The 288,358-nt window shown below is 43.0% G+C and overlaps 2 protein-coding genes across 3 annotated transcripts; both read left to right on the top strand.

Annotated features, from left to right (window-relative positions):
- The first annotated feature begins 94,232 nt into the window (after positions 1-94,232).
- On the top strand, positions 94,233-145,400 carry SEL1L (SEL1L adaptor subunit of ERAD E3 ubiquitin ligase). The gene is made up of 21 exons (XM_045822360.1): positions 94,233-94,423; positions 99,533-99,570; positions 100,352-100,580; positions 111,442-111,609; positions 112,896-113,001; positions 113,790-113,952; positions 116,567-116,620; positions 116,713-116,772; positions 118,620-118,701; positions 119,068-119,222; positions 121,501-121,557; positions 123,894-123,962; positions 127,944-128,021; positions 129,036-129,098; positions 130,347-130,434; positions 130,743-130,891; positions 131,871-132,036; positions 132,594-132,668; positions 133,427-133,599; positions 138,313-138,441; positions 140,948-145,400. The coding sequence occupies exons 1-21, from the start codon at positions 94,354-94,356 to the stop codon at positions 141,155-141,157; spliced, it is 2,382 nt and encodes a 793-aa protein (XP_045678316.1). The 5' UTR covers positions 94,233-94,353; the 3' UTR covers positions 141,158-145,400.
- Positions 145,401-163,771: 18,371 nt separating this feature from the next.
- On the top strand, positions 163,772-288,028 carry STON2 (stonin 2). 2 transcript variants are annotated; one of them, XM_045822124.1, is made up of 8 exons: positions 163,772-163,894; positions 193,087-193,367; positions 195,876-196,151; positions 209,191-209,388; positions 235,829-235,999; positions 271,315-273,153; positions 278,917-279,119; positions 281,218-288,028. In XM_045822124.1, exons 2-8 carry the CDS (start codon positions 193,280-193,282, stop codon positions 281,299-281,301), a joined length of 2,859 nt encoding a protein of 952 aa, XP_045678080.1. In that variant the 5' UTR covers positions 163,772-163,894; positions 193,087-193,279; the 3' UTR covers positions 281,302-288,028. The 2 variants fall into 2 exon arrangements, with proteins under 2 accessions (XP_045678080.1, XP_045678081.1); XM_045822125.1 differs by lacking the exon at positions 235,829-235,999.
- The last annotated feature ends 330 nt before the right edge of the window (positions 288,029-288,358 follow it).

Below are 288,358 nucleotides of genomic sequence, written 5' to 3'. Positions count from 1 at the left end.
GGGGAAGCTTGTACTACAAGGGGCCTGCCCTCCAGGAGATAAATCTGGGATTTTCTGGGGTCCCCCCTTGTAAGTTCTCTAATATGATTCATTCTTTCATTCAACAAATATACACTGAGAAACTAAAATGTGCCTGGCTCTGTCCTACATACATGGAATAAAGAAATAAATAAAACAAGGGGCCCCACCTCTAATGGAGGGATATCTAAGCTTAGGAAGTCAGATAAGGCTTCCCAGAGGAGGTGACACCAACCAGTGTCTTAAAGGTGAAGAAGAATTATCTAGGCCTAGAAAGTGCAGATGCAAGGCACTGAAGTAGAAAACAGTACCTGGCAATGTGAAGACACTGGCATTTGCTAGAGGACCCCAAGAGAGGGATTTCTTGCAGCTAGTTTCCAATAAATTTTGCTTCAAAAAAAGAGTAATAAAAGGCAAATCAATAACTAAGACTTGTACTTTTATGACCTTACACTGTAATTGCTTCACTAAGTCACCACTTAATCAACCTCATTTATACCTTAATGAACAACTAATTGTATCACTGATGGAACAGGGCCTATGCGTAGACCAGCTGGAGCCCCATTCCCCAAGCAAGCGTGATGATACTAAAAATTCAAAGTGGTCTACAAGTGTCCCAGGAAAAGCTAACCAGAAGGGGGAAGAGGAGACTACAGCACCTGAGACAGGCAAGGTGAGTTCCCCCCAGTTCAAAAATATTTTGCCATACATTTTACCAGTTAGAGATTCAACTGTGTCAACACACTTCTCTTTTGTGTTGTCCTTATTTCAATCAATGGAGGCATCATTCCCTAAGTCAACAAAACTTTAGAATCATCTTTAATTCCTGCCTCCTCCTTATTTGATTTATTCAGATGCCAAGGTTCAGATTATCATATAGGGTCTCCTGTGGAAAACAACAGAGACTGATTCTGGTGTATTGAAGCACCATCAATGTTTTTTTAAGAAGAAGGAGGAGGAGGAGAAGGAGAAGGAGAGGGGGGAGGAGGAGGAGGGGGAAGAGGAAGAAGAAGAAGAAGAAGAAGAAGAAGAAGAAGAAGAGGAGGAGGAGGAGGAAGAGTTTATTATAAAGACATCAGGTAGCTCACTTTAGCAGATGGTATAGATTGGCTGTTCTTTTCTCAATCTTTTTCTCCATTGTCCACTTCTGTAATAGGGGTTGGACATTTCAAATACTCACTAAATTACTATGAAGCTGGCTGACAATATCACTCAGCTCTGGCAAAAAAAAAAAAAGATGTAAGTCTAAGTCTGCTGGAGCTTCCAAGAGAGCTTTGGTTCCCCTGGTAAAGTGGAAAAATACAACTGGTGCTAACAGTCGCCCCTTCTTCCTGCCTTGAACAGGGCTACAGCCTAAGGTAAAAGCTAGGAGAGCCTTAATGCATCAACCCATTGAACAAATGTTAGTGGCTATTTAACTCCAGATTTCGTTTTATGGGGGTAAATTCTCCTGATGGCCTAAGCCACTACCAGCTGAGTTTTCTGTTGTTGCAGTTGAAAGAATGCCTGACACATGAGAAAGTTCAAGTCCAAGCAGCCAGCACCAGTGCCCAAAAGCAGGCCACAGAACTGGTCTGGTAAGGGCCATCTATCCACCTGATGCTGCTGCTCCTCATCCCGCTGCCTTTTCTGCACCAGATGAGCAATCTTACCGCAGCCACTCTCACCACAGCCGACACTGTCACTTCCGTGGCAGGCACACTATCTAAAACACCACATGCCATTTCTTGCTACTGAGACTCTGGATTCAAAGTACACAGTGGTTACAGCTAGTTTGTGTTACGTGGGTCTTCTTCGTGTCTTAGCTGCACGAGAAGCTAAAAAGGTGAATATCTGGCATTTCCCACCATTACGGATTTATAAGATGGGGAATTCTCCCATGTGTAGGGAAGGGGCTCATATGTTGAACCAAAAGCAACATGCATCTCACCTTGTCAACCCTGTGACCTCCCTAGATCGTATCTTGTCCACTACTATGGACCAAAAGTTTATATCCCCCAAAATGTATATGTTGAAATTCTAACCCCCATTGTGATGGTGGGGTCTTCTTACCCAGTGTGCATTTACATTTCATTTATGCCTCTTAATGATTACTGTGGGCTTTTAAAATTGGAAAACTCATTCCATTTTTTAATTTGGGAAAATTATCAACTAGAGGCTTTTCAAATTTGATTCTTGGCAGTTGAATTAAATTCTCACTTTCTGAAATTTCCATAATAAGTGTGGGGAAGCTTTGGGAGGTGATCAGGTCATGAGGGTGAAGCTCTCATGAATAGGACTAGTGGCCTTATAAAGGAGTAAGCTTTCTCACCACTTCTGCCAGAAGAGAGATAAGACATTTGTTTACAAACCAGGAAGCAGGCCATTGCCAGACATTGAACCTGCCAGCAGCTTGATTTAGACTTCTCCACCTCCAGATCTGTGAGAAAATAAATGTTTGTTGTTTAAACCACCATAAAGTCCATGGTATTTCTGTTATAGCAGGCTGAACAAACTAAGACATCCACTAATCTCCAGCCATTGTATATGAGGTCATTTTCATCACTTAAATAGAAATATTTCTGAAATCTTAAATCTGATACAGGCCCCTGCCCTGGCAACTCCCTCAGCACCTTACTTCAACTTCCTGATCTTGTCAGTGGAACTGGAAAATGAAGGACAAACTAAACATATTTTAAATTGACAGAATTGGGGGATAATTGGATGCGAGTCAGACAGGGAGATGATCGAGGATAATTCCCAAATTTCTGGCATGGACAATGGCAGACAAGATGTTGGTGTCACTCGCTGAGGGAATCAGGAGTGAGTAGAGGACTTCAAAAACAAAAATCCTCCTGTACTTTTTGGTGACATGCTGGGTTTCAGATGCCCGTGGGCTAGATGAAGTTATCGGGTAAAGATTTGGGTGTGGGCCTGAAACAGAGGAGGAAAGGTCGGGACTAGAAGACTGACATGTCAATCATCAACTCAGAGATGATCACTGAAGTCATAAAACTGCCTCATCCACCTGCGGTTCCTACCTCTATGAGCAGAAGGAGCCTGGCATCTTCCAATCATCCGAAGCCTCCTCTTCACTCACAATATATACCCAACCACCAAGAATCAGTAACTGAGAGCTACCTCTTTGAAACCCGCCCCCCTTTCATCTCCATCTCTGCTGCCTTCATTCAGTTCTTACCCTCTTTTACCCAGAATTAATCTCTGAATTAATGTTCAACCTGTCTACTTCCACATACACACACACACACACACACACACACACACACACAGAGCTACAGCAAGAGTGATATGTCTCAAACACAAATATGACTATGTTAATTCCCTGATTAAAAACCGTTAACATTTCCCCATTACCTGAAAGACAAGGTCCCATCCCCGTTTAAGACACAAAGTTCTCTCTTGGATCGGTTCCCTCTCTATGTTTCCAACCCCATTCCCCATTGCCTGGAGCTTCCAAAATGTGCTACCCTGATGCAGACACCGGCCTGCAGTGTCTGTATCCATTAGGGATGAAATGAGACATTCACACAGACTACCAAGTCCAGTGGAGGAAAAGGGACAGCATGGCTTTTCTCTCAAGGGAAGCAAAAACCTTGGCCCTTGCCGTGACCAGCCTTTATTGGGTTTCTCAGCACATTACATGATGGTCCTCATTTACTATGCACAGGTTCGCTTTAGGTGGTTACCTTTTACAGAAAACAAAGGAGCCAATGCTGCTAATCACGTCACAGAAGAGGGATATTTGCCAATAAAAAGCCAAAAGTGGTTGGACCAGTTACACTTATCCTTGGAAGGTTTAGCATGGATTTTAGGAAGTTACTTTGCAGTAAATGTCCTCAATTCAGGGTGAAGGAGTTTTTAGCAAAAAGCAAGACTCATAGCAGCCTAGGTACATTGCAGGCCTGATTCCCCATGGGAGAACCTATCCTGTGGGCGTGGGTCCTGTGCATCTCCAAGTGGGAGCTAGGCCCACGCCAAGCAGAATGGTCTCCTACACTAACCTTCATGGAGAATGTGCCTACTACTACCTTGATTCCATCTTACACACATTTTTCTTAATAAGAACAATGGATTTTAACTAATACACAATATATTATATAACAGAAAGTGAGAATCTCTTTGTCAACCTAGATTACGAAAGTGTTGAGCCCAATTTGCCAAGTTGTCATTTGCATTCGTATTAATAGAGCACTTAGGAAGGCAATTTATAAAAAGGTAGTGAGTTTCTTTTAAATGTGAAAATGTGCTCAGAATCATTTAGGAAAGAATTTCATAGTCCTAATAACAAGATCCTACAAGACACCCTCAGATTCCCGTTTCTCATCATTTCTGATGCTTAGCAATAAGCCCAGGGGTAACTGCTTCTTTTTGTTCCTCTTGGTACAACTCTTCCTCCACTCAGCAAGGGTTCTATACAGTTAGTTCATAAGTGCAGAGATCTAAAAAGAAACTTTCTCCAAAGATCGAATGCCAGCTTAAACTAACTCATCCTCTGAGAGACAATGAGAGGTGGAAAGCTAAGTGCTTGAACTGGAGGCTATGAGAAAAGAATGCAAAGGTTAAACCACTTGAATCAAAGACGTAGGTCTCCTATCAGCCCAGGAACTTTGTTTTGATGATGCTGCAGAGAAATACCAAGCCCAGAGTTATTTGGTCCACTATATTGAAACCTCTTGCTGTCCTGTAAAATAAAACCAATGCAAGAAATATTGATTGAATGTTGTGCTGTCGCTATGAAATGTGAGACTGTCACTGTGCTCAAAAATCTGAATAACATCATCATCATCATCATTATTATTATTATTAAATTGTTAACACATTTTAAGCATTTTCCATTGGACAAGTTAAAATATTTAATCCTCACAGCAATCCGGTAAGATAGATTTTATCACCACCCCCATTTACAGACAGGGAAACTGAGGCTAGGTTTAGTAACTTGACCAAAGTCATGAAAATGGTAAGTGGCAGCACTTAAGATCTCCTTCAAGAGATGAATCAGAAATTAGATTCTAAAGTTGTTTCAGATAACAACAAATTTGAATGAATAAGTGAAAATCCTAAAGTACAAAAATTGCTCTAGGAAGTGAGGGAAGGAAGAGACTCCTTCAGTCCAGGGTAATAAGGAGGCTATGACTTGACATCTTGTTTACTCCCTGTGAGCAGAGGACAGGCAACTTTTAGACCATTATACTTAAGATGGTACCACAATTCAACCCACCCCCGAGGTGGGGATTCTAAATGGAATTTTTCTTCCCCAGGCAATAAATAGAATATCTTCACACAGCACCAAGAGTGTGGCAGTGAGGGTCAGAAACTAGGATGCAAAATGGTTTTTAACTGTTGCAGTAAACGATGTCCAAGTTGAATTGGGAAATTTATTTATTTATTCACCAAATACATATCCACTTCCTATTACATACCAGAGTCTGTGCTAGGCACAGGAGATACACAGGGGGTAATACAGGTTACTTAAAAAAAGTTAAAGAACATATATTCAAATAATTTCCCTACGTGTGTGTGTGTATTCTTTTTATATTCACAGATAATTTTGAAATTTAACCAGATTGTCAACCCAAAGAGTTATACAAAGACAATAGGGAGAAGAGGTACCAAAGGACAAAATACCTGGCAGGCATCTTCTAAAGAAATCTCCAGATCCCTGAATCAGCAAGTTAAGAAATGTTACCAGAGGCAGAAAACCAGAGAATATTCCTCTTGCTAAGGCCGTGGACTGATTTCGTCTTAGATATAATACATCACATCGGTTGTCCCCACCATTAGTATTTTCCTCCTCAAAATTAGAAAACTCTCAGAACAAGGCAAATCAAGATCACTCCCTCTAGCTTGAGTAAGTTCTGGAAAGCTAAACTGTTCTTGGCACATCAGTAAAAGTGGTTGCTGCATGTATAATTAGCGTCTCTGAATTTGCCTGTCATAATTCCAAACCCTCCCCATCTTAAAAGATAAGATTTCTATGAATATGATATGGGGCTATCTTTTTATTATATTTCTAATTATGCACCTACCAAAGTTTAAGAAAAGTGCTTATTGTTCTTTAAAGTATTATACAGGTTTTCCATAATGAGGAAAGACTCAAGGCAAAAATTAGGGTGTATAATAAAACGATGCTTGGTGTTAAGAGCTATTATTTTTTTCTTAATTGTGGATTTGTTTTGTGTGTATACGTATAACTGATTTCCTTTGCATTTTTGTACTCTTCCTGTGTGAGGCATTTCCGGGAGATGGTGATTGAACAAGGTTAGAGGTCCTTGACTTCTTCAGCTGTGAAGTCTTTGCCAGAGCAGCTCTTGTGTGTGATTCTTAGTGTTGTTATTGCTTATTGTTTACATTTGCTTCCTTTGAAAAATGTCTCTCTTTCGCATCAGGGAAAGAGAAGGCCTTAGGACAGAAGCAAGGCTGAGTGCACCGACTTTATTTGCAAAATCAAGATGGACTGAAGCCAACTGAAACAGTGGTGTGTCACACAGAAACCAAGGTGGAACCCTAGTGGGGTATTTAACTCTAAAATGAAGATTTGGATCATTTTTTTAACACATGAATACTAGCAAGTTTAGCAGCCATAAGAAACCACCTAAACAGCATTCAATCCTGAGTAATTTCCTACCCACACACTCCCAAACATTCCCAAAGGGTGGGGCCCAGCTTCTGACCATGCCTGTGACTGCAAGCTTTTCCAAACAGTCACAAGCGCTGCTCTACCTGAGTCCACAGGATGACTTCACAAATGCCCACTTTGGAACTGTGATGCCTTTTACTGTGAGTGCTCCAGACAGGTGGGCGTCGAGTCAGCCCTCCACACATCGGGAACAAAGTGTCTAGGATGCATGGGAGACACGTGGGAGACGCATAAAATTATCCAATGAAGGGGTCAGCAAACCTTTTCTGTAAGGGGCCAGATAGGAAAGATTTCGGGCTGGCAGGCCATGTTGTCGGTTGCAGCTGCTCAACTATTCTGTGGGTCTGCATTGTAGCCCAAAAGCTACCATAAGCACATATGAACAAACGGCTGTAGTGAGATTTGGCCCATAAGACAAACGTTGCCTACCCCTCACCCATTAAATGAATAAATCATCAGAGAACACACTTTTCTATATAAAGGAATGTTCCAGATGAATGAAACTCTCGTCTTTATAAAGGTGTTGTTTTATTTTTGCTTTAAATAGTTTAAGATCTTTCCTAAAGTATACTTTTATATTGACGTACCTTTTTCAAAAGCATGTTCAAAACATACCTTTTTTCCTCCATGACTCGGGGTTTTACAATTCTTTTACAATGCTGCAGTTCACTAATGTTCTCTGAGAGTTCAGAGCTGCATTGGGCTACTTAATCCAACTCCAGAAATCCCCCAAATTGTTGTTTTATTCATGGCATCCAGTTGTGATTTTTCTGTCTCCTCCCTGTGTGGTGGACTCTGAGTGCTGTCTTTTCCATTCTGCCAGTGCGCCCTTTGGGGGGATTACACTGGCTTTTCACAACATAAGTCCAAGGAATATCCATGGTCCAACTCATGCCCAATGTTCTCCATTTCTTCTTTCCACAGTGCACTGGGACTCAACCTGCCCCTTTCTCCTTATCCTGCTTTACCAACTTTATCCATTTATGGTTCTTCCTGTCCCTTGATCTTGGAATTGGCTAAAGAATAGGACACAGCCTCCCAGCACCCCTCCTTCCCTCTTAGGATTTTCCAGGGATTCAGGCCCTTTAAGATTTTATTATAATTTAAAAGAGATACGGACAGTCAAAATAACAAATCTAACGATGTTACAAAGATTCACAAACACACAGAGGATTCTTATAATCATGATCCCTAACCCAGTATTTCTGATTCCCTTGCTGAAATGCTATCTGAAAGTCTCCAATGGACTCTTGGGTTCTGTTTTATTCTCAAAATTAGATATTACCAACTTTGATCACTTCTGCAATTCAAAGGTGAAGAGCATGTCAGACTCACCATCCAAGAAGGTACTTATTTCATGATTTCCAGCTTTACTTAGCCAGAATCTCAACACTTTTCATGGTGATGGTAGAGATGATCATGGTGGTGATTTTGATAGTGGTAGTAACTAATATTTATTAAACACTTACTCCTTTGTACCAGCCATCCCACCAAACAGTGTATATGCATGTATTCATTTGATGCTCACAATCCCATAAAATAGGTACTACACCAAAATTTCAACCTGAGTCCTCCATCAGTAAAATACAACTAATAATTTCTAATCTGTAGGACTATCATGAGAATTAAATGAATAATACAGGTAAAGTACTTTGGACAGTACCAGACAGATTATACATGCTTAAAAGATGGTAGCTCAGACAGTTTTGATGTTGAAAATGCTGAGCCACAGAGGCAATCTGGAAATACCTTGCATGAGGGTTAGCAGAGGGTCCAGGCTTCATAAATACTGGTTCCCCTTTCAGTCATGTTATATAGGAGCTAAAAATTTTATCAAAATCTGTGCAAGATAAGACATGATTCATTGTTCTGAAATAAATGTACATAATGGGTAATCAGAGTGGCGTTTCCAATTCTTTGGGAAATGCACAGTGAATAAGACAAATTGTTCCCATGGTAAGGCCATGTTCAAGAGCAAAGACAAAATGCTGGAGTTCACACCATATGTTCTGCCTTTTTAAGGCCATCTGACCCCGCTACGCACCAGCACCCTCCCTCCCATATCCTACGCCCATCCCTCAGGTAGACAAGCCTCCCTTCTGTCATTCTCCACCCTCCGTACGTGTGTTTGTCCTGCTGGAACTGACCTCATGTCCCTGGCCTGAGCTTCCTCCTCTCTGCTTCAACCTCATACTCAGTTTCTGACTCATAAATGTGGCAACTCTCTAGATTCATCTAACTTCTTTGGATGTCAGATGTCTCTTGAGTTCAACTGTTCATCATTTACTCATTGCACAAATATTTATGGAGAACCTCTATGAATCCCATGATGTTCTGAGCACAAGGATACAGGGAAAAACAAAATAGATAAGACCCTTAGGTATTTTCTCACCTGGTGCATAATGAACAAGTAAAAAAATTAAAACATAACATCAGGTGCCTTGTAACGTTGTCTCAGTTGAGAAACTCATTCCTGCCTCTCATCCTGCAGAACATATAACAACCAGACTCTCCCTTGAGCCCTAGGGTGCAGAGCCATATCAATGTCATGCTTGTCATTCACATCATTGACCACTTTTAAGATCCTTCCCCCAAAAGGTCAAAGTTCAAGTGTGTCAAAAGTTTATCTGTTAATGGAAAAAAATTAGAGGAAAGGGGTAAGCAATTTCATGTCCAAGGTCTCTTACCACTGTGACAATAGCTTCATTTTCCCTGAAGAGGAATTATCAGCAATTACAATAGTCCATTCAAGATTCCACAGATGGCTGCTAGTACCCTGAAATGATGTCCACTGAGATAGTTTATGTATGACATGGGATGATTTTTATTTTCGATCCTTTGTCATGCTTACAGGGAAGCACCTTGGATACAGGAAAGCTTGTTGTGAGAAATAAGAGGTCCACTACATGAAATCATGGCTCATGGGATCCCCTATTGCACACAGTCTGGTCAATGAGAGGGTTCCTTTACATGTTATGTCCACACCTTTTAAGCTTTTGTTATGTTTCTCTGTTGCTTCCACTGCCAAGATTCCACTGCACTCGTCAAGCCCAGACTGTCTGCTACTCTTCTGCAATCTGACTATTAACTAACTGGATGGGCCCTTCCCTGCTGGCTCCCTCCAGATAAAGGAGTGATCACTCCTTCCCAGACTAGCAGACATCAACTTACAGACCCAAACTCATTTGGCATGGCTCAGTTAGAGAACTACATGGACACCTGGCTTCTGCTCCCTCTCTAGTGGCATTCTGGGAGGATGGACAAACCATACCTGTGAGCAGCCAGGTATGAAATAGAGAGGAGATAGAGAGCTAGCCAGGAACATTGCATGAACCACAGAGGACCACACATATTCCTCCTGTCAGATTGAATGCAGTTGTTTCTGTAAAACAGAGAGTTTAGGATTGCTACCATAATTTTAAGCAACTGCAAGGTAGAATCAACCCACAAAGACTAGATCACAGAACTTGAACTTCATTCCTTGGCAGGCAACCAGCTCCCAAACCACAAATCTGAAGGTCAACCTCAACTCTTTTTTTCACCCTCATCCAAGTAGTGCCTAAATCCTCTTGACTCTCTTTCTCAATGTCTTCCATAGCTATCCCTTGTCCCCATCCCCACCTACAGTTTCTTACCTCAGGGCCATTTCACCTTTCACCTGGACCACTGTCACAATTTCCTGAGTGATCCTTTTACTACTAGGCTCATTCTCAGTCCCTGAGTCTCCAATATTTCCTCCACATTGCCACTAACCAACATTTCTGAAATGCAAAATTTGTTATATTATTGCTCCTCTTAAAGGAGTTTGGAGACTCTTCAATCCTTATAAAATAAAGACTAAATTTAATCTGCCTAACAAGCCTATGATCTCACCCCTGACCATTAATCTGACCTTCCCAGAAGACTATGTACATGAACCACTTGCAATTCTAAACACACTCTCATGTGTCTACTTCTCCAGCCTGAACTGGCCTTCCTCCCAAACCCATCTCTTATCTGCAGGGCAAATAACCTGTGCATCGCTTGCTACTGGACAATAATCTTTAGTGCAAGGGCACTGTGTACTGTTTCTCTCTACCAGAACTTTGACGTATAGTAACCACTGAGTAAGTAGTGTGTGTTGAAAGAGTTAATGGGTAAGTGAAAAGAAAGAATCAAATGTCTCACGACACTAGAGAGATGAGTTAGCTGAAATATCTTCCTTCTCATTACTGCTATCACATATTATTTAGACTTTTGTGACTGCAACTGAATCACAACCATGGCCACATGGCCTTGTCACCTGCGGGTCCACATCTGACATTGTTCTATCTTGAACACTGTGGCCAAAGAGACAGCTTTGACCATGACATTTTACTGTTCAAAAATATGTCTAAAGCTCCCCACTTTCAACTCCATGACCTGACATTCAACAGCCTTCATATTCTAGTTCCAACCCACCTGCTCAACCTCGGTACCCTCTCCTCTTCCGTAAGCCCTCCACAAAACAGCCCACCAAAGTCAATATCGTCTTCTAATCAATATATTTTAGTTATTTTGTGTATTTTACTATAAATTTCTTAACAATTAAACCTTGGCCATTTCCCTAAGTTTATCTCAAAAATCTTCTCTTTCTAAAACCTTTCATGATAACCCCTGTCAAAAAGGGTTTCCCACTTCTGAACTCCTATAGCATTTTTTCTATAACTTTTTCCTGATACATATCAACTTGTATCTTTATTTTAGTATTTATTAATATATAGCTCAAATACAATGTTGCAAAGTCCTTGAAATCCAGAAACTCAGCCTTATTTATCATATCCTCAACAGGAGAATTCAACACATTCCATGCACATGGTACACTACCAATAAAGACTTGCTTAATTAGTTATTTAATTAACCAGCCCACTAAAAACATGGGTCATACTGATAATATTTGTTATTCACAAATATCAGTGTATCAGTGTGTAAATTTCTTTCTCACCTTTTATCTTAGGTCCACTTCACTACAATGCTATGAGATAAAAAGCGATAACCAGCCCTGGCTGATACGGCTCATTGGATTGAATGCTGGTCTGTGAACCAAAAGGTCACTGGTTCAGCTCCCAATCAGGGCACCTGCCTGGGTTGTGGACCGGGTCCCCAGTTGGCCGGGTCCCCAATACATTGATTGATGTATCTCGCACATCGATGTTTCTCTCCCTCTTTTTCTTCCTCCCTTCCCCTCTCTCAAAAAATAAATAAAATTTTTTTTAAAAAAAGGAATAACCATAGTTCTAGTATAATCACTGAACTCTTCAGGGTTATTCAGTTAGTAAGTAGAAAACTGGAACCTAAGTCAAAATGCCCTAGCTTTACATTCCATGGCACTTTTCCACTACTGGTACCTTGTACAAAAATTTGTCCTTCCCATTGGTAAGCTCTCATTCATGTGGATCCAGTAGAAGCAGCATTCCCCAACCCCAACCTCCTCTCCTTCCTGCCAAACTTTCTCCAGGGTTTGGTGTACTTGGAAGCAGAAACCAATACCAGCCCCAGTGTTCCTGGCTTTCCCCGAGCATTCCGCCTGTGCTCACTGGCCTGTTGCTCTGGCTTGCACTCTACCTGGTATTTAAATCACCCCGTTAGAGGGACTGGTCAGCTAGAAAGAACAAGACTGCCTTCTACTACTGTGGGACCCCACTGGGAACCCCAGAGTTAGTATGAAGTTTATTGTAAGCTGAAGACATTTGAGATTCAATAGATGGAGGAGAAACACCTTCTCAGAGCTTCCCTATCTGACTAAAAACATGAGCTTTTGGGAATTGAGGCAGCCACACACTCTTTCTTGGGGGTGCGTGTCCTCCCAGGAAGAACACTGGGGAGTCAACCTATCACAAGTCCTGCTCTAGAGGAGCTCGGTAGCCTTGAGGATGCTGGAAAGATCTCTCACACCTGCATAAACAAATGTTATCACAAACTTCTTATCTCTTGTTTGGTCTCCTAGAAATCCATTTATCTTTTCTAAAGAAACCTTTGTTTTTCCCACAGAAACCTTTCCCAGGCTGTCCTTTTCCTCTACTAACCTAGGTACATAAACCTCCCACTCTAATCATTTAGAGAGCTAGCTACTTTTGTTAGCTCCCATATGTGCAGGAATAATTTTTTTTTCTCCTGTTAATCTGTATTTTGTCACTTTAGTTTTCAGGCCCCAATCCCTGAACCAAATAGGGTAGAGGAAAAGTTTCTCCTCTCCAACAATACCATAAGGGGATTCCAGTAGCCAAAAAGTAATTAGGCCCTGATGGGGTGACATTAATCCAAAACTGCCAGGACCATGAAGACAGAGGCCATGGGCAGACTGGAATTTAAGCTACATTCTTTACTTGGAAAAAAGCACAGAGTAGGAGTTAGGTTCATAGGTCTAGAATCAGACTTCTAGGTTTACATCTTGGCTAGCTGCATAATCCTGGACTGTTAACACAATTCTGTGTGCTTCAGTTTTGTCCTCTATAAAAGATGGATAATATTCTCTCCTTCGTAGGATAACTCTGAGCTTAAACAAGCTCATCAGTACAGGGTCCAGCACAGTACCTGGAATATATATATATATATATATGAAGAAGTTGTTTAGCTAAACTAATAGGATGTTGAGTGTCACTGTGTCACCAAAACTGCCAATAAGAACCCAAACTTTTGTGACATGCAGGTGGTCACCATGAAATAAACATGTCTTCTCCATCTCCTCCCAGACTCCCAAAGTCCTCCTGTCCCAGCAAAGTTAACCCCAGAAACAGAGAGAAGGAAGAGAGGCATCTTAGTAAAGGTCATTCACACCCACACTCATGTCCAAGTGCTGTGGTGAGAGAGTGGAGGACAGAAGAGCCTCAGACCCAGGGCAATGGGTCAAGCCTGTGCCAGGGTGGGGGGCAGGGTCAGCTGTTGGGGGATAAGATTTAAATCATATTAAAGACTCAAGTTTAAATTGACCATGACTTTTAATATCTAAGAATGGCCAAGAAATTACAGAATCTGTCATCCAGATTTGAGAAAGGGACTTTTGCCATAGCATAGTTGAAGGCTTATAGAAAACTAAAACTGTTTTGTGCTTAGGCGCAAATGGAGCAATTACAGAATCCACATTGTAACAAGGGAGTCTGGCCAGATTGATGGCAGATGGGGAGTGGGGGGCAGGTGGGGGGAAGGAAACCCCAATCCTATGGAAGAGGCTGCCCCCTACCCAGAGAAGGGAGGCTACAGATAAGAATGGAGGGGGGTCTCTGGGCATGGATTTGGATTTCAGTCTTTTGAGGAACTAGAGGTTTTCTGTGTTTTGCGTAAGAGAATGGCTTGGAATAGGGGAGCCCCCTCCTCTCCAAAATTGGCCACCCTGTTAATAAAAACCAGTTTTCTTCCCCACCAATCTCTTCTGGTTGTGTACGGCAGCAGTGGGCAGAATTCCATTGTGCCCTGTAACAGCACCAGCGTCTTAGAGATGCCAAATCTGCCCAAGCCCGTGAGACCAAGATAATGGAGCCTTTACCATATGTGTGCCTGTGTGTAGAGCTGTGTGTGTGGCAAATTAGGGAAGATCAAGGGCAGGAACTAGCCTGAGAAGTCCAAGGAAATTAGCAACAATAGTGTTTGGAGCCTCAGGGTTTTAATTAGCCAGCATGAATGAGTGACAAGACAGGTTGGCAAGTTTAAAGGCATAGTGTCAAGAAAGACACCGGGACCCACTTGGGGCTCTGCTGGGGTTATATGTAGACAGGAATAATGTGAAAAATATTATTGCTTCCCAGCAGCTTCTGACTTCTCTGGTCATCCCTGCTTTTCAAAAGCAAGATGCTGCATCACAGCTTTCTTCCTTCCCATGTCTTTTAAGGAGATGGGATGGGGAGGGGAAGTGGAATCCTTCATCTCTTTGCCCCATAGTGCAAGTCAAATTGGTAGTTATCAGAAGCCTCCGCCACCCCCAGGAGGATGAGGCTAGGCAGGACATTCCCGCCCTGCAATTTCCATTCTCTGCAAAGCCAACTCTGTAATTGCCTCTGATTGGTCCCATAGTGGTGAGGCTTTTAGAAAGGGCAGGAGTGTAAGGATTTTTTTTTCTTTACTTTAAACCTCCTTGAATGCTACTCTCACCCCCAAGGCAGCTCCTCTCCAGCAGATGGATCTGCAAAGTGTGATCTGCGTGAGTGTGTCTCCTGGGTGATTCTACATACTGGCCCTCACCCCCAGGCAACCTGAGCTGATGGCCAAAGGGTCTCTACCCTGCCCACAGCTGCAGTCTGAGTTGCTGCTGGGAAATCACACTTCCTTAAAGAGCCAGGCTCAAGGACAGGTAGGTCTTCACTCTCCTCATATCACTGATGTCTGTAAACCAGCCATCCTTGGGCCTCCCTTCAGGGGGGTGTGCAGCTGAACACGGACTGCCAGAGGCTGCCCTTGGAGAAAATGTCCCTGTGTTCGCAAGTGAGATTGAAAAAAATCTGGAGTTGCACCAAAAAGTCTGTAATGCCTTGCGATACGTTATAATGCAATTCAATGTGAATTCAGCTAAAGCAGTTATTTGGCACAGCCATGAAGGAATCAGACCCCAGGGTGGTCGGCTTGCCACCTCTCTCCCCAGAATACACTCCTTCAGGGAGGACTCAGCTTCTAAAATATCCTCTTAGCTCACTGCTGTTCTTCTCATCACCTCTTCAGTGCATGTATTTCAAAACCTTCTTTAGAACCTTCAATTAAAAATAATACTTGATGTAGAACACTTGTAAAATGCAAAAAAGTTTAAATAAGGCAAAAATACTAATAATCACCCCTCAAGAAGCCATGGAAACGGAGATTGACTCTTAACACTGTGTTGTGTCTGCTTCCAGATTTCTGTGTTACTTTAGTTAGAAAAAAATGTGGGCATGTCATCTGATAGAATTGAAATAGAATTTGGAAAATGGAGTCCACACTGCACAGACACAGAGTCAAGTCTGGAATTAGTTGCCTAACGTCACCGCTTTCTGTCTGTGTCTCAGCTGAAACAGGTGAGTAACAGCAGCTGTGGCAGAGAGTTCTCATGAAGAATGAGTGACCTAGTACAGATAAAGCTCTTATAACAAGACAAAAGTGCAGGAGGGACGAATACCTGTGAGTCGCTGCTGTTGTCGTCACTATCGTTATTGGTTATGATTTTCTTTTTCATACTATACACATCTTTTTTCTGTGCCTTGAAGGCAGTCTATAGTAATGAACACTGCTGCAGCATCCCTATCAATGCAACAATGTCAGAGCCATCTGGGTTGATGCTGGTCTCTTTCAGCAAATGCCCTGACCTTGCCAGCATCCTCCTGCGAGAGGTTGATGTGACAGGATGGCCGGGACCAGCTCAAATACCTGCAGGGGCAAGGGAAGGTTGTGGAGGTTTCAGCCAAGCCAGAATCACAGCTGTCCTCAATTACCACAAACAGATGTTGGCAGCTTGACTCATTAGAAATGCAATCCAATCACCTTGGCAGTCTAATCCTCTTACTGGAAACTCCAGAGACAGGGAGACTGTGCACTCCCAATTCCCATGGTCGGGTCGATGAAGGTTACCCTCCCTGTCCTGGAGGTTCTCCACAGGAGTTTACTCCCCAGCACGCAGTGACTAGAGACACTTTTGCTTGTCACAACTTGAAGGAAGAGGCTGCTACAGGCATGTAGTGGGTTGAGTCCAAGGGTGCTTCTAACACCTACAGTGCACAGGACAGTCCCCTCAAAACACAGATTCACCTTAGCCAAACGTCAATAGTTCCGAAGTTGAGAAACCCTTGATTACAGACCCCGAGGACGTCAGTTAAAGACCTTAAGTCAAAAGAGGGCAATGGCTGGTGTGAGGGTCTGTACCAGAGACCACAGAGGCCTTCAGAGAGCTTGTACTTATTATATAAGGTAACTAAATTTTCCATATCTGAGGTGTAATGAGAACCAACCATTTGCCGAGGGTTTCTATATCTCACCATGTATCTCTGAGGTCGGTACTATTAGACCCATTTTGCAGAGGAGGAAACCAAGGTTCAAGGAGCATAGGACAACTCCCTGTATGACCTTGCTGGTAAGGAGCAGAGAGAAACCTCAAATCCAGGTTTAAGTTATGAATTCTCTGCTCTATGACTAAACATGTCATCAAACATCTAGAAAATATATGGACCTCTGTTCCCTGGGAATTCAGAATGAAGAGTCAAGAGATATATGATTAACACCAATGGGACATATTTCCAATTCAACTTGTAAGCATGGACTCTGTAGTGCCCTTCCAACTGTATCAAAAAGCTGAGGAGACACAGGCAGGAGAGTGGAAAGAGAGGTGAAGTTGTTAAGAAGATATGCTTGGGCATGGGCACTGGAATGAGCTTGACAGGAGTTCGAATCCCAGCTCCACCACTTAGCTGTGTGAACCAGTCAAGTTACTAATTCCATCCTATCTAGGGTACCATCGATTTAAGACACACCACTGTCCCATGCAGCTGTCAAACAAACAACAGTGTTGATTTAACACAATGCAGAGGCCATGGCTTGTAAGATGCATCCTGATTTCAGAAATATTAAAGTATAAGAAAACGTGCATATTAGACTTGGGAAACAGATTGTGCTTAATCTCTCTGAGCCTCGGTTTTCTCAGCAGAGTAGGGATGATAACTCTCAAGCCATGGTGTTCCCACAAGTAAACCCACCCTAACATGCAGTACAGGGAGGGGAGTTCCTTCTTCTCCTGGCTTCTCCTTGCATCACCAGCTCTGTCTTTCCCTGCCAGGTACCTCACACACCCACGAAGGGCCACCATAGTCCAGACTGTCCGCATGTGCCTCCCCCTACAAACAGCTGTGCCTTTGGGTCGGCAGGCAGCCCCTTAGGAGGAAAGACCTGGAGAAGAGGCCCTCGCAGGCCCTGAAAGTAGGCTCAGTGAATACCTGAGCAAGGAATTCCAGGGCTCTAGTGGTCCTGGGGGAAGCAGACTCAGGATGAACAGGCACTCTAAACCCAATGACCCACCACTCCACGGGGAGGGATGCAGCCAAGAAAGAGCATGCATGACCTGGAGCCCCCTTGCCAGGTTCCAAGGGTGGGTGGGCTATGAGGATCACATATAATAATAGATGCAACACGCCTAGTTCTCCAACTGGTATCTAGCAGAGTCCATGGGTATAAGAGAAGCTACGTATTTCTTGGTATGTATGATGTGCAAGACAGTGATCATATACATTCCATTCATATAAGAAGGGGAATTGGAGATATAACTGACAAGTAAATTGTGATGAGATTTGGAGAGGTCCTAGATGCCAGGCCAAGAAGTCTTGTTCACAGGCGAGTCATTGCTGACCTATGAGCACAGGACTCACGTATGAAGAGTATTCCCACCAAAGACTGCAAGTGCCATAGAGGGTGGAGACTCACACTCAAGGGAGACATGACTGCAAAATGGGGTATTTGGTAAGGACCTGATCCATGATTCTGATGGTGGGACTGGAAAGCAAACAACGGCTGGGAGAGAGACTGTGGAGAATAAACAATTTGGGGGTATTGAAAAAGAACAAGGGAAATGGAAAAGTCAAGAACTACATTTTTCAGGGCACAGAATGGTACCACTGGCAGAAGTACGGAGGTTACATGGGACTCTTGGTCTCAAGGGAGGAGGTAAGTTCAATTAGCTTAACATGACGATTCCACTACGTAGGATTTCAGAGCATCTACTGTATACTCAGGCTTGTTTATGCTTCTCTGCCTCTGCCTCCAGCGTCTGTCAGAAACTGTCCCCATCAGCTCCCCTACGGAGTTCCAATAACCCACTAAGACCATTATTTTGGTCTCAGAATATCCAGCAAGACATTATTTTTCAGTCTGTCAATGGGTCCAGCTGTTACTATATTGCCACAAATACTACAATTTTGTTACAGTCCTAAAATTTAAACTGGGATTTAGGATCCATGCTAAACATACACACACTATTTGATTATCTCCACCCTGACCCTCTGCCCACACCTGGAAATTCTGCACAGTCCAACAGCTCCAGTGTCACAGAAAATAGACTCCTTCAAGTTCTCATTGTGACTCTGGAAAATAGTTAAAGTTAGTACAACAGTGCCATCTACTGAAGGAAAAGTAACTCAGAAGGGTTTGGATTCACCTTAAACTTCATATGCATGTATTTTACCCAAACAGATCCAGTGCAGAACAGGAATGGTATTAAATGAAGTTGCATTGGTCATCACCCCTCAAAAAAAAAAAAAACCCTCCATCTGATTGGAGATCATCAAATCCAAAGGGAATCTCAGTGTGGGCCACATAAATTGAATGAAAAAATTAGAAATCCATAGTGTCCCCAAGAGTCGAATGTTAAGTACTACAAATCTAACACTAATTTGTGGTAAGATCTGCAACAGATTCGCAGCTCCTGACGCTGACCTCAGCACCCCTCGGTGAGCCTCACACTCACCAGGTCCACACCCCAGCTCTGTGCTCAGTGCTCAGGTGACCTAGGGCAAGGAAAACCTTGCTGACCCTGTGCTTCTTCGTCTGCAAAATGGCAGTGATGATAGAATAATACCCATTCATGGGGAGTATCATGAGCCCTACATGAGGTAGCTTCAGAAACGTATAGAATCCAATGGTCTAGAAGAGTGGTCAGAGTTAGTTCTTTCTTCCAGTCTTCCCCTTCTTCTTTCTCTGCTCATTTACCAAATAAAAATGAGACACCAAAGCATGTGTTTCTTTAAAGAGCCAACATTGAAATGTACACTCAGTGAATACTGAGGCCCTACTATGCACCAAGCACCATTCTAGGTTCAGAGGACAGGCAAATCCTCCTTGGAGGAACTAGCCTACAATATGAGAGGACCTTAAAAAGAACATCGTACAGCATCGTGCCATGGTAAGAGAGTGCAGTCTGTTTTAGAAGTGGTGGGAAGGAAAGCCTCTCAGAATAGATGTTGATCGAGCTGACAAGGAAAGGAGGCGGAGACAAGCCAAAGCTGAAATGAAGGAGTGTTCTCTATGCCTTCCTGCAAGACAAAAGAGAGCAATCACCCCCAAAAGGAGAAGGCCAAGAGCATTGTCTAGAGGAAGGGAAGGTGTTTATCTCCCCAAGATATCGTGTCTACCCTTGATCGAGCCCTCCACACCATTTTGCCAAGCAATCTCTCCACCACCATCCCAGGGACTGCCATTCTGTCTCCGGATTGCGTCGGCGTTAACCACAGCGCCAGATGGAAGAAATGAAAATCAGGTTGCCCAACCCGCTTTCTTCCCCCCCCTCTCCCATTTTCCTCTGGGACCCTGAGGGCCCTCCTCAGATGGCTTAGTGTTTTATATGAAACAGCAACATTGTCAGTGTTCTGGCTGATCTGGTTTAGGGTTTATTGCCCATCAGAGAGGCCTGGTCTCCTCTGCACATGTCGCGGCCAAATCTCTGCTGCCTGCTGAGGTGACCTGGTTGCCAGAGGATCTAAGCTAGTGCCTCCCAGTGTCACACATCACGCTGCCAAGTTTTGTTAGATGTCTCTTCTTTTTAATGTAAAACCGCTGCAATCCCTCTCTTTGACTAGAAGATACAAAGTTAAACAGGTTTCTAAGAGCTTCTAAGTCCTCATTACCCTAATGAGAATTGGCAATTTCCGAATAGTGCATGCCATGTTTCTCAAAATTATTTGGCAGTGGTACCCTCTCTGCACAGTTTCTCTTGGAAGTACACTTTGCAAAAGGCTAGTTTCAGGTCTGTCCGTTGCCTACTCTGACTTCGGACTTCACCAGAACCTTGCAGTCCAGGAAGCTTTTCTTAGGCATTACAACTCCCTCCCACAGTCCCGCATCCGGTTGACCAATGCTCCCCATCTTCTCCTGCAACTCTGTGAATATTTATACCACAGCCTCTCTAACACTTTGGTGCCCATAACTGACTTGATGTTTGTCCCTTTTTACCTTATTGCAGGCCCCTCTAGATCAGGAAATGTGCTTTATGTGCAAGGTGTCAGGGAAGGTCAGGAAAATCCCTGGTGCCTGCTCAAGGTGTGGCCCATAGTGGGCGCGTCACACAGGCAGAAGAGAAGAAGGAAGAAGAGCGCAGGACTGACCCCCATAAGAAAGACCGTAGGTCCGATTCCACAATTAGACTTGTGATCAATCACAACCCCACCGAGCCTCATTTCTCCCTCAGCCACACAAGGCTAACTAAACACACGTGCCCCGACCTTCCTCCCGGGACCAATAGAGGGCGCTAATGAGATCATCCACGCAAACTCGACGTGTAACTGGAAAGTATTGGGCCGACCTAAGGTAGCATCATTATTAGCATAAGGCCAAACATCCGCTCCGTGTCTTCCCCACAGGGGCCGGGGCGCCATGCCCACAGAGAGATGGGCTAATCCACTCTGCCTATACTCGGAGCTAGGAAGAGCCCCCCAACAGCCAAAATAACATGTCCTTCTAAATGCTAATGCTTGGAACTTCTGTAACACAAGATAGGCATTCCATTCACTTTAAAGACAGGGTGGGCAAAATCAGGTTTACAGTTGTTCGTATGGAAAATAATATAATAATAAATAATAATACAGGAATAAACAGTTTTACAGTTACATGTGAAACAGCTTACTCTTATATTATTTATCAATTACTGTGTTATCTTCCATATGAACATTATTTTCCATAACATAAGAATAAGCTGTTTCACATATAACTGTAAAACTTATTCCTGTATTATTATTTATTAATTATTATATTATTTTCCATGTGAACAGATATGAACCCACTTTTGCCCCACCCTGTATAAGTTTAAATAATTAAAAAGTGCAAATTATTGGTACCAATTCCCTTTGTGGGAGAAATTTCAAAAGGGGAGAATCCTGACCTTGAAAATAAGATTAAAAGAATTATATGCCGCCCTGGCTGGCGTAGCTCAGTGGATTGAGCGCGGGCTGGGAACCAAAGTGTCCCAGGTTCGATTCCCAGCCAGGGTACATTTCTGGGTTGCAGGCCATAACCCCCAGCAACCTCACATTGATGTTTCTCTCTCTCTCTCTCTCTCTCTCTCTCTCTCTCTCTCTCTCTCCCCCCCCGTCCCTCCCTCCCTCTCTAAAAAAATAAATAAATAAAATCTTTAAAAAAAAAAAAAAAAGAATTATATGCCTAGTTTTTCAAAACAAAAACTAAGTTGGCAGCCACAAAGGAATATGCTACCTTCTCCAGAAACCTCTGTAGGGAAATACTCAGCTTAAACTAACTTCTACTGAACACTTACTGAATAGAAAATACATCCAACATTCCCAAACAGACTGCAAGTATAGTTGTTGCCACCCAGTAACTCCAGCTGTTGGGGAAATCCACACTATCAGATTTAAAAACCAGATCCCAACCTAAGCCTGAATTCCACTTGAAAAATTAAAATAAACTGAAAACAGGAAGAAGAGTGTATCCACTTCTAAAGCTGCTCTAGAATCAAGGCTGCGGCTTATTATCTGCTTATGGAAATGCAAGTCATTTCTGTAATTATTTTCATTGTTCATAAATTCTATCAAGTTTGGATGAGGCCATCAACAGGTTAATGTGAATTCAGATTTTGAAAGAGAACTAGACAGCTGTCACCATCGAAGTGCCCAGATTTCTTCCAATTACTGCCCCCAATTATTTTCCCACCTATTGCTGACGTGTTTAATCTCCTTCCCCTGGTCTAACAACAGCGCGCATAGAGGGAGAATGCTAGCTAATGCACTGCTCAGCAGAGAGTGTGGGCCCAATTTAAATAATTAGAGGCCTATTTCATTTCTTCTCTCCCTCTTGTAAGTGCACTTGAAAGGAACGAGTGGGCCCAACTTCAGGCCTTTAACTTGGCAGGAGATGACTTATTGACTTCCTTTAAGCCCCTCGCCTTACCAGCCCTTCTCTGTCTGTCTCCGAGGACACTGAGGATAATTTAAAGCTATTGGATGATAATCAATAAGCAAAGGTCTTCTCTGTTGCCTGGCTTAGAGGTCTTTGATCTAGTAAATCATCAATTACTGCCGCCTGTATTAGCCTTCCCGTTCACCGTGTGACCTAGGCTGGTCCTCTTATTCTTTAAGTGGATGAGGACAGGAGCAGCACAGCAGTTTTCTGCTGATGGAGTGAGTCTGCAGCCCACTCAGCCTTGGGGCCTGTCTCCAGTTTCTCTGCAAAGTGACTTCCCGCCTGCCCTGAAGTGGTTAGAAATCTCTCCATTTGGCAGAGGTCTGAGGCATAATTTTGTTGCTTGACTTAAGGGCATTCATACGTGTCCTCTCCACTGATTGCAGGTTTATGAGTGCCAGACTTTGTGAGGTTCTGGAGGCCTAACATGCTCATCACTGTCCCAGCATTGCTCCAAGTGCAATTCCAAGGCACCTGTTACTAAAGGAGATCCTCTGGTTAGAGGGCTTGTTGCATGCATTTGAGATGGGCCCTGCTAATCTTCACTGTGAACCCTAACTGCACTTGAACCAACACGGCAATGCTGATGAGCCCTAAAGACTGTGTTCCAGGAATCTGCATTTTTAACAAATTGTCTGGGTAATTCTTTTGCATATCAAAGCTTGACTACTTCTAGTGTAGGTGGTATAGCTATAAATAACAACTAACTTGTATTATTGAGTATGAGTGGAATGGAGGCTGATTTAAGCTAGTAGAAATTTGTTGCAGGAGAACAGGAGGGAACGAGAGGGGATCAGGTGTTCATTGGTATGTCCTTTACGAGGAGGTAATGGCTGGGAATGGGAGGGATGATGTCCTGACAGAAGGAACAGTATGGGCAAAGCTTCATGGAAATAAGAGTGCAGAGTTTATTTGGGAATTTGAAAATAATCCAATGAATTAGGGACCTGTGGTTCGCATTGGGGGGGGGGGGGGCGTGAAACTGGCAAAGAAGTAGGAGTTGATCACAAAAGTACTTGAATGCAGTTCGTTAGACAGTAAGGGCAGGGATCTGGTCCGATATTTAAGAATAAATTTAAATAATCAGAAATTACAGAAGAATGCAAAGAAAATGGAAGGGTGACCAAAATTTATCAACATTCAGCAAAGCTTTACTTGCTGCTTATTTCATATTCATTCAATCCTATATTTATTGAATGCCTACTATATACCTAATGCAAGAGTAGGTAGGGTAGAAATAATGTTAAACAATACAAACATCGTCTCCCTTTTATCGTAGGATTTACAGTTTAGCATTTACTCTGTGGCAGGACTGGACTGGCAGATAGGAAACCAAAAGGGCACCTCAAGGAATTTAAATTGTAAAAGAGAGATTAAGTCTAATGTGCATGCACACACATACGCATTTAAACTCATCAAAATAAGCCACGGGAAAGGTAGAAGTAAAATGTTATGTTAAAGGACTAAGTGTGAAGAAAGACTGCTTGAGAAAAGCCTGCCAGGGTATCCAACACACAGCCCAAGATGGCCATGAATACGGCCCAACACAAAATTGTACATTTACTTGAAAACTTTTTTTTTTGCTCATCCGTTTTTGTTAGTGTTTGTGTATTTAATGTGTGGCCCAGAGATGCCAAAAGGTTGGACAACCCTGCAAGCATAGACAAGATTATTGATCAAAGGAAGATGGAGAAATAGAGCTTTTTTATTCCAGAAGAAAGCCATTAAAGAAAATACAGGATGGAAACAATGAACAATGAGAGGGCCATTACAATGAAAATGATTTGCCATAATAGAGTCAGAACAATGTGCCAGACACTGCACTAGCCCTTTATACTTTCCTTATGCCTCATCCTCAGAGTGACCCCTCAAAGCAGGCACTCTCACCCCTGTTTTATATATAAGAAAATAATTCTTCTAGGGCTAAAAAACTTCCAAAGAGTGTTAAAGAGTCAAGACTCATTCATATACATTCATTCAACATATTCAACAAATGAATATTTATTGAGCAGCTATTTTGTGACAGGCAGATGTCTTAAACCAAAGTTCCTATAATTTTTCTCTATGACTCCCTAAAAAATTAATAAGATGAATAAAAGTTAAACTAATTAATAATAGCATGAACAAGAAGAAAATGAAGACTATGAAAGAAAGAATAATATTTATAGCATGCTTTGTGATTTTCAAAGCATTTTTATGTACATCAGGTCATTTGCTCTCCACCTTAAAAACAAGGAGAAAATGAGTAATGCCTCATTATTATGCCTGGTAAATATTGAATATTAAATATTTAATCTATATCATGAGTTCTTAAAGTCTCCAATTCTTAAGGATTTTTTCAAGATTTTTTAAAATTTAGTCAAAAACTAGTTTTGCTGTTTTTAAGGGGAAAGAATAAAAAACAAAATAGCCCATAATTTCACTGCCTGCATATTCCTTGTTAATATTTATTTCATTTTTATTTTTAAATAATTTTAGACAGAAAAATTAGCAAAAATAGTACAGCCTTCCTGTATTTCCTTCACTCAGCTTCCTAACTGATACAATGGTAGGAAAATTATCAAACAAGGAAATTATCATTGGTTCAATGCTAATAATTGAGTTATAGATCTTATTCAGATTTCACTAGTTTTTCTCCTAACCCCCTTTTCCTATTCCCACACCCCAAATTGCTTTTAGCTGTTGTGTCTCTTTAGCTTTCAATCAAAAACATTTCCATCAGTTTACCCTTGTCTCCCATGATGTTGACACTTTTGGTGAGTATTGGTTAGTTACTTGCTGGAGTATTCCTCAGCTTGGGTTTGTCTAGTATTCTCTCATTGTTAATTTGAGGTTATATATTTTAGGCATATTAAAAAATGCTACAAAAGTGATGCCTCATCCTTCTGAGGACATATCAGGAGAAACATAGTATGACCATATCTTAGAACTTGTAATGGTAACTTTGATCACTTGGTTACGGCATTATCTGTTGAGCTTGTCTACTGTACAGTTGCTATTCCTCCCTTTGTAACTGATAAATATATTGGGAGACGTATTTTGAGACTATGCTAATATACTGTATTTCCTGTATACTTCCTGTATTTCCTTCACTCAGCTTCCTAACTGATACAACGGTAGGAAAATTATCAAACAAGGAAATTATCATTGGTTCAATGCTAATAATTGAGTTATAGATCTTATTCAGATTTATTCTCAACCCCACCGAATTTAGCATCCATCCACAGGATGTTCCTGGCAACAATTATTCCTGTGCTGTTGCCTAGTGTGATTAAGTTTTTCTCACATTTCCTTTCTCTATATTAATTGGAATTCTTCTGTAAAGAAGAGATGTCTCTTTCCCATTTACTTATTTGATTATTTATATCAGGATGGATACCTACATTTCCTTCATTCTCTTGGTGGTAATTCAACATTATCACTACTTTTTGGTTGCTCACATTGTCCACGTTAGTCATTAAGAGTTCTATTAGGTTGGCTTCTGTTTCCTTTTGACATTGCTTCACCATTCAGACTTTTTTAGAACCTCTGCACTTTGTGATGCTATAAGCTGCTCCAGGGCATTTCTGTATTTCTTTGTCTGAGCCCTGGAATTATTCATTTCTCCTCCAAGGATATTTCTTTTCCTTGGATAAATCAAAAATGAGATTTTGAAACCAAGATCCAGTAGGCACTAAATGTGTTCATTTCTACTGAAGTGTCATTGTTCTTTGGACTTCTGAAGCTCAATTCTAAGCAGGGTGGGGGTCCCCCCATTCCACCAAGCAATGCTCAGGACACCAGCTAAATGTTCTACAATTCAATTCTACTCTGACACTATCTACCTGGAGATAAAGTCAGATCCCACAGGCTAAGGTCTCAGTCCCACAAGACTGACCCCTCACTTCAAATACCAGCTGCAAGCCCTGGTTGCCGCTGACCAGCCAGGTATCAATCAAAGTTTCCAACAACCACCTCCTCAGGTTCAATTAATTTTCTGGAGTGACTCAAAGAAACCAGAGAAACATTGTACTTACTAGCTTATGAATTTATTATGAAAGGCTATAATTCAAGAACAGCCCAATGGAAGAGATGCATAGGGCAAGTTATAGGAAAAGAGCACGGAGCTTCCATGACCTCTTCGAATGCACCGCTGCCCCCAAATCTCCCACCAAGCACCCTGAAGGACCCCCAGTAACCTCAATTTGGGCCTTTGGAAGACAGGGTCGACCCTCACTGTTTCCAAGAACTTTCTGAAGGTAACTATGGGTAAGTCATTTGTCCCACCTAACATAAACCTCTGTCTTCACATAGGCCAGAATGGTGAGAGAATTGTGTAGTGGACAATAGTGCAGTTCTGGAATTAAAAGAGCTGTGCACCCTTATATAAATTTCCTCCCATCTCTGAGATGCAGTTTCCTCATTTGTAAAGAGGGATAGACTATATGTATAATTTATATATGTATATATAATTTATATATAAATGTATATCATTTCTATTGTTGATATTAATTTCTAGGCCCAAGATGGAGCTGCTTATGCCAGAAATGCTACGTCAACAAACCAAAACTTAGATGATTTTCATGTCCCTGTAAGTGTTCCATTTGACCAGAAACTCGGCGTATCTGGTCAGTCAATCCCCAAACACCAGCCAACTCTGGGCCTTCTCACCCCAAACAAGGTTGACTCTGTGGCCCCAAGACAATCAGATAGTTTCTATTTTTCTCTTCCTCGGTTTTTAGTTTTTATCCTATAAAAGCTTCCCTACCTTCCTGCAGTTCTCCAAAAAAAAGACAGTCTTCTTCAAGAAGTGTTAAATAAAGTTTGCTTTTATAACCTAAATTGCCATCTTTAATCTTTTTAACACTACTACATAGTACCAATATTATTTATCCTTATTTTCAAATGAGGAGATGGCATTGTAAAATTGAATCAAATTATATGTGCCAACTCTTTGAAGTTTTCAGCATATAAAGCAATGAGAAAATGTCAGCTATGGTTAGTACTATTATCTTTTAATTGCTATTCAAACATACACAACAGTAGCAGTCATCATCTGAGTTGGCGAAGAGGCAGAAAACAGAACTAACATTTATTACACCTCTAATGCTAACAAAAACCCAGTAAGGTCTGTATTACTAAATTACTCTGTAAAACAAAGATAAGTAACCTTGGATAAGTAATCAAGGTTATGCAACTACTGAGTGACAAGATCCGGATCTTACCATTAAAAAGAAATACCGGAGAGTTAGCTCTTTTAGAGATAGGTACCCGAGATCCTGAAAAGTGTCCTGAATCATTGTCGAGTGGCCTCAGAGTAGAACACTATAATATGGCAAAATCAGTCCAGAGTGGAGGGCTCATACAGCAGGGCAAAGGATGCTTGGAACACGACCTGGTGCCTGGGTAGGAACGTTCATTGGTAGGGCCCTCTTAAGTAAGGTAATTCCATATTCTAGATTTTCCAGGTCAGGATTTATCCCAAATAATCTGTATCATTATCACCATATGCACTTTTGGGATAGGTTACCTTTTCCACAGGTCCAAGCTACTACCGAAGAATTCCTAGGAGTTTAGATCTGTCATCTCAAATTGCCAGCCTGTCTTTCAAGGCCTACAAACCCATGTGGTTTGGGAGACACTGCCACATGGAATGTGAATGCTTTATGTTGCTGCCTGCAAGCCCCCTAACCCCCTAGATGCCCCACTTATTTCTGTTACCAAAGACCAACCCTCTTCATCCATATAGCTTATGTGCCCAGTCCCTAATTGACAGTTTTTATTTTGATGAGGTCCCACACCATATTAATTCACTCAAAATATCTGGGGTGAGGCCAGGACAGAGATTTTTTTTAAAGGTTCCCCTCCTCCCCCAGTTTGTCTAATGCACTGTTGTTAAGTTCATTAATGAAACACTGGTCTAGGCCCTTCTCTCAATCCATCCATCAACCTCCTCTTTCTCTTGTGTTTCTTTATTCCTTTGTAGTGGGTGAATAATGTCCCCCCAAAATTCAAGTGCACCTGGAACCTCCAAATATAACTTTATTTGGAAATGGAGTCTTTGCAAATGGAATTAGTCAAGAATCTCAAGATGAAATCATCCTGGATTTAGGGTGGACTCTAAATCCAGTAACTGGTGTCCTTATAAGAAGAAAGAAGACACAGGGAAACACACTGGTAAGAAGGTGATGCAAAAAAATAAAATTAAGAAAATAAGTTAATATGATGATGGAGACAAAGACTGGAGTGATGCATCAACAAGTCAATGAACACCTGGATTTCTAGTAGCCATCACTAACTGGGAAGAGGCAAGGAAAGATTCTTCCCATGAGCCTCCAGAGGAAACTTGGACCTGTTGACTCCTTGATTTCAGACTTCTAGCTTCCGGAACTGTGAGAAAATCCATTTTTGTGTTTTCAGCCACCTGATTTGTGGTCATCTGTTGCGGCAGCCCAGGAAACCAATACACCCTCCCAATAAGTCACCTAATACGGGGTTCCCAGCCCTGAAGCCATGGACCAACACTGGTCGGTGGCCTGTTAGGAACCTGGACACAGAGCAGGAGGTGAGCGGTGGCCAGTGAGTGATCTTCCTCTGTATTTACAGCTGCTCCCCATCATTTGAATTATGTCTGAGCTCTGCCTCCTGTCAGATGAGTGGCTGCATTAGATTCTCATAGGAGCATGAACCATACTGTGAACTGCACATGTGAGAGATCTAGGCCGCACACTCCTTATGAGAATCTAACACCTGATGATCTGAGGTGGAGCTGAGATGGCGATGCTAGTGCTGGGGAGCATCTGCAGATACAGATTATCATTAGCTGAGAGGTCCCACAGCACAGAGACAATAAGTCAATTGTTTGTAGACTCTTTTTCAAAACCCTATCAGTAAGCGACAAGTGACAATTAGGCTGCATCTGGTGGCAGGCTTTAAGGCCATTCCTCCCACTCGAGCTCATGAAAATATCATCTTCCACGAAACCATTCCTGGTGCCAAAAAGGGTAGGGACCACTGACCTAATACCTTCCAATAATTGTTCAAATATCCTAAATATCCATAGATGTCCTTGTGCCTTCAGAAATAAACTGAAACTATCCTAACACTTATAGGCACCAAAAGGATTACAGAAAAAAATCAAGAACTTATAAGAGGCATAGTCAGAGAGACCTGAGAATCTAGGACCTTCCAGGGCCTATGGAACCAGTGAGCAGGAAGGAATCCAGACTTTCCTAATGCATTTTCTCATCACCTCATTTCTGCTCCATTAGTGGCAATGGAGGACATGACTTTTCTCTGTAGTGCCAAAGGCATTAAGAGAATGAACTCCTACTATTAAGTTATTAAAGTCTTATTGCCTTCTCTAATCATCTTCCCTCTTTCTCATGGTCTCTCTGCAGGTCCCATTTTTCATAGTTGTTCTGCTTTTCTTGCATTCCTGGTCCCTCATCTTTTCACCCAGACAGATGGAGAGGCAGCTCAACATCTGAGAAGCTAGTCTTACTCCACCCCCACCCCAGACAACAGCTGCTTCCACAAAACAGCCCTGTAAATGTCAGCATTGGATCCATATATCTTCAAGTGAACTTCCTCCCACACCAGAAGTCGTGGTTGAGTCACTGGCAGTGACTCAGGGGCTCAGGATACACTGGCCACCCCTGGCTTTTCTAACCCTCACTACTGCCTGAGCACCTTTGTGAAAGTCAAGGTATGACAAGTTGTTTAATGATAAACACCTCCCAGCCACGCCCACACAGGCCCCTCCTGCATTCATTCATGACTTGTGGAATCCTTCCCTCACTGTGGTTAAAAGACTCTGGATTTTCCCTCCTTCAAAACCCAATTACAGATTAGAAAACAATTTCTCAAATATGTTCTACTAATTAAAAGCTATAGAGAGAGAGGGTCACCAAGTGATAAATTTGTTGTTTTCTTTTAAAACTACAGTTATATGTTAATTTAGTTATCTTCTCTCTGAATACTCCACCAAAATATAATTCCTCCAGGAAGATAGTGATCTGAGCTAACCTAATATTGTTTGGAGTTGGGGTAGGGTCATCCCAAGAATTCCAGAATTGGGCTGTATTGTAAACGTCTCTTCTCCTTCTTAGTAGCATCAGTGAGGAGTGAAAAACAGAAATAAGAATGGGGAACCCAGGAAGGAAGAGTAATTCTAACATCTGCCATCTGTAGTCCTTCCTACTGATAATACTTCACAGAAACATTCTGACTAATGTCTCTACATGTGTGGTCTTCAAGCTTTTCTGCACATTCCAATCACTTTAGGAGCTTTTAAAACTTCTGATTCCCAATTCAACCACCAGAATACAATTTCTCAAATATGTTCTACTGGGAATGCCTGAGCATAGGAGCCAGGCTTCCATAGCTGTAAAAGATCTCCAGGCTATTTCAACATACAGCAACGTTTGAAATACGGAACAGCTACCAAAATGACCAAAGATTTAGATGCTACTATGGTCTCTAAGACTCTGCAAAATGGGAAAAGATTATCTCTTTCTCCCCATCAGAAATAGATTTTCAACGACAAGGGGCTTTGAGATTCTTAGAGAAAGACATTATGTAAATACAGGCTATTATTATTCCAAGTTGGCAGGTGTCTAGGACATATTTCATTCTCTTTAATCATCCAAATGAGGCCAAATGTCCCAGGGATGTGGAGTCAGCCCATCATTATGTCTAATGGGTACTGAGGATCCAAACACAGGTGTTGTGAGCAGCAGCAGAAGCAATCATTGGGTTCCTTTCTACCACCGGGACAACCTCCAGCTGCACACTTTATTGGAGACAACCCTCCTCCCACCCCCTACCGAGGTCTAGGATCTGCCGCTGTTCACTTCTGGCTCAGCAATGTGTACTGCAGAGCAAGTGGTCTTTTCTTCACTGACTGCTAGACACAAAGAGGAATAGACTTTGCCCTTTTCTCCGGGGCACATCTAGCTTCATCATGCAATATGAGAGTTTAATATTAATCCCTTCATCTGAGTCTAATTCGACATAAAACACACCCCAACTTAATGGTGAAGTCTAAAACTGCTGATACCCCACACAGTAACCTTCCAAATCTTATTTTTCCTTCAGCAGTAACTATAGCCATAAATGGTTGGAGGAGAGTGTAAATATTTAAGGGCCAAAATAAGTCTTTAAATGTTGAACAACCGGGTTATATGATGGGTAAACTGGAGACTGGTCCCGAGATGGCAGCTTGTCGAATAACGACAGAAACAGCAAAGCCTTGGCCATTTCTCTCCTATCGGTACAGCATTAGTGCATGTCAGCTTTGTAATAGCTTAACTGGCTAGAGCCAGCAGATGGTGTTTTTATGGCTCTATATAAACAGTATTAAGTCATTTTAACTCTTTCTCCATAACTCAGGTTTGCAGTCTAGGCTGCAGTTGTCCACCTTTCTCATCCTCTGAGATGCCTGTGAGGAAGAATACTAACAATTATTAAGGGCCCATTATGCACTGAACTCTTCTCATGGGGATTAATCCCAATTTACAGAGCACAGCTACTAAGAGAGTCAAGATTTGAACTGACTGTTGGATTTCACGGGCACAGCTCCTCCCACTACTGTCCAATCATTCTGAACCTGTTTTCACTGATTGGCGGCAGGGAAAACAGCTGAACGTGCTAAATAATCATCCTTGTAATCCATGACTAAGAGCATCTAAATTAGCATGGCTTGTTTCTATTTCAAAGTATTACTATGTGGGGTTTCTCACATGTTATTTGATATATTGATTATTCTCGCAGGAAGTATTGTCTTTTCAGATATGAAGTTTTATCACTTGCTTCTTCAACCCAATTAATTTTACCATGCATTGACTAAACTCTTATTTCAGTATTTCAGCATTTTAAAACATGGTGCTCAAAAAGTAAGATCATGACTCTCATTCAAAACCATATATGACAAAGATTTTACTAGACTCAATTAATGTGGAAATAAGTGAGAGATGCATTTAATAAGTGAATGTTAAGATTGCTAAATTAAATACAAACTTGACTAACATAGGACAACAATCCATAACCTCTTGGGATATGGCATCCAGTAGAGGGGTATTATTTGCATCTCCACTGGACAAAACATTGACAGGTTAATCTGTGCCCATACAGAGCTGTAAAATAGGCCAGTCAATAACAGAAAGTCAACTCTAGACCTAGGCTTAAGCATGTAGTGATATCTTTTGCTATTCTAAGTTTTGGGGTAACATTTCAGACACTACAGGAGAAGAGATGTGAATAAACAGTGACTAAGAAGATCTATCTAATCACTGTCTAGAAAGCCTACAGTAGTGCTTCAAGGTACAAAACTTGGATACACTCATAACCTGAAAAGTACCTAGAGCCACACCTTGTTTTATTGAAGCTTCATTTTATTGCACTTCACAGTTGCATTTTTTACCAATGGAAGGCAAGACCCTCCCCCAGCAAAAAGATTGCAACTTGCTTTAGTGCAATACTTGCTTTATTAGAGTGGTCTGGAACCAGAACCACAATATCTCCAAGGTATGCCTGTTTGAGTGATTGGGTGATAATGTAGTGTAAATTGTGCACAATTTGTGCTAAAATAAATCAAAGGGAGGGAAAACTTACTATAAGCTGAGTTAATTAAGGAAGGAAGGTATGTTGGAAAAGGATGGCATGACCTTGAGATGACCTTAATAGTAATTGTAGCGTGCGGTTTAATAAAGAAAAAAGAAGAGAGATCCAGGTCAGCATGAGAGTAAAGGTAGGCACAGAGATGGATCTGTTCAACATTGGTTCCCCACCTTGGCAGCACACTGCAATCTGGATGATTCTGCCAAGGTCACAGGCTAGGTGCCTGAGGTGGAAACAGGGCCTGGGGAGTTTTATATCACATTTGTACCTCCTAAACATGGGAACATGAGTTTAGTATTGAATATTGCACCTGCCAATTGAAGTTCTTTAGAATCAGAAAGGAGCTTATATTTGTCACCTTACACATGAATGCAACCTTCACGTAGCCTTTCCACCTCAGTATCCACCTGAACCTCTTGGTCATTGTCACAGGATGACATTCTTTAAATAGTCAGCACCTTCTTCATACAGTCTATCCCATACAGTCCTGCTGTATCAGGAGTTTCATAGACACAAAGATAGCCATGGTATGGAGTATTTAATGTGATAGATATTTCTTGTATCTCTGGATGCCTTGGCTACCTCTCCTGGGCTGTGGCTAACCCCAGCTGGCACCCTCAATAAAACAAAGTATTTCAGTGGCACAAGAAGAATCCCTATGAGTAGCTAAAAATTTGCACCTGTTTTCCCATACAACCAAAGTGTTCAGTAAGCCCCACATACAGAAATCCTTTAGCCTATTACAAAAACTCAGTCAACAGAATCTAATGGCAGCCTTTAGACAGAGCTCTGCACAACGCAGGAAACTGTATTCCCAACATGCGGAGATTTAGCTGATGTGAAACAGTGTTCAGGAACAAGGTGACAGATACTGGAAGACAGGTTTTTGACAAGAGACAAGGTCTGCATTCTATGGGAAGCAATGAGAGCTATTTAATTCTGATGTGACTAGAGCTACAGAATTTCCCTGTCCATTAGCAAACCATCTTTAACAGCAGCCTCACCAGAAATCACCTGCACTCCATGTCGGACACTCAGCAAGAGGTGTGGGTCTCAGTTTTGTGGGATCTTACCACCTTCGCCTCACTACACCAACCCCAATAGACATAAAAATCCATCAAGCAGAAAAACCTGGATCGTCAGGAGCAATTTCCAGGAATGCAAATTTAGGATCAAAAGAACTGAGTGGTGGAGAATGAAGACAGAATTAAGGCATTCCATTTTCAGGCTAAAGAAAGTACGCCGCATAGACAGAATGAACGGACACTGAAACCCCCAGCTGATGATCCAGCATTGCCATGTTCCCAGAAGAGAGGCATCCAAATATCTGGATGACTGACTGATGGGCCTGGATTTCATCCAAACATGTCACCTTGAAAGTCAGTTTTTCAAAGAAGGTGATGTTTCAGGAGCTCTTCGAATGCTGGAAAAAAGAAATAAATAAGACTAGCATCCATGAAGCAACCACGTAAAGCAGCATCCTCGGTTGTCCGCTGGGGAACACGTGGACCACAGGAATTTAGAGGAAGAGGGGGCAGGGAAGCACGCCAGGCTCAGGGATGAGAGGACGGTAGGAAGATTGCAAAATGGAGTCAGATTTTCAGATTAGTTGATGTTTACATCAGTGCACATGTTAAAGGCATCTTTGTCCGGTTCTGTTCCCTGCCCAAGGGCACCATCATTCTTACTGACCAAACGAAAACAGAAGGGCCAGAGGGGCATCTACATGTACCTTGCCCAACATGCAGTGTGCCCTGCCAGGTAGACATTCAGTAATAGCCAAGGGAGGAGTCGGGCAGGGTGGGGCAAGGATCATGGCGCAAGCGCAGACCTGGTCAACACTGCATTAACCCCCTGCTACCACCAGGACAGAAGTAAGCCAGTCACCTCACTGCCAGAGCAGACTCCATGCATATCCACAAAAAAACCTTATACATAATAGACTTTAAACATATGGGCTTCAATCCCAAGTAAGAAGAGCAGAGCAGAGAAGGGTGACTGACGCTTATGGACATTTTTGATTTTTCTGGCCATCCACATTCCAAGCCATTCCCCTCCTAGGATACTTGAAGAAAATATATACCAGGCCCCCATTGTATCATAGATACTACCCCCAACTGTGGAAGTTAAAGGAACCAGATCCTCCCTCCTTCCTGCCTCTACTGAGCTAATATGGACAAATGACTTAGTCTAGGCTGATTGGGTGCTGTGTCCCAAAATATAGACTCTTGAGTGGCATAAAGATGTCGAACAGTTGAAGTCCTTCTTTACAGCAAAAGTAGTGGCAAGATGCTGCCCAGACTGTTCTTCCTGCGGGACCAATACTTCAGTTCCTGCCCTTAGGAGCTCACTTGGATGTTCCCTGTTTTCCAAGCTCACTCCTTGAGTTTCCTCTTGCATCTGAGGGATGCTGATATCCTTCCAATAAATGTCATTGTTGCTTAAATTAGCCAGAGTTAGTTTCTGCTACTTTCAACTAAGAATCCTTAACACCATTACACATCCTGGAGTCGCCCGCACATACCCCTCCTGAACCTTGCCCAGCCTGTCAAGAACCATTCCAGAGAGCAGCTCTCCACTTACCCAGTGGAAACTACATCGTGCAAACAGCATGCTCCCTAACTTCTTCCTGCAATGTCTTGCACTCCAAGTCCTTTTCCCACGTCCTCAATGCCTAAGACATTTCTCTGAAACTCTACCAAGTATTCCAGCAATGTAGAATTCTTAGTGGAATGATCTAGATGCTCCAGAAGACACTCAAGAGTCTACAACTGGACAAAATGCAAACTTCCCAGTGCATTAAATTCAGTGCATTCTCGTCAGGTACCCAAAGCCATTTGATTTAGTTAGGTTTTCAGGGCATCTGGCACCTATTTGTCAGGTTTATGGTGTTGATGCATCTCTCTCTCACTGAGGTGTTCAGAGTCTTAATTAGTTAGTGAGCACAAAGTGCTTTGGCAGCATCAGATGCAAGCGCTAGAGAAATCCCTGGGGAATTTTTTCTTTTCTTTTTTTTTTGCTCAAAAGACACAGGAAAATTAGAAAGCTTTAACAACAGACTAAGGTTTGCAAGTAAACTTTTTGGTTTTACTTATGCACCTGTGTGTATGGTACAAAGGTTGAAAAATTTTTTTAATTTTTATTCTCCTCATTGTAAATAGGAGAGCCACATTGAAGCCCCCTGCAGGACAAATTAAGTTTAAGTTCTCCATGAAGGGTGTATGGGATGTAAACAATTAAATTATAATCCATGGACCTAGAATCTTTGGAGCAAAGGGGAAGCCTGCCCTAAATCATGTACTTAGTGACTGCTTCCATGAGGAATCTGGATTTAAATGTTACAAGAGTCAGAAAAGGAAACAGCCACTAAAATACACAGGTCCTGTGTAGAGGGACCCTTCCCTGAGATGGAGACATAATATCCATTCATTTTTTTAGGGTTTGGATTTTGATTAATTCTCGGGAAGCGAATCCTCTGCTTTGAGGCAGATAAATGCTGGTAAACAGCAGTATGCATGGATCAAGAGCCTTTTCACAGCCCTGGCTGGCGTAGCTCAGTGGATTGAGTGCGGGCTGGGAACCAAAGTGTCCCAGTTTCGATTCCCAGCCAGGGTACATGCCTGGGTTGCAGGCCATAACCCCCAGCAACCGCACATTGATGTTTCTCTCTCTCTCTCTCTCTCTCTCTCTCTCTCTCTCTCTCTCTCTGTCTCCCTCCCTTCCCTCTCTAAAAATAAATAAATAAAATCTTTAAAAAAAAAAAAAGAATACACATTCTTTAAAAAAAAAAAAAAGCCTTTTCACTGAGAACGAAAGGATGTGTGGATAGAGGCAGCCAGCACTCTCCACTGAGCCCAACTCCACAAGCAGGGACTCAGGCACAGCCCCAGAGAAGGGACAGATGCTGACCCCGGGGTTGTGTGCAAGTAGCAGACGGGTGTGTTCCATGGACAGGGGGCGAGACTAGGTCAGAGTGAAGAGAAACCCAGCACACCGGCAGCTCTGTCCCAGAGTCGGAACCGCTCTGTGCCATAGCCACCTTTCCAGGGGAGCATTTTAAAATGCAGAACTCACCCACCACCCAACTGTTCGCAATGCACCCTTTTCCCATTCCTTATCCTGTAGAAAAGATTGGCTTTAAAAGATAGAAACTTTGACTTCATATTTGAAGATTATTCCAAAGAACTCACCTAGAAAAAATGGAAAAATATATGTGCAATATATCTTTGGAAGTAAACATGTTAATTTCCTTTAAAAACTACCATGTATGTTCAGAAGCAAAACAAGTATTTATTTCTCGATATGTAATAAAGTGTCAGTTCAAACCAGTGAGGAAAACATAGAGCTGGGACAACTGACTGTTGGGAGGGGGCTAATAAAATGAATCTGGAATCCCAGAGGACTCTTTGTACCAAAACAAATTCCAAATGGATCAAGCATTTAAATGTAGTTAAATACATAAGATGTTAAATGTTTTTATGACAAAAATATCACAATCAAAGTCAACAGATAAGTGACAAACTTTGACAATCTTTTAACAAATGTGGCAAAGAGGTAATGTCCTAAATAAATTGAGATTTCTTACAACTCTGTAGAGAAGAGAAATGAGAGAGAGAATCCAACAGGAAAATCAGTAAAAGACCTAGACAAGCAGTTTACAGGAAATAAGGTAAAACAAATAAGATAGCTCCTAAAAGCAGGAAAGTGTGAAACTCACCCATAATTTAAAAAATACACATTTGTAAACAAATGTAAGTTTCTTTCCTCCATTATCCTGAGAAGGGTGAAAGCATTGGATAACCCTCAGTGCCACCAAGGACGTGAAAAAATGGGCATCCACAGACACAACTGGTGAGAGGGTGAACTCGTGAAACCTTTTAAGGGCAGCTGGCAATATCTAATAAATTTACACCTCTAGGAGCATATCCTACAGACAGACAAATATGAACATAAAGAGATGTTTGCCACAGCATTATTCATAACAATCACGATTTTGGTAACATCTTCTACACTCATCAGTAGGGAATTGGTTAAATAAATTATGGAAAAACTATACAAGAGGCTGCAGCCACTATGACAACTGGGGTATATCTATATGCACTAATACAGAAAGTTGTTCCAGACAGATACTTCACTCCAAAAAGGCTAGTTGCCTTTTGTATGTGGGCATAATATGATCTCATATGTGAAAATAAAAAAGTCCTTGAGATGCAAACACATTGGACAGTTCTGGAAAGAGACACAGGAAACTTCAAATAGTGACTTTTTTCTCTGCTCAATGGAAATTTCATATTTATTTTATCCTTCTGTACTCTTTTCATTCTTGCCATGAACTTGCTTTACATTCACAATGAATATCTGCTTTGCAAAAATAAAAATAGAGGCTCCTCTACCACTTAAAACTAAACCAAAAGTGTTACTTGACAAATACATAGTAAGGGTGATTAGTCACCAAACTCTGAAGATATGAAGATGTCTACAATGCAAGCCTTGCCCCTCCAGGTAGAGAGAGAGCCAGGCACCAAAAGAAGTAACTGCCCACCCAGAAGAGTGGGGTAGGAAAGGCCCAGTCCTTGGAGATGCCCAGTGCTTTCCCAAGCAGGACTCCAAAGAAGCCCGCGCTAGACTCACCTGCACAAACCACAGCCATTCTAGTGATCTCAGGCACCAGAATAAAAACCCCAGTAGGAGACAGGGGTGTCACAGCTCCCCTAGGAATTGGAACAGAGCCATCCTTTGAAACATTAACCTTTGGAACTCATCTCTCAGATGGCCTGTGTCAGGGGATCCAGCTTGCAAATACATGAGCCCACTCTCCACAGGAACTGCAGGTCTATTAAGCCTTACAGACAGAGCAATTATGAGGAAGAGGGAGAGAAAAGGCCTGAAACTTTCATGATGGGCAGGCGGGTCTCAGCTACAGTTGTGTAACAAGTATTATCCACAAAGCATCATCACCCCATTCTCCAACCCCTGCTTTAATGCTCACACCCCGCTTGTCCAAAAAGCTTGTTTGATGGCTCAGAGGTGGAGTGATTTCCCAGCTCCCCACACTCTGGATGGTGGGGTGCTAAAATCTGCATTATTCCCCCCACACAGCCCTGCTATCAGGAGGAAGGACCGAGGTCAAGGAGCAATCTAGCATCTAAAGACTAACTGGCCCTGCAGAGCCCTGGGCCCCGCGTGGTCCTTCTGCCCAGAGCCCCTGGCAAAGATCAGCAGACGTGACTAATGAGCTGGTGGAGTCTGATCCCACTGGAAAGATGGCCCTGTGCAGAGATCCAAAGCAAAAGATTTTGCAAATGGGGCACAAATTAAAGATGAGACGAGGAAAGTTCTGCCAGGTCGAGCAGGCGAGAATGTCAGCACCCCTCACCAGCGGCCCTAAGGGAGCAAGGCTTTCATGAACAACTTCGGACACTTTCCCTTCACACTACATATTATCTCAACAGGCCTCCTCCGGAGGGGGCCTCGGTACCTGAATAGCACAAAGCAGCCCCCCTATCTTCACGACCTCCACCCAGAGACCAACACGGAAACATGGTGAATGCCACAGATCAGGTAGGAAGGGAGACCAGCAGCATCCCCATCACCTTCCGCTGGCAGCAAGAGCCCCCTGGACTGGGCAGGGGAGAGGACTGGAAAGGGGGAGTGAGAGTCCTCGTCTTCTGTACCAACATGGCTAGACCTTAGAAAAATCACATTCTCTTTAGGACAGTCCCCTTATCTGGAAAATACTGCCTGCCTCACAGGCTAACAGTTGTATTGAGACAACATCAGTGAATGGACTTTGCAAATGGAATGTCACATGAGCATGAGCCCCTGGGTCCCGGGTAGCTCACTCATACCTCCCCTACCCCGGGAAAGAGGAGTGAACCTCCTGGGCTATCGTCACTTCAGAGTCCAGAAGGGGGAAAATCTGAGTTAGCGTGTGTTGTACTGCAGAATGTCTGCGCAATGGAGCTACTCAAATCTCACATATGATTTAAACTTGGGGAAGGCTCAGCAGATAATAAAAGGGCAAGGAGACTTATTTCACATTCACCCTCCAAAAGACATTAAATAAATTTCACAATCGTTAGGCTGGGATTTATACCGAGGATACCAAATAAAGGGGAAAGAGCAGTGTTGGTGCGGCAGGGGCTGTAACAGTGTGATGGTGAGGACCTCAGGAAGCCATTCTGTGGCTCGGCGCCTCAGTCTCTACTTGTAATAGTTCCTGCTTAGGCCACTGGAGACACTTAGAATGTGCCACGCACCTAGGAAGCACTGGGTGCCTGCCCCGTTGTCAGTGGCCCCATTTTGTGCTGGAGGAAATGAGGCAGAGATGATAACTTCCTTTTTCAGGCACAGAAAGTGCAGCAGTTTCTAGAGAAACGCTGATCCCCAGTCTGTGGCTCTCTCTCACATCATTCCCCTTACTTTATTTTCTACAACACAGGGACAAAATCTCCTTATTGGTCTCCCTACCTCCTTGTTCTGCTCCAACCCTTCATTACCGATTTTTTTTTGGTGTGTTTTTTGGGGGGGATGTGGGGTTTATTTGTTTGTTTTTAACATGTATCACTACTTCTCAAGAATCAGGTCAAACTTACATTTTCCAAAATGTACTTCACTTCTACTTGGAATTTATAAACTCAGTCTGGGACCATCCCTGAGGCCTCTTCTACTCTCAAGTCCCACCTACTCTCAGGCCTCTCCCACTCTTTGGCTCCTCCTACTTTCAGGCCCCACCCATTTGCAGGCCCCTTCTACTTGTGGGCCCCCACCCACTCATAGGCCCCTCCCACTATGAGGTCCTCCTACTTGTACAAGTAGCTACTTTTTTCTTTTACTGTTATGAACAAAAACAGCTACAAATTTTCCATAACATGTTGGAGAGTGAGCTGCAATATTTAATATAATTTTCTTCTAAGTTCAGAGATAATAGAAAAAATTAGACACAGGAAGTGACTTACATTGGGCTGTCTCCTCAGTTGGGCTGTCTCAAGGACTCCAAGCCTGGCCCATTGTCAGAAACCCTCCTCAGGTAGGCCATCTTCCCTCTAAAGTGTTCTCAGCACATCTAGGCTAGTTCATGACCAGGCCTGAAGACCAAATCCAGAAGGGCCCCAGTCTAAGTCCTACCATTTAAGTTTCTGCTGTTTCCCATGAGGAATGATGAGAGGAATATCGGACATGTTTACTCCCTCCAAAAGAAACCCATTGCAGTAGGATGGGACTTGGCCCCCACCTCTAAGTCTGAGTTCTATCAGAGATACAGTCCAGGGTGACCTCCCTGACCTCAGTCCTGCTCCTTTCTTACCAACTGCTTGCTCCTGTGCAAGGTGAAGATTAGTCTCGCTGTCCTTCCCACCCTCCTCCCAGCTTCACACCTCCACAAGAACAAGTAACACTCTTTAGCTAGAGACTGTTCTAAATTAACACAGAGAAAAGTATTTTTAAAAACAGACACGAGTCCTCAGAGATGTAAGGAGCCGACACCATAAACATTCACAGTCTAGTTCCTCAGAGTCACAGCTTCTCGAACACATTTTCTGAGTGTGATGTGCTTTGTGTTTGGCTAATAAAAGTGTATGTTTGGGTTCTTTCCAGAACAAAGAAAGAGGCTCCCTCAAAAGTATACTCCAGCCTTTATTTCATGCAAGAGAGAAAATTGTTTAAAGCTTTGAAATGCAAGGTTTATCGGCTTTTATTACCCCCTCTACGTTGTGAGAATCATGGGGCCAGGTTTTAGGCAAGTATCAGATTCACAAAACCTGGCACTTCTCATCCTGCTGGCCTTCTCTACTGAAGGCAAGCGCAGAGCTCAGGTGCAGGCAACTCAGACCTGCCATTGCTGCAACACAGTATCTGTGTTCCTCCCCCACACCTTAATCCACCTATCACTGCCTTTTCTTCCTGCAACCGATAACTGAGCTTTCTTGAATTTCACTATTAAGTGGAATCTAATGAACAAACCAACTAACAAGCAAAATACAGTCAGACTCAAAGATAAGAGCTCAGGCTGACAGCCGAAGGGACTTGGGGGATGGTGGGATTGGGCAAAAAAGAAAAAAGAAACTCATGGACGTGGACAACAGTGTGGTGATTGCAGGGGGAGGGGGTGGGTGGTGGTTGAAGAGAGTATAAGGGTGATCAATGGTAATGAAAAAAAATACAAGTTAAAAAAAGGAAAACTTTTATCTATCCTCTTCAGCTGGGACTTCCCATTTTACCCTACTTTGGAGCCCAAGAAGTATGTGATAAGACACCACCTTAGAAGTTTATGGACGTGGGGAAGGGCAGTCTCCCTGGCCTTGAAAGCAAAATGCCTTATAGAAATGTCCGCTCTTTCTCCAAAGCAAGTTCTTACTTTGACACAAATTATATAGGAGGAGGGGGAAAGCCCTGAAAAACAAATGAATAAGTTTTTAAAAAGCTTTCAGAATCAAATGTAAAATTCATTAAGAAAAGTAATGGAAATTTTATGGCTGGTGCACAGATAAATTCATTGCTGCCTCTTAATTCATCAAGCACACTTACAAGAGTGTATACCAAATTAATTGGAACTAACAGCCTCTTAGAAATATTAAACCAGCGGCAGACTCAGGGTAAACTAGTTGGAACAAAACAAAGAACCCCTCCTCCTTCTTCTCCCAGGCCCTGACTGAATTAAAGGCTATGCTTTCTCAACTCTGAAAATGTTGCACAAGGTTGTTCTTCCACGACAGCTAAGCCTATCCGCTGTTCAGGCCCAAGAAGGGTCAGAACTAGATACAAATGAGGTTTCTTTGGACATTAGGAATCCCAATTCTATGTCACCATAGCAGGTAAAGAGGCAACGTTTTCGTGAAAAGAAAGATGTTCTTACACTGATATTAAATATTGCCCTGATTTAGGGGCCTGGGTTAGGGGAAGGAGAGTTGGATTTGAATGATTCCCTTGTCATGACTCTCTGGGATAACTTGGAGAGAGTGCTCTCAATTTCTTCCTTCAAGTTCGTGCTTTAGTTCTTGGACACGGTTTCCAAAGAGGCTCTCCAGTAGGTCCAACAAGAGAAACAAAGAGACTCTGTAAGTCACTATAATTGTTTGTTTAAAACAGGACACAGAGGCCATGTCCCCCTGAAGACAAGCCAGCACTACCTACTTTAATATAAATTTCTTGTCAGACAGTTGTAAATATTATTTTATCAGTAAACACTAATTACTCATTGACAACTAAATAATTGCAATTTATTGAGGGCTTAGTTTATGCAAGGTTCTGTGCTAAGCACTATACAAGCATTATCTCATTTAACCATCATAACCAACTGATGAGATCATTACTATTCTTTTTTTAATTTTTTTTAATATTTTATTTATTTATTTTTAGAGAAGTGAAGGGAGGGAGAAAGAGAGAGAGAGAAACATCAATGTGTGGTTGCCTCTCACGTGGCCCCCACTAGGGACCTGGCCCACAACCCAGGCATGTGCCCTGACTGGGAATCGAACCTGCGATGCTTTGGTTCGCAGCCCACGCTCAATCCACTGAGCTACGCCAGCCAGGGCAGATCATTACTATTCTAATTCCCATTTTAAAAATGAGGAAACTGAAACCCATAGAAGTTAAATTACTTATCCAAGGTCAGGCAGCTAGCTTATCCATTCCAACCCAAAGTCAAGTTGCAAAAGCTCAACACTCAAGTAATGGCCTGATAGGTAAAAGTTGAAGGCAGAAAACTGCGGGGTTTGGTCCTTGGAGAGACCACGGAGAAGGTGGGTGAGGCAGCAGAGAAGCTTTATTTGCACAACCACATGTAGAAGCTGGGTTTGGTCAGAAAGTGTCAAGACTAACTTTGACCCTTCAGTTTGGAGTGCCAAATCTGAACACTGAGGCTTTCGGCCTTGAGCTGTAGCTGCCTTGAGACCCAGCACCGTGGAGAGGGGAAAAAACTTCCCCGTAGTTCTACAAAGCACACGTTTGAGGTTATACGTCTAAGATAAAAGGGAAACTAAACACTCCCTATTTATAGTTATCAGGAGTGCTGGGCAGCTACTGTGGGAGGGGTCAGTCTTCTTAGAAAAACAATACCTGAACTTGAATGCCTATTTCTTTTGTTCCCCTCCCACCACCCCCGAGGTAGGAACGTGTCAGACAACTTCCAGAAAACCTCTTTAGGGAGCAACAGCCTGGGTCAGTATTGCTGTCCATGGGCTCAGGCAGACTGTTAAAAGTCTGAGGAGCCTTTCCCAAACAAGGATACAAAGGAACAAATCCTGTATGAGGAGCTATTTGTACTTGTACAATGTCTTCAACTTACCAATACAATAAACATTTGCTGCTAACCTTTTATATGTCAGGCTCAAGGCAAGATCTGGAGATCTGAAGATGAATAATCATAAGTGGTTCCTGCCCACGGTATTAAACTAATACAGTGGTGATTTGAATAAGAAATTATAGCCCCAGCTGTTGTGCTTCAGTGGATTGAGTGTCAACCTATGAACCAAAGGGTCACCAGTTCAATTCCCAGTCAGGACATATGCCTGAGTTTCAGGCCAGGTCCCCAGTAGGGGGCACTCGAGAGGTCACCACACATTGATTTTTCTCTCCCTCTCATTCTCCTTCCCTTCCCCCTCTCTAAAAATAAATTAATTAATTAAAAAGAAAAAGAAATTATAGTCATTTTCAATAAGGGGCTCCAGGGCTGGAACACAAAGATGAATGCTTTGTCTCCACCTTTTCAAAGATATAACATATGTAATTATGTCTCTGGAGAATTTATAACTTTAAACTTGCAGCATTTTGTGTATTTCTTTTTCATTGTGTTTTCAGATGACTGGTTAATTAGCCACTTGTAGAAAGCAGGAAAAAAGCAAATGCATACTGAGTTTGTTTTAGTGGTAGTTTTGGCAGAGCCTATATATAAGACAGAATTTCTTTTTTCTGTAAGTATAAGAAAATCCAATTAATAGTGGCTAAAACATATAAGGTATTTGTCTCACGGAACAGGAAGTCTTAAAGTACTTCCAAAACTGGCAAAGAAGCTGATATCAGGTATCAAATCTTCTACCTTCTTCTCTACCATTCTCAGTAAGTTGGCCTTTATTCTCATGCAAATTGCCTCCTGGTTGCCAAATGGCTGCCACATTGCCAGCCATCAAGTTTGTACTCCAGAAAGGAGTAAGAAAGAAGGGGAAGAAGAGATATCAGCAGGTTTTGGCTTATATCTCATTGGCCAACATTATCATATAGCTACTGCTGAGAAGACTAGAAAAATCAGTGTTTGTTTTTTTTATTGTTGCTTTAACAGCCTCTTTAATAGAAACAGAAAAAAGAAAGAGGTTAGAAATGAAAGTTTTGTCAGCTAAGAGTACCTGTTACTCCTATCACCTATGGAGAGACATCTAGGCCATTAATTAGGTTCCGAGATATTATTTTTAAAAAGAAATGCCCCTGCCTTCCCATTGCCCCATGGAAACCCTGGTTATGGACCCCATAAGCAATGAGGATGGGGGGGCTGGAGGCCTTTTCCCATCAGTGTTCTCAAGAAGAATTTATCATGACAATCTTTGCCATAAACCAGAAGAAGGGAATCTGAAATCTAAAGGACAAAGAAAGTTCCTGAAAAGTCCAAACCGTATAAAGTGAGATCATTTCATGATGTTCACACAATAAGAAAGACAAATGGTTCACACAATAAGAAAGACAGATGCTAAGATATTTGGGAAGATTATGACCTAAGTGTTATTTTGAAGAAAGTCACAGATTTTGTTTCAAGCATTCCTGCATTCATCTGGAACTCTGTGGCCTGGTACAGTAGCCAGGAGCCTTCCCTCACTCGAGCTTCCTGGGGTCACCTCCCAAACAACGTCCCTGACCCTGAGTGCTGCACCCTCCTTCCGGGGACCCAAACCAAGAGAGCAACTCAAACATCTTTACATGTCTCCTTCATACGGCCCGCCAAGTGTCCTTTCACTTCAAAACTCCTGCTGAGTTTTTCTTCCTGGGCTCGAATAAAAGATGTCTTTAATTACTATTGTTCTATCTATGTCATCAACTCAATTCAGTTAGGATTCCATTGGCAATGGCTGTAAAAAAAAAAAGATTCTGCTCTAATTAAAAAGAAATAGCTAGTATTTAAAAGAATTTGCATATTTCTCTTTCCAAGTAATGTGCTTACATTTAAACTGTGCTTATGTAGTGTCGTCTTAATTACTGACTCAATGACAACCTTCATGTGGCCCTCTGAAACATTTTCTCCTACTTTGGGGCAGTTTCTTTTACCCAACAGAACTGAACTTCACGAGACCATTCATCACATTTCTCATCTGATCTGCAAACAAAAGGCACAATCAGCAGGGTGGCAGCGTTGGTGTGGCACAGCCACCATGGCCTGGGCTCAGTAAACAAGAATCAAACAGCAGGTACAGCCAGGGGCTGTGCTGGGTGCCCTGACCCGCATCCCAGCTCCCACTGTGCCTCAACTGCACAGTGCCGTTTCAAAAGGGGGTGGGGTGGCCTTAGAATCCGATAGATTCAGGTTGAACTCCTGCCTCCAGCACTTACTAGTGCGACCATCTCTCTGAGCCTCAGTTTCCCTACCCACAGTATGCGACTTTCACAGAGAGAGCCTGAGGGACCCTTGGCCCACATCTAAAAGTCTCACACTTAGACTGTTTACACTGTCTTCAAACAAAATCTGTGTGTGTACACACCCATAAATACATAATATATAACCATATATCAATATATAAAGGTTTTTTAAATGCCTACATTTTTGTAATACACTTTTCCAGCACTTCTTCAGTCTTTTGTGTACTAGCAGCCTTACATGTATCCTGCACCCCTCTTGACCCAGACCAAGGTGAGATAATAATTCCTGTCTGTCCAATAGTTTCTTTCACTGATTTATAAAGAGTATTAGAAAACATGAGACTTGTTCCAAATCACCCTTTCTTTCTTCTCTTTGTGTCTTCTCAGCAGGCTCTGCATATGACTTCCCTTGGGCCTTCCGTGAAGCCTTTCTGCAGCCCCCAGAGTCCCCAGGACTTCTCTATCTCCAGTCTGGCTCTCAAACTGAGCTTTCCTATAGCCAGTCACTCCAGGATCAAACACTTGGTGTGGCCTCAGCATGCTGTCCCTCGTGAGCTGTCCCCATGGAGGGCCCTGGCAGACTCTGCCCAAGTCCCGGGGCGCTCTCTCCTGTTGGCTAACGTATCCAGCAAAGTCACAGGCATACGGGACTCAGGTATTGATTGGTTCTCCCTTCTGATACCTAATACATTTCTTCTGGCCTGGAATCTTCTCGGGAAGCTGAGACTTTATTTGGTGTTTCGTTTAATTAGAAATAAGTATTGAGTGCCTACAAAGTACAGAGCACTTTGCTAGATTCTAAAATAAGGAAGAAAAGAGGTGAGCTACAAAGAAGTTTAAAACGTATACCCTTGCCCATCCAGGAAGGAATTTACAATCTAGTTGAATGTAGTGAAAGGAAACCTATTAGTGCTGTAGGTGGAAATTTGGCTCTTCCACGGTATCGTGAGGAAAGCGTTCCAAGGACGCATGCATGGGAGACTGTGGTGTGGCATGGTTTATTCATGTGCGAATTGGAGCTGCCCCTGGATTTCCAATGTTCCATCTCCCTCTGCCCCACCATAGAAAATCAAGGCCAGAAATAAGGGCAATGTCCAAAGATGCTGTGCCATATTAAAGCCCAGTCTGGTTCAGCATCCAGCTAGTTTAGTGAATGTTCCCAGCTGCAGTGCATTGCTAAGCTGCGGCATTCAAACTCCCTTCTGGAGCCTATATGTATGGAATCCTCACAGCCATCGGCTACAAGGCTGCTAAGGTCACATGGCTATGGAGCGAAGATGCTCAAATGCATGGGACCAGTGTGGGTTACCAGAGTGTGTGTGTGTGTGTGTGTGTGTGTGTGTGAGAGAGAGAGAGAGAGAGAGAGAGAGAGAGAGAGAGAGAGAGAGCGTGCTTAGTCCTTTTGGAAGCCCACACCATCGGCTGCTGGCCCTAGTAGCTGCTAGACCCACATGGTTTCATGTTCCCAGGCAAGAGAACACGCTGAACCAAATGAGGCAAGTACATTACCAGGTGGGGGTTGGGGTTCAGGGGAGAGAGAGAGAGAGAGAGAGTGCTTCTTTATTCCCCTGGGATTTTGTTAGTTTGAGCTTGGGATGGAGCAAGTGTTTTTTCAAAAGAACCAATTTCCCAAGTTCTCACAGGCTTTGGACGGGTTTACACCCGGTCATTAGACTGCCAGGCCTCTATGGTCCAGCACATCCCGCTCTACCCCCAACAGTCCATACTGGAGGGAAAGAGGGGAGAGTATTAATCCCCTCCATGGAGCACAAAGCTGTGGTCCCCTGGAGTGTGAAAAGCTGTATTTTCCTGGCTGAGCAAGCAGGCTCGTGCTCCCAGTTTTATTAAGTTCAATGTGTAGTTCCCTTTGCTTCCCTTTCCCATCAATAATTAGCTAAATACCGACTGTAACATTAGGTCCCAAATAAAAGTTAAATAAATAAAAGAGAGATATAGATAATGAAAAGCTTAAAAATTACTGTCGGGGTTCTAATGAGGCGTAAGATGCCATTATTAGAGACACCTAGGAATGCCCAAGTCCTGCCTTGGCCTGCCTCCCGTTCACACAAGGGACCATGACATATAGGAAGTGAAAGGCCGTGCTATTTTTAATTACCTGGAATTATGCTCTAAACTCCTGTGGAGGGCTGGCTGATAACCTGGTGGGTACATGTGTCCTACCTAAAGACTAAATGGGTCTTTGCCATCCTCCTAAACCCAAATCCAGATCTTGGAATTGCACCACCGTCTGCTGGAGGGATTGCACAGGCTAGGTGCATCCTGAGCACCCACCAGAGAGGGAGTAAAGCTGGCTGGACCTGTCGAGGGCCACCTGTTCGGGCACTGGTTAAGTTACTGCAGTCGCCGGAGGGGAGGTGGTTCCTATGTGTGAAACTTTTATACTCAGCTGCCCTGGCCACTCACTCAACATGGGCTGCATTGTGGGTGGAAAGTTCATCTCTTCCCTCTATGCTCATATGAAGCAATAACATCTCATTACTTGATAAGAAAACAGCAGACAGAAAATGCTATAAACCTCAAGGAAGAGTAAATTCACTTAGGGCCAGGATAATAAAACAAGTAACAGGATATAATTTGACAGAGGTGCTCTTGCCTTAAACACAGAAAAGTCCACTTGTGTCAGAGAAGGCCAGAGATACATTTGCACCCTCCATTCCTTCCCTGGGACCTTCTGGGTTTTCTTACAAGGGAGCTTGCTGCACATTACTTCTCCCCCCTTATAATCTCAGCAAATACCCGTTCCATGAACAGCCCGATTTTGCAGTTAGTTACCATCGAGCTCACAAGATGATCCCTCTTTAAAACATACGTATGAGAGGAAAGCTACTTTGTGGTTTAATGGTATTCTTTTCACACCTTCTTTCTCAGTATGTTCCGTAATTGAATTGTCTACAAACAAAACAAGGATTGCTGTTTCTAATAGCATGTGGCACTTCGTAGACACCTTTGAATGAAATGTAACAGAGCACTTTAAACAAATGTTCATTAACTTGCAATTCTATCGGAGAGCAAGACATTCCACGTTTCTCAAATGAAAGAGTTGGAACGATCTAAACATGTCTAAGTACCGAGTAACTCTTGTTCGCCAAGTGTTATGGAAAATGGCATCTGTTGACAAAAGTTAACTTTTAAAATGTTGTTCTCTCCTTTTATTTTACTTAATTAACCTATGTGTTAATACATAGAAAAAAGTTATAATTTACATTAGCTAGAGGAACTGATTTAAAAATTCTGGGACCCCAACGCCCTTCCATCTAGTCCCGCCCACTCTACTGTCTGCATGTCTCTCCTCTCCTCGGTCCAGATCCACAGCCCACCTGTCCCCTCCCTCAGCTCCGTCTCCATGGGCCTGGAAACGGTGACATATATAATCATTTCTCCAGAGCCACTCAGCTTGTTCTTGTGTACCTAAGTCACATCATCAAGCCTCTTCAGTCCTGAAAATTTGGCCAGCATGGAAAAACAAGTCCATACAATAAAAAAGATGAAAAATCATCTGCATTTAGTATATATTTGCCCTTCTCAATATTTTTACCATCTGTTTATATTATCCCAATTTCAAGAGAATTATAGTGTATAAGAAATGGGAAGGAGGGGCTTTGGCCACTGGACAACTCAGGTACTCAATAATAGATGAAATTAACTTTCAATTTCTCTGTCATTTGGAGACATACCCAAAGTAGATTTAGTATTCCATGTATTTTTTGAATATTCAAAAGGACCTTGCAGAGTTTTGGAATTTGAGTATCTAATACCTCACAGGTCCCCTAAGACTAATAGGAATAGTATGCTGATTCTTGCCAGGGATATGTTGAATAGGACTCAAGTCTAGAAAAACCAATTAAGGTAGCAATTGACAAGTGTGGGGACTAGGGACTTCCATAATGTTTGCTAGATTACAGGGGGCGGTGAGGTGGAGGACACAAAATGCTTACGGTGAATAATTGAGACCATCTATAGAGAGTAAATCCGCTAGATGACTACTCCAGTCACTAATTTGGTTGTTGCCAGGATACACCAAACAGATGGATAACATCCACAGCAGGCATGATGCTAGATACTAGGACTCAAAGACAAATGAGCTATATAGCAGCTGCTCTCCAGAAGGCCAGAATCTAATGGGGAGGAAGGGAGGAAATAAGGAAAGAAAGGAGGAAGGGAGGCAGAGAGAAAAATACAAGGAGAGCATAGGGGAGGTAGATTCATGCTGGGTGGTCGAGGAAAGAAGAGATGATGTTTAAATAGATTCTAGATAGATGTGTCAGCATTCACCCAAAAGACAAGTTGATAAAGACATTCCAGGCCATGGGAATACCTGGGCAAAATATTTGCATTGTCTGTTCCATATAATGGAGCTTGTGATCTGAATCAACTCACTGAGTAATAAGATAAAGGAAGGCCGCAGTATATAACATTCCTTAAAAACAGAACATACATTTTAGCAATCGCTTTTTAAAAATAATCTAGAACAGTGGTTCTAAACGTATGACCTGCAGACCAGCAGCATGAACATCCCTACCCACTGACTCAGAAACTCTGGGTCTGGGCCACAATATGTGTTTTAAGATGCTCTTCAGAAAATGTTCATGGTCAAGTGTGAGAACAGCTGCCCAAGAGCAAGAACTTCAAATCATTGTGCACCTCACCAGTGGAAATGACGAAAACTTCCTTAAACCTAATTCACATAAATGCACTGCATCACTAGTTCCTAAACTTCTGCCCATGTATAGCATCGGTCCATCCTGACAAAATTTTTCCCTGATTCCCAGAGAAATGAGATAAACGAAGCAACCAAGAGTTTCTCATGAAGCTAGTGATTCTATTAAATACATTTAAAAGCCTTTTTTGTGAGATTATATACTTCCTACCTTTTCACTGTTAAAGCTTCATTCTTTGCATCAAATAATGGCAAGAAAAGAACAGTGATTTTTTACAAGTAAACTTAATTAGCAAAATAGATAGTAGCCAATCTGTTTTTAATTGGTTCAAAACTCTAGACATTTATAAACCACTAAAATTGACAGGATACACATAGCTTTGCCAGAAAAACTAAAAACATTGAAAACCATGTGAATGTATTTTACTACCTGAGAGTCAATAATGTTTTACTAAGATTTTTATCTATATTCCAAAAATGTCCAAATTAAGTTGGAGATTCATAAAACCAAGTTTTAGTAGAACATAAATTTAATAAATGTCCACCATCTCCAGTGATTTTTATTCTAGAATTACCATTTTCTTTATGAACTGTCATTTGGAAGATTTTTTATTTGTGATAAAACTTTATATATGTACTACATATGAGTGTGCAAGTATATTTGTTTGGTAGCTTTTTAAGATCTCCAAGCACCTTGTTGGGAGAATAGCAAGGGTAAGTACAGCCAGTATCATAAATAAACTATTATTATTTATGATGTACATTCTTCATTTTCATGCACTAATGCATAATGTTATTTATTAGTTTAATCGCTGTTGTGAGAATTAGTAGTAGTAGTAGTATTTCATGACAAAACTGAAAATGGAAATTGAAAAACAGGAAAGAGAAAAATACGTTTTCTCTGGAGGACACGAAACAATTACTCTGCCCAATCTGTACATAGACAAACTACATTTATTTCTATTACAATACCTTATTCATCAATGTATTGAAATGCCTCCTACTCCAGCAGCCGTGAAAGCACAAGTGACCACTGGAACATAAACCTCATTTTTTCCCATCACCTCGCACGCACATCCTTCCCTTCATTTCTCATCTTACTATGACCACCCCAGTCCAGACTTCAACACCCCAAGCCTCAGACAACTGCAGTGCAGAACAGCCTACTTCTGCAGTTCCCTGGGTCCCAGGGGGCGGGGCTGGGGATTGAAAACCCTCTGCATCAACTCAGCTGTCGCCATCCCAACTCTCAGACTCCTCTGTCCTCCCAGTCCCAGTCTGGACCTGGTGAGGTATGCCTGCTGGGCTATGAATTCAACCTTCGCTGGAAATCCGCAACTCTTATAATTAAATACTGAGCGTGTTCTTCAGCTTTTTCTGCCCTCTGGCTGCAAGAGAAAAGAATATCTCCCAAGGAGGACCTCTAGCTTTCACTACTCAACGGCCTTAAATTGATCCTCCTCAGTCCTTCACGGTGCATTGACAGCCCCCAGCAAGGACTATGCAATTAGTCGTCCTTATAATTGCCAATCCTTCCCTGTGCCTGAGCTATTGAACCCACCAGTGTGTTCTCTCTCATTGGCATTTCATCCCAGCTCACCACTGATGAAAGTTCTAATGACTGCACCATTACTGCATGCCAAGGGCTAGCGTTACTCCACCTGCCACCAGCAATGGTGCTTTCATTGCAAGCAGCTTTCCTAGTGTCTGCTTCCAAGAACTGCTTCTGTCTCTGCTGGCTTGGTCAGGTTCCCAAGGAAACAGACACTGAGACAGTAGATTTCCATGCAGGAAGCATACTAGGGAGTACTCTCCCAAATCACACCCACGAGGAGCAGAGCTGGGCAGAGAGAGACGTTGAACGTTGAGCTGGGGCAGAAACCTCAGCCCATGCCACGGGAGCACTAAGCTGAGATGGCTCTTAAGCGTTGGCTCTCACTGGGGCAAGAGAATGAGGCCCACGTTCACGTACATGGGCGTAAATGATACGCCCACGTATCATTTGTATGCCCAGGAAGATACAAATGATAAAGATGGCCAGTGCACCCCAGCCTGGCATCCACTGACACCTCCAGTCTTGCCTGCCACTGTGCCTCTACGTAGACTTCTTCAGCCAACTGGTTTCCCAGATGTTCCCTAAATAATCCACACACCGTACTGCCTCTCAGAGCCTTGGCTCCAAGCTTGCTTCCCACCTGGGATGCCCTGCTCTTCCCACTGCTTCTCATTCAACCCAAGACCCATCTTTTCCAATGGGTCCAGCCCACACCACCCTCCTCCTGTGCCTCCAACCATGAAGGCCCTGTACTGATCAGGTGACACTGCAAATACCCCACATCCCCCAGTTCACTGTGTTCATGTGCATTTTTCCTGACTTCAACCAGTGGGCTCCAATGGGTGTTGGTCATTGGTTAAGTTGGAAATGAAGAGAGCACTTAGGAAGAGAGCATGCACCTTTCAGGGAACAGGTAGTCAGTGGTCATTCCAGAACAAGAGAAAGACATTTGCTCTGCTCATCCACCAGTAGCAATTACCCCCATTGGACTGTGCATCAATCTTTACACGTACGTCACCTGAATCAAGCCCAACAAAGAGAAGGAAACTGTAGGTGGAGACAGAAACTCAAAGATAATAAAACTAGAGCAAGACACTGCCAGTGGAGGAGCAGGATCTTGACCTTGGATAGGGAGTGAGCAGGCCTCTGAGCCTCAGTTTCTCTGTGTGTGTCAAACCTAGAACTTATTCATGTATTACTTTAATGCACATCTGGGCACCCACTACAGGCCTAACAACGGTCCCTTTCTTCAAGAGCAGGGGCTTGGGGCTAGGGGCAGAGGGCTACAGGGCGACTTTGTTTATGGAAACTTTAGCTCATCATACAAAAGCCAGAGATGGCCAAGGTAAGGGACAGGTAGAGTCTTGGGAAAACGGACCCGGATGTAAGCAAGGCTCCTACCCCAACTCCATACTTCCCTTCTTCCACTGCAACTTTCTGTCTCTAAGAGTCATTCATTACTAACACCTGGGGTCTGTAGCTACTAGTTAAACCCAATTCTCCCAAGTTCCCAGAAATGTTATCCTCCCTCTCAACAAATTTAAAAAGAAATTCAGGAAAAAATAGAAAAAAAAACAAAATAAAATTCAAGTCAGTGGGGGAGGAAAGGTAACTTGGAGAGCTGGTCTTTAAGTCTGTTCCTTTCAGGATTTTAGCGCCCAAGGCGAGAACCACTCTCCACTCCCAATTTTTAAGTATCCAGCTCCCTCCCAGGTGTCTGTCTTTGGGCTTTAAAATTGTGCCCCCGGAGTGAACTTCTCCAGGGCTGGGTAAATAAACACCCCTCTTCTATGAGATCATGTCTCCTTCTCATAAAGTGTTTTTGTTCTGTACTCCTGCAATTTCTGAATGTGTGCTTTCTCGATCTTGCAACTGGGAAGACCCCGGGGAAAGGAAGGGTGAGGAGGGAAGGCGGCAGGTGGGAGCTGAAGATAGAAATACGGCAAAACACAGATCGGTGGCAAAGCCCAGGCCTGTCAGAGAGTCTGCCAAGGGCTCATCTTGAAGGAAGCTCGAACTTCCAAGACACAGATTTTAATGCCCACATGAAGCGATCACGGTTGGCCAAATCTGCTGACTTCAGGTTGAAGACCTACGTCAGAGAAGGTGGACAGGGCAGTAACCGAACCCCTGGCTGCTCCTGAGCCTCTGCAGACCTCTTTATTCCCTGCACTGCTTCACTGGCGATTCTCTCACCCCCAGAGTCTTGAAATAAACCCACAGGTTAGACCTCAACAACTGTGTCCAGGACCCTCCTTGTTCCTGACAGCGCTGCCTCCATTCCCCCATTGCTGATTGGCACCCTCTTACCCTGGACCCCTCATTTCTGTGTCCAAGGGGACTCCCGGTGCCAGCTCTGGCTTTGTTCCCCAATGTAGTCTTCCCCAGGGCCCAGGAATGTGCACATTTAGGTCTCTCCCATGGACACATCCCGGAGAACAGTTATTGCCAGTGATGCCTCTGTGCCTGGACAACGTGCTGATCAGCAGAGGAGAGAAGATGGCAATGCTTCCCTACAGTAAGGAAGAGACCATTTCACCACAACGACACATGTGCTGCTAGAATTATAACATCCTTGCCATGCCAGGGGCTTCGCAGGGTCAGCTCTTTCCCCAGTCTGGTTTCTGAACTTCTGTACTTCTCTGTGGGAGGTCGCTCTGCACGGCATGGGCCCAGCTCCCACTGGGAGATGCATAGGACCCACGCCCACGGATAGGTTCTCCCATGAGGAATCACGCCTGCAATGTACCTAGGCTGCTATGAGTCTTGCTTTTTACTAAAACTCCCTCGTCCTGAATTGAAGACATTTACTGCAAAACAACTTCCTAAAAACCATGCTAAACCTTCCAAGGATCAGTGTAACTGGTCCAACTACTTTTGCCTTTTCATTTGCAAATATCCCTCTTGTGTGATGTGATTACCAGCATCCTCTCCTTTGTTTTCTGTATAAGGTAACCACCTAAAGCGAGCCTGTGCATAGTTAATGAGGATCTTCTTGTAATGTGCCCAGTGAGACAATAAAAGCTCATTGGAGTGAGGGCCAAGGGTTTTGCTCCCCTCGAGAGAAAAGCCATGCCGTCCCTTTTCTTCCACAGGACTCGGTAGTCCGTATGAATGTCTCATATTCATCCATAATGACGTTGACCCCGCATCACTTCTCTATAAACCATTCCTTCCATTCACACTCCCCAAAGTAGAGGTGCTCATTCTAAGTGAGGATGCTGAGTGCTTTTGTCAGAGCAGCATGACTGGCTACTCATGTGAGCCTAAGTGGGGTCCCAGGGTCTTCACCTCTAAAGTGAGGATGCTGGACCAGCTCACCTCTGTGGTCCCTCCAGCTGTCAGCACACACAAAAACATTTGAGCCTCACACCCCTGTTCTTCTCGTACAGCTTCAGGTCCATCAGCTAGAATACCCTACCCCTCCCTCTGAATAAAGTTGAACTCACCTGTAATTTTCCAGGTACCCCAGTGGACTCCTATGGGGACTGGTAACTGGTCAAGTTGGAAGTAAAGAGAGCACTTAGGAAGAGGGCATGAGCCTTTCAGGTAACAGCTACTCGGTGGTCATTTCAGAAAAAGAGAAAGACATTTGCCCTGCTTGTCGACCAATAGCAGTTACCTCCGTTGAACTGTGCATCACTCTTTCCACATACGTAACCTGAATCAAACCCAATGAAGAGAAGAAAACTGTACCGAAACTCAAAGATAATAAAACTAGAGTAGGACACTGCAGATGGAGGAATAGGAATTTGACCTTAAACTTCATGCTGTTTCAGCCTGCCATGCCTGCTTATGTGGAGCACCAGGGGAGGGGTTGAGCCAGCACGGTTAGGATATCATGAATGAGCAGCACCTTCTCAGCCACGCTAGATTTATGTTTCACCTATTGCTTGGGCATCATATCCTCTTCCTAGTCCTACAGCAAAACCTGCTCTTATTTTTGGTATAAAACTTTTGTTTCACTAGCTTTCATTGACATACTTTCCTTTGGGTCACGTGCTTAATAAGCAGAATAAAATTCCATTACAAGCTCAATGAAAAAATTAACACCTATAAGTGTTCCCAGACTTTACTAGGTGTTATGCTTCACGGGGAAAATTGAGTCATGGCATATTTAAGTAAATGCAATGATGAATAGGTCTGACTGTTCTCTTGAAATTTCTCTGATTCTCCCGGTGCCTCAAAAGAGACTCCCCGTACCCAAATGCTGTCACTATTCTCCTAGACCACCCAAGAGTGGCCATGTGCCATGCCAGCTTGTCACCCTGCGGCTTATTATGACAGATCCAACAACCTATGCTGGCCAGCCAGTTCTATCAACCTGTCCTTGAATTTCTTGGGCAGCCTGTAAATGAGGCCCGTGTGATCACCATTCAGTGGTTAGAAGCCAGATAGTATCAATTTATCATTTTTACTTTTCTCTCTACAAATGTTTTTTTTAATTTTTAAATAAAGTACAAAGAAATCTAATAGTCATCCAATTTCTATCTGCCCAAAATTAACCACTATCATATTCCATATTGATTTCCAGTCTTTTCTTTGGTTTTTAAATAACAAATCACTCATTTTTTACTTAAAAAATGGCATGTCTATTATAAAAATTTAAAGAATGTAGAGAATCACAAAGCCAAAGGAAAAAAATCAGAATCCCATAGCCATGAATAACTGTTCATATTAAGTAAAAAATGATCACACATCTTTCTATACACAAATATAGAAAGAAAAATAGCAAAGAAGTGAGGTAAAATGCACTTATTAAAATTCACTTAAAATTAAATAAAGTTAACTTACTCTTTTATATAAATTTTCTTTTTTAATTTTTTAAAATCATTTTATTGTTGTTCAAGTACAGTTGTCTGCATTTTCTGTTAAAATGTATTAATCTTAAATTTACTTTGATGTTTACAAAAGCAAAAGAAACTACAGTGAAATAGAAGGAACATTAAATAAATGCTTCCTCACTTTTTAAAAGTGTCTCTTGAGGTTAAGAAATTAGTATATTTAAAATATCAAAATAAAAAATATATAAAACAAGAAAACTGTACATGAACAATTATTAAAATAAAAAATATATAAAAAATAAAATATCAGAGGATTGCAGTCTTCTTTAAAACTACTTATTTCAGTGTGGACAGTTTCTCTTCATTCCCAACTATTTGTTATGAAAGATGAAAACTTTCATATTCTTACATTCCCTCCAGTCCACTCCCCCTTCTTTCTGATGCTTGTTAGTTATATTACTTACAACATTCACATTTGTGTTTTTTACCCATAATTCCCAGAGTTGTTTAAATTAATTCTACACATATATGAATTCAGCATTCACCACCAATGTTTACCAGGGCGTCTACATTCCTGTATTCTGTATTTTGATTCCCATATTAAAAGGCTGGATTTTACTTGCATGTATTATTTTTTCAAGATCTTAGGGTGCTGCATTCTTGAAATTCTTTAGTGTTTCAAAATTCCTTTATGCCTAAAGGTCATCTTAGACAAGTACAAGAGTTCAAGGTCAAATGTCTCCCCATCAGGGTTTAAGAGTGCTGGTTCCATTGTCTTCTGCCATTAAGTATTATTGTGGAGAAATCTGAGACCAGGCTGTGTTGTTCTGTCTTGTCTTTTCTCTTTGCAGAGGACTTGCTTTTTCTCTCTGGATTCCTGAAGAATTATTTCTTTATGATCAAAGTCCATCTTCTTAACTAAAATGTGTCTCCATGTTGAGATTCATGCTTCTAATTTCCCCGGAAGCCCTTTGGGTTTGCACATTCAGTTTTGTCTTTAACTCAGAGAGCAGTTTCTCCCTTATTTCCTTAAACACATCTTCCAACACCCAATATTTTTAGGTTAAGTTTTTTTGTTATATTTCACATCTACTAGGTTTAATTTAATTGCTTTAAGTTTTATCTTTTTAATTATACTTACTAAAATTGTCTCAAGCTTTTCTTCTATGTTAATAAGTGAAATTTCAGCAATGTTTAAAGTTTGTTCTTTGCTATTACTAATTATTAGTTCTATAGTGGCCATGTGTATTTCTTGAAGTCAACTCCATAGCCGGTCCATAGTCTTTGATTTTACTCTATTGTTTTATTATCTTCGGGTTCTTGATTTATTATTTTTGTTCCCTCATAAAGTCAAATGGTTTTATAACATAAAGCAATTACAAAGAATTTTCTTCTGTTCCTTCAGCTGTTCTCTTCCAAAAGGAACTTGGTGTAATACGCTTCTTGCTTGCTCACTTTAGTTTTTGGTCGGTTTTTTCTTTGCCTATAGTAGGTTTGCACAGCTGCCACGCTCTTTATATTTCGCTCATGCTCAATAGCCCTGAGTAGACTTCCTGTCTGGTCTGATATAGTGGACGGCTCCTTGGCTCTCTTCCCACTGTATCTGAGACCAGTTTAGTCTCCTGCCCAAGACACAGATGGGAGAACTCACCTGAGATGGTGGGCAGGGCAGATTTGTTTAGAAAACTCCATCCTGCTCTCTCTTCCATGATTTTGACATCTGGACGGTACACAGGGTCACCCTGCCTAACGAAGCTGGCAGTGGGTGTGTCTCAGGACCGTGGCTACCGGGCCCAGAGTTCAGCAGGTTTCTCCAGTCCCACGCCTACCCATGGGGCTGCCTCCACCAAAGTCTTTCATTCAGTGTCCATTCCCACTACTCCTCTCTCGGACGAAGAACAGTAGAAGGTGAGTTTGCTCAGTTTGTTTCTCTTCAAATTTGGGCCTACCAGTGAAAATTCTCAGAATTTTACTGCCTCACCAGTCTAGTTCTGGAGGGTGCAGGCAAGGATCGGATTCTACTCTGACCCAGTATCTTCTGAACTTTTCCACAGCAGCTAGTTTTTTAAGTGCATTGCACTATGTTTTCTTCCTTTCTTCCTTGGGTTACTGTTTATGATTTTTTTTTTTTGCTTTCATGATATTTTTTATTAGACCTTGGGAAAAGGATGCATTTTAAGTCTTCCATGTTAACCCGAAGTCCTCAGATTTTTCCAGATGAAGTCAAATTGTACAGTGCACTCCCACACGCCTGTGTGAGAAATTGCTGGCACACAAGCTGTACCTCCTTCCTTTCTGTCCCACTCAAGAATGCACAGAAGGAGGGAGAACAGTGAGAGCCACCCACTCATTCAGTAAATACTGGCTAAGCATCTACTCTGCAGTATGCACTGTGCTGGACATAAAATACAGTGATGAGGAGCACAGCGCACAGTCTGAGCCTCATGGAGCTTAGACAGTGGAGCAGACAGAAATTAATCAGGCGATCACACGAACAAAGTCAAACCAATTTCAGTTCTGTCAGATGAAAAGAATGATGTCGACAGATGGTGGTGATGGTAGCACAATGTGAAGGTACTTAACGCCACTGAAACATACACTTAAGGATGGTTAAGACGGCAAATTTTATGTTATTTTTAACATGAGAGGAAGTATTAGGAGACTAGGTCTGGAGAACCTTCCCTGAGGAAGGAGTGACTGAGCCGAAATCCCCGCGAACAACAGATGGAAGTTATCAGAGGAATAACCTTAGAACCACTCCAGTTTACAAAAGGGATGAATCATTCACAAGTGGCACTTTATTATTGGTATGGCAGAACAAGATATTCAAAACATTAACCAATGATTTTCCCTGTGTTTCCTCTCACCTGCCTCCCCTTCTCCCGGTGCCCGCCCTGGGCATCAGGGTTAACCTGGACTTACCGTGTAGGGAGAAGGCAGGCACAGAGAAGCACAGAGACACAGCAAGGAGAGAATCAGACAGTTTTCAGGACTCCATCTAGATGTGGGCTTGGTTTTTTATGTTAAGACTAAGCATTTAGCCCTGACAGGTGTGGCTCCGTTGTTTAGGCATCATTCCACAAAGCCAGAGGTCGCTGGTTTGATTCCCGGTCAGGGCACACACCCATGTTGCAGGGTTGGTCCCTGGTCAGGGCTACGCAAGAGACAACCATCGATGTTCTCTCCCTCTTTTTCTCCCTCCCTTCCCCTCTCTCTAAGGACAAATGAATGAAAACTTCTTTTACAAATGAGTAGGAATTTGGGGGAAACAAAGAAAATTGGGGGTATTGGTTTTTGGAGAGAAGACAGAAAGCATAAATAAAAGAACAAGGACACCTGCCACTCCTAGATTTGAAAGAATGTCCCAGACTTGAGGCAGAAAGCCTAAGGGGACGTGTAACTGGAAAAGACATCGGCGTTCGGGCTGCCTGTCACTGCCAAATCCAATAAGCAATGACAGTGATTGAATCTTTCATCGGCACTTTATTCAGATGGCCGGCGATCCGAGAAGATGGTGGGTTCATACCCTAACAAACCATCTTCCCCTTTCTTTCCTGGCCAGATCTTTTATAAGGGGGTTGGGGGAGGGCTACCAGGAGTTAGTGAGAGTCTTTGAACTTCACAGCTGCAGCACTTCTATCCTAGGCAATAGCTATCTCCAAGTGCGATGGATAGTTGCCTGCTCTTCTCAATATGGATGTCTCCAGGCGATAATCTCTAGCCAGCAGCCTAGGAGGTCAGCCGCTTTTTCTCAGGCACCAGATGGGCCTTATCTGTAGTTTCTGAAACAAAGAGCTTAACATACGCATTACTTGCTAGATTTGTGGCTATTTACCTTAAGCTAAAATTGTCTAAGTCTTAAGCCCCCTACCAGAACCACTGAGGTCATAGAGGCTGGGGACACTGAGGGGGAGGCACTTTGGGCCAACCCCACGGAGTCACGGAAACCCCCAGGGAGGGGTGAGATGAGGCTTTGGGAGCAGAGCAAGCCTTGGAACAGGTGGCACAAGCCTTCCCCATTCTTGGGGGAAGAGCCCTCCCTGGGAAGGAGGCAACGAGATGCAGAGAGGAAGTGGTTGCCTGCTGTTTCCAGAACAGCTACAAGGGGCCACGGCAGCCTCGGAGTCTGACAGAGCAATTTCTGTGCCTCCCAAAGCACAGGAGGTCATGGAGGGAGCTGCTAAATCTGAGGCTTATGGCAAAGAAGATGCATGTCTCCTTGGCAACCTGAGTGAGCTGATAACCAGGGACCAGAAGAGCAATGGATTTCCCAACAGATGTCTACAGCACAGGTGACATTGAGGGCTTGAACGATGGGCCCCACACATACATCTGTGCCCTTGTATCACCCTCTGCCCCCTGCTGCACCACCCACCCCAAAGTCAGAAACGCAAATTGACTAAGATGAAGTTTTTCCCCTCCTAACAGAATGAGGGGACAAAATAAAATTAGAATGACTCATAGACAGATAAAGCCAGCTACAGATCTGACTCTCTGATTTCCACCTGAGATTGATAGTACAGACCTACCTCAATATACCAGAGGCTTGGCTCCAGACCACCACAATAAAGCAAATATCCCAATAAAGCAACTCACACAAATCTTTTGTTTTCCCAGTGCATATAAAAGTTATGTGTACATTATACTATAGTCCGTTAAGTGTGTAGTCACATTATGTCTAAAAAATGCAGGTATCTTTTTTTAAGATTTTATTTATTTATTTTTAGACAGAGGGGAAGGGAGGAAGAGAAAGGGAGAAACATCCATGTGTGACTGCCTCATGCACGCCCCCTACTGGAGACCTGGCCTGCAACCCAAGCATATGCCCTGACTTGGAATTGAACTGGCAACCCTTTAGTTCACAGGCCGGTGCTCAATCCACTGAGCCACTCCAGCCAGGGCTGTATGCATATTAATTTTAAAATATTTTATTGCTAAAAAATGCTAACCATCACCTGAGCCTTCTGTAAGTCATAATCGTTTTGCCGGTAGAGGATCTTATAATAAAATGTAGTATCTGTGAAGCACAATAAAGTGCAATAAAGTGAGATGTACCTGTAACAGCAAATTTCCTCTATGTACTTTTTAAAAAGATTTCATATATCTATTTTTAGAGAGGTGAAGGGAGGGAGGGAGGGAGAGGGAGAGAGAAACATCAATGTGAGAGAGAAACATTGATTGGTTGCCTCTTGCACATGCCCCAGCCAGGGACCAAACCTGCAACCCGGGGATGTGCTGTGTCGAATCAGCGACCTTCGCTTTGAGACCCAGTGCCCAACCAACTGAGCCGAGCCAGTCAGGGCTCCTCTGGGTCCTTCTTCAGTTCTTTGCGATACACCTGTGTGGTGTGGCACGAAGGTTTATAAATCCCTGATACAGATGTTCCTTGCTGGGACATCATTGGCAAAGGCCAGCCCACCGGCCATGGGAGAGACCACAATAGCTGGAGGGCCCTGGACAAGAGCCCGTGGCCCTGCTTATTGTTTTAGTCGTGCTGCTTTTTCCTGGTTTGTTACTTTCCACGTAGGAATTTGTTAAATCTTACATGTTGCCCGATGACGGTGATGATGTCTTAATTTTTGTGGGGGGTTTTAATCTCCCGATGAATATGCAGCACCTAGAACAGTGCCTGGTACGTACTAGGTCCTCAATAAATACTTGTTGAATGAAAGACTGTATCTTTGAATCCTCTACTTAGTATAATGTGTCATACTGAACACAGAATTTATGCAAACTTCCAATGACCGCCAGGGGGACTGAGCTTAACATCGTGGCCAACTCTCCATGAAATTTCAGATATGCCCAAAGACAGCGTGATGCTTTGAGATAATTTGGCCTTATTTTTAAGACCCAAAAATTCCAATCCAGCTGATTCATAATTGCAAAAATATTCTCAGCATCTGGAATATAGAATGCTTAATTGATCATTCCTATCGATACCCAGTTGAATAGAAGCCTGGAGGTTAGAACATGCCACTTTTAAAATATTATGCTAAGCTGTTTAGGCCTTTAAATGTTGCATTAAACTCACAACACGAGAGTAAAGCTGTGTTGGATGCTGAGAGCCATCTGTGTGGCGGGGAGAAAGTCGGGGTCTAATAGTGTGGTTATGCCGCCCTCTCGTGGTGAAATGCCCTAGCAGCACTTGAAACATTCCGGAGCAGGTGCGGGGAACTTCCTACAAAGCTCACTGCTAGTAATGTGTACTGACCACATTCTGTGTGTGTGATTTTGACAACTTTAACAGATGTTGTTTGTTTCACTTCATCTTCATAACAATTCTAGTTTCAAAAATACTACTCAGATGAGAAAAATGAGATTCACAGAACTTGGCGTGCCCAAGTTCACTCCAGAGGAAGCGAAAGAGCTGGTGTGTCTGATTCCAGCTGTGTCTGATTCCAAAGCCCGTATGCTTTCCACCATGCCATACCGAGTATTAGTAACAGTATTTTGACTTATGTGTTATTCATATGCATGTATAGTGTGTATACATATACTCATATATTATGTAAAATGGACTGAGTGCTGCTCTGCACACACACCATTGATTGGATCACGCTCAAGGTGGGCAAAGCCTAGATCTGTTCTGACATTTTAGCACATTGTTTACACGCATTCAAGCACCTTCTTTTTACAAAATACATGCATTTATCACTCACCAAGTATTTCTTAAGAACCTACTAGGCCCTGGCTGGCATAGCTCAGTGGATTGAGCTCGGGCTGTGAACCAAAGTGTTGCAGGTTCGATTCCCAGTCAGGGCACATGTCTGGGTTGCAGGCCACAGCCCCCAGCAACCGCACATTGATGTTTCTCTCTCTCTCTCTCTTTCTCCCTCCCTTCCCTCTCTAAAAATAAATAAATAAAATCTTTTTTAAAAAGAAACTACTAGGTGCCAAGCACGGTTCAAGCTGCAGTGAGGCTGCAGCAGTTTGAGTTTTCGGCCTGAAGCCTGCCCTGCAGCCTGTTCGCTGCTTTTTCCATCGAGGCTCTAGGAGCAGGGACTGGACCTCAGTCCTGCATCTGCTGGCTGTGGGGTGGTGTGGAGCATGCGCCTCGATTATTGACACCCCAGATTATCTCAATGACAACACTTAGTCGTTGGGAGCGTGTCATGGCTTCATCAAAAAGAAGAGGTGGGCCTGGGAGCCTTGCGCTGTGTTGTTTTAAGTGCACTCAACAAGACAGCCCCGACAAAATGGTCACTCTTCGGAAATCTGAACCGCGGGCCATTTTTGTGACCGTCAAGGGGCCCATTTCAGAATTGGCAACACTCGGGATGAGAGCAGAAAGACCCCACAGCCACAGCCTATTTCCCTGCGCAATGAGCCACCCTGCAGCCAAACATGCAGGGCACGTGAGCAAGGAATGGGGAATTGCAGGGAAGAGCAGTTGGCGTCTCCATCCAATAGATATTCCATTCAATTCAGAAATTAAAGTATTTGAGGATGTATTATTGCACCAAGGCTCAGACAACAAGAAACGCAAGTCATTAAATTCCTATTTGCCCAACAACAAGGAAACCGAATAATCACTAAGACGCCTTTCATCTACAAAATATTCTGATTGAAATTAGAAAAAAAATGTCTTTCTGTTCTCTTTCCTCTGAGATCGGAGAATCAATGTTAAATATACCTCACCATGTTCTGAAATAATCATTTTGTTACCGCAAAAGCATTCAATCAACAAAGATCTGTTGGGTACCGTTATGGGCGCTAGCTTAACCTCACTTTGGGACTGGGTTTGAAGTAGAAGGAGAACTGGCATTGTTTCTTTTATATTCTCTTAACCCCTGAGCCCCTTGGCGTCCCTGGATGTGTCTTTCTCTCTTATTTGGGGGGCTCACTGTAGGTAAGCAGCTTTCTGGAGGCTGAGAGGCCATGAGGAGGTGGCTTTGGCTGGGAGGTGAACCCCAAAGAGGACATCCCTGCCTGATGCAGGGAAGCAAAAACTGCTCCCCTAAAACGTGTCTCTCTGGCATAAGGATTATTTTCTTTTTAAGAAAGAAAAGACTCAGGAAGAATCCCCCAAACTGCCTAAAGAACTTAAGCTAGAGGGCCTGTTCCAGGAAGAGCTACCACCATAGATAACCATAATTTAAACTGAACTATGTGGGGTAAGCAGGCAGGAACCTAGCAAGGCCCATTCAATCCAAGAGTCCTCTCTGTCCTCTCTGTGACCCACTGTGTCTAGGGGACCCAGCACACATTGGCTTACTAAACATAAACTCTTTCCCCTCCCTGGGAATTGCCTGACTTCCCTTTAAAGTCCCAAACCCCTACCTCCTCTCCTTCGTCCAGAAAGACATACACACCTCACTCTGCCTAACTGTCTTGGGAGTTTTTCATGCTCCTGTGGCTTCCCCACGCATGCATATCAAGTCTTGATGTTCTCCTGTTAATCTGCCTTATGTCATTTTAATTATTCAACCAGCCATAAGAACCAGAAAGGGAATAAGGAGTTTTCCCCTGCCCCACAGTGAAAAGGGGCTACGAGAAGGGGACAGGCAGGGAGGCCAATCTGGCAGACTTAGTCGACCAATTGCAAAATGCATTGACTTGCCCCATCTCAAATCTGACGTCTGAGCCTCCAAAACGGAATCTTTCTTCCCCCTCCCTCCCCCCCAGTGACACCGACCTGCATATAAATCTTTATGCCTGAGAAATTGCTAAGGAAACAAAAAAGCACAAAAACCTCTGTGTTCTCCTAGCTACCTGGCCACTGCAGGCAGCCAGGGGCCCACTGGGGATGATGGGAGCGCGTTCGAGCCGGAAGTGCAATCCGGGCAGGACTTACTGCTTGTCCTGGGCACCCACCCAGGGCGCTCACCCCGTGGGTGTCAGGGGAGTGGAGATTCCCACTGGACTTAGACATGGCATTGGGGGGCGCACCCTTAGCAGACCCTGCTGCCCAGCATGCCACGCAAACCCCAGACATAGATTCCCCATATTTCGGTCTTATCAGACCGCGCCTTCGGGTCACTGGAACCTGGCTGACTGCTGAAAGGAACCAAAATTCTGCCATCCTGAAGAGGCCCTTTTGGGAAATCGATTTTAAACTGTTTATTAAGAAACAAGACTCAAAGAGAGCCTGTGCTCCTCCCCCTTCCCTGGCCAAGAGATTCAGACAGAACCACCTTTTCTAGGAAGGAGAACTTAGGATGTTTGCCTTAACTTAGTTTGACTTTTTTTTTGAAGATTTTATTTATTTACTTACAGAGAGTAGGTAGAAAGAGAAGGAGAGAAGCATTTATCGGTTGCCTCCCATGCACGTCCCAACCAGGGACCAGCCCCACAGCCCCACTGGGAACCAAACTGGCAACCCTTTGCCCTGTGGGACGATACCCAACCAACTATGCGCCGGCCAGGGCTAGCCTAACTCGGTTTAAGCTTGGTAAATAGAGGGCTTCAGGCAGGGGCTGTCAGCTAGGCACCCCCAGTGCCCCACTGTTTCTGAGTTGGCCGGCAAGAACCTGCCTGCCTGGCGTGTCCCCTTCTTCCTCCACTACCGGTAATTCACCTCTTCTCACTGCTGAAATCTACATCCCCATCCTCCCCCCTTTTCCTTTGTCCACAATGTCCCATATACTCAATGTTGCCTTGCTGTCTTTGGAATTTCCGTGTCTGTGTGAGTTCCCCACGCACACGTATTAAAACTTTTATTTTTCTCCTACTCATTGTCTCTGCTAATTTGGTTATCAGCCCAGCCAGAATGCCCAGGGTGGGAGGAAAAGTATTGATATTTTTAGCTGCCACCCCCCCCACACACACACACTGCTAACACTCTGGCCCCCTGTGAGTCTGTGATCTTTTCTAAAATGAGAGGATGAAATTAGATGCCAGAGAAAGACCAATCTAGTCCTAAGCATTTCTTTTAAAAAGGGAAAGTAAACTGCTATCCAAGGTCACCCCTTAGTCTTCAAAATCAATTGTTTCAGAAGCTGCAGATTTGCAAACCACTTCCACCTTCCTACTTACTTGCCCACAAAATGGTGCAAGACATGGAAAATTTGCTTGGCAACTACGTACGTTGTTAAAGGCCACTCTGTCCCTGTGATTGAATTCATTAGCTCTCCTACTACAGCCCCAGTGAAAATGGAATCGAAAGTAAAGCAAGATGAGTAAGTAAGGACTGACCAGGTTGCCCGGTGTGGACAGAATGCTTTGCTTGGCCACTACCTGGGCCTACTGGCACCACCTTCCAGGGGTCACTTGGTTTGTGCGTAGAGATGTCTTTTTTTCAAATAAACGCTACTGAGCGTTTACACAAAATTCCACTTAAGTTTGCATCATGTTCCTCAAGCTTCAGATAACATGAAATGCTCTTCCTCGGGCTGCCTAACCTTCAGGCCTAACTGGCCAGTTTTTGATTACATTCCTCCTAGCGATAGGTTTTTACGCTCGCCCATCTGCGGACAGCGAGCAGTTAGCGTGTTCCCTAGCAGCAGCCTTCCTGGTGTGTGGTAAGACCCCCAGCTTCTCCAATTTCATTACAGCATGGCATTTTTATTTCATTTTTTGCCTCTTGTCAGTGTGCCAGGCAAGCCCCTCACGTCTCTTTCTGATTTACCTTCTGTGGACAGACCTGGCCAGCTCGCCGCCACCTGGTCACCCCCGGGGCCAGCCAGAATCCACAAGTCTCACCCAAAGCATTCATCTGGCTTTGCTTCCTTCCGTGCGGTGAGTATATAAAGTTTCCACTCCGTCTGAGCATTTATATATTGACCTACCTCCACTTATTTCCATCCACTCCCTTTTTCCCTCTCCCAGTTCAAGGCCCCTGGCAACCTCACACAACCTCACTAAGGCTCTCAAGCCATCCTTTTAAAAAGAATGAAAATTAGGGTCTGTCTTTTAAGCCAGAGTTCCTAGGTTGCCTGCAGGCGTAGGAACTCTGGAAGCGTGGATGAGTTTTCCCCCTCACGTAGCTGTCTCCATCACCCCCAGCCCAACATCCTGAGAAAGAATGGCCCAGCGTGCCCGCTGAGAGGAGCCCGCTGTGAATCCAGGGTCGTGCAGGCGCCGTGCACACTGGACCCACCGCCTCCCCCACCCTGTCCCGGTGTTTGTGCATCAGGCATGCCCTCCCTCCTGCAATTCTACTCCCAGAATGCCACGTGGCAATTATTTTTATTAAAAGCGATTGCAATTAATATTTTTAATCTCTGGAAATGTTCACAATATCTCTTGGGGGAAAAAGTGGGGAATCAGGGCTTGTGAGGATTGTCTCTTTGAAGGACTTAGTTGAACTTGCAAAAATGAAAGCATCTCTCTTTGAGTGAGGCATAAACACCAGCAGCAAGCAGAGCTGTCCAGGTCGTGTTATCAGTAGTAATGCTGACTTTATTTCTGTCTCACTCCTGTGCCTTATTTCTTCATCAGTTCTGAGTGCAGAGAAGGAAGGAGGTGGGATGCATTACCTCCCTCGAACTCCACAGGGAAAACAAATGTTAGATAAAGTACATTAAAGTGAGCCATGAAGTGGGATAATGCCATGGAGTATAACAAAGTGCATGAGAAAAGCCTGCATCTTCCCTCTGTGTGTCTCCTTTGCACTCACACCTGTACACACGTCTGACACCACATGGGGGGGGGATTCCCCGCGCCAGGCCGTTCTGCAACACCAGCTGTGTCTCCTACCGTTTAGCTCAACACGGACACTCTCTTACCTGGAGATAGCGTCCGATCCCTCAGGTTAAGGGCTCAGTCCCGCACTTCAGGCAGGGTTCTCCCCCTTGTGCTTCAGGCATCAATAGAAAGTCCAGGTTGTCACCTGTGCTTCTGACAAATCGGGTATAAATCGAAGGTTCCCATCGACTTTCTCCTCGGGTTCAATGAATCTGCTACAGTAGGTCACAGAACTCAGGAAAACTACTTACTTCTGTTTACCGGTTTTCTAAAAAAGGATGTGATAAAGGTTACGGGTGAACATCCAATTCGGAGAGGTGCATTAGGACAGGGTACGTGGGAACCGGTGCACCACTCTCCCAGTATCTCCACGTGTTCCCCAGCCCGGAAGCTCTCCGAACCCCGTATTTTGGGGACTTTCATGGAAGCCTCAATACATAGGCATAAACAATCATTAACTCCATTACCATCCCAGTCCCCCCTCTGGAAACTGGGAGGTAGGGCTGAGGATTCTAAGCTTCTAATCATGGCTTGGTCTTTCTGGGGACAAGCCCACATCCAGGACCCCACCCAGAGTTGTTAGAACCAAAGACACTCCTATCACTCAGGAAACTCCAAGGGTTTCAGGAGCCCTGTGTCAGGAACTGAGGGCAGAGTCCAGTGTACACTTTTATCCCACACAGGGAGACCACATCCTACTGATATTATGCACGGCTTTTTCATTTTTGGATGAGTATTTTGGGGATTCATTACGCACTGAACTATAGAAATATAATCACTCCTCCCTTGACAATATTTTTGAAGGTTAGAGTTTCCTGGTGGGGCTTTGGGGGGTTGTTTGTTTATTTGGTATTTGGGTATTATCTTTAAGAATTTAAGCCCATATTTGTATTTAACTAACAATTCTTTTTTGACTTTTTTTTATCGATTATGCTACTACAGTTTTTCCAATTTTCCTCCCTTGGACACCCTCCACCCAGCACCCCCCACTCCCTCCAGCAATCCCCCCTCCTTTGTTTATGTCCACAGCTCATGCATAAAAGTTCTTTGGCAACTCCATTTTGTATACTTGTGCTTAACATTCCCCTGGTTATTTTGTAACTACCAATTTGTACCCCATTCTCTCCAGACCCCCCTCCCAACTGGCCACTATCCTAATGTTCTCCATATCTGTGATTCTGTTTCTGTTCTGCTTGTTTGCTTAGTTTGTTTTTTAGATTCAAATGTTGATAGTTATGTACTTATTGCCATGTTAATGTTCAGAGTTTTGGTCTTGTTTTTCCTAAATAAGTCCCTTAAACATTTCATGTAATAATGATTTGGTGATGATGAACTCTTTCAGCTTTACCTTGTCTGGGGTGTACTTCATCTGCCCTTCCATGATAGCTTTGCTGGATAGAGTAATCTAGGTTGTAGGTCCTCACTTTCTATCACTTTGAATACTTCTTGTCAATCCCTTCTAGCCTACAAAGTTTCTTTTGAGAAATTAGCTGACAGTCTTGTGGGAATTCCTTTGTAGGTAAATAGCTGCTTTTAAGATTCTCTCTTTATCTTTCACCTTTGGCATTTTAATTAAGATATGTCTTGGTGTGGTCCTCTTTATATCCATCTTGTTTGGGACTCTCTGTGCTTCCTGGACTTGTGTGTCTATTTCCTCCACCAAATTATGGAAATTTTCTTTTAATTTTTTTCAAATAGAGTTCCAATTTCTTGCTCTTTCTCTTCTCCTTCTGGCACCCCTATGATGTAAATGTTGGAACACGTGAAGTTATCCCAGAGGGTCTTTACACCATCTTCAAGTTTTTGGATCTGTTTTCTTCCTACTGTAGCGATTGGATGTCTTTTTCTTCCTTATGTGCCAAATCATTGATTTGATTCTTATCCTCATCCACTCTGCTGTTGATTCCCTGCAAACTGTTCTTTATTTCAGTTAGTTTATCCTTCATTTCTGCCTGGGTCTTTTTTGTGCTGTTGAAGTTCCCAGTGAGTTCCTTGTGCATCCTTATAATCAGTGTTGTGAACTCTGCGTCTGATAGATTGCTTATCTCCATTTTGTTTGGTTCTTTTTCTGGAGTTTTGTTCTGTTCTTTCATTTGGTCCATATTTCTTTGTCTCCTCACTTTGTCAACCTCCCTGTGTTTGGTTCTATGTATTAGGTAGAGCTGCTCTGACTCCATGTCTTGGTGGCAGGGCCTAATGTAGTAGGTGTCCTACAGGGTTCAGTGGCACAGCCTCCCCAATCACCCAAGCTGTGTACTTGAAGTGCACCCTATGTGTGGGCTGAGTACTCCCTCCTCTTGTAGATGAGTCTTGGTTGTTGTCAGCAGGTCAATGGGAGGGATTTACCCAGTCCAGGTAGCTGGTAGGACTGGCTATGACCCCTAGCCAACAATCACCTCCCTCCATCACTTATGGAAGTGGTTGGGTGGGGCTCCAACATGGTCTATAACTGTCCATTGGGTGGTGCAGGCCTAGGTCACCCTTCACCTGTGTTCTGTCTGGGGCCACTTGCCATAATCTGTAAGTCAATCTGCAGATGGCTGCTGCTAGTGCTGGGCCTGGGGCCACTCAGCAAGAGAGGCACGGGGCTCGGCTCAGCTGTTGCTTGTGTGAGCAGATTTAGGAAGATCTAAAGCCTGTGCCTGGCCCAGCCCTTCATATGGGAAAGCCACTGTTACCAGGGTGGGAGGGTTGCTTAGGTGGGCACATAAGTTGGATGGAGCAGACCCTTAGGTAATCATCAGGACGGGGCTAACCGTGTGAGCCAGGTGGATGGAGATTCAGATATGGTGCCACTGCACTGTGGCTCTGTGTCAGGGAGGGCTCAGAAATGGTATGATGGCTGCTGTCTGCAGTTCTGCCTTGGAAGAAGCTGTCCGCCAGCTCTTGCCTTGATGCCAGATCCTTCATTTCCTCCTCATTTGCCACTGGTGCCATTCAAGCTGCTGCCCTAGTGCTGGAGCCCAAAGGGAGTGAGTCTTCAGTAAGTCTGTGTATGGTGCAAGGCCCTTTAAGAGGAGAGGCCTGAGAATCCTGCAGTTTTTTCTGCTGACTTAACACCCACTGGTTTCTACAGCAAGAAGTTATGGGGACATATCTTCCTGGCACTGGAACCCTGGGCTGGGTGGTCTGGTGTGGGGCAGGGGGAATCCCTCACCTCCTAGATATCTCTCCATTTTATATCCACCACAAATGGGTCTGGGACCAGCTGGTTCTGTGTCTCTGCATCTCGGCCCCTCTGTCCCTCCAACCCATCTGAATGTGGTTTAATTCCTTAGTTGTTGGACTTCCATACAGCTCGATTTTCTGATAGTTTTGAGTGATGGTTGTTCCATATTTTAGTTGTAATTTTGCTGTGGCTGTGTGAGGAAGCAAGCCACATTTCCCTATGCCTCCATCTTGACTGGAAGTCTCCCGGTATTTAACCAACAATTCTTTAAATTGAAAAATAAGACAAAATGAAATCTTAATTCCAAATCTGCTCTTCTACCCACCCAGCTCTGATATCAAGTATCAGTACTGCCCTGTTTTGAGCAAAATAGGATCTTCCCTGGACCCTATATTTTAGAACAGACACACATTCATATATACATACACACATGTGTGAGCTCCAAGAATTCTGGCTCAGGGCAAACTGAACCTAAACATCATTCATGAATTACACCATCTAGACTGAGGAAATGATTCTGCATATCTCCTGCCCTAAGCCCTTGAAACAGAAGGCAATTGTGTCCAGATGTTCTGAAAAGCTTTGTAATGCTCTGCTGCCAATGTTAGAGGGAGGCACTGCTTTGAAAGAGACAAAGAAGTAATTTATTCTTCTCAGAGAACATAAATGTAATAGATTCTGCTATGGTCTGAATGTTCGTGTTTCCCTAAAATTCACTATTGAAATCCAGACCTCCACATTGATGGTAGTAGGAGGTGGGGCATTTGGCAGGTAATTGGAAGGAAGCTCCACCCCTCTGATGAGATAAATGCCCTTATAAAAGAAGCCCCAGAAAGTTCTGTCATCCCTTCCACCACATTAAGACACAAGGAGAAGTCGGCAATTTACAGTCTGGACTCTTCCTTAGCAGAACACAACCATGTTGAGACCCTGATCTTGGAATGCCAGCCTCCAGAGCTGTGAGCCTTGAATTTCTGTTGTTCCGGAGCCACTCAGTTGTTGGTATTTTGTTATAGCAGCCTGACCAGAGTAAGGCAGATTCTTTCAAAATAAACTATCATTTCCGAGTAGTGCCCGGCATCCATTTATCTTGATTTACTTCATGTTCCAAGTCACAGTTCTGGACAGTCTCACAAATTTTATGATGTTTGTAGCAGTTACACATGGTGGTAAAGGGAAATTGTGCAATTTTTCATCACTTACATTACTCTTAAATTTGTAGACACAGGTTTAGATATAACAGGTATAGCTTGAAATGACTCTTTACATTGGCAGTTAGATGGATATTGAATGTGGAACTGTATATAGTTTTACTTTTACAAAATAGTAAATGTGATTTATTAATTTTTTAATGAAAATATTTCAAATTTCAATTTTATTTTAAAGGTTTATATTCAATAATTATAATTTATACCTTACCTTTAATTTTATTACATGTTTGAATATGTCAAAAGCAAAGCAATTCTAGAAAATACATCCATACTTCAATTTTTATTTTTAAATTTCTTTTTATTTATATATTAGATGGAAATATGTCCAAATTATATACACTTTGAGTTCTGTTTTCTAATGCTTTAGATCACTGAGCTCAAAAATAAAATACATGAAAATGGAACTCAAAAAGAAAATTAGTTCTTCAAAGAGGCGTATTGCTTAAATATCTTTAAACTAGAAACAAGGGAAATGAGCAAATTTCTGTCAAGCACAACTAATAGAATTCATGATCAATTTATCATATATTCTCTATTTAATGATGATTTAACTTCTATTTAAAAAGGAAAATTGGTCAATTATTCTCATCAATTCACAATGTGGACGGGTCAGATGAAATTCTTACAACCTCATGCTCGTCACCAAATGCAGACACATTACACATCACAGAACAGAGTTTGCACGCAGAAAAGGCACAAACATAGTTACCGAACTGAAAAAAGAGAAAAATAAAGATTGATAATATTCGATTAAGATAAGTAATGCCAATGGAGAATCTAACTGAGATGTTCTTAAAAGGTTGACATTATGTATGCAAAATTTGCCAAGCACAGTGATGCCCTATGATGCCACTCAAAGCACAGCATTTACAGAAAATAAGGGAAAATATCTAGGTTTCATATAAATGGTTTCAAATTTCTATGCTTAAATGAATAAAAATGTAATATGGATAAACATAATGAATCAAATGACCACTGTCAATGACAGAAAATTCAAAATGAGGGCATTAGTTTAATGAGTAATAAGGTGAAGGAAGAAAACACACATAAAGTTTAAAAAGTTATCATCACTCAGTGCAACAAGATTGTGTCGGGGTCAAAATTCATATTGAAAAATTTTTATTTCATGTATTGTTGAGTTACCAGAAAAAAACAAGTCAAAAGTCATGCATTTCACTATTTGTACATCACTTGTGAAAGTACATCTAGACTTGAGTAAAAAACTGAGAAAATAACTTCCAATTTCAGGCACTGACTTTAGAGGATGATGAGAAAGCTTAACAGCTAGCCTAATCTTGCAAACACAGCTGGCAGACAAAATGATGATTGAGCCAGAGTTCCTGCCAAAAATCCAGAGGTGTTTCTTATGCTGTGTATGATTCATAATCAAAATATATCGCTGGGAGAGATGGGCTCCTCCGCAAGGATAGCGACGCTATTCTCTGGAACAAATCGGAGATGGACGGCGATGTTTTCCAGGTCTGCCCATGGACGGACTATCGCGATGAAATGTGTGAAATTCCACCCTGCACCACAGCGGGACGCCCGGCGGGGAGGAGGACTGGGTGCTGTGAAAGCAGTCAGGTTCCGCTTAGACAGGATCCCAGATGCTCGGGGAGAGTTCAACAGAGTAACATGCCCAAATGAAGAGAGTGAGCAATCATCGAAAAGAAAATTAATTTTTAATTTGTGTTATCCACATTTATTCGGAGCGACCCATTGCTTACTTTTCATTGTAAAAAGGAAAGAAAACATATCTACGTCTACATTCCACTTCCAAAGCAACAAACTATTTATATTTTTTAATTTTAAATTTATTTTCTAAGTCGAAAGAAACTGATGTAAAATATGCAATGAATGTGATATTCTAATAAAATATAAAGAATTTATAAAAATTAGAAAAGCTTTTATAACTATGAAAGGGGCAGATTCCAAAACGAATTTTAGAAGGGCTATCTTCTGACAAATCATAGGTCAAGGTATATTCTCAATTGAGGACAGGTTTTTAATAAATTGAGTATCCAACTGTTTGTTTAAGTTCTCTGAATAACGACGCCTCAGCATGGAAAAATGTAAAAGAAGATCCATGCGTGCATCTAGATATTGCTTTAAGGAATAATTTAAATTATGACATAAAATAGCAATTTGATGATGAAATTGTGACACAGAATCCTTTCTGTAATAAAAATAATTTATTACATGCAACCCTATTACAATTTTAGAGCATGCTCTATAATATCTATGATTTGTTTCTGAATTTAAGTAATGCTTTAAGAAGTTCATTGCAATTCACACCGCTACCGCCTTAGCAAAGTGGTTTCCCCTAACTGAAATTTAAAAACTACCTAAGAACTTCAATGACTCAAAAAAATCATGTAATTTGTCAGAAACGTCATGAAAAATCTGAATTAACACAAGTAGAGATGCTGCTGAAATTAAGGTAAGGGAAATAAAAATCTTGGAATATATGTGTAATTTGCAAATTCCACATGTCTTTCCATTATGACTCACCCCAACCTGACCATCAACAGCACACCCAGGCGTGTGCAATAGTAATCAGATTCAGCTGCCTTTGATATTTGCCGACAGCTTATGGTTACCTAAGACTGTGGCTTTGCACATTTTTTATGAAGGTATACTTGTTTTGGCAGGAGGGTAGATCATAATGCAACTGTTTGCTTAATTTATAACTTTCAGTTGGTTACAAGCATGTTATATGTGCCTGCTGGTGTCCGTGGTGTCAGTGGTACCCAGCATTGCCCATGGAAAGCTTCCTTCCTCGCCACTTTGGTGTCTAGCCTGATGCAAGTGCACAGTCTTCTCTTTCCAAAGAAATACCCTCCAGAGAGCATTTGTGCATGAAAATGAGTCCAAACGCTTTTTAATGTGCCTGTGCCTCAAGTAATAAATTGCTTATGGAGCTGCTGGAGACACAGGCTCTTTCTCACTGAGATTCAAAAGTGACAGAGAGCTCCACAGAGTGATTTCCTTCCTAAGAGTACAGTACGGAGAGGGGAAGAAGAGAGCTTGACAGTGGAGAGACCTGACACACATGACCTCAGCCAGGTGATCAAGGTCAACATCAACAATGACAAGCGGTAATGATTGTGTGTGCCCTTGATATGATGCAATGAGATGAGCCCTTCACCTCCGTGTCTTTCCCACAAAACCCACAAGCCCACACTAATTATGAGAAAAACACCAGACAAATCCCAACTGGGGGACATTCTACAAAACATCCTGCCTGTGTCTATCTCATCAAAAACAGGGAAGATCTGAGAAGCTGTCATTGCCAAGAAAAGCCTAATGAGAGAGATAATTAAATGCAATATGGTGTCCTGGATGGGATCCTGGAACAGGAAAAGGACATTAGGTAAAAGCTAGGGGGAACACATGGACTTGAGGTAATAATAATGTATCAGTACCAGTTCCTTAGGTGTGGAAGATGTTAACAACACGGGGAACTCTGCACGATATTTGCAACTTTTCTGCAAATCTGAAACTGTTCTGAGGTTAAATGTGTATTTTTAATGTAATAGAACATGTAAGAAGGACTAAAAGACCTAGGATGAGGCCTCCTATCAGGAAAGACACCACAGAAAGAGAGGAGGTGGTTCGTGTGGCACAATCATCCCAGGGCTCAGACTGTCCTAGCAGACCCCTGGTCTGCACACAGCTGGGCACTGATTCTGGAACCTTCCTGCTTCAGCCACCCTGATACCATGGACATACGTTGTAAGAAATAGTCATGTGTGTGTCACCAAGAGCCATAACCCTGGGAACCTCAGGCTATTTTCCCTACAAGCCACCTTGACTAAATCAGACATTGAGTGAAGGAACTCCCTCCCTCAGGCCCTGAGCAGTGTGAACCATGACAACTGATGGCCACAAGGGGGCACCTGAGGCCATCAAGAGGAGCCGGCACAGGTGCTAAACCTTGCTCCTGAACTTAAGTTGAAATTTCCTTGGCCCCTGTAATGTTATACCCTGATGAAATGTGAAGCTCCTTCCCACACTTTTTCCTGAGCATGGGAGGTGGCAGGCAGAGGGGCATCTGCATTTAAGTCCAGTTGTGCTTGCTGCCCCTGAGTCTCTGTCTTCCTGTGTTCTGCCTCTGACCCGCTGTGTCAGTCACGGTTGGGTCTGAGAAGCAGATTTCAAATATGAATACTGACATATAGTCTATACATTTGTTACAGAGATTCAACCTCCCACAATCATGGGGATTTATTAAATATTCTGGCTCGTATCTGATACTAGAACTGGAAGTCTACCTGGCAGACAGGCAGGAAGGGAAGGTGATGTAAGACGAGAAGACAAGGACGTGCTGGAGCCCATGCAGAGAGACCACAGGGCCAGGTCAGTTCTGTGACCTGGGACCTTGATTATTGTCACAGGCTCAACTGTGTCCCCCCACCGCAAATCTTTATGTTGAAGTCCTAACTCCCATGTGATGGTTTATTTTATGTGTCAACTTGACTGGCCATGGAGTGCCCAGATGAAACATTATTTCTGCATCTATGAAGGTGTTTTCAGATGCAATTAGCATTTGAATGGGTAGACTCAGCAAAGTAGATGACCCTCCCAAGGATGGGTGGCCTCACCCAATCTGCCGAGGCTCTGAATACCACAGAGGGCAGAAGAAGGAAAGATTTTGCTTGAAATGGAACACCAGCCCTCTCCTGCCCTTGGACTAAGAGTGACATGATTAACTGGCCTAGTTCTCAAAGTAGCTTCCCCCTTCTCTGAAATTTGGACACTGTTCAACATCCTGATAACCACAAGGAGTTATCAATATATTTTTTTAAACAGTGTGGTTTCTCCCCCAAAGGAAAATTTGGATGCCAAAAGGTAAGGTAAAAAAAAAATTCTCCACTTTGAGATGGATAGATAAATAAGAAAATACCAGGAGAAAAAAAATCTGGAAGTACGTAACAGACAATGCTATCAGGGCTTACTTCTAAATATTGCAATTTGAGTTGTTTCCCCTGTTTGCTAATGCATATTTTTCATTTTCCCCACTTAAAAGACATTGTTAGTAAAGGAAAATATGTCTATGCATCTGATGTACAACAATATGTAAAATCCTTACAAAATAATGCAGCATGAATAAAGTATTAAATTTAGTTGTATATACGGTAAGTCCTCACTTAACTTCATCAATAGGCTCTTGAAAATTATCACTTTAAGCAAAATGAGGTATGATAAAAACCAGTTTTGCCATAAGCTACTTGATATAAGAGTAAAGTGCCTACAGCACATTTCTAGTCACAGAAACATCACCAAACTTCTAAATAAAGGAGCAAGAACACTTCAGATATTAAACATCGAAATAAGTGTGAGCTACACGTACAGTTAAGAAAACTGAATAGAAACAAATAGGAGAATTACTTTCCAACCTGCTTACTCCAGTTCAGGCTCACAGGTGGCCAGAGCCTAGCCTGGCAGCTCAGGGTACAAGGTGGGACCTACCCCAGACAGGACGCCCTTCCATTGCAGCGCCACTCAACTCCCAGCCACACTCGCTCAGACGCCGGAGACGCACCAATGAACACCACGTGCACGTCTTTGCGATGTGGGAGGAAACCGGAGTCCCGGAGAAAACCCGTGCACACACGGGGAGAACGTGCAAACTCCACAGAGACAGTGGCGCCCAGCAATCAATTTTTTTTCTGATCATTCTTACAACAAAACAACATTGAGCAAAGCAATATTATTCGAAGACCTCCTGTCCTGTTATTGTACGCCTCTATCTTTTAAGTATTAAAAAACAGAAAAACCCAAGGGGCACAGGGAACAGTAGTAACGAGAACAAATGACCAGAAAGCAACACATCAACAAGGGGTTCCATCCAGGAAATGGAACAAGGGATTGATTGGCAGCACACCCCGTGGCCCTGCAGATCTGTCTCTTGCTCCAACAGCCTTTGGATGGAACACACCCAGGACTCCACCCCCAGCCCCCAACCTCTTTTCCCATCAAAACCTTCCAAACCCCTTGCCCAGCCGCGATAGCCCCCAGGACCAGCCAACACAGTTGCGTGGTTAGGGCATGGGGTGGAGGACTTAGCTCCTTATTACCCAGCAACCAAGAGCTCCCAGGTTTGCCAGAGAATTATCCTACCCAGGTAAAGGCCAGGCCAACCACCTGGTCGACCTGCACCTGCAGGCCTCCTGTGCCTACCTCTCTCTGGATGATGCGGCTGTGGGAGGCGTGGGGCCACTTCTTTCTGAGTCGGCCGAGGAAAAGCGGGAAAGCACCTGGCGTCTCTTGAAGACACAAAACCAGCGCAGAAGCCGTCCCAAGATGGCTGGGGTAAACCCAGGATGCCATGGAAGCGTCCATGGTCATTGAGAAGACGCTGAACCAGGCCCCTTTGAACCTGTATGTTCCAGGGTTCTACATGCGGACGCCCCTCTTGGCAGCTTCTTGGAGAAGCACTTCCTGGATAAGGATTGAAACTCATCAAGAAGGTGAGCGACACCTGTCTAAACTCCGCAGGCTGGCTGGCCCCCAGGGTGGGCTGGGCTGGGCAGTGCGAGTACCTCTTCCAAAGGCTCACCCTCAAGCACAACTGGGAGCCTTTGGAGCCCAGAGGCTTTTGAGGGGCCCCTGTGCACTCCAGTGCTGCCCAAGCAGCTACTGCAGTCACTATTCAGCCTTTGAACTACCCTGGAGCCCTCTCCCATAGAGGGGACAAGATATATAAATGCTGGTGCCCTGATCTCGAACTTCCAGCGTTCCGAACTGTTAGAAATAAATGTCTGGCCCTGGCTAGTGTGGCTCAGTTGGTTGGAGCATCGTCCCTTACACCAAAAGGTTGGGTGTTCGATTCCCAGTCAAGGGACATATGTAGGGTGCAGGTTTGACCCCCAGCTGGGGCATGAATGGGAGGCAACCAATAGCTGTTTCTCTCTCACATTGATGTTTCTCTGCTTCTCTATCTGAAATCAATAAACATTAAAAAAATGTCTGTTGAAGCCACCCAGCCTGTGGTATTATTTTTTATGTCAGCCTGAGCTGTCTAATACAAATGTAATAGAGGGAAAGGAAGAATAGGATTGGCAACGGAGAGAAGAGTCAAAAACGATGCTTGGTTGTCCAGCAGGAGGGTTCAAATTCAGTGCCCAAGGTGGCAGGAAACCTTCATCACTACTGGAGAAGAGAGTTTGAGAAGAATGTGTGGAATGATGGTCCCTCAGCAAGGTCACGTGACATGAAGTCAGGAGGGCTACGACTACCATGGCGACGATGGAAGTAAAACTTTAAGGAACATTAGGTGACAAAATTTACCAGGACTTCAAAACAAATGTAATTGTTATTCCATTATGCACTCGGTTTTTATGCCTGACAAGTGAGGAAGTCTGAGGAAGGCCCAGTGGAGACCTGCGTAATTAACACGGAGAAGTGGACAAAGGGACCTGGCCCTCAGTATTGGAGGAACTTGTCCCCCAAGCTCCCAGCTAAACTCCCAAGGATTTTCTGGAGAATCCATAAAAAAATGAAAAGGCTTATTGCTAGTTTTAGTAAGACTACTCAAAAACGGAATACCCAAGTCGATCTCTCTCTTAGTCACCAGCTGATCAGTGCTAAAAACAGTAAGTTGCTAAAAATGCTATTTCTGGATGGTCTCCAGCATTTTTCTCCCCTCTCTTTCTCATAAACCCTGTTTTACTTTTATTCCTTTTCTGACAATCCCTCCTCCACTCTAGTTATCTTTCATGCAAGAGGTGGATATCAAACTGCCCAACCACGTTTGGTCATTTATGCATTTATGCTAGACAGTGCATAATATGTTCGCAACTCGTCCATGACGTGCACGTGTCAGTCATTCTCTCCTCTTTTATTGCTGGGTAGTATTCCATCATATGGGTTTTTTTAATCCACTCACCAGAAGGGGACATTTTCCGTTGTTCCAAGATCTTCAATGTTGTGAATATATCTACTGTGAACTACTTATTTATTTTTTATTTTTCAATTACAGTTTACATTTAGTTTCATTTTGTATTAGTTTCAGGTGTACAGCATAGTGGTTAGTATTATGAGCAATTTGGCACAAGATATCTTGTGGACACGTGATTTTGTCTCTCGAGTAAATACTTCAGAAGGAAAATGCTGAGTTCTAGAGTAGGCGTATGTTTAAGTGATGAGAACTACTGTCAAGCAAGTCTACTCAGCACTCACACCCTTTCACAGCCCACCCATTGTACCTGAGAGTTGCGATTGCTCCACATTCTCCCTCAACATTTGATGTAGTCGCGCTGTTTAAAATTTGTCCATTTTGGTGGAACTAAGTGATATTCATCGGGATTTTAACTTACATTTCCCTGATGACGAACAATGTTGGATACTTTTCAGGTGCTGATTTTTTACTGACATGTGTTCTTTGTGAGCATCTGTTCAAGTCTTCTTAATTTTTGAGTGGTTCATAATTTGTCTCATTATATTCATAGTATTAATATTATTCATTCATATTTTATATAGTTTACATGGTTTTAAAGAATGTATTAATCATATGCTTATTACTGAGTTCATATATTTTAAATACAAATTCTCTTTAAAATATATGTACTGAAAATATTTTCTCTGTGGCTCTTTAATTTGTTTCCTCAGAGGTTTAATAGAAAGAAAGAAAGAAAGAAAGAAAGAAAGAAAGAAAGAAAGAAAGAAAGAAAGAAAGAAAAGAGGTGCCAATGTGCGTGGCTGGGTATATGTGTATTATGGGTGTTTGTCTGCATTAACATATCTACACATGCATACATTTACACACACATACATATCCTATACACATGTGTGCATGCACATACATTCCAGTTCTGTCTGCTAAGAAATTTTAGAAGCATTAACACCTGAGTAGCAATGAATACTCCTGGAATGTGAACACCATTCCTCGCTGAAAGAAAGCAGACCTCCTTAGAGAAATGGCTGATTCCAGCGCTGGGTCAGGGAACGCAGAAAAATGTAAATGGTGCAAAAATGTGAGGATATGCTCAACAAATGACGGGGACATGTCAAAAAGGTACAGGAGTCAGTTTGAAGGGCACCCCCTTGCCATATCCGAGATCATCTGAACATCAAAATAATAATGATAGGAAGGGTTATAGCCTATTGAACAAAGAATGCAAGAGTGTACACCAGTGTAAATTGATTCAGTGAATAAATAAATAAGAAGAGAAAGCTCTGCCTACACCAGAGAGCTAATAATAAATGTAGAATGAATGCTAGAAATTCACCAATTGTTAACCATGTTAGTAATAATAAATTCAGACAAGAATTATGGATTACATGGTAAAACTAGTGGGAGAATGTTAGAAGAATAATGAGATATTTACATAGTCTCAAAGTATCCTCTACAAGATGAAAATTGATTACAAAAGGTAAATACAGTGGAAGCACCTCCTTAACCAATTGATCAAAATTGTCACTGCCAGAATTTGGACAAACCAAAAGCATGTGGCTCCTGACACGATGCACTGAGGAGAATTCAGCTCACTACGCAGTGTTCTTACCAATGGATATAAATAATCACACAGAATACCAACTGCAGACAGTTTACTTTGAGACCAAGATATAAATGAGACAAAGCAAGGCCATTGATACTTTTTTCTCAACCCAGAAAAAAGCAAGTTCCCTGTGACACTCCCAAAAGACCAAACACACCCTGTCTTGGCCAAAATAAGTAACTGCTACTTCTTCACCACTGACAGCTTTACCGTCATTCTGAAACCGGAAAAGACACCAGCGTTCGTTCGGGCTTCCTGTCACTACCAAACCCAATAAACAATGACAGTGATTGAATCTTTATGGGCGCTTTATTCAGATGGCCGGGGATCTGAGAAGGTGGCAGGTTCACACCCTAACAGACCATCTTGTCTTTTCTTTCCTGGCCAGACTTTTTGTAAAGGGGGGAACAAATAAAGTGCAATGAGGGCTTTGAGATTCAGGGAGGGTTAGGTGAAGGAAACTGCAACATTCCTGTCCTGGGCAGTTAGCTGTTCCTAGGGGCGGTGGGTGGTCGTCTGTCTCTCCCTGGAACACAAAGGCCAGGGTGCCTCTAGTTGTCCCCAGGCGGTGATCTTTAGCAGTGCCCCTGGAGGTCAGCTATTTTCCCAGAAGCCAGGATGGGCCTTGTCTGTCATTTCTGAAACAAAAGTTTTAACACACACATTACTTGCCAGACTTACAACTTTTTACCTTAAATTAAAATTTTCCAACTCTTCAGTCCTCTATCAGTTCTAGTGCCCTCTCCCTTAAGATGAGGCTTGTTGATTGATTTCTACCAAATCATAGAAAATTTGGGGCACTTGTAACAGTACCCAACCTAGAGCAGACCTGGCTTCCCTGGACCCTCCCACAAATGACCCAACCAAAGCCCAAACCCTGAAACAGGTTCTTTTTTCTAAAGCCCCTCACTGAGACACACCATGGTGTGCATCCTTCCTCATCGCAAAAGTATTAAACTTAATGCGTTCAACTACATGTGTGTTCCTGGCGTTCTTCGGCCAGAGGGCATTGACAGTGCCAAAAAAAATATTTGTTTAATGGAAAAAGAAAGGAGTATCCTATGAATACAGTCAAGCACGCATAATGACATTTCAGTCAATGACAGGGGGCCTGACAGAGGTCCCATAAAATTACGATGGAGCTGAAAACTTCCTGTATCCCAGGGACACCATCACCTTTGTAAAGTGTGAAGTCTTATCTCGATGCATTACTGTCTTGTGCAGTCTCGCCTTATCAATAAGGCTAGAAAGGCCAGGGATCCTTCACTTGTCCCCACTCCCACCATGCACCTCACAGGCAACTCCCCTTTCTAAACCGATTATTACATTGCAAGACACCCTGCAGCGATAACCAGGAGAAACCATTTGAAAAAAAAAAAAAGAGTTTATTACTTACAGGCCCTGGAGCATACAAGGCACTCCTGGGGGCACATGGGGGGTGGAGAGAAGGGGCCTGGGGTTCTGCTTTTATTGGAGTCAAATGCTGGGTGTTATCAAATCCCAACATGTGAGTCCATCCACCTGCCTGCATTGGCCAAATGAAGATGAACGAGTAGACGTTTCAGTGGGGAAAAAGAAGTTGTTTAGCTGGGTTGATGTCAATCCAGAGTTCAGGTGAGCTCGTGCTCTAAAAGACCTGGGTTATATAAGGCAAAATCCCAAGACATCCTAGATTTGGGGTGTGATGTGTTAGGAGCTGATTAGCCAAAGGTGAGAAAAGGGTAGTAAATCATTTCTTCAGGTCTTGAGGACAGCCCTGGGGTCTGCTCCAACGTTTGTCTGTCTGGTCTCATGGAAAAGTAGCTGAGGGGGCTGTTCAACATGAGGGCTCAGGAGCTGAACCAGAACTTAGGTCCAGATGTTACCTGTAGCCTGCCAGAGGCTCAAACTTTGTGACTGTTAGTCAGGACTGAGCTTCTGTCTTCTGCTGTCTCAGGGGGTGCTGATTATCCAGAAGAAAGACTAAGTGTGTGAAATATGCAGAGGAAAAATGATTTTTTAAAACTAATACTATGAATCAAATCAAAATTAGGAGGACCCTCAGGTTAGGGGTCCTAGGATTTTGTGTGTTTACTCTTTACCGGTCAGTTTCAAACATAAAAGAAAAATATAAAGCATGCAAAGAGAAATAAATAAGTAGTAGTTCAAACCGCCAGATGTCAGATGTGGAAATCACCCGAGATCTCTAAAACAAAGGAGCCTCACGGCTGGGTGGCAACCTGCATGTTTATCTACTCTGCATCTGCAAGGTGTTTATCTGAGATAGACCGCCTTGAAGTGGGTGCCCCTTTGAAATGGATTCCAGCTTTGAAGTGGATACCTCAGTAATCAAAGCTTAGGTGGGGAACTTCCAGTACAAAAAGGAAAGCCCAGGGTCAGGGTTCCCACTGCAATGGCTCCCGAGTCTGTGGTGAGAGTGGTGTGAACAAACGCGCTGTGCTGTCAGTCCTATGAAAGTACGATTACGGTAATAGGCTGCACCAGCTAGGTTTGTGGACGCGTACTCTCTGAGGTTCACTCAACGAGATCGCCTAATGACGCGTTTCTCAGGGCTGTCCCTATCATTAAGTAGCGCAGGACTGTATAATGATCCTCACCCAACATTCCTTCCTTAAATACACTGCCATCGACTCAGGAGTTAAGTGTTTTGAATTTAATGGGATCTCCAAGCTGTTTGTTTCCACCTTATGAAGTTCACTTAATCAAATTCTTATGGAAATTTAGCTTTAATCTAATCTCTCTCCAGAACCAGTTGTTAACAAATCTATGAAGAAAAATTAGACCAAAAGATGCCTGTCAGTTTATTCAGGGTATAAAGGTATCCCGGCTTTTCCTTTATTTGGTATGAGTCAACACCGCTCAGAAAGAACACACACTCCAAAGCAAATGTCACTTCAGGATGAAACTTGGTAAATAGAGCCTGAATACCACCCCCTCCCCACCCCCACACAGCGCTCCTTCCATTCTCTCAGCCTCAAAGCTGAGGGGTTTTAAAACACTGCTCCACAGCCCGGGATCTACACTCTGACCTGTGTGATACTTGATAATCACAGAAAGTGACGGGAACATCCAAAGCTTACTGATTTGTATTACTAAGTACGTACCTGTCATACACGATTCTGGGAGTACAGGTGATACAGCAAGGTATAAAGCCACTGTCCACTTATTCAAGGAGCTCAGATTGTGCATGAGGAAATGCTAGGTTCTATCTCACAATACGGTGCAAAGATTTAAATTTTCATTAATCCATGAAAAAGAAACGCAAAAACAATGACTTTAATTGGCCTCGTGTATATATCAAAGACAGTGCATTCTTCTCTACGGTCTGGGGGGCGCGGGGGCGGAATATTTTGCTCCTTGCCTCTTCCTAATCCTGCCCTGGCAGATATGTTGATACAAGCACTGGCGGCCTGCCCACACTTCCAACTCACATAGATCCCTAAGAATAGCACAAGAAAGGATACGGTGGACTAGAGTTAGTGACAATCACCCCATTCTCAAGAAAAGGCTTTCGCACTGTCTCACTGTACTTTACGTGAAAAGCCATGGATTTATGTCCTCAACACTTTCAGGAGGGTCTCAATATTTACTGATTACTTGGTTTCGTTTCAATGGGATAGGGTCACATCGGTGTCATCTGCATTCATTATATACCTCCGTTGGGCCCTATGTTGTGTTGTAATGCAGAGAAAACAGGTTTTCTGCAACTTGGTAATCTATGACAATGACTCAGAACACTGCCATGGGCAAGTTAAACAGCACAGACAGCTGAGCAAATACTGGAGTCTTCGAATTAATAAATAATACTACATTTTGTATTAGTAGCGTGAGTACATAACTTTAATGGGAATATTGACAGGAAACCTTGAGGAGTGTGTGCCCAGACTGGATAAGGGCTATGGAGCATTCACAACCTTTTTACTTATTAATCATTGTGCAACACAGAAAGCTGATGAAACAAATCTTTCCCACAATGTGTTCTGGACCTCCTTTGGAGACTTGAAATTGATAGGGCATTCAAGACTTGGAAAATTTTAGCTTAAGGTAAAAAGTTAGGAGTTAGCAAGTAATGTGTATGTTAAAGCTTTTGTTTCAGAAACTACAGATAAGGCCAGTCCTGGCTCCTGAGAAAAACAGTGGACCTCCTGGGGCACTGATAGAAGATTACCTCCTGGGGACATCTGAACCTTTGTTTCAGGGAGAGCAGACAACCACCTTTCCCCCTTGGGAGCAGCTAAATGCCCAGAAAAGGAAATGTTGCAGCTTCTGAACCTCAAAGCCCTCACCACACCTGGTTTGTCCTCCCCCACCCCCTTATAAAAGATCTGGCCAGGAAAGAGAAGGGAAGATGGTTTGTTAGGGTATGAACCTGCCATCCTCTTGGATCCCCGGCCATCTGAATAAAGCGCCCATAAAGATTCAATCACTGTCATTGCTTATTGGACTTGGTAGTGACAGGCAGCCCAAACACTGGTGTCTTTTCCGGTTACAAAATTTTCCCCAAAAGTCAAGGTCCTGTGAGCATCATAAGAACACGTATATTACTTATTGCTAGCTAAAGACAATAGCTCTAGCAGATATAAACCCTTTCCAAATTAAGGAAATTAAGCTGATATTACTAGTCTTAACAAAACTAACTTTCTAAAAAAGATTTTATTTATTTATTTTCAGAGAGGGGAAGAGAGGGAGAAAGAGAGAAACAGAAACATCAATGTGTGGTTGCCTCTCATGCCCCCTCCCACCGGGAACCCGGCCCACAACCCAGGCATGCACCCTAGACTGGGAATCAAAACTGGAGACCCCCTGGTTTGAAGGCTGGCAGCCAATCCACTGAGCCACACCAGCCAGGGCTAAAACTAACTTTTTAAATTCGCTTTGCTCCTTTGCTATACCCAAGCAATAAATAAGGAATAATACTTATAGAATATTCTATAATGAATACAGTATTTTTTTTCTGGATATCTCTTTGAATTTCACAACAGACCTAGAAATAAGGAGTTTTTTTAATTTTTCATTATTTGTTATTCTGGAGATGGAGAGAAAGAGAAACATTGATTTGTTGTCCCACCTATGTAGGGATTCATTGGTTGATTCTTATATGTGCCCTGACCGGGGATCAAAGAAGGTATTATTAATATACCCATTTTACAGATGAGGTACAGAACAGTGAAGTAAATTTCCTGTATAATTGGGATTACAAATGCTCCCTAATATTTCCATGTAAGATATTTTAAGTTTAAATTTATAGTAGATAACAAGTACTTTGAAAATCTTATTATTAAAACCCATTATAGGTAAAGTATATCTATCAATCAATAAATAATTACCTAGTCCTAGTAGGTGGCAATACTATATATACCTATATACCTGTGCTATCTACCTATGCAATGCTATATACCTAAACACAGAATTATATAATTGTCTCTGGGCTCAGCAAGCTTACAACCCACGTAAAAAGCAAGTTGGTGAATGAATCTTCTGTAGACACTTAGAAATATGAAGATTAATGAGGACTTGCCTGCAATAAATTTCATTTTTAAAACAATGAGGACGGGTTTGGTTAGAGAAGGCTCAGCCAAGATTAAATGCAAGTGAAACTGGGCAGATGCCAGAGTCGTGACTAAGAGAAGAAGCCAGGGCAGTGGGAATGGGGCAGGGGAGCCCCCAGAAGGCCAGAGGGTATTCATGTGTAATGGGGGGGGAGCAGAGTTTGCCACCCCAGAACACGTCTTCTTGGCATATTGATCGTTTTAAGCTAGTCATTTTTCTTTCTTTTTATTTTTTATTTTATATACATCTATATTTTTTATTTTTTATTGTGTATTTCCCATTACCATTTAGTCCCCTTGTACCCCCTCCCCCTGCAATCACCTCACTGTTGTCCATGTCCATGAGTCCTTTTGCCTTTTGGCTCAATCCCTCCATCCCATAGTTTACCCTCCCCCTTTAGCCATCATCCTGCTCTCCTTCTATGAGTCTGTCTCTATTTTGCTTGTTAGTTCAGTTTGTTCACTAGATTCCACATATGAGCAAAATCATAGGGTATTTGTCTTTCTCTGACTGGCATATTTCACTCGGTATAATGTTCTCCAGGTCCATCCATACTGTCATAAAGGATAATTTTTTTTTCTTTCTTAGAGCTGAGTGTACTCCATTGTGTAAATGTTTCATAGCTATTTTATCTACTCATCAGTAGATGGGCACTTAGGCTGCTTCCATATCTTGGCGATGGTAAATAACACTACAATGATGTTATTGTAGTGTTATGTTAATAAGGGTGCTTATGTTCTTTCAAATTAGTGTTTGGGGTTCCTTTGGATATATCCCATTTTTAAGAAACAAAAGGACTCAGAAAGGACCTTTGAACCTCCCCCTTCACTTGCCTAATGGAACTCAGAAAAACCTGCTTAAAAGAAGGGAGTGATCACCCTAGCATCTTTATATAACCTAAGTGTGGCAGACAGGGAGGCACCAAGCAAAGTCTGTCTGTTAGACTCCCTTCTGTGTCCCATCATTTCTGAAAGGCCAGCAAGAATTTCTTTACCTAATTTTTGCTCTTTCTCACCTACCTGTGAATTGCATACTTTGCCTTTGAAATCCCAGACCCTTGCTTCCCTCTCCGTAGTCCAGAATAGCATACAAGTCTCAGCTTCCCAAGGTTTCCTGGGTTCCACATTCTTAGGGTACCCCATGTGTACATATGTAATAAATTTAGTTATTTTCTCCTCTTTGTCTACTTCATGTTAGATTACTAGACCAGCCAAAACAAATTAGGAGGTAAAAAAAAAATGTGTTTCCTCCCTTTCACTAGAAAACAGTAAGACAGAAGTGGTTAATTTGTCCATGCAGCACCTAGCTTGGGGCCTGAAATATAAGAAGCACTCAGTGAAGAAAAGGATGAAGATAGGAGTTGGGTTTTAACTAAACAGTGAACTTCCCCCAGTCTTATCAATCAGGTAATCACTGCTTCTCATGGGGAAAGCAGAAGTTTCTTCCCTAATACTTCCCCAAGAAAGGAAAACTGTCAACATAAATTCCTGTTTTGTCAGTAGAAGTTCTAATATTTTTTTTATTTTATGACAAAGGTGGCCATTGAAAGATTTTTGAATAAGGATATGAAAGCAGTGTTTAAGGAAAATTAATCTGGCCACAGTGTGTGGTTTAGTTTAGAGTGAAGTGAGAACAAGGTTGGTGAGTGTGGCTAGAACTCAGGTACATCAGGCAGGTAAGGGAAAATGAGGGCCAACAAGAAAGTTTTTCAGTGAGAAAGAAAAATGGCTACATAAAAGAGTAATTATACAGGATGGGGCAAAAGTACATTTATAGTAGTTTGTATGGAAAATAGTACAATAATTCCTGGCTGGCGTAGCTCAGTGGATTGAAGGTGGGCTGCAAACCAAAGTGTTGCAGGTTCAATTCCCAGTCAGGGTACATGCCAGGGTTGCAGGCCATGACCTCCAGCAACCGCACATTGATGTTTCTCTCTCTCTATCTCCCTTCCTTCCCTCTCTAAAAATAAATAAATAAAATCTTAAAAAAAAAGAAAATAGTACAATAATTAATAAATAGTAATAGAAGAATGAACTCTGTGTTTCATGGACTCACAACTGTAAACCTACTTTTGCCCAAGCCTGTATAGTTCAGTTGATACAACTCAATGATCAATCAGACGAAAAAGGGCGGAAAACATACCAGAGTTTCCTCTATGATTTAAAATCAGAGGGCCCTGGCTGGTGTGTCTCTGTGGACTGAGCACCAGCCTGCAGACTGAAAGATCGCTGGTTCAATTCCCCATCAGGGCACTTGCCTGGGTTGTGGGCCAGGTTTCGGGCCAGGGACCCAGTTGGGGACATGCAAGGAGCAACTGGTTGATGTTTCTCTCACACATCAATGTTTCTCTCCTTCTCTTACTCCTTCCCTTCCCCTCTATCTAAAAGTAAATAAATAAAATATCTTTCAAAAATTAAAATCGGAGGAACTCTGGGGAAACATTGCTAGTGACAGAAATACAGATGGGGGTGGCACTGGAAATGAGACCCTGGGCGAGGTCAGATGCTGTGGTCACAAAGGGAAGCAAAGGAGGGCTCATCCTGCTTGGGCTCGTGCTCATCCTGCTTGTCCTCTGCCTGAAGTGCTAGACCTGTCTTAACCCTGGTGGAAGCTGCAATGCCACGTCCAATTGTTCTCATCATTCTGATGCATGTCTCTCTGTCGAAGCTAAGACACAAACATATCACCAGTGTTGGAGGTTTAATCACTGCAATTTCACCACATTTCAAAGCCTTGGTGAAGAAGGAGCTACTGTCCAACGGCTGCCAGAAGGACCTGTGTAACAAAAATAATGGGACTAGTGTATCAGGGCAAACAGTTCTGCTCGTGACCCTGTGGCAGGCAGCAGCCTGGAAACTTTTTTCTCTAAACCAGTACGAAGTACCAGGAGGACTTCTCCTAACCTCCCTCTTTCCGTGTATTCCTTTGCTTATTTCCTTTGCTGCCACATTCCAAAAGCTTTATATTTTCCAACTGGTTCCCATTGGGAAAGACTTAAACTATTTTGAGCCACTTGGATAAGAAAGAAACTCAGAAACTTTGAAGACCAGTCCTGCTTGCATGAAAGGCACATTGGAGAGAAGAGATTCAAGAGTGAAGCACATGTGATGTGAGCTATGTTACATGCTTCTTCCTCTGCCCTTTGCAGTGACAGCTTGACTAGAGTCTCAGCAATCCTCAGCTATTTCTTCTCTTCTCCTTGGATGCAGTTAGGTAGTATGATCAATACTTTTGGGGGGATTGGGACTTTTTTTTTTCAGTAATCACTCACAGGGAATGCTTCCATATCCTCCTCTGCCTTCTTGGCCCCTGTATTGCCACGTAGGCATGATAAATGCTCCAGATGTGAGCTGTCAGTCAGGGGCAACAAGATTCTTAATGCACAGCGATTAGAATGACTGCCATATTCTCAACTAGAAGTTGTCAGGCAAAGCAAGAATTATACTTTCCAGATGGCAGGGCATAGAAATACTAGGTTTGTCTTGAAAAAAGTACTGGTGGCTGAAATCCGAGTTTTCTTCTGTTCCCAAATTTTGTATGGCCTATTCTTTCTTACTCAAAAACGTAACCACATAAATTAATGATGTTTTAAAACTATTCCCCACTTTTTTATTGGAATGGTGGGATATTTGGCTTTGTCATACAGTTCAAAACTGAACATATTTGAGCATTCTATGCTACATGTGAGTTGCAGTATTAAGTGACCTTGTTTTAAATATTACTGGTGGTAATACTCTTCATAGGTGTATGTATTAGGTAGGAATGCAATGGGAAGAGCCTTTGGGGTTGCAGTATGGTACCTCCCAATGTCATCATGAACAGCAACGGGTCTGCAGGGATGTGTGTTTACCTGCCAATATCAAGCCTGTTGACTCCTAGCTGACCTGGAACAGACTGTGTAAAAATACATTTGTAAGAGCATAATCACAAATGTTGAGGTGTGCAGAAGCTCTACCAGTTTCCTAAAAAGAGATACGGTTTTTCGGGAGGACAAATTTTTATCCTTTTCTTGTGAGTGCTTGTGAATAATTCTCAAGATCCAGTAGACTTAGTGATATCTGTATTATTATAGCCTTGGCTGTACTTAACAGCATAGTGTAACTTTTGCAGATGAAAGTAAGATTTCTTGGTTAACAATTTTTAAACCCCTAGATTATGTAACCTACTAGACAAACTGGAAGGAATGATGACTTTCTGTAAATAAAACCTAATTTTAAAAACACAGAAATAGAGATGAGTGCAAAGGAGGAAGTAGTAGGAAAGAGAACTCTTTTTCACGGGACAATACTTTTCCTCATTCCCTTGGATGTGAATATGGAACAGAGGACTCTCTATCAAAGAAAAGGGAAGATAAATGCCCAGAGGTATCAAGATATGTGGTGAGTGTGACTTTTCCGAAACCCTGAACCCAGGCTGTCTAGGTTCCAGGCCTAAGAGCTGTGGATGGATCCTAGGAAAAGCAGAACGACACAATCTGATGAAGGGGCAGCAACACCAAGCTGCTGCCTTGCTACCCAGTGGAAGCATGCCTGGATTTGGTACTTAATACACAAGACTGTTTCTGTTTCTTCAGTGCACTCACTGTCACCTTTTTTCCAAAAACATCAACCTCAACTCCTGAGCCTAGTCAATAAAGAAGAGAACAATGTAACTTAAAAAAGGAGACAGATGAGGACAAGTGTTTGAAAGGCTTTGCAAAGGCTGTTGGCACGTTTTTCTAGATGATTATTATCTGATGGCCCGCATAAAAATGAAAACTAACAATGAAATTATCTGCAATGGGTAGGGTTTATTTCCTTTTGTTTTGTAAGGGAAAGGAGGACCAGCAGTGAGTTCCATCTCGATTTCCAAATATACGGTACTTTTTCACCCAAGTTAAAAATATATATATATTTCGAATTCGGTCTACCAGCTGTGCTTATTACTCGCTGATATCATTATTCCAATTCAAATTTTCTAAATAAAACAAAGAGGAAGAGCTTAACATATTACAAACTGTTAACCTTACAATGTTTGTTTCTTGATATTAATTTTGACCCCCCACGCTCAAAAAAAAAAAAAAAAAACGCCCGAAAGTTCAAGGCTCTCAGTTTAGCCTTCAGCCCAGCTGTTACCGAAGTTCTCTTAAACAGCCACCTGCACTTTGAAAGCATACCCCACCATGGACTACACTTCCCAAGAGCACACAACGAGAGGAGTCAGTGGAGTGCATTGTGGGACTTGTAGTCTTAGGTGACTTCCCAGTCCTGGATTCACGCTCTGATTCCAGGATGGTTGAACTCAGAAGCTACCAATTAACTGGGGCCATGTCGGTGACGCCGTGGTCCAACCGGAAAAGCCGGTGTGGAAGCCTCGCATAACGATTGGCCAATGCGTGATTTCGGGGGCGGGGCACTAAGGTGGGCGGGAGTACCGCGGCGATTGGGCGAGGAGCCCATAGCGGCAGACGACGATAGGCTACGCTCTAGGGCAAAGAGGCCTGGGAAGGGGCGGAGGAAGGAGACTAGAGCAGGAAGAGCAGCGGTTAGGCGGCGGTGGCTGAGTCGGTGGTGGCAGAGGCGAAAGCGACAGCTCCAGGCGGTGGCAGCGGCCCCGAGAGCAGGATGCGGGTCCAGGGCGGGCTGACGCTGCTGCTCTGTGCGGTGCTGCTGGGCACGGCCTTGGCGAACTCGGGTCAGTATCCGCCCCCTCGTACTGGAGGTCGGGAGCCACCGCCCCCTCCGGCCTCCACCCAGGGTAGGGCCTTGGGGGCTCGAGCTGGGGACTCCACTCTTGTCTGGTCACAGCTAGCACCAACCTTCACTCGCTGTCATTCCTTGGGCTTCGGTTGGCCTGAGCTGGAGGGGGTGTTTAGGGAACTAGAGAGGGGAGGAAAAGAAGGGGCGGTCACCGTGCCCACACCTCTTCTCACTTAACAAACTTTGCACGACTCCTCACGAATGAGGAATTGAGTCTTCAGGAGTGAATTCCAGAGCTGGCTCAGATGCACGGCGGCACAGATACCCTGCTGGAGCTTCCTTGGCTCTCATGTAGTTTTTGTGCTACGTTGGGTCTGAAACTCTGGATTGGGGATTGTAAAATTAGGTGACTGACACTTCTGGGACTGTCACTAACTAGGCAGAGTCAGGTCCATGAAAACCAGGATGTTGACAGTGGTTTGCTTAGCACCTGAGTGGTTTCTCCATCTCTTTGTCAAATTAATAATGAAAACCTTTGATATGATTGTGTCTACTCCCTCCCCCTTTTGAAGAAGGCTTCTTAAGAAAGTGTTTTTTCCCCCTGTCACGGTAGTAACATGTGCGTTGGCAGTAATTTTTATGATTTGTGAGAAAATCATGGACCCTGTAAATTTTAAAAGGATAGCTACTAGTTTTAACCTTTTTGTAGATGTAGAAATTCATGTGCTTTTGAATTGATTGTTTAACTAGCTGATTTATACTCTGGCTCTAAAAATAATTTCTTCTGAGTACTGGAACCTGCCGACATCTGAAAATTTCTATTTTGAGACTGTTTGTAAAAGAAGCACTTAGTGTTTTTTCTAAGTGTTGGTAAAAAAACAATTGGTACAGCAAAGCTTTTGCATTTTAATCACTTTTTGTTAACAAGACAGCTGTTCTGTGTCTTTAAATTTTTTTTAGAATAAGGCATGATATAAATGTCAACTTTTTTAAACAGAAAATTTCCCAGATGGCTATTTGAATCCCCAAATTATCTGTCCTAGTTGTAAGTCAATGCCATAACGTCATTCTGCTTCTAAAATAAGAGTCCTAACCCTAAAATTCTATCCATAATGTGGTTTGAGATACCATTTCAAAAGCAACAAGCACTTGCTAGTTACTTTACAGCCAGCATCGTGGTCTGAGGTCAGACTCCCCCACCTCCCCTTTCAGTGATAGTTTGCGTGCCTGACCAAATCTTTAAAACTTGACATAACTCTTGATGCACTGCTAGCAGTTATGTGATCAGGGAAAGTATGAAAAGAAACTGTTGAGTGTAGAAGGTAAGGTACTGTATGGACCATGGACCACCTGCATCAGACTTGCTCTTAAAGACCTGTTAAAAGTGCATTTTTGTGTTTGGAACAGGTTAGGGTTGTTTAACAAGCTTCCCAAGTGAATCTTTACACTAAACTATGAGAACTGCTAGTTAAAGAATATGATATATAGCACTTTGAATTCAGTTTGCAGAATATAAAGAACGTTAAAGCATACAAACATTTTTCTGCATCTTCCTTTGACTAGATTTTATATACTGAGAGCTTCAGGTCCATGGAGATGATACTTGAAGTCATTTAATCAACCGTTTGGATTCTTGGATGTCATGATGGAAGACTATTAATACTGAAGTGTGAAATCTTTGAGTTGTGCTGATGTAAGCAGAGGACTAGGTTCACGAAGTGTCTGCTGTGATTTCCATCACAGTTAAATTGTACCAAAACATTTCTCTGGTAGAGGCAAAAACCTTACTTGGCCAGAGCTCAATAATAATACATTGTGTAGACTGACAGGTAGTAAAGGCAGTACTGTGCTCACATGAAGTGCAAACATTATAAAACACATGAGATAAAGTTTTGTAAACTGAGTGTGTGGATTTTCAGTTGACTTTTTTATTCATTAAGGTGCTTATTTATATGGGATGTCAGCCTCGTTTTTAGTTTAGATTTAAAGATTTGCTGCTATTGAAAAATCTGGGTGGATCATACTTTGGTGTTGACTTCAAGTTTGAATGTTAATGGTTACCCAGAGCAAGTTACATTCATTAGCAGGTAGAATATGATGGTCAGCCAACGAAGAGAATTTTGATCCTATCACTATTTGTAGCTGTTATCTAATATCTTGATTTAGAGGCATGTAAAAAATGATACTTTTATTGAAATGCTTTCTCTGTGAATAAATAAATTTAAAGAAGGGGATTTTTAAAAAGATATTTCTCCTTCATGTTCTCAAGATAAAAGTGAGAAATACTGTAACATTTCTCACTTAGAAATACATATTCTCTTATTTTTGGCAGGAACAGGCACATGGTTTACTTTTCTCTCTTTTAAGTTAGGTCCACTGCTAGGTATTTCAAGTAATAATTGTGTTAATAGCATACATTCAAAGAGTAGATTTCAGGTTGCAGAGGATGTTTAATTTCATTGTTCTTTTGTTGCCCAAAACATTGTGAGTCAACAGGGTAGATGGTATTGTTCCTTTTGACCCATTGAGGAAAAGGAGGCTGAGCAAGTTTGTGATGTTGAACCACATGTATAAAATTAATACACAGTGAAGCCAGGTTTTGAACCCAGCTCTTCAGACCTCAGATTTGAAGTAATTAAGAATCAGGAGTATCGTAGCATCTGCACAGATGCAGTGTCAAAGCAGAAGACAGGATGTCTCTTTGCAGCAAACTCAAGACTTTCTGTGTTTGAAAGTGTGTCAGTGTAATTTACATGACGAGTTGGAAAATGAATTTGTAATAATTACTTTTTCCTGAGAGAATGTCCCTGGTGATTTGCAGTTTTGTTATCTGATAAAATTAAAGTGAAAACTGATATTTTTCAAAGGAAGGTATACAATTACTAAAGTAATGCAAACCATTATATTTTGGATATAATGATGTGGAGTGAGAAATCCCATAACTCCTCATTGAATCCTTTTGCATTTTTCTTGTTGCTTGATGTCTGTGTGCTGATGAAAGCATTACTGTTTTCTTCTTATTTATGTATAATTTCAATGTCTTTAATCCTTACTAGCTTCTATAGAGCAGAAGTTTCTAGGTTACAATCAACTTCTTTAAATGTGTTATGTGAATGGGTATATCAGTTTGAAAGAGAAAATAGCTTATGCTTTAAGACTACCATCTGGAGTAGCTTCTCCTGCTTTAGTAAACGAGAAAGAATTCTCTTATCTACCAGTAACCTTAGTATGTATTCCTAGTTTGTGAAGAGAGGAGAGAGAGAAGCATGATGCAATTCACATGAAATAAGCTTGATGTCAGAAGTTCCCATGTCTCTGAGTTCAAAAACACACTAATGTCTAAGAGCTTGTAGTGTCTCAAATGGACATGTCTTAAGATGTATTTATAGACATCTATATTATTTACTGATTAGCTATGTATGTGACCTGTTGTGACAAGGTACTAAATTTAATGATTTAGTGACCTAAGAGTTGCAAATAATCTAAAGTTTCGGTATTGGGATATACCAATATACCATATACATTTGCATATTTAATGGCTGTTCTTGGTGAATTAACTAGTTAATGTTTGTGACTAATTAAATACTTCCATACATATAACTTCAATATGTAATAGAGATGAATATTTTCCTCTTTATCCAAAGATTTTTTGAGAATGAAATTTGAACCGTATGTTAGAACTTGGGCTGTGGGTGATACTTGTGAAGGAGTTAGCTTGAAGGATGATTATTAAGTAATTGACATCACTACCTAAATGGATGGGCACTATGGATGCATGCATGCTATACCCTCCTCTTCCCCTTCCACCAGAAATAAAACATATTTGGAAGGTAATCTAAAAATAATGAATGTGAAAGTAGTGACAATTTAAGTTTCTTTCGATTGACAGTGCTTTTATATATGACAAAACCTCAGTAGTAGACGTTTTCTCAAATATTCAAAAGAAACATGCTGTGAAATAGAGCTGTGTGTTTTGCACATAATTTTGAGTTGGTTATACTCTTAAAGTTAGCTCAGTATTGTGATAATACAAACTCCAAAACATGTTATACTTTAGAGAGTTACAAACAATATTCAGGGTGTGACCATATGAAATAAAGATAAATGATGTTGATCGTAAACACCAAATTTTCTAGTAAAAATCACATGGTCTTAGTAACATTTGCCTACTGGTTAACTTCTCATGTAACTTATGGAACAGACAAAACAGAAGCTCACTCCTATCTAAAATTTGGTCATTTTAAAAGTAAAGAAACTTAGAGATCATCTGACTGTTTGTTTCTAATTGGCCAGGAACACAAAAAGCAAACATTTGCATGTGGACATTGGGTTGTTGAGTGTGTTTATATAAGAACAGGAAAAAAAAATAACAAGGGAGCAGAACAGAAGTAATAGCAGGAAAATACAGAAAGAATAATAGAAGGAAAATTAATCAGACAAAACCAAGAGAGCAGATATGCATTTGGAAGAAAGGTATAATTAGTGTCTGGATTCATTGTTCAATGTAAGCTAAATAGATAGATCTTTTGTGAATGAATGCATGGTGGTATGATGCTACTTTTTACCTGTATCTGGTTGGCTCTTCAGTAAATAGCACACCTTAAATATCTCAGTCCAGCAACTCTGCTGTCAAATAATAATAATAATTTTAGTGTCTGTCTTAAGTAGTCTTAGTGAACAATAAAGTGCTAGTCAGCACTAACAGACTCTGAGCAGAATAGGTAGAATTCTGAACCACAAAATCAGATTTATTTTTATAAATTTAGTAACTCATTCTCGGTAGTAGACTAAATATATGCTGAGGAATTGGATGGTATCTGAAGTATCTGGTTTTGGTGTAGGGGTTGTTGGTCTCCCTGCTTGTGTAACAGGTAAAGCTAATGTCTTTCCTGGAAACAGGAGAAATTACCACCCCAACCCATTTTTATCTTCTCACTCAATCTTTTCTGAATAGTTGCTGAGTACAACCAGTTTTAGATAATTCTAGATGTATTTATTCAGTGTCTGATTATTATTTGTTGTACTTATTAAATGCTTTCTTTTAATAATACCTGTGATTTCCCAAAAAGAGAGATGACTCAGTTGTCTTAAACTTTCTTTGCAGATGAAGAAGGCAGCCAGGATGAATCCTTAGATTCCAAGGTGTGTACTAAAATTTTCACTGACTCATATTTGATGCCCGATTGAAAACAAAGGATGTGAAATCTGCATCTTTTGACCAACAGAATTTGATTTTTAAAAAGAAAAAGATAAGGAAAAACATCACTGACCTACTAGAGAGAAAATAAATATTTCCATTAAGAGCTTTGGTTATTAGGTTTCATTTCAACTTGAATGTTCCATGTATGTGTAAAAGTTTACAGGCTCTTACTGCCTAATGAGAGACTGATTTATTCCTTTTTCTTTTAGTTTTTGGGTTTTTAATTTCGAAGACTGAACCTCTGCCGTTTATTTTTGCTTATATCAATTTTTTTAATCTGTTGAATTATGTACTTAAATTGGTTGATTGAATGGATAAGGCTGATTATTATGTATTCAAGGAGGCCATTCAGTTATGATCCCCGGATCTCTAGATTAGAGGGAACATACTGTAGATAAGAAACAGGAAGTTAGAACACAGGGCTGTCCTAAGGGGAAGTATAAGATATGTTGGGAGCACGTAGGGGAAGACCCTAACCCAGGTTCCAGGAATTAAGAAGGGATTCCTGGGGGAAGTAATCTAAGTTGAAATTGGAAGAAAGAGTCGGTGTTAGGCAGGTGATGAGAATGATGTGGCAAACACACAGGAAAGCCCATAGAGATGAGTAAGCATGACGCATTCAGGGAGCCGAAGGAGATACAACTGGATTACCAAAGTAATGGTCAAATTAGATTGAAACAAGTTGTGGTACCATTGACCACTAAGAATACTTTCTATTCTCAGACTTTGCCGTCAGAGGAGTCGGTAAAGGACCACAGCACAGGAGGCAGAGTGGTAGCTGGTCAGATATTTCTTGATTCAGAAGAATCAGAATTGGAATCCCCCATTCAGGAGGAGGAAGACAGCCTCCGGAGCCAAGAAGGGGAAAGTGTCGCGGAAGAAATCAGCTTTCTAGAGTCTTCAAGTCCAGAAAACAAGGATTATGAAGAACCAATGAAAGTACGGAAACCAGGTAGTGTGGACATTTTCTTCGCTTTTGCCTGATTTAGAAAGGAGACAACTGAAATTTTAAAGGTCGTGAAAAAGCTGCAGAAGTCTGGCTTTTCTGATCATTAACGATATACAATGTATAGAATGTACCGTATTTTGTCTTGTATAATGTGCTCCCATGTATAATGCACACCCATGTTTTTGGCCCAAACATTCAGGGAAAAAAATCTGTCGTTTTAATTTTTAAATTCAATTATTTACTTATTTATTTATATTTAGAAACAAAACTGATTTTTGTATTGCAGGGTATTATTTTGCATACAAATATTGTTATTGCTTTCTAGAGTTACACTATTAACAAATAAGCATAAATAAAAGAATTAAAAACATGTATAGAGATACAAAATTAGTACTACCCATGTATAATGTGCATCCTTATTATTCCTTCAAAAATTTGAGCAAAAAAGTGCACATTATACATGGCAAAACATGGTGGTTTTTAGGATTTTCTAGGTTTTAATATAGCAGAGTTATTCACTTCTTAACAGATTTAACCCACTTACATAAGCCAAATTCAGTAGTCAAAATTGCATTTGTATTTTACTAATATTCTAAAATTTCTTTTTAGACCTCAATGTGTAGTGACCTATCAGAGTGGTACACTCAAGAAGGATGGTGTAACAGGCTATTTTGGTTATTTTCAGAATTGTATTAGGATTTTTACTGCAGTGACCTTTTCAGTCATCCTGGGTAATTTGTCTGTCCTTCTTCATTTAACTTACGTAAACTTTAATCCTCTTCTGACTTTCACCTTGACATCTTCTGGTTTTAAATTTAAAACATCATCTTTCTCACAGTAGAGTGTGCTAAATACCTGTCCTTTAAAATATTAATTAGTAATGTGTCCGCTCTGCCCTGTCCGAGCACCCTTCTGTTGTTTAGTTCAAAGGTCACTGCTACACCCACTGATTCCACTGTTAGCCAATCTCAGGAAAGTACCTTAACCCCATCAACTAGAAATAACAGTTATTAACATTATGGAGAATTACTCTTTCTGGCTTTTTCCAGATGTGTGATTTTAAGACTAAATTGGGTCAAAATGTATATACTATTTTATTGCCTGCATTTTATACATAACAGTTTATCTTGACCATTTTCCCATATCATTTAGTATTCTTTTATAATTTCATGGTTAATGGGTACAGAAATTTTTACATGTGAATATGCTATAACTTTGAATTTGTTACTTTTTTTTTGCTGGAAGATCATTTTAGATGTATCTTTGTGCACATCTATGAAAATTTCCTGAGAATTCATTGTTAAAAGTGAATTTTCTGGCCTGAATGTAAAATTTTAAAAGATGCTTAATACATATTGCTAAATTTTTCTTCAGAAAAATAATTCTGTTTACTTCCTTTGAAATTACCTTTTTTTCCTGCACCTAGGTCAAGTATATATACAATTTTTTTAATTTGGGCCAAGTATTATAGTTTAATTCATTCCTTTTTATTTACTTATTTTACTTTAAATATTTTTCAATTACGGTTGATATACAATATTATATTAGTTTCAGGCATACAACCTAGTAATTAGATATTGTATAACTTCCTAAGTGATCACCCTGATAAATCTCACACCCATCTGACACCATACATACTTATTAGAATATTATTGACAGAATACTCTGTGTTGTACTTCACATCCCCATGACTGTTCTTTAACTACCTATTCGTATTTCTTAATCCTTCACCTTTTTCACCTGTCCCCCAACCCACCTCCTGTCTGGCAGCCATCGAAATGTTCTCTGTATCTATGCGTTTCTGTTCCGCTTGTTCACTTACTTTGTTTTTTATTTTTATTTTTTTAAAGACTTTACTTATTTTTTAAATACTTTTAAGATTTTATTTCATTTCATATTTTAGAGAGGGAAGGGAGGGAGAAAGAGAGAGAGAGAGAGAGAGACATCAATGTGGGGTTGCTGGGGGTCATGGCCTGCAACCCAGGCATGTACCCTGACTGGGAATCGAACCTGCGACACTTTGGTTCGCAGCCCGCGCTTAATCCACTGAGCTATGCCAGGCAGGGCTATTTACTTATTTTTTAAAGAGGGGAAGGGAGGGAGAAAAAGAGGGAGAGAAACATCAGTGTGTGGTTTCCTCTCACGCGCCCCCTACTGGGGACCTGGCCCACAACCCAGGCATGTGCCCTACCTGACTGGGAATCAAACTGGCAGCCCTTTGATTTTCAGGCTGGCGCTCGACCACTGAGCCAAACCAGCCAAGGATATATATTTTGTTTTTTAGATTCAGTTCTTGCTAGATATTTATTGCCATTTTATTACTCATATCTTTATCTTTTTTTCTTCTTTTAAACGACTTTTCACGTAATACAGGTTTGGTGACGAACTCTTTTAGCTTTTTCTTGTCTGGGATGCTTTTTTTTTTTTCTTTTTTTTTTTTAATTTTCAGAGAGAGGGGAAGGAAGGGAGAAAGAGAGGGAGAGAAACATTGATGTGCAAGAGAAACATCAATTGGTTGCCTCTTGCGCACCCCCAAATGGGCACCTGGCCCGCAATTTAGGCATGTGCCCTGACGGGAATCAAACTGGTGATCTTTAGGTTGGCAGGTCCGTGCTCAATCCACTGAGTCACACCAGCCAGGATGTGGGAAGCTTTTTATATATCCTTTGATCCTAAATGATAGCTTTGCTGGGTAGAATAATCTCTGTTGTAGGTCCTTGCTTTACATCACTTTGGATATTTCTTGCCTATTCCTTCTGGGCTGCAGCATTTCCACTGAGAAATCAGCTGACAGTGTTCTGGGAGCTCCCTCATAGGTAACTAACTGCATTTCTCTTGCTGCTTTTAAGATGTTGTCTTTGTCTTTAACCTTTGGCATATTAATTATGATGTGTCTTGGTATGGGCCTCTTTGGGTTCATCTGGTTTGGGACCTTTGAAGCTTCCTGGACTTGTACGTCCATTTCCTTCACCAGGTTGGAGAAATTTTTCATCATTATTTTTTACATAGGCTTTCAGTTTTTTGCTCGCTCTCCTCCTTTTGGCACCCCCCCATGATGGAAGTGTTGGTGTGCTTGAAGGTGTCCTAGAGGCTATTCCTTCTTACTGTTTTATCAGGGAGATTACTAATGCACAAAAGTGATCCCCCCTCTCCCCATCATCGCCCAGCTTCAGCACTCTTATTCTCACCTCACCTTCAGCACCCCACACATTTCCTCTTTTTCCCTTCTCCACATATTATTTGCTTTAAGTATTTTAAAGTAAATTCTACATATTATTTTACCTATGTGTGCACATCTAAAAATAATATTTTTCAACAGACCCACAAGAGTACTATAGCACCCACAAAACTAGCTATTATTCCTTTATCTCCCAATACCTAGGTTCTGTTCAGTTTTCCCAGTTGTTTCAAATGTATTTTTAGAATTGGTTTGTCTGAGTTAGTACACATGCTTTGATCTTATGTTTCCCTTTAATCTGTAACAGTTCTCCCTCCCTTGTTTGTATCATTTTATTTGTTAAATAACAATAATTTTTGTGCTCCCACTTCCCACTTTCTGGATCTGGTCAAATCCTTGCAATGTTGTTTAACTTGTTGCACTCTGCTGTCCAGTCTGTTAACTAGAAGTTAGCTCTAGGGGCCTGTATAGATTTAGTTCTCTTTTTTTAATTAACACTGTTTCATAGAGAGTGGTTTATATTTCCTATTGCATTACATTGGGAGGCATATAGTGTCTGATTGCCCCACATCTGGAGATTAATCAGTGAGGTTGGGCGGTATCAGCCTGGTCCAGCCATTCAAAAGTTCCTCACTGACCATGTTACAGAAAGAACCCGTTGTGTGTGCCAAGATACTGTTACCAAAGCAAGCCCTGTCCTCCAGGGTCCTTCTGTACTGTGGTTCTTTTGCCCGCTGCCCTTAGGAATTGTGGTTCTCAGCGCCAGAGTTTGGTTAAAAGGAAAGGAACTATTTATTAAAAAGTTATACAGGTTTAGAGTAATGGTAGAATGTCACCGTTAAAATCCCAAACTCCCTTGGAACACCCACAAACACACATATTCCTTCCTTCCTTCCTCTCCTTTGCCCAACCAGGCCAGCCAAGGGTACTGTATCTCAGGAAAAAGAAATACAAGTCTGTGGCTCGGCTAGACTCCCAGTTTCTCCCAGGAATCTGTGCTCAGCTGGGCAGTTTTCCCACAGTCCCCAGCACCATCAGCTGTGTTGCCGTCCACCTCCGGTTCTTAATGCAATACCATGTCCTCATGGCTAGCTGGGGAATCCTCTGCATCCTTTGAAACTGCTGCATCTTGCTTTCCCAATTCTTAAGCCAGGTGGTCAAGGGAGCCCCCTCTCCAGTACCAAAAGCACAAGATTAAAAAAACCAGCATGGCTAAATCCTGGCACGAATCCTCCTCTGCAACCCACTTCTGACTCCTCCTACAGTTGGCTACACCTGCCAGCACTCTGACTGCTGAACTTAGTCCGGGAATCACACCCATTTCCCTAGCTAGACTTGTTGATATGCAAAATAACTTTCTGCATATTAGGAATGAAGCTATAGGGCTGTTATTGATAATGTAAAATAACTCATGGCCCTACTCTGTCTGTACCATCCCTCAGTCCAGACTTGTGGGGGTGAGGACATCCTCTATTTCTATATTTCCTGGACACCCCGAGTTCTGGACCCTATTTCAGATCCCCTCATTGTGGGTGACCTGGCTGCACTCTGTTACAACTTTTCTTCTAGAGGTTTTGGCAGCTGTTTTGTTGTCTAGATCCATTACTTCATTAGGAGATGCAAAGTGATGACTTTCTAATTTATCATTGCTCCTGCATTTATTATCTGGGATTATTTTATCAAGAACTTTCCCTCATCAGCTATTCAGTTGCTCTGAAATATAGTCAATACAAGGAAGCAGGATAAATGCTTGATTCTTTTCCTTGAAATATTTTCAAATAATAATTTGGTTTCCTAGAAACCTCCAAAGGAGACCAGTGAGTATGGGGGTTTTTTTGTTTGTTTGTTTGCTGGTTTTCTTTTCTTTTTTCTTTTGAGCACTATTGCAAATCCATGGGTTTTATATACTTACGCTTCATTCTATTGCAGTCATTCCCATTTGTTGCTTACATTATCCCATTTGGGACTATTGAGAGTCCCTTTAAGTTCATTCCTTTGTTCTTTTGACTAATTGTAAATGACTCTTAAACCTCTTTCTTTTCAGGCAGGACACAATGTCCCAAATTCATCTTATACATTTTCTGACCCAGAAATGAATCTGAGCCATTTCTCCAAGGAACCCAGATTGCTTTTAGTGTGAAATTGTACTTAGATATTACAGCCTGGGCACCAGGGATATGCATGCAGCTGAAGTGTCATTACTACAGGGCACTTTTAGTGGATAGGGTTAAGAAATGTATCATCACTCATACTGATTAGCAGTTCAAATTAATTATTACAGATAAGATAACACAAAGGTTAAGATTGACAAATTGGACTCACAGGAACCAGGTCATACTCACTAACAAACTTAATTAATATTTTCAAAGATACAGTGATCACATACCAATTGCCAGACTCCCAGAAGAAAGCAGGTGCTCAGCATAAAACTTTTTGTATAGTTGGGGAGAGCCACTGGTAACATTTGGGGTAGCAGGAACCTTTCAGAAATCTAAGTTCCCAGATACCAGCTGAGAGCCAGCCTTGTAAGCAGGCCTTTTCAAGGATGGAAGTTCAGGCCTGCTTTGTCAACTCCACTCTGCACAGTCTACCCCTGTGGTCACTGGCCACGCTGTCTTTCAGCAAAGTTACTCGCGGTAAGACCCAGACAGTAGAGCAAGACCAGCCTGCAGCACTAATTTCACTTATGCCCTTCACAGGTCCTGGACTTAGCCAGTTAATAAATCCCATTAATCACAAAGGTGGCTATCTTCTTAAAGTTTCTGTATCAATCTTTTTAACCTGACCCTAAGCATCAATTCGGGCCTAGCACAACTCCAGCCAGTAAATTAAAGCTAACTGGCAGGCCTTCCAGGGCTGAGGCAGTGCCGTGGTGGTCAGAGTACACATGCAGAAGTACTGCCCTGGGGAGCACGTGTGGCAACACTGGCAACACAGAATTTGCGACCACTGGGGCACCCGAAGCAGAACACATATCAGGCAGTGCAGCGTGGCCTCCCACCGTGGGTGTCTTATCCTAGGGTTTCTAGTCCACACAGTTTAGTTCAGTCCTTGCTTTCGGAGAGACTACCAGACAGTTCCATATGGTTTTGTTGTCCATGAGACCATTTCTGCACCTCCTGAGTGTGGACAGCACCGGGAGGTTTTCTGCTTGGGAAGTGCCAGAGCTGGGCCACCTCCTGCTGCCCGCCTGCCATCCAGCCCTGTCCACTCTGCTCAGAGGCCCAGCATTCCGCAGTCAGAGCGCTCTCAGCAGCTTGGAGAGGGGCGCAGAGCACTTCACTTTAGGAGAAGGGAGGTGTTCCCAGAAGAGGTTTTGAAAACAAAGACCACAATACTGCCTCCTAGTCCTTGTGCCCCTCCAGGTGCAGGAGTTTAGGTTTATTTTCCTCGGTTGATAAAAAACTGGTGTTTCCATTTAGTGTCATAATTTACTTGTTTCAGTCATCCCCTGCACTCATCCAGACCTTTCATCTGGAGAGGTTGTGTACAATGGGGGCAAAACATCCTCACAGAAAAACACTTACACAACTGAACTAGAAAGATACCATGTTCAGGAATTGTTCAGGACGATTTGAATTTTAAAAAAATTTCAAAATGGGCTAACAACTTTCCTCTTACCCAGTGAGCAGCCTAGAAAAGGCCAGCCCCTTTCTGTGGAGAGCTGTGTTTAATGATCAGATTGCACTGGGGTGTCTGCACTAGGAGAAAGGTGAGGGAAGCAGGGTCAAGTAACCAGTCCCTCGTTGCAACAGCAGCGAGTCCGGAGAGCCAGACAAGGGTTCAGCCGCGGTGAGACTTGTCCCAGAGCAGGTGGGGTGTCTTTATGACCTCTCGGCAGCGAGTGCAGGGTCAGTCCCTCTCCGAAATTGCAGCTTTGGGCCGCAGTCACGAGTCCAGTCAGTCTCTGAGAACATGTCTCCAGTCAGCAGCTTGATTTCATACGGTCCGTCAAAGAGCAAGCCCTTGCCTGTGGGACCTGTATGTGACTCAGACAGTTAGCCAAGCGTTCATGATTTCCTCACAGTGCAAGGCCCCACAGAGAGGCGACCTGACGTGCAAAGGTCAGTGTCTGCGCCCTGCTGACTGAGCCAAGGCCTGCCTTCAGTTCGGACAGCTCAGGCGAGACTGGCCTAGACCAGACAGTATCAGCGTGCAGCTTAGAGTCAAGCCTGTGCAATTAGGGTGTGCAAGTTCAGGGTTTTTGAAAAGCCAGAGGCTTTCCTATAGCAGCAGCAGAGGCTAGGTGCTGCAGGGCCGGAAAGTCCAAGTGGCAGGCAAGACTTTTCTCTACCCCTCCCATCTCTTGTCTTCAGTCCAAACTGACCCACTCACAGACACGCGCACCAGTCTCTAAGGGCCAGACCTCTGCTTTGACGGCCACTCATTAGCCATCTAAAATCTGGACTTACGAATGTGACACCAGTGGACAAATGGAACACTTGAGACTTACTTGCCATTTTCAGCTAAGGAGAAGGGGGGCTGGGGTAGTAGTCTGGACTTCAAAGGGAAGATGGACAATTCACAGGTAGGTGGGAAGGAGCAAATTTTTGGTGAAGAAATTTCTTGTAGGGCCACCCAGAAACAAGGGGAGACAAAAGGGAATTTACCGGACTTTGCTGGGTGCCTCCCTGTCTGCCACACCGAGTTCATATGAGAGTTCATATTACGCTAAGGTGATCCCCTTCCTGCAGCAGCTGGGCTTTTAATGTGAATTCCTTTAGGCAGGTGATGGTTGGGGTGGGAGGTAAAAGGCTCTTCCTGAGTCTTGTTCTTTAAAATAACCAAATCTCAAAGTGGCATATTTTGGGGTGGCAAACTTGGCTTCTTCTCAATGGTAAAACTCATCAGTTACAGAAATTTGTTCTTTTTCCAGTATTCAGAGAGTTTAAATTCCAGCTTGCCCACCAGCAGCAAAAGCATGGAAATTGTGTCCTCCTGACACATTTCTTCTATGCAGCTTCCCCCGATCAGGATAATTTCTCTGGCATACATTGAATTACAAGTATTTAATGTTTTACAGTAATTTTTACCATACATTCAGATGTGATAGCCACAAAATAGAGAGCCACTAAAAAAATTTCTTTTCTTCCCCCTCATTTCAAATTTACTTAAGCTCCTCACAGTAACTTTAGCATTTGCTGTGTGAACTTCCCAGCTGCCAGGGAAGGTCAGGCTGGGATGCAGGGGAGGAAGGGGAGTGGGGGCAGCCACTGCAGTGGCAGCTGGGCTGGAAAAAACTGCTGGCAGGTTACCCCCCTCCCTCTCTTTCTGGTTTATCTAAAACCTTGCTCCAGCCCAGGAACCTGATTTAACTCCATTCCCCTCACCATTACCCCTCACCCTATCTGGAGGAAAGTACAGTTCAGAGTTTTAACATTTTGACCCATTCACCTTTGGGAATTTGGGGTCCTTTATCCTCCCATCTGGAGGAAAGAACAACACCTGAAGGCATCATCCCTTTAACCAGCATGGCCCAAAGCAAGGGGGGAATCCAGCGAGCCCACTCTCCTGGAGTTGAATCTGTCGTTCTCAAGTTCCACAGGTAATTTTACCTCTCACGGCAGATAGCAGCTCAGCTGCTGCGTGTCATGGGTGACAGTAACCCCTGGGGCACCAGAGATTCATCATATCCTTCCTTTCTCAAAGAACACTTGCACCATATTTCAGTGAGCCGAGGTCACTCTAGTAAATGCCACGTCTGATGCCAACTGATGTTGGGGGTCTCCAAGATCATCCCCAGGTTTGGTTATTTCCTGGGAGTTCTCAGTATATATTTGTACTCACAGCTGTGATTTTTTTTATAGAGAAAGTATACAAAACAAAATCAACATGGGGCAAAGTCCAGGGGAAGCCAGGTGCAAGTTTCCAAGGAGAATTACACAAGACACACTTGAATCCTTATAAGGCACGTGTGTTGACGTTTGTGAAATGTTATCTTCCAGGGATGCTCATTAGAGACCCAGTGCTTGGAGTTTTTAATAGAGAGTAATCATGTGATCACTCTCTGCCTAGCATGTACTGAAATTACAGGCTCCCAGGAGGAAAACACGTTGAGTGTAAACCACGTTGTTTTTACCAACAGTGTAGGTACCGTGAGTCACTTCTATCAGGTACGGTGGTGGGAACCTTCTGTCTTAGTAAGGACGACCTTCCACTCACTTCCTGAAGCCTGCTACCTGGGAGCCATCATTGCCTCCTCTCTCCTCTCATCTGCACATACAGGCAGGCAGTAAATAGTACCATATCTGCTTCCTCAGCTCACTTCAGTGTTTCCACTCTCATTTCGTGATCTTTCCAGGCTGCGTTACCTGTTGATTAGACTGCTGTCACAGCCCTTAGTGTGGTCACTTTGCACCCAGCCTTCATTCTGTTGACCACTCTCTTAATAAAATGTAAGCATGTCATTCTTACTTAAAACTCTTAAATGAGTTCCCCTGTTCTCAGGATAAAGTCCAAACAAATCCTCTTTTTTTTTTAGATTTTATTTATTTTTAGATAGAAGGGAAGGGAGGGAGAAAGAGAGGAAGAGAAACATCAATGTATGGTTGCCTCTCATGCACCCCCCTACTGGGAACCTGGCCTGCAACCCAGGCATGTGCCCTGACTGGGAATCGAACCAGCAACTTTGATTTCTAGACCCATGCTCAATCCACTGAGCTACACCAGCCAGGGCTGAAGTCCAAACTCTTTAATAAGATTAGTCAGGACCCCCTAGACTGGTTCCTTCATGCTTTTGTAGCCTTTTCTCTTAACCCACTTTGGCACTCACACTGCATCTTCCAACCTCCTGAACTTGTAAGATTTTGTATAATGTACCATGCTTATTTTCTTTTGATTCTTAACACACCTGTTTCCTCTGTCTGCACTGCTGCTCCTCACCCCACCACCTTTCAACCACTCCCTGCTCCTACACATTGTGAGGTTCAGTGTAAACTTCAGTTCCTGATAGGAGAGGCTTTCTCTTCCATAGCATCAATCACACTTTTGTTTAATGTCTCTCTTCTTGCAAGGTAGTAAATTCTGTATAGCAGAAATCTCTGTTCCGCCTCATACCCAGCACCTAGGAGATACTCAGAAAGAACTTGGAGAACAAACTGTAGAGATATGGGCTCCACCCTAAACAAGCTCAAAGTCTAGTAGGAGCTAGGATATGGTAAAGAAAGAACCTCAATATGTATGGTAGTGCTCTAGTAAAATGCTGTGGGATCACAGAGAACTATGGGAGGGATTACTGCCTAGGGGAGCATTTCCCCTGTATGTATTATTGATGATTGACTTACAGCATGCAGATAGAAAATAAGTGGGGGGGTGGGAGGAAAATGTAGACAACTATAATTGAACAACAATAAAGTAATTTTAAAAAATAGAGTTGTGCCGAGATTTGGAATTGATTCCATTGCATTTGCCTTATTTTTTGCTCACTAGTTGGGCAAAAGTTGTACAGTAGATAGTATACTAAGGTTATTAGATCTCAAGACTTTCAGAAATCCTAAGCTAGACGTAGAACTGGGTAGTCAGCTAGCCATGCTGAGTAAACTCATCTCCAAGTCATCCCTAAGCAGAATTGGTGCTGGCCTTTTTATGTTTCCTATTCTTTAAATCCTAGTAGTTGAAATTGGCAGTGCTAAATCCATGAATACCACAGGTGCTGTTCATGTTTACATTTTTTTCTGGTCTTCCCAGTTTTGACTGCCATCGAAGGCACAGCACATGGGGAGCCCTGCCACTTCCCTTTCCTTTTCCTGGATAAGGAATATGATGAGTGCACATCGGACGGGAGGGAAGACGGCAGACTGTGGTGTGCCACAACCTATGACTACAAGGCAGATGAAAAGTGGGGCTTTTGTGAAAGTAAGTATTGATCTGTGGGAGGCACGTCCACATTGGCTTGATGTCTCGGACAACATCTTTAAGGCTTTTCTGTAGCCATCCTTTTTCCATCCTTGTCAGAATTGGTTGATGTTGATAATGTGGTTATAGCCTTAAAGATGGGCTTTGGCCCAGGAAGCTTGCAGTGTGCTTACTGAAGTCCAGCCTGTCACTCGGGCAGCTCATCACACTGTGTCTTATTTAGAGATGGTTTTCCACTGGCGTGCACAAGTTGTTCTGCAAAGCCTTAGGCAGCCTGCTAACTTAATGAATGTGAAACATTTTTTGACAGTGAAGGAAACAACATTATGGAAAAGGTTAATAGTGGTGGGAAGAAAAATACCTTTTGAAAAACACTTTGAGTAAGATGTGCTGTGCTCAGGTAACACTTAACAAATTATATGTATTTAACCTTCCTGCGTGTTAGTGGTGATATAAAGGGGCTGACCTTTAAAGATTTTTTTCCAGGAAAAGGTTTGTAACTAATAAAAAACAACATAAAATCTTGAACCTCTTTTGATTCCAAATAACACTTTCAAAACAATGGCTCGGATACATAATTAGGCATTCCGAGGGGATAACATCAGAGGGAGCCCATCCTTGACTTTGGGCTAGTGCGATTAGGTGTTTCAGTGTAATACAGTCAGATATTTTTATGTTCAAGGACTCACTTCTATTTCTGTAAATATTGATCCTAATGAAATATTCAGATGTGTCTTAATGAGTTCTGGATTTCTGATACAATACAATATTACAGTAGCCAAATAATTTTGAGAAATCTGTAACAATTCTGTGATTTTCAGTGTTGCATCAACGCATAGGAAAAAACAGAATTTGAACATTCATCAGTATATATTTAATAGAAATCAGATTTTAATGAATTTTTTATTATAGAAATAATCAAATACTTTCTCATTATAAAAATATATAGAATTTCAGGTGAGGCTACAGTGCCCTTTGACTAAAATGGTGTTTTTCTTACTATTGTTTTTTAATATCCTGTCCTGATTTTCACCGACCTTGGCATTTAATCATAAGCTACTACTGAAATTTTATTGAATTATAGTAAAAGTTTTAGAATTACTAACATCTTTTGTCAGGTAAACACTTAAATTGTGTGTCTTTGGGGTCAGATTCGTCAAGAGTAAAAGATCATTAATTGTGTTTGTTAGACTACCCAAAAGGCAGAATACATGCTGATGTTTGATAAATAATTGGTGTAGGATTAATTAGGGTCCATTTAAGTGCATCTGACATTTTGTTTTTAGCTGAAGAAGAGGCGACTAAAAGAAGGCAAATGCAAGAAGCAGAAATGATGTACCAGACTGGGATGAAAATCCTCAATGGAAGCAGTAAGAAGAGCCAAAAAAGAGAGTAGGTAGCACTGCCAACGCCATGCCTCCCCTATGATAGGCCGTTCCTGAGATGAATAGCTAAGTGCTTCTTTAAAGTGGTTTGCCAAACACGGAATTTCTTAAGTTGCGTTACAAGAAATTGAATATGATGTATGGGCCTCAGTGGCATTGCTTTTATCAGATTTTAGCTTGCTGAGATAAAAAGGTTAAAAATACTGATCATAAGAGTGAACAATGAGCAAAATAGAAAGAATTGACTCAGGTTGTAGTTTCTAAGAACCAAGAACACATATGCTGTTCAGAATTTAAAATGATATAAACAAAAGGAATTGTCTTATGTTTCATTTTTTTTTGTTTTTGCTTTGTGATTTTCTTGCAAAGGCTAGAATTTGTGAATTTCCACTTGGAAAAAAACATAAAACAAATGACTGTGTTCTAATATTTCATGTCCCTTTAATTTCAGCTAATTTTTGTTATAGTCTGCAGAGATTTAAAAAGAAAATTGCAGTGATTGTCGTTGGATTATTTACTGGATACCATATTATTACATTTCTCTGGTCACAAATGTAGTTAATGTTTTTAATAAAAGTTTTGAGAATTACTACTAGTGTAATTAGACTATTCCAACATATTAGGAAGACGGAACTGGTACCTCACGTAAGAACCAAGTAGCCAGAATGTTTTCTATGTATACAGGTAACATAACTGTAGTTAAGGAAATTATGTTGCCTTTCCATAGATCTTTACAAAAATTAACAAAAGTTCCAAAATATTGCTAATGTGTTTTTTAATTGTTTACACTTAAAGAGCATATCGGTATCTTCAGAAGGCAGCAAGCATGAACCACACGAAGGCTCTGGAGAGAGTGTCATACGCTCTTTTGTTTGGCGACTACCTGACACAGAACGTCCAGGCAGCTAGAGAGATGTTTGAGAAGCTGACTGAGGAGGGCTCTCCCAAGGGGCAGACTGTGAGTGGACTTTCACTGGAGAATCTCTTTGCACACAGCACTTGTTTGTTTAAACAACAGTTCATTCTTTATGCCCTGACTTCTTTTGACAAGTAAGAATGGCAGGTACATTATCTTTAAATATTAATTTTGTGGCAGATTATTTTACCAGTCTTCTTAGATGATCTTTTTCCTTCGTCTGAGAACCTTTGTGGTCACGTAAGGCATTTTGCTGTGCATCTTGCCACAGTTATGTCTGTAGTTTTCCGTATTAGATCTGTAGAAAATGAAACATGAAGGTAATTGGCTGTTATCTCAATTATTCACCATTGCATTTCTTTCCAAAGTTCAGATGCTCTAGTTCTTACTAATCTTGGTGGTTTTTTTTTTTAAATACATTACAAAAGCAGTATGTGTCCATTATAAGAAACTAGAAATACAAACTAAAAATGCTAAGGAAATGAACATCACATATGTATCAACTAGACATGAGCATTGGTGATCTGTTAGTGCATGCAGACCCTTCTAGACCTTTCTCTTTGTGTATAGATACATACAATTCTATATTAAAATAAGATGTCATTCTCTACTGTTCCATAACATGTTCTTTTCAGTCATCAGCCCTCCCCTTTCCATTCCAGCAGTTTTTTACAGCATGAATACCCATACCATATTCAGATGGTATTGAGCAAAACATTTCCTTCATACCCATTGTGTCCAAACCAATACCCAGTTCAAGACTACACCTTATATTTGGTTGTCACCTCTAGCTTACCCACCTCCTTTCTCTTTTTTTCTGAGTTAGAGATGACCAATTTTTCTGCAGAATGTCCTAGCTCACATTATCCATTTACTACTTCATGTCCTTTAGTTTGCTTTTCTATCATCTATATTTCCTAAAAACTGATGTCACAGCTAGAGGCTAATGAACACAAGTAAAATATTTTTGGCCAGACTGCATTATAGGGATGTTCTGTATTCCATATTCCATCACACCATTTGATGTATAATGTCTGTTTGATTCCCCATTAGTGATGGTAAGGTTGACCCCTGGATTTAAGGGGCAACATTTATTTAAAATGCCTTCCACCCTGACTGGTGTGGCTCAGCTGGTTGGACATTATCCCACAAAGTGAGGGGTTGCCCATCTGATTCCTAGTCAGGGCACATGCCTGGGTGGTGGGTTCAGTGCCCAGCCAGGGCACATACGAAACCGATCAGTGTTTCTCTCTCACATCACTGTTTCTCCCTTTCTTTCCCTCTCCCTTCCCTCTCTTTAGAAATAAATAAATAAACATTTTTTTAATTAAAAATAAATAAAATGCCTTCAGTAATTCAGGTTTATTGAAGGTCTTAAATTTGCTTAAAGGTAAAATTTCTAGTCACAGTTAGAAGTCTGTTTTCAGACTATTTCAACATTTACAGGAATTGTAACCATTGTTTTCTGTAGGACTGAATATCTAACTAGACCACAATTCTTAAGTATTCTTGGTTTTAGTTTACAGACAGGTTATATCCTAATTGCTCCCTTTATTTTCAAAGCATTTTTCTCTTTGAATAAATCAGTTTATGTAACATTCCCATATATGTTTATTTTCAGGAACATTGTGCCAGAAGAATAGTTTAATACTTGTTTTTCAAAGGCATCTTTTTCTTCTAGTAATAGAGCCTTGCAGTGCCACAGTGCTTTTATTCATTGCAAAAGACTCTCCACTGTAATTAATTCTAGCTGATGAAACAAAGCACCCAGATCACAGTGTCTTAACAACACAAGTTATTTCTTATGCCGGTTCTGTGCAGCTCTCCTGCCTGCATCCCTCTCTTCCCAATGGCGACCCAGGGTCAGGAGCTGCTTCTGTCATGTCGCTACACCATCTGGAACATGGGGCTTCTAAGCCATGAAGGAGAGAGGGCTGGAAGTGTCCCTGGGATGTTTTTGAAAGCCAGGTCTACAAACAGCCTACATCCCTTCCAGCCAGCCCCAGGCACATGGCCCTTCCTAATTACAAGGGATGTGGGAAATGCAGGAGAGCTCATGGATTTCGATGAGAATAGCACCTGCTTTTGTAACTTTAGCTTATACTTTGATGTTGTCGAGGAAGATCCTCAGAAGGCAGTGGGTAAAACGTTATTTACCAGTGCGTTGTTTGATTGGTTGAATTTTTTAAGAAAACTTTGTGAAGTGAGCTTTCTTCCTTGATTGCTTCACCTTCACCCCTTGCTGCCTCCTAATACTCCTGGGATAATGTGTTTTGGCAATCTCTTATCCATTTTCATTGTGTATGTCCCTTTGCATTGATGTACTGACAAGAGTTGTTCTGTTCTCATAACAGTTGTTCATCAAGAGCAACTAAAAGCCATATTTGTGTTCTGCTTTATTTTTCTCGTTAATAATTAAATTATCTTTAACCTTCAAACTGAATACTTTGACTTGTTTAACATTATATTTTATTGTGTAATTTGTAATACCTTGAGTGAATTTCTGAGGCTCTTTAATTCCAAGTTGTACATACTTGAATAATTCAAATTGTTTTACATGTGAAGGTTCTTTCATTTTTTTTTATAGTTTGTAAAACTATTTCTGTCTTGGGTAAACTTCAACTAAAGGAGGAATTCTTACTCTTATCATTTTCAGGCTCTTGGCTTTCTCTATGCCTCTGGACTTGGTGTTAATTCAAGTCAGGCAAAGGTAATACTAGTAAAACTTTATTATATGTGACAATTTGAATTAGGTAAATATATGTGCTCGTGTTCAATTAAGTATCTTTTGTTCATTCACAGGCCCTTGTATATTACACCTTTGGAGCTCTTGGGGGCAACCTAATAGCCCACATGATTTTGGTAAGTAAGACTTAACTGGAAGGATAGTAACATTGAGTAGCAAAAGAATTTTGATTAACAACTAGCACAACTTTTCTGACTTTCACAATTGAGATTTACTTACATTCACTAAGACCAAATATTCCGTTGAACATACTTCTTATTAACAAATATAATAATCAAATCTACATGTGGATGAAAATTGGTAGAGTTCACAATTTTTCACGAAAGTGACTAGTTTGGCTGATTGCCCTTAAAGTAACTATCTGATAAATGTCTCTTTGTATTATTTGTAAGTTGGAATTGTCTGTCAGAGTCATCTTTTATATTGGTTGTCATAGATTTTACATTGAAATTGATGAAGGACTTGCTATATAAAGAACCAGTGGTCCTATAAAGTTTAGTACAGACTATATTTTATGTTTTCTGATAACATTGATCACTTAAATGGCTTAGTAGTAACATACAGAGTCTTGCCACTAAATTCTTCACTGCTGGGGTGTTTAGTCTGCCTGTACTTCGACTGAGCCACATGGTCTCTAACCCATGTTACTGTGTTTCAAATGAATATGTAAATTCATTCTTACAGGAATACAAAGGATAGATTGAGCAGAAATGAGACTGAAAGTAGAAAAACCAGTCCAGAAATCTGGAAAAGTGTTTACAGGCTTGCTTATTGATGAGCTATGAGACTTAAAAAAGAAGGAAAATCTATTTTTCTGGCTAGCTGGGTGGATCCTAACTAATTTTGCTTATCTATTCCAAAAACATTTATTGAGTACACGTCATTTGGATTCCAAAGATGGGTAAGATACAGTCCTGGCCCACAACAAGCTTTTGATAAGAAAAGGAGGCAAAAATAAGGAGACCATTATTGTACGACATGTGAATGGCAAGGAATCGCCTAGGAAGTCATCTAGCCCACACAGGCATTGGAAGGGAGGGATTTCAGGAGGTTCTTCTGGGGAAGGAAGCAACTAAACTAGACCTTGCAGGGTAGATAAATCGGGGTGAGGGAATGGAAGAAGCAGAGGGTTTCCAGGCAGCAGGAGCAATATAATATGCAAAGGGACAGCAGCAAGAGGGAATCTCGTGTTTGCAAGGAAATGCAAGCACTTCAGTGTAGCTGGAGGGTAGAGTACTAGGTAGTTCATGAGCAGGGCAGGTAGACGGGAATCACGTAAACAGCTGTACCGTCATGCCAAGAAACTTGGACTTTGTCCTGTGTAGAAGGGTAAACTGATGAGGGAGTTTAAGTAAGTGAAAACTAATTACTTACAATCTTCTTCAATAGTTGCTACAGAATAAGAACATTAAACATTACACATTAATGCCCTAAGGATTGTTGATGTTTCTAAATTTACTTAGAGTCTGTTAAATGACTCCAGAGGGCTCTCCTTTCTGTTCTTTCCACTTTATAATTAGCTACTTTTCCCCTTCTTCTTAAGCCATTTATTGCTGTTCTGCTTCTGGTAGTCTCTTGACTTCCCCAGTTTGCTCATTTATTGCTTCTTTGCTAGTTTGGAGGATTAACCCTTTTCTGTTAAAATTATGTCTAAAATCAGAATGAAATTTATTCTAAGCAAGAGCTTAAGTAATTTCCTCTTACAGGTAAAGTGCACACTACATACATAAAGTTCATGACATCTCTTTCGATTGCTCTGGGAAATCTATTTTTTACTTCCTAGTTTTTAGTCGGATTGTTGGAGTGGCTACATAAATTATTCCCTGACCTAAATAAAACTCGGGATGAATGAGGTGGTAGTGTGCTGGGATCACAAGACATCAGAATTACATTTTGAGTGGGCAGCCTTACTTGCCACTGAAGCAGGGGAAACTGCTGTCCTCTCATTGAAGCTGTGTTGCAGGGTTACCGCTACTGGGCCGGCATCGGAGTTCTGCAGAGCTGCGAGTCCGCACTGACTCATTACCGCCTCGTTGCCAATCATGGTATTTTTTTTTTTTTTGCCTTTCATCTTACAAAACAAAAAACAACACAAAAAAATTCATTTTAAATACATCTGTTTTTCTGTTGCACTACTTGAACTGTCATGAATGGCTCTTTTAAGTGGAATTATCTTTACACTAATTTAAGAAGTATGTACTTTTAAAAAAATTTTGCTGTGGGCTCCCCCTTAAATATTTTGTGGAAAAAACTGAATTTACTTTAGACTACTGTTTTGAACTCTATAGATTACTGTAGGAACAGTTTCCTATAACATAGTGTCTGTCAGCATTTGCCAGCTGGAATCGTACTTCTCTGTGGGACAGCCCACTAACTTGCATCCACTTTATTACTTTGTTCCCCTGTTTCAGTTGCTAGTGATATCTCGCTGACAGGAGGCTCAGTAGTGCAGAGAATACGGCTGCCTGATGAGGTGGAGAATCCAGGAATGAACAGTGGAATGCTAGAAGAAGATTTGATTCAGTATTACCAGTTCCTGGCTGAAAAAGGTGATGTACAAGCACAGGTATGTGTCTGCACATCTCATGGACTATCTTAATTCATTGTATATTACAGTCTCTGGGGACAAGCCCTTATATCTATCAGTAACATTTTCATTGCTCTTAGCAGTTATTAGCTGCATTATTATTAGCTACGTACTAGTCCCACACTCTTAAGACATTCCGTTGGGATTGATCTGGCATGTGGGCTGGCCATTCATAGCCCCTAAAAGCTAGCAGGTGACACTCTTGTGCACCACAGTTGAAAATCGCTGCTTGAATGGAGCAGCATTACAGTGATGATGAAGCATCTTCACGGAGTCACCAAGGACAAAAACTGCCACATCTCTAAACAAAAAGTCTCTGGAACATTTGCAATTTCAGATACTCCCCAGAACTATTTACTGTTTGTTTCCTTTGTTCAACTTAGATCATAATTTTCTCAAGGTCAAGGACAGAAAGAAATAGGCATATTTAGTGTAAGTGTATGATATCCATCAAAGTATCATATATAATATGTTTTGTGGGTTATTTTGATAACATAATAAGAAGGAGAACTTCAGCATCATTTCCCCATTGAATTTACAGTTGTTTCTGATTCAGAAATTATAGAGATTAGCAATAGACACTTTTTAAAACCAATGTATTTTAAGACTAACAGAAGAGTATTAAGTAAAGAACACACACACACACACACACACACACACACACACACCCTACAGTGCAGTGAAAGATCCAAATCTTAGCTTATGGAAATTTTACTAAAATTATGTTTTTCCACTAAACATCTCTCTTTTACGTTAGAGACCAATTAAAATTAAAAACAATCCAAATGACCAATGATAGGGAATTAGCTCAAATATGACACTCCAGTTAATGAAATTCTATGCAGCCATTAAAAATGTAGAAGCCTATTTAATGTGGAAAGCTGGTTTCAATGTATTAAGTGAAAAACTCCAGTTAAAAAAAACTCGTGGGGTATAGTGTATCATTTTCTTTTTTTCTTACTGAACTGTGACATGAACACAGAAAAGCACACAGATCTGAACTGCACGTCTCAATGAGTGATCACCAAAGGGAGCCTCCCATGTGGGCATAACTAGCACCCAGAAGGCCCTTCTTAGGAACTTGTCATCACCAACTGCTCCCTCTCCCCATAGGTAACCACTGAGATGACTTCTGACACTATAGAATGGTTTGGCTACTTTCAAATCTTATGTAAAAAAAAAAAATCATGCAGCTTGTTTTTTTTTGTATCGGCTTCCTTTGCTCAGCATTGTGGTTCTGAAATTAACCCATGTGTTTTCATGTAGCTGTAATTAATTCATTTGCCTTGCTATATGCTATCTCATTGTATGGGAATCCCACACTTTATCTGTTTTATTCTCCCCAGATTTGGGCTATTGTAGGTAACTCCCTGCATATATTCTTGGTACATGTCTTGTGCCAGTATTGTCCAAATGTTCATAGCGTTACAGATTTTGATATCTGGTGGAACATATTCTCTATTGTCATGTTTTCTACATGTTTTTGAACGCTAAAGGTACTATTATTTTACCCATATGATTTAGACTGACAAATTTGCCTTTCCATTTTTCTTTATCGTACTGCATCTTCAAGCTTCCCAGAATAATTTTCTTTCTTCCTAATTAACATCCTTTAGTATTTCCTTCAGAGTAGATTCATTGGTGGCTAATTCAGTTGTGGTTTATCTGAAAATGCTTTTATTTCTTCTCCATTTCAGAAAGATACCTCATAATAAAAGCATATACATTTTTAGGGGTTTTCCCCAATCTTTATTAAATTATCAGGGTGACACTGATAATAGGATCATACAGGTTTTAAGTATACATTTTTATGATGCACGTTACACTGCCCACCACCCAAAATCAGACCATCTTCCATCACCATGTATTGGAGCCCCTCCACCCCACCACCCCCTTCATGTAAGAGTGTAGTATCTTAAGGAGTTTTGAAATTAAATCTTTCATTGTTTGAGTTACAAACAGAAATGTCTTTATGGCCAGGTGGTTTCTTGCTGGTGTAATGCAGGGGTGTCAAACTCATTTTCACCAGGGGCCACATCAGCCTTGCTGTTGCCTTCAAAGGGCTGAATGTAGAGCTCCTTGCCCGTAGTTAAGGAGTAGTTACACGTAAACAGTCCTAAAATTACATTTGGCCCTTTGAAGGCAACCACGAGGCTGATGTGGCCCCCGGTGAACATGACTTTGACGCCCCTGGTCCAATGTAATCACATTCCAGATGCTGCCATTGACTTTTGCATCATTTTTGTTTCGTTTTCAGGTTGGTCTGGGACAGCTGCATCTGCATGGGGGGCGTGGAGTAGAGCAGAATCATCAGGTAACTTTCCTGGTCCTGCAGCTTTGCAGTTCCTGTTGTAGCAAGAACTAATTTCCCAGACGTATTTTTTGCTGAGTCAGTGACATCATCAAGCTTGTGTTAGTAGGACAGTCATCACAAATGAACTTTCAAGATCTAACTAATCCCTGAGGAAGCTGAACAATAAAATGTGATTATACCTCATAGGGGTGGAAAAGGTTTTGTTAATTCTAAAACCTAGTTTTCGGTACTGCCAAAAATACATATACAATGTCTTTGTTTTCTATAGGCATGTGATTAAAGTATGTCTTAAAACTCCCAGCTAGAAAATATTTCATAGAACTGAGGAAAATTCAGTGTTGAGTTTATGAGAAATTAGGAGTATACCATTGTAGTAATCAGATCTGTATCGGCTCATCAGCTTTTGTCTGCTTTATGTCCTAAATATCACCCTCTCTCTTTTTTTCCATCAGTACACCTGTCACTTGCGTGAATTATCTACTGCCCGAATTTCATAAGCAGTGGCTTGTCTTTGTAAATCATGCATCCGATCATGTGGTTCCCTCACTTAAAGCTCTTGAGTGGTCCACAGTTTCTAGTAGCTTAAATACCAGCACCTTTACCATGGCCTCCAAGGCCCTGTATCCGTCTCTGTTTACCTCACCAGCCCCATGCTTTCTCGGTCACAGGCACACAGACCTTTTCTCAGGCCTTTGAAAATATCAAGAACCTCTGTCTCAGGGCTTCTCGAATGCTGATCCGTTTGTCTAGAGCAAATATTTCCCAACCCCTTCCTTCACCTCGCTAAGCCCTGGTCATCCTCCAGAACTCAACTGCAATATCTTTTCTCCTGATGTCTCCTCTCACCCTCCACTCCAGGAATAGGTCATGTACCACAGTTAGGATTTCTAAAAATCTGTGTTCCTTATGGCCCTTGTCCACTGTAAGTAAGTTAATTATGTAAATTAGTTAATTGGGTTGTTTCCTCTGTTAGAACATGAGGTCCAAAAAAGCATGGGTCATGTTCACCTTGTTTGCCACTTTTATTCCCAGCACCTGACAGTGTGTAGCACCCATTACCCTCTCAGTTAATCTTGTCAGACTCATGGAGCCATGCTTTCCTACCATGCCAGCTAAATATTCCAGTTAAGGTTATTTTATATACCATATCCTGTCAACTTGAAGAATTAGATCGTAACAAAACACACTCACAAACAAAACTATGGCAAATAGCTATGTTTCAAAAAAATTTCAGATAGCATTTTGACAGCTTTGATTGTCTTTAGGTCATTAAAATGTATGTCGTTAGGCCAGTAAAGTATCAGATAAACTGGTTAATAAAATGATAGGTGAGAGACCAGAATTCTGGGTAAGTTTGCTGCATCCCTTTTATGTAGCAGGTTTTGAAATATTCTTGTTGGTGTATGCTGCCTACCTGTGGAGCAACTAGGCAGTGATAAGTTATTTCACAGGCTCCAAAGCAGGAAGAAGAGGATTTCCCAGTGTATAACTGTATTCATTCAGCAAACATTGGAGCACCTGCTGTGTGCCATTCAGTGCTAGCCGTTCCAGATGTAATGCTGGACAGAACAGCTTCATTCCTTAAATCCTTACAGAGCTTCAAGTTTAGTGGAAGTGTTTGATATTTTTTAAATGAGCATGCCAAAATACATGTAATAAGTTGTGATCATTGTCACTAAGGAGAACTAAAGGGTCCAATAACACACTAATGAGTGGGAGGTGGTAGTTATCTCTATGGAGAGAAGTCAGTTGTCTCTGACTTTTAAGTTGAGCCTAGAGGTGGAATCTTCCCAGGCCAAAAGAACAGTATGTGCATAGGTCCTGAGGCAGGAAGGGGCAAAATTGGTGTGCGCAGAGTGCAGGGAGCAAGCGGAAGCCAGCTGTACTGAGACAAACAGTGTCTGGTCCTGTCGGTCGGTATATTCCCTACAGCACTTCAGGGGGCTGTGAAGACTGGCACGTTGAGATTGAAGAACAGTTGCTTTGGATAACCCCAAAAATAAAAGTAGGGAGATCAGGGAGGGGAGGGGAGTATTTGAGAAGTTCAGGTGAGAGATGATGTAGCTCAGACTAGAATTGTGGTGGTGAAGGATAGTGGCTGCAGTCAGGACGTATTTGGTGGTAACAGGACTTCGTGGTGAATCGGATATGAGAGGGAGAAGGGGGCGGTGGGGAACCTAGGAGCAACCAGTAGATGTCCTGTTGCCATTCACTTAAACTGAGATACTGCAGTATAACAAGATTTTTTTAAATGTTCCTGAAATAATTATTTTGGTTAAAAACCAAGGATGGATTCTATTAAAAACTAATTATTTTAATAAATTCTTTCCTCACAGCGAGCATTTGACTACTTCAATTTAGCCGCGAATGCTGGCAATTCACACGCGATGGCCTTCTTAGGAAAGGTACTGTACTCCTGTGAATATATTATGAAATAGCAAGAGGAGTTGGCAGAGTAAGTATATATTCTGTACCCAGGATCTACAATTTGCCAAAAATAAACTGGAAATAAAATTTCCAGTGCAAGCTTTTTGCATCTTGTCTTAAGGCATTGCCAGTCTGCGACATTTTCCTGGGTGACTTAAATGTAACAGCACTTACTCATCAGTATGTTAATTCTCCATTAATATTAGCTACCACTATCTGAGCTCCTGCTTTTCATGTATCATAAGTAATAATGAGGAATTTATACTATGCAGTTTTTTGGCAGTCTGTCATAATTGCCAGTTAACTTCCATGCTAAACAGAGGCAATTAGATTTAGTTGGAATTTGCCTGCAGACCTTTCATTGTCTTAAATGAGGGAGCCATCACACACATGTTGGTGTGGTCCATTTCTCAAGAGCATGTTTAAATCTAGAGACTTACTGAATAGATTCCATATGTCATGGCACAGTCTCATAACTTCCTTTTTCATTATTTTGAAAGCTGTTACAGTGTAAACAAATCAGTATTTTCTATTTTATTTATTTGTTTTAAATTTAAATTCTGTTTTATTGTTTATGCTGTTACACTTGTTCCAATTTTTTCCTTTGTCCTGATCCAGCCAGACCCCACCACTCCCTCAGGCAATCCCCACGTCATTGTTCGTGTCCATGGGTCATGCATATGTGTTCTTTGCATACTGTATTCCCTGTGCTGTATTTTACATCCCCATGACTATTCTGGAGGAACCGATTTGTACTTCACCTTTTTTGCCCATCCCCCCCAACATTCTCTGTATCTGTGATTTTGTTTCTGTTCTGTTTTTCATTTATTTTGTTTTTTTAGTTCAACTATCAATAGACATGTATTTATTGCCATTTTATTCATATTTTATCATATAATACTGGTTTGCTGGTGGTGAACTCCTTTAGCTTTTTCTTGCTGCAAAGCTCTTTATCTGTCCTTCACTTCTAAATGATAGCTTTGCTGGATAGTGTAATCTTTGTTGTAGTTCCTTGCTTTTCGTCACTTTGAATATTTCTTGCCTATTCCTTCCGGGCTGCAAAGTTTCTGTTGAGAAATCAGCTGACAGTGTTATGGGAGCTCCCTTGTAGGTAACTGTTTTTCTCTTGCTTTTAAGATGTTGTCTTTAACTTTGGCATTTTAATCATGATGTGTCTTGGTATGGGCCTCTTTGGGTTCATCTTATTTGGAACCCTTAGAGCTTCTTGAACTTGTATGTCTGTTTCCTTCACCAAGTTAGGGAAGTTTTCTGGCATTTATTCAATAAGTTCTCAATTTCTTGCTCCCTCTCTTCTCCTTTGGGCATCCCCATGATGCAGTGTTGGTATACTTGAAGTTGTCCCAGAGGCTCTTTACACTGTCCTCATTTTTTTGGATTATTTTTTCTTCTTGCTGTTCTGATTGGGTGTTTTGCTTCCTTGTATTCCAAATCACTGACTGGATTCTCAGCTTCATCTTCTCTACTGTTGATTCCCTGAAAATTGTTCTTCATTTCAGTTAGTGTATCTTTCATTTCAGACTTCTTTTTTTTATGTTTTCCATGTCCTTTTTTATGCTGTTGAAGTTCTCTCTGGGTTCAGGTACTCTCCCCCTAAGTTCATTGAGCATCCTTATAACCAGTGTTTTGAACTCTGCATCTAGTAGATTGCTTGTCTCTGTTTTGTTTAATTCTTTTTCTGGAGTTTTATTCTTTCATTTGGAACATGTTTTTTGTGTCCTCATTTTGGCAGCCTCCCTGTGTTTGTTTCTATGTATTAGGTAGAGCTACTATGTCTCCCTGGCTTGGTAGAGTAGCCTAATGCAGTAGGTGTCCTGTAGGGTCCAATGGCATAGCCTCCCCTATCACCCAAGCTGAGTACTCGAGGTGCACCCACAATGTGGGCTGTGTACACCCTCCCCTTGTAACTGTGCCTTGATTGCTGTAGGCAGGTCAATGCGAGGAATTTACCCAGGTTGATCAGCTGAAAGGACTGGCTATGACCACTGACCACCAATCTCTGACCGCTGTGGAGGAGTGGTACTTACCTAAGTAGGAGTCCATTGCCCTCTGAGTCCTACCCTTGAGTATGTCACTTGTGGAGGTGGCTCGGTGATAGTGCTCTGATGTGGTCCGTAGCTATCCACTGGATGCACAAGCTCTGGGTCCTCCCAGGAGACACAGTCCAAGGTCAGCCACCCCTTGTGTTGTATCCAGGGCCATCCAGCATAAGTTACAAAGCAGTCTGCAGATGGCTGCTATCTGTGCTGAGCTCAGAGGTGCCCAAGTGAGGCCAAGCTGTGAACCAAGGTCAGCTATGGCTAGTGCCAGACCTGGGGCCACTTAGTGAGAGAGGGCTTGCTGAGGCAAGATGCTGCATGTTTGAGAGAATTGAGGAACATCTGAAGCATGAGCCAATACAAGCCATTCATATGGAAAAGCCACTGGAAACAGCTTGGGTGGGCTTGAAAGTTAGGCAGGGCTGAGCCTCAGGAAATCAACAGTATTGGGCAAACATTGTGAGCCAAGTTGATGGAGTCTCAGATATGCTGCCTGCATGCCAGCTCTGCGGGGAGGGCGCAGGAAAGGAGCAGTGGCCTCTGTCAGCACTTGTGTCTGGGAGAAGGCTGCCCCCCAGCTGTTGCCCTGATGTGTTGCCCTGATGCCGTGCACTTCAGTTCCTGCCCGCATGTCTCTGGTGCCTTTCAAGCTGCTGCCTCGGTGCTGGCTCAGAGGGAGTGAGTCTGAGTAAGTCCATGCACAGGTCCTTTAAGAGGAACTTCCTGGGACTGAAGAAGTTTCTGTCTTCCTCAACCTCAATCCCCACTGGGTTTTACAGCCAGAAGTTATGGGGTCTTCCTGGCACTGGAACCCCGGGCTGGTGGCCTGGTGTGGGGTTGGGACCTCTTACTCCCAGTTTTTATCCACCACATGTGGGTGTGGAACCAGCCCATTCAACAGCTCCACCCCTCCTACCAGTCTCAGTGTGGTTTCTTCTTTAATTCCGTAGTTGTAGGGCTTCCATTCAGCTCGATTTCTGGCACTTCTGAATAATACTTGCTCTGTTGTGTGGTTGTAATTTTAACGTGGTTGCATGAGGTGGCAGGCCATGTTTCCCTACACCGCCACCCTGACTGGAAGACCAATCAGTATTTTCGTCTGTATCCAAATCCTGAGGTTACGAGGCTCAGACAGACTAGTTCTCAAAGGTTTTTCCAAACAGAAAATTCTGATCAGTATTTGCCACATGATCACAATTAGTTAACTGGGGCCTGAGAACTTTGCCTTTAAACATTAAGTGGTATTCCTCTCTATTCTTGTTCTGTATTTAAGAACTTTTCAATTGATACCTTTCGATTTTTCCTGTATTACACTCTAGCTGTACCTCAAAAATGATGTCATTTGTCATTAATGTGTAGGATAAAAACAGTATTAATCACTCTGTTCTTTCTCTTTGTCCTTTATCATGTTCCATATCTGATACTCTAACCATTTGGTGCTTGAAACATTTTAAAATAACCATTTATTTAGTTATTTCTTTTCCTGGACTTTGACCACCGTTTATCTTAGACTGGAGAAAGTGCTGGTCGAAGAGGAAGGAAAAACGTTGCTGACAGCTCTCCTTTCCTCATTCAGTCCCTGATCCCAAGTAGTCTGCCTCCCCATTTAACGGCCTTGGCATAGGGTGAGGAAAAAAAGACTCACCTTGGGATTAACGGTTTCTTCTCCTGAGATTGATCTATAAGCTGATTTTATATAGTTAATGTTTATAGGTGAGTCATAAATTTGATATGACTTAGAATGTATGACAATATAAAAATGTCTGCTTTAATAAAGGTTTTGCTTTTAATTCGAAAATATTGTGTGGGGAATTTCTAATTTTGTTGAGAGATTGCATGAGATCTGACAAAAAGCCGAGTGGGACGAGACGGGAGAGGAACGTAATGGGGTCTGTTTTGCAGATGTATTCCGAGGGAAGTGACATCGTGCCTCAGAGTAACGAGACAGCCCTTCACTACTTCAAGAAAGCTGCTGACATGGTAAGACTTCGTGACTGAGGGCGTTGAAATGTGTCCCATGGTGTTACCGTCTTACTGTGTGTTACATTAGAGGACTAGTTATAACCAAGTCTACCATAAACTGTTTAAAGCATTTATGTAAACAGGAGTCATGTGGATGAATTGACTAGGAAAAAAAAATCTTCACAATAAAAAGCAATTCATTTGTTTTTTAGGGATCAGATTGTATTTTAAGTTTCTCTTGAAATTTCTTTAGGAAATTTCCTGATTGGAGAAATAATTGATTTTTAGCCATGGAGTTGAGGGTTATATAATTTCTTATCTGTGTTGCAACCTGAGGTTTAAAACTTACATAATTGGGTACTTTTGATCAGCACAGGACACAATGTAGGCTCTCTCTGGCGCAGAGAAAGCGACAGCCGCCTGCAGTGCGTGCACTCATCTCCCTGCCAACTGCCTGTTACCGTAGTTCCGAATGCCAGCTGAGCGTTTCCCAAGGGGTGCCCTGACACTCTTTTCAAGATGCTTTCTGTCACTCTGAGTTGAATTCTAGATTTTCCTCTTTCAAGTCTCAAAACAGTGATTATCTTTGGCTTAGGACATGTCAGTAATGTTAAGAATTGTCGTTGCCACCTGATCGCAATATTACATGGTGGTTAACTCTCCCCCACGGCCTCTTTCCTTACTGGGGAGGGAAGTTACTAATAAAAAACTACTCCAAAAAAGTGCTCTACTTTTAGTTATTAAAAGCTGAAATATGTTAGTTATGTTTTATATTATAAATTCATGGAACATATGGTCAAAAGGTAAGCCACCCAGATTTAATTGTAAATGATTTTAATATTTGCTCTTTTTCAGCAAATTACTGAAAGCCCCCAAATATCTAAACATCAGTACTACGGTTAGCCCGATAGGAAGGAAAAAAATTTGTTTGGAATTGAAAAGTGCTAAGAACATGTTTTGAATGTGCTGTAAGACATTTAGTCTTGTCTATTTGGTAATAAATTATTTCCCTGTTTTGTCTCTGGTTTACAGGGCAACCCAGTTGGACAGAGCGGGCTTGGAATGGCTTATCTCTATGGAAGAGGAGTTCAAGTTGTAAGTTTGCCGCCTGACATTCTGATTTTCACAGGTGGTTAGCCGGTGAGGTAGGGAAGCTTTCCAAACCAGCGTCCAGTCAGCCTAGATAGGCCATTGCACTGTAAGCAGACATAACCTTTTCTCCTGTCTCTCATTCTCTCACTGATGCTCTCCACCCTGTCTGCTCTTCCTTCTCTCCAAGACTGGAGCATCTCCCTTGTACTCCTTCACTCAGGCCCAAGAAAGTGCTCAGGTCTCTCCCTTGTAGGAGGAGGAAAGCGTTCCGGCCCACCCTGTGCCCTCCCAGCCACCACCTCTCCCCTCTGGAGCCCTTCCCCGCACAGCCGGTTTCTCCGGAGAAGGAGCTGCACGAGCTGCTACCATTCACTCTCTAGCTCAGGGCAGTCAGGCTTCTGCCCCGTGTAACTGCCCTCTCCGGGCAGTTTCTGCCCTCACCAGAAACTGCCTACATGGCACTCCAGTTGACATATTTTGGTTTTATGTCGCATGAACTGTTCCTTCCCTGGAGTTCTGTGGCTGTGAGCTCTCGGCTTTCCTGGGCCTTTGTTCTCATTCGTATGTGCTCCTTCCTCGTGTGGGACACCTGGTTCCTCCTTGCTGCCCTCTTCTCGCCTCTGCATGGAATCTCTAAGCAATCTGTTCCTTTTACTTGGGTCTGAGACTAAGCCAGGTTTGGGATTCTAATCTATGGGCATCGCCTAGCATAAGAGACAGTAATGTGGTCTCATTTTGATTCCTTCTAGTCATTTTAGGATACTGAAATTCAGTGTTGATCTTTGTTTCAGTTTTCCTCTGTGGATACATATGATATTTAAAATGTAATAATCATATAGTGTTCACAAAGAGCACTGAGAAGGAATGAATAAGGAGAGAATAATTATCCTTATTTAATGTTGGAAAAACTGAGGTTTAAAAGGGATTGGTTGGTTAGTAGAAAAGACTGTTTCTTAAATCCTTTGCTTGTGTTCCATTGCTGGTGTTGATGCTGAGAGCAGACACACAGATTGTTTCACCAAAACTCGATTTGCTTCTCTCCAAACTCTTAACTATTAATCCTCCTATGACTTCAAGTATATTATTATCTATATGTTATAAAAACCAGGAAGTATTTTTAATGGCTCTTGGAGAACATTTTGTGTGCTTTGTTAATTCTTTTTAATGAATGAATCTCCTACCTTTCAATTGCATCAGCCTTTTGAGCTTTCTCATCTTGTGATCATGTGATGAAATGATCCTTTCTTACAGAATTACGATCTGGCACTGAAGTATTTTCAGAAAGCTGCCGAACAGGGCTGGGTGGATGGACAACTACAGCTTGGCTCTATGTACTATAGTAAGTAATGGTGGGATTAACAGTGAATTCACCAAGATAATTTAATTACCCAATTCCACTAGATGTCACTATGATATGGAAATGAGAGCTAGTGAATACTGGTTGATTAATGTTCTCCGAATTCAATGACTTGTGCATCTTGTTTCTTATTGTGAATTATATTGTGTATTAATATGCAGATCTCTATTAATAGGATTTACACCTTTCCTGAGTAAGAATTCTGAATTTTATTTTGTTTTATTTCCCTGATGCTTTAGCTAAATCTTACTTGAGATTATTCTTGACCTTTCATGTGATTTTCCTTACAGATGGCATTGGAGTCAAGAGGGATTACAAACAGGCCTTGAAGTATTTTAATTTAGCTTCTCAGGGAGGCCATATCTTGGCTTTCTATAACCTAGCACAGATGCATGCCAGTGGCACAGGTGTGATGCGATCATGTCACAATGCGGTGGAGGTAAGGGCTTTTCTACCAGCTCTGTACAAGAAATTAATTTCCTCGGTAGGAAAATCTGCCGTTTTAACTCTGGTTTTCTTTGTAATTTCTTCTAGAGTAGAAACAGATGCAGCCTGCTAGCATTAGTGTATTGAGGGAGACTGTGAGGGTCTGTGTGTTACCGTCGTACTTACTTATTTCATTTGCCCCTCCCTACTAGAATCAGTGTTAACAAGGGCAGACACTGTTGGCTGCTGACTCTCTAGCACATAAGACTGTGTATGAGACATAGTGTCAAAAAAGCATATGCTTGTATGCTAAATGAATGTTGCAAAGGAGGATGCTAATACCTTCCCGTTGGAACTACTGGTCTTTAGCTCTCTCCTAACTGGCACTTTAGAGTGACACTGGTAGATGCTCAGCAAAGTTTCGAACCTCTCTATACTTCAGTTTCCTGACTGGTAAAAAGGGGTGTTAATAGGATTCACCTTAGAGTGTTCCCTCATAGACTTCATGGGCGGGTTAAGTGAGTTAACATACATACTATGCATAAATTACTGGAACAGTGTCTGGTCAGCATAAATTGTTTGCTATTTTTTTTAAGATTTTATTTATTTATTTTTAGAGATGGGAAGGGAGGGAGAAAGAAAGGGAGAGAAACATCAGTGTGTGGTTGCCTCTCACATGCCTCCAGCTGGGGACCTGGCCCGCAACCCAGACACATGCCCTAGACTGGGGCTCGAACCACGACCCTTTGGTTTTCAGGCTGGCACTCAATCCACTGAGCCACACCAGCCAGGGCTATTCGCTATTATTTGTATGCTATTCTAAAGACGAAGTGAACACTTCAAATACATGTATCCCAGGCTTTTGTATGTATTTAATGAAAGTCCAGACATGCAGAGTACATGCCTAACACACACTTGTGGCCCTTGTGAAAAACCGATCTTCTAGCATATCTTTCTTACTCTTTTTTTGGTTTTTCTTTCTGTTCACACAGTTGTTTAAGAATGTTTGTGAGCGGGGCCGTTGGTCTGAGAGGCTTATGGCGGCCTATAACAGCTATAAAGAAGGCGACTACAACGCCGCAGTGATCCAGTACCTCCTGCTGGCGGAGCAAGGCTACGAAGTGGCCCAGAGCAACGCGGCCTTCATTCTTGACCAGAGTAAGGTTCACCTGAGGCCTGCCCAGGGCTCCGGATGCAAGGGCTCACATGAGGTTACCTGTTTAAAGAGACAAGCACAAAGAAACTTCTTTACTGTTGTAATCAGAACTTGCCACCCATGCTTAAGTTATTCTGCCTCAGATCTCCAAGCCATCCAAGCTAGTTTTATGGAGTTGACAGTAGAAATAGATCTGACGTTCATCATAAATTGACCGCTTTTAGCAAATACATTTCAAAATACAGCAGATACAAAACATTGTCTTTCCAGCCGTGTGTAGATCCCCAGGAGTGGCTCAGTGGTCAGTCTCATTGTTGGTTCTGTGGCTAAAACGTGTTTCAGGACATAATGTTGTCCTAAATGCAGTGATTCCCTTTAACTCAGTATTGTATTTTAATACCTATTTACTTTTATTACAATATATTTTCTAGTTAATATTTGTAATATCCTAATTCGTATTTAAATTGTGCTCCACGTATTCACCCTAGTTTCCAAATGAAGCCTAAAAGGCTAGTGCCTTTCCGTAAATGCCCGATTTGTATTACGTCTTTCCCTGCAGGGGAAGCAACCATTGTGGGTGAGAATGAAACGTACCCCAGAGCTCTGCTGCACTGGAACAGGGCCGCCTCTCAAGGTGAGTGGTTGGTTCGCCCTAAAGGATAAGAGGGTTTCACCCAGGCCCCTCTCTCAACTTTTTGGGTTTTTTCATTTTTTTATTTCCTTTAAAGATTAAGTCCTGTCATTTATCACATTAACGCTAAGAGATACTAAGTGTTGCTTAACTTGTTTGCATCGTGGTTGGTATTTATTTTTTAAATGCAAGTTCTAGTCCCAGGGTTTCTAAGCTGAATTGCAAGGTACTTGTACTGGACACTTACGTCACGCTGTGGCTTACTCTCTGGTTTTCAGTGTAAGCCTGGTATATTGTGTAAATGAGAATCGAATGGAATATTAGTCTAAACTCCAAAAGATTGTTCTTTTTTCCACTGTGTTCTGTTTGAATATTTTTTCTCACGCATACAACTCTCCAAATTGTCTTCCTATCCCTTCTTCAAGCATAAACAATAATCCAGTTGAACTATTTTAAAATGTAAGTGACATCATAGAGTAGAGCATGATCATTTGAAGAATATTACTGCAGGCACAGGGAGCACCGCCCACCTTGTTTTACCTCTCCCTGCCTATTTCAGAGCCGCCTTCTGAAAAGCAGTACTTCTAGTTAACATTTTTTACTGAATTTATAGCTTGGCTGAAAGGTTTGTTGTTAAGTTTATGTACTACAAATTAAAATTCTGTTTTATGTTAAGCATATTAACAGGAAGAGATAAAAACAGCGTGCTCTGTTTTAAACACTGTATTTATTGGCCATTTTGCATTTAACTTTTGTTTAAGGTTATACAGTGGCTAGGATTAAGCTTGGAGACTACCATTTCTATGGATTTGGCACCGACGTAGATTACGAAACTGCGTTCATTCATTATCGTCTAGCATCTGAGCAACAACACAGTGCACAGGCTATGTTTAATCTGGGGTACATGCATGAGAAAGGACTGGGCATCAAACAGGTGAGCGTGGCTGCAAAACAAATATTTAATTATATAAATTATGATTTGGGGGCAACGTCTGCATTTTTTATAGAAAACAGGCTTTCTTAGGAATGTGCTCAGATTTCAGATACTAAGCTATGAGAGTTTTGTAATATTTCAAAAGACTGCCTTTGTGTCTCTCTCATCTTCCAGCTCACACACATACTGACATCCATAATGTGATATTTGGGATATTAAGTCAAAACCAGATGCATGAAAACAGAGATGCAGTGTGGCCTCTATTGATAACTCCTTATTTGAAAAGCCATCCATGATCAGACAGATTCTATTGTTTTCTAAATTATTTTGAAATGAATTAAGATGATTACTATTGATAAACTTATTTCTGCTTTTTGTAAAGTTTTTATCAATTACAGTTTACATTCAATATTATTTTGTATTAGTTTCAGGTTTACAGCATAGTGGTTAGACAAGCATATACTTCACAAAGTGTTCCCCTGATACTTGCATTATCCGCCTGGCACCATATAAAGTTACTGCAGTATTGACTCTATTTCCTACACTCTACTTTGCAACCCTGTATCTGTTTTGTAACTGCCAATCTGTACTCCTCAATCCTTTCAGTCCTCCATGCACCCCACTACCTATCCCCCACTCCCGCTTATTTCTGGTTCTTAAACCTAATGAAATCTAACAGTCTCTAGACCGTGGTCTTAAGTTTTTGCCTGTGTGCCTTTAAAGAATTTTGAAAACTATCTTGTGCATTTTTAAGTTGAAATTTAAAATTTTTCAGTTTAAGTTTCAAAGAGTTTAAGTTCTAGCTAGTTTAAATAACATTTCTAATAAAACTATTAAATTACCCTAAATTGATATAAATTTAATTTACATTACTCTAAATAATTTGATGCACCTATTATTAATTCTTTAAAAATATATAGCAGAGCCCTGGGTGGCGTAGCTCAGTGGATTGAGTGCGGGCTGCGAACCAAAGTGTTGCAGGTTCGATTCCCAGTCAGGGTACATGCCTGGGTTGCAGGCCATGACCCCCAGCAACCGCACATTGATGTTTCTCTCTCTCTCTCTCCCTCCCTCCCTTCCCTCTCTAAAAATAAATAAATAAAATCTTTTTAAAAAAAATATATTGCAGCCATAGCCAGGTAACTCAGTTGGTTAGACATCATCCTGATACCCTGAGGTTGCAGGTTCGATCCCTGGTCAGGGCACATACAAGAACCAGCCAATGAATGCGTGCATGAGTAGAGCAGCAAGTCAATGCCTGTCTCTCTGTCTCCGTCTCCCACCCCTGCTTCCTCTGTCTCTTACACACACACACACACACACACACACACACACACACACACAAATTTAAAAATATACAGCAAATTTTGAATTACATGTTGCATCTCTTCCTTCTCTCCCTGAATTTATATTTTCAGTCCACTATTCCCATAGAATTTTATACTAATGTAATGTTTTTAAAGCTTAGATCTTTTACTGTTCACTCTTGTATTTATCTTAAATAAATAAGTATGTAAATTCAGATTTTGAATTTTATGTCCTGGGATTATGGGCTGTAAGTGCTAAGGAAAATTTTTGAGATATTATTAGTTATAATTGGTCAATTATGAACATACTGTTAATACATTTTGATAAAGTAAGTACATGGGAAAGAGAAGAATTGTATTACAGTCTTCAAGATCACTTAATTCTTTAAACTGCTGTAGGGTTATATGCTGTCTTAGTCAGTTTGGGCTGCTCGCTGTAACAGAATACCATAGGCTGGGTGGCTTCAACAACAGAAACTTCTCACAGTTCTGGAGTCTGGGAAATTGAAGGTCAAGGTGCTGGCAGACGTGGTGTCTGCTGAGGGCCCACTTTCTGGATCATAGACAGCTGTCTTTTTGGTTTTGTCCTTACCTGAGGAAAGAGCAAGAGAGAAACAGCAGGCTCTTTGGGACTCTTAAAAGGACCCTAATTCCATTCACAAGAGCTCCACCCTGGTGACTTCATCTAATCTTAATTATCTCTCAAACACCTCACCTCCTGACGCCATCACCTTGGAGGGGAGGGTTTCAACAGACACGCAAACATTTAGTGCATTTAGTGCATAATATGTGCCCAAAATCGGTGACCTGCCATTAAAGTTATTTTTAATGATCTATCACCTGATAACTTGGTTAGATCTCTTTCCAATTTTGTTGAAAGCCAAGAACCGGAATCTAGAGACTTGCAGAGGATGTGTTCCCTCGTCCCTGGAGTTGTTCCTTTCCCAGTTTCTGGGAGGAATACCTGAAAAGCTTCACCAAAGCTTGTCAAAGAACCTCGTACCCCTGAACTCCGCCACTTAGAAGCACTTGGTTGACCTACTGCTCTTAAGGGACAGTTGTTCATTTTTGGTCACAGTGCTTTTTTATCACATTTGAACACCGATTTTATTCTGATTTGATGTTTTACATTTATATTGATGTTAAATACGCAAACATTGTTTATGAAGACCAGAGCTGCATTCGGTTTGTGGAAGGTCTCTGCCCTGTAACGCAGTGACCAGGGCCTCCCCTCACTGTCAGACCAGTCACCCCGGAAAGCCTGGCTGTATTTTCTAGTTTAAATAAAAGTAATATGTGTTCTATGGCTAATGTAAAAATCACACATAAGTTGTGACTTCTATGGGACACACCTAGGAATAATTTACTAAAAGTAGTCAAGATTAAAGTTATATAATTCTAACACTGTTTTTATAATAGGTTATAAAACAAGAAACTAATCTGAGGAACAAAATAAACTAGTGAACAGAACAGAACCCGAGGCACAGGGACAAGGAGCAGACTGAGAGCTGTGAGGGGGGAGGGGGAGGCTGGCACTGGTGGCGAGAAGGCGGAGGAGCAGACAGAGGGCCCAGACACATGACCCACGGACGTGAACGACAGTGTGGGCGCTGTCCACGGGGAGGGGCTGGGACAGGGAGCAAAGGGGGGGAAATTGGGACACTGTAATAGCGTAAGCAATAACATATACATATTAAAAATATGAATCAATATGCTTTTCTCATCTCATAATTTAATGTAGTATATAGCTTATGTAAATTATTGGGAATAGAGAATGTGATAAAAGGCATCACTGAGGAAGGGAAACTCTAGGGTTCAACTTTTAAGAATAATTAAATAATCCTGGCTGGTGTAGCTCAGTGGATTGAGCGCAGACTGGGAACCAAAGTGTTCCAGGTTCGATTCCCAGCCAGGGTACATGCCTGGGTTGCAGGCCATAACCCCCAGCTACCGCACATTGATGTTTCTCTCTCTCTCTGTCTATCTCCCTCCCTTCCCCTCTAAAAAGAAACAAATAAAAAAATCTTTAAAAAAAAGAATAATTAAATAATTATGTATTAAAATGATAGTAAATTCGTTAGTTTTTATAAAACATAATGACCTTTTTCCTATTTTTTCTTATTTTTTAAATGAAAGAGGCATTTATACTACTAAAAACTAATCATCTAGTATAAATAGAAAAACATTAAGATGTAAATAAGGTGAGTCATAATTGGAATAAATCAGGATGTAATTGATAGCTACAATTTTTTTTAATTTTATTTATAGAGAGGGGGAGGGAGGGAGAGAAACATCAGTGTGTGGTTGCCTCTCATGTACCCCTACCGGGGACCAGGCCCACAACCCAGGCATGTGCCCTGATTGGGCATCAAACCAGTGACCCTTTGGTTCCCAGGCCGGCACTCAATCCACTGAGCTATACCAGCCAGGTTGATAGCTACAGTTTAATTACCCTACTTACTCATACTCATAGAACCTATGTTATCACATAGTATGATCTGTGAACTTGAAAATTATGACAGACCAAAAAAATGCCAGTATTTTATATTTTTTAAAATCAAAGACACTAACCCTACTGTTACTGTTGTTTGAAGGTGCCCTTCTTTCCAATTAATAGCATACACTAGGTACCCATTATAGGGAATGACTAAAAGTAATCGTTATGTTTAAATGTGTGAAAAAGTCATTTTTAATGTTAAGCCTTTCCCATTTCTCATGGAATTCTTTCCTAGGAGTTTGATATTCTTTGGTAATAGTCAGGTCATGGAGGAATTAAGGTGGTGAATGAAAATTTCACAACTCCCACTGTCCCATTCTACATGTATCTGAACACTCCAGCCTGGGCCAAAATTAACAATGACCTGTTTCACCCTTCACAGAAATATGTCTGGGACTGGGAGGCACAGGGTGCGAGTCCCTTAGCAGTGTCCATGCAAGTGGCCCTTGGAAACTCTTGTCTACTAAAGTGGAATATGCCTACTCCATTTTAAAGACCACTGCTCCAAACTGAAACCAGGAACTGAAGGAAGTTTTAAGTAGGAGAGAAATCAGCGTGCAGCCTACTGGTCACCCCTGGAAGTGTCCAGGTTAACGTGTTGTGTGTAGGTGGGGACTGTGCAGCACTTCACTCGGAAAGTCTGGAAATGCAGGCCAGGCCGTGTGTGTGCGCCGCAAGTGGGTGTCAGATTGGCGGAGCATGAATTGTCTTAAAAATTCTCCATTAAGTTTTTCCAAATTAAGCAGTTAAAGAAATACTACCCAGTTAAAACTTGGGTTTTTTTCTTTAGGTAAGGGAAATTTAAAAATGCAACTTGAAAGGTAAAATAAAGTTTCTAACATACAAACTAAAAAATAATTACTCTTATTTTAACAAGAGGTAAATTTGGGTTTATGACCTATCTTACAGGATATCCACCTTGCAAAACGTTTTTATGACATGGCAGCAGAAGCCAGCCCGGATGCACAAGTACCAGTCTTCCTAGCGCTCTGCAAACTGGGTGTCGTCTACTTCTTGCAGTACGTACGGGAAACAAATGTAAGTGGTCCGTACCTCTTTCACTTAAAATACAGATGATGTATAACCTCAGTCCAGAGGCTTGTTTTTTTTTTGTTTGTTTGTTTGTCTTAAGATGTTTATTTTCAGGGGAAGGGAAAAAGAAAGAGAGAAAAGCATCTATGAGTGGTTGCCTCTTGTGCGCCCCCAACCGGGGGGTCCTGGCCTTCAACCCAGGCATATGCCCTTGACTAGGGATTGAACTGGCGACCCTTTGGTTCGCAGGCTGGTGCTTGATCCACTGAGCCACATCAGCCGGGCGGAGGTTGGTATTTTAAATGTTGGGGGAGAGGGGTGGAGTATTCCTCAAGTATCTGGTCTCCTCCCTTCTTCCCCAGATGAAGTACCCGCAGACCTCATCAGGTGAGGGGTAACTGCCACCTGCAGTCACAGTTTTCAGGGAGCACTTGACAAGTGGTTCCCCGTGCTGAAGCATGTTGCACTGATGCAGGTGTTTTCTGATTTGGGGAAAACAGACTAACCCAGTTTGAAGCAGTAGGTAACTAAATTCAGTAAACATTAAATCAGATGACTGGCTGCCTAGCAGTGACTCAGACCTCCCATAAAAATAGAATTTAAAAAAAGAAGAAGTAAAACCTGGTAACCTGCCTGGGCCGTTGTACTTTAGATTCTTCTGATAGTGAAACATGCTAAAACCACCACCAGCGTTTTGATCTCTAAAAATATCTGAAGCTACTTAAATAAGCTAAAGGTAGAACGTGGGCAGGAGATGGGTTAGCCGTTCTCTTCAAAACTACCAGCTTTAGTTAACAACACTTATATGTAGGTGCCCTTGAGTCTCTAGTTTGACATTTTGTTTCCAGTGCCTATAGTTCCTCATAAAGCATTAACTAGGACAGCATTTGACTCTGAAAGTGTTAAATACATGCAGAAACAAGGGCTATTTAACTTTAATTCATTCTGGACAAGAAAGTGTCATGTTGCAACCTTTAGTGAACATCTTTCAGAATAGATGGATATACTGTCTCGTCATTGGATTCCAGAATGGATTCTCTCCTGTATTACACAGATACAAGTGTGGTCCAGGGTGCTCCAGCATCTATAATGAGGAGTTGGACCTCCCCCTCTTGCAGCCCTGGCCCGTGCCACTGAGGGTCTCGGGGGCTCCAGAGGACTGGAGACGTGGGGCTCTGTCCTCCCGTTGCTCGTGCACATTTGTAACGGCACATTTCTGATTGCTTGATGGCGTGAGCCGGGGTGTGCTGTGCCCTCCGCTCACTGAAGGGATCTTCGCTCCTTCAGTTAAAAAGCTGTCAGCGTGGCAGCGTGCTGCTTCTATGCAGGACCGTTCAGACCCCTGTCTCTCACAGTTTCTAAGACCAGTAAGCTGGGGGTCACAGTCTAGGATTTGATCATACAACACAACATACTGAGTATTGATGGCAAGAACGTTGGTCAGAGAAACACGAACTCTCCATTGTCGCCCCCTCCCCAGGAAACACAGTTAATAGTTGCTTATAATTTCTTTCCAGAAAAATATATTGCCTGTACGTATAGGTATATACTGTGGGGACATTTTATTTTACTATTTTGTTATCCTCACTCGAGGACATGCTTATTGATCTCAGAGAGGGGAAGGGAGGGAGAAAGAGAGGTAGAGAAGCATGAATGTGAGAGAGAAACATTGCTTGTTGCCTTTTTATGCACTCTGACCAGAGATTGACTCCACAACCTAGGCATGTGCCCCAAGTGGGAATTGAACCCACGACCTTTTGATTTGCAGGGTGGTGCCCAACCAACTGAGCCATACTGGCCAGGGCTTACTATGTGAACCTTTTAAATGTAATTTTACTAAAACACAAAGGATTATACTCCATGTTTATTTTCTTTGTGACTAAGTGGCAGTCAGAAAATACTGACAATGACTTAAGTGACACTAGAACAATTGAAATATCATAGTCTAAGAACACAATTTTAAGTTTAAATTCAGATGTTAAATATTTAGTTAAATTCTAAAATTTTAAAAAGCATTCATTCAGCTACTAAACATTTGAATTCTGCCACCTTCAATGACCTGAGAGAAGTAATGAAATACCCTTGCTGTCATCAGAACAGAGCTTCTCAGCTGGTGTGCCATAACTGTGAATGGGTTACAGGTGTGTCGAGATACTGATTTTTTTTTCTTTTCACCCCTTGGCCCGCCATTGTCCCCAGCGTTCCTTTCAAATATTTTCTGTGAAAAATGGTTGGGAACTAGTGCCTTAGATTCCTGATGGAAAGAAACCCTACCAGACACTTTCTAACATAGTCAACTGTTATGAAATAATAGCTCAGTTTCTGAGATGCATTATTTTTTGAGTTTCAGTTGAAGGCTTTTAAAACCTTTGTTTTTACATTGCAAAATATTCCTAAAATCAGTTATTTTAATAAGTTCTGTATTTATCTCTTAATTTGTGATGCGATTTTCCTGGAGTTCCTTCTCTGACGTTTTAGTGATCATAATGATTTTTATGTTATTCCCATTAAGATTCGAGATATATTCACCCAGCTTGATATGGACCAGCTTTTGGGGCCGGAGTGGGACCTTTACCTCATGACCATCATCGCGCTGCTGTTGGGAACAGTCATAGCTTACAGGCAGAGGCAGCACCAAGACATGCCTGCCCCCAGGCCGCCGGGGCCACGGCCAGCACCGCCGCAGCAGGAGGGGCCACCAGAGCAACAGCCGCCACAGTAACAGCCGCCGTGTCCAGCCCTGGTCAGTGACAAGCAAGGAGATTGTTTGCAGAGAACACCTGCATTTGATTTGGGACTTTGGATCAGTGGCCACCTCCCGAAAGAGGCACAAGGAAGCATTGAATTCCTAAAGCTGCTTAGAATCTGATGCCTTTATTTTCAGGGATAAGTAACTCTTACCTAAACTGAGTTGAATGTTTCAATGCCGTTTGGAATAACAACTCTCAATGGCTCTCCCTCCCCCCCTACCCCACCCCCTGGAAACATGTGAGACACTTAGAGTAATGTCCACTGTCTCCAGCTGTCTTTCCCGGGTCCTTTCGGTCCTCCTCTCCGTGTGCGTGAGTTCTCCGGTCAGCCTTCTCGAAGGACTTGTGCATCGACACTAACGCCTGATCTGTGCGGAAAGGAAGCCCCGGTTAGTTGCAAGTTTAACCTTAACGTGTTTGGAAAGTCTGAAACTAGAACTTGCCTTTTAAGTTACAAAAAAAAAAGTCTTCAAAGTGTATCAGAATGCCCAAACAGAAACTTTTACCAGTTCATATGCAAGTATACATATTCAGCATCTTTCTTATTTTAAAAGGGAAGGAAGGGAAGTTTCTGACCGTTGGTCACTGTCGTGGTTTACACCATACTTCTCTCCTTCAGAGACGGAAAGGCCGTGTTAACGAGTTGTGTGTGAACTTCATTTCTTTGGAATGGAATGCATAGAAAACATTGTGAACTGACTCCCTGAGCTAACATGTGCGTTTGCCCCACCTGCTTAATGTGATGTGTTTGTTTTGACTATGCAAAGCCTTGGTCTGGAAGCCAGAGGATGGACTAGATGGGAGAAATTAGAAAGCAATATTATAGAACCCTGTGTGGGGTACCAAGATCCTAGATGTACTTTCCCCCAAGAGTCAAAGCATTTGTTACCAGGATTTCTTTAGTTTGCATTTCTTTTCACAAAAGAACAGGTCCCCCTCCTGAGTTCTCTGGTATGAAACACCGTTGCCCACGTCCGGCCTGCAGTGCCCACTGTTGCTGCACTAAAGCGGCACCACACGCTAAAACTGAGAGTCCGAGACGCGTGAAGCTCAGGGGTTGAGGAAGGCCAAAGCCTGTTTACGCTGTCCAGGTAGATTTTTATTTCTGCAGTTTGACGTTCCAGTAGAAAGTCCGTCGTTTGCTTAGCTGTCCTGTTCACCACCCTCCCACTGTGAGCACAGGCAAATCAAGGCTATTGCACTTGAGAACTGTCTGGGTACATTGTATGGAAAACAACAGTGGAAAAAAGCTCAAGGACGTCACATACCCTACAAATGAAAAAAACAAACTGGGGATTTGCATTTCTTTTCAGTGTCAGGTGGGGGGATTCACCAGCCTGTCTTTAGTTTGAGGCTACGTTTGTGGGTGAGCAGGGCTTTCTAGGTCTTTGACTGCAGTCTGTTTAAATTAACCTTTTACTCTCTCTCCGTAGTCCCTCATCTGCCGGAAGACTTGAAGAGTTTATGACCTGTAGAGTTGTAAGACTTTGGTTCTTGCAGTTGGGATTGTATTTAGAACTAGATTTAATTAGTCTATAATCAACATGAAGGCTTCAAATGTGAAGTTGTCTGCTTTGGTTGTTTAGAGTGTTACGAGAAACCTGGTAAGCAAAACTTCCTCCCAGATAATTGCTTCCAAATTTGAAGAGGTGGTCACAGCGAGAACCCTGTGTCCAAAAGCTCATCTGAACGGTAGGAAATACTACCCTCAGAAAGTATAATGCCGCTAGGGGCAGCTCTCGTAACTACTACGGCGTGTTTGGTCTCGTGCACTGAGACGAGAGATTCGCGTGCAGTTGGGGGGCTCTGTGGGCGTCCTCCCTGCCCTTCAGAATCCGCACGGCCCTTGTAGCGGTTACACTTCATTTCGAAGGAATTGTTTTCATTGATTTAAAGTTAAAAATCTCTAAGATGACTCAACTTCCATTTTTTCCCCTCTACCATCCACCTAATTTCTTCTTTAGCAGAATTTTTATCTACCTTTACTTCCCTCCATCAGTACCTTAAAAAAGTAAGGCGTGTAACTGCGCACTACTACCAGAAGCCGGATGGGAAAGGGCAGGCTTGTTCTTCATGCAATAACTAACTTCCTACCAGTTTACCACTTGCCGTGCCCTTTTTATTACTAATATTCCAAATATCCCTTTCCCAGCTTTTTTCCACTTCCCGTTTTACCCTGGGTCTTTTGCTACTGGAAATTTGAATGGTGTATTTAAAATAACTTAGTTCCTATGGCTTTGATGCCAGTCCTGTGACTGTCTCAACATACCCTGCTCCCACCCAGTCGGGTGGCTCAGTTAGTTGGAGCAGTGTCCCGTACACCAAAAGGTTGTGGGTTCAGTTTCCTGGTCAGGGCACGTACCTAGGTTGCAGGTTTGATCCCTGGTTGGGGCACATATGGGAGGCAACTAATTGATGTTTCTCTCACATCAGTGATCCTCTCCCTCTCCCTTTCCTTCTCTCTAAAAAAATCAATAAGCATACCCTCAGGTGAGGATTAAAAAAAAAAACGAAACAAAACTCTTTTCACTATACCTAAGCAAATAGGGACTGGGTTTGATGTTTCTCCTAAAATAATGCTCAATACTTAACCTAATCAAATGGCATCCATTTGAATAAAATGACAGTAACTAAAGCTCGTTAATGTCAGTGACATTAAACTAACTCCAGGATTTGGGAGTTTTAATGTTAGCTTTCAGAGGCAGCAGATAGAGCGCGGCCTCGTTTCCCCATGGTAGCCGTGTCCCCTGCCCCTCCTCTCCGCCGCCTGCCTGCCTGCCTGCCTGCCTGCGCGGGTGCCGCCGGGAGTAGCCCTCTACGTAGGTGAGCCTCGCTCATGCATTCGGTTGTTGTTTAGTCAACTCTTTCAGTCTTTTTTTGCTTCCATCTTATGTTGCAAAGGTACCAATGATATTTGTTTGTTCCTTTTTGTGTTGGAAGTTTTTGTTTCTGTTTTCTGAGTGAGGCTTATATTATTTTTGGTTAACATGCAAAGGCACAGAAAGAGTAATACAAAACTCCTTTTTCAAAGTTCATTATTTAACACTTAAATGAGACAAACTTGCATTAATCTTAATACTCTTCACGATGTGTCACCCTCGTGCACATGAGGTGAATGGGTAAGAGTTTTACTGCCGAGCTGTTTTGTCTGTACTGTTGGGACGTTTTAGAAACTTTCACTGTGATCTGCTGATGATCGGATGCTTTATTTAATTCAAGAGCTGCTCTTGCCTCCAAGAAACTAAAGGATTTCTTTTTTTTTTTGCTTTGTTTTCCCCCCTTTGCTCCTCATGTTTGTTCTTTAAACCAGTGCTGTGGAAGCACGCATGCAAGCCCATGAAGGGAGACACAGCTCTTCTTTGTGTGTGTAGCACTTGTATCATTGTCTGGCTACATCTGGGAAACGCTCCCTTCACAGAGGTTTGGACTGACATTTCACATGCTCTTCAAAACAGAACGCTTCAGATGAAACAGACCCTTTGCCTGCCGGGAAGAGCAGCACGGGCCACACCTGGCCCAGTGACAACTAGTGTTTGTCTGAAAGTGAGTTTAATGTATGTTGCACAATATTATGACTAGAGATGTGCAAGAAAAAAATCAAAGCAAAAGAAACTTCTATTTTCGTGAAGATATTTTTTATCAGTCATTGCTCTCAAATATAAATGAAATTATAAATTTCTGAGTACCATATTGTCTGATGTGCTACCTGACTTTTAATATGTAGTAGTCATTGAAAAGAAGCTAAATTTCTCCTTCTACTTGTATTTCAAGAAAATTTAAAGTATCCCAAGTAGAAAAGATGTCTATTTTAAAGTGACAGTTTGCACAGGAAAAACCCTGATTTCGTGCGCATGAGAAGGATGCCTGGGCCGTGCGTGTGCGAGGAGTCACCACCCGCGCGCCGTGTCTCCTATTTGGAATGACGCGCAAGCTGACACTGTGCTCTGTGATTGAAAAAGATCAATGTCGATACGATCAAGGTATAACCACTATCAATATTTAGAAGTTTTAAAAAACCGTAAGTTGGCATTGGAAGGAACACCATGGTAGACTTTTTTGTAAATTTATTTTGTATTTAATTAAATACAGTATAAAGGCTGGTGAAGTGTAATATAATTGTGTAAACAAATCCTGTTAATAGAGAGATGTACAGATTTGTTTTGTACTGTATCTTGAAACTTGTGAAATAAAGATTCCACCTCTGGTTATCTTGTATGCTATGATGTACCATGGCCAAGTACCTTTTTTCAGACTGTGTTTTAAACATGAATGATTCAATTTTTAATGAAATTTTTGGAATTTCAGAAGCCTCCAGAAACATTTATTTGGGGTAGTTTGACTCTATCTTTTCTTTACTCTTAACTCCTGAAATTCAAGTTGAGTCTAACTGTAGGAAAAATACAAATTTACTAAGAAGTGTTACCATTTTTTAAAAATCTCAGATCTTTGACTTGAGTCAGCCTATGATACATAGTAAGCATGATCCACTTCAATCCTGATGGTAGTGAAATGTATCTAAAGTTTGTGCATACATTAGCTTATCCCGAAAAGTTTCAAGAGGGCTTACAGAGCCACATACAAGGATAAAATTTATGTAGAAAAAGCCATATGATCTAAGTAAAGGAGAAAGGAAAAAAGAAAACAGTATTAAAGCAGGAGTGAACTTAATGCATGTTAGAAGTAGGCTTACAAATCTGGCTCTAACTTCCTAGCAGCCAATTTCAAAAGGAAATTGAGCTTACAATGTTCCAGCTTAAAAGCATCAGATTGTCGGAGAAAAGGTCTGATGGTGCATGTTGTGGCAAGTGAGAAATTAGATCTCAAATGTTACCACAGCCAGCCACCCCAGACGTCTCACATTTTACCACAGCCAGCCACTGCAGATGTCCTTGACTGACCTTGGCTACAATGAAAGCCATGGGGAAGTCAGACGTCAGAGCCCTGGAGGCAGTTTGACTGACCAGCCTGCAGGTGGGTGTGACGCCTGTGTACCACGGAGCCCCGTTCTGACAGGTCATCAGATGAGTTCCGCCTTCACTCACTGGATGTGGCTCATGAGAAAGAGCCTCTCTCCTTTAACTTCTTACGACACCAATTTTGGTTGGTTATATAGTGGCCTTCAAATTTGCTTATGTTAAAACAGCAAAATGCATGGATATATGCAAGTAAGTAAAAAACCAGAAGTAATTTCTGTAGTTAAAATCTATGAAAGAAAACAGGAGATTTTTCCTTTCCAGATATTTACCAAGTGCTTGAATAGTCAAGTAAAAATAAAATGAGCTTTAGAATCTCTCAGTTCAGACGGAATGGGTCTTGTACGTGCATTTCTTACATCATTTCTGCCACCACTTTGGCAGCCGTCAGGTTAAGTAACCTTATGATTGGGTCCTGGAAATTCCACCAACCTTGTAATTTTTTGTTAGTGTTACATTTTGAGCAAAACTCTGACTTTCCCAGAGGCCAAGTATTTTTTGTCTGGATTAACTTCCTTTAAACATGACCTAGTATTAATACTGAATTGTGTATTAAATTCCACATAATTTTTTCTCGTGTAAGTTGAGTAGAATGTGGTCAGAAATTCATACAAATATTTTCAGTTATTGCTCAATCTGATGTCCTTTTTCTTTCTCTCTACCTCCCTTAGAACTCCATCAATTAACCTGTCAGGATTGAAAAGAATTTCTGCTGAGTCTTGTAATAATTAGATACGAGATTCAACGATCCTAAACAGGTTCCAACTTTGAAAATAAAGGCCGAGTCACTGAGCTTTGCATGATGCAAGATTCACAGGCAAACGACAGAAACTTCCATTCTTGGAAACACAGTTATATCAGGATGTGCGAGCGCAGCTGTGAGTTTCAGAGTTTGCACATCTGGGTTTCCCCACTCTCCTCCCGTGTCCTTGCCTATCATTTTTTTCCCCTCAGGAAAATTTGATTAATTAATTTTTTTGCTCTAAATGAAATCTTTTGAAATGAATAGAAACTAATCCTGGTTGCACGAGGGAGGGAGGGGAAGAAGAAGCAATTGTCCAGCTGCTCGTTTCCCTTATCACTGGTAAAGAATTTACTTGACTTTTTCCCGCCTGCACGTCTGTGTTATTTGCTTCTGCTTGCTGTCTGCACAGTGTGCTTTGGCTGGTGACATCTTACACAAGGTGTGGAAATTCACTGCCAGGACTGAGAGGGGACAGCTGTACACTGTTTTCCTGTGGTCCCTGTTCAGACTGCAGAAGACAGAGATGCCGGCAGTGGAACTGGCCACCCTGGAGCCGTGAACGGCAGCCTTTGTTACCTTGAAGGAAAGGGGAAAAGTAATTGAAGAGGTCTTAAGCTTGCTTAATTGGTATCTATATGTCATCACTCATTTGAGACTTAAAAGTAATTAAAGCTGCTTAACTAACCCAATTGATACATTGTGTACCCAAATTCACTAAACCAAAAAAAATATATATATATACTACCACACAACAAGTAAAGTTACTTAGGATCTTTATGCCTTAGACCGGTGAACTAGAAGAAAGGCCTGTGAACTGGGGTAAAACCTCAAACCTTAACTATACAGAAAAGCTGAATTGCACCCGGTTAGACCTATAATCACCAGTGAAGGGGTCTTTACCTGGGTCACCATTCCAGTGCCAGAGCTGTGATGACAAGTGGGACAGATGCGTGAGGGGAGGTCTACACACCATCTCCGTGGCCCATATTTGGGTCTTGCATTTTTACAGGTTCTCCCATTGACTCTTCCGAGTTGCCCGATAAATACCTTTAAGAAAACAGTGATCAGTCCTGAGCTGCCTGGATGGCCCTAAAATGCCAAGGAAGAGGGGTAGAGAGTTCGGGCCGGGGCTTTGGCCTGGGCCACGGCACTCACGGTGCACGCAGGCATCCTGAGACTGGCTGAACCAATGGCCCTGCCCTTGTAGGTCTTCAGTGCCAAAATCAATGGAGTTGACTTCTTTTTCTCGCTGACACTCCACTCTTACTTAGGACTTCCTGGTGGAAATGACACATTCCACTCTCCTAAAATGCTGGTCTGCAAATAAGTCACTGGTAAAGCAGCCCTTTACTTTAAAAAGGTCAACTTTAAAGTTTATAACATGGTTTTACATTGTCATTCATGCAATAACCTTTATTAACACCTGTGCACCAGACACTGAAACACACCTTGAATTTAAAGATGAATAAGATCACCCCTGGCTGGTATGGCTCATTCTGTTGGGTGTAGTCCCACAAAGCAAAAGTTCACAGGTTCAATTCAGGGTCAGGGCACATACCTGGGTTGCGAGTTCAGTCCCTTGTTGGGGGACATACAAGAGGCAACCGATCAGTGTTTCTCTCTCTCATCGATGTTTTTCTCCTAGTCTTTCTCCCCATTTCCCACCTCTCTAAAAATAAATAAATAAAATATTTTTTAAAAATGAGTAAGATCAGGCACTTGTCCTCTTGGGGGTCATTGCTATTGGACTGATTGACCACGATGTGACTATGTGACAAGCACTAAGTGCTTTACACGCACCATTGAATTTAGTCTTAAATATTCATGATGTTGGTACTATTCATGTCATTCTCATTTAGCAGACGGAGGCTTAGAGAGGCTAAGCGACTTGTTCACGGTCCCTCCAAATGCTAGCGACCCAATTTGTCTACATGTCTAGCACTAGACCCGCCACATTCCTTCTCCTGAAATAGGTGCAGTAGTGGGAAAGTTTCGTCGAGCTCACAGAGCATCAGCATGCGCAGTGTTAACCACACCAGCTGTGTTCCATTCTTCAAACTGCCCCCCCCCGACCCCCGGCACCTGCTTTGGCCAGGCCCACTCTCCTCCGCCGTCTCCACCTAGACTTGCCCAGCCCCACGTGACACTGGGTCCACTTGTTATGCTCCCCTCTGTATTTTTCCTTGATAGCCCTTCCTGTCACTGGTTATTCACAATATTTGTTTCATCTCAGTCTCCCTGTTGTAAGTCCCTCAAGGACAGACACCACTTCTGTGTCATTCACTGTTAATGTGCCCAGAGCTTGGCTCCATGCCCAACAGACACACAAATCAATTCGATTAATGTTCGCGTTCATGGATGGACTTAGAAGTACCTAAAAGACCGTTAAGACCCAAAGTCAACTCTGGAGAAAATGTACATGCAGATGCACTGTAAGGGTTTACTATTGTGTGACTTTCCCTATCTCAGCCCTCCACTCCCCACCCCACACAGGCAGGAGAAACCCCCGCGGGGAAACAGCTCTTGGGGAGGGAGAGGCCAGTGAGGTGCTTTCACAGCATATGCAGGGCCCAGGCATGACAAATCCCACCCACCCCACAAAGGGGCCCCTGCAATCCAGAAAGGGGGCCACCGAAGTTGCAAAGCCCTCTGCAAAGGGGAGAGCAAGAAGCATTAATACGTGAGCCACCACTGGAAAAAAAACCCAAGACAACCTCTGAGTGGCAGTTCCACTCAGTACTGCCTGGATGGGGCTTTGTACATGCAAGAACTCATGCCAGGAAAGCGGGGAGCTCTGATGGGGGTGAGGGATCACTGGGCAGCGGAAGGACCCCGAGGGGCCGCCATCTCCGTGTGCATAGTTATTTGGGAAATGGGCCTCTCCACGCTTCTGCATCCAGTAAGTGGACACCATCATGGGAATATAATGCTGAAAACCTGTCCAGGAATCTAGTTCAGGAATTCACGTAGGTGTTTTCAAAAGTCTTACGTACTATTAAAAACGAAGAAGCTTTCAACGCCTCTTCCTTTCTTGGGATTTCGTGACGGGGTGACACGTGACTATCTGTATTCCACTGCCCTCCCCCAGGTGGCCTCCCTCGGTTGTCCTGTTCCTGCAAAGGGAGGGCAGTGCAGAGAAGAATCTGGACGCACACGCAGGTGGTCGGTCCTCTTTTTCTCCGACCGGCATCGCTCCTCTCAGAGGGTGGGCAGTAAGTTGTACTGGGTTGTTATAGAGACGCTCCAAGTTCCTTTCCTGGTTGTTGAATTTCTATCTCAACGTCTCACATAGCTAATCATTTGAAACCCCTGTGAATTGTTTCCTCTGAAAATTAGGGCTGTGTGTTACCGACAATCCCACTAGAGGGCGCCAAAGGGCCACGTCGGAGGGAAGGCAAAATTTTTTTGTGCGTGCTCTGGCCAGCCCTGCGGGCTGTGAAGTGTGCACAGAGCCCCCTTGCTCTGTCGCTGACACCAGAGGTCTGTCCTCTGCCACCCAAAGTATCAGTCATTGCAGTGGGTTCAGTGGTGGCTCCCAACAGGACGTGTTCGTGTAAATGTAGCCTTACTGGGAAAAGAGATGAGCTACTGTGGATTATTGGAGCAGGCCCTAAATCTGATGACAGACGTCCTTAAAGGCAGAGAGATTTGTCACAGACAGAAGAGGCGACAGTCCTGGCGAAGGCAGAGGCAGAGACTGGAGTGAGGCAACCACGAGCCAGCAAAAGCCTGGAGCCACCAGCAGCCCCTGAGGCAGAAGGAATCTCCCCTAGGGCCTCTGGGGGCAGAATTGAAAGAGGGTAGATTCCTGTCGTGGGAAGCCACCCAGGTAGTGGTACTTTTTAACAATAGGCCTTGAAAATGAACACAGTCACCGTACACCGTGCATTCTCAGTGAGGGTAAGACAGCCCCGAGGGGCAGAAAATTGGTTCTTGGCTGAGGGGAAGTTTAGGAAACAGTCTTAGACAGGACAAGGACCACAGCACATACGCAGACACACAATATATGTGGGGCATTAAATCTGCATTATGGGGAGCAGAGAGGGAAAGGAGGACTGGGGGTCCTGGGAGCCCGCCCATGGTCCGAGCAGACCTGTGCCCCCCGCGGACACACCTGAAGCACCCCGCCGGTCCCCAGGCGCGCTCTCCCCCAGAGGAATTCTCCTAAACCCCCGTTTCTCCATCCGGTTGTATCCAAGGGTGGCTTTGGCATTTTGGTGACATTTTCTGACCTCTCTTGCTTTGCGGGATCCGCCCAGCCGGCCAGCCCTCCAACCTGGCTCTGCTCCTGCTGGACGAGAACAGAAACCGTCTCCCCGAGTCAGACACAGGAAGCCGGGTCAGCCCCAGGGTCCGCCACCGCCGCGGCTGCGGAGGGGGAGCGCGGGGGGGGGGGGGCGCCCAGAAAGGAAGCGGCTGGGTGTCCTGAGCCCAGCGGCCCCCGCGGCTCTGCCTGCGCCCAGAAAAGGGCGCTGCAAGGGCGGGGGAGCCACGCCTGAGCCCCGGGGTCTTCGGGATATGAAAGCTGCGGTGTGTTAGCCAGCCCTGAGCTAGAGAACAGCTCTCTAGTTCTTTTTTATTCTCAATAATTATCTTTTAATTGGAGGTACTTTTAAAGCTCGGCTTTATTGGGGTATAATGGGCACATCCATTCTAAGATATTTAAAGTGTACATCGTGGCGATTTGATATATGCGAAGAGTGTGAAAGGGTTGCTCCCGTCTAGTTAATCAGCGCCCATCACCTCACAAATTTATCTTTTTTATTTTTTTATTATTTTTAGTTTTGGTGAGCACATTTAAGTTCTACTCGGTTAGCACATTCATTACCCCTTCCGTTGTAATCACATAAAGAGAGGTTAAGAGCTACCCTAGACCGTTCTTGCAGGCAAACGAGTAGATGAGTGGGAAGGAAAAAAAAAACAGTATTTCCAAGGATTTTTTTTAACAATCTAGATACTCTAAAATCAAGAGGAAACTGTTAAGACTGAAAATATTTCTGAAGTAGTGGAGAACGAGCTAAGATTGTCACTGGAAGGCGACGTAGGTTCACTCATTAAACCCCACGTCCCATGTCCCGTGTCCCGTGTCCCGTGTCCCGTGTCCCGTGGTGAGTGAGCGCCACAGCCCGGGTCTAACAGAAGCTTGCAGGGTCCCCCGCTCCTGGGGGGACCCACGGGGCCTGGACGCCTCGGGTCTCAAGACTACAAACCCCGGGAAATCTCTGACAGTCCCCTCTTCCTCCTGCCACCGGCCTCCCAACTTCGCTCCCCCTTGGCGTGCACAGGGCATGGTCTAAGCCAGTCGCTGCGACTCCGTGTCCCCTTGACAATGGAGCTGGCAGAAAGCAGTGTTTGTGCGTCTCCACTTCTGTTTTCATTGGTGGCATCCCGAGGAAGCATTTAGATGTTTTTTTCCCTGATCACCCCCTCTCCATACTCATGAAATTTTAATACCAGATAGACAGAGTGTCTGTTTCAGTACTTTATGTGTGTTTGTGCTTTATGAGTTGAAAGAGAACTATTTCTCTGCCCCTGCAAAGAACCCATCTCCGCCCCTTCAGCGGTGGTACGGTCTGCTCCCCGGCGAGAGTGTACGGGCTGCAGGGCTGCGGACAGTAGCGGAGCAGGAATCAGTGAGGTGCCTGTCAGCAAGGACTGGCTGAATAAGCTGTGTGACACTCGGCAAGCATGACAGATACCATGTAGCCACACACAAGAACTGGCTCGTCTTCCAGCTGGAACGGGCTCCCGTTGGAAGCCGGTCCACTGTCTTTACAAAGGGCCTCTCTGTGTGCTCACATAACAGCCCCTGCTGGTGCCCCAAACCCTTAGGGATGACCAAACGGTAGTATAACATTTTCAAAAGACAATTTTTATCAAGTCCGCTATTGGTTGTCATTTTTGAGCTCTAGGAAGAAAGAGCTAGTTTTATATTTAGCAACTTAGAAGCTTTCCATTCTTTTAATGCTTGAGAAAACTTGATCAAATTTCCAAATTAGAGCAGAATTAAATGGAAAGGTAATACTTTCTATTTAAGATTTATTCTGGAAATAGTGAAAAACAAGTTTATCATTAGGGTGTGGGGTAGGTCTCAGAATCACACAGCTCTCACTCCTAGCTAATTAAAGTCGTTAGCCCAGCTTTTGGAGAGAGGTAGCACTTTCCCTCACTCTTTATAAAGATTCAAATCTCTAGGCCCACCCCTTGCCCAGGGGAAGGCAGGGCACCTGATTAACAGCCTCATTAAGACTGTGTGGGTTGGAAGAGAAGGAGAAAGGGATTTGGGGCAGACAAAATCAATAGATTCCATTACAAACACAATATTTGTCTTGTACTCTTAAATGGCTTTTTTTAAGGTAATCAACAACATTCATTCAAGTGCCCAGTGTGTCCACAGCTTTCAATTGGGGTCTCGAGGCTTTCTCTCTGGAGCAGCCGACAGCCTAGCTAGAGAACAGACACACTAACACACCCCCGAGTAAATTTAGAAACTGCGATATGACCAAAGACAATTACACATGCTTTAAAAAAAGATATCCTCACCCCCATGCTCACTGCAACCTTATTTACCATAGCCAACACATGGAAGCACCCTAAATATTCATCGGCGGGTGAACAGATTGAGAAAATGTAATACACACACACACACACACACACACACACACACACACACACACACACACACTGGAATATTACTCAGCCATACAAAAAAAGAATGAAATCTTGCAATTTGCAACAACACTGGATGGACCTGAGGGTATCATCCTAAGTGAAATAAGTCAGAGAAAGACAAGCACTTTATGACCTTACTTATATGTGGAATCTAGAACAAACAACAACAACAACGAAAGCTGAGCTCATAGATACAAACAGATTGGTGGTTGCTGGAGGCAAGGGGTGGGGTGGGGTGGGATTGGGTGAAACGGGTGAAGGGAATCAAAAGGTGAAACTTTCTGATTCTAAAAGAAGTAAGTCAGGTGGAGATAATGCACAGTGTGGTGAGTATAGTTAATAATACTGTATCGCATATTTGAAAGTTGCCAATACAGTAAATCTTACAAGTTTTCATCACAAGAAAAAATTATTTTGCAGCTATGTATGATGACAGCCGTTACCTAGACATATTGTGATGCTCATTTTGAAATACATACAAATATCAGATCATTGCATTGTTTACCTAAAACTAATATAACTAACATGTTAATTATATCTTAACTTTAAAAAAAGACATCTGAAGCAGAACCTGTCACTACGATGTTTGTGTCTGTCCTTCTGATAATCTAAGATGGAAGAATTACTGCAGTGATCTCCAACCTTTCCCAGTATAAGGAGTCAATTTTTTTAATTTCAAGGATTCCTATGTAGTAATTGTCCCACAAATGCGTTCACCAGCGGCTTGCAATAACCTGCATGTCCACCAGGGGACACTAGCGAACATGTTTTTAACCACCAGTCTACAGAACAGCACGCCATTTAGATTAGATTGATGATGTGTCTTTCAATAATTCACCTAATTTGTTGGCAGATCTCCCTGAACCACTAATATAAGGATGAGCTTTCAATAACTGTCTCAGAGAGATCTGTGTGATGAAAGAAAAGCACAGGCTCTAGAATCTGAAGATGGGACTCCAGTTCTGCCTCTGTTGTCTGGGGGGGTCTTGGGCAAGCATCAGCCTAAAGTCAAAGCAACGGACATCATAATGACCCATCCCCGGCCGTCCTCAAAGACTTGTTCTGAAGAGAAAATATCTTCAACTGGAATTATCATTCAGTTTAGTCCTCTGCAAAAGTCTCGCCCCTCTCTCCATATGCTTCTTTGGGAGGAGTTAGCAATGCTGGAGGTTAAGTGCTTCTTCGGAGACAAGTAGATTGTAGCTGCTCCACAGCTGTGTGTTCCTCATCCCCTCTAAAGATCTCCCGAGTCACATAAAAGGTCTGGATTTGCACTGTCCCACACGATACCATTTGCCCCGTGTGCCTACTCAGTACTTAGTGGCTAGTCAAAGGGATGTAAAAGTCACACTAACTTTCGAAGACATACAATATTTCATTCATAATTTTCATTTGATGATGTATTGAGATATTTTTGAACTATCGGGTTAAATAAAATATATTATTAAAATGAATATGGCGACTGAAAATTTTAAATGATGTCTGTGACTCACATTGTATTTCCATTGAATAGTACCGGTCTTGACTAAGTAGGTTTTCAGTCTCTGGGCCGCCCTCAGGTTGCATGATTCATGTATGAATGAGCACTCTTAGGGGGAAAGAACTTCCAGGTGAGCCCGGGGCTTAGTGCTGACACTCCTTGGAAATGAACAATCCTGCAGAAACACCTACAGAAACACCCACATGGGCACCTGTACGACACGCATATGTTTGTAGTATTGTTCACAGCAGGAAGAAGCTGGAAATAAGCTAAATGTTCAACAGTTGGAGACTGGCTAACAAACAGTGATGCATCCTTCTCTCAGACAAGTGCGACTGCTGAGATCCCCTTGAGTTGTTGGACACATAAAAAGAATACAATGTGTCAATTATGTCTCAATTTTTTTAAGTAAAAAAAAAAGTTTTAAGCCACTGAGTTATTCAGAATACAATTTCATAAAAACATCCCAGGCCTTTCTCTGAGAAATTCTGATTCAGCAGGACTGGGGTGAGTCTTTATGTTTAAGAAGTGGCCCCAAGAGATTCTGATTTCCAGCCAAGTTTGAAGCACTCCAGAATAATGTGTAAGTGTACGCCCAGTACACGGAAAAGACACCCAGCACGGTGTTCGGAACAGTATCCCGTGATGGCGTTTGCTCGTAAATCAATACCACATGTGTGTGTGGGTAGACACAGCTATGTGCAGAAGACTTGTAAGGATGTGAGCCCAGTGGCTACCTGTGGTTGCCTCTGGGAAGTGTAAGGGGAAGAGGAAGGGCCTCTGCTTTTTACTTACATACTTCAATGTCTGTTTATTTATACATCATTTAAAGGGAAGAGGAGAACTTGTGATTCCATCCGTTCCCGAGTGTTGAGAGGGAGGAGAGGAATAAGGCTGCCAGGGGAGCTCCCAGCCCAAGGGGTTCCCATGGCGGAGCAGGGCTGGGGGCAGCTCCTTCCCAGAAGCCCCACCCTGGCTCGGCCCTGGCCCTGCTGCCCCAACACACGAGGGTGCCCGAAGCCCATTTGACTACATGACGTGGGAAGAGGCCTTTCCAGATCGCAGCTTGGCCCCCACAGAGCCAGAGTGGTGAGGTCACCCAGCACAGCTGCGAACTATTTCAAGGAAACAGGTGGTGGCTCTGGCCTCTTCCAAGGTCTCTTCCCAGGGGACCTCAAAGCCCAGCCATAGATGCCTCTGTCGTGGGGAAAGGGGAGACCATGGTGACTCCATGTCCTCAGGAGCCTGCAGACATGGCTTCCTGTCAGAAGGGCAGCCTCAGTCCTGGTGGCATACTCCGTCATGGGGAGCTGTAAAAGTCTTGCGCAGAGGAACAGAGCGGAGGCCGCACACTGGGTCTATGAAATTAGAACCTCTAGGTGGGGCTGAGGTGTCAGCAATCTGAAAGTTTTTAGGGGATTCCAGTGAGGAGCCAAGGTCAAGACCACTGGTGTTACCCTTGCAGCTGAAGTCCCTAGAGCTGCAGCATCCCCTGGAACTTTGTTAGAAATGCAGAGTCTCAGGTCCCACCCAGGATCTATTGAATCAGACTCTGCATTTCCACAAGATCGCAGGGCTTGGAAGCACTGCTGTACCAGGGGCTGGTTGATAAACATACGGGCGCTGGGAGCTTGCAAAAAGGGCAGAATGCTAGTGAAGCCCCTGACTGCCGTGTGCTCCTGAGAGACCCCTTAACCTCTCTGAGCCTCATGTATCACTGGTATATAAGGAAAACAATAAATACACCTCTTGGATTGCTGTGATGGTTGAGCTGGGTGATGCCTGTGAAGTGCCTGGTCCCTAGCAATCAGTAAACATGAGCTCCTGGTTTGTTGGAAGCAGGCTGTTTTTCATCCTGAAACAACCTGCTCAGTGGGCCAGCCAGCAGTGAGCATGTGTGGGCCGTGCTGCTGGTCCAGCTCATCCCCCAGCTCATCCCCCAGCCCATCAGCATCCAGTGTCTTTTCTCTCCAGGGGCTCAGGCGTGGGGACCAGAAAGTCCTGGCTCCGTCCAGATGGTCTCTGATTCCAGAGTTGTTTTTCCTGTCGAAATCATGTGATTGCTCCATCGTTAGGAAAAGAAAAACAATAAAAGGGAGTAGGTTCTCGTGATTGCTGTGGGAGCTGCAAATGTGGAGCGGTTTCTGTGCCAGCTGGAGAGAAGAGGGGCCCGGGGAGGGGCTTGGCGGAGTCCCCTCCCGTCTGGGTGTCGGGATTGCTGATGAACCTCAGGCTGAGGGCCTGAGAAGCCGTGTGAAGGCCTCCCTGTGGGTTTGGGGACTGGGATGCGCATAAGGACAAGCAGTGGACAACGTGAAGCAATGCTGTGCCTTCGGGACAGCACAGCTTCCTCCAACAAGGGTACTGTTGTCTTCTCAAACCCCTTTTCACTCACTTCACCATGAATTGGGCATTTTCTAAGTGCCAGGCCTCGTACTGTTTGTCTTATGTAATCATCAAAGTGAGCCCTTGAGGCTGGTATTACCCTCGCTTTGCAGGTGATAAAATAGGCTGAGTTATTTGGTTCGAAGGCCAAACAGCTGTTGAATGACAGAACTGGGATTCGGACAGAGGTCCGAATCTGTCTCAGATCCACGGCCCATGCCCACGGTGGGTCCCTCTCATACCTTCTCCCCCTGCCAGGGGGATGCGGCCATGGGGGCTGCAGCCCCTTCTAGTTAAAGATTGGATGGTTATTCTTTGTGTTTTTTCCCTCCTAGTGGTGAGAGACCCCTCTCCCTAAATCCTCCACCAGCCTCCTCATCCCCTACAAGGAGGACACCAGCCCCACCACGAACTCCAGTTCTGTGTTTGTCTGCAAACTTCGAGAGTTTAAAATCTCCCCCCTCGTTTTCCATCAGCTTTCCATCAAAGGCGCATTTGCTGAGGGTGTCAGGGAATACACGGATGAGGAGAAAGGAGTGGAGTCCTGTTTGAAGGACAGGAGTAGGAGCAAAGGAAGCCTGGCCCGCGGCAGTGGAGAACATGTGTGGTTTTACGGGTCAAAACCGGGGGATTTCAGGCCAAGGGAACATCACAGGTCAGGGCACAAAGACCGTTCTCTGCGCCCTTTTATGTTTCTTCCGATGCGGGCCCCTCCTAATAAAAGCCAACTGGAATTTTTAAGAACAAATTTTATCTTTGTTGTTAAATGAATTCAAAACAATTACATTACTAGTCCTTAACAATTCTTTACGTGCCAGGAGCTGTCCCACACCCTTGCTGTGCAGGAGCTCACTCGCCTTCACAAGAACCGGGTTTGGAGGGGAAGAGGCTGAGGCACAGGGAGGCCACGTCGCTTGCTGAGGGTCTTACGACCACTGCTGACGGGACCAGGACTCAAACCCAGGCCTCCCGACTCCCGAGTCTGCCCTTCCCCACCTGCCATGGCGTCTCTCAAAAGCCAGGAACTCTAACACATCGCTCTACCCCCTGGCAATCTCACCTGGAAACTGTTTTCTCATCACTTATTTCTAGAGCTGAGAGGGGCTGAGACCCAGGAGACCTGTGGCTCTGCTACAAATATCTGTGCAGTAAACTAATAATAACAGAGTTATTTATCAAGTACCTGCTGTGTGCCAGGTGCAGAGCTGCGTCCACAGGCATCGCCTCATCTGTTGCCCACCAAATCCTCTGAAGTAGGTGTGTTATGATCCCCACTCTGTAAGCGAGGAACTGGGGCTCGGAGCCCGGCCCGGGTCACGCAGTGAGGGGCTGGCAGAGCTGGTGTCCCCTCCCGGACCCCTGAAACTGTTGTTCTCCCCCTGCAATAACACTCCTCTGGGGCCTCTTTGTCTTGGGATGTCATTTCACTTTCCTCTTCTTGAGTTTTCTTTTCTGTCAAATGGGACTAATAAAAACAACTGATTCCTGTGTGTAGATTACAAAGGAGCCTCAGGTGCATGATCTCATTGGAATCCCACATCTTCCAACCTGGTCTTCTCTAGCTCCTCAGCGCCGCATCCCTAGGATGTGATCTCTTTCACCAGTGAGGACAGGAGGGACCAGAAGAGTGGTCTCAGTCACTCAGGGATGTCCATCCCTCATCTGCACGGCTGACGACCGACCCCAGAGAGCCTGATGTCACTGCATCTGTGTGTGGAAAGAAAGGAAGGACGTCAGCCAGAAGAGCCTACAGACACTGTGGAGCTAAGGGCTGGAAAGCCCTGGGAGTGAGTGAGCACCTGTGGTGGGCTGGGGTGACAGCCTCGAAGACCAGCACAGAGCAAAGAATTTCTGCCAGGGCATGTCAGCGGCTCCTTGCTCTGTGCTTTCTGCGAACCTCCCGACACATCTAAGTCACATTCGGTAGGAAGACTTGTGAGCCTCCTCACGAGGCTCTAAGCAGCTCAGTGACCCTGTCTGTTGTTGTTGTTTTTTTTAACCTACAAAATTGTCTGGCACAAAATATTCGTTTTAGAACAAATGAATCTTGCTGTGGGGCACCACATTACAGGAAAACACATAGAAAGTCATTACATTCTACCCGTTCAAGTTCAATGAAAGTTCAGCTCCTGGGAGGGAAAGATCAACATGAATTGGAAGGTGTACTAAAGGACTTAAGGACATTGAAAGGCCTGAGCTGGAAACCGGAAAGCTAAATAAAGGTTCAGCATCACTTCAGCATCGTCCCGGCAAGATTTCCCACTAGGAAGCGCATAGATGATGTGTGAGAGGGGAAATTTGGAGGGGAGCGGGGAAGGAGCCAGGTCCTTGCAGGGAATTTCTCCTGTTTCTTCTTTTCAGCCTTGTCAAGACCAACCCTTTGGAATTTGGCCGACATTGTCTGCACTCCTTTTTCTTCCCAGAATTCCACAAAGTGCTTGGTCCATAAATATTTGTGGAACGGGAACACTTTGCCATAAAGACAAAACTAAAAACATTGCAGTTGACTGAAGTTCATGGAGTTCATAGAAAGGAAAAGGGTGGGAGCCATGAGGTCGTATTGAAGGATTTCTAGTGGATTTACGCTTGAACTGGGCAGTGGGCCATAAAGGCATAGACCGCCCCGTTCGCATGTCCTCCAGTATTTTTCCAGGCTGCCAGTGAAGATGGCTCTAGTCCTTTAACCCAGCCAAAGCTACACACTGCAGGGAGCACAGTCAGTGGTCACATGTCATGATTTAAATGTAAGTACAATTGAAAATTCAGTTCTTCAGTTGCACTAACTGCATTTTGAGTGTTTAATAGTCACATGTGCCTAGTGGCTTCCTTAGGGAATAGCTCAGGTAAAGAGCATTTCCATCAGCATAGACTCTCCTGTGGGACAATACAAATCTAAGGAGTAAATCCCTCTGGGTTGCTGAAGGTGGGAGTGCGAGCAGGAACAGGGCAACTTTTGGTTTTTGGAGGTTTTTCTGTTCCTCCACACTTTCATACTTTTAGCTACTACGCTTTAGGATTTCACTAATGTGTCCCTCTTCAGTGATGGTTTCCTCACTCTCAGAATACAGGCTCTGTGCAACATTTAAAACAATTCAGTGGTTTGTTTTCTTAACTGTTCACAGAGTTGTGTAACCATAACCACAGGCTAATACCACAACATTTTCATCGCTCCAAAAGGAGACTCCATATCCATTAAACCAGTCCCTGCCTGCTTTCTCCACACCCACCCCCTGACAACCACCAATCTGCTTTCTGCCTTTAAGTACTTAGCTATTGTGGATGTTTCATCTAAATGGAATCACACTATGTGTGGCCTTTTGTGTCTGGTTTCTTTCACTTCGCATAATGTTCCCAAGGTTCATCCATACTGTAGTATGCATCAGTATTCATTGCTTTTTGTGGTTGACTAATATTCCATTGTGTGGCTGTACGACATGTTATTTGTCCATTCTTCAGTGGATGGACTTCGAGTTGTTTGCCTTTTTCAACTATTCTGAATGACGCTGCTGTGAACACTTGTGTGTAAGTTTGTGTGGGGGCAAACGCTTTTAATTCTACTGGACATATAGCTAGGAGAGGAATGATTGGGTCATATGGTATCTCTATGTTTAACTGAGGGACTGTCACTTTTTTTCTAAATCAACTGCACAATTTCATCTTGTATACATTTAAGAGAGAGCTTATCAAGGTAGAACAACACACCTTCTAACCAGAGCTTATTTTTCTCCTTACCTGACAGAGCCTAGCATACAGAAACTACCCATTCACTGTTGGATTGGATGGATGGATAATCGCTTTGACCCACACCAAATGTCCATCCGGCCTGGAACCAGAGGATGCCCTGTTGACCAGGGTAGGAGTTTGGCCCAGTCCTGTTAGGGATTTCAGTCAATCAGTTCAAGTTTAACTGGATACCTATGCATTTTAATTACTAGGCCAGGCATGGGGGAGAATTAATGGGAGTGACAGCCATGTAAGCTGATCACTAGAATACTGTTACTTAGTTCCATCATGAGGATATTACATGGGCAAGGGGATCACTGCCCTTACCTGGGAGAGTTAGTGCAAGCCTTGCAGAGGATGGGATAACTTAGTTGAGTCTTGAGTGCTAAGTAGGAGTGGCCAGAGAAGACATGTGTTGCAGGAGACAGAAGGGAGCAAAGCCCTACTGAGTGAGACAGGGGACAGATGGATACATTAACAGTGCCTGTCCACAAGATTCCAGAGTGGATGTGGGGATCCAGATTCTTTTTTCACTTCTCATCCTTCCAGAGGGCTGAGTTTAGTGTGATGTGACCAGGGTTGATCCGTTTAAGAAATCATCTTGTGTCAGCCTAGTTCTCTGGCTAAAATAGCCTTTCTTCTTTGGAGTGATAAAGTAACCAATCTTTTTCTTTTCTTTTTTTTAAAGATTTTACTTATTTACTTTTAGAGAGAGGGGAAGGGAGTGAGAAAGAGAGGGATAGAAGCATGTGAGAGATACATTGATTGGTTGCCTCTCACACTTCTCCAGTTGGGGACCTGGCCCACAACCGAGGCATGTGCCCTGAGTGAGAATCAAACAAACGACATTTGTATTCGCAGACCAGCACTCAATCCACTGAACCACACCAGCCAGAGCAGAATGGCCAATCTTAATGGAACTTATGCATTGGCAAAAGCCACAACTACAGAAAGTGAGTGAGTGGAATAATGGATGGATGTCTCCATGTGCTTCTGATGTTAGCAGAGGGATACTAGTGAAAGAACCATCCTCACACAGTCTGTGTGCTCTGCTGTTCCCACCAGCTCATGCTCCACCACGGCCCCGTCCATCTTTTCAATAAAAAAATTAATCAATAGCTTGTCCATTGATATAAACTGGAGAAAACTGAGCTAATTTCCTTCTAGGGTCTTGGGCTCTGCACAGTAAATGACTTCAGGTCAATGACTCTATGACAGAGATTTTCAACCTTTTTCATCTCACGGCACACATAAACTAATTATTAGTACTAACATTCTGCGGCACACCAAAAAATATATTTTTTGCCAATCTGACACAAATAATGGGTATAACTTTCATTCATTCATACCAGACAGCTATTGTTGGGTTGGCTGTTCTTTTTTTTTTATTTTATTTTTAGTGTGACAATCTCAGGGAAATGAGGTCAGTGCCCCTGACTAAATCGTCAGGTATTGCATGTTTTAAAAATTCTTGCAGCACATCAGTTGCAAATCACAGGTCTAAAGCAATATCAGTCTGTTCAGAGTGGGTCAAGCTGGTTTGTCACTGGGGTCTTGACTTCTCTACCAAGCTCAATTTCTCACAAACAGGTTCTATCGACATAGACAGCAACACAAGAGGATAGAGTTAGGAGGGACTACCTACAGGAAAATGGTTACATACTCACAACCCAGGTCAAATATAAACTATGCTATTAATTTCTACTCATAGTCTATGTAGGTGTTAAGTGGGGATCCTTTTATGGTGGTGGGACAAAGTCCTGGTGGCATCCTGATTTATAGTGGTTGTTTTTACTTAGAAAGTTTCAATGCAGGTGGGAGAAAATGGCGGGAGGACTGAAGAATATGGAAGAAGAAATGGCAGCTGTGAACAATTTTAATTCCCGATACTCTTTCTCCACTCTAATTTGAACCTCTTTACTGCAACACTGTGCCTTCCAGATGAAAGTTTCTCCATTCTCAGAACTGATGTTGCTCGTCCATACTTTCTACGGGACATACTGACGTCCTCATGGCAGCTGTTTCCTGTATTTGTGAATTAATATTTGTGAAGCACTTAGAAAAGTGCCCAGCAAATAACATGCACCATGGAAACGTTAGGGTTATTATTATTACTATCATCATCATTCAGCTTCACCTGAGTCCACATCCAATTTAGAACCCATTGTTTACAGGACACTACCCTGCGCGTCCTACGCCCTTTTTATAGTCAAAGTATCAAAATGAACAGGTAGTCAAAACCCCAGGTAGGAGTGAGACTGAGGCTAGAGAAGCACTGATAGCCACTCTCTACCATTGGCAATGGGTATGGGAGAGACTCCAAGGCGATCCCCACTCCCCACCACCGCTGTGCTACTCGAAGGTATGCTTTTCACTCCTCCCAGGTATCTGGACAGCGGGGCCAGCCTGCGCAAAGGGGTTCAGGGTCTGGATCCTGGCCCGGAGGTGCAGCCTGTGCGAGGCTGCTGCGCCAGGGCACAGGGAGTAGATCCCGGCGCGGGGAGCACCCCACCCGGCTCAGGGCCGCCCAATCAGGGCGCAACTTGGGGGCGCGCTTCAGCCAATCAGGAGCGGTGGGAGCGTCCTGTGTGGCGAGCCAGCCGCGGCACAGCGATCTGGAGCGAGCGCGGCGAAAAGCAGCGCGGCCCGGAGGGGATCCCCGATCTGCCCAGCGGGCTCCTCCGCGGCGACCTTCCGGCAGAAACTCGGGACCTTGCGGGAGGCGTCACTGGTAACCGCACCCCGCAGAGGGAGGGCCAGCGTGCTGGTGGGAGAGGGGCCCCGCAGGTGGAGCGGGCGGGGGGCCGGGCCAGCCGCGAGGTCCTAGCGCCGCAGCCACTGCACAAGCCCCTCGTGCGGAGCCCGCTTCTGCTTCGGTGGAGTCCCTGGGAGGCGCGACATTTCCCCACACCGTGGGCGTCCAGGAGTGGGAGGAAGGGAGGTAAATCGGTCTAAGGCGGGCAAGGGTATAAGAGGAAGACCCCTGCGGCCCCTGCACTCATCCGCAGGTACTGTTTACCAACGCGTGTCTTCTCCAAGATCTGGGTCCCCGGGACGTTTTTTGTTGTCCCAAGTCGGGAAACAACAAGTGACCCTGGGGACGATGCCTCCACCCCCCACCCCAAAGCCTGAAATCCCGGCCTTGGCTTTCCTCCCCACCTTTGGGGTGTTTGGAGGCAGGACCCCAGCCAGGATTCTCAGGCGCGCTGCCCGCTGGACAGCGCCCAGAGGCGTCCAGGGCTCGGCGGACCCCGGGTTTTGGATGGAGTTTCTTCCGCGCGTTGCCAAGCAATTTGCCGGACACCCGCCTCTGGCTGGGATGAAGAGTTGAAGATGAGAGTGTGTTTGTGAGTGAGTGAGTGAGTGAGTGTGTACAGTGTGTGTATCAGCCTTTACTAAAAGGAACTGCCTGAGGGCTTGAGTGAATCATTAACTGTGGTCTTGGACAGCTGCTGGCCTCTGCCTGTCTCTTCTTCTCCTAGGGCAGGTCCTGCAGGCTCTCTGAGCCTCGCTGTCCTGATCTGTAAGGCGGCAATAATGGTCGCACCCTCCCCATAGCGTTGTCTTGAAGATTAAATGAGGCAATGCCTGAGAAACACCGGGCACCGCGCTAAGTACTCAAGTATTGCTGGCTCTTATTATTTTCTATATACTGAGTGGATGGTCTTTGAAAGAGTCAATCGAAGTTGTCCAAACTGGCCCAGCGACCATTTGGAGCTCTGAATAGCTTTCTACACTTGAAGGGAAAACATGCTATTAATGTTACTGATGGTATCATTTAAAGGTAATGTATCCCTGGAGGGGGTAAAAACTTGCTCTATTGGAATGGTGAGAGATAAGTGGATTCCAACTACAGTCTTAGAAAACCTTTGTAACCCTTGGAAAAAATGGTATAAATGTTGCGTGAAGAGAATATCGTAGTATTTAGCTGAATGCTCGTCTTGCATGAGTATGGCTGATTGGGGGGGTGGGAATTGGAAGGTTCTTATACTTTCCACCCATCCCTTAAACAAACAAACAAGTAAAGGAGAGAGAGAGAGAGAATGAAAACAAAACCCGGCCACACAACAAAATGCCAGCAGCTCCTGGAAATCTAAATTGCAGTATTGCAGTTGCCACTTTAGGTGGTTTTTCACAGGCATGACCTGGGTGGTCTGGTTCAGTCCTTTGCCACTGTGTCATTTTCCTCCTCTTGTTTAACCTGAAGAGCAAAATATTTGGCACCATTCACTTTTCTTTTTTATTTTTAAGATTTTATTTATTTATTTTTAGAGAAAAGGGAAGGGAGGGAGAAAGAGAGGGAGAGAAACATCATTTGGCTGCCTCTCACACATCCCCAGCACCCCCAACTGGGGACCTGGCCTTCAACCCAGGCATGTGCCCTGACTGGGTTTCGAACTGGTGACCTCTCAGTTCATAGGCAGGCGCTCAGTCCACTGAGCCACACCAGCCAGGGCCATTTTTCTTTTTTTTTTAATACCTGAAATATCAGTATGTAGTGGGCTCCTTTGGAACTCTGAACCCTCTGCTACATAACCTCCTACCCTTTGACAAATCCAAAAGACCTTCCTTCCCAAAAGGTTCCTCAGGCCCTGGAAGTGGGAGTCTCCTTGTCTTATCTCACCACAGCTCGCCCATTGCTTGGGACCTGAGGAAAGGCACAAACTGCCCCAGTTCTCAAGGGTCTCCAGGGCCTTTGCCAGGAGCCTTAAGAATAAATACATCCACTTTGAGAAAGTGATTATCTTCTCAGGGGGTAGGAAGCCCACTTTCAGATGCAGATCTTTCAAGTGTCAAATTAATTCAGCAGCCCTTTCAGTTGTTAGGAAGACTTTTACTCCTCTACTGGAGTGGGAGGATCAGAAAGCTTACTGCTGGAGGAGGGAAGAAGGGAGGGAGAGATGGGGGACAGGGAAGTGATTGCTTATTTCTGAGCCAGATCTGCACCTGGTGAGAACTCTGTCTCTGTGGCTGATGGCTGTGATGGCTGGGAGACCTGGACAAGTTTGCTTTTCTGAGTCAAAGTCTCCCATTCTGTAAAGTGAGGACCTTTTTTTTAAAGAAGAGTTTGTTTTTATAAGAAACAAACTTGTTATTTGTTTGTTTTTATTTATTTTTAGAGAGGGGGGAAAGGATGTAGAAAGAGAGGAAGAGAAACAGTGATTGGTTTCCTCTCTCACACTCCCAACTGGGGACCTGGCCCACAACCCAGGCATGTGCCTTGACTGGGAATCAAACCAGGGACCTTTTGGTTCAGAGACCAGTGCTCAGTTCACTGAGCAACCCAGCCAGGGCTAAAGAGGAATTGTTTTAATTAATGGAAAACCCCAAGTGTAGTTCCAGGGACATTACAGGTCTGTAGCATCCAGAGGAGGTCCTAAAGGTAGGAGAGATCATTTAGACCTGGGAAAGAAAAGAAGACTTGATTGAGGGGATAACCCCTGAACTGAGTGTAGAATGATGAGCCAGGCTCTTGTGCAAACGGGGGAGGTGGGATGGGAAGGGAGGGTAGAGTTAGGGAGAGAAGACATTCCAAGCAGAGAGGTTATGGGAGATCAAAAATGCTCCAATGGTCAGTTTAGGCTGAACAACAGTCACCAAATCTCAGTGGCTTATGACAGCCAAAGTGTGTTTCTCATTTATGCCGCATGTCCAGTGTAGATCAGCTGTGGTTCTGCTTCTGATCTGTTTTCATCCTGGGACCCACAGAGACTTAACAAACAGCTTCTTTCTGGGATGATACCTCCCTTATGGGAAAGGGAAAAAAGAAAACATGACAGAACAAATACAGCACTTAGCGTCTGCTCAGAAGAAGCAGGCAGCGCTTCAGCTTTCTTGCTCTTGGCCAAAGTCAGTCACATGGCCACAGCTGAGGTCGGTGGTGTGGGAAAGTATAAACCTCCTGCAGACAGTAAGAGGAGGCCAAGTGGGAGGGAAAGTACGGGAGGAAAACAAAGCCAGGCCAGTGGCCTGGAGGCAGATGATGAAAGACCTGGGCTATTTGCTAGGGGATAGGGGCAGGGAGCAGCCACTGAAGGGTTTTAAGTTGCGTCTCAACATCATATTTTAAGGCAGAGTATTTCTAGTGGCAGTGTGGGGAGATGGAGATGGGCGGGACTAAAGGCAAAAGATGGTGACGACCTGAACTAATACAGCAGCCTCCAGTGGCTCTCACTGTCTGTCACGTGACCTGAGATCCCACTGCTAGAAAATGACTCAGTTGGCACTTGAGTGGCTTGTCTTGTTTACAAGTCCTCTCCTGAAATGCACATGCTCTCTCATCGTAGAGTCATTCTTTTATAATATTCTCTACTGCAGCAGTTCTCTAGCTTTAGCAAGCATCAGAATCACCCCAGGAGAAGCACAGATATTTGGGCCTCACCCCCAGAGTTTCTGAATCAGTGGGTCTGCTGTGGGCCTGGGGACTAGCATTTCTGAGATGTGCTCAAGTGATGCCGATGCCGCTGGTCCAGAGGCCACACTTTGAGGACTACAGAACTAAATGGATAAATTAAGGCATGGCGGAGGGAAAGACCTGAACAGAAGGGCCTAGTGGAAGGAGGGAAAGTCTGGAAGATCCTAGCATTCTGTGTAGCACCTTTGCTGAAGGCAGACTCCAGCCGTGAGCAGTGAGCAGTGGGGTAAGAGTGACAGTCTCTAGGAGTGTATTCCATTTCAAATGCAGTTCTCAGAGCGAGGAAATGAAAAAAGCTGGCATTTGTGGACTGTGACCCCAAGAAGAGGACAAGTGCTGCTTTCATGCCCTCCCTTGTCATTCTGCTCCGACTCCCCTTTCGGTCGCTGAGCGCACACCCTTGTGCCTGGAATACACTCACGCCTGTCAGTGTCTTCCAGTCCTGACCCCCGCACTTCTTGTCATCCTCGTTTTCATTTCTGGAGCTGGCTTAGCCCACTGGGTGGACCTTTGGCTGAATTTTAAGAGAGTCAGACCAAGAAATTTCTCACTTCACTTGGGGCCACCTCCATGAATAAACATCTGCCCCATGTGACCCGTGCAAACTGAGATCAACACCCCCAGCATAAATAGCTCCATGAGAAACCAAGGTCTTCCTCAGTTTGGCTTATACCAGTGGGTGGAACAAGTCCCAACAATGCTCTCAACTGTGACTCACCACTTCTGTAATGGGAGAGCATTCCAAGAATGAACGTTAAGGAGAAAATATGTTGGTGTGTACAATGTGACACGAGAAATAAAACACAGTGAGGGCCTGTTTCCTCTTTACTGTACTCTTCTCAATCCTGGACGTGGCAGCAAAAGTCTGAACTCTGCAAGGGCCCAGGTAATCAGTGATATGCCCAGCCAGCAGACACCATGTGACTGCATGAAATACTTTGAGGGTCAACGTTATTTTGAGGGCCGGCTAGCAGGTTACATCATTATTTTCAAGGTGGGGTGAGTGCCAATTGGTATATTGGGGTGTGGATAGAAAATACTAAAAATTCTGTATATGTTAAATTTGTGTAACATAAGACATGTCTTGGTGGGCCCAAGCTATAAAATGAAATGAGTGAGATTTGAAAAGACCTTTTTCCTGATTGAGAGCTGACAGAAAAATAACACCTTAAAGGTGTGCTCTTTGAGACTGGAAGATTCCATAGGATTCTGCGTACCTCCAGGGGTGGGCGAGATATCTGTGCAGGGGGCCTGAGGCCAACTCTCTTGATTGGACCTGTGTGTTTCCCCCTGCGGGTCCTTTTGCATGTTTCCCCTCCTCCTGCAGGCTTGGCCTTAGTGGTGCCTTCTCTTGGTCAGTTCTGCAGGGAGCTGCATGGTTCCCCCAATCTCAGGTCTCCAGGAAACTTGGTCTAAAGTTTCAAAAGATGCAGCAGATAAAACCTTAGGCAGTAATGAGAGCCAGTGAGGGAAAGGACTCTGACATTAGCCACGAAGGATTTACAATGCTGAACACAGTTGTTAGAAAGGGTTACAATTCCCTGTTGGTTAGCATTTATCCAGCAATATGATATGTAAGAAATATACACATCAAGTCACCAGATGAATAGTATCCTGTCTATATGTTTATATTGAATAAGTGCTATCATGTATATGTATTTTTTTTCCCATCTCTAGCAATTTTAGGAGGAGGGTCTCCAGTGCTATTGCTGCTGTTCTGAAGTACATTGACTTAGAAACAGTTGGCTAGAATTGTATAGAGAGATAACAGAAGGGCAGGATTGAAAACTCCAAGTCCCCTGAATTTTTATTCATTGTATGTACCTCTGTGACTCCCAGCTGGCTCCATATTAACTTGGACTTGTCAGCCAGGGGACCTTATTAAACAGCCAAGAGGTGGTCAGTGTCCTTTGTGCTATGTAGTCACAATGAGTGGGAAGCTACTTTGCAGAGAGTGGATGGCCCAGTAAAATCTCTGGAAGTGGCTTCATGCAAACGGCATTGAGTGTCTGCGGGGCGCAAGGCTCTGAGGAGGACGCCGTGGGGAAATAGAGAAGTGTAATGCTTAGTCTTCTGATACAGCCTCTGATCTGAGAGAGAAATGGCATAATATTTATGCAAAATCACTAATAGCTAAATAGCAATGGGGCCAACAGTAGGCAAATCATCCAAGGGCGTCACACTGCTGTGCTGTGACTTCAGAGACGGGGACTCTTTCTTAGGCTGCACTGGGCGGGGAAGATTCACAGAGGTGCAGTCACACTGGGTTGGAGGGTAGAGTAAGACTGAGGGGTAGCCAGGGGTTTTAGGGACTGGACCTAAGTTGACTGTGGCTCCGATGGTCAGCACAGGCTTCTTCCTGGCCTGTGACTGGACGTCTGGAACAGGAGAGGAGACGAAAAGTCTCAGCTTCTTAAAGTCTTCTCTTGACTGCCATCTGACCACCTAATTAGAGTATTCTGCCGGCTTACCTCACCTCCTGACATGTGCAGCCTTTGGGCGACTCATTAGCAGATGAGTAACCCTGAACTCGAGTTTGACCTTCTTCACATGTTTGTTTTATTAATAGGATGCACTTTGGAGCTAAGGATGTCAAACCTCTGTACAAGACATCTAATCCCATCAGAAACTCTGTCAAACTGGCAGGCAGTAGGTCTCTTTCCACTTGCAAAGTGACTTGGGAAGGTCAAGTGACTTGTTTAAAGTCATGCAGGGGGTCCCCTGGCTCCTCTGAGCTCACAGGACCCACCTCTCCTGACACTTGGTGGTGACCAGCTTAAGTTACTTCACAGGTCTCCGTAGGGAGGGAGGGCGGCCCTGAGAACCTGGGGCGCCTGAACTCTAGTCCGGATTTTCTCTGTCTCCATTAAAACCCCAGAGTCCCTCAACTCTAACTCCATAAAGTCCTCATTACTTTTAAGTCACGGGTGAGATAATTACACCTTTCCCTTGCAGGCTTAACCCTGGCTCCCCTTGAAAGAAGGTACCAGTTAGTGCTGTGGGTCTGTGCAAGCACACCATGTGAACGAAATGGTTTTGTCAGCACGTCACGTGCCAAATGCCAAGCAGTGCAGAAGGGCCATCCGCAGCTTTCACTGCACCTGAACTTTGAAGGGAGACCCCTGGCTAGACCCTACCAGCTTGACAGAGTCAGCCCACCAGCCGCCTGCTTTTGAAGCTAGCTACTTACTTAAAAAAAAAAAGATGTTTTAAATGAACACAGATTTTATTTCTCAGTTTGCTTTAGAAACTGAATCTATTTGTCTGTCCTTCCTGACTTAAGCTTTTGAAAGGGAAAAACTATGTCATGGTTACGTGGATGAGGCTGGGGTGGTCCAGAGATGGAGAGCTTGTTCGATTTCACCTTGTTTAACTGTTGTCCATCCTGGCACCCCACCCCCGTCAAAAATACAGTTTCACTTGTGTGTTTTCCTGCCCTTGCCAGATAAATTAATAAAGTATTCATTTTTCCATATCATTCCTTGTCCCTACATTTCCCTTGACTTTAAACTCTGAGCAGTTGAAGGGTGTGAAACGTTTTTATTATTGAAATGATCACAGTCACTGTTAATAACTATCATTCATTGAGTTTTACTATGTTCCAGGTCCCCCAATAGCAGTTTATATACTACATTACCTGACTTAATTTCCGCCTCAGTGCTGTAGGGTTGGGGAGAGTAGCATTTCATTTTACAAAGGGGACAAAGAGGCTGGACTTCAGTAATTTCTCAAAGGTTGCAGAAGACCTGGGCTTTGAACCCCTCTTCTGATCTCTGAGGTCTGGCAGCGGCGTGCCTCGTCACTCCTGCAGCTGGAAACAGCAGGAAGAGCGCGCTGCAGAGTTAGGAGGCTCTGTCTGTCCACCCGGGCCACCCCCGCAGAGATCCTGGCGGAGGGAACACTGCCCTTGTTTTTGCTGCCGGTTCACGCCATCGGCAGGCTTGTGGAAGCACGCTGCCTTCTCTGCTGTGCTCTTATCTCTTCCTCCTTAATGTTTCTGTTATGAAGTATCATCCAAAAGCGTGGTGAGCTGGGAGTGGGGGTCTGTTTGAGTAGAACTCAGCGTGTCTGTCACTCACCAGCAGCCTAATTGGCACGTGGGGGCGGTGCCCTCCGCAGCAGGCCCTCCAGCTGCGCCATCTGTCGCACTCCAGGGCCCTGGAGCTCAGCGCTCGGTTCTCCTGTTCTCCGTCGGTGTTCAGTTCCCGACCCCTGCACGGGTCTTAGGGAAGCAGTTCCAAGGAGTCAGAGCCATTTGCTGTCACTATTAGACTCAGCTGTGTGACTTGGCTGGTCACAGCACAGTGCTCACGGGGTCAGGGGGTTTGATCCCTTGTCATCTGGTTGACACTTTTCCTGTGAAGAGGACAGGGAATGTGTATCCAATCCTGGCTGGGCACTTGGCAGAAGTGGGTCCTGGCCATAAGAAAGCTAGATAAGCCCTGGCCAGGCGGCTCTGTTGGCTGGAGTATTGTCCTGTAGACCAAAAGGTCTTGGGTTCAATTCCTGGTCAGAACACACCCCTGGTTTGCAGGTTTGATCCCCAGTCAGGACACGTACGAGAGGGGGGCCGATCAATGTTTCTCTCTCACATCTATGTCTCTCTGTCTCTAAAAGCAGTGAAAAAAAATGTCCTCAGTGAAGATAAAAATCAAAATCAATCCATCAATAAAAAGAAAGCCAGATAAGACTGTGGGTTCATTTATTCACTTCCTGGGGAATGTATGTCTTGTGGATGGAGCATGCCAAAGTGGTCATCTCAGAGCACAGACTGGGGAGCTGGAATGTCTGGGTTTGAATTGTGTGGCCCTGGGCATTATTTAAACTCCCTACCTCAGTTTCTTTATCTAAGTAAATGGGATACTGATAGTACCTACTTCATAAAGATCTTATGAGGACTGCATGAAGTATTTAGTTAAATGTGCTGTAAAGCGCTGTGAGATCAATGCCTAGAAATGGAAATGCTACACATCATTTACCGAATAGCACGTAAAAATAAATAGGCAGGCGATCAGAGATAGAAATATTACACAGTGTTTAACGAACAGCACGTAAAAATAAATAAGTGGGCGATCATCGTAACTAAGCAGACAGTGTCATGAGAAATGAGGCTCCCCTAATTACTTCAGCAAAGGTGCTCATGATGCCTTACGTGCAAGTGGAGTCTTAGTCGACTAAGGGAATTAGGGCCATTTTATTTATTTTAACTTTCCAATTACAGTTGACATTCAATATTTTATTAGTTTCAGGCATACGAGTTACAAAGGGATCCCCCCACCCCGATAAGTCTAGTACTCACCTGGCACCATATACAGCTGTTACATGGTTAGGGAACTTGCCATTTAAAGAATCACATGAAAAATACATTTGCAAACTGCCTTTTTGTGAAATGGACATGAGAGAACAGTGTGAGAGGAAGAGATGGAACGTCCAGGATGACCGGGTACGTTCGACCAGGGCTGCTAGAACGATGGAGCTGCCGTTGACTTGGGTGGGGAAGGCTTGAGTGGGGAGTCGCTTGGGGGGGAGGGAGAGTACTAGTTCAAGTTTGAAGGTGTTAAGTGTGAGAGGCCTATTAGACGCTGAAGTAAAAGTGTTCAGTGGGTATCCTCGGAGACAGATGAGAAGAAGGGGTAGAAACATCCATGTGGTGGTCCTATTTACAGATCACCACCGGGTGGTCTGCAGCCGGAAAGGAATGCAAGTCGGTTGACAAGGGGCGGAGCCGTGGGGCGGAGCCCTGGGGCATCCTCGCTCCAGTGGAAAAGTCAAGGCAGCTCTGGTTTGTTCCGTTCCCGCTTCGCCAGTGTAAAACGAAGTATGGACGCGTCTGTGCTGCTTTTTGGGTAGTTTATCATTTGAGCTGTAGTGTTTAGACTTCAGTCAAGAGACGCAGGTCAGATACCATGTGACCTCTTCCTAGCTCCTTCCTCTCTGAGACTCAGTTTCCTTATCCTGAGATGGGAACAGCTGGTAAAAATGCTCATTTCAGAGGTTCGAGGGCTCAGTGACTGCACTGTGCTAACGATGGGAAGCGGTTCCCTGTTTACCACTGTAAAACGCTCACCTGTCACGCCCACATGTGAGAAGCAAGGAGCGGTGACAGCTCACCCATTTTAAAGCCCTTTGTATTTTCCCTGAGCTGGAAACCACGTATTAATGCAGCCCATACTGCTACTGTGTTCCTTCTTTTTAATAAAAATAAAAGGCGGAAGTCAAGGAGATACTGTAATAAATTCCACACATATATGCCAGCCACTTATGCTTTCTCTGTAACTGAAACACGACATCAGAGGTCAAGTCCGGGCTGTGTATGTGGCAATAGGTACATGAGCCACAGAGACACAGCATTGAGAGAACTGAAAACGGAAGTGCAGAAAACATGGATATTCCTGGTAATGACAGTGTTCCAATATTACATATGCCACGATGAGCCAGGTAAGAAGGTCTCACTCTTTTCTAATAAATTAACTGATCCTTCCCCACTGCTTTCTTTGTTTATTTTTATTTTTCGTCCTCACCTGAGGACATACCTATTGATTTTAGAGAGAGGGAGAGGGAGGGAGGGAGGGAGGGAAAGGGAGAGAAACATCGATTATTGGCCCCTCATTTGTGCCCTGTCCGGGAACCAAATCTACAACCTAGGTATGTGCCCTGACTGGGAATCGAACCCGAGACCTTTCTGTTTATGGGACGATACTCCAACAACCTGAGCTACACCAGCCGAGACACTCCCCCACTGCTTTAGAGTTTTATACTTGGTTGGAAAAATGTATCTAAGACACTTGGTCTCACTCAGCAAATGATTCTTCATCTTTTTTTTAAGTCTCTCTCAAAGCTAAAGAAGAATCCAGGGATATGGCGACTCAAATTCTGATGTTTTGTGTCTCAATTTTCTAATTAGTATGCCTGCTGTGTTTGCATTTATGGTTTATGTGCTTTGAAGTTGTGGCTTTTCTGTTTTGCAAGAGTTACTGTCAGGGAGACGTCTACCAAAAGAAACACTACTATTAGTGGTGACAGGGCCAAATGTATACCGACGATGTGGTTGGTGTCTCAGTCCTTACTAGAACTCTTGAGAAGCCTTGCCCAGATGGAGGTGTGTGGCATGAGGACTGAAAGAAAACACTGGAAATACCCAAGCAGACAAATTGATAGGAAAGAGCTTCCAGTGATTTTCTTTCTGGTCTTTCGGGTCGAAGAAGTAAAGAGAATAGGCATACACTGTGGGAAATTTCCATCAGCTTGGAAAAAACCAATAGAATAAATAATTCTTAACCGTGAGGTGAGAGCCCGGGGAGTCGCAAGCTCAGAGGTTCCTGTCCCATTTGTCTGTGGTGACAGCCCCCCCCCCAAAGGAACACCTTACCCTTAAACAATAGAAGTGCCCCTGGAAAGCTGAAAGGGTACATCCTAAAGGAGTTGTTAGAAATCAGATCATTTCAAAAGTATAACAGTGGTTTGCCTTTCTGTATTTGCCAGCTTTTCCTTAGTGAGGGCATATACCTTTTATAACATATAAATGTTAGGAAAATAAATTTAAAGGAAGGAAATACACCAGGAGTGTGAAGGTGGGTGAACTGTCACTACTTAAAGGTGCTGAGTTGCTCACATTTCTTGGTAGCGTGTGGGTTATTTTGCCCTACAAGTCGTAACATCTGCTCTCTAAATTTATATCTTTACGTTTAAATCTATAAGGAAGTATCCAGTGTCAACAGGGCCTGTCACCCATCAACACCCGAGGCCCAGCTCTGGGAAGCAGAGCCAGCCCTCAGTCAACACGTACTTACTCAGCTCCCACCCTGTGCCAAGCCCACCCAGGGTATCCCTGCTCCTGGCCGCTGTGCCTGGCAATTGGAGACGCCCACGTGCCCTGCCTCCTGCCAGCAGACGCGAACTTGGGATGTTTCTTGTTTGCGAGGGGCCTGCTTCACCAGGATAATGTCAAGATCAGCTGGGTCCTGCTATAGCTGCAGCCCTGAGGCCCACGGTGGTGTTTTAGTGTTTGGCTGGGTTGTTTGGATTTTATGCTGTGTGTCTGTTTCGGTGGGGGAGGATGTGGGGGAAGGGGTTGTTTGAAAAGGGAAGGAGATATCCTCTGTGTTACTGAAAACGGAAATAAGGAATTATCAGTTCGGGGTCAGTAGAAGCCACAGGGTCAGAAGGAAGCCTGGCTTCCTTCTGCTCTGCTCCTCCAGGATGATTCTGTTTTGTTTTGAAGGATCTGAAAGTGGCAGGAGCTAGATAAATTGATCTAGGGTGGAGCTGCTAACAGGGAGTCCAGAGATCCCCAGGGGATTCACCAAGAGACTTTGGCAAAGGCATCTGTGAAGCACCTAAAATTATTATAAATAATGTTGCATGTATGTGTATTTTCCCAGAGACAAGGGTATCTGGCTTAAATTACGCCTCAAAGAGATCCAGAGCATTTCGTGCATTTTTTAAAAAGATTAAGAACCAGTTCTAGGGGGAGTTGTTCAAGTTCCAGTTATGTGTCTTGGCCATGGCCCTAACTAGAGAACTCCTGATGGATGACGTGTTTGTGTAGTGGAAGCTTCAGGGCGAATGTGTAAAACATCTTAGGGGCATCCGCAGAAGTCCATGCTGCAGAAAGATGAAGAAGGTTTCGCTTCTTCAAGTGCCAGGAATCCAGAAATGCTCAACCCCAGCACTTCTGCCTAATGCTTCCTATTCTTCTTTCTCTCTGTTGTCCTGGAGTCTAGGCAGAACTCCTTTAACTCTGTGCTATCTGAAGAGTTCACTGTGGAACGGAACACTAATAGCTCCTTTACCCAGTCTTCCTCTGGGTTCTAAGCAAGCCAGGGTGATTTTTCCCTGCAGTGGAAGGCTGAATTTGCCCCAAGCCTCCATGAGGATGACCAGAGAAGGCGTTTACACTGAACTTCTGAGTGTCTGTTTATCCTGTGCCCAACATGTTAAGGATGATCTCCCCACACTTGGTTCTTCTTTCTCCTCATACTATACATTCTCTCCGGTAACCTAATCCAAACTCATGGCTACCAATCACCTGCCAATCTGTATTAGCAACACTTAACCTTTCTTCTTCTGGGCACTTGTCTATGTAACAGGCCCCACAGATAGCTCCCACAGGCCCAGCAAATATGCTGGGGTCTACAACTTGCCTCCTCATATGCCCACCACCCTGAAGTCCTTATCCTGGTGAACGGCACTAAAAATCTATCCAGGTTTCCAAGGATCTTTGTTAGCCACCCACCATGTCACTACTCCCTCAGTCTAAATGGGCCCCAAACAGGCTTTATCCCCACTCTTGATGATCTTACATCTTAAATGGCTCGTGACAAAGTCCCTCCTCTTGATTCCTCCTCTTATGAGGCCTGATCACTGTGTTTGCTACCTGGTCTTCCCGCCTTGCAGTCCCCTTCCTCCTTACTTCCAGAATGACCTTTCTAAAATACACGTTATGTCCTCATCTAAAACTGTTTACTTGATCTCCTTAATGCAGTCTTATGACAAAACTCAATCTTCTCGGCACAGCCTGCAGGGTCTGTCTGACCCTACTGCTAGCCTTCCCAACCTCCTTTCTCACTACTGCCCTGGCTCATCGCTCCGGTCAAACTGAGTTACCCATCGTTCAGAAAGCAAACATGCTATCCTTCGTCTCCTTGTCTTTGTATGAACATAGGACAATTTGTTACAGCTGTTTTGAGTGGGGTCTTTATAAAAAACTATTATATCTCAAGCTTCTTGGTCGTGTGCAAAACATACTCTTTCTAGCTCTGCTACCCCATCCCTTCCTTCCTTCTCCATGCTTAACGCAGTAATCTGAGGCCATCTGTGAACCTGAGCCTCCTTTCTTAGCCCCTTCTTCCCCTTACACTGTACCTAAATCTTATCTCTAGATCCTGCCCTATCTCTGATACACATTCCCGAGGTTGGAGTCAGTGATGGGTGGTGTTCAGGGGAGGCCTGGGGGTGGACGTGAGAGTCAGGGATGTCTGTTGCACACACTGTTTGGTAAGAAACAATGGTTTTGTATATTCACAACTCTTCAAATATGGCTAAGTAATATGGTGCCCTCTAACTGACCCTATTGTATTGTCCTGTTTTGTTCTTCTAGATGTCATACTGCCAACTTAGGATGTCCTGTTTCCCTGTCCCCAGTTAATTTCTGTTCATCTTTCAAGCCCCTGCTCAGGTGTCACCTTCCCTGCCCCACGACTGGGCTAGGTGTCAGTCCTCCGTGTGCCAGTGGCATTGCTGGGTTTTCCTGGGGTAGCCCTGAGCCCACTATTGTGATTGTCTGTTGATTTGCTTGTCTCCCTCTCCAAGGCGGGGTCTGGGCCCTAGTGCTCTCTCTGTTCCTTGAATTTCACTAGAACATGCCATGCGATAGGAGATGTTCAATAAATGCATGATAAAAAGCTTTTTATGGAAGTAGTGTTTGTTTGCTGGGTATTTTATTTTGTTGGATAATGTGTGAAAACCACATAGGGTTTGAGGCGAGTCTATTTTCCCTCTTTTCGGTATTTTCAACATATTTACAAACAAGTGTGTATATCAATCCCAAATGAATAAATTGTGGACACTAAAGAGAAAGGTTTTACAGTGTTGCTGTGGTCATTCAGAGAATTTGTGGTAGCGAAGATCCCAGGAAATAACCACTCACCCCTCCAGTTTGTGTCAGGTAAATAGAAAAGTCCTTCCCCATAGAAGTTTGTGACCAGGATTAACACTGTACGTTGGTCATTTTTTGCCTTCTTTTACATAGCTGGACTAATACTCACGAAACTTTAAATGGTTTATTATTAACTCCTTGCAGCTAGGTTTCCATTTTTGCTGCTTTACTCTATTCCACGAAAAGCTTGTTGCTTTCCTTCTGGGGGTAGCTGGCCCTGACCTTCAGCCACACCTCGAGAGCGGGCATGGACATCCCTTTGGGGAGCTAACTCTCTAGTTAAGGTTCAGGGTCGGCACTGACTGTCCAAGCCCCCATAGTGTCTCATTACTAGAGTAACCCACCTTGAAAAGTCTCTCTTGCCTTTTCAGACACATCGTGACCCCGATGTGTCTGGTTTTTCTCTGTTTCTCTAACCATGTGGCTCTGTCACTTTGCCCTGCCCTCTTTTCCTTCCCTCTTCGCCCCTTTCCCACATGTAGCATGCTCCGTCTTCTTCTGTCTGCCATTCACGTCCTCTCCTGATAACCTATTCGTTCTCTTTGCTTCATATATCATCTTTGTGTGTGTGTGTGTGCGCGTGACTGTAAAAATCTAACTTTTTACCTCTCATTTTTACCTCTAATTAGACCCCAAATCTACATATTCTACACCCACCTTCTTTTTCACAGTCCTTAAATCTCAGCATTTCCCAAGTTAAAACTCACTTTTCATCCCCGCACCTAATGAATTCCATGTTCCTAGTTTCCTTAGGATGTTTACTGGGGCCCAGGCTCAATTGCTGTTCCCTTGCACTGCTGTTTTCTTTTGTTCTGCTGAGTGAAGAATAAGCTCAAGGATTCTTTTGGCAATAGGCATTTACTTTCATTTTCTCTCCCAGCCAAGGCTTTTCCCTGAACATTTGACATGTTCCTCCTTTTTCTGAAGTGTGGGTGGTGGGTGGGGTGGGAGGGTGTGTAGTGTTGCTGGGCTGCTGGATTGCACGGCTCCAAGGGCAGCGTTCAGAAAGGGGGCGCATTCCCATTCCCATCAGGTGTGAGGGGCTGTGCCCCCGGGAGTTGTGCAGCCCGGTGCTGTGGGAGTGTTGGGTGCAGCGGGACGGAGTGTAGGTAAGGGCTTCTGGGAGGGAGGGATGCTGAAGACTGAAGTGGCAAGGAAAGAGTTAAGGGGAGCTGGCAGTTCAACCCAGGAGGAAAGTTGTATTTCTTCGAAAGAAGGCAGGGTGGGAGAATAAAGCTCTGTGTTTTCTAGACAAATGTACATTGAGCTAACTTTATAGTAGAGCCACCCACCAAGCTTGAGGTCTGTGGCCTCGCACTCTGTTTTCCTCTAATCCCTGTTATTCTTGATATAGGGAGCGTTGGCAGGCGCTTCCAAAATGAGGTTTCATGTTCCTGCAGCTGTACTGAATGACTGGGATGGTGGCAGACTCTCCTTTAGATACGGTTTCCACATGGCCCAAAGAGGTAGGTGACCGTGCCGGTCACACGGCTGCCTGCCATTGACTGGAACGACGCTGACGGCTGTATACATCAGCCGTGGGACACCTTGGCTAGAGCCTAGAGCAATGAGGCCTGCTGTTCAGGGGCCCTTGCAGCACCGGCCAGGCAGGTTGCTCCCTTCAGCTGCCCTGGCTTTGCCGTATGCGCCACACGGACACTGCCCACATCGATGACCTTAAAAATGGGGTGACCGTACAATGTGGTGTCCCCGCCTCTCGAACATTCTCTCACAAGGCATTTCCAAGCTAACTGATGCCTGGTATCCAGCCAGCTGGGCCGTTTCCTGCCTCAGGCTGAAGCTTACACTACTACTTCCTTTTTTCCCAAAATTTCTACTATCTCCCCCTTTCTTCCACTTTCACTTCCTGAACGCCTTGACCACAGTAGTGAAATCAGCAAGTCCTTGCCTTGTTTCTTTGCCAGGCTGACTCCTACTCCTACTTTTTTAGTAGAAATAATAAGGGTAATAGATAACAAGGATGGAGCATTTATTATTCACTGTGCTAAAAGTCTTACATGCAGCATTTTTCTCATCCTCACAGGAATCTCTGAAACTACTCGATGAGATTCAGGTTTGGAGAGTTTACGAGATATTCCCATAATTACACTTAACAATGATGAGGGACTTGGCCTCCTGACTGCAGAGCCTGGTGCTCTGAATCAGTGTGCTGTTCATCTTCCTAAGACCCAGGTTAGACACAGCCTCTTCCCGGAGCCTCCCTAGGCTCCTCCACCGCCCCTGCCCCACGTGACCTTTGGTCATTCTCTGTAGTAACCTATGTTGTCATTCAATTTCAGGGGCCCCTTAGAGGTGGTGGAGATGGGTGTTCTTTCGCTTTTCTGAGGTTCCCAGTATGTTAAAGACTGAAGAAATTCTGTAGTATATTTTGAAATTCAGGAGCTTGATAACTCCAACTTTTGTTATTATTTCTCAAGATCACTTTGGCTATTTGGAGTCTTTCATGGTTTAATATGGATTTTAGGATTATTTGCTTTACCTCTGAGAAGAACGACTGTTGGTGTTTTGATATGGATTGCATTAAATCTGTAGGTTGCTTTGGATAGTATGGACATATCAATGGTATTAATCCTTCTAATCCATGAACATGGTATATCCTTCCATTTATTTGTGTTCTCTTCGGTTTCTTTCTTCCATGTCACAGTTTTTAGAGCAGTTTTTTTTACCTCCTTGGTTAAATGTGTTCCTAGGTATTTTATTCTTTTTGATGCAGTTAGAGATGGAATTGTTTTCTTAATTTTTCCTTCTGGACATTCATTATTAGTGTGTAGAAATGTAGTGGGTTTATGTATATTAATTTTTTATATGACAACTTTATTGAATTCACTTATTAAGTCTAATAGTTTTTTTTGGCTGGGATGTGGGGTTTTTCATATAATGTCATCTGCAAATGGTGACAGTTTTACTAATACCTTTCCAATTTGGATGCCTTTTATTTCTTTTTCCTGTCTGATTGCTGTGTCTAAGACTAGACTGAATAAAAGTAGTTAATTGAAATAGAAATAACCCTTATCTTGGTCCCTATCTTAGAGGAAAAGCTTTGAGCTTTTCGCCACCGAGTATGATGTCAGGTGTGGGTTTGTCACACATGGCCTTTATTCTGTTGAGGTGTGTTTCCTCTGTACCCACTTTGTTGAGCATTTTTATCGTAAGTTGATGTTAAATTTTGTCATGTGCTTTTTCTGCATCTGTTAGATGATCATATGCTTTTTTTCTGAGATGAGATTAGAAAAATGTTCTGACCTTTTTTGTATCTTTGCATTTAACCAAATCAAAACCTTTAGTGTAGGCTCAGACACATAGAAATCCACGATGTAACATAATTTTGCTACGTACAAGGTAACTACTAGCATTGTAAATGATATTCATTGAACTCTCTCTGTAGAGCATTTTGGTAATGGGACATGAGTTTAAGCTTATAGGAGTTACATCTTTCAATCCTTTTTGTATATTCCTGTGACCAAATGTGTACTTTGACTTTTAATGATGTTTGAAGTCCTTCATGAGTATAAGGCTAATTGGTCTTTCTGGATTCTGTATTATCAGTTTCTCAATCCCTAACATCTAGTACAGAGTCAGGGTTTAGCACACTGTGGCCACTTAATCCTGTTAGTTGGTTGAATGACTAAGTCATTGAATTGTTTGAGAACAGTCTGCAAAGTCAGACGATTTTGGTTGGGATCCTAACACTGTCTCTTATTAGTTCTCTGGCTTCACCTCTCTGGCCTCAGCCTTTGTCATCCTTAAAATGGTGACATTAGTAATAGTACCTACCTCAGGAGGTTGATGGGAGGCGCAAAGGAGATGACATGTCTCATCTGTGCAATGACAAAGGGCACCTGCACACGCACAGGGCTTGGAGCCCAGAGTGGGGAGGGAGGTCGTTCCATGGACATCATTGTTAATAAAGCAAGAGCCACTCCAGCTGCTTCCCTTCCCTGTGCCTTTGCTTCCCTGACCAGTCACAGAGATAGATTCCTAGCCCCAGGAGAGTCTCCAGAGCACCTGACTTTGTTCCCAGGGACCTATCCCTTTCCTCATTCTGCTACTTGATTGACGACAATGTGCAGACTTTGCTTTACCAATAATGTTCTGCACCTACAGAGCACCCTCACCCACATTATCTCATTTAATAATCATTCAGAATTGTAAAATTGCCTGTAGTTTTAGGAAAGTCCTGCCCTTGTTATAGCATGACTAGTACCTTCCCCTCTCTAACTGATTTTCTTATTGCCTAGGATATTTGCTTCTGTCTTTACTGAGTTTTTTAGCAGCATGTTTATTTTTCTTCAAGTCTGAGATTCTACAAAGCTCATGGAGAAAAGCACCATTTCAAACTCTTCTTGTTTCCAAGTGGCAAGATCTAGAGGGGCTTTATTGGCTTGGGACCTCTGCCTACTGTGTGCCCATGGATGGAAGGGCAGAATGTGGTAGCACTTCCTAACTAGGGGTCTTTTCTCTTTTCTGTCCATTTGGAGTCAGCGGGTCCTGGGATTCGAATGGAGCCTCATAGTGAGTGCTGTTCCCACATGGACCAGATGCCTGTGTGAGTGCAGTGGCCACTCCCTCTTTCACTACAATCTCCCTAGTTGACCAGATCCATTCTGTATGATGGTGACTCCCCAATTTGTATTTCTAGCCTTGAGCTCCAGACTCCCATGTCCAGCTGCTTAGTTGACATCTAACTTGATGTCTCATAAATGTCCCAAATGCATCATGTTTAAGAAATGCTAATAGAAAAAACAAAGTAAAAACAAATGCTTATTTAACCCCCAAATTTTGACATCCTGGAAATATATACTAATTTGTAATCTTGTTAAGTATTTGGTATAAAAATAAGAATGTATTTCATTGATTCTAAGAACTATATGTGCATGCATACATATTTTAAAATATTTTATAACCTCTGAAATTAAGTGCATTTTACAGTCTGGCATCTCAATTTGAATGAAATATAATAATAATGTTTTGTTAAGGTTCTTGGAAAGTCTTAGGGTTATACCCAGGAAATATGGCCACCATTGGGACCCAAAAGTCTTCTATAGTCTCCTAGGAAATTGACAGTCTCATGATGGAACATTCAAAGTAATACACTCATAACTTTAAAATATAGATGAAAAGAAATTATCCATACCAACTCTCTACCTTCATACAGCCAAAATGTTAACATCCCAATTCCAGATATCAAGCTAAAGTAAGCCAAGATGAGTTTTACCAAGATGGAATAAACTAGTAACTTCTAAGAGTTCAAGGTACTGGAGAGTGTTATGTTCTGCATATTTTAAAGCTTCTCCCACGGCCATTCAGTAAATGTGACACACTGTTCAGGTGCCTGCGGATATCATTCAGGATCACTGCCTCAGGAATGCAGCAAAGGTCAGAGACAGCCTGTTTTTCAAGCTAAGCATGGCTGAGATCCTTGACTGTGAATGCGGAGCTGTGGAGTTGTTGGATAGCATAGCCATCGGGATTGTTTATTTGGAAGAAAAAATCACACAATAGAGTATTTGTAATTATAACCTTGGGATATATCCAAATGTATGCATGTACACATATATTTATTTATACGCATATGTGTTTATACACGTGTGTGCATGTATGCACACACAAATAATGTGACTTTGGAGGGAGCAAGAACAGACATCTAAGGATAGGGGATTCTAGGGTATGTGACGGAAAGCGAGAAACAGGTGAGAGTTACTTTGTGGAGAATCGTGGGTAGATACTGACTGTGGTTGAAATGCCTCATCTATTCCTTTTGGAGTTCTTCCTCATATATGTTTGACTTGAGGCTGGTGTGTTCATTCTCCTCACCAATTTCCAATAGAAGAAGAGAGGCCAGTCTTTTTTTATTTTTGAAAAAAGAATATTCAAACAAAAAAAATGGTAAAAGGATAGGAAAAGCAAACGACCAGGGCCACTCAACTTTCCCCTTTCAGGAACATCAAAGCGCCTGTGGGTTAAAATGTGTGTGTGCACAGGCACCTGGGTGGGTGAGTGTCTGTTCTCCAGTGAGTTCTGCCCAGGTTGGGTTCGCGTGAACTCTGTTCTTTCATTAGGGAAATGAATCTGGAAGAAGAAGGAAGGGAAGTGGTGTTCCAAGTCCTTAATCTGATCTAGGTCTTTGCCATAGGGCAGTAGCGCCTTCCAGGCCCCTGTTTCTTCTGAGAATTTATGAAGCAAGTAGCATGGTTACTTTAACTTCCTGATTAAACTTTTATGATTCCCATAACCCACTGTGACAAAGGTCTCAGAATGTAAAACCACACCTAATACTATTTTGCATCATTGGACCGTGTCCAATTCGGAGGGGATGGTAGATACTCAGTAAGTTTGTTGAATGTCTGGTTTTGAAAGAAACTCCAAAGAAATACATAGAATCCATGCAGTCTAACTTTTCCCATTCTTTCTCTCTTGCAGCTTTCCTTTTGACATTTAGGTGCTTGTTCTTGACTGGGAAAAAGCTGGCTGAGGCCTTCCTTTAGGGTTCAGAATTGGCACCGGGGTCTAATTTTAGATATAGTTTAAGATGTTTCTGTATAAACCCTGAACAGACCATTGAATTGTGTTTGCCCAGTAGCCTCAAAACCCAGTAAGATAGAGAAATTTTCAAAGTAGCTGTCTAGTTGACTACATATGGCAAAAAGATAGGTATAAGGCAGAGATGGTTAAATTCTCAGATTTAAATTTTTTAAAAGATTTTATTTATTTATTTTAGAGAGGGGAAGGGAGTGAGAAAGAGGGAGAGAAACATCAATATGAGGTTGCCTCTCATGCACCCGCTAACAGGTGGACCTGGCCTGCAACCCAGGCATTTGCCCTAGACTAGGAATCCAACTGGCGACCCTTTGATTCACAGGCCAGCATTCAGTCTCCTGAGCCACACCAGCTAGAGCAAAGTTCTCAGATTTAAATAACTCCTGTTGGGTCACTAACCAAATAAGAGTTTTGCTATGGTATTGTATAGCACAATACAAAATAAAGCATTGTCCCAGTTCTGAAGGGATGGAATTAATCCCTATGGCTATATGAAACCCTCCTTTCCTTCTCATATGATATGATTTATGAATGTTCTGTAAAACTGCCAAGTAATATTTTCAGGATATCAGTACAAAATCACCCAAATTTAGAGGATCTAAACTAATCTTTTTTCTTTTTAAAAATGAACATAAGTTAGAAAAGAATGTTTCAGGGGAGAGGACTTCCAATTCTGGCTATAACTGGCAACAAACCAGTCCTTCTGCAGTAAACAATCACAAAACTGGATAAAATGTATGAAGTAACTCCTTTCAGGTCTTGATCAACAGAAAGCACATTTTTAAAAAATATTGTATTTATTTATTTTTAGAGAGGGAAGGGAGGGAGACAGAGAGAGAGAGAGAAACATCAATGTGCAGTTGCTGGGGGCCGTGGCCTGCAACCCAGGCATGTGCCCTGACTGGGAATCGATCCTGCAACACTTTGGTTCACAGCCCGCGCTCAATCCACTGAGCTACACCAGCCAGGGCAGAAAACACGACATTGTGATCCTGAGAGAAGGCAAATTCATGAGGGGAGCCCAACTATCACCTCAGCTCTCTTCCAGGGAAGAGTTTTCTGACTGCCGTGCAGCATGCTGGAGTCTACTCTGAGCACAGTGGTCCTGCTGAGATGCAGAGACTGCCCAGAGTCTGGGGCAGTCGGAGCATCTGGAATCTGTAGAGCAGGGGGCACTGGAAAGGACAGAGCTGCGTGGGAGAGGGGGAACAGAGGTGTGCCTGGGTGTCCCCAGGGCATCCTTGGTCCAGCTGGAGTACACAAGCATGGACTAAAACCATGTGAGATTTACCAAGAGTGGTGTCTTTGGGACTGAAAATGGGACACAGACACCAGAGGTCAGGCATCCCTGAGGGACATTGGCAGTCCAGCCCAGTCACAGTAGAAAGACCTCCTGAACACCTTATTAATACCTCAAGCATCCAGAGAGCACACAGAAAGTCTGTGTGTTAGGGGTTAGGTCTGTGTTTTTGAGCAGGGTTTATAATTTTTTTTTTAAGAGAGTAGAAAGGAAGGATACAGAAAGGGATAGAAACGTCATTGTGAGAGAGAGATACCAATTGGTTGCCTTCTGTATGTGCCCCAGCTGGAGAACGGAGCCGACAACTTAGGCATGTGCCCTGACTGGGAATCAAACTGGTGACCTTTTGATTTGCAGGAAAATACCCAACCAATTGAGCCACATCGGTCAGGGAGGTAATTTTTCTTTTAAAGATTTTATTTTATTTTTAGAGAGGGGAAGGGAGGGAGAAAGAGAGGGAGAGAAACATCAATGTGTGGCTGCCTCTCACTCTCCCCCTACTGGGGACCTGGCCCGCAACCTAGGCAAGTGCCCTAAACTGAGAATCGAACTGGTGACTGGTTCACAGGCTGGTGCTCAATGCATTGAGCTACACCAGCCAGGACAATTTTTTAAAAAAGATAAGGGCTAGATAGTAATATGTATCCTGGGAGAGACATAGAGCATCTGTTACAACTATTCAACTTGCTTTTCTAGAGCAAAGGCAGCCACAGACAATATGTAAATGAATGAGCTTAATGCATTTCCAGTATAACTTTATTTACAAAAAAAGGGCAAGAAGACCCAGCTTAGGTTGTGGCTCTAGTTTGCCAGTCCCTATTCTAGAGTAAGGTGTACTTTAAGCCCGCCAGAACAAATCCTAGAAACAAGGGCCGTTGAGATCTTCAGGGGAGATTGAGTTCGGAAATTGAGTCCTATAATAGTTAGAGGGGCTTTGGCAACATCTCTGGCTTTTCACAAATCCGTCCAACAAAAAGGAAGACCAAGCCTACGAAAGACCAAGGTGAGCAGGTAGATTGACTACTGGCAAAAACCGAATCCCTGCAGGGAAGATTAAATGCAGAAAGTCTTCAGTGTGTCACTAACTATTAGATATGAAAAGAAATAGGAAAATATTACTTACAGTAAAAAAAAAGTAAATAGAAACTTACCCCCAAATGGCTCAGATGGTGGATTTGTCAGACAGAGCCTTTAAAGCAGCTATTATAAATATGTCCAAAGAACTAATGGAACATCTTATCGTAATGAGTGAATTTTTAGGGCATTTCAACAGAGAAATAGAAACTATTAAAAAAAAATCAAAATAAAAACTCTAGAATGGAAAAGTTGAATAATTGAGAAGAAAGATTCACAGGATGAGTTTAACAGGAGAATGAAGATGATAGAAGGAAGAATAAATGATCTTGAAGCCAGACAAACAGGAAAAGAGATAGAGGAAGGGGGAGAAAAACATTTGAGGAAATTTTTCCAAATGTAATGAAAAAGTTGACATACAGATTGAAAATACTACAGAAACTTCAAGTAGGATAGTTATAAGAAAACCACACCTACAAAGACCATAGTTAATTGCTGAAAACCAAAGATAAAATCTTGAAAGCAGTTAGAGAAAAGAAACATTATAATGTGGAAATAAGAATTACGAACAACTCTTCATCAGCAGCAGTAGAGACCAAAAGATGAAACACTAAGGGATAAAAAGAGTCAACATCACGTGTTTATTGAAAACGATCAGTCAACAACAAGGTTGAAATAAAGAATGAACTTTTTTAGAGCAATGCTGTCCAATGGAAATATAGTGCAAGACACATATGTATTATTTTAAGTTTTCTAGTTGCCCCATTGAGAAAAAAATAAGAGAAACTGGTGAAATTAATTTTACCAACATATTTTATTCAACCCAACATGTCCCAAAATATGATCATTTTAACACATAACCAATATAAAATTATTAAATAGATATTTTACACACTTTTGTGCTCTTTGAAATCTGCATGTACTTTACACTTAAAAAACAGCTCCGTTTGGACGAGCCACATTTCCATAGTTACTTCCGTCTGGTGGCTACTGTAATGGACTTGAATAGTCCAGTTTTAGATCAAAGAGAAAGAAGGGACATGTTGCCATATATCTGGATTGTCTCTCCAGCTGCCTTATACGTGGTGTTTAAATTAACCTTCCTAAAACATTTACTGGCTCAAAAGACCTGAAGATGCTACCTACTGCATGGTAAAAACAATTCATTTCTTCATTCACTCATTTATTTATTCAACCACTAATTCCTCAAACAATCACAAAATTCCAGACCCCATTCTAAGAGTTAGAAACATCCACAAGAAAAAGACTCAGTCCTTTTTCTTGGGAAGCTCACATGCTAATTGGCAGATAGCCCCCATCTGCAAATAAGTTTATTATAATCTGATAAATGTGTGTAGGTGAGATGCTATCAGGATACAGAGGACATGAGGGATAAGGGGCAAGTGGGATTAGTGGGAGTCAAGGAAAGTTACCATATATCAGTTCTTGGCTGTAAGCAACACACACAGACTCTGGCTGGCATAAAGTGGAGAGGAGTCTCCAGCTGTGAGGAGCCATTGAGGCGTTGTCAAGATGAGCCGTGGCATAGGCATTTGTTGTCAGGTTTGAGGACGACCACTCTGGCACAGTGGTTTGGGTAGTAGGTTGGAAGGGAGGATGCTGAAGGCAGGGAGATTGATCAATGGCTAGTACTTTTCTGAATGAGAGAGACGGGATGAATCAGGTATTGGCAGTGGGAAAGGAAAGGGTAGTTTCAAGAATTCAAATTCACTCTGAAATTTAGAGCTGTCACTGTCCCAACCCCTTCTTTCCCAGTGCATCCAGTACCACTCCCACCCTCTTCAGATAAACTGCCAGCCAGACCATTCCTGTTCCCCCTTAAGACACCTTCTCCCCTCCCATGTAAGGTGTAGTAGCTCTTGACCACCTGCCTCGCAGGCCCTCAGTAGTCTTTAAAGCCCTTACTCTCTGCTGTTCAGTGTTTTGATGGATAACCTATCAATAGTTTAGAAAGCCTGCTGTGTTATTGTTTTGTGCTGCCCATCATATCTCCCTGCAATCTACTGTAAGCTACTTGAGGCCAGGGATGCTGTCCTGTTCTTGAATCCTCAGGCCCTGAATGGGTCCGCACAGTACCTAGTACCTGTTCCTGATGATGCTGACCCCTGACTTTCGGGACACACTGAGGTCCTGTAGTAGCCAATAGCTTCCATCACCAAACTCCTGCTCCAGAGAGCCTGAGGAAAGTTAATCTCCTCTGGACACACTTCTTGAGTCACTCTCCACTCTTAAACCGTCAGCAGCTTCCCCTCTCCCACTGAACTCTTCCTCTCAGCTGTAAAGGCCACCTATCCTTTGTCTCCACATTTCCTCAGTCGACATCTCTGCTCTCAGCAGACTGATCTTTTCACTGGCCCAGAAATAAGCCCCACAAAGGTCTGATTCTTAATCTTCACTTAGGCCAATCCTCTGTCCCAGTGTCCTTCCTCTTCCCTTCCAGAAGTCCAGAACCAAGAATGTCCTTCAAATCCAAGAAACCTGCCCAGTCCCTTATGTTTCCAGCCCTTGCAGATCTCTCTGTGGTTAATCAGCGTTTCTAGTGTATCCTCCAACAGGCAGTTATTCCTGATTTCTTGGGTTTGCTCCCATGTATCTTCATCTCGCCAGCCAGACTGCAGACTGCTTGAGAGCTGCTGTCCCAAAGGGTGCCTGGTGCATTTCCGGACACACAGGGCTCGTGAATGTGTGTGACAGGATGGACAGAAACAAATCTACTCCTATGACTCCCGCCCTATCAGCCAACTGCATTCTCCACCCCCAAATTTTAGTGTGTAAGGGATGCTAAGAAAGAAACTTCTCTCTGAAATGGCAACCTGGAGATGTCAATGAAGTTTTTAGTGTCTCTCGGTCAGTTCTGCTGCTGGTACTGAGTCCCTGCTCATTTGTGGTGATTGTAAGCCTCACTTTATGATTCACCTTCTAAAAACAGGGTGAGGTTTTTAAAGAGAAGCCAATTCCAGTGTGAACTTAGCCTCACAATTATCGGGTTCCTCGGTGGTTGCCAGTTGCTGGCACAGCACTCCTCAAGGTCTGGCGTCTGACAGCTTATTGGATGACATCATGGTAAATACCTCGAATCTATTTCATGGGCTTATGATCAAGGGTTCCCTGTAATAAATGTGTTCCGCCAGGTTTGGGACTACTCACGATCTCTAATCAACCCATGTCTGGATCTGAGATTCTCGAGCTAGGAGGGGTACCGACCCCTCTTTGGGGCTCTTCCTTCATTCATACTTTCTGATTGGTAGTCGTGGTTCCTTGGTTTGTGCCCCTGTATCTGTAAAGGGGAGGTTAAGAGCTTGACTCCCCTTAGCATCTAGGAGAACTACTCTAAAAATGATTGAAAAGGGAAGTTGCTAAAACCAGAATGTGTCAAGACAGAAGTGGGGTGCTTTCATGAAATTTGTCTTCTAGTCCCAAGACTCTCATTAATGACCCACGTGACTTTGGGTGAGTCATTTAACAGCAGCAGGGGTAGTTGTGGCTGATATTCATTGAAAGCTTGGAATGGGGCCTGGCACATAGTGAGCCCTCGGTGAGGCCCCCTGCTGTAATCATTGCCGTTGGTCCAGAGGCTTTGTTACTCCCTGCACTAAGCACTGGTGTGTGTTACCTTATTTAATCCTTAACATCATTAAGTGACTTGTGTTATCCCTGCTGTTCAGGGGTGAACTGAGGATGGCGATCCAGACAAACTAACTCCTGGGCCCATGCTCCCAGTTCCTATTGCTGCTCCTAACTTCCCCGGGCCTCCGTTTTCTCATCTGTAAAACTTGAGAGTTGGACTGTTGGTCTTTAAACCCCTCGAGCCCTAAAATTCCCAGGTGTTTACCCCATTACCTTCATCCGTTTGCTTCTCTGCTTCCCCAGACTGCCCCCCCTCCCACACCACACAGTCCTCCTGTGAACTTTGGTGGATTCATCATCACGGGATCTGCAGGATGTTTTCCCCACTGAGCTATGATGCTGCATGTGTCAGCACATGGACATGTGTTGTGGCTCTTTTATTGTTCTTGGACCTGGTCTACATGTTGCTATTGTTGGGAGAGGAGGCATCTGACTCTTAAATTTTACTGTCTTATTTTGGCCCACAGCCATTACCACATTGAGTGACTTGAACATTTGACTGGGCTTGCAAAAGGCTTTATGGGAGAAGCCTGTGGGACCAGCCCTTTGGGCCTGGGCTCTGTGTGGTTTTTTGGGAGAACAGTGCACTCTCCAGACGGTTTTCACAGGTCTGGTCCATGGCTGGTAATGATCTTAGGTGAGGGACTTGGAAGAAAGATTTCTGGGCTCTGCATTCTCTGTACAGCTGGGGTACCCTGGCAGATTTCCATGTGTGGCGTTTCACAGATCATTTCATTATGGTTCCATTGTAACTGATGTTCGCAAATTGCTTCAGTTGGATGATAGTTTTTGTATATTTTCTAGTACTTTTTTGTGGCTGTGACCCAAAGATTAGGGTGTTTTGGCATCAAAAGACCTGGGTTCAGGAGTTGCATCTGCCACTGTGTAGATTGGTGCATCTAACACACCTGCTTTTATGGCCTCTGCTTGATCATTCTTTGAGATGGGATCTGTGGGGGGCAGGGGTGGGGGGTGGGAAGAGTTGATTTGTCACTGCCCCGGGATGTGAGAATTCTTTTACTTAGAAGCCTGGAGGAAACAGGAACTGAGGAATCAAACAAGGACCTGGAAATATCAGAAGTGTTGGATAAATCACTTATCTCAGGCTAGATTTCTTCACCTGTAAGAAAAGGATACTAATACCTGTCTTACCAAACTAAAATGACCATTGAATCAAATGAATTATTGTGTGAAAATAGGTTCTGGAAAATTATGAATTCTACACAAACATTAGTTGTTTTTAGGAAGTACCATACAACAAAACTAATTGTTTTAATTACCAGAAAAGCAAAAGCTGTTAATGTTCCTATGCTGATTTTCCCCAGCATAGATTGTTTACTGCAGATAATAACCTACAATAAAATTTCCTCAACATTTTCTTTTTATTGTGCACCAGTTAGAAGGCTATGAGTTCAGTTCTTCTAGACTAAAACGAATATTGTGAGTAGTGAGTTCATAAGAACTGATATTGTACAAGGTGGATAGAAGCTCTTTTGGAGAAAAACATTCATTTTGCATTAATTCAGATTTTCTTAATTCATTATAAAAGCAAGAGCTAGGTTGACGTTGTAAGAGGACATTAATACTACAAACAAAAGTGTAAGTCTGTTAAGTATCCTTCTTTGTACATAGAACATAACTACAGTGTAAGTAAAGGCTAGACTCTCATGTGCTAACTCACATGGTGCCTAGAATAACAATGTGTTTAACTCACATTTTTCACTAAAGCAAAAATGCCCTACCCCCCTTTACGCCAAATGAACAAAATGACTCCATTTCTATTTTTCTTGATTGGTAAACCATGCTTGGAGATACCATCTGGAGGCTGTTGGGTTTCTGCCAAAGATTTAACTCAGGCTTGGAAAGAGCTACCTGACTGAGGCAAGAAACTGCACTGATTCAATAGGAAATAATGTGTTTTTATTTCACCATTGGGTAAAAGAAACAGTTTTAATATTTGTTTTACATTGATGGCATTATATAATAATTAAAAGTATTTCCAAAATATAATAATTGGGGAGAACAGGGGAAATACTTGCTTAAATGTATGTGACTACTTACAAGTCTGATGTGAAGGCATATGCAGAGGTCTTGATGATGAAGTCAGATATTTCCCCCGAGAAGCGGGGGCAAGACAGGGTCACAGAAAAGTAAGGCCAGTGGACACCACCCAGACCTCCTCATGGGGTAGTGTAGAAAGCCCTAGACCTGTGTGGATTGGTTATAATGTGATGATATTCTTTTAAAATTTTATTATTATCTTCTAAACAGATTTCTGCTTGGCATATGAACCAAAGGCAAGAGGGGCTAATCCGTCTACATTCTGAGTGCTGCCTTCCGCAAGACCACCACGACGGACCCTCCGCCCAAGTCTGCCACACCGCCACACCCTTATCCCACCCCAGACATCACTCCGGGGTCTGCTTGTGGTCAGCACTGTGAAAATGACCAGCACCTTCCTAGCATGACGACCTTGGACCATGTCATCGCTACCCAGCAGTCGGAGTGGGTCTCTTTCAATGAGGACCCACTCTTTCCTGTCCCTTCTGAGGGTAAGGAGTGCTTCCATTTCCTAAGTGAAATGATTGGCAAAGAACCGTACCTGCTTCCTATGGCTTCTCCTTGATTATTCTTTGGGTGGAATCTTCATCTGGAAAAAAGCTCATCTGTCACTTTCCTGAGATGCAGATTCTTCTAGAAACCTGGAGGAAGCATCTTAGGCCCTCACGGCCCCAAACAAGGCCTGGAAACACCAAAGTATTGGCTGCTTTCTCCCAAGGAGCATCAACACTTTATATTTATAGTGCACATGCAGACATGCATTTACGTGCAGACTTTTTGGTTGTTACTCCCAACAGCAATTTGGATTTTTTTCCAATTTTTTTTAAAAAAGATTTTATTTATTTATTTTTAGAGTCTGGGGAAGGGGGCGGGGAGAGGGAGGAAAAAAAGAGAGAGAAAGAAAGAAACATCAGTTAGTTGTCTCTCATATGTGTCCCAACTGGGGATTGAACCTGCAACCCAGGCATGCACCCTGACCAGGAATCGAACTGGCAACCTTTCCCTTCGTGGGTTAATGCCTGACCAACTGAGCCATACCATGAGGGCGGATTTTTTCCGTTTTTGAAGTGTAGTTGTTAAGAATGACAGGCTCTAGACCCAGATTGCATGGGCTCAAATCCTCACTCTGTTACAGATGAGCAATATGCCCTTAGATAGATCGTGTAACATCTCTGTGTGGCAGTCCATCTGTGCAGTAGGGATAGTCACAGTATCTTCCTCTCAGTGGTCATGAGGGTTAAATGAATTAATGTATGTAAAGAGCTTAGAAGAGAGCCTGGCACGTGGAAAGAGCTCAGTAACTGTCATCCATGATCATGATGAAGACGACTAAATTGAATTCTAGGGAACTGGTGCTAAAGGATGAAGGTCAAGGCAGGATACGGGAGGTATTTGCAGAGCCCTGTCAGCTGGTTCTGTTCTACTGCAGCTGCTCCTGCTAACTAAAATCAGCCCAGCCTCATGTACAACACCTGAAAAGTGTGAGTTCACAGGTGTGCTCCCAGTATGGCGGCCGGGTGGCCATCGAGGCCTTGAAGTGTGGCTAGTCTGCGTGGAGCTGTGCCGTAAAGGTAAAATACCCACACCGAATTCCGAAGACCTAGTAAAAGTGAAATATTTCATTAACAATTTTTATATCAATTACATGTTGGAATTATAAGTTTTCAGCCTAGTGGCTTGAAACATAATTAAACCTAGTTTTGCCTGTTTCTTGTTACTTTTTTTATGTAGCTACTGGAACATTTAAAATTACATATGTGTCTCCCTTTATTTATAAATAAATAAATATTTATGTATTTATTTATTTTTGGGTAGTGCTAATGTAAAGACCTTCATTAGTTCGTTTGGCTAGTTTTCAAGTTTTTTTTAATAGTTTATTTATTTATTTTTAGAGAGGGAAGGGAAGGAGAGAGAGGGAGAGAGAGAGAGAAAGAAACATCAATGTGCGGTTGCTGGGGGTCATGGCCTGCAACCCAGGCATGTACCCTGACTGGGAATCGAACCTGCGACACTTTGGTTCGAAGCCCGTGCTCAATCCAGTGAGCTATGCCAGCCAGGGGTTTTCAAGTTTTTATACAGTAAGATTGATCACTTCTGACGTCCAGTTGATAAACTTGCCATGTATAGATTTGTGTCCTCACCACCATAACCAGGATATGGTTTAAAAAATTATCTGAAAGCTGTTAAATGTTGCAGGACCAACAAAGCGACACAGCAAGGGGAAGAGCCTCTGCCACATGCGGCTGATCACTGGCACGGAGTTTGTGCCTGGCATGTGTGTGTGTAGTCGGGGTGGCATGGAGCCTAAGTTTGAGTTGAAATGTGTGGTCCATTCAGAAGCTCTCCAGTTCAGCCATCCTCTCCACCAGTCCCTATTGCCTTTTGCTTTCTCCTTTGACTTGGTTATATTTCTCACTTGGCCTCTGTAGACATTTTTTGTTTGTGACACCCGAGTCCTGGAGTAGATGCTTGGATAAGAATAGTGAGCAAGAATACCTCAGTTTCAGCATGCCCGGATACTGCAGTGGTCATGTTGATGTTACAGTTTTTGTTTGTTTTTCTTTTTTAAAACCTTATCTGAGGACATGCTTATTGATTTTAGAGAGAGGGGAAGGGAGAGAGAAAGAGGGAGAGAAACATCGATCAGTTGTCTCTTGTATGTGCCACAACCACGGACTGAACCCACAGCCTAGGCATGTGCCCTGACTGGGAATGGAACCTGCAACCTTTCAGTTTATAGAACAGTGCTCCAACCAATGGAACCACAGCAGCCAGGGCAGGTTATAGTTTTTACACATGATCAGGTAACCACGCCTTTAGCATAAAGGTGGATGGGCGTGGCTATTTCTTTACCCTCACTCACTGTAATGGTGAGTCCTGTGATCACCTCTTGCCCATGCTTTTGTTTTTTCACCGCTGTGCTTGTTTCCAGAACGAGACGGTTCTGAAGAGCGGCCCTCCTCCTGTGATGTGACGGTGCTCTCTGGTTTCTGTTTCAGGGGGCACCGAAGAGCACTTCCCGGGATTGTCGTCTTCCTCAGATCAGTCTGAGAGCTCCTCCGCAGAGAACCACGTGGCGGACGGAGGCTCCCAGGACCTTTCCCACTCGGAGCAGGATGACTCGTCCGAGAAGATGGGTCTCATCTCTGAAGCTGCCTCTCCTCCTGGGAGCCCTGAGCATCCGTCCCCTGACCTGGCCTCGGCCATCAGGAACTGGGTTCAGTTTGAAGACGACACCCCCTGGGCCAGCACATCTCCGCCTCCTAAAGTAACAGGTGGGACAGGTGGGAGGCTAAGAAGTGTTCTGGCTTAGGTCTGTGCTCATCAGGAATGCTTTTCCATGCGAGGTGTGTAAGGGCGCCAGGGTTCCACTGGACCTGCCCCAGAGCCCTGAAACACTGGTCACATAGGAGAGAGCAGGCAGAGATCTCATCTGGCTTAATTCTACAGGTAGTTTTTGTTAACAGAAACCTGTGGAAGGGTCTATGTATTCTGGACCATTTCCAGCCTTTCACCCCTGCCCCTCGTTGTTGACCTGTCTGGGAAGTATGTATATTTATTTATCTATTAGGAATTGGAATAACATTGACTCAGCACCTAAATTGTAAACCTCTTACAAATAGAAATGAATGTGTCTCAGAGTGTGGACCGCCAACCACCTCTAACAGAATTACCAGTTAAATACAGATATTCTTAGGTCTCGCACCTCTTGAGTCCAAATCTTCAAGGGTGGGCACTGTCACTAACGGTTAGTACCTTATTCTGTGGGATTTAAATGGCCAGAAGCTGCACTGGGGAGCCCGGTGAAGCCAAAGGAGCTCACCGTGGTCACCTGGCTGCGTACTTCGTTGTGCACAGAGGCACACCAAGGGTGACTGGATAACATTAGGGACTATAGTAGTTTTCTTTCCACTGCTGTCACAGACTGCTACCAACCTAGTGGCTTAAACGGAACTGTTTTATTGTTTTACAATTCTGCAGTTCAGAAGACCGCCATGAATGTCACTTGGCTAGAATCAAGATATTGTCAGGACTGCATTCCTATCACATGGCTCTAGGGGAGAGTGTGTTTCCCTGCACAGGTTCCTGGACACGTGGCCCCATCTGCGTCTCCAACACTAGCAGCGTGTGTCCCTCTGCGCCTTTGTTCTGTGGCCACACCCTCCTCTGACCGACTTCTGCCTCCCTCCCCATTTTTGAGGGCCCTTGGGATTACACTGTCCCACCAGCGTAATCCTGGATAACTCCCCATCTCAGGTGTTTAACCTAATCACATCTGCAAAGTCCCTTTTGCCAAGTAAGCTGTCATAGTCACAGGTTCTGGGCATGCGGATGCGGACATCTCTGTGGTGGGCGTTATTTTGTCTGCCACCGAGAAGAGCAAAAAGCAAGGTTGATAAGTTTTTCTGTTGGTGGGTTAGATGTTTTGCAAGTTTTAATTTTTAAAAACAATTCCTTTGTTTTTCAAACGTGTTTTTAACAGCAGTAAAAACAATTTTTAGGAAAAGATGAAGCACAGTTCCACCAGATAATAAACACTTCCACTTTTATGTACTCATCTGCCCATTAAAGTATACTCTTTCGTATTTAAGCATCAGATTTGTCTTGTTGGTGAGAAGCCGCTACCCTCCCAGCAGCACGGATGGCGTGGCAGGTCCAGACAGGCTTCCCAGTCCGGCTGCAGGGAGGGAGTAACCTTTCCTGAACACCTAACCCAGGCAAGACAGTGGGCTGACGGAGCGTTTATACGTGTGGCAGAAGTCACTGAATGCTGGACAGTGAATCCATACAGAAGTATGTTTCCTATTGTTAGTAAGATAACTTTTGTTACTGAATGCTTACGCTCTCAGGCATTATGCTCAATGCTTTGTACACCACCTCAGGTACTGCTTACCACAATCATATGAGGAAGATATTGATATTATGTTCATATTACATGTGAGAAGACCAATAAGAGAGTGTTTGGGAATTTGCCCAAGGCTGTATGCTAGGAAGTGTCAGGAGAAAGTTTCAATACCAGGCAGGCAGGCAGGAAGGCCCCAAGGTCTTGTAACAGCCCAGGCATGTTCAGTGGTATTTGCCTGGATCTCCTGCCTGGTTGTAGTTTCCTCTGCTCCTAATTCCCTGGAGACGGGGAGGTAAGGGAGGGGTGGGGTGGTATTTCTCCACTCATTTGCCCTAAAATGGCAATGCCTTCAGGTCACTGATTACATTCATAGCATTTAAATTCTTCCACCTCCTGATCATACCTTACCTTTAGCCTCAGGATTGCTCAGAACTAGGTATATGACAGACGAGTCAATTTGCTTCAGCTCTTCCCCACATATTTTTGCAAAACTAACTGGGGATAGCCATAATTATGTTGTTGCCTCCGTTTGACTGAGATCCTAGCTTGTTATGGATAAGGGTTTTGACTCGGTGTTAAAACTTTTTCCTTTAAGGCAGCAGTTCTCAAAGCGTGGTCTATAGATCCATGGGGCTTCCCAAGACCTTTTCAAGGGGTCTGTGGAGTCAGAACGGTGTTTATAATAATTCTAAGATGTTATTTGCTTTTTTCCACTGCATTGCATCTGTATTGATGGCACAAAAATAATGGTGAGTAGAACTACTGGCCCTATGTACGTATACTAAAAGTCACTTTCACTTAATATCTTTGAAGAAGTAGTAAAAACTATTAATTTTATTAAATCTTGATTTTTAAAAAGATTTTATTTATTTATTTTTAGAGAGAGAAGGGAGGGAGAGAGAGAGAGAGAGAGAGAGAGAGAAACATCAATGTGCGGTTGCTGGGGGTCATGCCCTGCAACCCAGGCATGTACCCTGACTGGGAATCAAACCTGTGACACTTTGGTTTGCAGCCCATGCTCAATCCACTGAGCTACGCCAGCCAGGGCTAAATCTTGATTTTTAAGTATATCTCTTTAATATTCTCTATGACAAATTGGGAAATATGCATAAAATATTTTTGCTCCATACCAAAGTATAACAGTCATCTTGAAGAAAAATGGTTATCTAAAAAAAAATTGGGTTTAATTTTTTAAATTAAAGATCCAATTTTAAAAATCAAAATTATATTTACAAAATTTTAATGAAAATAATGCAAAAAATTTATTGAACAAATACCTCTTAAAAACAAGATCCAATCAACATTTGCATGACTGCTACACACCTCTCATCCTAAGCTTGGCCGGAATTCCAATAAAACATTTTTGTAGGTTTCCCTTCATTTGCCTGTATCCACCAAAGCTCTTACTCAGTTTTGCCCTAGATTAGTAGTGCCCACTTGTGTTACTGAACAGCAAGTGGGGTCCTGCTGCCTGCCACCACCTTCTAGGCAAAATTCCAGAGGCACAGGTTTGGCAGTAATGGAAAGGAGTCTTTATTCAACAGCTACACACTTTTGGAATAACAGCTTTCCACCTGTATTAGTCACTGAAGCCTATCAATTAAGGCTAAAATCTTCAACTGCTGAGTTCCTCTGTCATTCCCTCTGTTAGTGTTTAATTATCTTATTTTTATAGGATTAGTTTACAAGTTAAAACAACATAAGATACAAGAGCTGCACAATTTTGGAAGAATGGCAGGCTTCTGCCTCACAGCCCGTCCCCTCTAGAACACCCAAAGAAGAATAGCCTTGCCACCCTCTGCCTGGCCAGCTTGATCCTAGGCTGCACCCAGGGTTTCTTCTCCCATCCAAACTATCGTCCCCAGACAGCTGCAGCAGGATCATCCAGGCATCCTGGGGGAAGAGAGCCAGACAGCCAGTCTCCACCCTCCTTTTATTTTAAATCTTCTATCTCATCATTCCAAAAGCTTAGGAGGCATCCAGCTTCTCAGCCAATCCTGTCCTAGACTGTTCACCATTGCCTCAGGCAACCTCCTCCTACGGCCCCTCCCTACACCTCCCCAGTGATCTGATCAGATAGCTCTCTCTGTATCACTTGGAAAAAACTCAGTGACCTGCTCACACACAATGAGTGGCTCTCTGGTGCTTTTTAGTCTAATCTGACATTGTAGAAATGAACTATCCATCAGTTTCTCATTTTTCCACTCTAAAAAAAGGCTCCTCTTAGCATATTAATTTCTATCAGTCAGATTCTGGACCTACTTGGGCTTTAGTATAGCAAGTAAACGTTTTTTAGTATGGATAACACGTGAATGAAGTGGAATTGAGCAAGCAAGACATTTGTTGTCTTTAAACACGCAAAAATTCGGAATCTGAGCGGTGGCGTACGTAGCAGGTAGTGACATTCAGCCAGAAAAAACGGGCTCCGTGGGAACTGATTTTTGGCTTCAGCCATTTCCCTAGCCACATAAGTATCACCAGAACAAACTGACTTCTTCCTGTAATGTAGTTGCAGTTTCTTCTTTTCTTCCCATGTCGTTCCCCACATCCCGTTTGCCTCTATTAAATGCCCAGCGCTTTTGATCACACATCTCTGTGTCAAGAGAAAGGGAAAATGTGTATCTTGGACGTGTCCCATGCAGCTTTTCTATGCACGTCCTTTTATGAGATGATGATCTTGGCTTAGGAGAGATCGGTGGGAGGACAACCATGGAGGATAAATGGGGCCAATTAGCGTCACTCCTGGTCTGCATTTCTGGAAGCAGAAAGTGGAGGCTTACTCTGCCAGCTGTTCCATACCTTAACATCCTGGCTTGCAAAGCGAAGTTAAGAAACAAAGGATAGCCTGCGTGCGCACAGGGCATGAATAGCCAGGTAGAGAAATGCTTTTCTGGGATGCTCTTCTTCCTTCCTCCAGTTCCCATGTCTCCACTCTTCGCAGTTTTGGGGGCAGATGGAGTGCAAGCAACAAAAGAATTTCTCCTCTAAGCTGTGCCACCTAAGAAGAAAGCCCACGGGGCACTGGATTTCAGCCTGGAATGGCAATGCACTGTTGGGCCTAATTAAAATGCAAGGAGGCTGTAGGCATGGTGGAGTTAGGGACAAAGAGACTGTCATTAGCGCTAAATCTCTTATTTTTGCAGCATTTGAATGCCAGAAAGTGAGCTGGAGAGCTTAGGGAAGCTATGGAGTTATTTGTCCCCACCCTGGTGACCTGGCTACTTAGTGTACTGTTCACTGAAGCATACCAAGGTTGACTGGATAACTTGGGGCCACAGCTGGTGGGCAAAACCACTCCAGAAATGCTTGACTCCATCAAGGAAACAACTTTCGGATTTCAACTAGGGCAGGATTGGAAGTGAATTAAGTGCCAATGTGGTTAGTCTGGGAATAAGGAGATACAGATCTCCCTCAGAAAAAAACACTAACAAAATCAACTGAGTGACAAAGCCTTTTTTTTTTAAGAGATACTCTCTTTTTGTATTTCTTTTTTTAAAATTTTATTTATTTACTTTTAGAGAGGGAAGGGAGGGAGAAAGAGAGAGAAATATCAATGTGCGGTTGCTAGGGGCCATGGCCTACAACCCAGGAATGTACCCTAACTGGGAATCGAACCTGCAACACTAAGAAAGCCTTTTTATTAGCACATGTATAGGAAAGACAACTGACATCAACTCCTTGGACCCGAGGATACCAGGGTAACAGGGTGTATACAATTATGCTCCTGGAGTCTCTTATAAAAACTGTTTTTTCCATGTTGTGAAATTTGGTGGAAGCCAAATGTGGGATTTGACTTAAGAAGGACTCTTGGGCCCTGGCTGGCATAGCTCAGTGGATTGAGCGCAGGCTGGGAACCAAAGTGTCCCAGGTTCGATTCCCAGCCAGGGTACATTCCTGGGTTGCAGGCCAGAACCCCCAGCAACCACACGTTGATGTTTCTCTCTCTCTCTCTCTCTCTCTCTCTCTCTCTCTCTCTCTCTCTCTCTCTCTCTCACCCCCTCCCTTCCCTCTCTAGAAATAAATAAATAAAATCTTAAAAAAAAAAAAAAGAAGGACTCTTGGGATCAGGCTGTGTTGATATTATCTTTAGAAAACTTTGTATTGGAACTTTAAATGTCAAATACTCAATAATTAAATAAGCCGAGAGAGTGCTGTTCACATCTCCAGCCTGAAGATGCCATATGATCAATCTGGGTTACATGGTTAATAACTACCGAGAAATTTAACTGAAAACTGTTTTGCTGAATCCTGAACTACATGCATAGCTCTCCTGCTAAACCCTGAGCAGAACGAAAGTATTAAACAAAATGTGCTGGTGAATCTGTTCAAAGTTAAATCTGTATATTGTTTGCTAAAGAAATTTTATTTTGAAAATGAATCTAAGCCTTGGTGGTGGTCTATTCACATTGGGGCCATTAGCAATAGTGTTTCTCAGTTTTCCCAGTTGCAAAACGTTTTCCTAACTTAGTATTTTGCCTTCTCTGGCTTTAACATTCATTCCACTGGGCACCAGGAAGAATGTAGTGGTCATTTCTAATAAAGTCTCTCTCAGAGCAAAGGCTGGTTTTATGTAGTTTGTGCATTTTACAAGTATGTGTGTGCTTAAAATATGTTTGCAAATGCATGCAGACAAATTGACTGAAAGAGCAAAGTTCCTCTGCAAAATTTAAAAAAAAAAATTAAGGCATTATTGTCAGCATGATGCTTCCTGTTCCCTTGTCATGTTATGCACTGACCTTCCTCTGCGGACATGGCAATTTGGCAGCAAGGCCAAGGCTGAATTGGACCCATTATGCAGATACTGCAGGATATGCATAATTACAAACATAAAAAAACTTTTATATCTGGAACATTTGTCTCACAGCCCCAGCAATACCCTTGTCTTCCCTTGTGCTTCAAATGTCTTTCCTAAAAACTTGGGCTAAGGCCCTCCCATTGTGTCTGGGGAGGCTGATTATCTGGGACCGGAGAAAGAGCTACTTGTTTGGGGGTGGACCAGAGATGAGGTCAGCCATTTAAGAGGGAGGCAGGGGAGACAGCTGAAAGACTTAATCCCTAAGAAGACCAGCCCAGTGGTTAATTTCTATTATGTTTTTTATTCTGACTCCTGGGGGTGAGTGGTTCGTGGGGGTGGAATAAGATCCCGAACATTTGGTGACTCTGTAGACAAGGCCCACTGCATTTGACATGTGCGTGGATTTCCCTTCTCAACAGAGGAGGTCTTATTTTCTTTTAATACCTTGGATTGTTCTTCTCTGCGTTTAAATGTTGTTAATGACCTTTCCGGAATCCATCTCAGACCTCAGGAATGAATTTTAACAGAGCCCGTCTTCCTCAGGGTGCAATGCCCCTCTGCCCCTCTCCACCTCTCTCGCGGTTCCCAACAAGTTCTTTCCTGCCCTTGCTGTTCCCGGGGCCCCTAGGGCTCTTCTCCATTCTCACTCAGACCGCCAGAGGCTCAAGCATTTCCTCCCCAACATCTTCCTGCTTAAACGTCTACAGCCCATGTCTCTCCCCGCCATTAAGTTATATATTTGTCTGTTTCTTGTCTTTCTTCTCCAGTAGAGGGAAGGGACTTTTGTCTCCTTCATTCCCTCACTATCCCAGAATACGGTGCACGGAGCCTAGTAGGTGCTCACTCAGCATTTGTTGGATTAATGAAAGAAAAGTTGAAAGATGTACTATGTGTAACCTACCGCAGAATGACTGAGTGACTCCTGTTTATGGGGACAATGAGCTGTTAGCTTGAAGGACTGTACTCTCAGCAAAGTGAATTTTTTTTAACAGAATAGGTAAAGAAGCTAGGCCAGCCTCTTCCTCATCATGTGCTTTTCTTAGCAGCTGACTATTACCAGTGTTTGATTTCCCATGGTTGCACACACAATGTATATATGCACATAGATATGCACATACATGCCACATACATATACATAGATACATATACACACAAGCATAACATACACAAAATAACATATACACTTAGAGAAACACGCATATATACATATAAACTGAGTGGGGCAAAAGTAGGCTTATAGTTGTTCATAAGGAAAATAATATAAGAATAAACAGTTCTGTGTACTCGTAACTGTACACCTACTTTTGCTCCACCCTGTACATATACAAATAATACACATACTTTCTCCCTGGGGGCTTCCTTAAAAAGCACACTTAACACTGTCTGTTATATTTTTGTTGGATTTGAAGCTACCATCATGCCATGGGGAAAAGGGGCCTTTCAAAAGTGGCTTTTTATAGTTATCTAAAAGAGATTTTCAAATATTTCATTTAGAATGCCAGTATTATCCTTTTCCGGAGAATGTGCTAGCTCACCTGGGCAGGCTTTGTGGCCTGTCTCACCCCCAATGTGGGACACAAAACATAATGAACTGTCCGAGCATGCATTCATTAACTAGTTCATTCATGCAACAAATATTTAGGTGCTGGGAAAGCAATTATGAGAAACTTGGCCCCAGTCCCCGCTTTCTCCAAGATCAGGCTGCCTAACAGTTGGGCAATCTGTTGCCAGTGGAGCCTTCTGGGGCGAGGAGGCTGCAGCTCGTTGCCAGCTGTGCAATCACAGGGGGCCACCAACGGAGGCTGGAATTTCATCTGTTTTGAGTCCATGGATGGGCATGTTTACAGCATTGGAAATACCATATAGCCCCAGTGAGCAGATGTCAAAGTATAAGTAAAGGACACTACATAATCATGTATGTTATATTAAAAATGTTAATCTACCCAGGATCCCAAAGGATAAAAAGAAAAATATTGTATTTGCTGTATTGTTTAATGTGGCTACTTGTACGTTTATGATTCATTCGACCAGTGGTGCTCTGAGCCCCCACCATGAGCCAGTCACTCACTGTTCGAGTCACTGGGGATGCAGTGGGATAGTCCTACCCCGTGGAGCATATTGATTATTGAGGGAGCCATACCAGGATCATGATGAAGGCGCAGACACAATGCGTTAGATAATGTGGTAAGTGGGAAGGAGAGAAATGTAAGGTAAAAAAAGGGGGGTAGGGTGAGAGACAATGTGACATTTTATAAGATCAGGGAGTGTCTCTCCGTGTTGTAAGGTTTGAGTGAAGACTTTAGAGAAGGGAAGGAGTGACCTTGCAGAAACCGGGGAAGGAGCCTTCTAGGCAGAAGGAACTGCAAGTGAGGAAGGAACAAGTGACTAGTCTCTGGGGGATGGTCGTCTTCTGGTGTGTGTCTGGAATGGGGGGACTTGGGGAGAAGGGAAGGAGACAGGCAGAGAGGTCCCGGGGGCTCAGACAACACAGGTCCTTAAAGGGTGCGGTGAGGACTTGGACTTTTGCTGTGGGCGAGATGGGAAACCATTAGAGGGTTTTGAGCAGGGGTGTGGTAAGATTCGGCTTAAGTTTGAACAGGCACTTCTCTCAAAACTGTGTGGCTGAGGACAAGTGCAGAAGCAGGAAGACCAGGTGGGGGAACACTGCAATGAGCCAGGAGGGAAAGGATGGTGTTTGGGACCCAGGTGGTAGCTGAGAGGTGGTGGGAAGTGACAGGATTTCAGATAGAGTCTGAAGGTGGGACTAACAGAGGTGAGGGACCACATATGAAAAGACTCCAGGATGACTGGGAGCTTTCATTCTGAGCATCTGAAAGGATGAAGGGGCTGGAGTGGAGTGTCCTTTAGTTTCAGACACGTAAAGTTAGGATCCAAGTGGAGCCCTGACCCGTGTGGCCCCGCTGGGCGTCGTCCCTCAAGGTGAAAGGTCTCCAGTTTGATTCTCCGTTGCCTGCGTGCCTGCGTTGCAGGTTTGGAGAGGCAACCAGTCGATGTTTCTCTCTTGCATCGGTGTGTCTTTCCCTTTCTTTCTCTGTTTCTTCCCCTCTCTGTAAAAATAAACAAAATCTTTAAAGAGAGAGAGAGAGAGAGAGAGAGAGAGAGATCCAAGTGGAGATCTCAAGTACATTTGGACATAGGAATAGGTCTGGAAATAGTAACAACTACCACTTAACTTTCTTTGAGTACTTTTGCATCAAGCACTTTTTCCAAGTGTTTTGGTCATTATTAAGCTCATCATCTCCTCAGGTGGGCACTGTTTTTAGCGCCATTTACAAGTGAAAACTCAACAGATAGATTAAGTAACTTGCTCCAGGCTATAAGGCTGGATCCAGGATCCTTGCAGTAACTTCTCAGGAGGGCGAGGGAGGCCAGGCTCTACCTTTGATCGCTTTCTCCTTGCTGGGTGCCTGTGGCCGTGAAGCCCTGGGGTGAGGGCACCTGGCTGCTCTCTGCCCCAGCCGGCCGCCAGAGGTCTGGCCCCGGGAGAAGAGTTCAGGGCCCAATACTTGCACTAATGTTGTGGCCCAAGGGCCCTCCATTCAGAACCTCAATAAAATGACTTCTCCAAGATTGCTAAGTGAACAATTAAAGTACATTAGACCAAATGAGAACAGTTTGTGAGATATGGGGACTTCGCCTCTTCCAGCTGCATTATTCTTTGTTTCTCTTTCCAAGGAAATATTAAAGCGTTATCTAACAAGTGTAAAGAACTAATGTGAAAATATAAATAATTAAAATAGCTTTTTTCCTAAGTAACTGAAGTCTTTTGATGTGTGGTTTTAATAAGATTTCACTATTTTTAAGGAACATATTTTAAATGTATATTAAATTGTATATTTCAAATGTATGTTACATTTTTATTTTTTAATCAAAGGAATATATTTTTTACTGTATATTAAATTATAAAGAACAATGGTACAACCCATCACCCAGTTTAGTAAATAGAATATTGTCATCACCCAGACGCCCTTGGGTTTTCCTACTGATCACTCCTTTCGAACGTCCCCTTTCCTCCCTTCTACGCCACCACTTTTCTGGGTTTGTGATAATGGTTATGGTACTTAAGAGTCTTAACAGTTACCCTACCTACCTGTGCATTAAACTTCATTTGTATAAATGGAATAATACTCTGTGCATTATCTCATGCTTGCTCCTTTAACACAACATTTGGTGAGGATATTATCTGTAGTTCCTTTAGTTTTTATTGCTGTGAATTTCACCATATTAGTATACCACAATTCATTTACCTCTTCTATTATTGATGGATATTTGAGTTGTTTCTACTTTGGGGGAATTAAGGATGTGCTTCAATGAGCATTCTTTTTGTTTTTTTCTGGAAAGAGTCTGAACATAAATCCTGGTGAACATATGTAAGTGGTTCTCCTGTATAAAAAAATCAGAGGGAAATTACTGTGCTGGAGGGTGTGTTTATCTTCAACTTTATCAGAAAAGACCAGTTTACTGGTGTTTTCCTATCAGCGGTATGTAAGAGTCTGAGGCCATGCTGCCTCACATATACTTGGAATTATCATTTCTATTTTTGTCATGTGGTGGTAGGGAGAACAGGAAATGGAGAGAGTAATGGTGTCTCCTGTGGTTTTAATTTGTATTTCTTAGATTACTAATGAGGTTGAACATCTTTTTTTTTCCATTTAGATGTTTTCTTTCATAAACTGCCTAGTCAGATATATTCTTGTTGGAGCATCTCTCTTTTTTTCTTGCTGATTTCTAGGAGTTTCTTGTGGATGTGATATATGGTAGGCATTATTTCCTGCCCTGAGGATGGTCTTTTTACTCTCTTTATGGTGCTTTTTGCTGCAAAGAAGTTCTTAAAATTCAGGATGTGAAATTTGTTTGTTTTTCTTTTATGCGGAGTGCTTTCTGGGCCTTGGTGAAGAAAACCTTTCCCTGTCCTGAAGTGATGAGCATATTTAGCTCTACATCTTCTAAAATACTTCTCAAATAGTGTTTCCCACTTTGACATTTGGTCTACTTAGAATTGATTTTTCTGTAGCATGTGAAGTAGGAATCTATTTTTTTCCTATAGTATTTTCCCAGTATCATTTCTATTTTATTTATTTTAAATGTATACTTATATTATTAAAAATTCTGTTGCATTCATACCTGAATAGTATGATTCTGCTTATTAATATGAGGAAAAGAGACATCTAGAATTTTGATTGAGAATGCAATAAATCTATAAACCAGTTTGTGGAGAATTAACATCTTTAACACATTAAATCTTTTTATCCCTGAATGTATTTCTCCCTTTATTTAGGTCTCCTTTATGGTCTATTAGTAAACTTTAGAATTATCTCCTGAGACCTTACACATCTTCTGTTAGGTTTATTACTATGTATGCTTCATAGTTTTAGTTGCTATCATAAATGCTACCTTGCTTTAAGTTTCATTTTATAAATATTTCTTGCTGCTGTTCAGAAATGTTTTAAAGTACCTTGTTAAAATTTTTACTTTGGTAATCTACCAGTAGGATCTTTGGGGGATTTTTTATGTACACAAAAATAATATCTGCAAATAATGAGTTCTTTTACATTTTTTTTTTTACTTCCTTCACCCGGTCTAGAGCTAATTCTGCAGTGTAAGCTGGTGGGTTTCCTTGAGTTCTTTAGTCTGTCATTAGAAATGGAGGAAATGTGAGGGTAAGAATGAAACTGTAAGACTCACGCATTTGGGTTCGAATGAAACTGAAATCTAAGTTCAGAAATAAAAGTAAACCCTAAAATCACTACTATCCTGTAGTGAGGTTTTAGAGTTTGATCTGAGGGTCATGAGACCTCCGCCAACTGATGTTGACCCTGGCACACTGAGGGGTGTCAGTGGCTTTTCCCTGTTCTGTATCCTGAGTGGAGCTGCTGCCAAACGAAAAACAAGGTCCAGCTGCCTGTTGCCACGGAAACCAAACTTGTGAGGAGAGTGCTGATGCAGAAGGAAAGAGGTTTACTTAGGTGCCACACAACCTGGGGGAATGGTGGACTTGCTTCTCAAAGACCGTTTCTATCTCCTGCTCAAGTCCACAGTTCTTACTGAGTTAGAAAGAGAAAGGCTTTTTTTCTAATGCAAATATCTTTCTAGCCTTTGGCTCACTCAAGGTCCTATCCATTCCTCTCTCTAGCTTTAGGGTGGGCTTGGGCTTTATCCACTCAATGTTCTAGCTTTCAGCAAGCTCAGTGTAAGGCTATTGCCCTGACACCATCTTGGCCAATGGGCAGAGATTCCCTTGGTGCTCCACTGACTGTTTTATGGTAGCAGTACTTCCTATACTTCCTTGCCTTGGGCAACTGTTGAAATCTCATAAGCTTTGAGCAATATCAAAGTAAGTCAAGCTCCATCCTGGCTGGTGTGGCTCAGTAGATTGAGTGCCAGCCTGTGAACCAAAGGGTCGCTGGTTCAATTCCCAGTCAGGGCACATTCCTGGGTTGTGGGCCAGGTCCCCAGTAAGGGGGTGTGCGAAAGTCAACCACACATTGATGTTTCTTTCCCTCTCTTTCTCCCTCCCTTCTCCTCTCTCTAAAAATAAAGAAAGAAGGAGCCTTTAAAAATAAAAACCCTTTTTTAAAAAAAGACAAGCTCTAAAGATAAACAGAGTACAACTCTTTACAGTGTATGCTTTTGATTTGTGATCCATCCCCAGGCCAACCACTGACCATGCCCTGCTGGACGTGCCCTTCCTTCAACTCGCTGGGCAGATGCCCTCTGACCTCTGAGAGCAGCTGGACCACGCATTCCGAAGACACCAGTAGTCCTAGCTGTGGACCCTCGTACACAGACCTGCAGTTCCTCAATGCGGAGGAGCAGCTGAGTGGCAGGGCTTCGGGGGCCGACTCGACTGGTAAGACGGAGCACCAAGCCGGAGGGCTTTGCAAATCACTTTTGGTGACCTGTTGCCATCACTCAAATCTCTGTATCCAGGCCTGTTTGAAGAATGAGTTCAGGTGTAGTCAAGTAGTGCAAAAGCTAGACTTCTGAGTGGTTCAAAATTGAATTGGGAATAAACCATGTATACCGGTTGACTGATTGCTTGGAAGATGATGGATACTGGGAAACCATTTGGCAATATATCTTAACGTGTAGTTTTCTGATGGTTCAGTACAAGTACTATTCCCTGTCAATTTTATTTCTCCTGGAATAACAACTATATGTAATATGCACAGGGTTGAATCTTTCGTCCTGCCATCCACATGTGCATTCCCTCTGCAGCAAGAGGGAGGTAGGCTAAAGCAGAGTAAAAGTAAACAGTTTGTTAAGCGGAATGAGAATCGGACTCGGCCACCATGTCTAGACTACAAATCATTGTGCAGTTATGCTTATTCTGTTGTGCCTGAATTGAGCTCTGCATCAGCATGCAACCCCGCTGTCCCACTGATTAAATTTCCAGTAGGTGTAGGATGGAATGCCTGCTGGCTCTGTGGGTGGAATACGGGCCTGTCAACAAGCACCGTCCTGTGTGCTAGGGTTAGGACGGCATTGGAAGGTTATTATGTATTCTTGACGTTTTGGTTATTGCGCCCAAGAGATTGTTTTCCTCTTAAAGTATTGGAGTTACTGGTAGTTTTTCTGTGGATGAAATCACCCACTGTGTCCAATGATATTTGTTTTTCCTTCTCAAATGTTGTCTAGGAATTTGTCTCTGGATCATTTTTCACACTTGAGTAACATGGCCCTCATGCCGTGTGCCATTGGGGGGCTCTACAAGGAGAAAGGATTCCAACAGGATTTGGCTTTGTATTTGATAATCTTGCAGTGAATTCTAGTGTATCACAGTCTCTCTTTTCATAAGCTATAATTTTTTGTTTTTTTTTTAAACTTCACCCAAGGACATGTCTGTTGACTCTAAAGAGACATTAAGCCACATTTCTTTTTAGTGTTTTGTTTTCACAGACAGTCTCTTAATTCTGGTCGATCCCCATGCTGATGAGCCAGCCAGTGGCTGAAGCATGCCCTACGCCCCCCCATCTGCACCATGGGGAGTGTTTCCCACCCATGGGTGGGTGAGGCTGTGCTTATCCCCTTCTTCTTCTTTTTTGAAAAAATATTTATTTATTTTTAGAGAGGGAAAGGACGGAGAAAGAGAAAGAGAGAGAAACATCAATGTGCGGTTGCTGGGGGCCGTGGCCTGCAACCCAGGCATGTGCCCTGACTGGGAATTGGACCTGCGACACTTTGGTTCGCAGCCCGCACTCAGTCCACTGAGCTACGCCAGCCAGGGCTGCTTATCCCCTTCTTTGCCTCTCCTTGCTCTCAACCTCCTTCCCAAGTCTTCCCGTAGAGGCCGCAGATGGTGGACCGGGTTAAGGACACAGACTCGGGAGTGGTCATTAAGGATGCAGCTTCTTCCCTGGCCTGCCCCAGGGATCTCGTTACTTTAGAGAGGTGGAAAATGGGGTCCTCGCTGCAGGGAAAGTCAAGATGTCTAGGTTCAGGCTCTTTCTTCGGTGGTCTCTCTACTAGGTGAGAATTGCTTCAATTCCTGAAGGTTCCAGGGGTGAAAATCAGAGCCCCAGCCTGAACTGGACAATGTTGCTCTGTCTCCAGAGCTTTAATTGTCTCCAGTTATTTTTAGTCTCTTTTCTAACAGTGTTACGGTTCACACTGAGAAATCCTCCCCTCTGTTGTTTCAGTCAGGGTCCTGGCAGGAAGCGGGTGGAACCCTCAGAGGGTTTACCTGAAGGAGTATCATGAGAGGACTACACACAGAGGTAGTGAGGGCTGGAATCACAGGAGATGGGCCGCCAGGCAGGTGCTCTGGTGACAGAAGGGACAGAGATTTGGTGAAGTGGGGAGACAGTGGGGGATAAATACCCAGGTTCAAGCTGGGGCTTCCCATCAGCAGATCTCAGCGGAAAGCCTCACAGGGCCACCACCAGGCCACAGAGCAGGTGAAGAAAGGTGGAAAATGGATTTGGGGTCACGGGTGGAGGTGAGCCAATAGAAAATCACCAATACATGCTAATCTCCACCAGGAAATAAATGGCCCGTGGGCTGGGGTCATGCCACAGCCACATATGCAAATCCAGGGCTCGAGAATGATGAGTGATACTCTTAGTTCTCTTCCTACGGCTACAGGGAGGCTAGAAGTGTAGCCTGTGGGCAACCGTCCTCTTGCAGAAGTAGTATGATCACAGCCAACACTTACTGGGCATGCGCTGTGTGCAGGTGGGTATGACCTCTGGCCTTTACAACAGTCCTGCAAGGCAGGCATCATTCTCCCTATTCTCTAGTCGATTCTGAGTCTGTGGAAGGTTAAGAAACTTCTCTAAGAGAACACTACTAAGATACGAATGAAACTGGATTCCAAAGTTCTAAAGCATTTTCCAGGGGTTCTCATACCTGGTGGGGCCCCCAGAATCGTCATGGTTATCAGTTTGCTATGTGACCTTCCAGACCTTCTGTACTGATAGGAATAGAGGACACACACACACACACACACACACACACACACACTATTGTTGCCTTGGGGGTTATTTTTAACCTAAACAATATCAAAGGCATTTTAAGTAGATGTGTAGCAGGAAAGCTTGAGGAATAAACTCTGATGTTTCCTTATCAGATATGAGTGTTTACAGATCACTGCTCTACGCCCACAGTATTGTGTTATGTAAACCAGTTTCTAGATACTGCATTGTGAAAAGAAATACCCTCACTCTTTAGTGAGGCAAGGGTCCAGGGTGGCGCAGGGGCTGGGGCCTCCATCTGCTTATGCTGGACCGGTCCTCTGTGTGTCACATCCACTACTCTGCCAGGCCCCGAGATGGCCAGCAGTGTGCTCCAGGGCCCCGGGACAGCAAGAACCCCTCCCTAGGCCCTGTGGCCAGTCTGCATGCAGTCCCTGCGGTGGGAACCCCATGAGGCTCTGCCTGCACACCCTGACCTGCACCGTCGGGGTGGTACTGTGGCTTTGAAAAGCCTTCAGCTCATCCTGGGTCCCAGGGTACACGGAAGGTGAGAAAAAACATGGTTTAGGAGAAAGACCAAGTGCTCCTAAACCGCTGGCATCTGTTCACCCACACCAGCAGTGGAGGATGTATAAAGACTTTCAGTTGAACTATTGAGCACTTCAAAGAAATCCGGCACCAGGCCTGTGGCCGTGGCCAGGCTCTGGGAGAGCCCTCCTTCAAGGCCGATGGCTCAGTCAGGGTAAACTGCACCCCTCCGAGGATGTGGAGCAGGCTCGCATCTGTCTCCATCTCCTCCGGACACATCATCTCCCCAGAACTTCCTTTCCTCACCTGTGAAGTGGAGCCGAGCATCCCCGTCCAGGCTGGGCGACGTGTGTGAAGGTGCCCTGCACAGCATGAAGTGCCGTCGGGGTGAAGGATAATTCCTGACCGAATAGCTCTGGGCCTTGCTTCCCTTGGGCATGGGAAAGGAAGGTAGTTACCGCCTACTCCTTTCTTGCCCCAAAGAGGGCTGTCAATGACACGCGTGGTGGGATGGGATCCCAGAGGGGCTTTGCAGCCCTCGGCAGTGAGCCCCAGGTCAGTGCAGAGGCCTGCGGGGATTTGGGCGTGACTTTCTGTGCTGACAGCTTGAGGCCTTTGGGGAAACTGCCGCCATGGGGAGACTGTTGTCATTTATCTGCTGCCACTCCCATGCCTTGCACGGGGAAGTGGGGGGGTGAAGAGTTGCTCCCTCAGCCCGGCTGTCCCGGGTTGTCCCTGGCAGGTGCTCCGTGATTCATCTCCTGTGTGGGGTGGGGCTGTGGAGCCCCCGCCGAGCCTGTTTATCTACCTACCTACCGAGGCCCCATTTCTCTGTGCTGCTGCTCTGCCCCTGGCGCACCCCTCCCTGTCATCCGAGGGAGCTGGCAGCCCCACAGGGCCATCCTGATTCTCAGTGTAATTGTGGAGGGAAAGACTCTGTGATCAGCCTGCGCTTTCTTCTCATTTTCTCACCGAGGGGATAATTAGGAGGAGCGAGGCAAACAAATCTCCTCACCTTGGCTAAATCATAGGGCTGGAGAGCTGCGCTGATGTTTGCTCTGGGATTCAGCTCTCCAGAGCGAACGGTGGGAGGATTGGGAGTAAGCAAGGTTCCTAATAACGCTCGCTTCCTCTCTCACCGCCTGCCTCCCCAGGGTCCCCTTCACAGTCAGAGCAGCTCTGTCGTGCCACTGACTTTATGTGGGTGAATAAACAGTAGGAGGGTCAGAGGGAATAGAAATAAGCCCTCTGCCTTTGAAGTCCGTTGCAACCAGGAAAGAGAAAGCACAGAAGAAGTGTTTGCAGTACCATAGGCTGCTGTTAAGTGGGGGGCTTCAGTTCTCGGTTTGTTTGTTTTTTAAAGCACAATTAAAGTGTAGATCTAGATATGGGATTAGAATGAACAGGCATACGTGCAATAGTGAGGAACAACAGGACTTGGTGAAGCGTGTTTAATCGTTGTCTGGTGAATGGATCCGGAAGGAAAGGAGTGAAATTGCAGGTGGTGAGTCACCTGCATTCCAGGCATCTGTGTCTCATTTGGGTTAAGATCCAGTATTTCTCCAAAGTGTGTCCACGGAGCAGCCCAAGAAAAACCAGCATGCTGGGGGCCAGTGCATTAGGCCACACTGCGTCCCCGCTGTTGGAGATATGTAGCATCTGTTAACTTATTAAAGACATGGAAAAGTCCTGATATTGTATGTAGGTATGAATCTGTGTATATGTACAATTTATACTTGTGTATTGTGTATATATGAATATATGTATATATATATATATATGTTTGTGTGTATATATACATATGCTATATGGATATATGTGTGTATGCCTGTATGTGTGTGTGTTTGTGTGTGTGTGTGTGTGTGTATATATAAATGTAATCTTTATAATGTAATCTTTATATGTAATCTTTAATGTTATTTATATATATATAAATGTAATCTTTCACTAATCCATACTGCCTACCTGCTCACCTGGTGTAGAAACCGAAACACACAACTGGCAACTCTGACTTGGAAGTGCACGCCATTGGTACAGTGTTGGGAAATCAGAAAAAAAAATACTTTGACAAACTTTCCTGGATTTACAAAGTTAGCCTTACTTTGTCTCAGGCTTTGTTATACCTTCTGGCCCTTTTTTTTTTTAAATCCTAGATTCAGCAGAACCAAGACTACATTATGCCAAACTTTCTTTGTATTTAAACCCTCGGGGGCTTTAGCACAAATATAGACCAGATGTTGTCAATTCATTTGCGTTTCACTGATCACAGTGGAGGTCTGCCAGAGCAGTAGAGTGTCCCCAGGGATTTGGGACTCATGTGTTCCCTCAGAAACAAGTGTTTCTGCTGGGTAGAAAGCTATGGGTTTGAGGTCCCAATTTTTGTAAGAAGAGCTCTCTAGATGCTCAGAAATTTTCTCCCGTCATTATTGGTTAAGGGTGATGATACAAAAGCATCCCTCGGGCTCCTTGCCTCTTTACAAGGCGTTGTGTGTGTCTCTGTGGCCTAGTCATAACCGTACTGCAGCTGGAAGAGCATTAGACCAGATTCAGGGGCCCAGGTTCCCAGTAAACTGGAATTATCATGTGCATGATGGGGCTACAGGGAATTCCTATTGTTCTTAAGGTACATTTGTGTTTTATGATTATTTTTACCTTCGAATATGTTTTGCTCGGAAAACAAAAGTTAGTTATTTAAGAATTTCCTTCTCCTAGCTCCAACCCTGAGTAGATTCTCTCCTGAGTTTTGCTCCAGGTCATGTCCCCATACCATCTGTTGGATCTTGGGCAGGAGCACTCTTTGCACAGTGGTCATCTCCCTGTCCAACTTGGGCCCTCCGGGGCAACAGTGATGTTGTCATGCTTGGCTTGTCCCCATGGTCTGGTCTCCAGCACCAGGCCTGGACCGAAGGAGGTGTCCAATGAATATTTTCCATTGTATTTCCACTTTTGACCACATTGCAGCAGCCTTGTGCCCTTGCCTCCCAGCTCAGAAAACAAGGAAAGCTTCCTTCGGTATGCCTTGGTTCCAAGTCTCGAGTCTAGAAAGAGAATTGAGAAAAATAGAAATGAGTTCCTTTGGTCATAATTTGGAATTATTGCGCTGAATACTTTAAATGTAAGTCCTCAAATTCCCTTGTGGAGGATGGGGTCTCTCTCTTGAAGGAGCTTCCCAGGTGAGTTATCTAACATTACTGCTTTGAGTGAGATTAGGAATCACTCACTAAAGCTCTTGGGCAAACTATTCAACACCCAGCAAACTCAGGCTTCACAAAGAATTCTGAGCTATCTTTTTTAGATAAGATGTTAACTCGGTCTCAACAAAGGATTGGTTGACATGAGGTCTCAGGTCTGTAAGGTGATTAGCCCCGAAGCCTCTGGAAGTAGATGTCTTCTTATTTGGTTTAAGATCCCAGTGGTTGGTTTGGATTCTTTAGCTATCATAGACCTGTGAAGTTAGAGGGAATTTAAGAGATTTTTTAGTGAGATTTCTCCATTTTCGGGATGAGAAAGCCACGCCCAGAAAGTTTAGTCACAGACCCAGGCCCTGTAATTCCTTGTCCCTTGCCCAGTCTTTGAATCGTTTAGAAACCTAAGAGATTCGTTGCCATTGCTGGTGTGGCCCAGTGGATTGAGCATTGGCCTACCAACCGAAAGGTCACTGGTTCAATTCCTGGTCAGGGCACATGCCTGGGCTGTGGGCCAGGTCCCCAACTGGGGACGCGGGGGAGGCAGCCAGTTGATGGCTCTCCCCTCTCTTTCTCCCTCCCTCCCCTCTCTCTAAAAATAAATGAATAAAATCTTAAAAATAAATACAAAATTAAAAATAAAATCCTAAGAGAATGGCTTTGGCTGGTGTGACTCAGGTAAACAAAAAGGCTGTTAATTCGATTCCTGGGTTACGGGCCAAGAGGGAACCCATCACAACGATGTTTCTCTACCTCTCTTTCCCCTTTCCACTATCTCTAAAAATAAATCAATAAAATCTTAAAAAAAATAAACAATAACAAACCTAACAGATTGTCTAGGCACAACTGGTCATTTTGTATTTCATTCCTCTTTGAACGTTTTCATTTTCTCCTTCCTTCTTTTTCCCCCTGAATTAAAAAATAAAGCCTCTTTTTTGAGGGTTTTGTTCACTTATGAAATAGTAGTTAAAAACAATGGAACCAATGGAGATGGAAACCCTGAGGTCCAAGAAAACATTCTTTTTTTCTTAATAGTACGTTTGACACATTAATGAGATGCGGTCATTGAAAGTCGCTTGACTCAGGCTACTGTGTTTTAGCTCATCCATTTCCCTTCGAGGTCATGAAACCATGTGGGGCAAGGTCAAGTGCTCTGTCATTCCCTTTGGGGGCTCTTTTATGGTGAGGTGCTGTCCGTCTTCTCCGAGACCTGTTCTTACCCACCTGGCTTTACCAGGGCATCGTGTACAGGGGCATTTCTTCCTTCCCTTCTCAAATATGTAGAGCTTTTAAACACTCCTTGTTCATGTTATATTAGTATAGGCTTTCTTCGAAAATGGGAGTTAATTTTTCATGCTTGTTTCCAGGGAGAGAATGAGTTCACAGCTTTACCTTGGGTCTAGTGAGGAACAGATCACACTACCATAAAGGGGCAGTTGTCATTGGTAGAATCCACATCTGCCATGAGCGTCAAGGCCAAATTCATGTTACCACCTTGTGGGTCATCTGGAAATAGAAGTCAGTGCTATACACAGGGTTATGAGGGTGAACAGGATGCCAGCCCTTTCCCGTGGCAGCACCGCGGGTGCTGATCGCCTCTGTGACAGTGAAATGGACGAGTGATTTTCCTTAGTGCTGTGTGGAGTGCTGTGTGTGTCAGTTTGCTGGGGCTGTTGTAACAAAGAACTGCAGGCTGGGTGGGATAAACCACAGAAAGTGATTTTCTCACATTCTGGAGACTAAACGTCAGAGATCAGCTATACAAAGTTGGATACTTTTGAGGCCTCTCTTCTGTTTCTTCACACAGTCTTCTTGCCTTTGTGCTTCTGAGTGTCCTGATCGCTTCTTTCTGTAAGGACAGGCCCACTGGAGCGGGCCCTCTTTAGAGACCTTGTCTCCAAGTATAGTCACACACCGAGGCACTAGGGGTTAAGATTTCAACAAGCAAATTTTGGAGATACACAATTCAGCCCATAACAGTAGGCAAATACAGCTGAGAAGTCCTCTCCTTCCCTGTGCAAAAGAGCCTCGTTGACACTATAAACTGTCAATATTGTCTTTCTGGCAGCATCATTAGCAGTGCCACTTGGTGTAGACCAGGGGTGTCAAACTCATTTTCACTGGGGGCCACGTCAGCCTTGTAGTTGCCTTCAAAGGGCTGAATATAATTTTAGGACTGTATAAATGTAACTACTCCTTAACTGGGGGCAAGGAGCTCAGTGTTGCCACCGGGTAGAAAGAAGGTGCTAGGCCGGATAAAATAAGATGGAGGGCCAGATTCGGCCTGTGGGCCTTGTGTTTGCCACCTGTGACGTAGGCACTGGATTTTGGATGTGACACTCCACTTACAGCCTATGTCCCATAGCCAGAGTAAGGAGAAAAGAGTTGTTCATGCTTACTAAACCCCTCAGTCAGCCTGTTCACCTGCTTATCTGCAGAGTGGCTTGCTGGTTCACCAAGGGCCTGGTTTATCTTGCTGGACTCACTGCCTTACATGACAATTCAAAAGTCACAAAAGAAGAAATACAAAGAAGTGATATGAAAAGGTGATTAATCCCCATAATTAGCTGTGCAAATTAAACAAGTATTTATGAGGCCTGTCCAGAAAAGGTCCAGCCATTGTTAATAGAACGAGAATGATTTATGCAACATCAGTGTAACCTGGCAGCGAAGGACAGTGGACTGGAATATGCATGCGTGAACAATGACGACTTCACTGTACTAGTCAGTGGGGACGTTGAGTATGTGCACTGTGTGGCTATTGCATTCAAAATGACTGAGCGAGTAGATCTGCATCAATTTTGACTTAAGCTTGAACATTCCTCCATGGAAACTATTCAGATGATTCAGAAGGCCACAGCTATGGTCAGCTGGTGATTGGCAGCTTCATCACGACAATGAGCCCACTCATGCATCACATCTCGTGAAGAGTTTTTTGGTGGAACATCAAATCACCCAGGTGACTCTGCCCCCTTACAGCCCAGATTTGGCACCCTCCAACTCAGCTTTCCCAACTGAACATCACCTTTGAAAGGGAAGTGATTTCAGACAGTCAGTGAGATTCAGCTGATGGCAATTGGGAGAACTGGGTGAGGTCTCAAGGTGCCTACTTTGAAGAGGAGTGAAGCATCATTGTCCTGAGTATGATGTGTCTTGTATCTTCTTCAATAAATGTCTCAATTTTTCATATCATATGGCTGTATACCTTCTGGATAGACCTGTTATGTCAGCTTAGTAAAGGTGGAAGGACTTAGCCTGTCCGGCGGTAAGGGTGGAGAATTGGGAATGTGCACGCAGGGACTGTGGAAAGGCCTTTCTGGAGGGCGTTCTGGCCATCTGTGTCAGTTTAAATGTCATGCTCTTTAACTGTTACCTTATCCCGAGGAAATAATTAGACACATGCCTGTGTGTGCAATGCAGCACTGTTTATGTTGGCAAAAGCAAACAAACAAAACCCAAATATCCAACCAAATACCAATTAAAATGGAATGCTGTGCAGCCATGGCAAGTGTTGCTTTTCTATTGTGAATTGAGAAAGGTACATTGCAGAATAGAATGTATCATTGTTTTGCTATATTGGCCTCCATATAGTTTTGTTATATTAGCACATGTGTATATGTGTATACACATATGTACCTACATACATATATACCTTTCTGTTTGTAAATATATAGAAAAAACTTCAATAGGATGTATATCCCCAACTGCTAATATTGATTATCTTGGCACAGAGACTTTCATTCCTTGTTACTTTATTTCTTTAAAATCTGAATTATTTATAATAATCACAGGGTCACTCGAAAACTCAGAAAAAAAGAAGACTGAAAATATTTCTACTTAAAAGTGAAATTAAATGTTATTGGAGCTATTTAAAAGTATTCTTTCATGACGGATGTGTTTGTTTGGGGGCTGGCTGGTTTGCTTTGGGGGGGAGGGCTAGTGTTTCAAATACTGCCGTCTTTGTGAAAGAGCACCGTGCTTCTGTTTAACTTTGCACCGCCTCAGGCCGGCTGCTGTTCTTTGCAGAAAGAGGGTCTGGTATAATGGAAAGCCATCCTCTTCTCAGTTTGACAGACCAGAGTCAAACACCAGCTCTGCTACTGCCCTGCTCTGTGGTATTCAGCCACTTATTTAACCTCGATGACCCTTAATTTTCTCAGCTGTAGAATGAACATCATAAGAATAATCTTGAGCACGCACGTTTGCTCTGAGGGGTATATGAGACCAGGGATGTGAAGCCCTGGAAGATAATAAAGAGCAGCCATTAGAACAATAACAATATAATATAGCTTGCAGAACTCCTCCTATTTTAGAGCTAGGATTTATTCTGTGGGAAGAAAATGTTTTAAAGTTCTAGCAAACAGCTGACTTGAACCCAAAAGTTCTATTTTGTGTCCTCGGCGAGTTTTTGTAAACTACCCTTACAGAAAGGCAGTTTCTTTTATTCTTTCAGTTTTTGTTGACTGGCGGGCGGGCTCACCCAACACGCTTTGTGAAACCACTTGTGTCCATGGTATTTTTCTGCAGAATTGGAATCAGGAAGAAAAGCTTTTCTGAGTAGAGGTGGGAGCGGGCACTGGGCAGGCGTAGGGAGCGGCTGCCGGGTTTGCTTTCATAAATTGCCTCTCCCCTCCTCCTGGTCAAGATTGGTTTGTTTGTACAAATTGGTCGCCTCAAGCAACACATTATTAGTTTGAGCCAGAATGTATCCCAGGAGACTTAACTGCTTTCCCTTTGCCAAGTAATTGTCCTTTTCCCACAGCGGGTGCTGGGACTGTGGGGGCATTTTCCATGTTTTCATATTTCAGTCCTGTTCCCCCACCTTTCACTGAGTACCTATATTATTTGCAAGGCACTATGTCTTTTTACTGCATTTAGAAAGCAACCAGTTTGAGCTCGCAGTCTTTATTTTCCACTCCTGGATGTTCCGTCCTTCCTTCAACCCTCAGTGCTGGTGTCTAAGGAAAGAAGATTATGTTATTGGTCAAAACATTCACTGTCCCCCCAGGATGTGGGCCCCCCCTAGCAACAGGATGAGATTCTTGCCCCACTGACATCAGGCTTGGCCATAAGATTCACTTTTTGGCCCGTGAGATGCAGGTGGAAATGACATTCCAACCTCAACTTCCATGTGTTTCCACTGCGCTCCTTTTCCCCTTTGTCAGAGTCACCCACCCTGCCCCACATGCTGCCCTCAGACCCTGGCCTGGACCCTGCTCAGTTGCTCTTCTGGCTTTTCTTGTCCCCACTCCCCACTTCTAGACCACAGTCCCCGCACCCAGGACTTCAGGATCCTCTGCACAGATAGTTACAGACGGCTTCCAGGCCCCTCCCGGAGCTGTGCACCCGAGTGCAGCCCTCATGCTCCTGTGTCCCAAGGCCCGCAGGGGCTGGGAGCTGAGCTTGGACGTGTGGACAGTGTAGCCTTCGCAGTGCAGGAGGGAGCGAGGTGCAGGAGGGAGCAGGCCTCAGGCTAGGGGCTGCTTCCCACTGCATGGTGATGTTTCTGCGGGGGGCTCCGTGGAGTCCAAGAAATCACAATTCTAGTTTGGCCTTCTGGGTTGTTATGAACATAACATTGATCAAGGAGGTTAGGACATACTTTATTTAACAGTTTTTAGCTTGGTCTGTACTTTTAAATGCTGAGACATACATTATGTGTATCTGCACCTGGAGCTTTAGGGCAGTGTCCATGGAGGCGGGGGATAATAAGTCTGATATTTAGACAGGGGCTTCTCTCTCGGCCCTGGCCCTGGAACAGTGGGGGAGCACAGCAGCAGCTAGTCACGATGGACGTAATGGGAGAAAGAAGTCTTTATCATTGGAAGCCACCAAGATGCCGGGGTGATCTGTTACTGTGGCATAATTTATTTAGATTAAGGTCACTAATTCCAAATGAAGAGGTGACATTCATTGAAAGTATCTGACTTCACCCACGTGAAATGTGGTGTTGGCAGAGTTTTTGTGATTGAATGCACAGTCGCACTCCCCAGAAGAGTGTGGAAGAAATCCTAGGAGTTGACTGGAGTTGCATCTCTTGACCGCCCAGCTGCCCTCATTGCTGCTCCTGCATCTCTGGCGTTCAGTGGACTTGGAGGCCTGTCTCCTGGGAGTGATGGTTTGGGTCAGCAACACATCTGTGTGGCTTCACTTCCCGTGGCCCTCCAGAAACAGAATTCAAGGCCAGACTTTGGGGGGGGGGGGACAGAAAATGAGAAGACATAAATAAAGGCTTTAGCATGAACTATGTATGTCTTTATTTTTAAAGATGTATCCATTATCTATGAATTTCCATTTTAATGTGTCCACCAGCCATCCATCTCCCATCTTGTACCAAAAAGAACTGTTCCGAAGGATGCTCTTGGGGCCATATCTGTTCAGATCATATCAAATGCGAGGCAGCTGCCGGAACTGAAAGTAAGTTCTTTCTGATTGGAAACAAAGAAAAGTCACCTGGTCCTCACTGGATGTGAGACCACGAAGTTGGCCCAGGCAAGTCAGATGCAGACATTTGTAATGTACATTTTGATAAGTTATGATTTAGGTGAAAACACACTGGTTTTCAAAAAGCTTTCAGATACATGTTACTCATTCTTTATTATAGCTGTGACATAAGCAGAAAAATGTCCTCCCTTTTGCAGAGGGGGAATTGAAGGCTTATTAAGTTTCAATGATTTGCCCCTCTGTTATGCTACCAAAATTAATATTGGTATTAGGAGTATTAATATACCCATTCACGTATTAATTTGCAGTATATAACACACATTAATGATTAATATATTTATGTTATATATTAATACCTATTATATGTAAATAATTTATGTAATATCCTTATGCAGGAGGCTTACGGTGGTAACAGCTCTACAATTTCAAAGGCTCAACACAGTTCAAGTTCATTTCTTATTCACACCACTGAGAGAGCTGGGTGGTGACAGGGTGTTGTACTCCAGAGTTCAGGGGCCCAGGCTACTCTGCATCCTCAGAATTTCCCCCATTCAGGCGCCAGGGAGGAAATGGAGGTGCATGTTCCGTTGGCCAGAACTCTGGGCCTGGCCTCTCCTTATCACCAGAGAGGCTGGAAAATATGGCCTAGCTGTCTCCTGAAAGAAGAGAACACAAATATTCATGGACACAAGACATCTGTACCACAAACATTGTAGAAATTATAGTGTTTATCTCCCTTGATTAGAGGGGCGCTGTTTAAGATCTGTAGACCATTACGTTTCTGCCCAGCCTTGTCGAGGTGTAATAGACATACAATAAACTACACACACTTAAAATGCACAATTGATGAGCTTTGACACGTGTACAGCTGCGAAGTCATCACCGTAATTAGGGTAATGAACAGATCTGCCACCCCCAACAGTTCCTGGTGCTCATTTGTAATTGCTGCCTTTTCACTGCCTGCCCCACCTCCCACCCCAGGCACTCACTACTCCACCTACACCATTTATTTGCATTTGCAAGAATTTTTTATAAATGAAATCATACACTGGGTTCTCTGATTTGGCTTCCTTCAGCATAATTATGCGCGGATTCATCCATGTTGCACTTAACCCCACTTGATAATACCGGTCTGTTTCTGAGTGTTCACTGGTGGCCCACTTGAACTCCACGTGCACAGGGACTTTCTGTTGTCACTGGTGTATCGCTAAGTGCCTGACACATAGTATAGTTGATGCTCAGTAATTATATGCCGAACAACTGCATATTCACCTCCAGATTACACTATGTATTTACGGATGCGCCTTGAGGGTAAAAGCCAGGCCGACGTCTGATTCATTACTAGATCATCTCCAACACATTGCCTAGAATAGTATACAGTCAATACTTGGCTGAAAAACAGAAGTCAACAGTGAGAAGAGAAGAAAATTTCTCAAGATCCACATGACTCAACTTTAGTTTCAACCAAAGGTTATTGAGCACCTCTCTTTGCCAGGCACCACCAGGTGCTTACGTGTATGTGGTCTCATCTCAAGTTCCCAGTGATTTTCACGATCTCACACTCACATTCCGGTCAGACCTTGGGGCCAGGACTAGAGACCTCCAGGAGATTCCACAACTTCCCCAACAGCTACCTCCTTTCCTGCCACTGATGTAGCCCCACCCCCTCCTGACTCATGGTCTCCCTCAGCCCTGCTGTCGGAGGTGGCAACCCCTCTGTCCCCCTCACTCACCAACTCATTCACTCACGCCGTCCTGGGCCATCTTGTATCTTTCAAACCTTTGCTGATGGCGAGAAAATAGCCCTACCTCCTCTACCTATGCATTATATACTTATAATTCCTTGTCCTAAACCAGGGGTGTCAAACTCATTTTCACTGGAGGCCACATCAACCTTGCAGTTGCCTTCAAAGGGCCAAAATAATTTTAGGACTGTATAAATGTAACTATTCCTTAACTTTTAAGGAGTTAAAATTATATTCAGCCCTTTAAAGGCAACAGTGAGGCTAATGTGGCCCCTGGTGAAAATGAGTTTGACAGCCCTGTCCTAAACTGTCTTATCCTCCTCTCCCTGTGGCCCCGATCTCCTGAACCTTGGAAGAACTGGCATAGTCTCCTTCCCTCCCTGTGGCTTTTATGCCATTGTTGAGCTGCCCTGATTCCTCATTTTAAAATAAACTTCAGTGTCCGTTTCTGCTGCCTCCTGCCCAGGTCATGCATGTTGCATTGCTGACTTTGGCCCTTGACTTAAGTCTTGTCCAAGCCCCTCTTCCCCAGCATGGCATTTGCAGTGCTCTCACTACGACAGCTGCTGCCTGAACAACTCCCGGCTGGAAGGATGTGCTCTCCAGGGAGGCAGCCCGTTCCATGTGCAAGCAGAGGTGACTGTCTACCCATTAGCCCTGTGGCAGCTGCCCAGTTGGAACACCAGCCTCCCTATTTGTTAGCCGTTGGACCTTGCATGTGGCACTTACCTTTTCTGAGCTGCAGTGCCCTCATCCACAAAGTCAGAACAATCCTAGTAGTAATTTCATAGAGTTGTAAAGATGAATAAAAATGTACTTATTGCTCTTAGGAAACTGCTTGATATTATAGATGTGTTTACTAAGATGTCAGCTCTTCTAATACCATAATAATAATAATTATTATTATTATTAATAATAATAATTATTATTATTATTATTATCACCATGTCTTTGATCCACAAAGAACAGATCTAATATTTTTTTCTTATGAGAATTTCTCCCCTATTTGAAAAGAGCTGAACATCCTCAGTCCAGGTGATAATTTACTTGTAAACTCTTTACTTGAGCAGTTTGCAGTTCAGCTGGTTTTACAAAGATGACAAAATAATTTCAAGGCCCTGAAGTAGGTTTGATATACTCAAGCTCACTTGAAAACCTCGACAGTAAAATACAGAGGCTGGCAGAAGTAATGCCTGCTTGAGTGTGGTTGGTAGGGTAATAATATGAGTGTAATAATTTATAGTTTTAATTTGAACATTTCACTTAAAGTGTCATATGATGTGCTGGACTGTGATATTATGTTACAAAATTACATGCTTTTGATTTTGTAATAACAGACTTTGTAATTAAAAAGGGGTGTTATTTGTGCTAGACCCTGTATTTTTAGTATCTGAATAATGATGACTTCTTCCCTGGAATTTCTATCCCCATAAGAGAGATTTTAAAAAGCATCAACAAACAAAGTCTAACAAGGAAACAGTTAGTTTGCTAGTTTCAAAATAGTGCTTAGTTATGATGTATATAAAGTGCATTTTTAATTGTTACTTATGTGCTATATACTTGAACATTTTACAGTATGCAAATGCTACTATTTTCAGAGTCATCCCAAATCGACAAAGCAAGCTGGATATCCTCCTTTGCTAATAGATGGCATTGGGCAAATAGGCCGATAACTGAGAGACCAGGGAGGACCTGGCTTAAGGGTGCTGCCTGTGACAGCCACACAGTGAGAGTATAATTTCCACCAAACCCACCCCCCTCCTCCTTCTGGTGACACAGAGGAATTTGGGGTTCTGTTTGTTTGTTTTAGGAGTTTGGATTTGACAGGCCTGTGGGCTGGGAGAAATCCCTTGCCTACTCTAACGGGGTTATAACCCCCTATACGTCTTTATTACCCCTTTTATTGCTGACCTTTGGTTTCCAAGGAGGATCTGCTGTGTTGCTTGAGAAGGAAGATCAGTCTCTCAAACAGCCATGGAGTGTGCTCCCTGGGAAGATGACAGGCCAAGGCTTCAGCGCAGTGTGGAGGAATGCAGGAGGGTGGGCCTCCTTCTCATCCCCTGGTGGCTGGAGGCAGGGCGACAAGGAAGTGGGCCCCTTGGGGGCTTTTGTGTGGTTTCTGGGGCTCTCACCTCCATTAGCTGCTCTGCTTGAAGAGGAGGGAGCGTGCAGCTTTGAACCCTAGTTTCGAGTGGCCTCGAGGGAGTTCTCTTTCTCATTTGTCCAAAGCTAGAGGTATGCGGAGAGGCCGGCTTTGTGGAATCATTTGAGGGTCTTGGATCCAAATTCATTGCTTATATTGGTGATCAGTGGCTGCAGGTATGAGGAGAAGATGGGTAGGCTCTAGCAGTTTTGCTTGATCTCTCTCCACCCTCCCAGTTGTGTTGAGCTGTGGTCATGCCGAAAGTCTGTGCTGGAGGCACCAGGACATGAGGTCCGCTCAGAGCTCTGCCCTTCAGGAGCAGTTTCCCAGCCCCTGGACAGCGTTCGCACTGCCTGGCAGGGCCTCTGAGTGGAACGAGTGAAAGAGCAGATGGAAGGAAATCAGCACTGTGCCCGACACGATGTCTGTCCACGTTTCCAAAGATCTGCAGGGCCAAATTCTTGTTGCTTCCAGCAAGCATCCAAAGCATCTGCAGCAGTGAGGAAGGGACAATAACATTCTAGATGTCACAAAGAAGGCTTTTATTTGCCTCAGCCATCGGGTGGCGTGCACATGCCAGTGCACATGCTGCGCACATGTGTTTCCGGGTGCTGGGGCCTCGTCCGTGGGTCTCAGTCCCACTGGCATGGTTTGCCCTGTGACCTTGGTGGTGCCATTTCAGGGCAAACCAATGGGAAATGATTAGGCAGGCTCTAAATGTGAGCAGGACTCTTAGTCACCGTTTCTCCTGCTTCTTTCCTCGCCCTGACATCACCACTAGGCAGCTTGTTGTGGCTCGTTCTCCAGAAAGGTAGAGGGGAGTCTACTGCTTAGTTTTGTGTGTTAGGCCAGCTATCTCAGGGCATGGTGGGTTTTTGAGTGGGGGCTAACAGATGCTGTGAAAGGAGGTAATTCCTGCCCTGAGGGAGCTAATCTGGGAAAATAAAACCAGCATACCTGAAATAATTAGTCAGCAATTAAGTGCTAAGTCATGTGCTCCTGACCAACCCCGTGTTTGCAGTGCAGTGCAGGGTGGGTGAATGAGGGGGCAGGCGCTGCCTCCCTGGGGGCCTAGTGCTGCGCCTGCCGATGGATTGAGCAGTGTTGTTGTATTAAAACAAATGCAGCTTATGGCAGGCCCGTCTCCCTGGGTCTCTCCTAATGCTCCGCGCCAGAGCAAACTGTAGCCTCTGCCTGTACGCTGCAGGCACTGAATCGGGTTACACAGTGGGGAAAAACTAAAACGAACAAATCAGTAAATAAATGCATGTGGTGGGGCCTTTCCCACATCTTTAAAAAAATTGTCAGAATTTTAATTTTAAGCATTTCATTATAAAACATTATTATAACGTGAAAAGACATTTTAAGGGGAAAAAAGCAGCCATGTCTAATCACACATGCCTACACAATTATCAAAGACTGGAGCTCATTTGTAGTTTCTCCGGTGTCAGCCCAGGGCCTGGCACACAGAGGGGCTCAGTGAATGGGAATGACCAAGCCTACTGGTCACTGTTAGAAATGTCCAGTCAGTGGCTTTATAAAGGGGGCCACATCAGCGCCTCCTGCATCCCAGGTGCTCGACTGCATTACTGCCCCGACTTGTCACAGTGTGAGGGGTGTAGGCTCAGCATGGTGAGGCAGCTAGGGCAGTGCTTACTTAGAAGCATCCCAGTAGACCACGGAGCCTTCCTGAGACACAATAAGAATAGAGAGGTGGGTGCGTAGGATGGGTTGCTTCCCCCACCATGCGTGGCTTGTGTTAAAGTTTCTCCTTTACACCTGTGGAAGAGGATGTTAATGTATCATTGTGCCTCCCCCTCCCCCCTCCCCCCTACCAAACTCCCCAAAGAGCATTCTCATTCTAAAAGCGTCACTGCCAAACAAGTCCGTGCTTTCTGCTCACCTGCTTTTCGGGTAAAGCAGGCTTACTTACCTGTTGGTACTTGAACAGCTTTGAAGAGTCAGTCCCAGGCCTAGCTGATGTCAGACAAGTGAAAACTGATTCAGCTTCTCCTGTCTAAGATTCCCTCTGCCTTTTCTCTGTTTCCCATCAAACGATTAAGCCACTGGAAGGCTGATTGGTCCATACCTTCAGTCTGGGTTCACTGGATTATTAGTTTCCTAGGGTTGCTGTAATAAGTTACCACAAACTAGATGGCCTAAAACCAGAGAAATGTATTCTCTCATAGTTTCGGAGGCCAGAGATCCTAAGTTAGTGTGTCAGCAGGGCCATGCTCCCTCCAAAGGCAGTAGGGAAGAATCCATCCTTTCCTCTTCTGGTTCCTGGCGCTTCCTGGCAGTCCTTGGCATTCCTTGGTTTGTGGCAGCGTACCTCCAATCTCTGATTCCATTGTCACTCTTTCTTCCTCCCTGGGTCCCCCTATCCCTTCTTGTGAGGACAGCAGTGATTGGATTTAAAGCCTAGCCCTAGGATTCACTTCCTAGTTCAGGATGGCTCCGTCTGAACTACAGTCATATTTGCAAAGACTCCATTTCCAGATAAGGTCACATTCACAGGTTCTGTAAGGATTTAGGCCTACCTTTTGAGGTGGGGGAGGGGCATAGTTCAACCTACTGCACTTGGTGAGCCCTGAATGCACTTCAAGGCCAAGTCAAGGGTAATGACAAGACTGATTTACTTTTCTTTTCGAGGAAATTGATGTCCTCTCTGGTTTCTGGTGATCCTGCTTCCCTCACTTGCCCCAACCCTGTGGGTTACCAATAGTACTTATTTTCAGAATAGCCAACTGGGATAATTAACTTGGGAGCAAATAATGAGCTTTTTAATTCTTACATGTAAGTTTATGAGCACAGACTTGTTTTGCTTATTTTTATTATCCCCAGCATCTTGAAATATTAAAACCATCATTAGTTTAGGGCAAAGTAAAGCTAATAGGACCTGTATTCATTCCCCTTACATTTGCTGAGCAATTGCTCTTTGCCAGGCACTGCCCTAGGTGTGGGGGAAAGAATGGTGAACCTAGTAGTAACTGCTAATTGATTGAAAATTTACTATTTGTTTTGGACACTCGCTATTCTCATTTTATAGATGAGAACACTGGGGTAAGGATGTTAAAAAGTTTAACCGAAGTCATAGAGCTCACAGGCGACAGGATCAAGGTTCAGTCTGAATGATGCCCTGTGGGCCAGTCTGGCTCTACCCTTTGATCGAAAGTTCTGAATAACGTTTCTTAGTTTTTTCCCCCAGAAATCTAATGAAGTAGTTTTTTTTTTTAAGATTTTATTTATTTATTTTTAGAGAGGGGGAGGGAGGGGGAAAAAAAGAGGGAGAGGAACATCAATGTGAGATAGAAACATTGATCTGTTGCCTCTTGCACGCGCCTTGACTAGGGATCACAACCGCAACTCAGGTATGAGCCCTGACCAGGAATTGCACTTGTAAACTTTTAGCTAGTGGGACAACGCCCAACCCACTGAGCCACACCAGCGTAGGCATAGTGGTTTTTTTTTGTTTTGTTTTGTTTTAATTTATTTTTAAAAATTATTTATTTATTTATTTTTAGAGAGAGGGAAGGGGAGGGAGAAGAACATCGATGTGCAGAAATACATCAATTGGTTGCCTCTCGCACGCCCCTAACTGGGGGCCTGGCACACAGCCCAGGCGTGTGTGCCCTGACTGGGAATCAAACGTCAACCTTTCGATTCGCAGGCCGGCGCTCTATCCACTGAGCCACACCAACCTGGGTATGTTTTGTTTTGTTTTGTTTTCTTAAACCAAATCATCTTTTTAGTATAATAGAATTTAATGAGATATGTAGATAGAAAGGAACTGATATATCCATCACTGAACAGAACACCTTGTGGCCAAAAACATAAATTGAAAATATATGCTTTCAGTTAGGTAAATGTAAACCTTTAATAATAAGAGCATCCTGATTAATAAATGAAGAAGTGATGGGAGAAAATCACCATTTCCCAGTCCCAGTGGAGTAATGCCTAAGAACTGATTCTCAGTTGGCTGCTAAGTGCACAAAACCAGTGGTAATCAAGTGTGAGTTGCCTCCTGATGGAAGACCACCCATCAACTAGCTGTTTTATCAAAAATCAAATCTGAATTTGATCAAACCTCTAGATTTATCTTTGAATTTGTAGTAAACCACGTCATCAAAATGTGGGTTGTAGGACTATGTATATGACAAAAGAAAACAAATTATTAACAAATAAATTGCAAAGACAAAAATAAAGCTGGAAAAAGAAACTTTAGATTAAAAAAAGACATTCATCAATTAATTACAGGATTGATTTGAACAAAGTGCAAAAGAAATCCTTGAGGCATTTGGAGAAAATTTTACACTGGTCAGATATTGGATAATAAATAACTATAGTTCATTTTGGGATGTAATAACATTTTGGTTTCCTTTACAAGCAGAATCCTTATCCTTTAGTGATACATACAGAAATGTTCATGGATAAAATGATATGATACTGAGATTTGCTTCAGTGTGTCCCAGAGTGGGTAGGGATAGAGGTGAAACAGGATTTGGTTGAATTGATCATTGCTGAAGCTGGTGATGTGTACGTGGAGTTTTGTTACACCTTCCTCCCAGTTTTATGTACATTTGAAATATTCCATAACCAAACGCTTAAAATTAGTTTCATAAATATGTGAAAAGGAAGTAGTTCAGAAGGTCTGACAAACCAAGAGGAGTGGAGGAACGGTCTGTGTCCACTTGAAAATAAGTTGGTCCATTTCTACTAGAATTGTGCTCTCTACCTAGTTAGTGTTCTAAGGGACCTATTCTGGGAACACCAGCTGAGTAGACCAAGGTGGGGGGGGCGCAATGAACAACAGAAACAACTTGGTTTCTCTGTTAAAGCAACTATCATGCTCCAGACAACACATTTCAAGAGTCGGAAGCTGTATTGGTCACTACCTGATACGTGTGCTGTACTCTGCTGTTTATAAATGTCCCACAAGCTTCTTCTAGTTAATCTTTAATCAGAGCCTTGTGAAGGAGATGCTGTCATCCTCAGTCAGAGAGTAGAGGGTAGGAGGCTGGAAATCCCACCTGTAATTTGACTGGAGCGTAAATAGCAGAACTGGGACCCAAGCCCTGCCTTTGATGCGCCGTCACTGCTGTTCCTTCCCTACTCCTGACTACAGAAGAGCATTTTTGTCTTGTAAACGTGTGCACGTGTCAGTGCAGGGCTGCAGTACTTATGCCAGCTATGTACTTCTTCTGTATAGATGGTTGTTGTGAATGTGAGAAAAAGGGGGAAAGTGTATTGGGAGTGAAGATTATCCTAAATTTGAGGGCAGGACGGGATACACCCCCCAACTAAATAAGCTCCTACAGTGTTCCAGGCACTTTGCTGGGGAGGGAGTCAAAGCTGGAGGAGGGAAGGAGTTAGGTTCTCTGTCCCCACTTTTTTTTAACCCTTAGCATACAATGCATAGTATCCACTCAACTGTAATTATATAAAAGGAATGTGGGTCTTTCCTTTTCCTTCCTTCTCTCTTTCTGCCCCTCTGTTACTTACCTCACCTCCAAGATTTTCCTTACTTGGGAAGGGGAGGGGAGAGAGAGAAAGCACGCACGCATGAGGGCAGGTGGGCAGGTCCAAACATGGGCACTCCAAACTGGAGCTAAGGCTCTGAGTGATGTCTCAAACTATGGAGATTGGGGGGGGGGACGACCCAGTGGACTGATTTTGAAGGCCTCTGGCACTTAACAGGAAAATATATTGAGTGAATAAGAAGGTATTGATTCGTATTATCCTTAGACAGTTTTCCTAAGAGAAATGAGTCTCTGTCAAATCATTCCTCAAACGACTCTATAAATTCTAAGGAGGCAAGGAAAACTATTTCTAATTAAATGTTCAGTGCTTGTTCTAACTGATTAATACTATGTCAGATTTGTATACATTATGTTCTGTATGTACATACAGAATATGTTGGGGGCCCTTGTGAGATCTTACGGGGCCCAAATTTGTGCACACTTAAAAATGATGACTGAGGGGGTCACAAGGCATATGTACCCTTAGGAGTGAAGACCCCATATTTTCTGGGTGGGATTTCATTGATCAGTAAAAAGGAAGGAGTATAGGAGCCAATCTCTCAAAATCTTTGAGTCATGGAACATCATTTTTCTATTTCTATTTTATTTTTATCTCAAATTAAAAGTTTAGCAAAAAATTAGAATTTAAAAAAAAATCCTACAGCAAACATTGTCATTACTAAAGAACATTCAGTTGTATTTTCTCTAACATGGCACTTGCCACTGCCACTGTTTGACACGGCACTCGAGGTCCTGGTCAGTGCTACGAAAAAGGAAGTTGATTAAGAGGGGTTTTGTTTTTTCAGTAAGTTAAACAAAATTTTCATTCCACTGCTGGGATTGTACCCTAAGAATCCTGAAACACTAATTCAAAAGAACCTGTGCACCCCAATGTTCACAGCAGCACAATTTACAATGGCCAAACGTTGGAAGCAACTTAAGTGCCCGTCCGTAAATGAGTGGATCAAAAAACTGTGGTACATTTACACAATGGAATTCTATGCATCAGAAAGGAGCTCCTACCCTTTGTGACAGCATGGATGGAACTGGAGAGCATTATGTTAAGTGAAATAAGCCAGTCGGTGAAAGGCAAATACCACGTGATCTTACCTATAAGTGGAACCTAGTCACCAAAATGAAAAAGCAAGCAAAATATAACCAGAGACATTGAAATTAAGAACAAACTGACAGTAAGCAGAGGGGAGGAAAGAGGGAAATAATGGGAGAAAGAGAAAAAAGAGTCAAAGAACTTGTTATCAAGACCCATGGACAAAGCCAAAGGTGGGTAGGATTGAGGGTGGGAGGAGCAAGGGAAAGTTGTGGTGGGAAAATGGAGACAATTGTATTCAAACATTAATAAAAAAAGATTTAAAAGTTTTTTTTTTATTACAGTTTACAGTCAATATTATTCTGTATTAGTTTCAGGTGTAGAGTATAGTGGTTAGGCAAGCATACACTTCACAAAGTGGTCCCCCCAATATTTCCAGTACCCACTTGGCACCATACATAGCTATTACAATATTACTTTGCTATAACCTACATTTCTGTGACTGTTCTGTAACTACCAATTTGTGCTGCTTAATCCCTGCACCATTTTCACCCAGCACCTCACCCCTGCACCTTCCGCTCTGGCAACCGTCAGTCTGATCTCTGGATCTATGAGTCTGTTTCAGTTATGCTTATTTTTCAATTTTGTTCTTTAGATTCCACATATAAGTGAAATAATGAGACGTGTTGAATCTTTGTTTTTACAAGATCTTATTATGTCTGGAATTTATGGGAAGTCAAGGTGAGGTTTTGAAACAGAACCTCCGATTACAACATTATTCCTCAGGGGAAATGGGACCCACTTTACAGTACCCCTTGGAGGAGGACATTGTGGCAGAGTTCAGGGTGGCTGGCGTGGCGTTTACTTCACTGATGTAACTTGAAGCATTTACTGGGCACTGCGTGCTGGGCGTGCACTCTGAGATGGCTCTCTTACTCTGTACAATGGAGCTAATGACACCCGCTTCATAAGGTTGTTGAGGGTAAGGCTTTTATCAAATTAATACATATAAAGGGTTAAGAAAAGTGCCTGGCATAGAGTAAATGAAATGTTCAACAAGTGGTGACTGAGGTGTCATTGTCATCACCATTGCTACTGATCCTCACAACCACCTGTGGTGTGGTTTAGGTCGTAGGATCCTCCCCATGCGATATGTGAGGGCAGAGGAGTGTGGCAGTTACACTGAGTATGGCAGCGCTGGAGGGGAAAGCTGGGCATTCCGACATTGAGCCACAAGGGTAGGACCCTTCTACGAAGCAGTAGTCCCGTGTTATGGACCGGCCTTGTACTTTTCTTCACTCTGACTTGCCAGTAGCAATTCTGTATGCTGACATGGAAAGTCTCAAATACATTATTAAGTATGTTTTTAATTGCCAAAATAAGGCATTGTGGTTATACTTCAACCTCAGTTGTGTTATGTTTAGAAGGGTATTCATTATGCTTTATATGTATAAAAATTTCTGAAGCAGATACAGAAGAAATTTTAACAGTGCTCACCTTTGGTGAATGGAACTGCTTGCTAGAGAGAATAGGTAGACTTTGACTTTTTATTTTATACCCTTGTATACTGTTTGACATTTTTGGTTATAATTTTTTTATTAGTTCATAGAACTTTTTAAAAATGCAGAAAAGGAAGGTGTCTTAGTTCTTTGAGGCTACAATAACAAAATACCACAGACCGGGTAGCTGATAAACAAGAGATTTATTTTTCATTGTTCTGGGGGCTGGAAATCTGAGATCAGGGTGTGAACGTGGTCAGGTAGGGGTTCTTCCTGGCTGAAGACTTCCTGTATCCTCACGTGGAGGAAGGGGCTGGGCAGTTCTGTGGGGTCTCCTTTATAGGGGCACTAAGCCCATCCATGAGGGCTCCACCCTTAAGACCCAATCACCCCACAAAGGCCCCACTGCCTGACAACATCACACTGGGCATTAAGATGCCAAAGTGGGAATTTGGGGAGAATACACTCAGAACACAAGAGTGGGGGAGAAGAGCACAGTAACCCATCCCTCAGACCCCCAAAAAATCTCCTCCTGGGAAATAAAGCTTTGGGGAGGGAAATATGGCACTCTGTAAGTCCTTAGCTGTGAAATCCCCCGTATATATTAGCACATTAAAGGTCATGAGAAGCTATAATAAAGAAATCTGTACAGTACATTTTTATTACCTCTAGTATATTTGTTATTATCCTACAGAATTATATCCTATAGCATAATAGTTTACAGTATACATATTTAAGAAAAGGTGACCTAGCCTTGGGTTAGATGCAAGTGAATATTTCTTCAGGAATGGTGGAAGACCTGCCTGGGAGTGTGGTGCCACCGCACTGAGGCTTAGATTGGGGCAAACTGGGGTCCGATTCTTGGGGCTTCCATCCACGAGCTGGCTGGGCCCTAGGCAGGTTACCTCACCTCTGGGTCTCAGTGTGCTCACCCACCTGTGGAAGACAAACAGTGATGCCTCCCTCTTAAAGGCATATCCAGGGCTAAAAGGAGTGGAGCACCTGGTCCTTTGTTGGTACTAGTAGGCGTTCGTGTCCTCTGCCTCTTCTCAGCTCCACTGACCCATCTCCTTTCGTGGTAGCACCACCGTGCCTCTGTTTATGAACACCCACACTTACCAGAACAACATACCGAAAGATCCTTCCATTTATGAAAGGCTTCATTTTAAGGTTTATCAAAGGTCAGGCTATCAGGTAGCAAGCTTTTTTTTTTTTTTTTTTTTCCATTTTCAATGTGAACCCATTTCTAAAATCTTGATTTCCAGATACCTATTTCAAGAATGTGCCTCTTAAATACAAGGCAAAGAATCCTGTTTCTCTACAACACAGAGCCCAAAAGATAGAGAAAATTCATTGTCTAAATCACATCCAGCTTTGCCTGCTTCCAGGCTACTCCAGGCCCCTGCACCGAGGTAGCCCCTTCCCCTCACTTCCTGTTGCCTGTGTTAATGCTCACAGTGGAGACCAATTTCGGAGTTCAGTTTTAAAGTGTGCGTGCTTAAAAAGCATTGCCTTTTCAGAGTAACCTTTGCTTTAAGCCCCGGAATCTAATTACTCAAGTGTTATTTGCCTCCCCAAAGTGCCTGTGCAGATTGAGTTTAAAGTTCAGGAAGTATTAACAAAAGGAATAGAAGCAAGATCTCCAGCCCTTTCTCTGAAGAATCTCCCTGTCTGTGTCTGGCCTCTCCCTCCTCCTGGGTGTGCCTGCCTGGGAAGGCCAGTGAGTAACCTGCACATTTTTTTTCATCTTGGCCCTTCCCACCCAGACGAGAGGACGGAGTGGCAGACAGGCAGGCAGACGGCGGTGAGTCCTGTTCAAGCATGCACGGAAAATACCTCCACCCGCACCCACATCCCGGACCCCTTGCCACCCTCGCCCCACTCCAGAAGGAGCCAGCACCCCTGTGAGGGTCCGGAGGGGACCTCCACTCCCAATGGTAAGGGCTGCCCACAGCAGGACCACTTCATTCATTTTATTTGCTTTTGTGTTGGCTTTTCTCTTCTATTGTGTTTAGATGGGAGAGTTTCTGATAGATTTTAAGGTGTTGTGTTTGGTTGATGGGTTAGTTCTGTTATCCCAAGACAAAGAAATGTGTCTTCCCAGCAGAATTTATTAGAACTTGTAACCTGATAGCCTGGCCTTGAAATAAAACTTAATGTACTAATTACCTCTGGTTAGTGCAGTTTACCCTTTTGGCCCTGTAGGGGGAAGCTCCCCCCTCCAAAATGGCATTGCTTATCAAATAGGTTTTGAGGAAGGAAAAATGGTAAGGATTGTGGGCATTTTATGGGCATCTCTGACTAATTGAAAAGTAGCCTACTTTTTTACCATAGCTTTGAAATAGACCACGATGACGTTTTGTCTCAAAACAAAACAAACCAGGCAAACAGAAAACCCCGTGTAGAAGATTTATGTGTTGAATGAAATCCGCCAGCAGAGGGGCTTCAGTAAAAGAGTTTAAAGATAAGTTGTTCTAGTTAAATGTAGATGAACGTGGAAGTACTGCATTAAGTTTGGGGAGAAAAAGTCAGATGCTGAATGTGGGATTCATGTGGTATTTAAGAGAGAAGACAGATCTTTGTACAGTGTGTTGAGAATTCTTTGAGCGCAGGGTCGGCACGTGGGGGAGGCTGAGAGCAGGTTTGTTGTGCGGGGCTGGTGCCAAGGCCTTCTCTCTCAATTGCTGTGGGAGAGAGTAATTCAGAGTCATCAAGTGCTGCATTGTTAACAGGCTTCTGATTTCAATATTTATTCTAAACACAAGCTATTGATTGCATGGGGGCCTGTGAAGGGATACAGCTGCTGCCTCTGGTTGCAGGCCTAGCCCAAACTTTCATATCTAGGGAGAGTTCAAGAAAAACATGGGAAAGATAAGGCTGTGTTATGCTGTTAATTTGATACTATGCTGCCATGCTGCCTTTGACACTGTTGTTTTAACAGGCATTAGGTCCTGATCACATTAGAGCGTGGCGATGCTGAGCTAAGGGGTTTCACAGGAGAGTGGCACAAGAGATTGCAGCAGAAATTGCCCAAACCAGAGGCAACCCCCTGACACATGTGGAAGTTTGGCCTGTGCCCAGGTATCTCTGCAGATGCGGCACAGGTTCTTTCTGGGTACCGCTGTGCGGGCAACTTAAGGATTCTCTGTAAGGAGTGACCTGCACTTACCATATCTACATTGTTAGAGCAGCAATAAATGCTAGCACTAAAAAGTGGTGTACCAAAAAGGGTATAAAGGACACAGGCAGGGTACAAGTCTGCTTCTTAGATTCCATACCCCTCTTCGAAGTTTCAGGAAAGTACAGTATTTTGTGGTTGTTGAAATCAGCAGTTCTTCCACATTGCCACTGTAATGATCCTATGGTAATAATTGCTTTCTTACAGTGTAGGTTTCCTTTCGGCTAATAAATCAAAACCATAGATTGACGGCAGCCCAATCAGCCAGCACTTTAGAAGACATCCACGCATGCCGCTTAGTTTGTTGCCGAGTGAGCAAGAGATGGGGTGGGAGCCATTATGATTTTACTGGATGTGCGAGGTTTAAATTTGTGACTTTTTACAGTTACGATGGAAAAACAAATGGACACCACTTCAAGCCATCCGTGGGGTTAACAATACTGATAACCATCTGCCCCTTCATAGGCATACGCACTTTGCACACTATTGCCTTAACACATAAAAACATTGTCATCCCCCCCAAACCCACTTCTCTCCCAGTCCCAGTGCTCAGGAGTAGAATACAGTTTAAAAGAGTAAAGAGTGTGGGCAGCATTCCCTGTTGCTGGCCTGTTCTGCAGTTTCAGAACTTCCTAGGGTTTCTTCAGAAACTAAATTGAATGTAGTTTCTTCTTAAATTTGGCTTTTTTGAGGTATCTTCAGGTGAATTTAGGATTTGTTTTGATTGCGTTGTGTTTTTTATCCATCCCTTTTGTTTAGTCTTTCAAGCAGTGGTTCTACCAAGCAGATTGAAAACTGGCCTTACAGATGGGAACCAAACTGTGTACTTTCGACAACCTTGCCTTTGAGCAGCATATGGTGTCTCCTCCCACTCTTTGTATCTCTTCCAAAGAGCCACCAGGCACTACCCTGCCACAGCCACTTCTCTGCCATCCTGTGTTTTCTGGTTTCTGGAATTCATTTCTCTACCACCCCCTGCTGGGCCAGACCTCACAAGTAGGTGTTTAGAGAATTTAAATGCAGCTAACCAAAAGGTCATGGTGATTGGAAAACAAAAACCAAAAACCCCAGAAAGCAGAACTTTAGTAGTAGGGATGCCATAGTAACTGTGGCTGCACCACAGCTTGCATGGCAGGGCCTGGGTCAGGGAAAATAACTGAATTCAGCCACCGCCACTTCAGTGCATGTCCTAGTGGTCACAGTCAGGGCAAAGGGGAGTGAAGTGGACAAGGGGAGTGAAGAGGGAGCTGGTAGCTAAAATATAATTAGCTTCAGCCTGTAATCTTCAATGAGCTCCAGTTTCCTGCTCCTCGGGGCTTTTTGCTGGTGTGGTGTGTTATCTTTTTACTGTAACATTTCTTATGATGTATTGGTGCTCCTTGTGTTACTGCTGTGGGCCCCTAGGAAGATGTAGCCCTGGTGGTCATTCGGCCACATTTCATCTGTATGTACATCCTAAGCCAGAAAGAGACACCACAGAGACATTGCCCTGAACAAGTCCTCATGAGGATGGCGTGTCGTCCACATCATCTTTAAAAACCCCAAAGGATAATGTTAAATAGGGCTGAAAGTAAATAGATTTCTTTTCCTTTAGCTTGAAACCAAGATCTTGAGGGTTAAGTAAGATGCGTATTTGTGCAGGCAGGAGTAGAAATGAGGAGTAGCCAGTGAAACTTCAATCTGATGACTTTATAAATTTTTGAAATTAGGGTGAAAACTTTGGCCCACACCTAGCAATCACATTTGGCTGCTGGTGCTATTTTTGTCCCATTACATTGGGTGCGTAATAAATTGGTTGCAAAATGGCCCCAGTGATTCCCCTCTTTGAATCTAGTCTCCTATGATATGGCTTTGTAGCTCCTCTTACCAAGAGGCAGAGTCTGTTTCCCCGGCCCCTGAACCTGGTCTTGGCCTTGTAACTTACTTTGACCAGTAGAATGCATAGAAGTAAAGAGTTGCATTGTACTGGACCCCAGCCTAGGTCTTAAGAGGCCTCAAATACCTCTGCTTGTTCCCTTGGGATCTAGCCCAATCACCCTGTGGATACTCCTGGACTTGCTTGCTGTGGCCTAGAGACCTTTGTCACCCCAAGTGACAGTAATCTTACGCCAGATATGTGTGTGAGTGAGGCAATCCTGGTCCAGCCAGCTGACCTCAGACATGATGAGTCCAGCAGAGATCAGACAGACTGGCCCAGATCCACAGAGCAATAATCACTAACAATAACCAATGTTTATAGTTTTAAGCTACCAGTTTTGGAATGGTTTGTTATGCTCACAATTACTAACAGACATATGTGTTCACCTGGAGAAGGTCCTTCTGTATTCATCTTTGGGTCTATTAGTGTCATAATAAATGCTTAGCACAACTCAGCATGAGATTTGATTCCTAGATGGAAGGGTTCTATTGGGGGCGGGCAAGTCTTATGATCATCAGTATTACTTTGAGACCTTTTTAAATTTAGAAAGTACTGGTGATTGGCTAGGATTGAAAACTGATAATCCAATGGTCTTGTCAGTCCCTTCCATTACTAAAAGATGCAGTGATTCCAGTTCATCTTTACTTAGGCAAATAACACTCAGGTGGTTCAGAGTTCATTTCTAACTTGGTACACTTCCGTTGTATAAGTAAACTCTGTAATCACCTTTGGGCTAAGACATATTGACCTGATCCTAGAGGGGAAAAAGTTCACAGGTGCAGATTGATGGCTGGAATTGTGTGTTGCTTACCACTGTATCCCCTGGGATTTAGAACAGGGTGTGGCTTCCATGAAGATACCTTGGGCATTGGGGCTGTGATGGGATCCCACATTGAGGACCTTATATTCTAATGGGGAGAAAAAAATCAGAGATCCATCACTTATGTATTAAGAAAACAAAGCATGCCCTGGCTGGCGTAGCTCAGTGGATTGAGCGCAGGCTCTGAACCAAAGTGTCGCAGGTTTGATTCCCAGCCAGGGTACATGCCTCGGTTGCAGGCTATAACCCCCAGCAACCACACATTGATATTTCTCTCTCTCTCTCTCTCTATCTCCCTCCCTTCCCTCTCTAAAAATAAATAAATAAAATATTTTTTAAAAAAAAGAAAACAAAGCAAACAGTGTTTTAACCCTTGAACTGCAGGTGAATTTTTACCATGGTGGGTCTGTCAGGGAGTGAGTGTATCAGCTGTTGCTACAAAAATGCCATGTTATAAACAACCATAGAATCTCAGTGGCATACAATATGCCTTTATTAACCCGTATGCTGCAGGTTGGTATGGGGAGAGCTGGCTGGTCTTGGCGGAGCTTAGCTGGGGTGGCTATATTCCACGTGTCCTCATCCTCCTGGGACCAGCTGTCAGCTTGGGCTTATTCTTCTCATGGGTGACAGCAGAGACACAAGAGCACAAGCCACAAGGTGCAAGCTCATTTCATGCTTCTGGTTATGTCGTTAGTCTATTAACGTCATGTTGGTCAAAGTAAATCACATGGCCAAGTCCATTGTCAAAGGGCAGGGAACTTTATATTTGCAGAGAGAACTGCAAAGTCATGGGGCAGAGGTCATAAATGCTGAGAGGGCTGAAGATTTCAGGCCATTAAGGTAAGCCGTGGTGGGACAGGGACATGTGGCGGAGTTTCACGTTCTCCTCTTTAGAAAAGCTGGCGAAGTCATAGCTGGATTGCAGAGTAGCCAAGAGGCAGAAAGTGTCCATCCTGTGGAACTAGCCTGTTCCTTGTAAAATGGAAAAAGTGCCAGACTCTTTGCTGCTATGATCTGTCTAGTGGAATTTTAAAGGGAAGAGAATGCTAGCAAGTACCTCAAACTTGGTAGGTACAGAGATGGCACTGGAATCTCAACAAAATGCCTCCATTTTTGTTCTCACGCCATCATCTGAAGTGTGAAGGCCATGGATCACTGTGCTTGGGTGTCTGCTGGAGTGGAGTCTTTATCTCAGATTACACAACACTCCTTTACTGTCATCACTTCTTTCTGGGGCAAAAAGAAACCAGTTTCTGTTGAGTCCAAACACCTGGGAGCATTTCCCAGCCCCCAGCCCAACATTGCCCTGATGAAAAGAGATTTTGGTGAGTGTCCCTCCCTGATGGCCTCTCCCTGATTTGTTTTGTGAAAGGTTTGTAGCCTGTGCCTTCAGTTCAGATAAGAAACCAATGTCCTAAACTATGATTGAGGTTCACAGATACTCACCAGCATTTTACTGAGAAAGAGAATGGAGTACTTTATTACAGGCCACTGATTTATCGGCATTGCTATTGATCATTCTGTGCCTTTGGGAGTGTGTGGTGTATCACATTTACCTGTGAGGAAACTGGGGTACAAAAGGTTAGGTAACTTGCCTGAGGACACATCTACTGGCTAACCAAGATTAGAAACCTGTCCTCTCAGTTTTTCAGCTTTTGTTTTGCAATCTGACTGATACTGCCTTGTCTCACAAAAAGCATATGAAGATATCATTACCTACTGAGTTTCCTGAGAAACCCCACCCTCCTAGTATTTATGTTCCATGGGAAACAAGGAAGTCTCATTCCATGATAATGAGATTTCCCCACCACAATGTTAGAGGAAGTAAGCTGGAATAAAGGTAATTTCTACACTGTATTTCCCGAGGTTACTGTCTTGACATCAGAAATCAGTTGGGGTGGGGATTGTTTAGAAGAGTTCCTCATGACTGCTTCTTTGCTGTATTTTCTGAGCCCTCCTCACCTGCCATTTCTGTTGCCTGGTGACTGTTCAGCAATTTGTAGCAATCATTCTCTGACAAACAGTGCTATTTCTATTTTATGTGGGAAACTGATTTGATTAAACAACTCATTTAAACTCATGCTTTGTAGGAGGCTTAATATGAGTGGGGCCCACATTTCTATTGGTATTTTGTCAAATTAACACATTGCAAACAAGCAAATAATTGCAGTGGCCCGGAATATATAGGCTCTGCTATAATTAATGTATAAGCTGATTATCTTGGGTAGCTTGTTTCCATTCTGGTGATGGCTTTGCAGAAAACCTCCTGTGTCTCTCATACAACGCTGATGCTGTAAAATATATTGTTATTTTAACAATGATTTAATATCCTACTCCTCCTCTTGCTCGGTGCCAGGGACCAGGTCTGCATTGTTTTCCACTGGAAACCTAGGAGCCAGCATAACAGAATCTAAATTAATAGCTCTTAGACAAATGAAAGAGTGGGTGAATGCTAAGAGTTACAACATCCATCTCCTAAGAAAAATTTAGGATTTTTTTCCTAGGTGTTCCTGCCCCTGAGAAAGGGCAGTGAAGGGTTAAAGTTCTCTTCGGAGCTGGAGGGATTTGGATATGGATCTGGCAGAGCTGCTTGCTCAAATCACATTCTTTCTGCTACTATAGCAACAGGTTGAGAATTTTGCCAGCACTGCCTACGTTGGAAATGCCCGCGTGCAGGCGACTTCATTGTCTGGGGGACAACTGCTTTTTTCTATGATGTTTTAATGAGGCAGCTTCTTTGCAGAGACAGAGAGGCCAATATAAAGCAGAGGCTAAGAATCATGGAAAGGCAGAGAGAGATCTTGTTTTGACTGGAGGGACATTTCCAATCTTTTGTCCCCTGAAGAGGTGTGAGGTGGGGAAGGAGTTGGGGTTTCATCCACAGTCAATAGCATCTTTTTCTCCCCTCTTAATGAGGCCTCTCTTCTGAGGGACACCTCCTGACAGCATTCGGAAAATTTTCTCTCACTGTCGTTGTTTAACAAACAGAGTAGTAGTTAAGCGCTTGGATCATTGCCTGTGTTCACTTCTAAGTGTGGAGATGCTAGAATGGCCCAGAATGTAGGTTTTCCCCTCTGCATTCACCAGTTTTTCTAATCAGCTCTGTACCTGTGTGGTCTACTGAGAAGGAAGGGCAGCTGACCAAGAGTGAGCAATGGAAGTATTTGTTTTGTTTTTGTTTTTGTTTTTACTTCATGTAGCAACGTTGTAAAAGGAGGAAAGAAAATGAAGCTGCTGGGGAAAGTTGCTTAGGTGGTTTTAACTTCCCAGGAGGCTCCACAGACTCTTACAAAATGCCCAGCCCGTTACTCAGGGCTGCTCCTTGGGCCATCTCCAGTGTGGTGGTAATCAGAGTTCAGGGCTAGTTGTAGTTCTTGCTGGGCTAATGAATGAAGTCAGTAGGCATTCAATATCACTTGGGGTTGACTTGCCACATGGCACCTTACTGTTATCGCTTCTCCATCTTGTTTTCATTTGGCACACACCTGGGGAAATCTGCCTGGTTCACTCTTGGTCCCCTGTTTACAAATACATTTTGGTCAAAAATAGTGGAACATACTATTCAGTTCTTCAGAAGTAGCACTGTATTGAAAGCTTAATTTTAAAAACTTTTTATCCCCAACCCACTATATACTATTTGAATATGGGATAAGCCTTGATCATGTGTGGGCTAAAAAATTTAATACCTTTCCTCCTACCTTCTAACTTCTTCTAGCTGGGCTATTAAATTAACACACAGATTAACAGGAGAAATCAAATTATAATACGTATGCATGGGGGATGCACATAGACATGAAAATTCCAAAGACAGTGAGGCTACACCCGGTGTATATGACATTTTGGATGAAGGAGAAAAGGATGGGAGGGGTGATGGAGTATAAGATTTCAGAAGTGAGAATGGGTGATTTACAGGTAGTTGAGGAAGAGCTGAACACATGGCAGGAAAATCCTTGCTAGTCAACTCAGAGACAATGGGACACAGTGAGTATCTAGCTGAAAAGCCCCCGTCTGAAGCCCTCTGTTTACTGTACTTAACTCAATGGAGGCTAATGTGAAATCCTAAGATTTCCTTTCTGAAGCAAGTTTCTCTGTCTGAAACTCCTGGGCAAGAAAGCAGGGAGGGTCAAAGTTCCCTTCTGAGCCTTGTTTCTTAATAACCACCTTAAACTCTGTGTTCCAAAAGGCAGCTTCAGGGTGATAAAACTTTGGTCCGCTTCATTCATTGTGTCTCAAGATCCTGTCATCACTGCCTCTCAGTGTGTTTTGGCCACGGAAACTGCTGCTCCGGCTGTGGTGTGGTCCAAAGTGTGCCGCCAGGAGCCCTGGGCTGGGAGCCGGCGTGGCCTCGTACAGCTCCTACGGGGATTTTAATGCCGTTACTTGTAACATGAAAGATTCGGATGACATTTCTAGGATTTCTTTCACACCTCTCCCACACAGAAAAAGTGGTACTCCAGTTGTCTAAAGTAGAAAGCCTTTGCTTGGTTGAATGTTTTATGATTGCAATTCCCTAAATTCCTGCTCAACGTCCCATCCTCCAGGAAGCCTACTGTGGCCCCCAGGCTAGAATCAAGACTGCCAGGCTGTGTCTTCTGATAATTATGTTCTTTCTTTCATCACATTTATCATAGTTTCTAATGATCTGTTTCTTGGGTTGTATTTTTTTTAATTCATTTTCTCTCATGCCCAAGAGACTGAGGATTCTGTGAGATAAGCCCCTAAAGAGGTTGCTCAGCATTGATTTTGCATACAGGGGGCACTCAGTAACCTTTGTGGAAAGACTGAAGGTGCTGCATTAGGCTTAATGGAGGGTGCCAAGATGACTATATCACAGTCTCTGCTGTCAAGGATCTTAAGATCCACTTTTTCTGTTTTTCTTCTCTTCTTCCAGCATGCCACCTCATACACAAGATAGGCTGAAAGAAATGAAAACCAAAACCCTGGGTTCTGCTTACAGATGTGATGATAAGATAGGTTGGTGGGGGTCAAGCAAATAACTTTTCTCCCACCTTTCTAAGTTTTTCCTTCTAGGCTAATAATCAAGTTAACATGACACCAATTAACAAGGGAAAAATGTTCAAAATTTGTGTAGGGTGTACAGGCCGGGAGGCCATAAGAACATGAGATCTGAAGCCACATTGGGCAGTTGAGCTTTATATGCCATTGTGGACAAAGAAGAAGCAGAGCAGGGGTTGAAATTTCAAAGGGAAAGCAGGTAATTCACAGGTAGACCAAAAAGAGCAAACATGTGGTAATCAAATTCTCTCTGGGTAGCCCAGAAACAATGGGACACAGCCAAACAAGCTTTGCTAGATTTCCCTGCCTGCCACCTTTAGTTTATGTTACATGCTGCGGTGCAGTGCGGCTGCTGTGTGGTGATGCTGCTTTCCTTTAAGCAGATTTTACCATCTGAAATCCTTTCAGCAGGTAAGGGGGAGGGTCAAAGTTTCTTCCTGAGTCTTTGGTTTCTTAATAACTAGCTTAAAATCAATATTCTAAACGTCACAGTTAAGGGAGGCAAAACATTGGCCTCTGTCGGGTTTTAAATTTCCTTGATTGGACTGATTAGTTTTCTGTGACAGAATCTATGAGCTGAAGCAAGGCCCAGGAAGAATAGAAGAACAGAAGATAGTGTATAGAATGGAAATGGTGGGCAGAAAATAAAGGAAAGAAAGAAAGGGAGGAAGAGAGGGAAAGGAGGAGGGAGGGGTCTGGAGAGGTGGAGAGAGGAAGAGGACAGCAGGACAAGAAGAGTCATTGAAACATGGGGCTGTGCCTTTTTAATTAATTTGCCTGCAATGGCCTGTCTTGACATCTTTCTTTCTTTTTTTTTTTTTAATAGAGATTGGGGAAGGGAGAGAGAAAGAGAGGGAGAGAAACATGGATATAAAAGAGAAACATCAGTCAGTTGCCTCTCATAAACTCCCTGATCAGGACCGAACCAGCAACCTAGGTATGTTCCCTGACTGGGACTCGAACTGGTGACCTTTTGCTTTGCAGAACAATGCCCAACCAAATTACACTGGTCAGGGCAAGGACATATTTCTTTTTTTCTTTTTTTTAAGTATATATTTCTGATTACGCTATTACAGTTGTCCCATTTTTTTCTTCCCTTTATCCATCTCTGCCCTGCGCCCCCTCCCACCCTTGTTCACCGCCCTGCCTTAGTTCATGTCCATGGGTCATACATATAAGTTCTTTGGCTTCTACATTTCCTATACTATTCTCAGCTCCCCCCGTCTATTTTGTACCCACCATTTATGCTTTTTATTCCCTGTACCTTTTCCCCCATTCTTCTCTCTCCCCCTCCCCACTGAAACCCTCCAAATGATCTCCATTTCTGTGATTCTGTTCCTGTTCTAGTTGTTTGATTAGTTTGTTTTTGTTTTTTAGGTTCTGTTGTTGATAGTCATGAGTTTGTTGTCATTTTACTGTTGATAGTTTTGATCTTTTTCTTAGATAAGTCCTTTTAACATTTCATGTGATAAGGGCTTGGTGATGAGGAACTCCTTTAACTTGACCTTATCCGGGAAGCACTTTATCTACCCTTCCATTCTAAATGATAGCTTTGCTAGATAGAGTAATCTTGGACGTAGGTCCTTGTCTTTCATGAGTTTGAATACTTCTTTCCAGTCCCTTCTTGCCTGTAAAGTTTATTTTGAGAAATCAGCTGATAGCCTTATGGGCACTCCTTTGTAGGTAACTATCTCCTTTTCTCTTGCTGCTTTTAAGATTCTCTCCTTATCTTTAATCTTGGGTAATGTAATTCTGTGTGTCTTGGTGTGTTTCTCCTTGTATCCAAGTTCTTTGGGACTCTCTGAGCATCCTAGACTTGCATGTCTAGTTCTTTCACCAGATTGGGAAAGTTTTCCTTCATTATTTTTTCAAATAAGTTTTCAATTTCTTGCTCTTCCTCTTATCCTTCTGGCACCCCTCTGATTTGGATGTTGGAACAATTAAAGTTGTCCCAGAGGTTCCTCAGCCTCTCATCATTTTCTTGAGTTCTTATTTCTTTATTCTGTTCCAGTGGAATGTTTATTTCTTCATTCTGTTCCATATAGTTGATTTGGGTCCTGGTTTCCTTCATTTCACTGTTGGTTCTCTGTATATTTTTCTTTATTTCACTTTGCATAGCCTTCACTTCTTCCTCTATTTTGCAACCATACTCAACCCTTTCTATGAGCATCCTGATTACCAGTGTTTTGAATTCTGTATCTGATAGGTTGGATATCTCCTCATCACTTAGCTCTTTTTCTGGAGTTTTGATCTGTTCTTTCATTTGGGCCAGATTTCTTTGTCTCAGTGCACCTGTTATATTGTAAGGGGTGGAGCCTTAGGTATTGTATTCCCCGGGGCAGAGCAACCCATGTTGCTGCGTTGTGGCACTGTATGTGAGAGCGGGGTCAGAGAGGGAACAATGCCACTTGCTTGGCTCTCGCCCTGCTTTCAGTCACTTCCCCTACCACCCAGAAGTGAATTGGGCCCTTGTGGTGCTGATTCCTGGGTAGGTGGGCTTATGTACATTCTAGGACTCCATAGGTCCCTCCAGTGGACTCTCCTGTGAGGCTGGGAGTTTCTCCTGCCACTGCAACTTCCACAGGTTTTTACAGCCAGAGGTTTCAAGGCTTTATTTCCTTGCACTGGAACCCTGGCTTGCGCAGTCTGTCTCACTTCCCACGTGTTCCTCCTGGTTCATCCACAGGCAAATGTAGGACTGCCTGGTCCACCAGCTGCCACCTTGCAGTGCATCCTCTTCGCCCCAGCTGCCCCCTCTGCCCCTCCTACCAGTCTGAATGAATGGGTCTTCTTTAACTCCTTGGTTATCAGACTTCCATCCAGTTTGCTTTTTCTGGTAGTTCTGGTTGTTTTTTGTTTTTAAATTGGTTGTTGTCCTTCTTTTGGTTTACGAAGAAGCAAAGTGTATCTACCTACACCCTCATCTTGGCCATTCATTCAAGGACATGTTTCTTAAAAAGCATTCTTACCCAAAGTATTGAGTAATCACACAAAGAATTTGCTACCAAAAGCTAACTGATTATATATACCCAAAAAGTTAACTGGAGTGGACTCCAGAAATCTCTTTGCTTTAAAAGCTAGAAAAGCACCAATTTTCAAAAACAATGGTCAGATTCCTGTAAATCAGTATAGTATGACCAAAATGTCAAATGCATCATGAAACCAGAGCTGCATGACACATTTAATCAGTGAGGGGCCATTTGATTTTGAACACCAAGCCCAGTCTAGATTGCAGGAGGGAAGAGCAAGAATCCTTAGGCTGAAGCTATGATGGATGTTTATCAGCCAGGTACGGGAAACCTGGGGGGAAGTTGATTGAATTAGAAGATGCAACTCCTGTTCTGACTGTTTGCAATTTGCAGGGGAAGTGATTTAGGGGAATTTTACTAATTGGTTTTCAGTAGAAGGTATGAAATCTCTACCTTCAAGAAGCCATTGTAGCCTCAGTTTATCCTGAGAACATGTATGGAGGGTATGAGCAGGGGAGACAGGTGAAGTTTCTCTTCTGACTTCCCCTGCCCCCTGCTGAAAGTTCAGCTTTAATGGCAAAAGGACAGCCTTTCTCTACATAGTTGTGGCTGTTTCCTTTCTGACCAGCACCGGCAGACGCAGAGGGTACTGGTAGCCTGCTTGGTGCTTGGTCTGTTTGGGAGCTCAAACTGCAGCCAGACTGTATCCCACCCAAAGGCATTTCAGGGAGAAAAGAATGGCTAAAACAATCACATAATCTCCTTTCTTTATGAGGAGGAAGGAATTTTAGCCAAGAATGCAAGGTGTGCCGTGGGCTTTGTGCTTACATTACCACAAATTCAACACATACACAAATACACACGTCTACTCTGCTTAGTCACCTACTTAGATGGAGATAGTATGGTATGCTATGTTGGCCTCAGGCCAGGAAATAACAGTGTTGAGTTGGCAAGTAGCAAAGCCATAAGGCTCATAGGCCACACTGGACAATATTAATGGGTCACTCTGTCGTTTACAAAAATATATACAACAAAGATAATATATGGGAATGTGGCCCTTTCCTACCTGATATCCCCTGGTTAGTTCCGGAGAAGGTCAGCTATAAGCAGTCTCTCGGATTCCTCGGGATGTGCCTCTTTTAGACCTGTCAGGAATAAACACCTTTTTAACAAAATTCTTTACAAAGCAAGTCCATTGTTTTCACTGGCAAAGCGTCTCTTAAATCTCAGCTCTGCCACTTTTTAACAGTACAACGTAGGTGTGTTTTTTTACCCCTCTGTGCCTCATTTTCTTCCTCTTTTTATATAGTTACTACTGTCTTGCTCAAAGGATTCTTATGAGAAGTAAATAACATCATCTAAGAAAAGTGTTTTGCATGGTGCCTGGCACGTAGTATGAATTTAAGAATTGTTGCTTTTAACATAATAAAGACATATCTCAGCCTTTTTTCCCCTTTGCCCCACCTGGATTAGAAACACCTTTTGACATTTGGCATTTCTCAATATCAGGGTTCTGGCGTGATCTTGAGGAGAGGAGAGCAGAGCAGAGATGGTTGGACAGGAACATTCTACTCGCTCCTGTTCCTTGGTGTTGCCCACATACCATACTACTTCTTTACCTGTCAGTGGCTGGATACAAAACTACAAGCAATATAAAAGGGAGTACAAATTCCAATCTGTCTTCCAGGAAGTGGAAATATATGTTCCAAGCTCACTTTTCCCCATTCTCCAAGGCCTTAACATGCACTTGCCATGCAGCTCAAATCCTAGCTCAAACCTACCGCATGAACTAACACCTAACCAGAGCCAGCGCTCCAAGGCTATCAGGGGACTTGATCAGGGAGGTAGTCGATGAACCATATGGCACTTAGAGTAAAACACTTTTAAAAAGTCAGAGAGCAGGGCAAGTATCAAACTTTCTCAGCCATCCAGTCTCTTAGGACTTGCGGGCTTGAGAGGAAAGGATGTGAATCACTGGACCTGGGAGGAAGGCACAGGGGAAGGGAAGCAGGAGGTTTCCTGTCCACCTCCGCAGCGAAAGAACTGTCAATACAATGTGGCTGGATGGCATGGCCAGGACCCTGAGCTTCTGTAGCCCTGGTTTCCTGACCCTTAAAATAGGGGTGATAATCTAACAAGAAATGAAACTATATCTGTATAGCGCATGGCTTAATGGTCTGGCATGTAGTAAGTACTCAATAAAGATTACCTCTGATTAGTTCATGAGTAACACTGGGATGCTCAACTATTTGGAAGACAGACTTCTCAGTCCTCCGTAACTTAAACGTTAGCACGGCCCCTGATGTCACCATTGCTCACCTATTGCCCGTACTGTGTGGCTTGATGGTGTTCTACCTATTTGCCCAGCTCTGGTTAGGCTTGGCAGTTCACAAGTTGGAATTAAATGACCCATTGTGAAGGTTCACAGATACTTTTCTGTCGTTACTGTAGATGATGAGACAGAATGAGAAGCAGGCACATCACACGATGAGCAGGCAGCTCTTCAGTGATGACTGGAGGATGGCACTGTATACATTTCTGTCTTTAACATGAACTCGTATTGTATCATTTCTTTCATTTGTGTCCCATTAAAGCAATGTCATCTTCTTCATCCTGGTCATAGTAGACTAGGTCACACTGATATTTTTTCACAATAAAAGTGCAGAAGAATAGATATGAAAGGCAGGTTTTATAAGGCAGGACAAATTCAAGATCATCTGATCTAACCCCTCACTGTACAGAGATGGAAATTGAGGCCCCTCAGGTATTAAATGAATTCTCCAAGTCTCAGAAGGACAGGTCTTTCTGCCTGATTCAGAGCTCTAAATATGTGATATTTGGGTTTATTGATCTTCCAAAGTGACCCTGGACATAAAACAATTTGAGAGCCATTGTTCTGAAAGGTGAGGGTGCTCAGGTGGGTGGAGGGTTCTCAAACCAGAGAACAACACCTTTGACCCAGCTCTTCCTGTCTTTGCCACGTTATCTCTAACTCTCCATAGGAAACACGCTTCTGTCCATCATGGGAGAGAGGCAGTGGTGACAGCGGGAACTGTTCCCGTCTTTCCGCTCTGAAGGATGGCTCCCCCACAGACTCTGTGCCCCGAGAGACACGTTCACAACTGAAACAGATGCAGAAAGAATGTTTCTCAGTGGCACCTCATTCTCCAGCAACTTCAAGAAAGGTCAACTCTGCAGAGTTGCTGGATATTTCTGAATAGATTTCCTCATGGTTGATGGACTAAGTGTTTTTTTTTTAATTTTCTTAACTAAGTAAAATTGTGAGATATATGTACATAAACAAGAAGTTATAAAGTATATTTGTGAAAATGTACATTTGAGATGTAATAGCAGTTGTTCAAATCTAGATTCAGCAAATTCTAGAATTATCCAGACTTGACTAAATTTTTCTCTCAGCTACAGATTGTCTTCTTAATAGTTCAGGTCCAATATTTGTCATCTCTTTGTTTGTTTGTTTGTTTGAAGCCACGAATATTTACCAATCAACTGCTATGTGCCAGACACTGTAGCAGATGCTTCTCATGAAATCTCATTTAATTTGCATAAATACAGTGAGGTAGGTGTGGTTTTGCTCATTTTATTGATAAGGACACTGAGGCTCAAGATTCAAGGTCTCCAGATTTTTAGGTGTTTGTTCTGTTCCTGCAGAAGCAGGGCAGGACAAGTTTCCAGACCAACACACCAGGGAAAGTTTGTTCATCCAATCGCTGATCCAAGTAAAGCTTTCCTATCAGAAGACCAGCCTGTTCACCTGGCCAGCACTACCCCAGAAACCTGCCCTTCTGGATTTTGAAATTCTGAATTTTGCCTGCTGAGGCAGTCTTTCTGTCCCTAATTTTCCCACAGTCCCTCGATGGATAGACCATGGGGTAAAACATACCTTTGGGGTGAATCCCATTATTTCTTGAGGATATATTTTTCTCCCTTGAGTTCCTTCATTTTTCTATACACCAAAAACTACCATCTCTTCATGGCCCCTTCCTCTTCCCGTAAGTTGCTGGGGATGGACTCATAGTAGCATCATTGGCTAGGCTTTGTCCTACACCAAGACGCACACCTGTAAATAAATGCCCTATCTTAGTATATGGGCTCTGTGGTTGTGTTTTGTATACTGAGAGCCCTTTTAAAAATAATTTCTGGGTCTGAGCTGGATTACATAAGGCCAGAGACATCATAGTCATGACACTCACTAATGACTAGGACAATGTCTAAAACTTACAGACTTCTTGGGAAGTACTTTCAGAACCAATTTACATTCCACAGGCAAAAGTGATCCTCCTTCCTTAGTCATAATAATGAAAGGTAAAGCTATAAAGAGTCAAATACATTTACTAACCACACCTGTCAGATAAACTGTTAACCTTTCTTATGCGTAAAGAAATTGAGGCTCAAATCATTGGTTGTCTTGTGTTCAAGATCAGACACCAGCAAGTGTCAGTTAGAATCCAGGTTCCTCTGGGTCCATGCTGTGAACAGCTGTATTATATTGTATTTCCTTTTTTAAAAAAGGAAATAAATTTATAGAAATGTACTCATCAGCTTGGACACACTGAGTGTATGTTAAGACTGTTTTGAAAAGTCAGACCCAGTCAACCTCAAGGAATGAAGATTGCCCCCACTGAGGTCGTGAGAAGACAACACTGCAGGTTCTGAAAACATCCCGAGAGGTGTAACCCAGAATGCCTGCCTGACACGGACTTGCCTCCAGGAGATGTGTGTGTGTGGCACACCAGCCTAGACTCATTTGGAGTTACAACTTTGATTGTTGTTGTTGTTGTTTAAATCTCTCTTGTTACTGTTGGCCTGCGCTCATACTTTGTGGAATGTGAAGAGTCTGAGAGAGTGATTTTTAGGATGCATCCCCAAATACCTTTCCGGTTACAACATGCAGTTTCTACAGGTTGTCACCTTACCCCCGCTGCCACCCCCCATACTGACTAGTCAGGATAAATTTGATTTTTAGAGGTACTCCTTATTTAAATTATATTCCACCCCAAATATTGTTTGCTCCTCTATTTAAATTATTAGTGCTCATTATTATAGCTGCCTGCTGTAAAGGATAGGAATTACCACGCTTAGGCACAGCTGCAGAGCTGCCTTTGCTTGATAATTTGTTAATGGGTTCGTGCCCTATTGTACTTTTTATTGTCTGCCTTATTGCAGAATGTCCTGTTGTAGCTAGATTTCCCCCTCTCCATTTCCCTAAGAGTCAATGAATTAAAAATGCCATTGCTTTTCCTGATGTGGCCAGTGTCAATGCTAGGCCAGCTCTGGGATGTCAGCAAGCTTGTAGTTTTTAAAAACTGGACCAAAATCACGAAAAGAAGAGGACTGAGTTTCAAGAAGTTGAAATTTCTTTCTTTCTTTCATTCTCCTACACCTCCTCCTCTTTCTTCTTCATTTTGCAGTGTGACTGATCAAGCTGTACTTCTGTGCTTACAGTCATATGTGAAAGTAGACAGATAATGTCAGTATAGACAGAGTGAAAGAAGCATTCAGTAGGATTCTTGGGTTGCAAGCAATAGAAATAGACTCTCACCAATTAGACATTTAAAAAAGAGGGTTTATTAGAAGGAGACGGGGCAGAGGGAGAGGGTGGGCACCCGGAATTGAAGAGAAAGCTGGGAAATCAAGCTGAAAAGCCAGACTCAGACAGGAGAGGAACTAGAACAGCATCAGGGTCTCTGACAAGGCCTAGCAGGTTTCTTCCAGTGCTACCATGTTGATGAATGAACGAAACCATCGTTCATTTTAAGTTTTGTTTTCATTTTCCTGAAGAGTCAAATTCCAGGGAAAGAGCTTTTTAGCGACTTAACTTAGCTCATGGTGGCTATAGGAAGGCAGGGAACCTTGGCTGACAGCCCCACCAGTCTCTAATGGGGCAGCTCCTAAAAAATACATCTTGAATAGGACCCCAATGGTAATAACTATAAAGGAAAACATTTATAAATTAGGCTACATTATTACTAAGTCTATCTCTTAGTCAATAGATAACTCTTAAGAGAGTTAAAGACAAGCCACAGTGTAAGAAAAGATATTTGCAATATGTACATGTGACAAAGAACTCACATCCAGAATAAATATAAAGAACTTCTACAAAATAGCTGGCCGACCAGTGGGGAAGTCTTGAAAATGTGCTTCACTAAAGAGGATATTCAAATGACCAGCAAACATATGAAAAGGTGTACACTTTCATTAGTCATCAGTGAAAGCCTAATGAAAGCCACAATATGACACCTCTCCACGCCTACCACCATAGTTAACTTGAAAATGACAGGCATTGCCAAGTGTTTGCAAGGGTTCAGAGCAACCAGAATTCTGTGCACTGCGGATGGGACTGTAAATTGGTATGATCACTTTGCATACCCAATAACAGAGCAATTCCACTTCTGAGTGTGTAGCCAAGGAAAACGCGTGCATATATGTGCCAAAAAAGCATGTATAAGAATGTTCGCAGAAGTACTAGCTGTAATTACCCATATCTGGAAGCTACCAACTGTCTGTGAACATTAGAATAGATGCATCTATCACATTCACATAATTGAGTACAATACAGAAATGCAAGTTAACATACCACATGCAACAAAATGAATGAATCTCACGAATACAAAGAGGACTTACTGCATGCTTTCATTTTATGTAAAGTCCAAAAAACAAGCAAGCTAATGTATAGTGTTAAAGTCAGGATAGTAGGTATCCTGCAGGGAGAGGAGAGCAGTTCGTGACTGGGAAGGGGCACAAAGGGGTCTCCTGGGGCCCTGGCTGTGGTCTGCCTCTAGATCTGGGTGTGAGTGACCTAGGTGTCTTCACTTTGTGCAAATTCATTGAACTTTAAATGTGTGGGGTTTTTTTTTGGGGGGGGTGGCATGTTTTATAGTTTAATAAAGACTTTACAAAAAGAGGACAGAGCAATGAACGAGAAAGGCTAAAGTTGATCCAAGCAGGCCCTAGAGTGACAACACCTGGGTTTGAGTTCTGACCCTTCCCTTCCTCACTGTGTGACCTTGGGCAAGTGACTTCATGGCTCTGTACTTTGGTTTTGTCATCTGCAAACGGTGATGATAGTGGTACCTACTTCATTAGGTTGTTGGAAGGATTAAATGAGATGATATAGGTAAAATGCTTAAAGCAGTGTCAGATACACAGAAAGTAGAAATAAGTGTGTAAGTACATATATTTTGGAGTAATGACACTATATACAAGGTGTAGTGGGGAATGTAAAGATGAATAAAACCCTGGCTCCAAGGAGCTTATAATTATAATTAGAAAGAAAAGATATGTAAAAAAACAAAAACAAAAACAAACAGAATAAAACAAATAGTTGACCCTGTAAGAGAGTCTTGGAAAATTCCAAATGGGTGGTACAGCTAAGAAAAACCTATGAATTCAATGGAAGGAGAGCTTACTGTCGATTAGTATGTTCTGAGCAAAACTCCTAGAGTAAGGGCAACTCAGAAGAGTGGCTGCCCGTAGACAGGGGAGGGATGAGAATGGAGCCCAAGGGGAATTGTTCCCTGATCGGGGTGCTGGTCACTTCAGTGTGCTCGGTTCGTGAAAATGTGTGGGGCTGTACACTTATGATACATGCACTTCTCTGGATGGGGATTATACTTCAAGTAGATGAAAGGGACATTGGTTTGGAAACCTGGTTGATATTTGACCTTAAGCAAGTTACTGAACCTCTGAGAATTTTATTAATCTGTAAAAATCTGATACCTCCCATCGGGTTGGCATGAGGGTTCAGGAAAGCAACGTGTGTGGAACAACTAGTCCAGGATGAGTCACTAAAATATTTCATGCACCTGATCTGCTCCCCGGGGTAGAAGGTGACAGATTTGGGCAGACCTTTCCTGTGCTAAGATTTGGAGCCTCTGTCTGGGGTTTGTTGTTTTGATGGGGGAGTGGCCTCCTGTCATTACTGCTGTTGTAAATGGAACCTGTCACAGTGTGTCAGTGTGATGACACAATGACTCACCCATGGGGCAAAGGGCACTTCTGCTTATCACAGCCACTGCCGGACAGTTGTCCACAGCACCACCATCGGTTTCCTTTTCCTGTGTTTAGTCACGGCCACCCCTGCAAGTAAGAGCGCAGTGTCTGATCCAGGTGCATGCTTACTTGTTTGTTGAGTGCCAGGTGTTATGTTCGAGTCTGATGGCACGTGTAATAATGACTAAAACCAGGGTAACAAGTAAAATAGAATAAAACATAGGCCTTGCCTTCACGTAGCTTAGAGTCAACGAGGTATACATGTTTCTTCTGAAAGCCACTTTGTCAACCCCGTCTCCCTTCTTTCCCTCTTCAGGTGTCCTCTACTCAGCCAGCGCGTGTTTTCTCACGGTCTCATTCTAACTGAGTGAACTCTACTCGGTGTAAGCAGGCCACAAGCCATTTAACATGGCCTCTATCCAACAAAAGCAGTCAACTCACAGCGAATATCTTCTCCTTGGCTCTCTCGAAGCTATAGATGACTGTGCCTTACATTAATTACCATAACAGAAATAACCATTTATTAGGTATCCGTTACATGCAAGGCACTATGCCAGGCAATTGTCTACATTACATGTAACTCTTACAACATCCTGCAGGGTGTCATCATCCCATTTCACAGGTGAGGGCCTAAGGCTCAGAGAGCTTACACCATTGCCCCACGTCTCCCACAGCCCGTCTGTGGCACAGTCACGTCTGCTCTCCCTCTGTGTGCCGTGCTCTTTGTGGAGCTCTGTGCTCGGATGATTAAATAAGGGCAACACTCTTCTGCATCAGTTCGTCAGGTAGCGGTGCCCACACAGAGCCCTGTGGTTAGGAGAGGTTGGCACCACGGTCATCCTCGCTGTAATTACTCTCGTTTGACTGGAAATGCCAGTAAAGAGCCAGTCCGCCTTGGAAAACTTCTGAGCTCCCGTTCTGTAAATGCTTCCGTATTCAGCCGCACCAAGCCGTTGTGCCATCAGAAGGAATGCTGAGCCTGGTTCATTAATCTATATTAAAATCTTGGGGGCAGTCACCCCAGGATGAGCCTCTACGTATTGAGAAAGCTCTGCCATTTTGGACCTACCTTACTGGGCTGTCTCTTTCAGATTAATTTAATACTTATTGCTAGCCTTTCTTCCAGAAATGTGTAGACTGATGGGGTATCAGATGCAGATTAAAATGAGCATTGCTGTGAGCCGGGCACAGAGGAGGCCGCTAATAAAGTGCACATTCTACAAACAGTCGTTTTGTACGAGGAGGCACGGTGCAGAGCGACTGTGATTCCCACTAGTCTGTTCTCTGGTCCTGGCCTCTTAGCTTCTGTAAGCCCCTCAGACTGAGACAGCCGACGGTACTAAATTGGCAGTCTCGTGGCATATACATCAGGGCTCAAGTTGTGTTCAGGTGAGGAGGGAGGTCAAAAGCCCACGAATCATCATGGGTTTAGGATCTAATCTTCAGCTTTTTAGCCTCAGAAAGTTAATCGTATTCTTGTTTTGAGAGGTGAGCCTTCCTGGAGAGTGACAGATTTACAATAGGAGGCGTATGTTGGCGGTATGACTAAGGCCAGTCGCTTGTTCAAGAATTAAAAGCTGCTATACATTGGGTTGCTTCTGCACGTGCTTCAGTCTTGACAGGTGTCAATTCCATCTCTCACAACAACCCTTCCTGTTGTTGGATGATTACTCACATTCCACAGGTGTAAAGAGTCTGCATTTCCACCAGGCCTGTTGAGTTTCCCAACCCTGAGCTCCTAGTCTTCCCCAACATTCCATGTGCTGTTACATCACCAATTGAAATTTCAGCCCCCGTTGCCAGCTTGACTTCAATCAACTCAGCCAGAATTCCCAGTCATTTCCTTTTGGGGTTCACACAGCACTTTGTATCTACCTGCAAGAGCCCTTTCTGTGGTATCCTCATTGCCTTTACCACTTTGGAATGGGTTGTTCATCTGCCTGTACCTTCTGCCAGACTTTGAACTTCTTAAAGGCAGTGCCAGTGACTTATTTATTCTTTTTTTATGTTCGGTCTGTCACAGGACCTGCCAGCGTTGTGTACTGGAAGAACTGGGTTTCAGTCTTGCATATAGTTTTGCCGATGTTATACCCTCAACATATGGTATACTACCTGTTCGCAAACAGTATATGCATGGTGATTATTGCAAGAATGAATGAATGAGTAAAAATTATCTTAGATATGTTTTTCTCTGCAAATCTCTTTCATTATTAAAACTGATGGATAATAATACCTACTTTATAGGGTTTGTATGCGATTAAATGAATGAAATGAAGCCAGGGTAAGCAGTGGTATTGATAATGACTTGAGATTCAGATAGCTTTAAGATTTGTCATGTTGCTGTGTGTCTACCTAGTTCACTTACGTTTATAGCAGTGCTTTATTATGCGAATGCATCACAATATGCCTACCCGTTCTCCTGCTGATGGATATTTTGTGATGGATATTGATGGAGATGTTTCTAGTCATTTAGTTTTATCAATAAAGTAGTCATGAAACCACTCTTGAGCAAGTGGTTATGAAACCATTCTTGAACAAGTCTTATTTGTGGATGTATTTTTTTCTTTTTTCCTGTGTACAAATATATGAATAAATTGCTGCTCATAGGGTAGGTGAGTGTTTAAATTTATTAGAGGCTGCCGAACCATTTTTTCAAAGTAAGTTTATCATTGTATACTCTTACAAACAGTATATAGAGTTCCATTGTTCTATGTCCTGTGGCACTTGGTATTTTATTATGCTAATTTTAGCCTTTCTAGTGGGGGTGTAGCATCTCATTGGAGCTTAATTTACACCTCCCTGGTGCCTAATGAAGTTGGACCATTTTCACATGCAGCACAGCCATGGACATAGATGCTTTTATGAATGGCTTGTTTTTTTATTGGGCTCCTTTTTAGTATTGATTTGTGGGAATTCTTTATATATTCTGGACACAAGTCTTTTATTAGTGATGTGCCTTTTAACTTTTTAAACGATGTCTTGATAAATGAATCGATGCAGTGCAGTTTATTATATTTTTTTCTTTCACGGTTGTACTTTTTGTGTCCTAAGAAATTATTCCTACCCCAAGGTCATGCCACCCCAAGGTCATCAGGTATTTTTCTGTGTTTTCTTCTAGAAGATTAATAGTTTTGGCATTCATATACAATAGATCCTTCTGACACAATCTCTTATACAATATTATCCTTCTCAGGTTACTTTTCACATATATGTAGAGAGAAAGAGGTTAAGGTCTTTTTTTTTTAATCGATGCCCAATTGCTCCAGCACATTTTATTGAGAAGAACTTTCCTCTCCCATTGAATTCCATGACACCTTTGTCAAAACTGAATGACTATCTATAACTGGGTCTACTTATAGACTCTCCATTTTGTCCCATTAACTCATTTATCTTTCCTGTTATGCTGTAATTAAATACTGAGTCTACATAGTAAATCTTGATATTTAGTAGTGTAAGCCTTACAACATTTTTCTTCTTCAAGATTGTCTTGACTATTGACAAGCTTTGATAGAAATGGATAACTTACCAATTTCTACAAAAAATCTGGGTAGGTATTTTGATTAGAATTACAAATCAATGTCATAAAATTTTCATATTAACATTTTAAGTTTTCAAATTCACGAACATGAAATCTCTCCATTATTTAGGTCTTCTGTAATTTTTCTCAGCAATGTTACATAGTTTTCAGTGCAGAAGTTGTACATGTTTCATTAAGTTCTGTGCACTTGATACTGTTATACTATTATAAATCACAATGTTTAACCTTTCATTTTCCAGTTATTTCTTACTAGTATTTTAGTGTTTAGGTTTTCAAGGAATGATTCCGCATCCCAAGACATTGCACATTCACTCATTAATACTATAATTTTGTTGATATTTTTGGATTTGCTGAGCACACAATCATGCCTCATGTGAATAAAGAGAATTTTACTCCTTTCTTTTGCTTTTTATATTCTGTCCTTACTTTGGTGTCGTGCCTAAGGACTCCAGCATAATATTGAATAGAGTGGTAAGGTTGGGGAAAGGTGTTCAATATTTCAATATTGTGAATTTAGCTGTATTTTTTTTATATACACCCTTTATAGATTGAGGATATTCTCTTCTATCCCTAGTGATACTGAACCCACGTTTGGCTGCCTGCTGCTCAAAAGCCAATAATCAAGACACAGGGGCTGGTGGTAGGAAAATAGGTTTATTCAAGAGCTGGCGGCTTGGTTGGGTAGAGCATTGTCCTGATTACACCAAGGTTGCAGGTTCCATCCCCAGTCAGGGTCCATGCAAGAATCAAGCAATGAATGCATAAGTAGCTGGAACAAAAAATTGATGTTTCTCTCTCTCTCTCAAAATCAATAATTAAAAAAAAAAGCCAGCAGCTTAAGAAGAGGGCTGACTCACGTCCCAAGACCATGCTAACACCTCAGTCCAGGTGGAGGTTTACGTGCAGACCAGCACATTCTGCTGTGATAAGGACCTCAGAACCGGTCAAGCGATGGTCTGGTGTGTGTCTTCAGGGATTTCATCATCCTGGTGTTAGAGCCGAAGGTCAGCACATCTCCCAGAGCCAGAACGCCTGAAGGTTGGAACATGCATCTTTTGAGTTAGTTCCTAGAAGTCCCTTTTTAAAAAAAATTTTTTTAGAGAAAGCGGAAGAGCGGGAGAGAAACATCGATGTGAGAGAAAAACATTGATCGGCTGCCTTCCACATGTGCCCTTACCGCAGGGACCGAACCTGCAACCCGTGCCTGTGCCCTGACTGGGAATGGATCTGGTGACCTTTAGGTTTGCCGGATGGCGCCCCACCCACTGACCCACACAGGGCGTGGCAGTTCCTAGAATCCTTAAGTAAACATGCTGTTCACCTACAAGGTACATATTAGTCAGAGTCAGCATTTACAGAAACAATGTCAAAAGAATGGTGGGGCAGGTCACACTGGTATGCTGAGAGTTTTTATCACTAACGGGTGTTAAATTTTACCAGGTATCTTTTCTTCCTTTACCGAGATGTTCTCATAGTACATTCTCGTACTACTCATTGTTCTGTGGATCTTTGGATGACTTCCATAATATTCCTGGGAGGTGCAGAGGCGTTGCATGAGAGGGAGAGGTCCAGGTGTGTATTTTAAAGTGACCACCAGACCCTAGTAGTTTGCACAGTTGAGTACATGGTGCCCATCTGATTCCTGCAGTGAACGTACGAATACTTTCGGCTGTGGTTCTCTTCAGTTTCTCCATCATCAACCTTCATAACAGCACAGATGTCTCTCTTCTGACGATAAACATGCGATTTTGGAGGCTTTTTATTATTTCTTTCACTTGTCTGTATTTTCTACATTTTCTTCAGTGAATGGGTTACTTGTGTTCAAAATAAGTTTTTAAACTTCGATAAAATTAGTTACATTATAGAGTAGCAGACTTTAGGCCCATTCTTATCAGTTCTTTTTGAAATTATATCCAAATCACCTTTTATTCTATTTGGGTGTTTCCTAAATCTCTTAAAGCAACACACTCGAGAACTGTTGAATGGTATCTGACTGAACTCTTCTGTGTTGATCCTCCTATCATTTAATTGCAGTAGATGCTCATTTTTTCCTCTCTCCCAATTTTGGGTTCCTAGATGAAGCCTCCAGAACAGTTCAGTTCAAAAGGCTTTTATATATAGCTTCAATTCCCTAGGAACTTACTGTCCAGAGTGAGAAAATAAACACAAGATCATTCCTATGTGAGCTGAGCTGGAAGTATGGACCCGGGGCTTCAGCCCTGCTTGAGATTTAATGACTTCCAACAGATCGAGCCTCAGTCCAGGGAGACTTTGCTTACAGGTCATTCTTTCTGACCTGAACTTTTAATTTCTGGCATTTTTGTCCATCTGAAATAGTTGACGCTTTGGAGCGGGAGAAGCTTTCTGCAGACGAGACTGAGGAAGGCAGCTCTAGGATGTGGAATAGGGACCTCCCGGCTGCTGGCTGCTGCTGGCTGCTGTGCTTTGCTTTCCTGGAACAGGAAGTCATTATCAGGAGAGCCACTAATCCTTGAGGGTTCATTAACACTTCAGGAAAGGGAAGTGTCACTTGCCTGCCAGCAGTTAGCTAGGCTTTATCACTGGAGCTACGAGCCCCCCAGGGAGCCATTCAAAGTCACTGTCTTGTCACCCTGGCCCCTGTGGTTCGGTCAATTGGAGCATAGTCCAGACACCAAAAGAATGTGGCTTCAATTCCCTGTCAGGGCACATATGCAGTTTGTAGGTTCAATCCCTGGTCTGGGAGCCTGCAGTGTTTCTGTTTCTCTCTCTCTCCCTCTCTCTCTTTCTCAAAGCCATTACAAAAATGTCCTTGGCTGAAGATCGAAACAAGCAAACAAACAAACAAATAAAAATCACTGTCATGTCAAAAGAACCACTATTTCTTTTTCTAATCACAGGTCTCTGATATAAGGACGTCTTCTGCTTTGTCTCAATACTTTATGTGCCTCCTAGTAAATATCACTTATTTTCATTGCCTATGGTGACTATTAAAATGAAAACTTTAATGCTAAGCAAAAAAACAAAAAAAAAACCTTCAAAATGAAGAAATAAGTGCCCTCTTTCTCTTCATTAGTAATAATTAAAATAATTTAAACTGGATAACAAGCCATATTTCACAAATAGCATTCATGTGTCTCATTTGGCCTTCACAAACACATTGTGGTGGAAAGACCAAATTATTATTATTTTCCTTGTTAAAAGTCAGGAGATGGAGGCTTAGAAATTGAGTAACTTGCTCGAGATCAGACAGCCCTAAAGACACTGTGCTGCAGGCCCAGAGCCGCATGCACCAGAGCAGTGCAGCCGGGGTTGTGGAGTGTGACCTCCTGGGCTCCCATTCTGTTTCCGCCACTTACTGCTCTGTGGCTTTGGTCAGGTCACCCAGCCTCTACGTGATAAAAGAGGGGTAATGGTAGGACTTATCCATGGGGATGTCTCCAGGATTGAATGAGGTCATTCCAGTGCACCTCTAGGAAGAGCACCTGGCCCAAGCTGCATGACGGTGAGCTTCAGCCCTGCCACGCCGTTGTCCTGGAGGTAGAGGTGGTGGTGGGTCATTATCTCGCTTTCCAGCTACCTCTCCTGCCCCCAAACATGGAGTCCCCTCCCAAAGTCACCAAGGGCTCTGTTGGCTTAGAGAACCCAATCCCAAGTTAAATACTACTTCAAAGGAAAACTAGCACCATAAAGGTAGCTTTTCCCAGCTGAATTTTGGCCTGACTACGAGGACAATGCTTGTCTCCTTACACACCCCTCACCCCTCTTAATCTTAACCAGAAACCTTAAGGTTTTAGTTACATTCTTCCTTTTGAAATGTGTTGGGGACTATTTATTCTTCATTGGCTAACAGCCTTTATCAAATTTACGCTAACTAGAGTATTTGCCACAGTCTGCTCTTGAAGATAGGATAGAAATTCCTGCGCTGTACAGTGCATGCTTTTGAAAAGTCTTTGAGGAGCCAAACCCCTGTGTTTAATGTTGTACAGCCTGCCTGTAATGTAACTGAGGTTCTTGCCTAGAGGCGGACTGACGATTCTGCCTTTATGTCCTTTGCTTGACTTCTCTCACATAAGCAAAGAGGAGGCAACAAGTAACCACGCATTCCAATGGGCTCTGTGTCTAACTGCAGAGGAGACTCAGTCTGACCCCTAGGAAATGCCCCCAGTGTAGCACACAAACGTTGCTGTTTTTAAAGACTGGAAGACAGTACTTCTATTTTCAAATAGAAGTACTGATCCCATTACCTTATCTGTGTCTAATGAAATCCCTGACTTTAAATGTCAACAGGAGTGAAATTCATTTAATGGAACAAATCATATTAGCATATATTAGCGTCTATTAGCACACCTACTGCTCCAGCAAACAGCTCAGCCAGATGCGGCCAGCCTCTGCTGGCACCGACTGTCTTCCGCACTGCCTTTCCGAATGTCGAATGTCGTCCCGTGAAAATTCTCACCTAAGAATATTAAGGAAAAAAAGTAGTCTGTGAGACTGTATTTGCAGAATAACCCCTACTTTGTAGATAAGTGTGTCCATGAATGTGTATGTGCAGAGTGAGGCATTTGAAGGACACGTGCTGTGATGGTGACATCAGTCATCTCAGGTGGCAGCAGGTTCAGGCACTTTTAATTGTCTGCAGGCGTTTCTGTACCTTCCAGATTTTTAAAAACACTTTTTTTCCTTAAAAATATCAAAAAGTTTAATCTTCTTTATATTATAGAAACTAACTGTTACTTAATTTAGGACTTGGTGACTGGAACACTGATAAAACTGACGTGCTTTACAATGAACTTAGGTGTGAGTGCGTTAGACACAGTGGGCCTCAGGTCCTGGTTGTCCTCCTCTGAGGCAGTGAACACTCACCCGGGATCCCAGGGACAGTGGCGGGGACACAAGTTGATTCAGTGGCAGCTCTCCATTCGGAATGTACAAAGCTTTGAGAGTGTCGTGCCCTTCCATTTTTCCCTCTTCTCCGGTTATTTGATTTCATTTCCTTTGTCAAAAACAGTCTCTGGGAGACTTGTGAAAAGCCCATGATCTCTTTGATCCGATATGTGAAGTGTATGTAATTCAACACACAAGTTTTGATTTCGCCTATCTGTAAATAATTCTTTATTCCAAGATGGCTTTCTGCATTTTTATGGTCTTCTATGTCTAAAATGCAGTAGCTGCCCACCTGGGACCTACTTGAACAGCATGAGGAATTATTAGGACTTATTTGAGACCCAAAACTACCTCAGTCTCTTAAAAGGAATGTACACCTTACCAAACGGCAGTCGAGCACTTTTGAATGTTTAGGAGCATGTTCACATGTGTTATTCCATATTTACTTCCAAACTAGAACAGGGGTTTTGATTATCCCACGTTACAGTGAGAACTTGCTCAAAGCCACAGCAAATTTATGGCAGAGCCAGGACTAGAAATAAAATCTTCTGTTCCATGGCTTCGATGAGTTGGTTTCTTTACTTTGTGGGCATCTCCGACCACATAGCTTGAGCAATATCAGAGCATCTACTCTCCAGGACAATGCTAGGACAGATGAATAGGCTCAGGCCCTCTGGTTCTTCTTCTTTCTAACTATTCAATTAAGTTGTCCCCATTTCTTCCCATTACTCTCCTCTGCCCTACCCACCCCCACCTCCCACATTTAATCTGCCCCCTCTTTGTCTTTGTCCATGGGTTCTTTCTACATGTTCCTTGATGACCCTTCCCCTTCTTTCTCCCATTATCCCCCTCACCCCGCCCCTCTGGTTACTGTCAGTTTGTTCTTTATTTCCATGTCTCTAGTTCTATTTTGCTTGCTTGTTTGTTTTGTTGATTAGGTTCCATTATAGGTGGGTCCTTCTTTTTATTAGTGTATTGATGATGACTAAGTCCCAATTTATTTTATCCAAGTTAGAAGCTGCCTTGATAAGGTTAAATGACTAACTACTTTCTCTCACCCATACACATTCCCATGGTAGGGAGATGACTTCACCTGACCTGATTCCCAAAGGCTTCCTGTACAAGTTGATGTTAATACTTGTTCAGTTGAATTCTTTTCCTCACTTAATAATGCTCCTAAAAAGCTGTGTTAACATAACTCGCGCCAATCTCAAAGGTCATGGGGAAAATTAACCAGATTTTAGCTTAATGAACAAGCATTAAGAAAATACCATAATTAATGCACATTAAAAGTAGGGATTGATTTGCCCTGACCTGTGTGGCTGGGTTGATTGGGTGTTGGTCATTCTGTTAAGCTAAAGCCACCAGTTTGATTCCCCATCAAGTCACATGCCCAGTTGTGGGTTCTGCCCAGCTGAGGAGCCTAGGAGAGGCAACCAATTGATGTTCCTCTCCCACATCGATGCTTCTTTCCCTCTCTTTCTCCCTCCCTTCCCCTTGCTCTAAAAAATAAATAAATAAAATCTTTTTTAAAAAGAAGTAGGACTTGCATTTTAATCTCACCTTGGGCAGTTTACTTACACTCACTGAGCCTCAGTCTCCTCAGCAAAATGAAGGGGTCAAGTTTTATTTCTAAAATCTCATCTCTTCGGGCCCCCAAGTTTTGTGGTCTGTGTTTCTCTTTTCACTTTACAGATCACTCCATAAATATTTAAGTGCCTACTGTGCACCTGAGGCTGGTTACACAGTTTTAAATATATGCTGTTATATAATAGTGACTGCTATATCATGCTGAGAAAACTGCAATAATCTAAGAATATTTCTTCGTGCCACTGCTAATGAGTTCCAATGACCAGCTCTCAATAAGTTTTTTGCATTTGCCATTGCATTAATAAATTATATTAACCAATTAGTGGAAGAAGATGGCAGAGTGTCTGTTATATTTAAAATACAGAAATGGTTCTTGTGTTCCCCACAGTTTTTACCTTTTCTTTAGTTTGGTGGCTGTGATTGCCATTGTAATCATTTCATTTACTCTTCTGGGAATGGGAAATAGATTGTGGTCTAACATTAAAAGAATCCACCATTTCTCTTTGGTTTGCTTCTGTAGAGACACTAACTGGGAAGCTCTTAGGTACTGGAAATTCTCTGTGTTGTAAAAGGAGAAGCTAATCTATCCCCGTGGCTTTTGTTTGGCAGAAGTCCAACTTATAACAAAAAGTAATTTGCAGATAGCAAGTGCTAGAGATTGTAATTAAAATAGTGCTACATTTTCGGTTTTGCTTTTATTTTAATGAGTCAATAAAATGGAATTGTGGGTGATAGCTAATTTCATTTTGAAGATAATGTTTTTCCAGCTTCTTACTGGAGAAATTTGCTCGCCTCTCCACCTACACCTCCTCCCCCAATATTTCCAATACTAGCCACACCAGGTTAAGGGTCCTAGGAAAGGTCCAACTGCTGCTTTATCTACATGGACTGCAGCTAAGCTGTCTGTGTTCTTTCTCTCAAGTTAGTAGGACTAATAAAGATATGTTTTGACTTTGTTATTTATTTGTAAGCAATGAATTTTTTTAAAAGAAAATATGAATTTAAAAATTTTTAAATCATGTCTTACCCCACACAAGACATTTGTTTTCACATCAAAACATTGTGAAATATTATATTCCAAAGCTTTTAAATACCTATATACTTTATATCATGCAACTGTGTCACTCTAGCAGTAGTAGTAGCAGTAGCAGTAACAGCAGCTAACGACTGCTAAAACACTTATTATTTGCCAGGCACAATTCTACCGACATCTGTTTTGAATTTTTCCAACAGCCCCGTCAGGTAGGATTTACCATTTCTCTAATTTCATAGGTGGGAAAACTGCGACACAGATAAATTAAGTAACTTGCCATAAGTCACGCAGCTAATAAGTTGCAGATACAGACCGGAATCCCAGGCAGTCTGATGTCTGTCAGCCTGGAGGCCCTTGTTATCGCTCATGCAGGGACGTGTATCCTGATCACCTTCCGTGGGAATAAACACGCAGCAGAGCTTTGTCTTCAGGGCTGCGTGGAATGCCGTCTTACGGACGTGCCGATTGATGTAACCAACTTCCTGTTATGGGGCACTTAGTTGGTTTCCAATTTTTCTGTGATGAAACACTGCTATGATAAACACACCACTCTGTGTATTGTTGCACATCTGCCTTGTTCTTTCCTTAGAATAAACTCCTATAAGTAAAAGTCTTAGGTCACATTTTTTGTTTTGAGACTTGCATACAAATTTCCAAATTCGTTTCCAGGAAGATTTTTTTGAACACTTCCATCAGAATGTAAATTTCCCTCTGTCACTAACAATGAATTTTTTTCTAAGTCTTTGTCTCTGTGACCCCGGGAGAATTATATTTATTGTTTTATAAGGTTAAACTTTTTTTCCAAATAGTTCTTAGATACTTAATATTCATAGATGGGAGAACTTCATTAGTGAATTGTCTGTGATTTTTTTGTTTTGAAGGGTGTATCCATTTTTTGTTAAGGATACACTGTAACTATATATTAAGGACCTTAAGTTCTTACCATGTATGATGCAAATATATTCCCCCAGAAAACTTACGTAGGGTATGTTATTTTTACATGTGAAAGTCCCGAAGAAGAATCTTTAATAAAAAGAAGCTCAGAAAATACATACCCTATCCTTATAAATACAATTGAAAATGTCTTTCGGTCAATAATAAATGAGGCAAAATTAAGAGCTTGCAAATAGGGAAGCCAGTGTTAATAAGGGTGATTGTTTAAAGTAGTATTGGGCAGTTCTTGGGTTCACCTCAATAAATGCTTTATTTTTGTATGAACTGTGGATCACTTTTGCTTTTTTGTCTGTAAAGTGTCTTTACTAAGATTTTTTTCTCTCTATAGATTTTGTAGAAAAGCAAATTCTCAGCTCATTTTCAGAAATTTGACCTACAGTGCACTATGTCTCAAAGGATGGATTTTTGAAACAGGTTGTAATCATGGGCAGTGAAACTGCCAAAAGAGAGGAGATTTAGCAACACAGTCTTGATACTTTTTTTTTAAGAATTTTTTTTATATTTTATTTATTTATTTTTAGAGAGGGAAGGGAGGGAGAAAGAGAGAGAGAGAAACATCAATATGCGGTTGCTGGGGGTTATGGCCTGCAACCCAGGCATGTACCCTGGCTGGGAATCGAACCTGTGACATTTTGGTTCGTGGCCCGCGCTCAATCCACTGAGCTACGCCAGCCAGGGCTAATACTTTTTATTGATTGTCCAAGAGAATACAGAATCTCTAGAAATTAATTTTTTAAATTTCCTTCCAAATATAAAGACACTTCATTTAAATTACATTATGAGTCTAATGCTTCAAAACCATCTAGGACTTCATGTGATTTTAAATAACTTAGTTTAAAAAGAAATTTATTGTAAGAAAATTATTTTCAGTAGAGACAAAGGCCCTTTTTTCCCTTTCTCTTTTGGCTGGGGAGAGGAAGATGAGAAATGCTATTTTGGGGACAAGATTCCCAACAGAAGGGAATCCTTTGGCAGTTTTGGCAGAAAACCAGCCTCTGGAGGAGAAGGACTTCAGCTTTTTTTGTTTGTTTGTTTTTTTAATATTTTATTTATTTATTTTTAGAGAGGGAAAGGAGGGAGATAGAGAGAGAGAGAGAAACATCAAGGTACGGTTGCTGGGGGTCATGACCTACAACCCAGGCATGTACCCTGACTGGGAATCAAACCTGTGACACTTCAGTTCGCAGCCCGCATTCAATCCACTGAGCTATGCCAGCCAGGGTCAGCTTGTTTTAAAGTAGGGAGTGGTCAGGAGCTCCAAGCGGAAAGGGTGTTCCTGAGACTAGGGGCGGGTCAACACCAGCCTGGGTGGGTAGAAATGCTACTTGACAGAAACTGCCTAGAGCTGATTCACTAGAAATGGATGTGTTTCATTTGGAGGTTCTATCCTTCCTCAGTTCTCCAGGGAGGATCAGTGACAGCTCCAAGGAAGTGATTGTATTTTACTCAAAGCCACATTGTTCCCTTTAACCTTCATTACAATGAAACTAGTAGTAGTAGTAGTAATAAATAAAATATAAATTCTAAAACCCTTTCCCCTTTATTTTCCAGAAAATAAGTCACATAAGCATCTACAAAGTGAGTAGTGATTAATTTGAGGGATGGTGTCATCTTTAGTTTTAAAATGTTTTGGAATTTTTTTGTGGTGCTGTACGTATAGAAAAATAGTTTTTGCTCTTTATATTTCTGAGGTGAGGGTGGGTATGTATGTATACGCATGCTCATGTATTTAGCCTACATTTTCAAACTGATGATTTCAATAGAGGGAATTGAGATTTGTTTGGATAAATATGCTTGGAAAGATGGATGACAAGCCAGCCTTCTCATCCACGGATAATTGCATTTGCAATTACGGTCAGCATGCTGATTTGTAATGGTTGTATATGACATCCGTGAAGGTTTAGCGAGGCGGTTAGAAAACTCAACTATTTGACTCAAGCATTTCAGTATCCATTTCTCTTTGATTCCCGATTCCTGGCAGTGGAAACGGTGGGGGGAAGAGTGGCAGAAATCCCCACATACATTCCTCTAGAGACAGAGAACAGAACTGCTCCGAAGCAAAGTTTCTGTTCTCACTCATTCAATCAACAAACTTTAACTGAGTAGCGACTATGCCAGACAGAGATTTGTTTTCTGTGTCATCCCTTTATCCAAATCCACTCCTTGCAAAAGGCCCCCTTTCCCCGCCCTTCCCACAGCAGGCACACGGGGCCTTTACGCTGTTGAAAAGGTTTGGATCCTTCCTGCGTAGAAGCTCAAGCCCTATCTCTCCTTCCTTGAATGCCCAGCTAGGGTGGAGTTTTAGTTGTAAACCCCTTTTTCCTTTCTTTCTTAAAATAAGCCCTAAGATAGAAGTGTATTTTAGAGAAAAAAGAAGAGATTATATCATGAGTGTTTGCCCATGTTACTGCATACTCGTGAATATTTCAATGACTGGGCATTATTCCATTGTGTGCCTCAGTTTCTGAACATTCACCCAGAGCGTGGCTCACAATTTGGATTTGTTTCCTTCAGTCACTGTGTATGGACATTTGTAAAACCCTTTAGACAGGTTGCCAAACCACTTTCCAAGAGTTTGTAGCATCTTACAGTCTCATGACAGGTCTCTTTACTGTTCATATCATAGCACCCTTACCTTCACTGGATACTAAAAACTTTAAATCATCACTGTTTTTTTTTTCTATTTTCATTTTTCTTATTACTAGTGGCTTTGGACATTTTTTACATGCTTATTAGACATTTTTTGTTCCTTTTTCCTGAGTTGTCTGTATATGTCCTTTGTTTATATTTCTGTTGGAGTTTGTATTTTCCTTATTCCCTTGTGTCAAGTTTTTTCATATTAAGGATATTAACATTTTGTCTTTAATATTTACTGATCACATTCAGGCAAAAATGCCTCCAATTATATCATTTGCCATCATATTATCACTTAGACCAGATAACTTGTTTTATTCAGTGAGATCAGCTTTGTATCATTTTATGTGGGAGTTGCTTTTCAATGTTTAGTAATTAAGAATACATATTTTAGAGCAGAGTAAAGAAAGTACCTATTCTAGAAACATATAAAAGGGAGAATGTATAAGAGTTAAATTGCAAGGGACCTTGGTCCTACCAACGCTTCTGTAGCAGCAAACTCATGTGTACTCCTGCTTTGTTGGATGTATGGCCACATTGTGTGCTTTATACAAAACTAAGGGATCTGTGCCCAGACTAAGCTCTTGAGAGAGGTAGTGAGCTGCTTTGGAATTTATTAGATTCCAGAAAAGATTCTAGCCATCCCTCGTTCCCATACCTCAGTTCCCCACACCTGCAGTAGCCCTGAACAGCAGCCCTCACGTGTTCGCCTTTTCCTTTCAGACAATTCGTCCTCACTCCAGGAAGATGAAGAGGTAGACATGGAGGCCATCAGCTGGCAGGCCAGCAGTCCAGTCATGAACGGACACCCTGCCACCCCAGTGACCTCTGCTCGTTTCCCCAGCTGGGTCACTTTTGATGACAATGAAGTCAGCTGCCCTTTGCCACCCATCACCTCTCCCCTGAAGCTGAACACACCACCTATTGCATCTGTGATCCCAGATGTTCCTTATAGTGCAACCGGCTCGTTTAAGAAGCGGGAACGTCCCAAGAGCACTTTGATAAACTTCTCCAAGGTTCAGAAGCTGGATGTTTCCTTCTTAAACCATCCTCCTTCCATAGTGGAGGCTCCACCTTGGAGGGCAACCAATCCTTTCCTGAATGAGACTCTCCAGGATGTACAGCCCTCCCCTATCAACCCTTTCAGCGCTTTCTTTGAGGAGCAGGAGAGGCGCTCCCAAAACAATTCCACTTCTAGCACCACGGGCAAAAGCCAGAGGGATTCCCTCATTGTCATCTACCAGGACGCCATCAGTTTTGATGACTCAAGCAAACACCAGTCACACTCCGATGCTCTTGAAAAACTCAAACAACTCCAAATTGATGACCCTGATCACTTACGCAATGCGACGCTGCCTGATGATGACCCAGTAGCCTGGCTTGAACTAGAGGACTACCCGCCTGGTTTAGCAGTCTCCCAGCCCAGGGATGGGTGGCCGATGATGCTAAGGATCCCCGAGAAGAAGAACATCATGTCCTCCAGGCACTGGGGACCCATCTACATCAAACTGACAGACAGAGGTTACCTGCAGCTGTATTATGAGCAGGGCCTAGAGAAGCCATTCCGTGAGTTCAAGCTGGAGAGCTGCCATGAGATTTCAGAACCTCGGCTCCAAAACTACGACGAGAATGGCAGGATCCACAGCTTGCACATAGACCGCGTCACCTACAAAGAGAAGAAGAAATACCAGCCCAAACCCGCCGTTGCCCACACAGCGGAGAGGGAACAAGTGATTAAGCTGGGCACCACTAATTACGATGACTTCCTGAGCTTCATCCGTGCTGTTCAGGACTGTCTCATGGATCTGCCCGTGTTGTCAATGGACTTGAGCACAGTTGGCTTGAACTACGTCGAAGAGGAGATTACAGTGGATGTCAGAGATGAATTCTCTGGCCTTGTGAGCAAAGGAGACAGCCAGATTCTCCAGCACCATGTCTTGACACGGATCCACATTCTGAGTTTCCTCTCTGGGCTTGCAGAGTGTCGCTTGGGCCTCAATGACATCCTCGTCAAAGGGAACGAGATAGTTTCCCGGCAAGACATCATGCCGACCACCACCACCAAGTGGATCAAGCTCCACAAGTGCCATTTTCACGGGTGTGTGGATGAGGACGTATTCAACAACTCGCGGGTTATTCTGTTCAACCCTCTGGATGCGTGCCGCTTCGAGCTAATGCGGTTCAGGACGGTGTTTGCTGAGAAGACCTTGCCTTTCACGCTCAGGACGGCCGCCAGCATCAACGGGGCCGAGGTGGAGGTGCAGAGCTGGCTGAGGATGTCCGCCGGCTTCTCCTCGAACTGTGACCCTCTCACTCAGGTTCCCTGCGAGAATGTGATGGTCCGCTACCCTGTGCCCAGTGAGTGGGTGAAAAACTTTCGCAGGGAAAGTGTCCTGGGGGAAAAGTCTTTGAAAGCCAAAGTGAACCGGGGGGCCAGTTTTGGCTCCACTAGTGCATCTGGCTCCGAGCCTGTCATGAGAGTAACTCTGGGAACTGCCAAGTATGAACACGCCTTCAACTCCATCGTGTGGAGGATAAACCGACTGCCCGACAAAAACTCCGGTAGGTAGAGGTTTCTCGTCCGTGAAAATCACCGCACGAGCAGGGTCCAAGTTCCACATCCTATTCCCTATGATAAAGTGCTGAGTTCTGATGTGTGACGGGAGTGGTGATGGGGAGGGGGTGTGGAACAAGAAAGGCAGAAATATTTGAGCAAAGTAAGTAACAAACACAGATGGCCCAGTTTACTCCATCTTTTCACCTCCTTAATGATCACACGTCTTCCATAAAACTGCATTATTCTCAGCTGAGCTGCTTGCTAAGGTGCTTTCCAGAGCAGCTTATGAATTTATATTCCTTACTGGCTTATTAAAATATTACCTATGGTGCTGGAAGCTATCCATTTCTAGATCCTAGAAGGCTTCTGGGTTCTGAAGAGATAATCTTCTAACTATGCCCTGGTGTAGGTAAAAAGGCTGGGTTATTATGGCATGTAATCATATGTATACTTACAGGTAAGAGGTATATTTATAATTTCAGCCACCCCATGAAAGGCCTGTCAGACATCTCAAGGTCAGAGTTGGGATTTGGGGATAGAGAAGAGGAGAAATGGCCTCTGATCAGACTGAAGGTCCAGCCCAGATAAGCAGGTCCAAAAAGGTGAAATTCTACCAGACAAAAAGGAAAGGAAGGAATGTTTGGTTTAAACAAAAGCTACCAGCCCCAGCCGGCCTGCTCACAGCTATGGGGGTGGTTTTGCGCTTGCGTGAGCCCAGAAGGCGATGGCTTTCCTCGTGGTTTCAGAGAGGTTTCATGCAACAACAAAACTAGGGACCAGCTCTAGCAGCTTGTTTTTTAGAGTATGACCCGGTGACCCCAGCAGCAGGCAGCCCGCAGTCCTGTGCTCTTTTAAACCACTTCTCTTCTTGTTTATAATAAACTTTGCTTATCTGTTAACAGAAGTGAATATCCTAGCCAAGCAAAAAGAATATGGTTTGGGAAAACTCTTGACTGGAATGTCTTTCTCTTGTGCAGATAGTCTTCTTTCCATTCTCACCATTAAATGCTAACCGTGTGTTCGGAGTCTTCATTTCCTGTCCTGCGTGGAGCGGTCGTGTTACCATACCCTGCACATAATCTGATGTGATGGCAAGAGGCAGTAGGAGCTGGCCCGCTCCCCAGGGGCTCCGGGCTGCGGACACACACCAGGGCACCCTGTGTCAGACACTGGGCGTAGCAGTGCAGACTGAAGAGACAATTGGACCTCTGTGTCTTGGGCTGGATTTGCCACCCTCTACTTCTAAACTGACAGGATTTCTAAAACAAAGTCTTTCTCTCTGTGCTTGCAAATTCATTCCCCCTGAAAGATCCCTGTATTCTCCTGGTGGTAGCACTGTGATTTCTACCTCAGCCACAGGGCCCATCTGAATTGATGGAGGAAAGGAGAAACTCCGAATTCTTTGGCACAGAGGCCTTGGGACCAGACCCAAGTGACAGGGAGACAATTACTGTTCAACGTGCTGGACACTGGACATGGGAGAAACAAGGCTTCAGGTTTATGTTTATTGGAGTTTTTAGCTCTTAAGTGTACTAGGAATGGATTCAGATAACTTGAATTTGGAACTGTTGGGTTTTTCAAGGTGAAAAACAAGGCTTACTCAAACCTCTTCATTTTACATATGAAAAAATTAAGCACCAGGAGGTGAGATGACTCATCTGAAGTTACAAAGCCGTATCCAGGGGTCTTCTTGCAGTACTACAGTGGCCTTGTAGTAGATGCCACCAAATAGACATAAACTTGACATAATTTCCCCTGTAGGAACAGAGATTTGCAGTTTTCCCAATGTGTACGCACACGTCTCATTTGTTTCCAACTTCTTCCTCTCAAGTATTTGAAAGTATCACCCAAGGGAGTTTTGGTTAGAAGCAGCAAAGACTGACTGGCTATTACAAGGGAAGAAAAGTTGTAGGAAGGGTATGGGTAACTCAGAGGATTGAAGGAAGGGTGGCTCTTGATTGAAGGAACTATGGTGTCTCCTCAGGTTGTAGCCATCGGGACAAATCACAAGCCACTTTCTGCCCTTGTGCCATTTGGCTCAAGAGTCAAGGAGGACAGTGCATTTATACTTTCACTGAGATGACATAACAGTGCTAGGGAAGATTATTTCCCAAAAGGGGCGTGGGGTAGGGAGATTGTTATCAGAAGAAAGAGGAATGCATGCAGGACAAGGGAAAACTAGGTCTTCAGCAAACACTTCCCTAATGCTTCCCACGGGGTTGCATTCAGTAGGCTCAAGGCCAAGTAAATGCAGCTTACATATTACATATGTATTTCCAGATGACTGAGACCTTATTTGTGAAAGATTTTTGAAATACAGAAAAGCGTAAAGATATTTGGGACTGTTTCTCACTTAAATTTCCTGCCCTCACCCCCCCTACCCCCAATTACTGCTTTTGCTGTCATGGTTATACAGATTTAAAAGTGAAACCTCCCAAAAGGGCTACTTATAATACTTCTGGCCAATGGTTTATTTCTGGTTTAGGAAGTTGATAGTACCCTTTTCTGGAAACTTGAGATGTATAGGATCAGAATTCCAGGGAGACTACAGGTTCTTACCATTGCTGCACTCACTGTATCCAGCCCCAGGCCTCCCCATCCGGTGCCAAGAAACCAGAGAATTGATGATGATCTGTTGGTAATTGTCCCCTGCCCCCTCTCCCCTTTTTGGAGCTCTTTTCTCTTGATCTTCAGGTAGTCTTGGGAAGGTGTCCTTCATAGATTATTTTTCATAACCCTCACACCTGCATCGACAGTGAAGGAGGCCTGAATCTCTGCACGCCTCCTCCCACCTGCAGCGGCCCTGCATCCCTAACCCCTGGAAGGCAGAGCAGTCGGAGCACAGGCAGCAAGCATGGTCCAGCAGGTCAGCAGCCCTGGCTCTGCTGGCACCCCAAGCCTGCAGCCACAGCAGGTGTGTCCCAACCCCAGCCATCAAGACTGAGAAACTGCCATTGGATTCCAACATGGCTCTGCCAGCAGGGCCCTGCCCTGCCCTGCGCAGCCCCTACCTCTCTGCACACTCCCAGCCCCTCACCCCCATCCTAGAAGGTATCGGAACAGAGCACCAGTCCTGCTTTCCCAGATCCTCTGCCAGGAAGCAAAACATTCTGTCCTGCAGAGGTAGCTTTCTTTGCTGGAATCCCAGTTCTTATTAGACCAGGTGAAGAGTCAACAATCCCAATATGGTATCCTCCTTTTATGGAAAGTAGAATTCTGAATTTTAATGTTAAATTTCCTCAAATTCATCAAGGGATGGCATAATGCATGGGCTCATTAGCTCATTACCATAAATTAAACTATACCAGCTTTTAAAATTGCACTTCCTGTTTGTCCACCAGCTCTACACATCCATTAGTTGATGCTGGGAATCAAGAGTGTTGTAGCCCTGGCTTGTGTAGCTCAGTAGATTGAGCACGGGCTGTGAACCAAAGTGTCGCAGGTTTGATTCCCAGTCAGGGTACATGCCTGGGTTGCAGGCCATGACCCTCAGCAACTGCACATTGATGTTTCTCTCTCTCTACTCCCTCTCTTCCCTCTCTAAAAATAAATACATAAATCTTTAAAAAAAGAGTGTTGCTTTCATAGAGTCTGCTGTGAGTACCCTTTGGTAGGGTGATAGAAGAGAGTCAGTTTTCTTTTGTTTTTAAGTTTGTTTGTTTGTTTATTGAGACAGGGAAGGGAGGGAGAAAGAGATGGAGAGAAACATCAATGTGCGGTTGCCTCTTATGCGCCCCCTGCTGGGAACCTGGTCCACAACCCAGGCATGTGCCCTGACTGGGAATCAAACCAGGAACCCTTTGGTTCTCAGGCCAGCACTCAATCCACTGAGCCACACTAGCCAGGGCAGAAGAGGGTCAGTTTTGTGGGAAATAATGATTTATCAGTATTCCAAATGTGTAAATAAAGGTTATTAGATAAAACTATTCTTCAAGCTGCTATTTAATTAAATTAAGAAACTCCTCTATATGCTATGTAGTGATTTAAATATATAGCAGTACATTGAGAGAAATTTAGGATATAATTTACAGTCAGTCAGATCTGAGTTTTATTCCCAGTACTACAATTTAATGACTCTGTGACCTCAGGCAATTACCTAAACCTCTCAGAGAAATTTCATTTTCCTCATCTATAAAGTTGGGTTATTAATACCTAACTCATTAAGAATGAAATTAGATAATGCTCTAAAGTGTTTAGCACAGTCTCTGGCCTGTAATAAATGATTAATATATGATAGCTATGTATTTACATTTATAGTACACAATTTTTTTAATTGAATGGATTCATTTTTAAATATTATAGTTTTGACTATTATATGTACCTTAAATTCCTTTCCTAAAACCAGTCTAAGGTTTCCTATTAATTACTTTAAGTTTTACTCTTCAGAAGTAACCACTGAAATAACTCACATTTGTGAAACAGAGCAAAACAAGTACTTCACTCTGTAATGTTTTCCTTGGAGAGAGGGTGTGTATGGCCTCACTCTCTGAGATTAAAAAGTCCTGCCCAGACCAATAAAGGAAATTGGAATTGTTTGTTTGGGAAAACTCAGATAACTAAGGGCTGTTTCAGTTACGTAATGAAATCAAAGCCATGTACCGTTGTTTATCCACAGTGAGTGGCTGTGTGGGGGTTCTCACAGCCGACTTTCCCTGCAGACTGTGTCACCCTGCGAACCTGGTCTTGAGCTTTGGGAACCAAGAGGCTGCAACTCAGACTCAGACAAAGCGGTTAAAACAACGTGGAATCAGAGTGCTGGGTTCAGCGCTTAGCTCTGCCACTTGCTAGCAGAATGTAACGCTATGACCTCCAGGGATTGTTACGAAGAGAATCTGCGGAAAGCATTTAGCGCAGAGTGATCAACAAATGCATCCTACTACATCTGAGGAATGACAATGACAACAGAGCCTCAAGAGTGACAGTCACAGGAATAAGCTCCAAGTCTTTCCCCTCAAACATCTAGCAATAATTCTCAGCTGAAAATCAAACCTGCAGTGTGCCAGTCAAGCGCAGTAGAAGGAGCAGTAGATTTATAGAATTAAAGAACAGGAAAAGGACTGTGCCTGACATTGGCCAGCCCGCTCTCTGCTAACCCCCCGCCCCCAACTCTCCCACTTCACAGAGGAGGAACCGAGGCCTGGAGAGAGGACGGGACTCAGGTGCAGGACCTCTGCCGCTCTGCAGAAGAGCTGGCAGGCAAACGCAAGGATCCCGACTCCTAGCCCGTGTGCTCTCCGGTGTGCGCTGTGCTTCCCTGATAGAAAGTGCTGTGAGGGCTTCATCATTGACATGTGCCATTCAGCCCCCAAACATGCCAAAAATGTTTTTGTTTCTTTTTTTAAGTATGAAGTGCTATGAAGAAAATTCATTTACCTTTCAAGGGTCAGCGGTGATTTTGCTCCAGGTGGCTGTCACTGACATTTTATTGGGTGTTAAAGGCTGATCCCTTTTATTCCTTCCTGCCAATCTATAGCTCCCACCAACTCTTAGTATTTGTGCTGTGTTCTCATACCACTCCCACCTGAGCAGGCAGAATGACCTCTGGTTCCCAAGCCACGGTTCTATTGCTAGGAGACCGGGCTGCTGTAATTCCATAGTGTTGTGTCAAAGGGTCTGAGGCACACGCAGTGGTATTTCTGCAGAGCCGCATCCTCTGCTCAGCGCGGGCCCTCTGGACGACTTCCAGGCCTCCTTTGTTTCTGCGGCGGCTCTTCTTCCACTTCTTCCCGAAGAACCTGATCTGTACGTTCTTTGTCTTTGTTTCATAGCTTCTGGTCACCCACACTGTTTCTTCTGCCACCTTGAGCTTGGCTCTGACCAGGAAGTGCCTTCCAGATTTGCCAATCATGTGAATGTTGAGTTCAGCATGCCCACAACCTCTGCCTCCAAAGCTGCTGTCAGATCCATCTCGGTGGAAGACAAGACGGACGTCAGGAAGTGGGTCAATTACTCTGCACACTACAGCTACAAGGTAGCCTGGGGAGGCATCCGGCTAATGTCCCTAAGTCCGTTTGTTCACCCCTGTAGTCACCCCCCCCCCCCCCCGTCTCCTTCCTTTTCGTAGTGCCTGCCCAGGGTGCAAAGTGTTCTCTTACCACCTTGGAGGCAGTTTGCCAGGCTGCATAGCTGTGGATGAGTCTGCTCTGATTTAAATGAATAATCTCTCTAGTAGGCAAGAGAAAGGTTGGGAAAAAATTTAAAAATTCTCCTCTCTCACACTGATGAGAGAGGAGAATACAGTGTCTTTCAGCCATCATAAACTGCAGCGTCCAAAAGAGGAATGGGGTGAAGGGATTGTTATTACGCATTCATAAGATGGTTCGTGTTGCAGAGGAGAGAATTTGGAAGTCGAAGGGACTGTCAGGAACGTGCTAACCCCAAGCTTAGATTTCAGCTACAGGAGTTGAGCAAGTGGGTGTGAGTCAAGTTAGGACATACACGACCTGGTCACTGGGCTGTAACAGTACAAATCCCCAAAGCCAAACCAGCTTCTAGAATAGTAACGGGATCAGGGCTGTGGAGGGAGGGAACCCTGTTAAACTGTTCTGACACCAAGAATGATTTTGTCCTGAGGAGTGAGAGATTCAATAAGAGGACATCAGTGACGGAAAATGGAAAGTTATTAAAGAAGGATTTTATAAAGCGGTTTAATAGTTTTCTATTCATAATAATTTCCTTAGGTTTATATGGTGATTTATTATTTTTTTAATAGCTTCCCTAGTTATGTGATCTACCAAAAAGGACAAATACTCCACCTTGTGGCCAAAGAGAAAACACCCCAGCACTTTCCTCAGATTTGATCCTAGTCCAGCTATTTCAGCCTTTTCTTTTTTCTTTTTAAAGACTTTCCTTATTCATTTTCAGAGATAGCAAAGGAGAGAAACATCAATGCCTCTCATGCACCCCCAACTGGGGACCTGGCCCACAACCCAGGCGTGGGCCCTGACTGGGAATTGAATGAGTGACCCTTTAATTTGCAGGCGGGTGCTCAGTCCTCTGAGCCACACCAGCCAGGGAGGGCTACTTCAGCCTTTTTCATCTCATGGCACACATAATTACTAAAATTCTGTGGCACACCAAAAAATATAGTATACTTTTTGCTGATCTGATAAAAAAAATAGGTATAATTTTGATTCATTCATACCGGACAGCTGTTGATGTGTGAGCTGTTGTCATTTTTTTTATTTGACAGTCTAAGGGAAAAGAGGTCAGTGCCCCTGACTAAATAGTCACGTAGCGCATGTTTTAAAAATTCTCACCCCAGCACACTGGTTGAAAATTGCTGCTCTAGTCAACTGTTCTGTCTTGAATTTTTTCCCCTCATCATAAATATCCCAATCGGTGTTGAATATCCCAAGCAGCTTCACTTAGGACTCTCCCTAGCCTTGAAGGATTCCTTGCCTGACTTATAAAAGGCTTCAGTTGAGGGTGTCACTTTCAAGGCAAGACTAATTTCTAATTCCTTAGTAACTGCAGCTACCGTATTTTGCAGATAATATGAGTAGAACTGTAAACATTGCAATACTTAACTTGAAACTTTTTAAAGAAATAAAGTAACGGGAAGAGCAAACAGCCCATTGCAAAGGCGTCATTCATTTGTAGACCTGTGTGGTTGCCTGTGAGCCTACATTGTCGGGATCCAGTAGTGAAAAGGGGCAGCCCCTGCCCTACGGAGCCTGTGGGAGGTACAGCAGGGCGGGCTAGTGTACTGCCATGCAAGGCACAGTGGGAATATGCACAGGGGAGCACCTCGCTCCACCTAAAGAGTCAAGAATAGCTTCACGGAAGAGATGACCTTTGAGTGACTGTGGAAGGCAAAGAACAGGAATCTTCCAGATGGACTCTGAGGGAGAGGGAATTCCAGACCAAGCAAAGAGCGTGTACAAAAAGAGAGTTGTCACAAGCACAGGGCCAGTAGCTCCAGTGTGGCTGAAACCCAGTACATCACAAAATTACAGGGAAATCTCACCGAACCTAAACTTAGTGAGGTATCCTCTCTTGGTGTGTTTATTTCTTGGGATGTTTTTCTCCTCTTTCTGATATTTCTCTCCACCTTCTATTCTTGGCAGGTGGAGATGGAGCAAAAAAAGAGTCTGAAGCCGGACTTTGAAGGAGAGGAAATGGAAAATCCCAAGGAGTGTGGGGTCCAGTGATGAAGCCCTACCCAGGGGCCCTGACCCTAGAGTCACGATGGGATATCATCCTGAATAGCTGAAGTTCAAGTCAGTACCTACTATGACCACTCCATGTTGGGAACAGTGCATTGGACCTTCCTGTTTGTAGTTGCCTGTATTGTAACAGGAAACCCCGAGGTGGTTGCTTCGGAGGCTCAGATAGTGCCTGCAGCACCTGGTTCCCCTGACTTTCGGAGCTTATTAATTAAGCCTCCTCCTCTCTCTCACAGCGCGCTTGGGTGTGGTTTGTTGAGACTGTGAGAGTCAGGAAAAGAACCTCCCACACTGGTGTTGGCATGACTTCCTTCTGGTGTTCTTCTGTCACTTACATGGGTTTCTGGAAAATACAGTCTTGAGAAGTTAATTAAGAACCCATCTCTGTCACTCCCTCTAGAAATGGTTCAGCAAAGGGACAAAGCAAATTTCCACCTTAGGTTTCCTAGTCCTTTAATAGGTGTCTCCGGTCTCTCAATACTAACACTATGCAATAGCAGTTTTTGAAACGTTTCCCTCCTGGTTCCAGACTGTTGGATTGAAACACTTTTTCCACCTCTCTAAGGTTTCAGTCACAGGGTTCACCACCCTGAGTCACAATGGACAATGGAAAAAAGGGCACGATGAGATGCTTTTTTAGTCTGTGATTAGTCCCACGTTCTGTAAAGGGAAAGCAAAACGGAGCTCATGTTTCTTCATGCTGGGGAAAAGAGACATTAATTGTAACATTACATTCAGTTGAGAAGACAGCTTCAATCTCAGTGAATTCCCAAATCCACCCTGAAGAATATAGGCCATTTCTGATTCCTGAAACAAATGGATATACATATAGATATATTACCTCAGGCATTTGGGAGCACTTTTTATATCTCATAGCCAGTAGACAGTGCATGTCCCTATAACTCAGACTTTACAGGAAATGTATGCTGAAAAGATTGTTCAAAAGCTGTTTCAAAGTTAAGTTTGTATGAGCTTTTCCCAGAAATTCAGAGTTTGATAATCATAGTATTGTAATAGATCTAAAAGGCAGAAGATTCTGGGGTACAGATGGTGGGAAAGCCATATTTTTTTTCAGTGTTGGGAACCATTAAATCCTGACTCTAAGAGTCTGGGACACTTAATTTTCTTTACTTTCATTCATTCCTGCTCACATTCTGTACCTCTGCTTCTTATTTGTACGTTGCTATTTTCTTACCAGATAAGAAACTACATCAGCCATCCCAAGGGGATACCTGCCCAACAACGTAAAGGCAGCCTCTATCTGCCTTTCTGTATCTCCGTGCAGAATAGAATAGGGGGACAGAGAGCACACTTACCAGATTTGTAGATGACCCAGCAATAGACATATATCCAGTCTGTTGACCAGCAGATTCAGGATTAATTTATTCAGTGAATATTCATTGAATTCTGACTATGTACTGACACTAGGATATGGAAATCACTATAATTTATTTAAATACCTGAGCATAAGACTGAAACTAAAAATATGAAACTGAATAGGCATTCATGAGAAACTACATTTGGAGTTTTCGTAAATGAAACCCTCTATGTACAGCTTGGTGTATGTGGATGTATGTGTTTGTTGACGGGAAGGGTATTGGAAAGTCCTGGTTTCACAGCAGCGCATGTAGAAATGTTTTCTTTGGGAAATAATTCAATTTTGAATCAGGAGTATATTGTGGCTATCCACAAAGCTATTTCATCCAACCTGTGTTCACAGAAGTCCAGGGAGCAGCAGTGGTAAGCCCACCTCTGGATGGGGGGTGGTGGGGGTGGATTCAATTCTGGGTATGATACTTTAAGAGAGACCTTAATAAATTGGTTGTGTCCAGAGGCAGGTGGCCAGAGTTGTGAATGGTCAGATTATATAAGAAACAGGGGAATAGTTCCCTTGGAGAACAGAAGGTATAGCAGGAAAGGGAGCACAGAAAAGGAGGAAATGATGTAATAGCTGTACTGAGATTTCTGTTGAGCTAGAAAAAGGGAGTAGACTTAGACTTATACTGTGTAGCTTCAAAGGGCAAAAATAGGAACAAAGGCGAACTTTATGTGTGACAGATGTTTGCTCTACTAGAAGAAAAAGTTTTTGAATAAGAGTTGTTTTAAAGAGGAGTGGACTCAAGTAGTAACATTTCCTGTTGGTGCAGATGCCCAGACAAAGGTTAAGGTAACGATCTAGTGCAGATGCTACGAAAGGGACTCTTGACATTAGCTCTGAGCTGGGTGACTGCCAAGATCCCTTCTACATATAGGGTTAGGCTCAGTAGGAATAGGGCTCTCTAACTCTAGCTGTTTTTCTTTGATGAGGGGCCTGTCATCCTCTTTGATATATAGTGGGGTCCCCCAGAGGGCTTTGTCAAGTGAGCCTCCAAGGCGTTTCCCTTCCCCTCTTGTACTAAAGGCACATGAGATTCCTCATAGAAGCATCAGGATGAGTTGAAGAATTGGCAAGGTGAAGGCCATTCCAGCCCCTTCCTCACCCAGGGTTAGCATCCACACACCGTCTCAAGATCCCTGCCGCACCTGTGAGCTCACAGGTGTGTTGCTTGTGGGACCTTTTATCCTCACTCGGTTAGTTTTCATTGCCTTCGTGCTTTCAGCTGGCCTTGCTTAAAAAATAAAACAAGTGTGAGGAGAATCCCTTCTATGCTGTCTTTACCTTCAGCAAGCAAATTATTATTAATTTGGAAAAACCTACCACCTTGATTTCTTCAAATTTGTTTTCCCTCTGCTGTTTTGGGAAACTGATTATAGTATTATATTTCCCATTTAGGGGCATGGGAAATGGAAAACTATACATTTCCAGACCTAGTGTTTCACTAACAGCCTCCACAGAAAACACAGTTGCAAATTACCTTTTTGATGTTCAGGTTCTAAGTTTGTCACCTCTACCTGGATTTTGTGGGTGTGGTCCCAAATAATTCTGTGTTAATAATGTGAAAATATTAAAATTCATTTTAATACATATTGAATTCATTTTACCAATACATAGTATTACAACTAGAACAGAAATTACATGTCACATATCAAGAGCTGTGTTTGTTTTTTTGGGTTTTTTTTTTTCAGTCTAGTGGTTTGCCTTCTGACTTTATAGTAAGAGGAGGAGAAAAGTAGTCATTGTGATGTGTCAAACAAGAGAACATGAGGTATTCTGGGGGTGGGCAATACAGCCCTGTGCCACTCTCGTAAACAAGGTACTAGTTATTCCTTATCAACACTTTGCCTCTCACTTATATTAAATATTTTCTGGAGAGTTATAATTTTTTAGTTGGTTCCCCCCCCTCTACGTTCCTGCATCATTGATGGGTTCATAACCCTTGAGAACATTTTTAATGTGAAATATTTCTTATTTGAAATAAGTATAATTTCTATTTAATTCAGTGAGTGGGTGACGGTGGGATTTATTTCCCTAGAAATTCACAGTCCTAAGAAATGTGATCCATGAAGGCAAGGAATGTATCTTAATTGTTGTTTCTAGGACTTAGCACAGAGCTTGGAATGTAATAGGTTTCAGCCACCTCAAAGCCTTGCTAATAAGACAAACATATATTAATGAAATAAAGGGAAATTATTAGGTATTCTATAAATGTTTGCTGAATGAATACTTACCCCAAGACTCTACTTAACTCTTACTTATCATCAAATACTTATATTAAAGCAAGCATGCATGCTTTATTTCCTGGAAGTCTTAAACAATTTTTCTTCCCTTTTATTCCTGCCTCTGCTGTCAACTAATGATAACCATCAGCCCTTAAGCACTTAATGTGCAGCTGAATTTATACTATAATGTACTTTATTTGTATAGAAGAAGTGCCCAAAGATACAGTAACACAGATGCAGCCCATAGTCAAGATGATTAATTCAGTTTTGTTCCTGTAAGTCAGACAGACCTGTGAGTCTGAGCCTTGCCCATCGGAATGGCCAGCAAGAGAAGAAAGCATTTGATACAGAACATAGCCAGGCTTGGTGCGCTAGGTCTGTTTTCCCCAACATCAACCACTGATCAAGGTTACTGTGTATTTCTTTTGTCACCATAGTAAGATAGAGGTCTGAGACAGTAAGGGGGAAACTCGTGAAATGAAGTCATGATTTCAGAGCTGCTTTAAGTCTTGTAATAAGTTGAGTGGTAGGAAAGCAGAGAAGGATCTGAATATTAAATTGATTTGAGTAGGAAGCCCTGCCGCCCAGCCCACTTTTAGAAATCCTCTCCATTGGGAATGGTAACTTAGTTCTTCCACAAACAATGATGGTAAGTTGATTCTAGCATATCTAGGGTGTAGTTCATGTTAAGGATGCAGTTTAACAGGAAATTCAAACAAAATTCACCAAAAAAATTAAATCCACAAAAAAATCCTCTAGGAAAGAAATCATCTCTAACACTTCACTGCCAAGGCCCATCCAAACCATGACAGCTCCCTGTAAAACCAGTCTTGGCCTTCGCACCAAGTTCTAAAGGCGTTTTCCTAAACATTGCCAAGGTCTCCGTGCCAGTTCCCTACACATCACCATTTCTTCACCGTTTCTTCATTATGCTCTTTGGAAATGAATCTTGCTTTGGACATTCTGACTCATGTATATATTTCAGGAATTAAAAGTGAACGAGATGTATAAGGCAGTCATAAACATAGAAAATAAATGTTTGTATCAGTAACGTTTTCCCATGTGTTAACTAAAGCAGGAATATGGAATTTTTACATTTCTTCTAGTGTGCCTTAGCAAGCCTGATGGAGATCCTTGTCCCTTGTTTTTGTTTTGAGAATTGAAAAACAAAACCATCTCTGAACTTGCAATTCCAGGCCTGTAAAGATACTATCCATGGTAATAGGTTCAGTAATGCCTGAAGAGAGACAGAGAACAATTGTATGTAATGAAAAGATAGAGAGGAACAGACTAAAAAAAATAGAATTTCAATATGAAAAGTCATCCATATTAAATATGAATGAGAATACAGAAAGACAAGACAGCACTGGCCATCAAACCTCAAAATACCTGACTAAAGGCTGTCCCTTCAAGGTGAGGAGCTCTAGGAAAAATAACATTGCATAACAGGGGTAGGTAAATGATAGAATTAATTCAGCTCAACAAGTATTTATCAAGTGTCTCCTCTGGTCAAGGTGCTGTGCTGGCAGCCAACTTCCCAAAAGGGAGCCAAGGTCAAGCATAAGGACACTGAGGACTACTGGTGGGAGTAAAATTGGGGTTTCTGTGTGTCTTTAAGGGACACAGTCATGGAGACAATCGCCATGTAAAGTGACGTGCGGTTTTCCCAATTGGGGTTCTGTAACCTCGACTAAAACAGTGAGGAAACCAGACTAGTTGTTCCCTCAGGTCCTTTCCAGTTTTATGGACTATTTTACACAAAACCCTTTGGTGCCATTGTCAGTGATACTTCGTGTCAACGGGACTCTTCGTATAGTCTTGAGAACCTAGAAATTTAATATTTGAAGATTGGGAAAATCAGCTGGCCCATCTTTTTCCTGGTCATGTCTCTACCCTTTACCACTGTCCAGACAACAGAAACACAGAAAACCCTGCAATCCTCTATTGTGTAGCTGCCTTCAAAAAATAGCTGACTACGGAGGATCCAAAGGATGGTGAATTCCAGCTGGAATGCTGCCTCTGCATGTCCCGTGGGGTCAGCCAGCAGCACAGAAGTAGTGTGAGTGCTCCAAAACCAGTGTGGGATTTGGGCATTACTCGAAGTAGGTCTAAGCCTCCAGCGTACTGAGATACATTAAGATGATCAACGATTTATATAGTATGTCCTTTCATACAAAAGACTGCGGAGATTGAGGGAGGAAGAAATATCACTCAGTAAACATCCGGGACTGGTGTCATATAGTTATGGCAAAAGGAGATGAGAGAAAGGGTTGGTCCTCTCTCTCCACCCTGCCTCTGAGTAACAAAAATGTTGTTTTACAAAATGCCAAGCACGTACACACTACAAAATAGCATCTCTTTTGTGGTATGTGTTAGTATGATTTTAGCTTCTTGTACTTAGAGGTGGTCAAACATAATGGCTCCATTCGAACTGGACAGAGCAAGAAACCCCACGTCCCCTGCCTCAGAGCAGACTCTCCGTGCTCGTCGTGGATACCTCCTAACCACACTGTGACGGAAGCCTTCAGAACCGTGGATTCCAGGACCAGCGACCTCGCGTGGTTCTGAGAAAGCTATGTGCAGATCCTGACAGCAACCCGTTCAACCAAAGTGTTTGAGGGTTTTAAAGTATGGGGGTGGCAAAAGGGGAGATGATGAACTCTGACCCTAAGCCGACATTCGCTTAACCTTGTGTCCAATTGCCAACAGAGCCTGGAGAAAATTTTACTCTGTTCAAGAAATTAAACAGTGTTTTATCCCAGGAGTGATGAAAGAGCACCCCTCCTCACCCCCTATGTTGTGATGTCCATAGCGAGTTTCAGCGTGCTGATGTGGATGGACCCAGTGTCCAATGAATAATTTGGCTGATCCAAGGTTTGTATTTTCCTTCATTCATCATCCGTCCTCATTCAGTGGAACTTTTTGTACTTTTGTGATTAATTTTATGTAAAACTGGTTTACTTAAAAAAAAATGTGCCTCTAATAAAGTCTACACACTGGCTAACTCTGTGGAGATGGGGTTTTGTTTTTAATTGTTCTGCTGATTATCATCTGTAATACTCTTTTTTTGAACTATGAAAATGAGCTATTAATAAAATTTTTTAAAGCAAAATCTGTCACTGTGTACAAGATTTAATGAGGTTAGGCATGATGAAATATGTTTATTAAAGAGAAGGACCCTGACCGAATTAATATGGTCAGTGACCATGAGCTGACAAGTTAGCAAGTGGCCTGTTTAATTATCCTCGTTAAGTTTATCACATATATTATTTAGTCAGTTCAAGATATTTAGCTCTTGCTGCTGTGGCTCGGTGGATTGAGTGCCGGCCTGAGAATCGAAAGGTCGCCGGTTTGATCTCCAGTCAGGGCACATAGCTGGGTTGTGGGCCAGGTCCGCAGTTGGAGGTGTGCGAGAGGCAACCATCACACACCAATGTTTCTT

Source organism: Phyllostomus hastatus, unplaced genomic scaffold (genome assembly GCF_019186645.2).
Source record: "Phyllostomus hastatus isolate PE091 unplaced genomic scaffold, TTU_PhHast_1.1 phas_scaffold_501, whole genome shotgun sequence".
NCBI classification, from domain to species: Eukaryota; Metazoa; Chordata; class Mammalia; order Chiroptera; family Phyllostomidae; genus Phyllostomus; species Phyllostomus hastatus.
The sequence above is the reverse complement of the archived record's forward strand: the minus strand, read 5'-3'. Positions and strand labels throughout refer to the sequence as shown.

What these genes read in the sequence shown, in the direction of transcription:
- SEL1L (XM_045822360.1), top strand. Translation starts at nt 94,354, where the DNA reads ATGCGGGTCCAGGGCGGGCTGACGCTGCTGCTCTGTGCGGTGCTGCTG. An exon ending in GCTCTCCCAAGGGGCAGACT is followed by an intron (nt 113,953 to 116,566) that starts GTGAGTGGACTT and finishes TATCATTTTCAG; the next exon opens with GCTCTTGGCTTTCTCTATGC. An exon ending in CCGCCTCGTTGCCAATCATG is followed by an intron (nt 118,702 to 119,067) that starts GTATTTTTTTTT and finishes CCCCTGTTTCAG; the next exon opens with TTGCTAGTGATATCTCGCTG.
- STON2 (XM_045822124.1), top strand. Translation starts at nt 193,280, where the DNA reads ATGACGACCTTGGACCATGTCATCGCTACCCAGCAGTCGGAGTGGGTC. An exon ending in TCCGCCTCCTAAAGTAACAG is followed by an intron (nt 196,152 to 209,190) that starts GTGGGACAGGTG and finishes ATCCATCCCCAG; the next exon opens with GCCAACCACTGACCATGCCC. An exon ending in ACTGCCCGACAAAAACTCCG is followed by an intron (nt 273,154 to 278,916) that starts GTAGGTAGAGGT and finishes TTTGTTTCATAG; the next exon opens with CTTCTGGTCACCCACACTGT.